Source organism: Aphis gossypii, chromosome 1 (genome assembly GCF_020184175.1).
Source record: "Aphis gossypii isolate Hap1 chromosome 1, ASM2018417v2, whole genome shotgun sequence".
Classification (NCBI taxonomy): Eukaryota; Metazoa; Arthropoda; class Insecta; order Hemiptera; family Aphididae; genus Aphis; species Aphis gossypii.
Window position 1 is genome coordinate 8,699,799 of NC_065530.1, and position 288,358 is coordinate 8,988,156.

Sequence of the window (288,358 nt, forward strand, 5' to 3'; positions counted from 1 at the left end):
CAGTTATCGTAAATAACAACTGTGAAATTGTCACCAAAGAATTGTATACGAAGCCTAGATGAAATACAAGCTTAATTTTTAGGATATTGCAGGTACCTACATAAAAGGTTTTTTCTGAAAGGTATTTTTCTTCATTTTTTTAGAAAGAAAAAAATTGTTAAACGATATCAATGTACCTATATAGTATGATGTGCTAAGTGCAACGATGATGGTATAGATATTGACATCATAGTACAGAAATCTAAATGTCAAAATTAAAATCCTACATTTTTACCTAACCTAACCTTATCTTTTAATATAATAAAATTGTGCAGGCCCCTGGGCTGCAGCCCACTCGGCACTCAGCCCTCCCTAACCTAACCTGGGGCAACAAAAAACGTAGAGGGACAGATAGGTCTAAGTTTTCACTCACCGCGGTGGGGCTATAACAAACCAGTACTGAAATATATATATACAAATAAATAACAACACAATATTAAATATATTACATTAATTTATAGTTTTTTTTTTTACATAACATATACATACAATATCTTAATTAGGAACTTTGTACTTCATACAATTTAAACACCCAAAAGTGATACACTTTCAAGTGTTTCATTTTTTATTTAAAACTAACATTTATAAACAATAAATAACTATAATAATTATTATAGAGAACACTTACTGTACCATTGAATAGTTGTCATTGACATAATAAATGCCAATAATCAGTTACCATATAGAAAATAATTTAACAAAATATAAACTGTTAAATAGTAGAAAAATATAAATTTTAACAAATATTATGTTTGACTCAATATTTACAGAAATCATTTAGGGCAATAATTATATAACCCTTCTACAAAATCTTATAACAAACAAAAATAATAAACTATTAACTCTTAAGTCTTTTTGCCATTAATTAACTTTCAGCCATTTGAGAAATTGTCTAATTCATTCTGAAAATTCTTGGTTCATGTTACAATACACATTTATATCTTCAGGAATCGATTCTGATTCTGAATCTCTATTATCAGAAAAATTAACTGTAGGTGTTCCAGATAAATCTAGGTATTCGCATGATAACTCTAGATATTCATTATTCGTTATATTAATAGGAATTTCATACCCTTCATTACTTATGGGTTGAGATGATAATTCTTGTTGCAAATCTGTACATGACGTTATCAGATCTAACGTGTATTTTTCTGATACACTATGCAATTGTGCTAAATAAAACATTATTTCACATATCATTACTATTTAAAATTGTTTAATAATTTATTATGATTTTACATACGATCATGAGAGATGTTAACATAATCCAACGGCATGGCAATATATGATTTTAAAACTTTTAAACAGTATGAAAATTTCGGTCGTTTTTCAGGTAAATTTGACCAACATTTTACCATCAAATTATATCTGCAATAAAACAAATAAAAACTGATATTATTTTTGTTTAAACGATTTAATATTGCATAATGAATTAAGCTAATGATTATTTATAATAAGTAATTGTATTTTAAAAGGATTGAGTCAATAATTTTTATTTTCACACATTCAAAACTTACTATATGTGTTTTATTTAACCTCCTTCATTTTAAGACAATAAGTGTTATTATAAATAATAAATAAAATAATTTTAACATTATAAATATAGAGCAACAATAATTTTTAGTATTAAGAGACAATTAATATCTTATAAGTTATAAGCAATAATAAAATATTTTATGTTTGAAATTCTGAATGTTAAAGATAAAAATCATTGACATATCACACTTTATTAATTTCATTAAACATTGTATAATATAATATATCATCAATATTGTTCTATTAATAATATACAACAAACGGTTGACATGTGGTTACTACTCTGTTGTATAGTAAAGGTGACTGTAGTGAATGCATTGCATTTTGATTTCAATGATATATCATTGTATACAATAAAACATTTTGAGTGAAGACAATCTATTAATTTGTATTGACAGTTAAAAAAAATAAATCAAAAATATCAATTACCTGTAAAATAGTTAAAATATTTTTAAAATTATTCAATGCATAGAAAATGATAATATAAATATTTGATGTATATTTCAAGTTTCATTGGTTATTTACTTTTAAACTATAACGAAATAATTAAATCAACTTTGTCAAAAACTGGTTTAGAACATCATTGTAAAATTAATACATTATTGCTCCACTAAGAATTTTTTTTTTTTACATGAAAACGTGAGGGAAGAAGCCATTCAGTGAAAGCACTACCTATTTGTTTATTAATATAATTATAATATAACTTAGAATTTAATATTTTTTACAATCTAATTTTTTTTTTATTGCAGTTTTGGAAATATATTTTACATGCATAACTTCAACCAGGTGCAAAATTAAGCTTATCAGTTTAAACAGGATACTTCAAATAGGTATTAAAAATCTTCATAAGTGCTACAATTATTATGGATATTAAATGTCAATATTGAGTAGCTAAAAAGATTATGATATCAATATGAATTTAAAATTTAAAAAGGTCAAATACATGGGAAACTATTAAAATCTTTGAAGAAGTTTGCTATGTAATTCATTAATAAACTTGATCAAAAATGGTGAATGAGGGTATTCAAACATTACTTTTAATTGTCGGTTGAATAATATTGTAGAAATAATATTAATGATATACTCTGAATAAAATTATTATTTATTATTCTATATACTTACAAGGGCCTTGGACAATTAATTGGTTTTTCAAGCCTTCCGCCATGTTGAACATGATACATAACATTTATGTTAGACAATCCTGGATAAGGCTGTTGACCCAGAGACATGATTTCCCATAGTAAAACTCCAAAAGCCCAAACATCAGATTGACTGGTAAAAACACCATCTACTAGTGATTCTGGTGACATCCATCTAAGATAAAAATTTGATATAGATTCACAAAATATATATAATATTTTAATTAATAGTACCGAACAGGTAGTAAAGCTTCTCCTTCTTTTCGATAATAATCATGAGTATAGATATTTCTCGCTAATCCAAAATCACCAATTTTTATAATTCGCTCTTTAGGGTCAGAAGATGATACTAAACAATTACGACAAGCTAAATCACGATGAATAAAATGCATCTGTTCCAAATATGAACATCCTTCTGCCACATCAATACACATTTGTATATAGTCAATAAGATTTAATACCTAAACAAGTATATTTTATAGATTTGATTTTAATGTTATTTTTTTAAGCATGTATATACAATAATATTAATCTTACATTAGTTTGTCTGTTTTTTCTTAAATAACTTAATAGATCACCTTCTTCCATAAGTTCCATAATGATAAAATTAGGATCATTATCTAAACATACTCCAATCAATTGTAAAATATGTTTATGCTTGAAGTTATTCATTAGTTTTGCTTCTTTTAAAAATTCTACTACTTCACATTGAGTAGCACCTTCTTTCAATGATTTAATGGCAACACGTATTTCACCTTCTCCTTTTATAATATTTTTAATTTTTCCTTCATACACTTCTCCAAAAGCACCTGATCCCAATTTTTTTGTTAGTGTTATTTGCTCTCTTTTTATACTTGGTAATTCATTTTTATCTTTTTTTTGGAACAACACAGCACCTTGGTAACCCACATTTACCATATTTAAAAATGTGGGTCTTTCTCGAAGTCTCCCTAATTCAACATCAGGCCTCATCGGTCCTTTGGTATTGAATGTAATCGAGCCTACTATAATAAAATGTTTAAAAGTTAGTTGATTAAAAATAATATTATGCACAATTATATAATATTACATACAATACTTAATTAACATTGTCAAGAAAAGGCAAATCAAAATAAATCCTGTTATTAATATTTTCCAAGGGACATCTTCATTTCTTAAAGTTTCTACTTGGTATTGGGGGTTGAATGGTTCATCAGATGTTCTATATTCACTCCACCAACCGTGATGATTCTCTGCCTTAACGCGGAATTTAAATACTAAGTCACGTTTCACATCAGACATGAACCAATGATTTTCTAAAAAAGTTATTTTAATAGTATACCCTAATAAATTTAATTTTAAAATTGTTAAAAGAGGTAATTACGAGGTCCACTGTAAACAGTTGTCCAGTTAGTTGTATTTAAATTTAAACTTCTTTTATTTCTCATTTCACTTATAATCATCCTTTCTAAAGAATAACTTTTAACACGCGATTCTGATGGATCCCAATATACTATATAAACAGATGGTAATGTTTGATTTACTTGAGGAAATCCAGGTGGGCACGGTCTTTTGACTAAAATATAATATAAAATTAATAAATATTAATCAAACTAAAACCTTAAGACAATTTATTCTTTCGTACTGTAAAAACCAGCTTATTTTTTACTCTTCTTTTAAGGTAAGAAAAGTACTCAAAAACGGAATAAGTACATAATCTATGCAATTTTCAAATGAAAAACTCAATAATATTACTTATAAAGAGAATTGTTTTTTGGAAATTATAATATGAGAAATTAATAGTAGATATATAAAAAAATAACTGCAATGAAAAATCACTAAAACGTAAGTTACTTAGGTACCTATCCTTAAAATTGTTCTATTTCAATCAAAAATACATTTTAATTTTTTGGTATTTTTAAACTTCATTTTTTTAATATTTGAATTATTTTATAACTAAAGAAAAATAACCATTTTATATGATATTTTTTTTATAATTACTATTATAAATCACTTAATTTTTACAATATACTCTAATAACCTTGATGGTCCTTTTAAAACAGTCATATACTTAATTTATATTAAAACCTTAAACCTTTTCTATTCATCTCTACTAATAGAATGGGATTTTAAATATTATTTAATAGAAGCCCACAATAATCAGTAATAATGAATATTGAATTATTACTACTTACTTGATTCAGTTAATCCATCAATCGTATAAACAGCTGTTATATGATTTAAACAATATAATGATGCATTATTTTCCATAATGGGTTTATCATTTAAATCTTTAATTCTTATTGAACACATCGATTGGTTCGTTGTCCAGTATATATTATTTTTATCAACTGCCAGCGATGTTAAATTTAATGTTGAATTTATAGGAAATATAACTGAACATTTACAACCATTAATATCCGAAACAATAATATTTCTATGTTTGCCTTCAACCCACAGAAGTTTCATTTTGCCACTATTTGATATGTAAGATGTTAATACATTATCAAACGGGTACAAATTAGAACAATTGCAATTACTATTGCTAGAATATACAAAAGATTCAATATCAGTACCACTCATGTTACTTTTTAATATATGCTTTTCATTGGAATCAGGAATTTGTTCAATCCAAATAAATAAACTATAAATTCAATATTTTTGTTATAAATCATTTGTTTAATTAAATATCTTGGACTAATTTTTAATAATTATTATTTACCCTTCAGAAAGAACAGCTGAGGATGGAAATATTTTATTTGATCTAGACATTACTATTTTAACGGTTTTTACTCTGACATCAAAAGCCATAATGTTTGATTGATGTTCAGCAACTTCACACCAAAAAAGTGTTTTTGATATCCAATCAAATGAAAGATTTTCAATTTTTATATCTATTTCAGAAATTGAATAAATCTAAAAAAAAAAAAAAAGAATAAATATATAATATATATAAAACAAGAACAAAATTGCTAATTCACTTTTTAAAAACAGTTTTAAATATTAATTTCATATTATACTTTTATAAAATAATTACTTTATTATTAATTGATTTATTAATTGGTGAACTGTATATAGTTTTACTATCAGTCCAAAATGCAATATCTTCTATATCATTCAAAGCAAAACTAGTTACCAAACTATTTGTAAGTAAAACTATTTGATGATTATTTTGTTTATTTGAATGGTAAATCATTATTTTGGAACCACTTACTAAAGCAGTTTTAAATTTAAAATTTGCAGAGTAATAAGTTTGATTAAATATTATATCTTGACTCCATCCACTACAGCCAGCCATAGAACAAGCTCGTATCTAATTTAAAATAAAATTTGCACAATTTATAATAATAATATAATATTTTTATGCAATTTATTAATGATAATAATAAAATATTACTTTAAACATTAAATCTGAATAAATAGAAAGTCCTGTCCATTTTGTTTGTGTGTTAGTTGATACGATAGATTGTTTAGAACACGCTTGCCAATAATTTTTTAATTGATAATAACATTTAACTTCGTAGTTTGAAACATTTTGAATTATAGAATGTTGAAGTATGATATTCATGGTATAGTTATCATAACTGAAGTTTGCAAAAATACGTATGTCTGATGGTACAGCAGGAATTGGCGAATAAACTGTTACTACTTGAGATGAACCCCAAACTGTAGAAGCTTTGATACTAATTTCTAAAGGTGTACTATCAACTAGTACCTTGGTATTTGGTGTTTCAAACTATTAGACAAAATTAAAATTATTAAGTTTACATAATTATTATGCATAATGTATCATCAAATATTGCATATAGTATAAATATTTCTTGACATTGACAAATATAAACCTGAATTTATATATATTAACAATAAATATACGTATGTATTTACAGTGATGCTGAACATAAATGGCTAGTAAGCTAAATACCCCAGAACATTTTTAGGAGGTGGATAGGTAGGTAGGTGGATCACTGCTTGACATATTATAGGTATTAAATAATATAGTGTAAATACTAAATACTAGGCAGTATACAGGATTACAGATAACAGACATTCAGTGTTTGCTATAATTGCACTTATAAACTGAATTCAATCAGCAAATCTCTACTCTGAATGAGTTGCGAGTTGGTGGTGGGAGGGGGTATCCAAAACAAGAGTTTGCCTCAGTGGTTTAATAAAGGTTCAGCGCCACTAATGTATTATGTTAATATATATAATTCATTTAAAATTTAAATATATACTAACTAAAGAATCAATTTTACTGTCTTCTTTTTCCAAAACTTTAACAGTATAAGAAACTAATCCATGATTAACAGTTTTCACAGGCTCCCAGATAATTTCATACACACTTTCATTAATTTTAGGATTAACTTTTATCATTCTTATGTCCACTTCTTCAGGAATAACATTTGTTTCTAAACCTAAATAAAATTATATATAATTAAATATAAATAATTGTTTATATATGTATTTTTTTAAATGCACATTTTGCCACCAGATTATGTAATATTATAGTCACTAACCAAACTATAAATTAATAATACTATTTATTTTATTAACCACAAGATTTCTGTGAGTAGTGTGAACATATAAGAAAATATAAGTTTAAAAATTAAAAATAATTATAAAAAGATTATTCCTACACAAGTTAAATTTTTTTTTGTTTTATTAACTATATTACATCATGTTAATAAAAACTAATATCACATTAATACATGTTTATAAATTTATTTTATCTATACTATATACCTTTTGGTTTTGGATGAGCATATTGGTCACGTACACTAAATGTTTGAATACCATTTAAATTCATAGCTCGTATAATTGCTGGATATTGGCCATCTGTATCACTCATCATTATGTCATTACCTTTTTGAAGCCACAGCAAATGATGGTCTACATAGAATAAAGGTCCTGGATATAAAACAAAATAATTTGATATCTACTTCTAATGCACAATATATTAATATTATATACCTTGAGTGCACGAGTTATCAAATTCTTTAATAGGGTTTTGATTATTTAAATCATTCAGTTTCTCAACAGTTGGAGCACGGAATAATTTTGATTTTTCATTTTCCCGAAGTATCCAATACACCCAACTACCAACTGAATCCACGGCCAAACTCATAACTAAATTTAAAATGTAGAAACATACATAACATTTCTTTTAAAAGTAATCAAAACTTTTAAATGTCACTTATTTTTAGATATTATACCCCTTTTTCCAGAAAAGTAATCTGTTGTATAATAACTGTGTTGTTCTTTTCCATTGAGTTTTGAAGATTTCACTGAAAATCCTGTTGACCAATATAAGTAACCACCAACAGATTCTACTTTCAATTCTTTAGCAATATTTGAAGCTAAAAGCAATTCTCTTTGACCTCCAAATAAATTTTCTCTTAATATCTAAAAATTGACTCAATAAAATATTCATTATCTAATTGAAATAAAACTATTTATTACTGATTGTTTTGATGGATCTGCCCAATATATTTTTCGACCCAACCAGTCAATTGCAATACTTTGAACACTATTAATATCTTCTAATGTATTTCCTTGACGGCTTGTTAGATTTAGCCAATTAATTTTACTTGAATTAACTACATAAAAAACACAATCTTCATACCAAGCAACATCATTTAATGAAGAATTCTTAATACTGTTCTAGAAAATAAAAATATATATTTATCAAATGATTGTCAAAATACAAGTTGAATAATAAACTAGCTTTATATATATAAAAAAAAAAAAAAAAAAATGCAGAAAATAATCTTATTTTTTTTTCTCGATAAATTGTCATCACGAAATAGTAATTTAATTGTTTTTAGAATATGATCATTAATTTTATAATGAAATTCAAATTAAGACCAAGTTAGACAAGTGTACAATATTTATCCACATAATTTTCTAATTGATATTATGTTATTACAGTGTAAAACATAAATATATATTTACTTCATCTTCATTAATTGAAATTGATTCTATAAAATCACCCATGATATCAGATATCAAAATTTGTTGTGCATTTCCCCAAAGTACAGAAACATTATGATTTAATGTTTTTACTATAAACTCTGATGACCACGGTCCTTGACCAGAAGACGAATAAGCAGCTACTTGTATTACGTAATTTGTATTTGGTGATAGTGAATTTAATAACACTTCTGTTTTATTAGTATATATAGTTTTCCAATCTGTTTCATTAATTGATATTTTGAACAAATAAGACCAACCTTGCCACGAACTACGCCCTACAAATGTAAATAATTTAAATTACAGTATATTCCATTTGTAAATAACTATTAAAATAGTAATCAATTTATATTTACCTTGTCCACCTAATAAATGTGGAACCTGCCAAGTAGCCTTCAGTTTACTAGATGTAGAAACTGCTTGTAATGACTGTGGTGGATTTCTTGGAACTGGTATTGGTTGTTGATCAGTAAAATTAGATAAAATTAAATTGTAAGAAAAATGCATAGCTGGATATATATTTTGATAATATTTTTGTTCATTCATAAAATAGTCTTCTCCCATCAATACTGAACCATTTGACCAATAAAAAGATCCATTAATATGTGATAGGGTTATTGCATCGTTAAACAAGGCAGTAATTGTGTTATTTCTAATATCTGTTATATCTTGACTGTAAAATACCAAAATATTTAATATAGTCAGTTTATAAAATTTAAAAAAATTAATTTAATAAATTTGGTTAAGAAATATAAATAAGCAGAGGTCAAAAAAAGTTACTTTATAAGTAGCAAAGAAAAAATATGATATTAGAAAAAACCAAATAAAAAATAAGCTTCTCGTGATGGCAAGATACTAATTGATTTGAGCACTAATCTTAATTTCTGAACTGAGATCATCTGCGTACTATCTAATATTTAGATTTAAGGAAACTAAAAATATGAGTAATGATTTGAAAAATATATAGAATATATTAAAACACATATGAATACAGTTTTATTAAAATATTAAATTTTAAATAACAAAATTATAATATAAAAATAAATCAACAAGAATGTATTATTAGACTACAGTTTTTAATATAAAAACTGTATGTAAGATATTAATATGGTAATGCATACTATATTGAATATAGTATATTCAATCAATACTGTATATTATGTTTAATATAATTTTTGTCAAGAATAAAAATAATTTCAACATTATTTAGAATAAATGCATAATTTTAAATTTTGGGAATAAAATAGAAAAAAAAGCAAAATATTGGTCATTACAGATGCAATACATTGTGTTGTGAAAACTCACCCATCTAACGAAACAGACATTATTGTGTTATCTTTTGGGAATAACACCAACAAACAAAATTTCAAATAGTCAATAACAAATGGTCCAATATTTTTATTTTGTAGAATTAACAAGCTTGACATTTTTAAGTTTTTTGCTTTTTTACTTAAGTCCAACCGATATAAACCAATTTTTGTTGTGAAAAATAAATACCTGTTTTTAATGAGATTAAATAAATACAATAATAATTAAATACTTTTTAAAATTAATCAAAATAACTACCCATTGCAAGGATCCACTTTCATTTGGAGTGGTTTATAATCAAAACCAGAAATTATTTCTTCTAATTTTTTTTGTTCTACATCAAATTTCTTTATACTATACACTATGGAGTTTCTATTTGTTTTTGATGACATTAAAATATATAGTTGATTATTTAGCCAATCAATAGTGGTGTCCATTAATATTTCTTTTTCTGTACTTAATAGGGTGTTTATCTTGTTATTGACTAGTGACAATAAAGTACCCGACGAATCCACAATGAAAGTAGTATTTGTATGTATATTAAATGATACACCTGAGATAAAATTTTATTTAAGTTAATTACATAAATAAAAGATAAATCTATTGTTAATATTTATACATACTATTTATTGTTTGATTTGTGAAATAAACACTAACAGGTGTATCCATCATTTCTATAGTTTTCACATAAATGTCATGATTAGATACAAGGAATAAGTGTACAGGTTCAGGAGTATATTTTACTAAAAAAAAAATAATGAATCACAGAATATTAATTTATGAATTATTTTAAAATTATAAACCTGTCTAATAAATAGCATATTATTTACTTATTGACATGGGGAGGGTTTTGACAAAGACATTGGTCATTGGTCCGACACCATATTCATTTCTAGCAGCAAGTGAAATTGAATAATTTTTTGCAGATTCCAAATTACGGAACATATAAAAAAACTCTGTTTCATTTTCTTTACCAGTCAATATTTCCTAAATAGTAACATTATAATATGTTTAATAAATATAAAACATTTTTAAGATAAAAAATAAAAGAGAGACAATATGAAGAGACGTGTTATATGTTATAGAATATTAGTTTAAGGAAAATAAATAAATAAAATAAGTATGGATAATTAGTTACAGATAAAATATTTGATACTTATTATTACATTAAAACGTTATAAATTATAATACATTAAGACATTCAATTATTTATTAATTAACACTGGCACAGAAAAACTAAAAGCATAAATTACTATAGAATTTGTAGTAAAACAAAATGTGAAAGGTTAAAGATATCAGGAATCCTAAATACCACATTATTATAACTGAGCTATTAGTAAAAGAAAAAAGTAGCATGGAAGTAACTATATTTTATAGTAAGTTTTTTAAGTAATTGATTATTAAGAATTATCATTGTAATGGATGTATTATATTTGAATTCTAAGATAATTATTCTGAGCAAAAACAGTGTTGTTTGACTCAATTGCTTAGGATATTTAATTTATTTATTAAACTAATAAAAATTAATTTTTATGAATAATAATGTAGGTTGTACTAATTTTCCCAAAAAATAAATAGAAGTACATTAGTAAAATAATTTTCTTAAAATTAGGCTAAATATATTTAAGATTGAATTGTCAACAAGTTTCAAGTTAATAGTTTAATACAATTAATATTTTTTAAATAACAAAAAAAAAATATTATTCATTCAAGGAAATAAACATACATTTTCATTTAAGTATTCAGTTTTAATAAAATGTCAACTTCAAATGTCTACAAAAAGAAGTATGTCTATGTATTTTAGATAAATGCTAAAATTACAAGTAAAAAGAAACATTTTATTTAATAAGTCTTAGCTATTGAAATTAAAAAGTTCAAGAAATATTAACTACAAAATAAATTGTAATTATTCATAATTTTGATGAATTTTGTCAACATTTGAATTTTAAATGCTCATAAAAAATGTTTGCCAATCCTAATTTAGAATTGACATAAATACATTTACAATACATTTTAGTATTAAGTCTTGGGATATTTTGATTTGAAAAGTTTATCAACACACATTTTAAAAATACTTAAAAGTATAACTATTTATTTTTATTTATTTATTTAAGTATAACTTGTCAATAAATAGATCAAGAACAATCAAAATATTTTATGAAAATTTTAAGTTGACATTTTGAAATACAATTAAATAAATAATCTAATTTTAATATTGCATAAATATTACTTTTTTCTATTATTTTTAATTTTTTTTAACTATTTACCTCCCAAATGCGAATGTTTTACGTGAAATTAGAGTTGAAGATTAAAATATTATTACAGCTCCAAAAGGTAATACATAAATAATAATAATAATAAAAAAACACTTCATCTACTCACAATTTAAAATATCAATAAATAATATGACATAATATGTTATATTATTATAGTCGAGATTATAGTATTCCCATTAATGATACTAAGCAATTTTAAACTTACTTTGAAATACAATTAATTCAATTAATATAAAAATATTTACATATAAATAATAGTATGCTACATTCAGTTTGATAGAACCAACTGTAAGAACTAAAAAAATGTATTTTTAAATACATTTAATACAAATAATACTGATTTGTGCTTTGAAAAACCATGCATTTGGTGAAGAACATATAGGTAAGCAAAACAGAAATCGTATGTACATATTATGTTCTGACCTTGAAGATGGTGTATTCTTTTGTAGGCTCTTGGATGGTCAAATGATAGGAAAGGATTGGGGCTAAAGGAAAAGGAATAGCAGCCCATGTAACTGATATACTAGAATCTGCAGGAATTGTTCTCACAATTTCTGGTATCATTGTAGGTGGTACTCTGCTGGGATGTGTGCTGATTACCACGCTTGGTTCAGAAACCACAAACTGCATTGTTCCAGACCATGCTAACAGTAATATCACACGAAACTAATAAAGATAAAAACAATTAGTTAAATTAATTAATTGATCAATAATAAAATATTTGTTTATAAAGAACAAATAAGAGAATAAAACTTATTCATTTTGAATTACCACTATTAAATATAAGTCATCAAACATTTTTAACATATATTTATATTATATATAATCACATAAAATTAATAAGTAGGTACTTGATAATTTGTAAAAGGCCGAAGATTATCCAATTGTATAATAGAGTCGTTATTCCATGTTTCTTTTTGGCAGTATTGCCAATTTCCTGGATTATTTTCTAATTTCCATTGAACTTTGTATTTAAAATTTTTCAATCTTACACCCTTCCATTGGAGTTTAAGAGATTTATCAAACAGAGAATCTGGTACTAATGTCGGAGATGGTAAAGGACCAATTTCAACTAAATATAATATAATATTATATTGACATTATTAATATTATAATCAAATAAATATTAAAAAGGAAAATATTATTAAACATACATTGGAGTTTTTGAAAATATAAAGTAATAGCATCATTACATCCTGCAGTACAATATAATTTACTTGGAGAATTATGATTTTCATTAAATTTGTCCTGTAATATATTTTAAGTTATTTTTAATAAATGTAGTTTTTAATATGAAATTATTTAATGAAATGTACATCAACTTACACAAACTTTTGAACAATTACTATTAAGAGCTTCATTCCATAAAGCACATCCTCTAACACACTGAAAAATAAACAAAAAATATTTTTTAAGTATTAAAAAAAAATACAACTATAAAATGTAGGAATTTATAATAATTTTTTTTTTACAAGCTCTATACAATCTGTATTATTTGATAAAATAAGAATATGAGTTAAAAGTAACAAATATGACAGGTAAACATTATTCTGGTGAAAGGAGCCAACCATTGATGACTCTTTCTATGATTCTTTAATTGTTATATGATATAATAATATATAACAAATTACAACATCACTTGAGGTTTAGGTGTCTAGGGGATTACTAAGTAAGCGCCTGGGAGTTGGACTATGTTTTATACACCTGATTTGTATAAAATATTTATGTAACTTTTACAGTTTTACTGTCCAGAAATTGGACCACAAATATATAATACAAAAATATATGAGTATATAATGTTTATTAACCAGTTTTTTTTCTAATACATAAAATTATTATTATTATTTAAAACAATAGATTTTATTTTATTTGATGGCGGTCCTTACTTATTCTATATCATTTAATATTGGATAATTTATTATCTCTTGTAAGACTGAGGTCCCTTTGAATAGTTTTGTGTACACTGAAGTGATAGGTATTGTAACAATTTATATGATACATATTATTTTGAATACTATTTTATTAAAATTTAATAGTGGCCTAATTATAAAATAAAGCAAAGAATGGAAGTACCATATAGAGAAATATAAGGACATGGAGCCTATCTGAGGGTTAACACAGTATAAAAAGATTTACTTTGATTAACTTTCGCCATTTGGTAAACTAATTTTTCATATGGGCTAGGTGATATTGCAGATTTATAAAGGCAGTGAGAGGATCATTGTTGATAGAAATGAATGCTTTGTCATCAAAATAGTCAGCTACTGACGTAAAGAGTGGTTGGTTGGTCAAAAATATAAATGTTATACAGAATAAGCTAAATGGAGAATAAAATGCCAGAATACTGGCATTTATAATTGCTAAGTTGGAGAGAGCAGAATCATAGCGAATTTTAAAATGATCAAGGTGTCTGGAAAGATTTTTCAATTTAAGAAGTGGAAGCATTAGACTTACATTTAGACATAATTTCAGATTATTTTCTAAAAAAAAAAAAAAAAAAGTGAAAATAAACACTTGGATAGATGATACAAACAGTCATGTATTGACTTAATGTCCAGATAAAATTTTATTTTTAACACATTTCTATTATGTTATATGTGATAAATTCATTTTCTAACTTAAAAAATAATGGTTACTTAGAAATAGGTAGAAAAATAGTTTAGTTTATTATTCAAAAGCAATATGAAAAAGTCAAATATTAACAAGAATACAACAAATTTATTGGACCTTTTTCCTGATGATATAGATAAATAAATCTTTGTTGATGAAGTGTTACAATTCTAAGAGTTGAAAATGTCATTTGTTAGCGATGATAAGAGTATAGATGATCTTCAATACCAATTTAAATACCTAAAATCGATGAATATAAAGCATACGTTTTCCAATATTGAAACTGTGTTACAAATTTATTCGACTATGTCTTGTACAAATTGTAGAAGCGAACATTAAAAGAGGTAAAAATTTGATTGAGATCATGTTTATCTCAAAATATACCTGATAATCTGACTATATAATCAACAGTAGAACACAAAATAACAAAACAATTATAATATGATGAGTTTTCGAGAGACCCTAGTAAAAAATTAGTGTAATTAATTAAGTGTACCTAACATGTAATTTAAACATACCTATATAAAATGAAATAGGTATACGTTTTTGTTTAAAATAATTAATAACTTTATATGAGGCCTCTTTTTAAGTCCTTGGTCCCAAAATTTATTAATCAGGCTCTGGTTTAGACATAATATAAATTTGTTTTTTTATTTACTCGAAAAAAAATAACTAATGATAATTGAAATTTTCTATTTATATGATATATTTAAGTATTTTTACATATTCCATTTATTTTTTTATTATTGTCGAAAAAAAAAATTATTTGCTAAGTAAAAATACTTAAATACAATGCTCTTACAAGTTGTTCGTTTATCAGTTACAAAATAACGAAATTTTACAGATACAATATTTTTTTAATCTTGGAATTTTGATAATACTTGTTTTTAAGTTATTTAAAGACTCCTATCAAGTATCTATACTAGTGGTTTTCAAACTTTTATTATACACGGCACACCGTAAACTTAAAATTTTCAAGGCACACTGACTTTTTTAGATGAACAAAATTGTTTTGAATTAATCATTAATTTATTTTCTTATATCACAATTCAATGCAATCGGTAATTTATGGGAAAACTATGGCACACTAAGTGGATACTTGCGGCACACTGGTGTGCCGCGGCACTCAGATTGAAAACCACTGAATTCTATATAATATAGAAGTTAAAAAAAAAACATTTTGCTAGGTCAAAAAAAGGAAAACAAGTTGTTCTTATAGATATGTAATAAAATTTAAAATACAGGAGACTAAACTTATTTTCATAAGCATTTAAAGTTTAACATTTTGATAAAATTTGTCGAAATCACAAAATTTTGCATGACCCTTGATGACACCGATAGGACACATACCCAACGAGGTAAATCCTATATACAAATAATTGTTAATTTCGTATGTATTTACATCACTTATCTATTTACTACATTATAATTAAAACTCTTACTTTCGATTTTTTTTTAGTAAATTCCCAATATTTTTAATACTGACATTTTTATATATCTCGCATTATAATCACTAGTTTTATAATATTTAAATTAAGATGTAGAGGCACAGTGACGTGTCATCTTTACATTTAGCATTTTATACTTCTTTCATTGAAATATTTCATGAATTTTTTTAAAATATACAATAATATGCGAAAAAAAGGTGGGTAAGTGGGCACTGCTCTGCTATACTGTAGATATCTGGAGCGGTCACTGTAATAAATGTGTTAAATTTGAATTCAATGATACAAAATAACTGTATACAAAACCGAGATTCTGAGAGAAAACGTTTTAACGACTGTCACTTATTAGTCTATATTACTAAATTTATTTATTATTATTATTATTGCTATTAAAGTAATTTATTTTACAATTTTATAGACATTACTATAGTATTACTTATAGATATAATACAGTAGATTGAGTTAATTTTTGCCTAAATATTGCATTTAAAAACGTGAAGTACTCGAGAGGCCAATAATAATATATTTAAATCACAAAAAAATTGTTAAAACCGATATTCTTCGCTTAAAAATCTAAATTCACCAAATTTCAACATACATTTTTTTTTTAAACTGTAAAATATGGTTATTTAGACCTGACCTTTTGATAATAATAATAAATCACTAATTTATGAAAAACTATGTTTTAAATTCTGTTCAACTACTATTATAACAACTTATAAGAAACTCGTATTACCTAATGTTTTTAATTTTTTGATCCAACATATTATCAAAATTGATATCTTACAACTAGGGACAAACGTATACAAAATGTCGAGAACAAACTTCATAACCCTAGTAATGTTGTATAATGTATATTAATGATAAGTACATTATTGGTATTATTAATATTTCGTGGGGGTGGTTAATATTTTGCAGCGAAGAACAGTCAAAATGTCCGAACTCCGGGTTCGTAATTCGTATTATTTATTTATAGTCATTATTTTACAATTGGAGAAATTCCAACAATTAATAACCAGTTGATAGAAGCGATAACCGACAATGATAAAACTATATTATGGATTTATTAATGGTTTAAAATTCATTGATACAATCATTGATACAATATTGTCAATTCTAATGTCAGATTGCAGTATTATAGACTACTATTGGATTTATTTTAATTTAATACTTAGTCATATACTCTGAAAGATATCGTATCTATAATGGTGATTCACAGATCCAAATGAAATTGTAAAAGGTTTAAATGGCGAATCCTGAGTCATATAATATATTATTATAGACGAATCTATAGCATATTTTTTTGAATAAATTTTGGTACTTATAGCCAATAGGTTATATAATATTGTGTATTAGCGATTAATTGACGGCCAACAGAAATCACGATTCCGTTTATTTGTTCTTTACAAACATACATAATATGACGAATATAATTGTTAATTATAGTAAATATTAAATAAATAGTTATTAGTATACAATAATTAAACTTTTTTATTTTGTAAGATAATAAATACATTTAAAACGTTAATATGATGTGTAAAAAATGTAAAAAATTTATAGGTATAGGTACCAATTAATTGATAAAGGAGACATGTATTTAATAACATTTATTATTTGAGAGAATAGTCAGATAATAATTTTGTTTATTTAAGTACCATAAATAAACATCTTAACATAGATCGATGAGTCTCTGAATATTTTTGTATTCCACCCATAGCTGTTTTTCATAAACGATTAAGTTTGAGTGTAACACTAATTGAACAACAAAGTTATTTGTGATTTACCTGCTATTTATGTCAAAATAAATACGAACAATTCAGAGTAAAAACAATTTAAAAATAAATATTGTGAATATCTAGACCAAAACCCCCTCCGAAAATATTTCCTACGTGGGTATTTACGTATTTATGTAGCATACATACTAGCATTCAGCAACAATTTAAGGATTAACTTATTAAATGTAGAATACAACACGTCATGTTCTAGCTGTAAAGTGTATGCATGAATAACAAAAATAACTCGACATTTAATAGCATTAACAGATTATAAGGTCAGAAAAAAACACAATATTTAACTTGATACACTACAATTTTGAAATTAATGATTAAATAAAAATAACTTTGTTCTTAATAGTAATAAATTAAAACATTACATTTTGAATAATAATAATGCTTACTCAGAACCAAAAAAATATGCTAACTTATGACAAAATAAAATAAAGTAATAAATAAAAATAATTTTTTGTTTTTTATTTAAATTAAACGATGTTGACCATATCGACGGCAATAAAATTCACACGGTACATCATCCGGGACCCTAACAATGTATTAATTCGATAAAATAATAGTCAGGGTTACTTATTAGTCAATCCACGAATGCGGGTCGAGAGCCCCTTCACATCAATTTGACTTTGTTTAGTAGCAATAATTATTATTAAACGTACTGATCCACTTCTTTATTACACCAAACACAAACATTTGTATTGGACTAATAGACTAGAATAAGCTTAAATAAAGCTATATTAGTTATTAAATATTACATTATACTTAGGTAACATAATATTATATCAAATAATAATACTATGATGTAAATGATAAGTTATACGTTATAACAATTTAATATATTAATATTGAAGGTTATAAAATATAACTAGGTAGTCAGGTATATTATAAAAGTTAACACTTCTATTTAGAAAAAAAATGTTTTCCGATCTGAGCAAATAAATACTTTCAAATGCAAAAATATAAAATATTCCATTGAACAGAGTTTTTAGTAATTGTACAAACATATATTTATATGGAAGCTAATTTGCCAATATTTAATAATTAAATTACGATTAAAAATGTAGGTAAGTAAAAAATTTAAATAATTAACTGCAGTGTTTCATAGAACAGGTACTCAAAAATCTCAAACTACTATACTTACATTCAATTAATTGTTTAGTGATGTTTGGTGAATTTTCAAATAGGTAAAATATTACATTACCTTTCTAAATTCTAATTTGAGTTTTAAAGGATTTAGGTATCATACTAATAAGGTAATATGATAATAATAGTGGCATACACACGGAATTTTTGACTTGGTTTAATTTTCACAACGTAAAAACCTAAATATTTTTTAATATAACCCCCTTGCCCCTTACTCCTAAGAAATGTTTATAACATTGCACGGATATGTATATAGACTTACTTTCTTAGTCCGAAAATATAAAAGCACGCTTATAATTTACATTTATTAATTAAATTTAATCTAGTTATCTTGAGCAATCGAGCTAATCAATTTAGAAAATGTTAATTAATAAGACAATTAAAACAACGTTAAATGTAACTTATTTTTATCCATGAAAGGCTGAGGGACACGATGTATAAAATATATAAAGATTCATTTTCTTCACGTATGAACCAAGGATTAAAGTTTTATATAAATTACAATTAAGTTCTATTGTCTGCAACAAGACAGGAAACGTTCAATAAATATTTGTTCACAGCAAAATATGTACAAGTATCCCGGCCACTTAATTCAATTATTCCGTACTGCAAAATAATTATACGCATAATAATAACCTGACGATAAAATTTTGCTGATTTGAACTACACATTTTTTGAAAAACGAATAACTAAGATACACTAGATACATTTAATATAATTATACAGCATAAGATAACATCTAATAATAATATTATTTATAGAATATATTTAAGTTACTAATTAAATTATTATTTAAATAATTTTTTAGAGTAGTTATTAAATACATTTTTTAGCAGTAAGCAGGTGCGATCATCTGCATCACATTTTTTTTTATTGGTAAAATCAACTTTAATAAGGAAAAAGAAATGCATAACATATCTAAATAACATCTTAGCCATAAATACATTACACATTATACAATATACAATTTATTAATATAAATTCTATAAACGATTTTGCACAATATACTGTTTATTATATAATTAATTACAATAATAATATCGCATCTATAATACTCGAAACACCAAATCAAATATTATTTAACGGGGTTTTTAAGATGAATATATTGAATAATAATATTAATATGAGGGAACCGGATGTATCTACTATTATACAGTAGGTATAGTCTGTGACGTATAATGTATAAAATGATTTTCATGGTTTAGTATTTTTCCTGTCATTAACTGTGACAAAATAATGGTTTTCACTCATCCTGTACAAAACTTATTTTATGCTAAATAATATTATAACTATACTGTATTAAATTAGATGTTAATAACACATTCTAAATTAAAGCTAAAAATATAAATCAAATAAACTACAAAATCAATAGTATTATACATTAGTTTACTTCAGTAATTTCTAAGAAGTATCGTTATAATATAGGACAATGTTTTACAGATTTAACAGAAATATTAACATGAAAAAGGATCTACGCATTAATACACAGTCTAGTTCATTCCATCCTATTGTACAGCAGGTTTTGTGTGAGCGGTCGAGTGAACTTCCGTAGCGCCCTTCATATCCTATCATCAAATAACCACCTGACATTTAGATTTTTACAAAATTCCTACAAATTAAACTGTATCCGGTTAAAAAGTAACATGTTATAATATTTTGTACTAACAAATGAATGCTTAATATGTACTATTCTGATAAATTATTACTAGTTTAAAAATTTCAATTATTGAAACAATTGAATAGTTAAACATTATGATGAAGCTCAACGGAAACAGAAATAGATATATATATGCTAACACTTATAAGAATGAATACTAGTGTTTTATTTTAAAACCCCTAAACATTATAATTTATTTTTAGGGTTTCTGCAAATAAATGCTATGGTTAAAAAATAATTGTACCCCTAACCACATTATGAATATTATTACAATATACATATCAGAAATTCAACGACACGAAAACCATTGTCGATATACATATAAAATCATGTATGTTAACACCGGATATAAAAAAAAAATTCTCAGGAAGATTTTTTTTCGCTTTTTGAAATTCTAGTACAGAAATAAATACATTATACAAAATGATATCAAATACATATAGTGATAGAAACCAAAATAATTCATAATTAATTGGACGTTATTAGTTACCTATTATAATATGAAAGTAGAAATATAATTTATACGTCATATATATTACCTGATTTACTACACATTCAGAATTGCATAAAAGTTCTCCATGATTTGTCGTTTCGTTCTGAAAAAAATAATTAAAGTTTAATTAATTAGTAGTTACAACCATTAAGAACATATCTATTGTTACAAATTATACTTTCGTGAATAAAATAAAATTGATAAAATACACAAAATTACATTTAAAAAAAATCAATAGAGGTAAAAAAAACTATAAATTCAAACAAATAATTGATTAAATTAAAATAAGTTTTTAATAATAAAATATATAGATTTTACATTTTGGGTTTTTGTTAAACATTTATTCCAGTTTTATTTGCTAGTTGATTAATACTAAACTATTTTTTTTTTTTATATTGTATTGTATTACACTATTAAGTATTTTAAAATGTAAGTGTAGAAAACAATTATCAAACATTAATAACATTTTAAGGTTTTTATTTTTGTTTCTAATGAATACCTACTGATCGTATCTTTAGATAGATAAATTAAAATAAATAAACAAATAAATTAAATATGTAGTGTGTATTACTGTAAATTTTACGTTAATAACTTTATTCGAATAATTATAGTATATATATAATACTATATTATATTATAATTATACACTTAAAATATGATAATGAAAATGTAGTTAGCGATTATATGTTTTTTGTATTGGTTAAACTTAGAATAAAAAAGTTTTAGAATTTTTTCAAAAATATAAAAATATTCAGTGCCAAATAATTAAAATATTTTGTAGTAAGTTTAATTACCTACTAATTTTCTAAACCATTTAAATAATTTAATAAAATTAGTGTATAATAATTAATAGCTAGGATGCAAAGTAGTGTGTAGGAATAAACACGGCGGACAGTCTGTATAATATTAAATTATAATAGCTTGAGTACAAACTACAACTATATATACTATTTTATCAACCAACCTATGTTAGTATATTATTACATGATTTTGTAATTTTACAAATAAACTTTTTATTCATTTCAAATAGATCACTATTCACTAATGTAAAATGGTAGAAGTTATAATTTATTTATTAAACTAATGCTAATATTATAAAGTATCTACGTAATGCATTCTAAAACAAAAATTACTATTAGAGTATACTTTTTAAAAATTTATAATGAAAATAGTTAAGTACTAAGAAATCATATTGATCTGAAATAAAATACTTAACATCTAAAAATAAAAATATCTAAGTATACCCAATTGAACTGTTTTAAAATATAACCTAAATGAAACATATACGCGTGAGAATTTATTTACGTTAAAACAAGTGCCCAAAGAAAAAAAAACACAAGAGAATCACATTTTTGAACAGGTGGTTGAATAAATGTTCATTATCTACCTGCGAGTGAAATAAGCGGACATCCTGTACGCCCTTGTAAACACGTTAACTACCTTAATAGTACCTGTCTGCAGGATGAACAATGTTATTTCTTTTTATTTACATGTAAGGGGTAGGATATGTAGAGAATAGATTACTACTTTCAAATATGAAGATCATTACTAGGTACTACTACGATTATTTCGAGGATTATTTAATAACACATACATAAAGCTACTCTTTATCGATACCTAATACTAAAATTCGTTAAAACTTAAGTCCACTATTATTTTTATAATCAAATACTATTGTGATTGATTATTAATGCTTATAAAAACAGTTCAGTAATTATTATGTAAATACTCAACTAAATAATTGTGTAATATAAGTAAACAACTTATAATATAAACAAAAATTAGCAAAACCATAATAATAAATACCTATATGTACCTATATATTACCTAATTATTAAATATTAAATTACATTATTATATTAATATACTTAATTCCCAGGATTTATAAATTAAAAACCATTCATTTGATACAAATTTGTGTAAGTATTTTTCATTATTGTTTTTAAAATAAATAACTAAAATACGTCATATCAGTAATGTATCTACTATCTACACTATATTAAGATTTAAGACCAATGCGTACTAATAGCCAACATGGTCATATTAAAATATTAAATAACAAAATAGTTGATCTATAACTGGTCTGCAGGAGGTAGGGATGCATTTCACAAATACAAAGAAAAGTATAAAAATAAAGTTCGGGCAATAAAATTAGATAATTTCAATCTCATTATAGAAATGAAACTACCAGCCAGGTCAATAATTAATTATTGTAGGTACTAGTCTACTAATTTATATTTACCAAGTCAAATCAATCTTTAAGAAAACTACCCATACATCTGTTTTCTCTATCTTTCTTATTCAAACATATATGGCATATTCCATACCGACAAATTTTCGTCAATCAGAATCGGTTGTTAGTTTTAAAATTAAAGTAAATTGATCTATTATCAAACTTAAAAATAAGAATATTATCTGTTAATGTGTACTTAAGCGTAATCTTTTTTTTAGGATATTTAAATTTTTAAATAAGATATGAATAAGTAAAATATTACAAATTAAAAATGCTCATAAAAGTTAAAAGTTAAAATATCGAAAAAAGCTGATACAGTAGAGTCTCGCTAATCCGGACTAGATGGGACCAGACTCCAAATGGATTATCGAAAATTCGGATTAAACGGAATGACGTTCTTTTTTTTTACTAATAAATATTTTTCAAAAAACACCTTATCTATTTATACAAATTAAAAGTGTATTGATTTACAATTTAACATTACACATTATTATTGTTATTATTCGAAACGATAATATCTTTATTAAGGGTATTCTTGAATATACAAATTATACTATATAAGTAAAAGTACGAAATATAAATTTTCCGGATTAGCGAGACTCTACTGTAATTAAATACAAATGGTGGTTTTTAACATTTTTGTTAAAATTCATTGATAATGATATTTTAATAAAATAAAATTTTTATATATAATCGGTATAATCTTTATTACCTATAACAATACAATATATACGGGCGGCGTTTCAGTACTACCAAAAGCGTAACACTAAATTTTGAGCTTATTTGGGTGGTTAACTTTATTATTAATGTATAATCAAATTTAAAGGTAAAAACATAATCCGCGTTTATATGTTAATTTTATGATATTTCCATTATTAAGCGAAGCTATGAGTGTAAAATATTAAAATTAATAAAATTTTCATAACTTTATTACAAATTGGATTTTCGTAAGAAAACCAATGTATTAACACAGAAAATGTTCTTACCGTTAGTTTGGTAATAGGGTTTATTCATTAATTTAGTATTGGTAATCAATTATTATTTATAAGAAAAAGTATTAATAATCCATGATAGAAATTAACAATAAACTAATTCTAATAATTTCACATATTATTTTAATATATTGTAAAACCAATATATCTATTCTCCATTCTACATTTAAAATGATTATAAGTGCACAAATGTTTTATTTTATTAATATAATATATATATTATACTTTATAATATTTATGTATATATAGGTACCTATATTATATGAGTAGAATTAATACAAAATATAATGTTTAAACTTGTATAAATAGACATGTAAATAATAGAAGAGGGACAATGTATAGAAATAGTTTAACTAAAATGTTTCATCATGTCAGCGCACTAAATTGCCTTAATTAATTTGTGAATTTTATGGTCAGGAAATGTACAACTGAAGAGAAAATATCAAATAATGTTTTAACCATACTTAAATACAATTGTAATAACTGCTCTTAATAGTATTACTTATTAAACAAAAAAAAACAATTAACAATCTCTTATTATATTCATTAATACTATGTTTATAATCTTATAATCTCCCAAAATAGCATTTAAAAGCTGTTCATTTTGATTGATAACCTCTTAGTTCAAACCATTAATTTTAATTACAAGAGCCATAGTGTTCCGTTTTATCTAAAAAAAATTCAGGTAACATATGAAAATACCTATATCTATACACAATATCTGTATTGTTGCTTTAGGCAATGAACACAAAAATCATTTATACGTTATTTACGAAGTAAAACTAATTACATCCAAACCAGCAGTAATATTAGACAAAACTGAAATACGTTTTTACTAATTGATAATTTTGATGTAAATACCAATAAAATTAAAATATATATACCTATAATATTACATAATATAATATCTATGATTAGTACGATTACAAATGCGTAAATAATATTATTTTATCGACACGAATAATATTTTAACCAACAAATTAATAATTTGAACAGAATATTATTGACAAAAGATAAAACTTAATATACCTTTCAAAGTGGAATTCTATATTATCAACTATAAAAGTAACGTACAATATTTTAAATTCTGATTATATTTGTGATCCCCTTATCGTAATAAATAGTGATCAATTATTTATTTAGAATAACAGTAAAACAACAATTATTTCATTTACACGCATTAAAGATTTATTAATTATTAATTTTACTCATTAGTTGTAAACAAATATTAGTATCTTATCTACATTTATGAATATTATAAAAAAAACATTCTTCCTTCATTACCTGACCTTAATACCTATCATTTTTAACTTTTCAATTTTACACCAATAGGCATAATATATACCAATATGGATCAATTATTTCTAGATATAAAATATTACCACATAATTCTAATACAATTAAAAAATAAAACAGTATAAAATTTGAAAAAATGGATATACATACCTACTGTTCTATCAATTATTAAATTTATTTGTAATCAATACTTTTATTTTTGAATGATTAAGAGTAAGACAAAGAGACATAGGCGTTAAACAGTCTTAAATTAAATTTTGTAGGTACCTACCTAATGAAAATCGTAATCAACCAAATTGAATTAAATTATTTTTACAATTGAGTACCTAAGTAGTAAGTACTTATGGAATACAGGCATTTACACTGACACTTAAAAATAAGGCTATTATGAAGGATGGTGATTATTTTACATTCAAAATTAAAATTACCTACATATTATTTAAGAGTTTAAAAAACTTAGAATGTTAAATAGCTAGGCATTTGGATGACAAAAAAACTAGCTAATTGGTAGAATGAATAATATTTAAAAATAAATGTAATAAAATATAATTTTGCACTTATTAATTTAAAGCAAAATATTTCAGTATATAATATTATACCTAACTAATATATTATATATTTATAATATTATGTAATAAATAGAAGTGTTTCAATAATAATAGTTCAAAAGTTTATTTATAGATTTGCCTAAACCGATGCACAAATATTTTATTTACATAGTTTCCAAGCAAGGTACTTATCGAAAAAAATTATCTTGAGCCATCTTCTATAATAGTTTAATACCTAATAAATAAATATTTATCTAAAACAGAAAAATATCGAAGGAAACATGGTTATAAGAACATATAATTATACCTGTAAATGGCACCTTTCATTGCATTCCAAACGTATAATATTATCCTTTTGCGAATCTGAATGAGCAGAGATTTCGATGGCCAACACCAGAGTTACAAGTAAGTAAAAATCGATCATGGTCATTCACCGCGTGTGTGCGTTACGATAAACTATTAAAGTTATAATATTGATGAACGGGACGTGGATAAGGCGAAGATACGCATAAGGGCAGCGCACACAGAACCAGTAAATAAGAACCAAATACACCACGCGAAGGTTGCGGGAAAACTGAAATCTGAATTCGGCGGACAGCGAGAGCGAGCAGCGATTGGTGACAACGAGGAGTCAAAATTTACACATTTAACAGAACCACGGTAGCGTCAGAAACCGTACTAGTGGACTACTGGACTCAAGTAAACTGGTTCGTCGAGCCGTGATATTCAAAGTTTGCGCCGTACCGCGGTAACGAAGAGAGAGAGGAGACTGCAACAGCTGCAGGCGTTCAGCTGATGCGTAACCAGCTAGCGCCACCAACCAATCACCGATGGTCGAAAAATGTACTATACCATCACAGTGTCCCGTGGCGGTGTAGGTCGATTCTTATCACCCGTTATCACGCCACATAAATAATATAATAGAAGTAATAATAATAACAAATAATAATTCGGACTGATACATAGATGATAATAATAATTAATAATAGTGAGATAACATCCGGATCCGTCACACGGGCTAATACACGAATTACACATTTACACGATACATATTATTATAGATGATCGTTATTTTAGTTATTTGTTTGGTGATAATTACTAATTTTTTTTTCTCGATCACTCGTTTCCTGACCCGTAGGTGCGTTTTAACTGTCGTACGGGTTAAAATTAATGTACATCAATTGTTTTTTTGGTCAACTACCGAGCACCACGTCCGTCGTTGTTCTCTTCAATCCCGTAGTGGGAATATCAACAACTGTTTCGGCACCCATTCACACCATATCATGTTATAACGTTACAGATACGTGTTCGCCGAGCCTATAATATGGAGCTCTCCTACACGATTCGACGGTTGGATTTTGTAGTGGCGAATACGTGATATGCTCTATTCCCAGGAACTAGGTATGTTGCTTACCCTCAGACATTATTGTCTACCATATAAAGGGTAAAAGATATAACTCCTTTTTTCATTTGAAATCAGATTTGTTTTATGTTAGCCCTATTAATATTACTCAATTATTGTTGTTTTTAAATAATATTACTGTTTAATAAAGTTATTTTGGGTTAATCCTTTCTTATAGTCATTAAATAGATTAACAATTCATCAATGTTTATTTAAATGTAAACATCAAACTTTGCTATCTATAAATTATTCATAGAGAATAATTATAATAGTTCTCTAAGCATCATTAATTATGTGTATATATAAATTAAATGCCAAATGGTTAATTACTAAGTGTATACTGCTAATATACTATGCTCTCCATAATACTTTTAAGTAAAAATGATTATCTTAATTTGTTATATCTAAAATTCTTAACTATTTATTTATAAATAATGTCAAATGCTTATCTACACCTTAATAATTAAAATGTTATTAAAAACATCTCATCTTCTTAAAGACTTAAAATGAAAATGTTTTAATTATACCTATTAAAAATTATAGCTAAGGATTCTTTATTACTTTAGTTCCTTTATTTTTGTCTATAATTAAATAACATCCATTAGATTATCTTTGTTCTATCCTATTTTACAGAATTTTGCATCTGTATACCATACAGTGACATAGTTATGGTTTTAAGTGTTTTAAGAAAGTCAAATTGATTACCCATGTTCTTGGTTACTGAAAAATGTGTGAAAGTACAATAATATATTTGTAATAAAATAATTTCTTGGAGCATTTGCTTCACTGTTAATTATTTCACTGCATATTAATGTTATTAGTTATTACACTTATTAAACTAAGTATAAAAAGTTTTAACACTCATATTCATAAAAATAATGTATTTAGGTATATTATATAACTGTAAATTACTTTAATTATGATTATATTTGTATTTACCATTCATTATTCATGATTAATATTTCAGTAATAGAATACTTTATTTTTACAGGTTTCTAGTATTATGTTGCAAGATCCTTATATCAATATATTTTTTATTGTGCAATTATGACAACAATCTTATAATCAATCCTCATATTTTGACTGATGTGAGTATACAATTTGTATTTTTATATTAATCATCTAATGCAATGTGAAGCTTAATTTGCAATAAATACCTACCACAATTAATTTATAATAGCATACATTTTTTAAGAATTATTTATTATACTTGTAAAATTAATACTAAATATAATACATAGGTATAAATAGTTAGTATATTTTTATACATTATGTTAATTTATTCTACTTAGTCATTTTTTCTATCAATAGAATTCAATGTCATTAAACTTATATTGATATTTAACAATAAAATCATTAAGTTTATTTTCATAGTTAAATTAAATCTATTTACATTTTCTTAATGCATTTAATAAATTAAAGATAGTTTCATTATATCCTTATTCTGCTGCCTACAAACAATATTTAATATACTTTCATTTCTAGTTTGGTGCCACCAGCATGCAAGTGCTCTTACTTTTATTAAAAATGTATTAAGTTCATATTTTAAACAATGGTTTTTATTCTTTTATTAGTTTTATTGCAAACTGGTATATTACTTACCTTGATAATTTACTTTTAAATTTTTAATTGATACATAGAAAACATTTATCTAATAAAAATATTTTTTTGCAGATTTCGAGTACCTATATTTTAACAAGAAAAAACTATATTTGTATTAAAATTCAAATAGCTGAGAAATCATCAATCAAACATGATTTTGAATATTATGGTGAAAATATTATTGATATTTAAATTAAAAACCATCATTTAGTTATTATATGCTACTATGAAAAAAAATCGGTTTTTAGCATTAGTTTTGTTCAGTATATTTATATGGCTTGGTATTAATCATTTTTTACTCAATGATAACTTCATTTCTAAACCCAATAATTATCTTGATGAAAATTTGGATGATTTTGAGTTGCGTTTAAAAATTGAAGTAGAAACACACAATATAATACGTGAAAATATTAAACAGTTAAATTATTCAAGCCACGAAGATAACTATCAATTTAATGAACACAATTTGTCAAATTCATCAAGTGTTGCTATTTTAGTAATTGCTTGTAATCGTCCATCTATATCAAGGTGTATAAACAAATTACTAAAATATCGTAAATCAAAAGATGAATTTCCTATTATTGTGTCTCAAGACTGTATTCATGAAAGAACATCACAAGTTATAAAAAGTTTTGGCAGAGAGTTAATTCATATACATCAACCTGATCAAAAAGAAATTAAAGTGCCATCTAAGGAAAAAAAATTTAGTGGTTATTTCAAAATATCAAGACACTATAAATGGGCACTTAATCAAGTTTTTAACACATATAATTATGAAACTGCAATAATTGTTGAAGATGACTTAGATGTAGCTCCAGATTTTTATGAATATTTTAAAGCTACATTACCAATTCTTCAAAAAGATGAAACTTTATGGTGCGTTTCTGCTTGGAATGATAATGGGAAATTTGCATTGATTGATAGAAATGATCCAAAGTTGTTATATCGGTCAGATTTTTTCCCCGGTCTTGGATGGATGTTAACTCGTAAAATATGGATAGAATTAATGCATAAATGGCCCCATAGTTATTGGGATGATTGGATGAGACATCCTGACCAAAGAAAGGGTAGGTCATGTATAAGACCTGAGTTATCCAGAACAAAAACATTTGGAAAAATAGGTGTTAGCAATGGACTTTTCTATGAAAAACATCTAAAATATATATACTTGAATGAATTACCAGTTGATTTTACCAAATTAAATTTAACTTATTTACTAAAAAATGAATATGATAACAATTTTGTGGAAATGGTGTATAGAGCACCACTTGTTAGTATTAATGAACTCAAAAATAAGCAAATTAGTCACAATGATCCTGTGAGAATCATCTATTATACCAAGAATAACTTGAAGTCGTTAACAAAACTATTTGGTCTTATGGATGATTTCAAAAGTGGTGTACCAAGAACTGCGTACAAAGGCATAATTAGTTTCACATATGATAATAGGAGAGTGTATTTAGCTCCTGTTAAAGAATGGCATAATTATGATCCGAGTTGGCAATGATGTACTATCTTATTGATTATAGTTTTATACATAATGTAAATAAAATGTAATATTTTTATTATTCTCATTTTATTTTAATTATCATTTAAACTCAATATATCTACATTACTAGCATACAAATGTAAAGGGTGTTTCATAAATAGCACAGTTTTTAATTTTGATATAAATCCATTTAATTTAAAAAAAAAAAAAGTATTAACTATTTTATATTTTGTTTTACTACTATAAGTTGAGAATCAAATGTGAAATACTATATCGAGCATATCACCCATTTACATATTTGGCCTGAGGTTACTGAAGTAACTATAAGTAGTTGTAGTTGTAATTTTAATCATGTTTTCTCGACTTCATCTATCAAGTTCACTAATGATTCATTAAATTTCTTGTTTAAGCCGTAAGATGTATTAAAGTTTGCAGCATGTTTTTTTAAACCTGCAATTTACTAAAGTCCCAAACCTGAAGGGTTAAATGGAATTTAATTTTATGTCCTTGGTAACTACTGCTGATGGTTGGAGTAGGATAAGAGCCTACCTTGCAATTTTTCAAGATTTAAGGCAATTGTCACATTGAATATGTGACTAGTAGCAATATCCTACTTAAACCAAATTTCTTCACATTTAAATCTCAACTTATACAGAAACAAAATATGTAATAACTATTGCATTAAAAAAATATATTAAATGTTTATCAAATTAAAAACAGCGTTCTTTATGAACTCTTCTCTATATTTTGTTTACCAAAGAATATGTAGAATAATAAATTCACAATGGGAAATTGATTTATTATTATTATTATTATTTTTTATTTTATATAAATTTTATAGTTCAAATTGGCTGTTATAACTAATAAGATTTTAACTATCTATTAAATTATTTTGTTATCTTGTTTATAAATTAATAATTAGAAAATTATTGTTTTGCGTTTTATTTGTTAAAAAGAAATGTGGGTAATAAATAATAATAAATATATTTGAATAGCTATTTATTCATGTATTAAATATTTTAACAAGATATTTATATTTATATTTTATTTTATTTTTTGTGTTTTGTTTACACTGAAAATTTAATCAATAATGTTGATGATAAATGTATTTATATAACTATCCAGATAAAATAATATATTATTTTAACTTAATGTAATAAACTATATGCAAGTATGCTGTATATAAATATCAGAGATAGGCTAAACATATTTAAGACACAATATAATATTTTAACTAGTTGGTAATTGAAATACATGCACAGAAAACAAACCAGTTTAGTTATAAAAAAAATAGTAGCGTATATGGACTAGGGTTTTAATTAAAACAAATCATAAATGTTTATAAATATTACCATTTATTATAAATTAAGCCATTATGTAGTAATTTTTTACAGTTCTGGGTCAATCACCTAGCCAGATCATCGATTGACAATTAAATTTGTTATTTAATATAGAATAATATAAAATTAGAAATAGAAACTGGAGCTCGACTAGTTTCTAGAGTATGATTATAGTCCTTGTTGGACCTCAACTTATGTTTTCCATCAATTAGGATTGTAAATGCACACTCTTTGCATTTATAAAGAACTTTTTTACACAATTCTAATAAAAGAGATCATCTCTATTTTTATCTTTTACCTATATTATATAAAATACGCAATGAGAGTATGAGACTGTGTATCATTGACGGCTCCATTTAAGTTTAAGTCAGTGTGACGTGTTTTTCAGTAGGTAAAGCGACAGTGAACATGTTAAACATTAGTGTGTTTAATTTTTGATAGAAGCGTTTGTACATTATTTGGGCTTATTCGGTGGTGGTAACTGGTATTTAATTTTAAGTCGTTGTGTAAAGAGTTATTAAATGTAGGAAGTTATGTACCATGAAACATTTCGCATGTGTTAGTAGCTTCAGTGCAATTAATTGAAAACCTTATTAGATTGATTTGATATTGATTTATATGTTATCTTATACATTATTGTCAATATTATTGTCTTTCAGTAGAACAGATCGAATGGGTTTAAATCTCAGAGTATAAATATTATTAAATAGACAATAGCTACAATTTAATTTAGATACCTATATAATAAATGATGAATATAAAATTAAAAAAGTTAAATACATTATATATATCTAGGTAGATAATTAATAATATACCTACCTGCATAAAATTGCAAGTCCTCATGAATGATATTTTTGAATTAGCCATAACAAAATGCCTAAAATCTGTGTTTTTTATTTAAATATTCAATTTTGTTCTCTCCACTTGCCAGTTGCCACTTGGACCTAATAGTCTCGAAAGTAAAAGTATTTACCTATTCTACCTACCTACAAAATCGTTTAAACCCACTAATCCTTGTCTTTAACTTACCATTACAGACAATCCTCAAAGAAAACTAAAAAGATATTGGAATAGAAAGTAGAAACTTATTAGTAAAAAAATTTTAAAATTGTGTTAAATTAAATTTGTTATAAATGTTATAATGCTTAAAATGGAGTTTTATATCGTAAATAAAGAATTACCTATTAATATTTCTTTAATTATATTATTATTTTTGTCTACTATACACATAGTATCTATATTAAATTATATAATTACTGTAAAATAATAGATTGTATATTTTAAATAAACTCTAAAAAAAGTATAATATTAAAAAAGTAAAAGATAAGTAATAATTAATATACCTATTATATTTGTGTGGCTTACATTCAAACAAATGTCCCTTCGATCTTCATTCTTAAAACGTTACTGCAGAGATAGTTTCTATGTAATATAAAATATTGGCATAATATGTACTGTTATTATAGTGTTTTCAGAGTCAATAGGCTAAATATATTTTTGCTACCTATTATTAACTCCTAGCTCCTACTATTAAACTATTACCTACCTATGTATATGTACCTACCTAAATATTGTGTAATTTATATATATATTGTATATACCTACATATAAAATGGTAGGCTGTAGGTATAACTTAAATAAATAATAATTACCTATTAACAACACATTAGTGTGTTGGTAAATCAAATTTAAGTATTTAAATTCAATTCAATATTATAATATGCTATGCGGTTCTATAGGTGAATAATATTTTCCATTTGTGTTAATTAAAAATCAATCATACATTTATACCTAAACATATAACTCTAAAAGTGAAAGCCGGTTGGGCTGTAGACTCAGTATTCATTAACTATAGTCTATAATGATCGTACCTCTTATTTTTTATCATGCATTTGCGCGGCTATTATAATAATTATCAACTTAATATAGGTACTAGGTATACCACTATGTACCAAGCAGGTACTTAATAAGTATTTATAAATATTTAAAATATTATACATGTATTTCAATTAGTAGATACGCAGTGAACTATAGGAATTAGTTTACATCATGAAAATATATGGAGTAATAATTATGCGGTGATAAGCATTAAGTAAATACCTAGTTAATAGGTGTACACTACCTATATATATACATTTTAAAGACCTTTATAAAATTAAATCATATAGAACACGTTATTTACTTATTCTATATTCAGTGTTGTTACTTACTCTGTACTCTCATGTATTAGTTATTTCTATTAGGTATGTAAAAATACAAAAATATTTAATTTAGTGTTATAGATTGAATATAATAATTATAATGACAGTATATTTGAATTTTAAACAGTTTAATATTATACAACTGCGTGAATTATAAAATAGTTTACGTTTTACATTCAATTATTGTGATTTGTTTATTTAAAATTTTTTTAAATATATATATATTGTACCTAGTGCGGTTATTCTTATAAGATACCTACTTGATACTTACTTTTCTCGGAAATTAAGATACAATATGTCACACTATGAGATGCCGATTGCTGAATATGTGTACACAGAACACTTTGAAGAAATGAATGTAACTCAAGATGTTTATTTAACATTTACTGACAAAAAGAATTCTAGTGACCAATTCCTGTACGTATATGACTTACTAAAAGAATATGATTGGTTACCTAAAAAATGTGATGGTTCTATTAGATTATCACAGGCGCATCGGCGATGGAGAAAACGATTGAAAAAATACCTTAAAAAAAATGGAATATTTATAAATATGAATTGTACCACAGCAAAAAAAAATAATAATACGTCTGATCAATATAGATCACGTGGAAATGAAGCATTTAAAATTAAAAATTATGAAGAATCGCTAAAAATGTATACTCGAAGTATAATGACTGCAGAAATTGATTCTCCTAACTTTGCTTTATCAGTAGCAAATAGATCAGCTGCTTTATATTATTTAGAAGAATATGAGCATAGTTTAAAAGATATTGATCAAACATTTAAATCCAAACAGTATCCATTGCAGAATTATTACAAATTGTTTGAAAGAAAAGGAAATTGTTACCGTCAGATGAAACATACATCTCTTGCTTTAAAATTGTATTCGGTATGTTATATTTTAATTATTGATTTCGTTTAAGACATTAATTAAGTAATACTTTTTTATTGAAAATAAAGGTGTAGCTCACGAAGTCATGAATTTACTTGAATCATGAATTCCTAAACAACCCGTAGGTGTCACATACCGTAGACCTCTGGATTCTAGGGACATTAGAAAATTTAATATCTATATTTAAGTAAAACTTCAGATACGAGTAAATTTTTTAGGCTTATTGTAAGAAAACAAAAAGACATGTGGACTTGAAACTGAGTTGAAAGAAAAGACATCCAGTAACACCACTTTATACTCATCAAATTAAGAGGATGTCAGCGCACTATTTGTTTTCTCTCTCTGGCCCACGCGCAACATAGACAAAACGCATTTACGCAGAATCATTTTTTCTATGTTTTTAAGTAATCTTAGAGTAAAATCACCCATTACAAAAAAAAATAAATATTAATGTTTTTGAAGGAATGACATATCGATTTTATATTTTATTGTTATTTGACTTGCAAAATAAACAAAATAATGTTGTAAATTTAAACGATGTTTAAATTGTTTTGAGACCACATTTTGACAAATCGATGTCATTCCCTCAAAAATATTATTCTATATCTTTTTTGTAATGGGTGTTTTTACTCTAAGATTACTTAAAATCATAGAAAAAATGATTTTACGTAAATGCATTTTGTCTATATTGCGTGTGGCCGTGTGGGTCAGATAGAAAAAATAAATGGTGCGTTGAAATCCTCTTAAGTTAATTGTTTAGTAGATTCTAGGCCAACGTCATTTTAATCGACGTAGTGGATTGATTGGGTTAGTCAAAGAACGGAGATTGGAGATAAGTGGATTTTGATGGTTAATCGTGGCTGTGTAAAACGATGTATTAAAATATTTTTTTCAAAAATTCAAAAACAGTTTTTTATGCAATTTGATTTTTCAATTTTTAAGATAGCCAATTATTTTAAGTTTTAGTTTTATTTAATTAATTTACAATGTTGACTATATTCTTGATAATATTGATTACAAATTCCTATTTTAAATATTAATATTTTGAATACCTATTTATTTTTAGGATTGTTTATCACATTTAAACAGTAATACATATTTAACACTTGACGTCAAAACAAAAATCAAAATCAGAATATTAGGATTTATGAAAAAATGTGAAGAAGTAGAAGAAAAAACAAAAATAATGAATGTTAAATATAAAAGTTTGACAAAACTTAAATTTGATAAAAATTCTGTTTTATCGAAATGTGTTGAAATACGAAATTCAAAAGAAATGGGAAGAGGATTATTCGCATCAAAACACCTAAAGCCTGGTACGAATTATATTTATAATATTTATACTGATTGTATATTAGGTACCTAGTGGTTACCGTTAAACATAGATAATTTCCGTACCCCCATGGCCCATAAAGAGCGCATAATAAACAAATATTTTGTATATAACTATACAAGCCGTCTGCACAGTGCACACAGCACTATCGTCCATCACGTATTCACGCAGCTTGGAGAGCTATATTTTCTGATATCAATGTTTTAATTTTTTTATTATTTTCATTAAAATAATGAAAAAAATAATATTCTAATGCAGGGTCGGGGGTTGTAATAATACATTTTATCCATGTTATGCGCACTATGTGATATTTTATCTTGAAAATAATAACATAATTAAGAATTAAGATAAAGAATAAATGTGGTCTTAACTTCTAAAAATTTGAAACTGCACTAGCATTATATATATTATAATACTGTTGCATGCATGAACGTTAACAGGAGGGGGCAAGAGTAGGGACAATTACCCCCCTTGGCTTTTTTCTGGGTCAATTATCATAATCATTATCTAATATAAAATATCACAAAATAAATATTTCTGATTTTTATTGAGTATCAAATTATTTATTATTATATTATTATATTATTATTATTATTTATTTTTATTTTTTATTTTTTTTCTAGTATTTTTATTTTTATTTTTAACTATCCATCTGAAGTGATTCTTATCACACTCAATTTTGAATTCCTAACGTTGATTATGGCATATAGTGGTGGGGCCAAGTGCAGTGTCAACCAATATTTTTACTTTTTATTAAAAATTATTAATGTTAATAAATTAAATAGATATAATAGTTTCCCATGCATAGTAGTTCTTATTTATTTTATAAAAACTAGAAACATTTAATTTTATAAACAACTTAAAAGTATCAAATCAATGATGACATTTTATTTATTAAAGAAAAATGCTTTTATTAATTTAAAATTGCACATTAATTATATAAAATTAATGCCGTAAGATTAAGTTCTAACTATTTACAGTATTAACATTTCACACATAATTAAATATTTAATTTTTACGTTCTCACCTATATGAGAGAAAACACGCCACAAACAATTCTTTAACACTAATTAGATAACGAAAAAAAAATTAAAATGTATTGACTGGTTTGGCAAAATCCTATGGAAGCCCTTGGCTGCAGGATTCTCGACTGAATTATTTAAATAAATTTAAATATATCTAAATAGTAGATACAAATTATAAGTATTCTAAATATATTATATATAATGAATTTACACTTCCTTGTTTATTCCTACAATAAACTTAAGATACCTATCTAATAAAGTATAATAAATAATAATAATTAAAATACTTAGTCCCATTCAGCAAATAAAGCAGAGGATGCCAAAACTACATATTATGCTACTATCTACTCTTCATTCATTATTACACAATCTGTAAATATTTAGATATTATAATCAATAGAAAAAAGTTATAGCCGTTATAGATAAAATGTGAATTGTTGTGGGGCGATAAAACAAGTAAATAATTAACTTAGGTATTGAAAATGCATTACTGGAACTTCAGACGTGCCTATTTATTGATAAATATAAAAACAATATATATTACAATGTTTTTGGTTAAAAATATTAAGGTAAATTGGTTATTTAAAAATATAACAATCAATTGTAATAATTTTACATGAGTAAAATTGAAGTCTACTGTTTTCAGGTGAAATAATTATTATAGAAGAGCCAGTTGCTGGTGTATTTAAAAATAGTAAGTGGATGTTTAACTGCAATTATTGTTTCAAACGATGTTTATCAGCCATACCGTGTCATAAATGTTCACAGGTAAATCGATTTTTAATACATTTTAAATTATTATATGAGTTTATAATGCTTATGAAACAAATATTTTTTATTATAACAGGTTATCTATTGTGATGAGACATGTTTACAAAAAGCCTACGCCAGTTACCATACTATAGAATGTTCATTAGTCTATCCTCTCAAAGAGGACCCAACTGTAGAGCCCACTCACGATCTGGCTTTACGTTGTTTCATACGGCTTATAAATGTAATGGGCATCGATCATTACTGTTCAATGGTACAAATGTATAATGAATCAAACTTTTGTTTTGACATAAAAAGCAATTTTTTAACGGATTCTTTCTACTCAATTTATGCACTGGATGGAAATGAAACCAAAAGAACAGTATCCAATTTATTTTTCATGCATTGTACTGCATCAATGATGGTATCTCTATTGTTGTTAAATGAATACGATATCCCATCAAATTTGTTAGGAACTGTTGGTGGATCGTTAGTTCATTTGTTGTGTATAACTAACTTGAACTCTTATGCGTCTATAGAGCTATCTAAATACACCGGAGAGAGCAATAATAATATTGTTTCAAATCGACCAACAACTTTTGATTCTGTCGCTCTAATTCTATGCTCTGCATACAGTTTAATAAATCATTCATGCGATCCAAATGTGATAGTTCAAACGTACAGTGGTATAGAAGTAACTCGGGCAATACAACCAATTTTAGAAGGATCTCAAGTAAATCATATTAAACTGTACATGCAATGTTTTCACACAATAATTATAATTTTATTATATATTATAGATATTTACTGATTATGGTGTCAAATTTATGTCACATAACAAAGAACAACGCTGTACACATTTATTTGATCAGTATCAATTTCAATGCCAGTGCCATGCTTGTATAAACGATTGGCCCAACTATGTGTCACTGGGATTCAATGAATTATTTATTGGGTATATATATTAATATATTATACTATTTAACCATTTAATTTATATTAAAATAATGATAACCAGGGTTGGTAGTTAGACAAATTAATGCAAAACTTATAATGTTCATTGGCCATAGCTCAAAATTGTAAAAATTTGGACACCAATGACCAATATAGTATATACTATTGCCTAATATAAAATATAAATAATAAATACACACTTGCCTATACAAAGTAAACATATACGAAATTACGCGAGTTTCGATGTCAGCTAATGTATATAAAAGTATCTATTCAAATGATAATATTGAATATATTTACAATTTGCAAAATTTGTTGTTTAGTTATTATTTATAAATAATAATATAATGATATGCTTTTATCCTAAGTTAATAATTTTTTAGTACACCTACCCAGGGAACAAGGTCATAAGCAAACGAATATTTATAATTAATAATTATTATAAACCAATAATTGTTTTCACTTTCATCGCACATTATAATTTCCATTTTACTTGTAAAAAATGGCTCATTTTACTCGTATATAATTATATCATCGCATTACACGCAATACTATAAGCGTATATATAGTTCGTATATCCAACTATCCAAGTGTTTAATAATCATTAATTATAATTAATAAGTTTGGAAGCTCTTGATTAGGTACTATAGTCTATAATATCCAAATTTTAATACCTACACGGAGCAATAATAGTATAATAACAGATAACTGTTGTACATTATATTACTTTTAAGTTTTAATTAAACAGAACAGTTTTCATATAGGTAATATTGTTTTATTTTGCAGCTATGACCAACTTCCCATTAACAACAAGGAAAATAACAAGCTCAATATTCCAAAATCAGCTATATCCAAATTGAATGAAATTGTATATTTATTATTAACACATCGCAAGATAAATATTGATTATTTAGATTTTTTATTTTCATTTTTAGATTTGTTATACTATAATTTAAAAAAACCATGTACCATTTACTATAAATGTATTCAGTTAATTCAAGCATGTTTGTATTATACTTCAGATCAAGTACAATATAATACATAATCGTTCATTAAATAAAAATGTAAAATAATACATTATATAATATGTTGACTGTAGTTGGGGTATAAAGAATAATACCTATATACTTAACGCACACCATTCTGCGCCGCAGCCTATTATATATATTATTATTATTATTACTGTCGTACTCAGAGCCCGATTGGTGATAAAATGTATAATGTAAATCAAAATTTATTTATAATGCATTACTTATTATATAATATCATATTTTTAATAATTGTTTAACTTTTATTCAATCCTACAAAGTAATTAATTTTAGATTTTGAAAGGAGTATTGTTATAAAGAATATGTATAAAGAAATATTATTTTAGAATAACTTCAAAACATGTTCTCATTGTATATAATACAAATTTGTATAAATATAAATTAAACCATTTTAATTGTTTATGTATAAACCATGAAGACTAGTCTTCATGGTTTAAACCACCGCGATTTCTCGCCAGTCATGGCACATCGGTCCGCGCAAGTGCGCATCGGTCTGCACCTCGCTGCCGCCCAGCGTAATCGCGACATCGCTGCGACACACTCGCCGACCGCCGTCTCAACGGCCGCGGCCACTCAGTGCTCTTGACTCTTGTGACCTGTAGTCTTGTACTCTTGTCGTCTTCCGGTGGTTGACCGTAATGGACGTCGTACCGTTCATGGTTAAATAAATTATTTAACCATGGTTCATCGCAGGGCGCATATAGATTTGATATAAATTTTTATTAGTTTATATACTTTTATAGGTCTACGGCAGGGCGTAGTCGACCCGGAAGTGCGTTACTCCGGTCGCTGGTCAAGTTCCGATTTTTAGCTCGCCCATGCATCTATTATACACCGTCAGGTCGTTTTGTGCGTGCGCGCCGCGTTGACTTCGTGGGGCCCACGGGCCTGATAAAGGTCTATGGCGGGGCGTCGACCTTTCTTTCGTCCGTTGTACGTGTACTCCGGCCACGTGGTCAACGATGAGCTGCACACGTCTGCCGCTGCGATATTATAGTTCGTATTATTCCCTTCCTTGTGCGTCTGCCGCCGCAAGCCGATCATCGTAATTTCTTCATACTGTCGTCATTTTAGCGTTTCGGACCCGACCCGAACGCGCCGTTGAGGTCCTCCGGTTTGTGCCCGGCCTGAAGTGGTGATCGAACGGTAAATATATTATTTATATTTTATATTATTGTATTATTGATGTACTTATGTTACAAGTGTAGGATGTATTATTATTATTTATTATTTTCCGGGCGCCCGCATTTATTAGTATTAGTGATTTGTTACTTATTATAAGGTATCTTGTGAATTATATTTTTTAGCGTCCGATAAACGCGGCACGCATAATCTACCTAATTCCGGCATTTTCTTTTGATTAATTATATTAATTTAGGGATATATTTATGGTCACTTTCTCCTCTATCCCACGAGTACGTGGTAAAAGCTGTATCAATGATATAACTTATTACGGATCAAATAGTTTTGTTGTTGAAAGTTTTGAGTTAATTATACATTAATATATATTAAAATATAGTAAAAAAAAAAATTGTAGAAAAATATAAATTTTAACAACAATAATTATGATTTAACTCAATATCCATTTACTGCAACAATTATATATGGCAAATGGCAATAATTATATACTTAACCCTTTTACAAAATTTTATAAAAAATAATAAACAATTAAAAATTAGAAATTAAAAAAAAATAGAAATTGTCATAGCATATAATATGTATAGATATACATACATGATTTCAAAACTTTTATACAGTATTCAAATTTTGGGACATTTTTCAGGTTGTATATTTCAACATTTTAAATTAATGATATTGAATATTAAAGATAAAAATCAATGACACGTCGTGCTTTTTACTCATTTCATTAAACACTGTATTATGTAATATATCATCAATATTGTTCTATTAATAATAGACAACAAAATGCTGACAAGTGGGTACTACTATGTTATACAGTTAGGGTCACTGTAATCAATGCATTCAATTTTGATTTCAATGATACATCATTGTATACAATAAAACAGTTTGAGTGAAGACGACCTATTAACTTAAAATATTTTTCATTATTGTAGTTTTTGAAATATTTACATATAATACATAACTTCAACGATCTGCAAAATTAAGCTTATCAGTTTAAATAGGATACCTACTTTATATAGGTATTAAAAATTTTAAGAAGTGCAATTCATAAACTTGATCAAAAATGGTACATGGGTATTCAAACATTACTTTAAAGTTTAAATTGTTGGTTGAATAACATTGCAGAAACAATATTAACAGTATACTCTGAATAAAATTATTTTATTTTATTATAGATATTATTTGAAGAGTGTGTACTGTGAATACTGAAAATGCACACGAATCAATATAATCAACTTAATGGATTTAAAACAATACAATACTAGATCCGAATTGTTATCGAAATGACAGTCATCATCTGTAGTGCTGTAGTCATCATCGGTAGTGCTGGAGTCATCATCTGAAGTTCTGGAGTCATCTTCTGTAGTGCTGTAGTCATCACTCATCATCTTTAGGGTTTGTCATAATTGGTAGTGTTTGTAAAAATTAGTGAAGTTTGTCATAATCGGTAAGGGTTTGTCATAATTGATAGTGTTTGTTAAAATTGGTGGGGTTTGTCATAATCGGTAAGGGTTTATCATAATCGTTAAAGGTTTGTCATAATTGGTAGGGTCAGTGGCGCCGATGTCCTAAAAATTTAGTCGGGCAAAAAATATTTGAAACGGCCCAATATTTAAATATCGGCCCCAGAGTACCGGGGGGTTTGCCGTGTTAGGTTTTACCCAGATTTTAATATTCATTTTTAAAAGAAAATTTAAATTTATACTTTTTTATACTCACCACCAACCAAGAAGGATTAGATACGATTTTGTGTTTATTTCTGAAAAACTCTATGGCCTATTTTATTTGACACATATATTCAATTCATCAATGTTACATACACACCACAAACTGTATAATATTAATAAAACAAATTTCGAACATACCTAACAAGAATATTTTATCTTATAATTAGGTAATAATTAATAAACACCAAAACACCCATGATAATATATTCTTATATATTATATATGCATATACTTTGAAATTATTCAAATAAAATTAAAATTACAAAATGTCATGATAAAAAATTTTTTTGCCAAGAATCGTGGTGGTACACAATCACAAATATTAACATTAAAATGTTAATAACCTAGTTAATACTGGTGTCTTTCTTGCAAATATATCTATTACCTAAAACAAACAAAACAATATAGATATTAGGTCATAGTTATTTTAATTTAATAATAATGTTATAAATTATTATACTTAATAATTGAGTAAGAACAAATACAAATTTTGTATCATATTTACCTTTGACACATCTATGTTTATATCCTGTTCGCATGAAATAATCATTAAATTCTCCAGTCTGTTTTGACCCATAGTGGAACGCAGTCTGGATTTTATGATTTTTAATTTGGAAAAACTACGTTCTACAGTACAACTAGATGTAGGTAATGTAAACTTATTTTAATTATTGTGTACAAATGCTCAAATTCCGATTTAATATTCATATTATTAATTATTTCAAAAATATTTCTTAAGCTTCCAACATTGTTTAATTCTTGCCGTTCTTCTTCATCTTCTATACTACTTTCATCTGAACCTCTTATATTATATTCTTCACAGTCATCATGTAATTTCTGGTAATTTAGTCAGTAAATTGAGATCTATATCTTTGATAACACTTTTCAATAGTATGTAATCATTTCTTACAGACTCCTGATTAATTCCATAGACATCACATATTTTACTGAATGCATCTTGGGGCACAGGGCCAACTTCTTTTAATCGCTTTAGGGATAATAAACTATATCTTTCATTACAGATATGGTATTTTTATCGAATCTATCGCTAAGTTGTTGAAGAATAATATCAATTACTAGAAAAAAAAACTGATATTTTATAGTATTGTTTAGAATCTTGAATGGATTGATCTATGCAGAGTTCACCTGATCGCCGAACTACATTTCTTTTTCGATTTCTAAATGACATTAAATTATTCATATTAAAATCACCAAAATGTTCTTTGGAATATTGTTTTGCTTCCTCAAAAATAGTATTAAATTTTTCATCAGTACGCATCATTGTTATTTTTTGTTCAACCTTTTTTAAATAATTCACTGCTGTCAATAAGTCTAAATCACGAGATTGAAGTATTTTACTTAAAGGTTCCATGACTTCAAAGATATGTTTAAATATAAACGCAGTTAGTATGAAACGTGATGACTGAAAATATGATTGTAACCCATTACATTCACTACCAGTTTTAAAATCAACTGGGCCTTCAACATTTTTTACTTGTTCAAGCATATCTAAAATTGCTTCTAATGTTTCAAGAACTGTAGATAGAGCAAACGAGTTGGACATCCACCTAGTAGTTCCGACTCTTTTGATTGCCTTTAATTGTTTCTTTGGATACAATTCACTTTGATTTTTTCTGTAAATATCTGATCTCTTTTTACTACCCACAATAAAAGAATATAGTTTTTCCATGTTACCAAATAAATCGACTGCTTCTTTACAGCAGCCAACGGCAGATAACACTATTAAATTGAATCTATGTGCATGGCACCAAACATAAAGAGCTTTTGGGTTTTCTTTGATAATATGTGCTTGAAGTCCACTATATGGTCCTCTCATGTTCGCTGCACCATCATATGACTGTCCAATTAAATGTTGATTCCAATCTAATCCATTTTTTTCCATAACTGATTTAAAAAGTTCAAAAAGTGATTGACCTGTAGTATTTGATGATTCAGATAATGCAATTAGCCTTTCACATATATTGGAATTGAATAAATACCTGACTACAAATGATAGTTGTTCCTTGTGTGAAATGTCAAATGTGGAATCAGTACTAATACTAAAATAACGAGCTGATAATATTTGTGATCTAATAGTCGATAATATGTATTCTGAAATAGACTCTATTAACAGGTTTTGTCGGTCCCATGATATAAAAGAATTTTCTTTTTTGCCTTTACTTTTGAGTTGGTCTATGTGTACTGACAATATAGGAGAATGTTTACTCAGTAAGACAACCATATCTTTAAAATTTCCTGTAGTGTTATTTTTCCAATTTTCATTGTGACCTCTGAAGGAATGATTGTGTTGTCCTAAAAATATGGTTATTTCAATTAGTTGTTTTACCAATTCTCTATTAAAGGATACTTGTTTATTGTGTTCTTCTACTAATGACGGTAAGAGTGGTAAACAACATGCTTTTAGTTTAACTTTTAATGATGACATTATATGAGCTGAGGTTGTTTCATGTTTAATTAAAGCCATATGACCATTTTTCCAATGATTAAAACCATATTTCACCCAGGCATCATTTGAATTATTTCCATAAATTATGCAATACAAACAGAACACTTTGTTTAATTTTGGAGAATATGTAAGCCAGTTACGTTGTTCAAATGTACTATCTAATAATTTCCTTGAATACCAAGATGAATGAAAACTTCTTTTGGAGCTGTCTTTTGGATATTCATTATTAGGCAATTCATGTTCCTTAGGTTGACAAGGTCCCCATTCTAAAATCATATTTCTCAACTCAGGAGTTAATTGTTTGATATGTTTAAAATTTGCAGGGTCATTTTTCCATCTAGAATTTTCAGTTAATAATTGGTATTCATTTTCTTTGGTTGAAGAACTATCACTCTGAAAAAATATATTGTATATAAAAATATATTAACATAAAAACAGGCATAAACATTCAACATGTGTGTAGATAAATAATCATCTAGAGTGAAATCTAACAAAAGTTTTGGACATTTTTAATATTTTCCATTAAGTATAGATTATAAAATATTTTTGAAAAATGTAATTAATTTAATTTAACTTTTTAATGTACCGATTCTAACGTTGACGATATTCCAATGGGTGTAACATCCATATTATCATTTTCTGATGGTAAAACTTCTTGTTCAACTGACAAAATGTCTGGATTGCATTCCTAAAAGTTATTGCTTATTATAATAGTTTAATTTTCAAATTATAATATTGCATGTGCAAACCGTATCTAAAGCTGAGTGTTGAGGACATTGGAGTTGTGGTTGATTGGTTAAATGTTGATTACTATTGGACTCTGTTTCTATAATGTTTGGAGAATCTAATTCTTTATTTATAGAAAAGGACAATACACTTTCATCTGTTAAAACATAAATGTTTATTAATTTGGTTGGGAAATAATTGTCAAGACACTTTCACAGAGAAAGGCTTTCAAAATTGGAGAAATGTATTATATTTTATGCATAATAGTTTTGTTATACTTAATTTAATTGTTCTTCAATAACTACCAACTGGTTATTACTTCTAATTAGAGATAGAAATATATGAAATATGAATATTTGTTGACTGTTGTAATAATTTTATTTTAATTAAGGTTCAAATTATTAGACAAATGAAAAATTGAAATTACATCTACCCGAAAATACCATATTATAGGTAAATCAAAATTTGAAAGCTATAAAAGTTCAAAATTACAAGGATCAGTTGTAAGTCAGTTATCAGATGGATATAAAAAACAAATTCAAGAAAATCGTTACTACTTCTCACAACTGATTGAAATTTTACTGTATTTTACTTTAATTTTGTATGTAATTCAAGAATGCAAGAAGTAGGTATCAAACAGTCTACATAGTACATTTTATATTTATTTATTTACAAATTAAAAGAAGAATAATGTATATCCACAAAGATTTTGTTTTAAAAATATTTTTAATTTAAAAAAAAAATGATTAAAGTGAATAGGTATTATATCAATATGCTCTATTGTTCTGAACATAAAAATACCAATTCTTATTAACATAATATTTAAAAACCACCAATACCACAATTCACAATAATTAATATAGAAACTTAATTACCTGTTTTTGAGGTTGAGTGGAGACCAAATGACAATTTTTTCTGTTTAGGATCATTTCCTGCAGCTTTAAATTCTGCGATCCGTTTTAGCCGTAATTTTTCTGCTCCACCTTTGCTTTTATTTTTATTCATGTTGATTTGAATTTAAAAATATAATAACTGTATGAATATAATATATTCTTTATGATAATACCAAATCCTATTAACTTTTAAGTTTTTTGTAACTCGTGTCTCGTACTCGTTAGTCGTTACGAACTTGCGCTTGCGTTGTTACACTGTAGTAACACTGAGTGTCGTTGACGCACAGTAATACGCCAATACAGCATTACAAAATGACAATAATCCAACATCAGTAAATAATAATAATTTATTAATAGCGACTATTTTAGATATTCGTTTACCCTCCTCCCTGCCGCCCATCATCGCGCTATCAATAAACCGACCATCAACCATACCACCAACAGGCAACGACATAATATCACGTGTACTGTTCACGTATTGGTTTGACGCTCATGCGTAGCCGTATAAGTATTTATTATTTAGGTATTATTTATAAAAATCTACAATAATAAGTAGGTAATAACTATTTTCTCAAATCTTAATTATTTGTATGCACGGTAGTGATGTCGTACGCGATCTACCAAACTTGTTAAGTAGTGCGCGATCTACCCAAATCCACTAAAAATAGTATTTAATTTCCGTATTTTTTTCATAGACCTTATACTATAGTATAAGGTCTATGATTTTTTTTATATCTTACTTGATAATGATGCTCATAAAAAAATAATTATTATTGTAAAAATATAATATCATAATAATATCTCCACCACAGCTGACGCCTTCTCTCACTTTATTGCACGTTAAACGATTTTCTTCATTTTGAGCCTTTGAGGTAACAACTGTTAAACTGTTTGCTTTTTAAATAATTCACACATGTTTGTTCGTCACAAATAATATTACGATAGAAATGTCCGATTCTTGAACTCATAATGAAATATTATTTACTATTGTCTAACGAGTAGAGACGGCGATTGTGGCGAGTTGGTGACGGCGATGTGTGTGGACGTCAGGCTATCGTATATTTTATCTTATCGTATTAATTGAACTATAAAAGGGAAGTCATAAAACGTACAAATAAATAGTAGTAAATTATCAAGATAATTTGGAAATTTGGAAATTCGGAATAACCGGTAGATCGCCTATTTGGGTAGATCGCGTACGACATCACTACCGTATGCACTAACCAATAACCATTCTGCATTCAAGTAAATATAGCTGGTTAAATGTCTACATAATATATTAAAATTTTAGTGCACAGTGCACACAATAAATGAACAAAATATTGTAGTTAAGAGACATTAGAATAGTAGGCAATGTAGGCTTTAATTTTGTAAAGGAGTTTTCAATTTTCATACGATTTGGCAGATAAACTTCGGCCCAATATGCAGCGGCCCCATGCTAAATTTTCAAAAGATGTCGGGCCAAGGCCCGACCTCAATATAGGGTTCGGCGCCACTGGGTAGGGTTTATCATAATCGGTAGGGTTAATCATAATCGGTATAATACAAATATCTGTATTCTCCCTCCGTTAAAAGATTTTACTATTATAGAAGGGACATCTTCCACTTCACTTTCATCATCTTTAGTCGCATGTACGAATTTGACATTTTAACAGCTTTTACATATTATGGAGTTTCTTATTCTTAAAAATTACACAATACATAAAATCAATCGATATATTAATACAGCTAATATAATAATGAATGGTTAGAATTTAATAATAAAATAATAAATAAGTATCAACTTAGAAAGTGATTAATATATTATATTTAAGTAAAAATACTTACTTTGTTGTCTTTGTGTATTTGATTTTCAATATTATTTTCCTCATCGGAGAATCTGAAATCTGAATCAATTAACATAGAATATTTATAATTTAAATATCTACTTAATTATTTATTTATACAATCGAAACCACCCCATAAACAAATGTTATTTTGTATACAATGATGCACCTTCTTCCCCAAAACGGGTTATATTAGAATATCCCGATTGCACCTGCACTGGTGGTATGTTAAAACAAAAGTATAACACTATTATCAATAGACTAAGCTAGTTATAAAATTTAGTTTAGTTTTTATGCCTATGATTCTCGGATCAACTTGCAGAGTTTCCATATCTATTCATTAGAGACTAAATAAAATCCAAACTATAATTGAGAATTTCTAATCATTCAAATCTGAACTATATACAATTGAGTTACTGAACAACAAAGACGTTGAGATATTACTTACCGACGGCATCACTAGTTTTTAACTGTTTATTATTTCAATAAAATTATCCTCATCATCATATGACGATGACGTCTTTTGCGTTTGAAATTATCCATTTTAATACTTAGAATATTAAAAAAAATTATGAAAATTTCAAAAATAAATTAAGTCAAAATTATGTATTTTTTTTTTTTTAAAAAATCTTTAAATACACATAAGTTTGAAGTAGACTGTTATAAGAAACATAATATTTATAATTTATATACCACTATGTGAAAACTGACCATCAGCAATATTTGGTTGCGCATTATTTATTTTCAATTAATACCAAAATAAATAGTTGTACTTGTATTTTTATTATTATATTATTTGTACTTAGACTCCTATGTATAATCTATATATATAAAAAGAAGTGTACATTTTGAATACATTTTATAACTCAAGATCCACCAAACCGATTTCGATAAAAGTTGCAGGGCATATTAATATTGATATGTAGATGGTTTCTGTGAAGTTTGTACGCTTTGCAATAAGTGGTTCAGGAGTTATAAACCTATTTATAAACTAACCTTTTAAATGCACAAAAAAAAATTTTTAATTATCGGTAACCATGGTAACAATTTTAACAAAAAAAAAAACAAATTAAAAGTACTGATTATTATTATTATTTTATTTTCGGTAACCATGTTAACAGTTTATTATTATTATTACCTATTTATTTTCTCCGTTCATTGTAACATTTTTCACTGATGATTCGCTCCTATTGGTCGCAGGAGAAGGTTCTTATGTAATACAATTTTAGTAAAATCCACCAAAAAAGTACGGAATCTGGATGTAATAAAACAACAACAATGACGTGTCACTGTCCAGCAAGAAAATAAACTATATTTTTGTTTATTGTAAGGTCGCTATTGGTTAAAATTGAATATAATAGTTGTAGACCTGTTGTTATAATTTGTCAAAACCATAACAACATAAAAAAGAATTAGCGAAATAAGTCAATTTCCACCGTCAATCTCAAAATCAAATCAATAGACTAACATAAAAGTTATACCAAGTTTTATTGTTTTACCAACAGGCAACAATATAAAAACCACGAAATGGCACATTATTGTATTTTATCCACCGTATTTTTTTAAAATTTATATCATTAAAAACAGTGTTTTATATATATTTTGTATCGTATCATCTTTTTACTATTGTTTTTAGCATAGACATATATACTAAAGTCATTATAACTATAGTTTATAGGTCTATGATGGGTTTTAACTTAATATATAATATAAAAGAAAGAAAAATTAAAGGAATCATTATATTTACTTGTAACAGTTGGGGTTTGTGGTTAATTATATTACCTATTATTTTTGTGAGTTATTGTATTTTCTTTTCATTCGTGCATTAAGGTATTATAAGTATAGTATAAAGTCGTTTGAAATAAAAAAAATTGATTCTTTTTAATTGTAGCTATGTATATTTAAAAAAATATTAAAAGTGCGAGAAGTATAACAACAACATATAATATAACAACGATTAATAATATATATATAGTGCGTGCGATTTACGCTGCAGCTGCACTTCGCATTAAGTGCATAATATAATATGAATTATTTTATATACAGGCGAATTGGGTCGATGGGTGTTTAATAAAATAATAATATGTATGCCAATACAATTCAAGCTACGGACATTAACTTGTGGGTATATATATTGTATATAATGCATATAATTAATATAATATATTATGTACTTAGCGTTAATCTGCACAATATTATAATATAATAACAATATTCGTACTTATATAACGTGACATAATATCATATTATATTATTATTTTGACGACGGGCGGTCAATGACAGTACGGGTAGTTGGGGCAGTTTTGCGGGCTGACGCCGGACGGATACCTCTTGTGCGAGTACCTGAGCGCCTCGGCCGGCACCTGATGCGAGCAGTACGGGTAGTTGGGACAGTTGGACGACGTGAGGCCGGCCGGGTAACCGGGCTCGGTGTACGGCGCCGGGACCAACGGCTGACTGTTGTGATAGTGGGACGCCTCGGACGGATGGTGTTGGTAACCGGAACCGTAATACTGGCCGGCGTTGTTGTTGTTGTTGTTGGTGTAGTGGTCGTTGTAATCGTTGCCGGCCGCCGGTTGGGCGTACGCGGCCAACAGCACGTTGTCGCAGTGCGGATAGTTGGGACACAGGGCCGGATTCAGTCCGGACGGATATCGGGCGCCGCCGGCCAGCGCAGCCGTGGCTTGGACGGCGAAAACGACAGCCTGAGCGTGCAACAAAAGACGATTTGTCACAATATTTCAACGTGTAATAATATTATTATTTATATAATACAGTCAAATCGCATTATTATTACGCTGTTTAAATGGATATTGCGTAAAAACAACTAACGCGTATACTCATTTATTATATTATATTATAATATTTATAGAAACATTGGTGTGCAAGTTTGTGAAATGATCCCGAACTTTAAGAGGGTACCTACTGAAACTTAGTGTCGTGATTTCATATAAAGAATACATTTGCAAACAAAAAACAAATTTGAGAAGAAACCTATAAGGCTATTTAATGTGGTACCTATATATATATGATCAAAAATCTGCAGAGAATTGTTTTCGCGTTTGGCAACATCATATCTTTCGACTGGGTGTCTACCTGAAATTCTTAAGTACCTACAATGTATCCTAATTGTATATAATATCGTCCGTTTCATTATTAATTGTGATTTATATGACGAATGCGTAAATAGCTAGTATTGATAAGATATAACGCTAAATAAAATTATTTTTCGAATGAATTCTAATGGTTTATGACTGATAAGTTAGAAACTCAATAGGCAGGTACCTAGTCAAAAATACCTTTTTCGATGAAGGATAGGTTTTCAAATTTGAAATAATATGCATTGGTTTTTTAAACCTCCACATGAACGTATAATTATGATTATTATAATTAATAACTAGTAGTACAATTTTAAAACGCCTATAAAACATAATTAATTATGACACTCTTATGTATATAGTAATAAATAAATAAATATATACCCTATATTATGGCTACTGGAATAATCAAAAAAATTAAAATAGAGATCTCATTCAAAAGTTAACGATGAGACGCCTAAGATTAAACCATTATCTATGCATATTATATCGACTATTTGTGTCACTCGGTGACTAACTTATAAATGTACTTTAAATAAAGATATTGTATTATAATATTATTATACTCACGAGTACTGCAATCATGATGAATCAGTGAATATATAAAATATATAAAATATTCGAGTTGTCTGAAGACTGCTTCGATCCAACAAATACACGCAGTTTTAAGTATTAAGACACTGTAACTGATATCGAATGGTAAGTTTTAATAATTATATGTAAGATATAAGTATAAACTTTATTGCGACGAATCGAAAAGTTTGCGGGACACGAATGACGACTAGAAAAATTCGAGTAAAAGATAAAACGACAAATCGAATGGTAACGTAAATGTGTTGTTTTGTAGATATCTGCACGTTGAACTCGAGCTGTTGTACTGTGGAGATACGATGGCGAAGTATACGTTTGTCGTGGACTCGGCGGTTATTTATACGAAAATCGAAAGATTTAAGATACCCCTATGTGCTCGCCGCCGTCGTTGCAATAACCGTTGGCGCCCACCAGTCACCTCCAACGAGTCGCCGAAAAAACCGCAACCAACGACACAATGCTATAAAAAAAAAAGATATATATATATATATATAATATTATAATAATCGATATTAATATACAATAATTGACGCAAAAATGTGTTGTCACTGTGGGCAATGTAGAGCGCATTTACCATAAACTATAAAAGGTTTAACAAATAATAACACGATCTGCAGCGACCGGAACACCGCAATAATAATAATGATACACTTTATGTACTTACACGAGTTACAATATATTACATACTTACTTATTATTACAGGCAATGGGCATCGACACAGGTTTGATAATATATTATAAAAATATTATTATGTTACTATACAGGGTGATTTATCTCTTTGTTTTTCAGTGGTGCAGTTATTCAAAATCTGAAATGCCTATTTAGGTACCCTAAGACCATATTTTAAAATTATTAAAATATCTTGTACTACCTACTAAAGGAATGTTTTGAGATACTTTTGCAGAATTTTGACACTTCATTTTCAAACTAAAACTCAATTTATTATTTTTTTTATAGTGTAAATAATTTAGCGAACATTTTTATGGACATATCGACGTATCAAAATCAAAATTGATACGATATACGGTATGAGTACCTCGTTTTTGAGTCATTTGAGTTTATGTTTAAAGGATAATAGGTTTGGAAGATATAGGTATTTGATTATGGTGATTTTAAATTTTTTGTATTTTACATACCTACATTAATCTATCAATACCTATTTATAATTTGTAAAAATAGTTCAAGTATACCAAATACTAAATCCAGTATTACATCTATTTAATATTTTGGTAAAACCATTTTTAAGCTCTATTTAATATTTTGGTAAAACCATTTTTAAGCTCTATTTATTAGTATTCCATTGATAAAAATAAAAATTTTCAATAATTAAGAAATACATAGGTATTAGGTACACATTAAAATTTCGGATTATGATATAATAAAAGTTCAAAAAATGATCTAATAATATATCATATATGTATGGGTTATTTGGTACCTAGTAAAAAGTGAGGTTTTGATTATTTGATTTAAAAAACTCAAGTTTTGATGTTAGTGAGCTGCGTATTGCCACAGGATACTCTCTCTTTAAGCAGTAAAAATACCTTAAGAATTTAAAATATAGGTATTTTAGTATTTATAATCAGAATTTTAATAAATTCTATATTTAATGAAAATGTGTAGGCGAGGAGTATACTTATAGTGAATCACCCTGTATAAAATACGATTTACGTGTCGGGTCAGGCACTCAGGTGCAGTCCGTTTTCGACACGATTTTCGATCGCGCAACGTTTAGGTTTGGGTATTCATAATTAATATCTATACATATTTGTGTAATACAATATAAGCAATTCGTAGATTGCAACGTATAATATAAACAGTTCAACACCATTTATACACATTTCAGTGTACTTATAATAATATGCGGCCGCGTCACGACCGAGGATTTAATTAATAGACCGAAAACGAGTCAAAACATCCAAACCGACACCACCCTACCGTAATTTATTATGAGTAATGTCGAGTGTGTGATTGTGTGAACCAGCACCTTTGCGCTCGTCGGTGCGTACAATATAATGTATGTATACACACGATATTATGATACACTTAAACGCCTAAATAGTTAAATTATCATAACAATACGCCCGTTACAGCTCATATTGTCCTGTTCGACCACAAATAATATTGTTTTGTCATTTTTACAAAACCGTATCGTTTGGCAGCCGCGGACTCGGTGTCTGTCCTCTGATTTCGAAATCATCGTTGCAAAAGAATGATAAAGAAGAATTTCCATGATTTGTTGTCATCTCAATTTTATGGAAAATGATTAGATAAGAGATGATGGAACTGACTCACGACCGTATCATAGTTTCATAGTCCCAACTCCCAAGACTGTAATATTATTAAAATTTAAAATATTAACTTCTTATTGACACTTACTCCATACACCACAGGATAAACAGTAATACTTTTTTATTTATTATCCATTGTTTATGTAATTCTGTTTTCAAATTTCGTGCTCGTTTAATTTTTCTCATAGAAGTTTTTAGTATATCGTATATATTATAAACGATTTTGTGTGTGGTTTTATAGAGAAGTGGCCGGAAAAATATTTGAAGAACATTATGTGGAAATCAGCTGCCGGAGTTAACGTCGAGATACCAGTTGAGAACACAGATGATGACTGGGAAACTGATCCAGATTTTGTGAATGACGTGAGTGAGGAAGAACAAAGATGGGGTTCTCGCACCGTCCCCGGTTCTGGGCGTGTATTAGACCATGTCGAGTTAGTCACTTTTGTTATTTTTATTGGAATTTGTATTATTTTTATATATTAATTTCACTTATTATTATTATTTGTTTAGTATGAGTCAATTACGAGAAGAAGTGACTAAGGCTCACGAAGTTCAAAAGAAAAAAGAAATGGAAGAAGGGCCTCAAGCAGCATTTGGTTATGGTGGTAAATTTGGTGTGCAATCTGACAGGTATTGTTACTATAACTTTAAATATATTAATATCGTCAACTGTAATTTATTGTGTTTTTGTTAGAATGGATAAATCGGCTGTTGGACATGACTATATTGCACCTCACTTTAAGCATGCTTCACAGACTGACTATAGTTCTGGTTTTGGTGGTAAATATGGTGTTCAATCAGATAGAATTGACAAAGTATGTTTATTAATATTTTATCTTTAATTTGTTTTTAAAATAACATGATTAAATAGATATAATGTATACTTACAAATGGTTTTATTCATAACTTTATTAAATATTTATTATTTAAGAGTGCTGTCAGTTGGAGTCATAAAGAAAAAGTGGAAAAACATGGATCTCAAAAAGATTATAGTTCTGGTTTTGGTGGAAAATTTGGTGTGCAAGCTGATCGTCAGGATAAAAGTGCTGTAGGTTGGGATTATGTAGAAAAATTACAAAAGCATGAGTCTCAAAAAGGTATGATTTTACATTATTTAAAAAAAAAAAAAAATCATTTTTATTACATTTTTATGATCACTAGATTATGCTGTTGGTTTTGGAGGAAAATTTGGTGTGCAATCAGATCGTCAAGATAAATCTGCTGTTGGTTGGGATAATGTAGAAACTGTTGAAAAACATCAAAGTCAAGTAGATCATAGTAAAGTAAGTTATTTTAGTGAGATATATTATTTTATTATATTTGACTATAATTATATAATAAAATAATTTAATGTATAGGGTTTTGGAGGAAAGTTTGGTGTTCAAAATGATAGAATAGATAAATCTGCTCATAATTATAATGAAAGTTCTGGTCAAGTTGGGACAAATTATGAAAAACAGAAACCAGAGATAAGTATGTATTACATTATTTATATATATAACATAAATTTAACTTGAAAATATTTACCATTCAATATACTGAACAGTTTAAACAATTTACTTGTTGAGCAGTATTTTATAGCATTAATTATTTAACAATTGTCATTATTTTTTTTAGCAAGTATTAAACCATCAAGTCTTAGAGCAAAATTTGAAAATATGGCTAAGCAAGAAGAAGAAGAAAATGAAAAACGGCGTTTAGCAGAACAAGAGAGAAGAAAACAAAGAGAATTACAAGAAAAAAAGGAAGCTCGTGAAAGAGAAGAAAAACGTTTGAAAGAATTACAAGAAAAAGAAGAACAGAAACAAAAGCTTCTTGATGGTTCAGAACAAATTAAAAATACTCCAATTACAGTAAGTATTGTAATTTAAATTTAACGCAATTTTTAGAGATAAATATAAAATTACTAATATCAAAGAAATGGATATAATTTTTTTAAATTGAATATCAGTACTTAAAACAGTGGTTAATTCGAGATTGGCTAGCTTTTGAAACAAAGTAGTATAGAAAGATATTACTTCTAACTGTCTAAACTGCATTGTAAATAAGAAGATGATTTATATTAAGGTCATGTAGTTTTATAGATTATCAAAATGTCAGTCAATATTATCAAATTAAGCGTTTGAAAGGTTTGAAGTATCGTAATTCGTAAAAATTAAATCTTAATCTTTATAATTTATATAATAACGACTTTATATTAACCTGTTACCCAATTAATATTATTTAAGATACTAATTAATAATAATAGTATATAAAATAAGTACTGTCCCGTAAAGTACAAATATATTTTACAAAAGTCTAAGACAGGGGTTGACAATTAAATCTTGAAGTGGTTCTGGATAATTTGAAAAAAAGATTTTCTAGGGCCAGAAAAAACTTAAATATAATATTAATAATTGATGTGTTATCATAACTTTTATTGTGTTTTGGCCTGGATATGGTCCGTAGACCGTCTATTGTCGACCCTTGGTCCAAAGACAAAGCTTCCCAATTTATTTTAGAAGTGGGCTATAATTTCAATTACATTTAGTTGGTGGACCATCTAATGAATAAGACTTACTTACACTTAAGATTAATATGGATACACAGGGCTGTATAAAATAAAATAAACAACAAAATTTAAAGAAGTAATAAGAATAATAATAAAAATAGAATAGAATGTTAGTGAGCCAATTTAAATGCGTTGATAGGGCTTGGGTTAAGCCAGATTTGATCTAAGATATCCATAATTGAATGGAATTACCATTCTAACACTTTAAAAATTAGATAATGGTGTTTTAATGTAAAATTTTGGATAAATAAAAAACAAAAATGATTAAATTAATAGAGAATAAATGATTTTTATCTTAGTAAATATATTTTTAAAACATTTTATTGATTTTACATTATGTAATATAAATAATAATAATTCTTAATGTATGTTTATTCAATAAATTGCTTAAGTACTTTTATACTATTTCATAATTTGTGTACAAGATATTTTATATTAATTTATTTTGATTAATTATGATACTTAACATTATTTTAGAAAATCGATTATGATGAAGAAGAGTCACCCATATCTAATGAATTTATTCGTCCTCCAGTTGTTGTTGGTGCAACTATTCAACCATCTGTGAAAAATGATGAAGAAGCATTAAAACGAATTGTAGCAGATGAAGAGGACCGAAAACGAAAAGAAGAACAAGCTAAACTTGAAAAAGAAAATACCATGCTAAAACAAAAACAGAAAGAAGAAGAAAAAATAAATGAAGAACTATTAAAAGAAAATGAGAAGAAAAAATTGGAAGATTTGGCCAGAGCTGAATTAAAAAAGAAAGCAGAAGAAGAAAAAATTATAGAAGATAAGAAAATATTAGAAGAAGCGACAAGAAAAAAATTAGAAGAAGAGGCAATTCAGAAAAAACTCGAGGAAGAATCAATAAAGAAAAAACTAGAAGAAGAGTCGATAAAGAAAAAACTAGAAGAAGAGTCGATAAAGAAAAAACTCGAAGAAGAGTTAATAAAGAAAAAACTAGATGAAGAAACGACTAAGCTTAAATTGGAAGAAGAGGCCAAGAAAAAAGAAGAGCAAAATAGACTTGAAGAAGAAAGACAACTGGAGGAACAAAAGCTGCACGAGCAACTTAAGAATGGTGCAACATCTGAAGAAGATCCAGAAGGTGGATATATGGCTGTAGCTTTATATGATTATCAAGCATGTAAGTATACATTTTATTATACAAATGTTATACTTAAGATGCATTTTTTTAAATTATTTTTTAACATGATTATCTGATTATTATAATAATACATAAATAATAAATCATAATTTTTAATTGTAATTTATATTATTTTTAGCTGCTGATGATGAAATAAGTTTTGATCCTGATGATATTGTGACAAACATTGAAATGGTAAATACTTAAAACTATTGTATATTATCACTTAATAAATGTATTTAATTATATAATCATATGCAATAAAATAAAATAAAATTTATTCGCACAATTATTTTAAAGTACATTTAGTAAGATATAAATTTAAATATTATATAAATAACTAATAATATTTAAATTAATATTTTTATGAATATTATAATTCTTTTTTCAGATTGATAAAGGTTGGTGGAGAGGATTATGCAAAGGTCAATATGGTTTGTTTCCAGCCAATTATGTTGAAATCATTGAATAGACTAATTGTTGCCATTAATTATATTTAAGCGTTTTAAGTGATTGAGCAAGTTAAAATGTTAAGTCTAACCAATAAAACAAAAGCATATATAATATACTAGGTGTACATAAATTGGTTTCCAATACTACATTTAATTTTGATCATTATTAATTAATACAAATAATTATTGTATGGCTTCCAAGATATTATTTGTATTTATTATAAATCTTTAGTTCTAATTAAATGGAAAACAGAAATCACTTGATTCCAAACATAAATAAATTACTGAAATTAAAAAAAAGATGTCTATTGATAAAATTGTTCATAAAACAATATGTATGTTTTTGTATTATTTAGTTATACATTATCTATCTGCTCAATGTACTAAAATTATTATTTTTTTAATTTCCAACAATTAATTTTCAATATTTATTTATCTAGTATATTTTATCAATATTATTGTATTATGTTTTATTTTATTTTAATATAATATTAATTTATTATATATTTTAATATATTTATTGTGATATTTTTGTTAAATAATCAAAATTATACAAATTTTTTTATAATTTAAATTATTACTCAATAATTATAGAATAATACTAACTTATATTCTATGTATTATTAACTAAAAATAACCAAGTGTAAGGTCATAAGAAAAGTAGTAAAACAGGTTAATGTTAATAAAACTTTATATTACTTTATATGTGACATTATAATTTATATAATTTTATATCCGATTACTTTTGCATTATACATTTTTTAAACATTTATAAACTGTTTAACTCTGTCACATACAAATTGTCCAACAATAATTGATGTTCTGCGAACACTGCCAAATATATATATATACATACAAACATATATATATAATATATGTATATTTGAGAATACATTAGTAAAACCAGTTTGACACCCCGAAACATAATTTATTGTTTAATCTTCAAGGCAATGGCACTATACGGCACATAAAAAAATAAAAATAAATTAGAAGTAGTGAGAAGGAATTTATTTTACATTGCAGTCTTCTTATGGTTGAATAGCTTACACAATCAGCTCCACATAATTCTATACCAATATCCATTACAATGAAATTCGTGAGTAGTTTATTTATATTTGTAGATTATTTTATATACTTTATAAAAATCTAATCCAGTTTTGCAATTATTGTTTTTCTTAGGTGTTAGTATTTGTAATTGGTTGTATAATGCTTAATTTAATTGAATGCAACCCAGTAGAGTTAGTATCTTTAACAAATAAAAGAGATGACTCTGGTCAATTCTTATCACGGTAATATATTGATATTTTATAAATATTATATTAAAATAAGGTTATTTTACTTTTAATTAAAAATCTTACAGTTATAAATTGGATGATGGTACTGGAGAAGAGAAGATGGGTAAACTACAATCAAATAAAAATGGAGAAGATGCTATTCTCGTTCAACGGGGTTCATATACTACAAATGTCGATGGAAGACTTATAACATACAATTGGATAGCTGACACAAGAGGTTTCAGGATATCAAAAGCATAAAATACAATAAATACAATTTTATAAATTTTTAATACAGTATTAATTATACTATAATTAACTTAAAATTAAAATTATTACTATTAAAATTACCTAATCATCTATTTTGAATAAAAAATATTAACTGTTTTTTCACATCGTTTACATAAATTATCTTCTTTTTCTGCTGACCATCTACGACATCGCTTGCATAAAATTTGCTTTGTGTCACTTGTTTTAATGTCAAGCGTATCATTAATAACTAAATCAATTGAACTCACTTGAAGTAATTCAATTAAGTCAGATTGTGTAGCATTGTTGTTAGGATGTAAAATCTAAAACAATTATACATAGGTCCATTTTATCATTTGTTTATTAAAATTTTTTTTTCATAATGTAATCAAACATAATTTTCTATTTTTGTTAATGAGTAATGCACAACACTAATACAAATTGTACAAAATGAAATGTTTTAATACTTTTAATTGATTAAACTTAAAACAATTCAACAAAGAAGTACAAAAAAAATTGTATAGTCCCAAAAAATCTAATTATAACTAACCTTCATTTTAAATGAAAATTTTTGTTAAATGCCATATTTTGAATACTCGACGACCATGACCTACCAGAAATACCATTATTAACTTAATCATTAGTCAACTACTGGTAGTATTAAATTCTGAGCGGAATGATGAATGTAATCATTTTACAATGATAAATAATGTTTTATAGATAGTGCAGTGTATTTAAAAGAACTTAGAAAAAACAGTATTTTTTTGTAAATAAAATTAAAATAGTTTATCTGTTGAAATTTAAAATTTAATATCTCTAGAAACTTAGAGAAACTAGAAATTTTTTTCAAATATTCATAATAGCATTTATTAGACATAATACAATTTTAAATATTTTGACCATTTTCCTACTATTTAAAGATTTATTAAATTTTTAAGTTTATATGTGGTAACATTTAAGTTAGTAAGTTATACAACTTGAAAATGTAATTCAAGGTTTCTCAAGAGATATTTTCATAACAATTAAGAATACATACTATTTGTCACATTTTTTTGACAAGTATATAGTTTGCTAATTATTTTGTTTTTAAAAATGCAGATAATTTTTAATGTAGGATTGAGTATTAAAAATTGAATAAGTTTTTCTCAATAACATTTAAAAAAAGTTTATAGTAGACTCAATGTTATGAGTATTAAAAGTCCAATTTGTTACAACATTGAATATTCAATTTTATAATGATAATATTATGTCCTCAAACAATTTTATTTATTTTATAATTAATCTAAAAATAATTATATGGACTGAATCTAACTTTTTCCCACAATATTAATTATTGTTATTTTTTAATTTTTTATTTTACAGAATGAAATTTAAAAACTATATAAATCAATTTTATTCTATTTATAATATGAACTTATTTAAATCGTCTATGGTTATGTTCTTTATTATGTCTTATTAAGTTATAAAAAAAACATTTAATTTATAAATTCATACATGATAATATAATAAAATAATAAATTATTACATAATATATTATGCAATATTTTGTAAAAAATAAATGTTAATTATTGTATTACTTAGAAATAAATAAATAAATTACTAGATAACAGCAATATAATAAAATATCTTTAAATATTGATTCTCGCTCAAAAATATTTTATGTATGTAATGATTTTCATTAAATTTGAATTTAATGAATCCATTTCAATGATCTAATCAATGGATCGTGGCCAAATACATTCAGTATGTATGATTTATTTAACAGTGAGATTTTCCAAATCTCTATTTCTAGTAATATTTGAAATCATTGTTTTTTTTTTAAACTGAGAACTTCTATAAATTTTTTTACATTCAAATATTTTTTTAACCAATAAAATTAGCTAAATATTCTATTTTTACCTTTAATAAATTGTACATCTTGTTAGGTGACGCAATAACTAGTGATTGTTCAAGTGAATTTTTTCCTTGTAATAAATTGGATAATTTATTTTTAACCATTAAAGCATTTTCCATGACTGATATTACTTCTTCTGAATTTTGAATGACTATTTGATTAAAGTTTGTGATGGACGATTGAAAAAATGTGGTGTTTTCTAAAATAGAGAATAATAAAAAATTAATATTTCTTTATAAACATTGAAGAAGATAAGTACTTCTTAAAGGATAGTACGAAAATGCTTCTTCAGCTAAATGAGGTAAAATTGGTGCTATATTCTTGAGAAGAGTTTCTAATATGGCTTGTAATGTAGCTGTACATGCAAGTCGATCATCTGATTCCATAGAATCACAATAGAGCCTAAGAATAGGTAGTGTAATAAGTAAAATTAAATTTATTTTAGACATGTATTTTTTTTAATTATACCTATCTTTTATGTGATGTACATATAATCCAGATACTTGATTTGTAATAAAGTACAATAGTTTAGCGCATACTTTATTATATTGAAATGATTTATACAGTTCATATGTTTCATTTTCAAATGATTTGAGTTCCAACATCATATATTTATCTAAATATTTTAGATGATTTATACCATGCTTAAAATCATTATCTTTGACATTATTAAGTGAACCAAGTAAAAATCTTATAATAAGGCGAAGCTTATCCACTGATTGTTTGCTATCATTAATAGTTTCTTTCGTAACTGGAATATTTGTTTGGTGTGATCCATGTTTAGCAACCCACCATCTAAAAAAGTTTTACAGGCAAGTATAAAAAGATAATATATACATAACTAAATTCATAGTTTTAACAAGTCTACCTGAGTATGTCAATTCCATTAATCGATTTATCATAATTTCCATTTATTATGTCTTGAGGATCAATTACATTCCCGATAGATTTAGACATTTTTCTACCATTCTTATCCACAACAAAACCATGTACAAATAAAGATCTACAGTATAAAAATGTATGAATTAATATTAAATACTTATCAAGTTTAAAAGATAAATGTATGAAAACAATTATTGTATTACTTGAATGGTGATACATTTCTAAGTGCAATTGATGACATGAGAGATGCCTGAAACCAACCAGTACATTGATCAACACCTTCCATGTACAAATCAGCAATTTTGTTATCGCCTAATACACAGCTCCACGAAATGCCACTATCAAACCAGATATCTAGAATATCCTGTAATAAAACAATAATAATAAATAATGTTAAATAAATTTAATAGACATAATTCATAAACATACAAGTCCTTTTTTTAATTTTTCTGGACTGTGAGATGTGTTTGAAACCAACTTCTGAACATCGTGAATCCACCAAAAATCAGGACCTGTTTTTTCTAACAACGTATCATATTGATCTAACAATTTTCTAGACAAAAGATAATAAAATATAAAGATTATGACTAAAAATATAGAATTTTAAGTATTTACTCATCTATTATTGTATTATCTGATTCGTCATATAATACAGGTATGGGTACACCCCATGAACGTTGTCTGGAAATACACCAATATGGACGTTTTTCAATCAATGTCAAAAGAGCATTACGACTTCCACCAATTTCAGGATAAATTTTAATGTCTTTCAAAGATTCCTTAAATTATGAAATATATTAAATGCATTTTTGAAATTTAGTGAAACATTACTATATTATAGAATAAATAGGTAATAACAACTTAATATAATATGTTCATTTAGAGTTTTTTATTTCAGAAATAATGATAATTGAATAATAAAATCAAACTTAAGTATATACCTAGCATTTATAGATTTAAAATATAAATTATTAATATTAAACATTACTTTTAGAAATTTAATATTTATTCTATCAGTTTTATATGCCATTTACTATCCACAATGTGTTTGCCTAAATTTATAAATTATTAAAATATATATTTTTAATTGTTTTTAAAATTAAACTATGTTTATTGCTCACATAAGTTTTATCTAGATAAATTTAAGTGGTCTTGGGAAAATTGTTTTATTATTTCTGAGAAAATTTCATTAAAATGAAAATAAAAATAACTAACATAAATGATAACCATTTTTGTCACTAAAATATTTAGTATCTAGCAAATAAGATGAATTCTCATATTGTAATAGATAAATATTTACAATTGATTGGTTTTTAATCGCAGCTGTATCCAAAAACCATTGTTTACTAGCACGAACAATCACAGGCAATTTGGTGCGCCAATCATAAGGATAACTATGTTCATACATTTCCGTATGCAATATTTTATCACTTAACAATGAGCATACAGTTTCATTTCCAATGTCTAAAACGGGCAAACCTACAAGTTCTGACCATGTTTGTGGCATAAAAATACCATGTTCATCTACAAGGCATTCCTGAAAAATGTATTACATATTAATATTTATTGTTTAGAAATAATAAAGTATATAAAGTTTAAGCTATGAAATATTTTTGGATTCTCACAATAGGTATTTTATGTTTTAAAGCAATTAAAAAATCTTCATGTCCATATGCCGGTGCTGTATGAACTAATCCTGTGCCTTTGTCTGTGGTCACATGATCACCCTCTAAAAATGATTTATCACCTTCGCCATTCCTTAAGCTTTTATATTTTAAACCACTGAGATGTTGTCCTATAAAACTATTCTATGAACTTACATAAAAATTAATTAAAAATTAATTTATAAGGCATACCTTTAACAGTTGTGATTATTTCAATAGGTTTTTCTATTTTGGTTCTTAAGTTGTCTACTAAATCAGCTGCTAGTAAATATATTCCAGAAGTATCATGAATTTTTACAAAAGAGTATAATAAATTAGGTGAATACACAACAGCAATATTTCCTGGTAATGTCCACGGAGTAGTAGTCCAAATAAGTGCATAAATTGGTTCATTGTTATTATTAATTATATTTATTGAAAGAGTAGATGGACATAGTTCAAGTTTGACAGTGACTGATTTACTCCGGTGTTTAGGATTATATTCCAGTTCTGCTTCAGCAAGAGCAGTTCTACAAAATTATAGAATAAGTTAAATATCGTAAAATACTAAAGTTAAAATGGTAGAATATTACTTGGATGAAGGTGACCAGTAAACTGGTTTAAGATCTCTATAAATTAATCCCTATAAATAATAAATTATTAGTATTTTTAATTTTTTATAGAAGACATGTATAATATTACTTTTTTATAAAGTTTAAAAAACTGTTGAATTTGCTTTTGGACATACTTTTTATCATATGTAAAATAACAATTGTTTTCCCAATCAGCAAGTATACCCCATGACTTAAAAACATTTTTTTGTTTTTCTATTTCTTTTAAAGCATATTTTCTAGCTAAAAAATATTACGTTTGTATTACATTTTTCAAAATGACAATTATTAAACTAAAACATTTTTTTTTTTTTTAATGAGGATAAATTAAATAAATAAGTCATAACTTCGCACCACTTTTCCGTACTTCTAATGGACCAAAGTTTTTCCATTTATTTCCATGAATTTTTTCAGCTTTTAACTCAATGGGTAAACCGTGGCAATCCCATCCTGGTATATAATTTATTTTATTTCCATTTACAAGTTTATAACGTATAGTAATATCTTTAAGTATCTACATAAAATAATAAATACATTATTTTAAAAAATCAAATATGATTTATAGGTAGATATTAAGTTACTTTATTTATGGCATGGCCCATATGTGCTGAGCCATTTGCATACGGTGGTCCATCATGTAAAATATATTCTTCATTGTTTACATGTTGTCTTTGCCAAGAATATAGTTCAGAAAATCCACATGTCTACAACAATGATTATTCTTATATGATATATATTTAAACATAAATTATTTAAGTAATACCTTAAAAATATGGCTATCTCTTTGAATAGTTTGATCCGCATTCAACCGATTTCTAAATTTTGTGACAGGCAAGAATATAGATTTCTTTAATCGTGTTGCGTCATCAGAATAAAAACGACTAACTAAATGGAAGCGAGACAAATATTTGGTTACAGTATACATAATAATAGTTATTAGCAACAGTTACTGTTGCTTGTTCTTTAAATTAAATTGTATAATTTTAATAGAGAGATCGTAAAATATTCTATATGTCTAGTACTCATTAAGAGCAAATTAAAGTTAAGTAAATATATAAAGAATATTTGTAACTACCAAAGTACTAAAGTAGTACATTTTTGGAAAATTGTCTGCTCTCTAAGGCTCTTGCCTCTTGCCTAATGCAGTAATGTCTCTTAGCGGCCAACCGGATTGAATGATAAGTGTTATCATAAGCACGTGCTCAATATTGTGTGATATACTGATAGAGTGATAGCCATTTAAATATGAATCTTTTACGTAGACATAATTATAATATTATAATATGATATATATTTTTTATTATAATATTTATTATTAATATTTGTTTACACTAATGCATGATACATTGATATACCATTGACGTAGAGTATACAATTTTATTTTATTTTCGTATATTTTTTGGCAGGAAAAAAAGATTTCATCATGTATTTTTTCAAGGGTGATTCTAAATACTCGTATATAGTATTTGGTAATATTTAGTATTTAGGTACCTAATTAATACATTTTTACCGTTATTAATATAATAATAGAATTTTATACTCATTAGACAAAAACGTGTTTTCGCGAAGATCATAGAAACTCTAATAGTTATTAGTTAGTTGATTCATGATTGTTTACTAATATGTCGACTTATATTATGAATTGGTTAAAAACGATCGGAAAAAAGATTTGTATTAAAAAATAAAAATGTATTATCAGGGGTATCACAGATAAATTGCTGTAAAAGTCAGTGATAGGAGCAAAATAAATAATTTAATAATTTAAATAAATAGTTTTGAGTGTTCTGCTTCTGACATAAAATTATCGCCTAAACGATTTGTAGTTACTAGTTAACTAGTTTACTCTTGATAACCACTAACCTAGCGAAAACGCCCTTTATTTATTTCATAAACGTTTAACAATTTACAGTTTAATAGTTAAATTGCTGGATATTAAACTTGAATCAAAATGGTTTTACAGATATTAAGTACTTGTCAGAAAGTAGTAAACGAATCTAAAGATGTGCAAATCATTTCATCAAACATTCCAAAATTGGCTCTAAAGGTATTTAACTGTACTTATTATATTTACCGCATTAATATTTTATCAATAATTAAGTTTATCATATTCCAATATTAGCTTATTTTCATTATGGATAAATTTGTTAACTTATTATTTTTTTAAGTTTTTATAATTAATATAAGACAAATAAAATACAGTTCAATAATAACAATAAAATTAATAAGCTACTTGTATTGTGCAATGTAACTTATTAACCTGGTAGTAGGTACCTTGTACCATACATTCAGAAAATAAACATTCATCACAGTTTTTATATTCAAGTTTTTTTTAATAATATAAAATAGTAGAAACTTGTTTAATAGTCACTGTAGGGATCAGACTAAGATGGTTTACGGCAAGGCCGTAGCCAGAAAAATATTTGGAGGGGAAGGAGGTTAATGTATAAATATGTTATATTATGTAATAAAATATGAAATTCTAATTATTTAGTCATATTTCAAAAAAAAATTCGGTGGGGGGGGGGTTGAACCCTGAACCCTCCCGGCTATGGCTTTGGTTAACGGACATTTTGAGATAAACGTACATTATAAGTACACATTTTTTTATTAGTTAAAATAATCTATAAATGTTTGATAATAATTTGCATTTATATATTTTTGACAGTTGTGGATAACAAAACGAAATTGTTAATTGAGTTTCTCCTGTAAAATTTAAGTTGAGAAATAATTTATCTAATTTTAACTAATTGAATATTAATATTTATAGGTGTAAACTTTGAGGGGGTCAAGAGGGGGCAACTACCCCTTGATATTTTGTAAAAATGCATTTATTAGGTATATTTAGTCTCTAAGTATCTTTAAGTATACGGTATATCATCATAAAACAATGTTTCTCCCCCTATAAAAATTGCCTAAGTTTCTTCCATGTTAATGTTGAAACTTTTGATTAGAATTGTTATTATTTAAAGATTAATTTCTTGATTTCTATTAAGTTGTTATTTAATATATTTATCTATTATTTAATAATTTAAATTTATAATTATTTATCTAGTACATTAAGGTGTAATATACAAATAATACCTAATAGAATAATCTTAGAAAAAAAACTTAAAATAATTATTTTTATATCTATCATGATACTTTTGTATTATGTGTAATAATCTTTTTAATAATATTTTAACACAAATACATTTTTTATAATATAATATATGATTTTAACTACCTATTTGAACTTTAAAACCGTATAATCACTGTAATCGGTTGATACCATGTAAACTTATAGTTGTAATATTTACTAACACTTTTTGACTTGTTTTAGATTTATACATTGATAGAAGAAGATAAGCTAACTCTTGATGAATTCAAAAAATGTCCATTACATCCAAAAAATGAAGACGAAGATGCAATTAATTGGATATTTATTGTTGATTCTTTGAACTATTGTTTTTTTGATCCCAATAATAAATCCCATTGGAGTGTTACTTGGAAAAATGAAAAACATACAGGATATTTTGGTTTATGTGCTGCTATTAACAGAGCCATAGAAGTCTGTAAATATTAAATATATATTATAAATTAATTATTTAAATCTTCTATTTTTATAGAAAGGGATAAATATGACTGATATGAAAACATGTTTGGAATTAACAAGAAATCAATTGGATGAAATACTATTAGGAGATGATGGAACAACTCTTCCTCTATTACAAGAAAGATATTTGTGTTTACAACAATCTGCTGACGTTTTATTAAAAAAATATAAAGGTATGTTGTTCAATTTAATTTATAATCTTTTATAATACTATGCAGACTTGATATTTGTAAAAGTTTTAATATTTATGGTAGGAAGCTTTGTGAATTGTATATTAGAATCAAATCGTTCAGCTCAGAAATTATTAGAAATCATTTCTGAAAACTTTTTTCATTTTCGAGATGAATCTATTTATAACAACCAAACAGGTAATATTATATTATATTTTTATTTATCAGTGGATTGAATATACAAATTAGTATACACTATATTTAAATAATGCTAAATTTATTTACTTATTAATTTTTTTAAGTTGCTATTTATAAAAGAGCTCAGATTTTGATTGCTGACATTTGGTCATCATTCAGGGGTTCTGGTTTTGGAGAATTTCATGACATAGATACCTTAACTATGTTTGCAGATTATAGGTAAAATATGTATAATAATTTTATAAGTTTTATGAATTTTGTAACAAATTTGATGTTGTTGTGTTGGATTATAAGTTTAATAAACTTCTATACTTTGTCCAACGAAAGAACGTGCTAATTCTCCCCATCCTTCAGCATCACTAAGCTATCAAAACCGGTTCCATTATGGCAGGGTGTTGTTTGGCGATGCACAGAAAAACCGATTTTGGTTGGCTTGGCCCATGGCGCGTTCTCTCGTTGAATAAAGTATAAGTATAGATGAGTATTAATAAAAGTTCCACCAATGTTAGTAAATTAAATACCACATCCTTAATACTTATATACATGGTGATTGGTGACACTGTTAACTAATATCTATAATTCATATTCATTACAGAGTCCCTCAAGTTTTACTATACTTCGGTGTTTTGAAATATTCAGATAATTTAAAAGATACTCTCAAACAAGGTAAATTAGAGTTTATTCAGTTAAATATTTATTGTACTATATTTTTTTTTATAATATAACTCAGGTATTCTACTTGAGCATGGAGCACCAGAAGAAGTGGAAATCAGAGCAGCTTCTATTGTAGCAGTTAATGATGTTGTAAATGAGGTGAAAAAATTAATGGCAAACAAAAATGTACATAAGATTTGCAATTCTATTATGGTTGATACTTATTTATGGGGTTATCGAAGAGAAAATGCTGCAATGTTGGAAGACACCCCATATCACAAGACATTAAATATTTATTATTAAAACTATGTTTTAAGATAATTTTTATTAGTACATTTTCATTTTTTAAAGAACAAAATAAATAAATATAATATTTTATAATTTTTATAATATTTCAATCAATTTCATCAAGAGGTTTACAAATTTGAAATATCTTCAATAGGCAGTTGTATTTTTAGTTGCATTACTATAGATCTAAGAATAGTAATTAAATTAGAATTGCTTCAGAATTATTTTATTATATCTAGATATTAGATATTTAACCTATTGCCAATAAATACCAATGTATTTATTTTTTAAAAGTTTTATTCACTGAACAATATAAATATAAATTAATGGTTTTTTATTTTTTGTAATAATTTCTTGATGCATGCTTACATAATACATCAAAAAAGTGCAATTGGATGAGTGTTAAAGCTTTGATGAATTCGTTAATAGTAATTTTTTGCCTTTTCTTGTATTGTTTTCATGTTTAGGTACCTATGTCTCAGGTCTCTATATTGATTCTGATAAGATATGTATGGTGGAGAATAATTGGTTATTTTTTCAGTATAATATTTTGGAACCTCTAAACTTTATTTAGATTGGAGATTTTTGCAAAGCCTCATAAGAGACTGACATTTTAAGTATTTGCTTGTTCATACTGAATGTATGAACTTTACAAGGATTTGAAATTTGAGTGATTTATACCCATCTGAGTACATAACCCAAATTTAATCTTGCATAAAATGGCATATTTTTTTGTAAGTGTATATTATGATGTATGCATTTTTTACAATCTCAGTAAGTAATCAAATTATTTCATATTTTTATTTTGGAAATTGGAATTTTTAAATACTACCATAGGTACTGGTAAAAGAAATTATTGTCGACACCATATATTGTAGAAACACGATGTTTATATATATATATTTAAGTATTTTGTTGATTAACTTAGATGTTGAAAGGTCCAAGAATCTAAATTTTGTCATATTTTATTTGTTCTATATAAAAAAAAATGATTTTTGTAGGTAGGTAGTCGTTTAATGTAATATAAATTTATGATGCGTTATTTTAAATTATTTGAGCATATCAACGCATATTTTAACCCTTTTGCTTTGTATATTTGCCACATTTTTAGTGCATGTAAATTGTAATACCGGGCACTACCAATAACCGTAAGCCATAAGTCTAAATTGGCTTTAGGAGAGATTTGTAAACGGGAGTTTAATTGTAGTCTTTTGGTTTTGATATGGTGAACCTAAGACGTAACCTCATATGCCAATCACCGATTCTTAATTTAATTATTTTTAAAGCTAAAATAATCTAAAACCATATTGAGAGTTTGGCGTGTATTAAACAATAAACATTGATATTTAATTCGGTTAAAAATTTGAAAGCTGAAATCATATAAACAACAAACAAAAATAACGCGTTTGAATTTGAAATTTTTAAATCACGTTATCACTAATCACGTCTTTCAAAGTTTCAACTAATCAGTGTAGTCAGGTCCAAAGTCCGAATTAGCCCGTTCCTTTTAGAACGGTGATTTTTTATCGTTTCGTTTCCAAGCGGTGTGATGTTTTAATATTTTAACGCCTTGATTAAACACCGTTGATCGATTTTTTGATCCATGAGCGGACATAGGTAACGTTGATGACTACGCCGGAGCGATTGGCGCATGGATAAAATGGTTACATTGGTCTAATATTGCTGGTAACACCGTGTGACGTCAATCTCGGTGATTTGTTCCGTAATACCTGTTGTCCACACATTCTAGTCCGGTTTAGGCCTTTGTACATCACCAATGTTTTTTCTTTCCTAATAATTTGATTTTTTTTTTTTTTGTATTTTCACGGTCGCTAATTTTCAGTAACGAAATATCGTGAGTATTCTGTATGCCTCTTGATCGGTGTTTGCGATAGGTTAGGTAGCAGACAACAATTAAAAACGCGACCGACCGCTGATCGAACGTATCCGTTCGTCGACTTCATCGAGATGTCATCGAGACGGGACGAAAGAAAACACAAACACGCGTCGAAAAGACACGAAGAGTGAGTGACAATAAAATCATAACGTAGATAGGCTTTTTGTAGATATCTCCGTGTAATTACGAACTGAGTAGGACGTACTCTAGCCTGTAGGTAGGTAGGTAGTACCTGTTGTGAAATCGTTGAAATTTCGGTACCGATCTAACTTGCAGCCGTTGATCGAGTTGTGTTTTTAATGTTTTTATTTTTCATTTACATATGCCGCCGTCAGATTCATTGAATACTTACTATCAATTGCATAAGTTTCCGGTATTTGACAATTTATTTCGTTTCAACACTACCTGTGTTAAATTCAACGATTTCACTTGTTATGTTAACTTTAAGTGCTCAAGCTTATTTCCTAGACCCTGTACAATGGTTTGTTTTAATTTTTTCGTGTAAATGAATGAGTTATGTTGTGTAAGTTTTCGTGATATTGTGTTTGTGAATTTAATTTAACTTGCACTATGTATAAGAGTACCTCCTAATAATGATTCTATAGTGTTTAAGATTGCCTATCTATCTAAAACTTTTTCATTATGTATACTGTATTATACTTGTATGACACTTATGGAAATAGAGTGTGTAGTTGAGTAGGTACCTAAGTAAATAATTTAATTGCATCAAATTAATTTAATTTCAGTTTTAGTTTGTTTTAAACTAATTAAATGCTTTTATATAATCTTGCCTTTTATCTAATTTTTTTTTTTGCTTACAAATATTTAATTTTACTACTTATTTTAACCAGGTTTTTAATAGTTCCAAGTTATAATTGATAAAGAATTACCATTTGTTGAGATTAGTGGAGTTTGTTTTTGATTATTCATTTTTAAAAATACCTAGGCAATTTAAATCGGTATTTATTAGTATAATAAATTGTATACTCCAACTTTGCTAAGGAATAAAATAAACAAATTAAAAATTAGCGCTATATCAGTGTATTTTGGTTTTAGTCGCATCAGTTTATGTGAAATCGACATTAGTGTTCTTCGTTTTGTGAATTAAATTTACTGAGATAGATAATTCATCTGTTAAGCATACTTGTTATATTTTTAAACATAGTTTAAATTATTATTTATTTTCCTGATATTTTCAAAAAATGTCTTGAAAAAAAGTGTTGAATTTGGTCAAGTATTTTTTTGAGTTTATAATCTTATAAGTTATAATATAATAAAACTGTATTTTATTATGTATTTGAATACAAAAACAATAAATTGAGTATTATTTTCTTAAAATCCCATTATTTTTTTAAAAATTGTAATTCTATAATCAATGACAACGCTATATGTTAATGAAACATTATTATTTTTTGTAAGCTACTCTGTTACTTACCAACTAGGTTGAATAAATAACCTTAAATCACCTTTCTAGTCTAGAAATTATTTATACTCCTAACTTGTATTAAAATAATAGTTTCTGCAATTATCACATTTAATGTAATTCTTTATCTTTATAATATTAGTATAGATTATAAAAGTAGATTATGCATAAGTTTATTTATTTTAAACTACCTAAATATATCTATAATTCTTATTGATAGTATTTAAAGTCTTGAAGATCATATTGGTTATCATATTTCTTGTAACCATTCTCATTGCCATAATATATCAGGTATTGAATCAATCTTAGTTTTGTAAACATTGTATACAGTTGTTGTCTATGTTATTATGTAAATTAAGTTAAATTTTATTTCATTAAAACAATTAATTTTTAAAATAAAAATAATAAAAATTATCTCCTGATATTAAAAATTATTTAAATTCCTTGTTTTTAAGAATAAATGAATAAAATTAATTGATTGATTCCTCTAAAAAATGAATTAAGAGTAACATATAGCAACAATAAATCTGATTTATTTAAAATAGTAACTAAAACTGACTTAACATCAAAATTGATTTAATTTATTTTTACAAGATCTTGTTTTTATTTTTCTGATTCACTCTCCCCCTTTATCTTTAATTAATAATCATCTCATATAACATAAATCAAAATATAATATGCTTGTAGCTCAAGTAGAAAAAGCTTGACTACTGGCACTAATATAAATGATTGACTCAGTGGGTTAGGTTTGGTGTTAACTAACCTCTGCCCAAAAAAACTGATTGTCTAAGACTGTGTTTTTCAATTTACATAGAATAGAATGTGGCAACTAGCTATTTATACCTATTTAAAAATAGAAATTTCCCTGTTTTAGATTCTATAAATTAATATAGATTTTACAATTAAATATTTTTTTCTTGTACCTCATTTTAGAACAAGCAATTTGCTTCATTCTTCAGTGTCTAGGGTAGTTCTGGATTTTGTCCAGTTAGTGTTATGGGGTGTATTCTAACTACTTTTCTTTGATAGTTCAGAAAAACTATCATAAAACAAAAAATAAAATATATTTACTCACCAGTTTGTAACATGACGTGTTATTTTTTTTATTTAGAAAAAAATATTTTTGAAGTTCTTGACATTTTTATCAAATATTTAATAGCAATAATTTAATTTTCAAAACACTTTTGCATTGAGCTATTTATAGACATTTGGAATTTTCTATTTACTAATTTTTTTTTCAATATTCAGGTATTTAACTTATTCAACGATTCTATGATACTTCGATATTGGTGTAAGTTAAATTAAATCTTTTTGTTAAAAATTAGTTCAACCTGCTAAATTAAAAAAGTACTTAAACTATTATTAATATAATGTAGTGTAGAGCAGTGTTTCTTAAACTATTGCAATGGCAACCCATAAATTTATCTTTAAGGGGTATGCAATCCCCTACTAAAAAAAAAAAAAAAAAAATCAAGTATGCAATAATCAATATTTTTATTGTAATCAATTTTATCATTGAATTTTTATAAAACACGATACTGAATAATAAATGGGCAGTACAATAAAAAAATTAGTAAAATATGAAAATTGTAATATCGTAACAGGAAGTTGCGACCCATGGTTTGGGAAATGCTGATGTAGAGTATCCTTTGAAATTGAAGTTAATCCACTTGTCTTCTTTACTCATAATTGTTTTTTGTACACACAAATAATTATTTATCATTTTAACACATCTTAAACAGTGATTCATTAACAAGGTTCACTTAATTTCTACTTACTATTTAGTAGAGTACTCTGCTAATAACTATTTATTCAGTATACATGGTTTTTGTTCTTTTTTGCATTACCTATTATAAAGTATAGAAAATGTTCTGGAAAATATCAAATGTCTAACTTACAATAATTAATTAATAAAACAAACATGTAATATATCTAGTAGATATTATCTACACATATTTATAAAATAATTTTAAAATGTGCTTAAATATTTGTATGCAAATAACTTAAGTAAAATAACTAAATTATTACACATCTATTTAAGTCCTTACAAAAATATAAAATGTGCTTTTTATTTCAAAATTATATTGAATATTTTAGTTTCAAAATAATTTTACATGTTCATATAATTTAAGTAATTGGTAAAGATGGGCAATACGGGTCAATTGAACGATTCGGTTCGTTTGGATCGGGTCATTCAAAAGACCCGTTCATATGATTCGTTCATTTCGTTCGTTGAACGACGAACGTATTATAAACATAACGACTATTGCATTAAACAAAGATCCAATCTTATCATACATAATTATAACTTACCTGTTAGTTGTTACAACCAGCTTCAAATTTCAATCAATTGTATTTTATTATTTATTACCACAGAATAGATTTAATATTTTAATGTATTCTGTGTTATTACAACGCTTTTAAAGGGTAATATTGAGATTCACCAAAGGTAAATAAATAATAATATGTAAAATGTTTTATCACAAGACAAGACTATAGATATTAGATAAACTAAATCGCGGTTTGAAAATATCATAGAGTGAAATGTGATTACCGGACACCGGTTACCTAATGAGTTCGGATCACTCATTATTAAGAATTTTGAGTTGGTAGCAGTGCAATCCGAACGAGAACGAAATTGAACGAATGAACGGATGAACGACTTTTTATTATTTCACGATCCGGATTCGTTTCGTTCACAATTTTGACCCGTTCAATTTGATCCGTTCGTTCGCGAACGACACATCTCTAGTAATTGGTTTATAATATTGGTATTAATGATTTAAATAAAATTAATATTCTATCAATTTTAGATATTTTATTACTGAAAATTATTTGGAACATTTTAAAACAAATCAATTTTTTTTATGATATATCGAAGATTTTACCTTAAGACTTTTATTATACCTTTATTGCCTTTATTTAATTATTTTCTCAGATTATTTCATTATTATTGTACAATACAATTTTAATTTTACAGATTAAAATTGTATCTTACAAAAAAAAACTGATTTCAGTATAATAATGTATTTAACTACAATGATAATTAATATACAGGTCTTATTTTATTTGAGCAAAAAAAAAAAAATATTTTTATGTATATTCATAAGTTACCTACAGTAGAAATTAATTTTGATAGTTATTTGACCTAAGAAATAAGAAGGAGAAGTTAATTTTGACTAGACAAGTATTTTTTTCGATAAACTATAGATAGAATTATCTCCCATTCTTCCAGACTATTTATTGATAGTCTTATAATCATTAAATAGGATTAATGATAAATTAATTTTAATATCGTGACTTATGTATGTAGGTATGCTTTTAAATTAACATTAATTGATGTGCTAGCAAATATTATCTTTTATTAGAAAGTGTGGTACTAAATTAATTATATTTTCTTTATTTTTATTATTTCTTTATTTTTTTTTTTTTTAACAAAAATGATTGAATCTAAATATATGTTTTCAATAAAGTATCATAATATAAAGTATAAATCTATTACATAACTAAGTATTCTGATTTTCATAGTTAGTTAATATTAATGACATCTGCCTGATAGAATTGTTCTACATTTAGTAAGCTAGTGAGAATCGTACTTAATTATATTTCAAATTATTTATATATATGTAGTTATAACATTTTAGGTAAATATTTTCTGTTTTTTTAGATTTTATATTATTAAGTATTAAGGTTCCTTTAAAAAATGGAGTGTTTTTGTTTATGCATCGGTACTATGTACCTAAAACTTCAATCTTGTTAACATTTTTATATTACCTAAATATAATTCTTTAACTGTCCTAGCTGTACCTAACTAAATGTATATTAAAATAAAAATATTGAAAATTTAATTATTATTATTATTATACTGTTGTTATTGTTAATTTACATTATTTGTTGTGTACGCAAGTGATTTCTCTTAAAAAAGTGTGAAACATCAATATCAAATTAGTTTTTAATATCTAACTTTAAATTAAAGAATAATATTTATATTTTTTTTATAAGTGTAATTTTCTAGAATTTGATGGCAATTTCAAATTGCTTATTACATTTTGAAAAAAATAACCGATGAATCATTTAGTTAACGCCGATGTATTAAGCATAAACGCTCCTGGTAAGTGTTAATTAAACTAAAACTAAACTTTTATATGAGGTTAATCTATATTAAATTAAATTACCTAAAACAAAAATTGTAGGGTAATTCATTTTTTTTTTTTTTTGTCATACTATGAATATATTATAATATAATATATTATTAAATTTTAATAGTCTTACATCAATTGGTTGATCAAAAGTAACTCATATATTCTTTTTATTTCAGAAAACCTGCTGTTCGTTGACAATTAATTGTAACAGATTATGGTAAAAGCCCATGAGTCATGGAGCAACATGTCTCCAACAGGCGCACCGGCTTTACCACCTCGTAAACTATCACAAACTAATCGCCCTCAATCTGTCGAACCAATTGCAACCAGACTGCAAAATCCATTGCAAGAACCCAGTTGCATAGAAGAAGCAGAATGGTATTGGGGCGATATAACCAGAGATGAAGTACAAGAAAAACTTACTGATATGCCTGATGGTACGTTTCTGGTTCGAAATGCATCCAATAAGGCTGGAGAGTATACATTGACATTAAGGAAAGGAGGAACCAATAAATTAATAAAAATATATCACAAAAATGAAAAATTTGGTTTTTCAGAACCTTACAATTTTTCTTCTGTTATTGATCTTGTGAACCATTATCGTAAAGTTTCTTTGTCACAATATAATGCAACACTAGATGTAAAACTATTGTATCCTGTGTCCAGATTTCAACAAGATGAGGAGTTTGGTACTTGGAAAAGTTTAAATGTAGATGTTGTATGGATGCGTTTGATTGATCTGCTTAAAGATATTTTGAAAAAATCTATTTCATATGAAGAATTATCTAAAGAATTTCAGGCTGCAATGGCCGATATATCTGCAATGCGCATGGGATTGCAGCAATACCAGGAGGTGAATAGAATGTTTGAAGATCAGCTAAGAGTGCATGATAAATTTCTTAAAAAAGCCGAACGCCATGAAGCTGATAACCTAGTTGAAAATATTGAAATAGTAAAAAAACGAATAAAGTTACTGCTAGATGGCAAAGCGGTACTTGAAGACAAATTATACACGTAAGTTTAGTTTTAAATATATATTATTATATTTGATATTAATTAGTGATTTTGTTTTTAGACAAGTGGCCTATAGTCAGACATTGGAGCGAGAAATGTATCAGTTAAAACAAGAAGGTGCAGTAGTTACACGTCAAAAAGATAAATCAGTTCGATGGTTATTGACTCATGGAGTAGCTTTAGATGCAATTAATCGACTATTAAATGGCACTGATTGGAATACATGTAAACCTGAAGACATTCAATTGCCTCTGAACCTCTCTCATTTAGATGAAGGTACTTGGCTGCTACAATCCTGTTCACGTGCAGATGCTGAACGTCTATTAAATGGCAAGCGAAATGGAACATTTTTGATACGACCCAGTCGTACAGGGCAATCAGCATTATCTATAGTTTGCAATGGAGTTGTTAATCATTGTATAGTTTATAGAACTCCTAAAGGATTTGGATTTGCTGAACCTTACAATATATATTCTTCTCTTAAAGATCTAGTCATGCATTATTCTCAAACTTCCTTAGAAGAGCATAATGATTCTCTGACTACTACGTTAGCTTACCCTGTGTTAGCTACAAATGACAAAAAATAAAATGAGTAGTTTAACCAGTATCAACAAGCACAGTATAGTGTTTATGCAATATGGTGATTCAATTGTTGTGATAATAATTACCTTTTAAATGTTAATTATTTATTAGTATTAACGAGTTATTTAATAAGGAGCAATATTTTTCATATAAGTGTGCATTTATTAAGACATATTATTGATGAAATTATATTTTAACTTGTTTATATTTATTATACCAATACCAACTTGTTTTCTTTTGTGTCCAAATTTTTATGTAAAAATGTATTTGTGTATAGTATACATTAAATTATGTTAAAAGAAAATTATTAATTTATAAATTTTAACAAATTATTTTTCGTTAAAAAAAATGTGTTTTTATTTTTGTATTCTAATATAATGGTATAACAATAGTGACACTATATTATTATATTCACCTAGTGAGATCATTTATCATAAATATAATATAATATATAGTATATACACATATATATAATTATTAACAATAATTTTTAATGTTTAAAAGCATAATTGTGATAAGTATATTATATTGTTTCTACCATTGAATACTCTTTTAAATATTTTCTTTTTTATTATTACTTATGAATAAGTAAAATGTAACATAGAAATGATACGATGAGTTATATCAACACAAGAAATAATTGTTTTAAGCTATAGATACTACTTTTCTAAATAGATTATACCATTTATACCGTTGATGATATTATTATACTCCAAACATTTAATAGTAATGACCTGAAATAGGCTAGAAATTGGAAATAATCCGATGAAAATTGACTCCAGTTGCAATAGTATTGATTAAATTCACTTTCTCAACATTAATATTACAAAACATTTTGCATTCTGCAGCTGTTGTCTGTACCCTTTTTTTATTAACTGAAATTCTCCTCAAATTTTTTAGATTCTGAACGAAGTGATGAATATATTTTCCATTAAATTTTAATTTTAGGCTAGGTATAGTTTTATTAAATAAGTTCATTAAAAATAAATCTTAAATAGCTGAAAATTGAAACAGGTTGTGCACAGCCACCTAGAACTATGAGAAAATTTCGAAATGGGGTTTAAAGTAAAACAATCTTTTAATTTGTCTTATTGAAAATTAAATCTTGCATGACCAGGTCAACAGATGAAAGTATTAAAATTATAGGGTTGGACATTTAAACTGTTTAAACTCGCATGGCTCTACCATCTGTACTCTTCATGACTTAACTTCTATTTTAGTTATTAGAGTATGTTCTGTACAGATCTAAATAATATATTTAGTATTTACCCTTTTTAAGGGGTTTCTAAATTCCAACCCTAAATACATATTTTTATCTTGTCAGTTTGCTCAGATAAAAATCATTATGTAAATAAAAAAAAATTGATAACTGATAAATCAAAGTTTGGGTTGATTACTATTATATTGGAAATCGGTTCAGTAAAAATTATTTTTCATTGTTTATTTTCTATTACATAGGTACCCAACTTGATCCAAGTAATAAATTTTTAATTGCAAATAGACGGGCACGTACCTATATCACGTTTAAAATAATATCTATTATCATTATTAGCAATTGGAGTCGCATAAAATAAACCGATTATCTGAAAATTGACTAATTATATGATACGGACATAATATAGTAACAGACAAATTATTCGTGATTGTGAATGTCGTATCTCGTCCATCAACATTTTTGAGTGTCAGACTTAGTATAATATAATATCATTATCTTGAATATTTGTTTGTATCATTTTTTAAGACTTCCGCATTTTTTTTTTCGGCGTATTCTCAAATAAGATTATTTATCTCTTTATGTGATTACTTATTTGTTATTATTCCTTACCTCACAAAAAATAATGCTTGGGTTACTTTATTTTTTTTTCGTGAATTTGCTCAGTTACTAACACTAACGAGCTAATGAATGATAATAGAAAAACGTCACTAAGAAGTATTTTATATTACCTACCGGTTTATATAGCAGTTATGAATAGTTATGATGGTTTACTCACGAAATTTTAGACTTGATATTTCATTTGTGATTTTAAACGAATACTTAATACCTGGGTTCTTGCTAGGCTGTTAATAATATTGTTTGCGAGACGTCGTACTTGCATGTTTTGTCTGCGTCTTATCTTACACATACACGCGCCATAGGTAGTGAATTGACTTTAAAATCTAAAGGTAAGATTATTATCTAGTGCCTCACGTAACTTTTTATTGCAATTATGTTGAAGTATGTTTTAAATTTATGACCTTTTGAAACTACCTATATACATTTTAAAATAATCATAACTTCCTTAAAAAATAACGCTGCTTACGAATTGCATCCCGTATAAAATAATATTACAATACTAATTGCATCCCGGGTAGAAAAGCACGGCTGAATTACGTCCCCACTAGGTGCCTGTTACATTATCTAAAATTATTGGTTATTATTAATTATTTTAATTTTTTCGATTTAATAAAAATGATTAAGTTAAAGCTTCTTAATATTATAAAACACATAAAAAAATCAATAGATTTTTACCAATAGGCAATAACGATTATAATTTTTACAGTTACAATTACAAATGCAATTATAATTTATAAGCAAAAACCATATTTTTAACCTACCTGTAATAGTAATTATTACCATAGACAGTTCTAGGTCTGTGTAAAAATGGGTAGGAAATATTGTTTAATTTTTAAAATAAACCAAACGCAATTGATACCTATGTACTCAAAAAATAACCGACAGTCAATTCGGAAGGAATTCGTATGAAGCCAAAAATAATATCAGTAAAAAGCTACGCGGAGCCCTGGATAATAATTTTACCTTAAAATTGTATAATGATCAATTTACTCATCAAAACTGACAGTACACTATTGAAACTGTGTAACGACAATGTGATGCTATTACCTTTAATATATAATCAATTTACCTATTAATAATTTTTAAGGTAATAATATTACCTAGGGCATCTTGTAGGCTTTTTTTATTATGTAGTATTTTAATTTTTAAGCGAGTTACGAGAATTTTAAAGTTTTATTATTTTACTTAACTTAAGTACCAACTTAGATACTTTACTACCTTTAAGTATGATTATAGGTAAATTTACTCTAATATTAAAGCTAACAGCATACAATCGATTCTACTAAACGAAAATTTGCTGTTAGAATATTGTGAGACGGAGACAACACACGCGGTTATGTAGCATCCTTTTAATCGCTTTTCTATCATGTTAATTCAACCATATACTTTAAAATGACAATTAAATTATATCTTTACTTATTTTATTTTAGAGAGGACAATTTTGATCGTCGAAAGCCACACAAGTATCGTGACAATAAATCGCCTGAACGTCAACACCGAAGACATAATTCAAATTCGGACGATGATCGTAGAAAAAGACCAAGGTACGATCGCAAGGACAACTCAAGACATCAAAACAATTCAGATTCTGGTCACCAATGGGGCACCAAAGAATCGTCCAGCGATAAGAAACCGGTAGTAAAAAAAGAAGAGCCTAATTTTGAAACTACTGGCAAATTAGCCGAGGATACAAATACTTTTAATGGCGTAGTTATTAAGTATAGCGAGCCAGCCGAGGCAAGAAAACCTAAACGACGTTGGCGATTATACCCGTTCAAAGGAGAAAAACAATTACCTGTATTACACATACACAGGCAAAGTGGGTATTTACTCGGACGTGATCGCAAGGTGGCAGACATACCAATAGATCATCCATCGTGCTCAAAACAGCATGCAGCTCTTCAATACAGGTTAATTTCAGCCAAAAAAGATGGGCGCCATGTCAGATGTATCCGGCCATATATTATTGATTTAGAATCAGCTAATGGCACATACGTTAATAACCAGCGTATTGATCCAAAAAAATATGTAGAATTGATGGAGAAAGACGTCATTAAGTTTGGATTCAGTTCTAGGGAGTATGTGCTTTTACACGAACATAGCACGGATTCTGGAGATGATGATAGTCTTGCTGAAGACGATCCAAATGAGGAATCCAATGCAGATTGAATGCAAAACTTTTCTTAAGGAATTGAGAAATGTTCTTATTTTTTTAAATTGTAAATAAAATTTTTTTGATACAAAAAAAAATCAAACAAAGATCAATAATTAATTTCTTGTTTTAAATAATTTCCTTTGTACAACGAAATATGACTTTTTTTTGTATATATAGTACAATAAATATTTTTGTAAACAATTTCATGACCTGATAATAAAATAAGTTTTTATTATATGCTAGAAATAATATTATATTTAATTTATTTAATAATCTTATGTCTGTTATGAATATTACTTTTTAACATAACATTTTTTTTATATCTTAAAATCTAAGAAATTAAATATGAGTAGAATAGTTCAACTAAGTTTTAGACTGGTCATAACAAGAGTTAAAATTTCCTTAATAATAAAATAATATTCAATCTCAATGTTTAAAAGAAATAAGACCTGTTTTCTTGGTTATTACATAGAAGTTAAAAAAAATTTTGAATAGTAAAAAATGCTCAACCATTAAATTTATAATAATTCAATCATCTTCAATAATAAACTTATTGGCTGTACTATAGAGAACTTCTTTAATAGTTTCTTGGCAATCGCAGTATTCTCCTATTGGCCTTTTTATATTATCGTGAAGAAGTTTTAAATGAGAGTACAAGAACTGAATGTATTCAAGACCATCACATTCATTTTTTTGAATTTTGTTAATTATTTCATACAACTTGGCTGATGATTTTTCTAATATATCTGAACTGATGTCAGTAAATATTTTATACCTGTAATGTAATAAAATAATTGAAAGTATAACCATATGGGTGCATAAAGATAATTATTATTTCCTACTCTGATTTTGGTTGGTTAGATAATACATCATACATTGGCCAATTGTCTTCACAGGGAAAACATTCGCAATGAAAACAATATTGGTTTTTCAGTAATTGATGTCTCGTGTTTTTTGGATGTGTAGCATACAATAATCCATAGTTATCAAACAGCTAAAAAATAAAAAGATCATATCAGTAAGGTTACCATTATACTCAGATAAATACCTACTAACTATCAACTAAAATAGTGTTACTGATTGAATGACAAATTAATAGAGTAAAAAAAAAATTTTATAATTAGATACGTGTACCTATAATTTTTACAAATTCAATTAAAATTTTCAGTATTTTGTTAACAATTAATACTTCAGTAAAAATTATAAAATTATTACCTGTGAGTCTTTAGAAATAGGTTGAATAGCTGTAAGGACTATTGTTCCATGGTAGTTATGTCTTACTACATTAGGATCACAATGATGGTTTAACAAGCTCAACACTGGCATTAATAAAGAAGCAACTGGCATAAATCTATTATCATTCACTAGGTCTAGACTCCATGTCTTACGATTTGGGGGTTGTGTTATACCATGAGCATTAGAAGAGACTGCACATATTATATGAACTAATGATTCACCAACAATACCTAGTTGATGATCAGGTATTTGTAGACCAGCTATTGTCATAATTGAAACCATAACAGCAGCATAACAATGTCTCAAAAATAGATCACTCACAGTTCTTTTAGTTTCATTTCCTTCCAAAGTGTAAACAGAACAAAATTGGTCAGATAAATATTTGCCATTATTAAAACCTCGCATCATTGGATCAGTAGTTTCAGCATTCAAAGCACATACAGTAGCAATATACTTTTCCAATCCTAAGTTACAAACTGATTTTAAGAATATGTAAAATGATAGATGTTCCATATGACCCATGCTTGGCCAATTGATAAATGTCGAAAACATAGAACATTCATATTTATGACCATTCTTATAAGATTTTTCTCTACAAATTTCATTACAGTAAATCACCTGTTGAACAGTATACATATTTAATAATTTAGTTAGCAATATTTATAATTATTTTATAATTAAGTTATTTCATATATATACAAATGCGTTTTGATTGAAACATAAACTTTTTTTGCTAATTTTTGAATGATTTACATGAACATACCATACATTAATTTGATTATATTTTTATAAATTGGTTAACCTACCGTGTTATAACCAAAAATAGGTAAAATGTTCGTGTTTTGTTGTTAGAATCAATTTGTTTGTAATTGAAATAATGTCATTAATAAATGGATAATAATATAATAATTGAAAAAAGGCGATAGTTAAAATTAGTATTCAGAAAAGTAAAAGATAATTTAAATTGTATTTTTCAAAAATAAATATAATAAATATCTTTAAATAATTTATTAAACTAAACAATAATTCAAGCATTAATAAATAGAAAAATGACCAATTAATGCTTATTCTTAGAAATAAACTAAAAAATTATTTTTAAAAGAAAATATAAAATTTATTTTATTTTATAAATTGTGATGAAAATGTTATAATTCTTACCAGAGTACATTTTAAACATGGTATGCCACTCAAACAACGTTTAAAACAGTTATGACAATTATGTTCATAGGATTCTTGCCTTAGTACCCCTGCATAAGGTTTTTCAATAGCAAGGACATCTCCTGAAATATAATTAAAGCTAATATTATAATTATACTTATGGTTTAATACCTACTTTAATAGTTTAATGAAAAAATAAATAAAAAAAGATGAATAAAACGGCTTGTAAAGTTATTTTACACCATTTATCTGGAATTAAAACGCTTAGGAATGAAAAACTATTTGTTAAGTTGTTATATATTATAATATTAAATATTGAATAATAATAAAAATTAGGAAGCTGTTTAAAAATCTTAAATTCAGATGAACAAAAAAAAAAATTTTCATTTTAAGATATTAGAATTAGGTGTATATAACAATTGCTAAATCTTTTTCAAATAATTAAAGCTTTTTATTCAAACAACTATGATGTGGAGATTGATTGGTCAACTGCTGGTTTACCATATTATACTCATTTACCAGGATTAATATCAGATGAAACAACCAAACATCTACCCATTGATTCTGAATACTTCATTTTGACAAATTTGGACAATGCCGGAATATTTTTGTTTGGACCTCCTAGTAATTTAATTAAATTAAATTTATATTAGTCTCCTTTTTATTGGTTTCATTTAAAAGCCTTTTAATTTGCATTTCAATATCTTTTTTCTTTTCTTTAGGTAGCAAGGCTCGAGATAAATGTAACAAAAATTCCTAAAAAAAAAAAAAAAATGTTTAGTATTATAACTTTTAATATTATCGGGTATACTTGCTTTAAATTTTAATTTGGCTTGAGATGTTTTCCCTATAAGTTTTAGACATTTTATTTCTCTTTCATATAATTTGTAGGCCAGTTCAGTAGGATATTTTTTGGCTAAAGCTTGGTGGATGTCATGGATACAATCTTCATATTCTTCTAAATAATAGAGGGCAGCCGAACGATTTGCCACAGCCAATACATAGTCTTCGCTATCAATTTTTGCTGTCATAACACTTTTATTGTACTCACAAAAAGCGGAGACATAGTCTCTGTTTTGAAATTTGAAATTTGCATTTTCTCTGATTTTTCTAGCTTTTTTGTTATTTTTGGGATTTGTCAATTTACACTCCATAGGTAATTTATTATATTTTTTAAGGAGATTATACGTATATAAGAATTTATCCCTAGCCGTAGGTAATTTTGCAAACGCAATATATACCTCACCCATATTTTCGTTTTTAAGAAAACAATCAGTATAAAATAAATCATTAGTACAAGATAAAATATCATTTTTAAACATTTCCATAATGTCAAAACCAGAATACATGATGAATAATAATGGAAAAGTTAACACTAAACAGTATACACTATACTACAAGTATCAATAATAGGTATTCAAAAACATTTAATAAAAAATAAAAAATGTGATAAATACAATAGGTTAAAAATTTGTATAGCACATCACTACAATTCGCGCAGTAGTTAAAATATTAATGTAATCGAATACGTGACACGAAACGCACTATCAACGAATAATAAAATAATTGAAATCTAAAAAATAATTCGAGACGTTCGAGACGTAAAGTAGACAGGACACGTCTTGTAGTCTTATGTAACGACTACACAACAATACAAGTTACATCGTAGATAACTTGAACAGAGACAAAATAAAAAAAAAATGTCATACCTACACTTTAACTCGAACGTAGAATCGAAACTGACTACCGTTTAAAGTTGTTTAGTATAATAAAATTAAGATGTTACAATCCAGACTACGGGAGTTTACTGAACGAGAAGTTGCCGCCAATTGGGCATAACGCCATAGCCGCATGCCTGCATTGAACATTCAGATTATAGACGCTGCTGCACCTCACCCCTCTCAAAGTACGTGAAATAAATATAGAATACTCAATAAGAAACCCCGAAAACCATATTATGACACCTAAATTGGAATAATATGCCTATTTAAAAGTACGTTTATATAAATAAAATTATCTATTTATGTTCAGATTCCAGTGTCGCCAATGTCTATGCCATAGAGTTTTACTCTATTGTCCGACTAGCACTTGCCCGGTTTTTATTTTCTCTAGATAATAGATATCAATATAAGTATTTCTTCCATGACGAAAAAGATTATCCCGGTCGTCGAACAACCATGATTTGGTAAACATAACATATTAACATCAGAGATTAACACTATAAAGAATATAATATTACTCACTATTATAAACTATCGTAAACGATAAAATATAAAAAAATATGAAACGATCATACTGACGTATTATTAATGTTTTAAACTTTTAACGTTCTATTACGTTCTGTGAATTATATCATAGTCGGTATATATTGTTTAGTGTTCGTTCATAAAAATGGGGTCATCTAAACACAAAAAAAAGGATAAGAAGAAACGACATCACTCCAGTGATTCGTCGGACGGTGACTTATCGTCCAAACACAGAAAAAGAAGACATCCATCTAGTGATTTGTCGGACGTAGATGTCTCCAACAAACACAAGAAACACAAGAAACATCATAAGAAAAAAGAAAAGCCAAAAGACAAACATGCCAAGTATCACAGTTCAGGTAAGTTATTTAATTAATGTATTGAACCAATAGGTGGTTATGAATCCACTTGACACTAGAGCAACTAAATAATGATATAATTTGAAAATTTAATTGTTTTTTAATTATTAATTTAATTTTTGTACCTATATCAACACGATACCAATTTGTATCATACAATATTGAATGTGTAAAATAATTGTGATTGTATTTTTATAATAATTATAGATATTGATAGTCTTGGTAGACGGCAGTCAAATCATATGTATTTTTTTTTTAATAAGGAAATATGCGTTAATGAATAATGTGTTTTAATGATAATAGGTTATTAAAAATAGTTAAAATTAAAATGTTTTTGTAATATTGTTCATTTTGTTATATGATTAATATAAAATTGTTTAAATTCTATTTATTTTTAGGCGTGTATGATAATTTTGTTTTATTTTATAATTTTAGATGATGATGTTATTTTTGTACCACCTCCTCCAAAAATATCTCGAAATGAGGTTCGCACTCCACCACCTCCAAGTCTTACACCACCACCTCCTCCTTCTATATCATCATCATCAGACAGTCTGTCTATTGATGAGACAAATAAAATCAGAGCTAAATTAGGTCTTAAGCCATTGCAGATGGATAATAAAGAAACTACGAAAAGTAGAGATGATGGATTAGAAGTTATTGCGGGCGATGAAGGGGAATTTGTTCATAAACCGGCAGGTAATAAGCAATTTAAATTTAAGAAATATTTATGGTTTTATTAACTATTTATTTTTCTAATTATTTAGTAAGCATAACAGAAAAAAATAAAAGTGATAAAATTAAAGCGAGGATAGCTGAAAAAAAAGAAAAACGTATGATTGAAAACAAAATATTAAATGTTAAAAAGTTAGCAGACAGTGATTCAGAAGAAGATGCTGTTAGTTGGGTGAAAAAAACAAAAAACATTCAGGAAGAAATGGAAAAAGCAAAGAAAAAGGTGACTGATAAGATTTTTTTTATTTATGCTTGAGTTATTTTATTATTATGTTGTTTGGACTGATTTTTCAGCAATGTTTTTGTTTTGTCAAAAGGCCCAAGAATTGGAAGAAATGGACAATGTATTTGGTGTTGGCGATCTCATTGAAGAAAGCACAAAAAGTGAAATGAAGAATTTTTATTCTAGTAAACACTTAAAAGGATTAGAAGTTCAACACTCAATGGTATGTAACATAAAACTTTTGTATTTTATATTTATTTAATCACCTTAATTTTATTTATTGTTTAGGATGAATTTGTTGAAGGGAAAGAAGTTATTTTAACATTGCAAGACAAAGATGTACTAGCAGAAGATGCAGATGTCTTGGTCAATGTTAATATGGTTGATAATGAATTATATAAACAAGTAATAATAAAATGTTTAACTAAATTGTATACATAACTATTATAAAAAAGTATTATGTATATTTTCTATATAGAATATTGATAGACGAAAGCAACGTCTAAATTATAGTGGTTATGACGAGTTAGAAGACATGGATATTGACAAACCAAGTATAGTCCTTGGAAAATATGATGAAGAAATCGAAGGATTAAAAAAAAAAAGTTTTAAACTTGGTATGTTATCAAATTTATTATAAAAATTATTAGTTTATCAAAAACAATAACTAAAAAGTGATGTTATTTTTTAGTGTTAAACCTGCCAAACCTTTTAAATTTAAATAATTAATTTTTTTATTTTATTTTAATAAAGCCTGATTTCAAAGTTGTTATTGAACCCTAACTAATTAAATATTAAAACAAATTTAAAATCTTGGAAAATGTGAATAATATTAATAAATTATTTTGTTGACCATAAGTTTTTAACAATAATTCTTTTTTATAATTTTATTGTTTTTTTATCAAATTAAGTACACATTTCAAATTTATTAGTTCAGTTTTCAACTATAATATAAAAGTTATTTAGGTTGGGTTAGAATATTAACAAATTTCAGTTCATTTTAAGCTATGTTTGATTAAGTTCAGTTAAAAATGAAACAGTTTTTAATATAACTAGGGATTGGTCGATTCTTAGAAAATTATTGGTTCTTGTTCTTGTCCTTGTCCGGTTTCTAAATATTACCGCCTTTGGTTCTCAATACTGGTTCTTCTAAAACAAAAAATCTTAAAATTAAGAATAGTAATAAGTATACTGTATATTACTATAATTTATAAAGAATTAAATAATTTTTTAGTTTTTACTTATCCAAATATGAAATTTGACAACTTTTTAATGTAAGGTTTTTAGAAATTGGAGGGAATCAAAAATGTGGTAAAGTCAATCTCAAGTAGACTTGATGATAAATTCAAATCTGTTTTAAGAATTCTTATCGCTTTACTATATTAATCAGGACGTTTATTAAAGAATTACGTCTAAAATCTTATAGATAGATATACCGAGTGGAATTCTCTTAATTAAACCAGAATAATAATTAATATTTAAATGTATAACATTATTTTACTACAGTATTCAGTTCATTAAACATTTAAAATTAATTAATTAATATTAAATAAGTACTCAGTTAGCTTATTGGTTATCAATTTATCACAGTATGAGTAAACAGTGTGAACCAAGTATAAAAAAATAACCGGTACTGGTAAAAATTTGTGTAAGAACCGATTATTACCTAACCAAATAACTGAAAACCAGAACCAGCCCATTCCTAAATATAACTATTAAACATAATTTTTTATTATTAATTATGTATGTGTATGATTTTTTTTTTTAGGTGTAGATGAATATAAAATAAAACGAGATACTATAAAAGAGAAATTAAAAAAAAATATGAATCAAGAAACTTTAAATACAACTCAATTGAAACTAGCATCTGATTATTATAATGATACTGAAATGAGTGTTAAATTTAAAAAAGTTAAGGTAATTTTATTTAATAATTTACTTTAATACCAAGTTGTTAACTTATTTTTTTTAATAGAAAAAAAAATTAAGAGTGAATCCATTGAAAGCAGATAAATTGGAAAGATCTTTACGGCTTGCAAATAATAATGCCAAAGAAAACGATGATCTTGATGATATTGATGATATATTACATGGTATGTGATTTTGATTGGTTCTATATACACTTCTAGTGTTATACTGCTTTTTAAGTCTCTTTTCCTCAGATAGGTCAAAAAAATATTGCTTAATTTTTAGTTACCTAAAAATGTAACTGATACAACATAGTATGTTCTTATAACCCATAAATTATAAATCATAATTATTAAGTCTTTGAAATAGTAACTAATGAAAAAATAAACAAATTCAAAAATCTCTTAAATTTTGATTTTAAATATTAAATAGATAATCCAACGGATATCTATAGTATGAAGATGGAAAATGAAGATGATGACATGGGATTGCAATTGGCACTAAAAAAAGCAAGAAAATTAAAACAGTTAGAAAAAATTGAAAGGAAATGTGACCTGGCTGATACATTGGTTGTAAGTATTTTTTTTATGCATTAATATTTAACTATTTGTTCACTTTTGTTAATGATTTTGTTAATTAGCTATGTAAGTTCCATAATTTATTAATTTATGAATAAAATTGAGTACAATTCAACAAATAATTTGATATTAGTGATATTGAATTATACATTTATTTTTTTTAGAAAACAGAATATAATGATAATGCATTAGGAGCAATTGTATTAAATTCTACTGCTGAATTTTGTAGAACTCTTGGAGATATTCCAACTTATGGTAAAGCTGGGAATAGAGAAGAAGAAGAAGATGAATCATTGATGGTAGTATATATTAGATTAAAATTATTAAAAACTAAAACAACATATAATTTATTTGTTTTAGGATTACGATAAAAATAATGTAAAACAAGAACATGCAGTTAACTCTGATGAATCTAATGATGGATGGAGAGAAGTAGAAATGGGTATGTTATATTTTTATTTAATTAGAAGTGTCTTTAAATTTAGTTTATTAATTTCAGAGAAAAAGCTAATAGATCTAAAAACGATTGATAGCAAGCCGATTCTAGAACCAGAACCTGATTTGGGTAAAGGTGTAGCTGGTGCTTTAAGATTGGCTATGAGTAAAGGGTATATTGAAAAAGAAGAAAATGCTCGGCCATCTGCTTCACGATTTGCTCATTTACAAGCTAAAAATTATTCTATTGAAGATAAAACATTTTTGTAAGTTTGTTCTAATATTATAATATTATTTTGTTGATTTCATCATCAAGTATGATAAAATCTAGTATTAAATAATTAGTTATTTGTTAATTTTAAATTAAATAAATTATGTTTATGAATTTAGAGCTGAAGATGATAAATTAAGTAGAAGAGATAGATACAGTGGTCCTACAGTAGAGTTTAGAGAAAAAGATAGTTATAAACCAAATATAAAACTAGATTACATTGATGATGATGGTCACTTATTAAGCGAAAAAGAAGCATTTAGGTTTGTATAAATTTTTATTATTTGAAATTAGAAAAAAATTAATAAAAATATAAATAACAAATTATAAATGTATTAGGTATTTGTCACATAAATTCCATGGCAAGGGTCCTGGCAAAAATAAAATAGAGAAACGTATAAAAAAAGCTGAACAAGAAGCCGTAATTAATTTATTATAATAAATTTAATTTAAATTCATATATTTAAATAATTTATAAATAATTAATTTTGTTTTTAGCTTATGAAACAAATGAGTTCAACTGACACACCTCTTGGTACATTAAATATGTTACAATCTAAACAAAAACAAACACAATCACCTTATATAGTCTTGAGTGGAACTAAGTCAACTCATCAGAATCATGGGTAAAAATTCAATTTTTTTTTATATTGAATTGAATTTAATATTTTTATAATTTTTACAGAGGTTCAATTTCAAAAACAAAAATCGGTTGAGATAAACAAACATTTTTAAATATTTAACATTTTATTGATAATGTAACACCGGACAATTAATTATTGCTTTTATAATATAATACTGTAAAATTATAAAACTTATTTGAAACTAATTAAATTATACACCTTTTAGATGTTATCTTATAACTTATATGTTTTAAGACATATCAATTGAAATTTATTTTATAGACAGTATTAAACTTTAAATGTTACAAAATTAAAATATATCAATGTTTGTATTTTTGGATTTGGAATACTTGATGACATATTGTTGTTGGTTAAACGATTTGCGTATTTATAACTCAGTCAAAGGTTTTTCATTTCGGTTAATCTGGTTTTTTATTTTGTATAATATGTTTCATTTCCTTGTGAAAATGGCGGTTCTTCGTTTGTCATAAAATAGTAAACTCCTTTTTCGCTATAAGACAAAATTAACATTTGTTAAAATATCATTGCAGATATTATTAATTAATAATTATTATGTTATTTGCATTGGTATTTGGTATTATAAAGTGAAAATTATGTGTAACGAGGTAGCTGATAAAGAGATGTGCTGTTACACAGGCGCTCACTCACGTTTTGTCCACATGTTCTCCAAAGACTATTAATGGTGAAGTGTCGGACGGTTTACACCATCCCAATTTGTAAAGTACGTAGCTTAAACACTTGACTGCCATAAACGGTTTTTTGGTGTTTATTGACTCAGCAAAATATTCAACAGCCCGTACGTGGCTGCACGACGTATCTGTGAACAGTTCACCGAAATAAATTAGTGATTAGTGCTCAAACAATAGCAATAAATATTTATAAATACACCTTTACAATGGGCACGAACTATTTTATGATATGAAAAACTCGTGCTGTGTATAGTACGTCAGTATACTATCCCAAGGGTCTTCAACCTTTTTAGACTCGCGACCCACGTAAGCTTTGTAATTATTTTTTTTACCCCATATAAATTTATAAATTTAATTTTTATTTTAAAAAGTAGACTTACCGAGACTCAATTTTAAAGCTTACGAGACCCAAAAATGGGTCGCGACCCGCCGGTTGAAGACCACTTCACTATCCTATGTCAAATAAAGTGTTATAATTACCTGTACAGCCAGGTTGTTTGCAACCGTTATTGGCGTAAAAGTCCAAATGACCAAGTGGCGAAATTTTGCCCTTGAGGCCTATATTGGTGTGCAATACGTCTACGAATTTTGCGTCTGATTTATCCAATACTTCGTTGTTGAACCAGAATTCACTAAACATTGGGGACGCTGGATCTAGACCTGTAATAGATGAAAAGGTGCCTAGTTTTATTTTATAAGGTCACTTTATCTTTTACTACCTATCATAAGGGGCATTAGCAAGTTAAGGTCGTATCTTGAGGGTTTATAATGATTAAATCCCCTCTCCTGAAATTTTTTGAAATATTCTCTAAATTGTATAGGTGTTTTTATTGTCTTAGTGATAATGCTTAATACACTAAATGAGTAATTTATTGATCGACAGTGTGCTAATTAGGCAGGTATTCACTGACTCGACCCGGAAAACTCCCATAGAATCTGGTGGTCGGATAATGGGGTGTTATATATTATTATTTATTAATTATTATGTTCACATTGATATTAGTGCATTGTGATGTTAACAGTGCGTTTAATATTAAAATGACAATCTTAAGAAAAACAATTTATTATTAAATAATAAGTCGGGTGATGCTGAAGAGTATTATAGAGGTAATATAGAATCATCACTACCTCAACTAATTAATTTAATCAATAAATCTAGAATATATTATCATTACTTTGGTGGATGATATAAGAATATAAATTGCCCATACCGGTTACCCGTTCGATTGAGCTATTCATCAGCCGCCCGACATGGCCGGCTACTTGAGCGCCTAAGCTAAACCCGATCACATGTAAGTGGAACAGTTTCAGGTCCTCTCGAACTCTGAACAGCTTTTGTAGAAACTTATTGGTGCATTTTCCCACCAGTGGCACGTTGTACACCGCTTGCACATAACACGGTGGTTGCACTAGCTCCTTATAGTCCACCGATATTACGTTCAGGTCTTGGTATTTGAGGTACTCTGTTGGACAACAATCGACAGACGGATATTAGTTTATGCGGTAATTGTTATTTTTCGTCACGCCTCTTTCTCTGAAGAACATTCATACGAGCTTCAGCCCCACTTAACTGTTTGAAACACTGAATTATTTTGGGGCATAACATGTTTTGCCCATACATAATATTGTTAACTTTATTGTTGCCACAATTTTAAACACCTATATAAACAGAGCCGTGCCGTTAAGACTTAGCGCCCAGGGAAAAATTAAAAATATTCGTCCCAAATATAAAAAAAAATTTTTGGCGTCCCTTTTAACAGTTCTAACCATGCCCTCTAGGCTCCTTTACAGCACGGCTTTGTAGATATATATTATTACAAATGTTTAATGTAAACTAATACATAAAATATTTAGTCTCGTGGTAACTCAGAATTAAATCCCAATTTAAACATTTGGAAACAATTAACGACTAATATTATAATATTTATAGAAAAAATATAACGAATTGTTTATGTTTGACATTAGACGCTCGAGTGCTAGATGACAGTCATTGACTATAATATGCCGATTTTTTGATGTATGAGTGTGTTTATGATTTATTTTTCTTGTATACTATTTTTTTTTTTTTTTTGATGTATTTTTCCATCATGAACAAGTTAAAGTTAAGTTACTTAAACACAAAAATTAATCAATTTATTAAATAAGTAAGTTTCTAAAATTTTCTATATTTTTATCTTAGTAAGGTAAATGTTTGTTGGTGAAAATAAGAACTAAGTTAGAATTAAAGTTAGATTTTAGTTATTTGTTAGGTATCGTAAGCGATTTACCGTAATTAATTACCTAGTATATGATTTATAATCCGTTGGGCAACAATAAGGGTCACATTTATAAACACAAATTGGAGCCTATAACCACCATATTGAATGTTTATAGTGTATTAGGAAAAATAAATGTGCTATGTCAACGAAACTTCCCTTTTGCTTGGCGGTTGCTAGAAGAATATTATTGAGGTTTATGGAATCAAATGTTGATGGTTTTCTATAACTTATATGAAACCAAATTTTTATATTATTATAGTAATATATTAGTAATGATATTTTATATTTGATAAAAATTTTTTATGAATTATTTGTTTGTTCTTATTAATAATAATATTTTATTGAATTTAGTTTGTACTTTAAAAAGGTCAAAGTTAAGTATTTTCAGTATTTTACAAACCGATTTGAAAACTCAAACAAAAATTAGAGGAAATCCTGAATTTTTAAGCACATTCCGTTTTTGACAAAATCGATAATAATTTTTTTGTGTATCAAAAAAAAAAAAAATAATAATCGTAGACATTTGAAATTTTTTCCAAGTATAAAAGTGAAAATATTTTTACTGTTTTTATCTATTTATATATATGAAACTTTTCTAGTTTTATTTCTATAAATATATATTGAAAAAAAATTTTGCTGGGTCAAAATTGTTGAAAATTTAACGTAAGATTCTATATACATATATATCTGTATAAAAGTTTAAAAATATATAGGCATAATTTTCTTAAAAGCATTCAAAGTTCAAATTTTAATAAAATTCGCCATAATCACGAAAATTTGTAAGTCCTTTTGCTACATTTGAAAATGTATAAAATGTGCTATTTTTTATAGTAATAATATTTGTAAATTTAATACAAATTACAAAGTTCCTCATATAACAGTTATATATTTTCGCAATTTTGAAATTTTTGCAGTAAAGAAAATTACAAAAATAACTATAATCTGTCCAGTCAGAGAATACACTGTAGTCTGACGGAAAATCGGTTTTCTGCTATTTAAACAAGATACTTTGCCATTGGGGAACCAGTGTAGTAACGGGGGAGAGGGGTTTGCATAATCAGCAGCGTGTTTTTTCGTTGGACGGACTGTCGTTATTTTTTGTTTTTATAATGCATTATGATAGAATATTTTATGCATCCAATTCAATTCATTTGATTGAGTAGAGTAGTTGAGTTAGAAAGTTTCTTTAGAAGTAAATCTGACCTTAACTTTAACTTTTTAACTATTTACTGCCAACCTTTAGCATCTAAGATTTAATTTTCATATATGGTTTGGTGAGGTGAGAGAAAGTGATTTTTATAATTTAAATGAATTTACTTTTTTTTTCTATTGAGAGGGGGAATGAATTTCCTACTAGAGGGCTGTAAACCCCGAAACCACTTATAATCCACTAATTTAGGTTCTTTCTTAATCATCCATGATAAAGTTTAGTTGAACACACCTAATTCTGAGCACACTATTTGACTCTTCCTGTAGATAGCTATGGAGAATAGTCTATTTTCATCATTTTTGTTTTCTCTCATATTGCATTCCTCCTAGGATACCAACACTTATCATTTCTTATAATATAGAAACGTTACTGTTCGTTGACAAATAATTTTAGGTAATTTTAGCACCTTGCTCTTGATATACCTACCTACTAGGGGCGATTTTGCATTTAAAGTATGACGAGTAGTTAACAAATTATTATCTATTTGTATCATAACTGAGTGGGATTATTACCATATATTATGTAGGACATAGATATCTAAGGTATCTTACATGTTCAATATTAAAATAATATGATAAATTAATAATAATGTTATATTTGAGACGATAAAAGGTATTTTTGTAAAGTAGTTTAATACATTTTTTGCTGATACAACAAACTGACCATCAGCTAACGTTCTGGGGTTCTAATTCGCTCATACAGGTACTCTTGATGGTATGATAAACATGTCACTGTGTCGCTGATCATTGTCGATATCTAGATCGATTAGTGATTGGTATACTGAGTATGGGTCATGTTTGTGGCAAATGTGGGACCAGGATGTGAAAACTAGGACATTTTTTGATCGGGTATAGATTCAGTATCTCGTGAGTTGTGGGACGATGTGTAGTCATGATATTTTACTATTTGTTTTTGTAATTGTTGGTTTAATCATACTAAATCGTTATTATTGCATGAAAAGATCGTAATAAAAATATTTAATTTCTGATAGATGATATAGTGTATGATTTAAGAGTTAAATTTAATGAAACTTGAGAGCTATACATACTACGTGTAATTATTTATAAAATATAATGGTTCATCCAGAATAGACATTTAACATTTCATTAGTGAGTGCGTGATATTATTATTATGGGAGCACGAGGGTATACCTAAATGTGTTTGTATGCGAACTAGAATTTTGGTTTAATTAAAAGCAAGTTATTTTGTGTTTTTAACTTTTCTGATATGATAAAATACAGAATTATAATAATAGTAATAATAAATAATAATTAATTTTAGTAAAACTAAATCTAAATTATGTCAAGTACGCATCTAGATAGATAAAAAACGGTCTTATTCCCAAAGGTGTTGTTTGTAAGTGTAATCAGGTGATATAACTTCAACCAACATAATATTTATAATGAAAGCCTTTAATACATCCTATTTGTTATATCTATGTGTCTTTTTAAATATTTATGAAAATTGCACAAATAAACTAATAGTATGTATACATACTTAATAATTCATGTTTATGTTTGAACGAAAAGAAAAAGATTATCAAAAGAAAACATCATAATACTGCGTAATATAACGTTAATATAAAAAAATTGAATTAATATTAATAATTATTTATTATATTTTTATAACTATTATATTCAATAATAACAGAATCACGTTAAAAATAAAAACCTGTGAGAAAATCATTAGTTTTTAATCAAGGTTACTGTCATTAAGTAGGTGTCATTATATGAAATGATATTATATGAATGTTGAGTATATGAAAATATCCACACATATATCACACACTATAAAGTGTATAGTTTTACGTGATTTGTAATATTATGCAAATTATCAGACTTTGAAGCAACTACATTGTAGAAAACATCAGGATTAAAAGGTTTGTGTACCTAGTCGTGTAAAATAATAATTAAAAAGTGGACAAGTCGGTAACCGACTGCTATACAGTTGTAGGTCTTGAGTGTACCTAATCATTGAGTGATTCATTGTACTGGCGTGTTTAATTTAATTTAACGATAAATCTTTGCGTATGAAAAACGATTTTAAGTGGAAACGGTTTGCTATACTATAATATGGTAATTAATAGTTACTAATTTTAATAGTATATTTAGTATTTTACAATAAGTAATATTGTATGTTGAATTTTATGCATTATGTGACAGCTAAAATTAATCAAAATATTTTGAAAATTTTCACGATATAATATATAGTAAAATAAAAAGTAATATAGACTAACGGTTTTAAGTCCCTATAAATATAATTTCTGAATAAATCAATAAAAAAAAAAAAAATGTTATTTTTTGTCAAATTTGAACCCGAAATGTTTATAGAAAGGTTGTGCAATTGTGTTTTTAGATTATTAGATTTTTGCAGGTAAATTTTATAAGGAAGAAATAAATATTAAAAATTTTATTAGTTTTTAACTAAAATAGAATTTGTAAATTTTAGTATTTTGACTAGGTATCTTTATTAAAGTTTAAACTTTAAACGCCTGTAAACAATTTATCTCTGTATTTTAGATATTTTTAAACTATTGTAAGAAAAAATAACTTGGAATGTTTTGTTGATTTTTTTAAGCTTTTTGGCCTAGTTTGTAATTGTTCATCAACATTTATAAAAAAAATGTCGGAAATTCAATTTAAATAATAGTGGAATCTTTTAAGTTTCTGTGATAAAAAAATTTTATATTAAAAAAAAATAATTTGACGATAAGTGGTTATTTAACGTGTTCAATATTGAATGAAAATCATTTAAGATAAACTATGTTATTTTATGAAAATAGTCATTGTTTTGTAAAAATGGTACAGATTATTTTTTTATGCTATCCAATACTTACTCTAGTCTGTTACTTAGTTGCACTAAAGAAGATGTATAGTGTATCTAAGTTACAACGATGATTAGTTTGGCGTAATAAACTTATAGTGTTATCGTCTTAATTTATCTACACTATTATAGAGTTGTGGTTCACAATATTATAACCTACATGGGTTTTAATAATTAGAGTGGTAAAAACTGAATTATGACATTTATGTTTTAAGCATTATAAAGTTTATACTAAAGTATATATACACACATTATACGCGTACTGGTTATAATAATTATGCGTTAGTTTACGTGCAATATATTTTTAATCAGGGACACATTTTGTCTAATGTGGTAAGGTTTTCACTGAAATCCCGTTACTCGTTTAATTTGCTTTTGTTGACAGCGTACTAAAACACTACCTATATGCGCTGTGATGAGGTACAATAATAATGTATCATAATTATGATGATAATGTGCGTATGACTTTAAAACGTCGTGTCAAGTGACTTAGTAAATTCTTGGTAAATACATGGTATACTAAAACTTAAACACTAGCTTAAAATACAAAGTTGAGCGAGTTGATAAAATTTGTTATTATGTAAAGTTAAATGAATTTGTGTAAATTGAACTAGAACAGCAATTAAAATGTTATTAATATGTAAACGGACATTTTAGTTGTCGGTACTATAAAACGTATTTACCTACAAAGTTACAAAAACTTAATTTTATAAACAGGTCGATATTTTTGGGAAAATATCGCTTTTAATCTAGTTCAGGTAGGTATATCGAGTAAGTATAAAGTAAGTAAATACCGGTAATCTGAAAGTACAGTTGAGTTACATCTATAAACCAATCAACAAAAGTTTTTACCTATAAAGGTTAGAAAAAAATGTTTGCATAACATACCTTTAGAAATTAAAATAATTATTTCTTTATAGTTTCATATAGTATTATAGTTTACAAATATGTATTAATATTTATTATTATGTATTATTTATTAGTTTTTAAACCAAGTTTTTTCAAATTTTATCGTAATTTGTTTTTTAATTTCTACATAACTGCCAATTGGGTTGTATATATATATTTTTTTTGTTTACTTCAAAAACATAATATTATATATTATTAACTGATATAAAATAATTATTTTTATTTACATTTAAATATTTCAGTTTTAAATTTATAAGTTTATTGTATGTTGATGTATTCAAAAATACGTTGAAGCACTATTCAAACATTGGGGTATTAGTTAGTTTAGTATTGATCTAAAATAAGAGTCCTCATCATATATCTATCCCTTGGAAAAAATCCTCAGTACTTATAAAAATCAATCCACTTTTAATTAATAATTTTAATAACTAAAGCAAATATGCATGGTAAAATATTCAGGTATAAATACATTATAACGTTACTGTATAATAGGAACTATGTGCGGGAATTAGGAATATCCTTGTCTATTATAATGAAATGCGTATACCATTTGAGATAGTAAAAGTTTTCCGATTTTGTTTGCGAACATAATTTATTACTATATAACAGTGTCACAATGAAAGAAAACTTATATATTTGAAATTTTTATAGTCCTTTTTGTTTAATTAGTACAGTGATCCAATCTGAAGGTGTTTAATTTGAGATTTTTACAATATTAACATATACGTGCTGTCATCCGCCCGTGTAAAAATAAATAGTTACGTTAAACCAGTTTAATTGTAACAGTTACCTGGTCTGAGTTCGGTGTTTGGCGAATAGTTCTTGTGACCCGTGTAACCGTGTATGAGCAGCTTGATGGATGCGTTCGTTATAAAAGGAGCTTGCTTCAAGCTTTCCGTACTCGAGTAGTTTAGCACATAGTCGTCCGTGATCCTATTTGTATATTATAAATACGTATATATTATAATATGTTATATGCATACAACGAAAGCAAGAGAAAAAAAAACACACGTCTAAATAAAAGACTGGTGTATTAATTATTTTTTCGTTTTGTTTTACTATTTTGCTACGGGACCCTTAAGGCAAAAAAACGCACATACACATACACACACACATAAACATATGCGTACGCGATTATTATGAATACAATAATTATTCTGTCTTTTTCGCCGCCGTCGTCGCCGCTTGTTGTCTAATTAAAATCGTCAACGGTCCACGGGGCGTATAAAAACGCACAATAAACGCACGACGCACACACAAACACACACATATTATAGTATAAAAATATGGTCCGTGGGTATTTTAATTATCCACGGGGCTTTTGCGGGCCCACACGGCTCCTGTCTTTTTACATAAAGTTTCTCCTCTGGTCATAACTAGGTATATATGTATGGTATGTGGTCGGACTATTGGAGTTTATAATGTTGTGTTTGCGTCGCGTGTATAGTGTCTAAAAAGTGTCACAGCTGTAAAATGATCGTACACGATTATATTTTATTATCTGTGTACATATATCAAGAGCGCCCATAGGAAAATTCTCAAGGGGAAACAAAATTTTAATTTATCAATCCGTTTATAAACAGGAGTGGCAATACATAATATTTTGAGAATTTATAATTGTCCATAGAATAAAAACGAAAAAGCGTGTTGTTATTTATAGCTGATAACCTGATTTTCCACAGCAGTAAATAAACCGATTTTTCATAAAAAAAATAATAGATTTTCATATAATATTTTTAAATTCTATCTAAACAAATAAATAGACTCTGATCACAGCAGTAAACGATTTTCCAACGTTTTAAACGTTTTTTAGGATTGGACATGTCTCTTCTTTGCGCCTTTCCCATATGGGCGCCCTCGATATCTACGAATATACAAAGTCGGCAAGTATAGTATTATAATATTATAACAATATAAATAGTAATTGCGTATATGTATTTTTTTCTGGACCTGTTAATCTATATAGAGTGATGACCAAACGAATAATACATATTCATACCAGACGTGTACTTAAATTCTGACTGATACATCATACTACGGCAGACATAATTATATGTCGTCGGATTTTTTTCCATTAGCTTCTTATTCACTTTAGCGTTACCCTGCAGCGCAACACGCATACAATGTTATGGTCGATGTGCTAGACTAAAATTATTCCTAACGTACTTACAACCTAACTATACCTAAGCACGGAAATACTCATCACCGTCTGAGTTTTTTTTAGTTCCATAATGTGTACAATGTACAATATGTATAAAATGTATATATAGCTTGTTTCACACAATATGCGTACAGGGCACTATGACAGTACTACAATACGTCTCGGTTGACAAGTCTCGCTCGTTAGTTACCACGTCCCCCCCCCATCGTTACCATCTGAAGTGTGAGTATAAAGCAATGTTCAACGGATCGTGATTTACCCTAGGAACGCTTCAAATTCTCAAGGTACCTACCTATATAATACGTTTGAGATGCGTATAGTGCATACGCCAACGAGTTTCACTATAATAACATTATACTATGTAATGTAATAACTATATACACCTATAAATAACGTTTCAGTACTTATTACCCTTAAAGTTATAAGCCCGCGGTGGTGTTATCGAATGTAAATCATCATTGAAACGTTGTTTCTTTGGATAGCGGTCTGTGGCATCGACATCACGACAAATTAGATACGTATTTCATACGAGTCTATCCTAGTCCGTGGTACACCTCCAACATGGAATCTTGGTGCGTCAGTGACTCGCGATTTTGTATACAACACCAATATACTATTTATGATGTACGCATGTTTCATAAGTTTGGAAAAAAGTTTCAGTTCGTTTCCCATATTTCACACATAGGTTTCAGATTTTATAACAGCATTGTAGATAGCTGGTAATCCATATTATCTCTATTCGAAATTTATAAGCAGTTTAATATTGCCACGTGCACTAACCGAGCAACCCGACGGAGGACCCATATCGATATCCTTAAGTACGAAAAACCCAAAACAGAGTTAGTTATATTATGGAAGGTACCTTTATACAATATATAATAATGTGCATGGTGCAATAATGAATTATTACGGTTACAAAACCGATTTGGTTAACCATACACGGGATAGTACCTACGTTTATTTCTCCACTGGTCGTATTTATTTAATCTATCCATTTTCAAAATTTGTACTCTCTATATTTTATTATAGATGCTACCTATATAAGAGACAATTTACCTTTCTTTCGATTCATACAAAAATAACTAGACAAAATTTATTATTTTTTTGTTAGGAATATGGGAAAACAATGAAAAACAGTATTTTAAGAGGCGACGTACACGTATCAGAGAATTGGTACGTCTTATGATCCGAATTTTTTTAAGCCCAAAATATAAATAATTAAAACTGTTGGAAAATACTTAAAAGATATTAAAATAATAGATATATTTAGAAAGTTTAAAAAGTGAAAAATAAAATGGTACCCGTTGCTATTAATTAATGGATTACCAGTTATAATAATTAGGCATTTATAATCTTATAAATATTATAATTTGTAAAAATTATAAAAGTGTATTTATTTAATTATAAACTGTACGCCTTACTTGATGCTTTTATTAAATATTGTATTAATATTAAATTTTTTTTTGAGACAAATTAAAAGAATGATTCAATGATACATAATTTTTTGAGAGTTTACATTTTTTAAATTTCAAAACGTTTTGAGTCATTTACAGGTATAAATATATTCTTTTATTAAAATTATTGTTAATAAATTTTAGTTCGAATTATAAATATTTGATACATTAACTATCAGACTACAGCATTTTAATATTATAAATTTGTAATGAAAAAGGAGAAACCTATATTTTTAGTATTGAATTTTGCATTAATTTCTCTTTTTTGTTTACTTAATATAGTATTAATCTAAGTATATTAGTTCAAATAAGCACGTCGTGTATTATTTAAAATATTTTTAGTAATATATAAGAATATAAATTATTTTTAGTAAAAAATAGTTTTATTTACTTATTGACAAAAGTTAATATTAACACTCCACACACGTAATACAAAATAAGTAAATTTAAGAACAGAGAAGAATACAAAGTACACGAAACGTGACAAGACGTGTGAGCACAGTAAGCGTCTAATTTCTTTAAATTAATATTTGGAGATTATGACATAATAATTTTACTATTTTCGTATCCTAATCATTCTATGATGTATTTCGGATGTGACTAAGTGTGGATGTCTGGGTATAAAAAGATTACAGTTGTTGAATAAATTTAAAGTGATAATTTATTAACAGTTCAGTGGTGATTTTAGGATATTTTTCAGTTGATTTTGTTACATTTTACCTAGAAATTAATCAAATTCTTGCCATATTTTTGTCAATTTTTAAATTATTTTCTGAAATTCAAAAAGTTTAAATATCTAAAACCTTATAATAATTACATATTATATATATATATTTAAGTTGATGCCATGTCAACTGTAATAGTTGTTTACTATTTTTAAGGAAACTATTGTCTATAAATTTAAATGTTATAATGAATTATAATAAATTTAGAGTGCTGGAAAAACACATAAAATGGTTAATGTCAGGTACACAATTACATCATTTAATTGCGATTTAAATTTCATTATAGAATAAACTTGTACAATTAATTTAATAACTAAAGCCATTGTAATCATTATTATAAATAATATCAAAACTTAAATTGATAGGTTACATAGGAGATTAAAAAGAGGGTTTGAGAGGGATAAAAGAAAATATTCTATTTATTCTATGATTTCCATGGACAAAACTATCATCTATAATTTCGCCATTTGTTGTTATATTTTTCATATTATTAACAACTATTTTTTTTCTTGTTTGATCAAACTTTATGAATTTTTCAAATAATAACATAATGTTTTTAAAAGATAATTAAAAAAAAAACTGTTTAATATGATTTAGAACTATTATTATTTCGTTTAAGCTGGTGAAATTTTAAACTACACTGATATACCAAACCACCAAGGATAAAAAATATAAAAGGTTGGTTTATCATAATATATATTTCAGATATAGGTATTTTATTATTGGATGCTTTATGATATGTTTTAATTGATTATAAATAATATATGAATTATAGCTATAACAATTGTAATTTTGAAACAAATAATATTTTATTTTATTGATATTGTAAAAGTAACGTCAATTGCGAATTTAGAAAAATGAGCACACCAAGTTTGGGTAAAATGCATAAACAAAAACAATGCAAAAATCGCATATGTACATTAATCGTTTCGTTTAAAATTGCTACGAAGTGTACTAATAAATAATTATTAATGTTGAGTAGCCTGTTGACTGGGCCAGTCGATTGGGCCCCCCTTTCAAAATTATAAAATAGTATAATCTTTGTGTTTTGTGTATTGTATAATGTCAGTAAGACGATAAGAGCCTACCACTAGTTTTTTTAGTTAGTTGTTAGTTGTTAATGCATGACATTCAACCATCATGGTTGATAAGAAAAATCTCATGATGAGGATAATAGGCATTTAAGATTGCTAATACTAGAGGATTTTGACAAGAAATCTATTCATATTTTGATAGAAAACTGTAATTATATATAATCGTGGTTTTAATTGATAAAATATAAATTAAAATGCAGGTAACCCAATTGTGATATTTTTAGGTATATTTTACCTAATATATTATTAATTAGGTTTTATTATTTAAGTAAATAGGTCATATATATGTAAATATAGATAGTTATCATGTATAAACATATTATTACCATAATACCATTAGTAAAATACAAATTAGTAATCTTCTCAAGATATTGACTAGGTAATTCACTTAATTCACTTGTGTAACTCGTATACCTATATATATAGTATATAGTATCTATAGGTACTATATACTCGTATATCTGTTATAAAAATAAATTATTTTATATGTTTAATATTATTATGTACTTATACATTATTAAATGTGATGTAGTATATCAAATTGTGATTGTATACTATGAAAAAAAGGTACAATTAATAAAATTTAACACTGCAGAGAACATATTTTATATTTATATTAGTGGACTGTTTTAATGTTCGTGTGGGTCATTTTGCGGTTTTACCATCCATAGGTATTATATGTTTGTATTATGTGAAATTGCCACAGGGCACTTACAAGTGAGATAGATTTTGAGTGGAGTACTTGTGTAACTGAACAACAAGGGAAAATTGTTAAAACGCAAAGAGTGTCTAACGAATGGTTGAATATGTTAACTGTAAAAATATTATACGAGTACATGCACGAGCAGTATAATATTTGCTTGTATGCTATATTTAACTTTGATATTAATTTTAGATTTTTACAAAAATATTTTAAGTGTTTAAAATTTAAATGTCAATATGATAAATTTGTATTCAATCAGTTAACTCAAGGAGTTGTTGGTTGCACAAGAAATGTATTTATTTTATGTTACGTAAAATTATGTGTTTCCTTTAATAGAATATTAATATTAACTGATGAATAGTTAAAAAGTTTTTGAAATTTCGTTTTATTTTTTGGTATGGGTCTATTTGTGTTGGTGGCCCAAATATTCTGACCCCTTTCCGATAATGATCCTTTTTATCTGTTGATAACTTATTTATTCAAATTTTAATATTTATTATTTCAGTATACTTAATACTTATAGACTATATTTTCAAATAGTTATAGATATATTAAGCTGCGGTAGCTTATTGTGATACAATCTCTTTTCCAAATGAAAAATATGTGCTATTTTTTACTAGTAGGCTACTAGTAGATCGTAAGTGAGTATTAACCTTTTTGTACTAAAAATAATTTTCTTGATTTAAGTTTTATATTATGAAGTATAAAATATGTGTAACATTTACTATTCACTCTAGTACTTATACATTTATACCTATACTCTGTTGTAATAAATTATCGTGTGATAGGCATTCATAAAAAAGCACAAAACTCCAGAAATTTCCACTGGAAATGCTCGAGATAACACTTGCTTATCAGTATTAGAGATAGAATCTCAGACTGTAGTAGCATACTCCAAGACAGAATGAACAATTATAACTATAATTAGACTAATATCCATTGTACTAGAAGTTTAATAACTCAGAATCTACTCGTTAGAATTGCAATGTATATCAATTAAGATGTCCAATAACAATTACTCCTTTTCAATTCTTAATACAAAATGTGGTTCTAATTTGAACACAAAAAGTTTTTATCACCACACAAGAATTTTAAATTGCATAAAAAAATGTTGGTAATTAAAAATACCAATTATACTTTTTAAGTATTGAAAACATAATTTGAATAAATTAGTTACTCAAAGAAAAGCGAAGGCAAGTATATTTAGTGAATTATTTTGTGTAATGATACAGGGTAGAGAATATATTTTTAATATTTTATTTTACAAATTTATGACCAAGAAGTCTTCATATGCATAATAATTTGATAAGTTTCTAGAATTATTCTTTTAAGATTTTAATAAAATAAAAATGTATTTTCTGCATTTTCCCATAGCTAGAAATGTTTATTTTTAAACAGCTATAAGTGATTTATCCGTTGAATTATGCTCGATCTTGCTCTAAAATCACTATACCTTTCAAAACAAAGCATAGCTATATGTTATTTCTTAGCAGCATCGATCTTAAGTTGTTAATCTTATGTCACTGTTTCTACCTCAGGTTTTTATTGTTTTGCACAATGGTATTTGAAAGGATAGGAAAGCATAGGTGCTCTTCTTCTTTCCTTCTATAATTGCATTAGGTAAACTATGTCATTCAATTAGTTTTAACCACACCTATGCATTAGCGATGTTTTTTTTTTATTAGTAAATACCTAAAATACCTACCTACCTATTACCTATCGTATTTTACGTCTAACTGTGTAATTGATAAACTAAAAATAATTATTGTAATAAAAATTAATTGTATTTTAACAAACAACATTTGATATACAAACCTAGAGAATCTTTTAAAATTATAATAACATTGTTTTACATTTTAATTTCAGTTAATTTTTATTTAATATAATAATATATTGGTAAATATCTTTATTTAAACCAAGAGTTATGATTTTATGGCCTTTTACTCAATGAGTTCTAACGACTTAAGTACATTAAATTTTAACAGCGTGGGTAAGCTTACATTTTTATTTAAGAATTTATAGTTTAAGTATGTATTTATATTTTTTCTTTATTATTAATAAAATTGTTGTAAAGTAAATGTTGTTGACACTGTAATATTTATTTAATGTTCATATATATTAATTTGAATAATAAAAAACAAATTAGATTTATTTCAATAATAGTGTATGCTTGAAATTTAAATTAGACAATCTTTCAAACTTTTATTACATACATATTAAATCAAAATAAACGTCATAAACAGTATACCTAGTAACATAATACAGATTTTAATGAAAAACTCGTACTTATCAATACAAATTTTAATAATTCAAAAATGTACAATTTCAAGTATTTATGGTTATTCGTTTCCTCCACTCAGAATCTAAAAGGAATCAGTATATTTATTTTTTAAGTTAGGTATCTTATAATATGAGCTCTTGTCTATTATATTTTATTCAAAATATAAAATAATTGCTACTACAATTGTTTTTTTGATATTAATACTTAATAGTCGCAGAAAGAGAAGTATGATTAATGTACATTTTTTATTTTAAAAATCAATAAAAACTATGGAGTAACTATTTGTATAATTTTGTAATATTATACATCGCCATCAGAAAATATCCTCAAAGTGGAAAATTGACCATTTTTTCAACTGTTTATCACGCACACACGCACACACACACACACACACATATCCATCATAAAATCAATACGTCCTCTAAAAATAAATTACACTTATATTTTGATATTATTATATAAGTGTTTTGGTAAATAAATGAGTAAAAAAATATTATTAGATATGATTCAGAATAGAATAGTTTTTTATTTAGATGATTATGCTCTTTACAACATTTTGGCAAAATTACGTTAAAGATTTTGAGTAAAAGTTGTGTCGTATACATTGAAATTATTGTTGAAGGAGACCCGTCATCGTTTGTAAGCTCCAGTGTCTGCTTCCTGTACTTGACCCGGAATAAAATCTACGTAAGTTTCTTTTTTTTTTTGAAAGGAAAGTTGTTTTATGGAGTAAAAAAACCCTCTTCGAGTATATATAAAAAAAAAAAAAAATGCGAAAAAAAGGGAGAGAATAAAACGAAGAAAAGGATCATTGAGAGCGTTTCATTTCCCTAACACGACGAGAAACCCGTGGTTACGTTTATCTTTGACAAATCATGGACGTGCGAGGAGAACAGGATCGAGAAGAAACAAAAAAAGGGGTAAGCGGTGTGCCCCTGGATTTATTTGCCACTTTGTGTTTATTCCTCTTTCAACTCTGTATTGCGTTCTCATTCTTTGGCACATTATTCAGAGTGCGTACAACAACACACCGATATGTGTGGCTTGTGTATACGTATTATAACAAGAACGTTCTAACCTGTGAGTATAGGCATAAACCGGGTTAGTTTAGACAGGAATAGACAAGCGGGTAGTAAAATTTATATGGAAATGACCTTATGTTGCTTTAGGTGATATAGGTAGAGACTGCTAGAGGGAGGTTCATACGTGTAGTACATTATTAATTCGATTCAAATTATGGTTTTTTGGGCGTCTTTTGTTTGGTGAATTTCACCAACACGTATCTGGTATCAACACAGGGAAGTAATAATAATGTATTTAGTTTTTTAAACAACTGTGGATTTTTTGAGTTGTTCGTTTTTAGTTCATGAAAACTTAAATTATATCTTTTTGTTTTATTTAGCCCGGTTAGATAAACTCATGCGTTATAAACGTTATAGTAATATATATATTCAATCGTCACAGTTATCTCTAATAAGCAGTTTAAAGTTTTATTTTTAATATGTGAGATCATTAATATTTTTGAATACATTTTTTTCACATAATGAAAAATGTATTTCTTATAAATTAAGTTGTGATAACCGATAACCTATTGTGGAATAATATAAAATTGTAATTTTTAAAATCAAAATATTTTAAGTAATATAATTAAAATTTTAAACTTTGGTAATATGATGTGACAAAATAAATAGTTTACCCACGAGAATATAAATTATAATACCTATGCAATTTTCTTGGTTATTTGGGATAAATTTATTATGTTACTATATTAACTACATTTATAATAAGATAATCGTGATTTAGAATTAAATTGTTGTTGAATGATATTCTGTGATTAACGAGCTGTGTAGGTAAAAGTTTACAAATTCATACTTAAAATTTAAATGATTTTGGACAATATATTTTTTAAAACTACATTTGTGGAATGAAAAAAGTCGATGTCGTTATATCGGAAGTCGGTAGGAAGTCTGCCTCATGTATAATCTCGACGAGGTATATGAGTTCAGTGAGTGTTGCTAGCAATCCATAAACTGATTTATTATTTTACTCGTCTAGAGTATTCTACATAATTGAGTGCTTTTATGGCAAAAAGTTGTATAGGTCAATAAAGATATTAAAGTCACGAAAAAGAAAACCAATTTTTGTGACATTTTTCTTTGTTAATAAAATACCTATCTCTTAAGTCATACATACTTATTGTGTATCATTATTCGCCGTGTTTCATTGCGTACTGTAATACTGTTCTTTAACTGTATATTATTGTGCGATGGTGGTATATAATTTATAAATACATGTATTGATAAATGAATACTGTATTATATATAGATAATATTAATAAGTATACAAAATAGTAAAATATGTTTTATCAATTGGACAAATGTAAATCATAATTTCCCAGTCGTATAAAGGTGTTACAGAAAAAATAATAATAAATGAATAATCAAAAGTTATTAGGTATATACTTTTTTTGTATATTATAATACAATAATAATAATGATAATACTTATGTTTAATACTTTAATCTATGCCTATAGGTATTAGCAGTATATATATATATTTGTATTTGTTACGAGCTTTAATAACATATATTATGTAAATAGGTTTATGTATATCCATATTGTACATAATATATATAGCACATGTAACAATAGTTATAGGCTTGAGTTTTGTTTTATAAAATCAATGAATTTATTTTCAACTATTTTATTCATTTGAAATATAGTGAAAAACAAGTTAGTAGGTATAAATGTATAATGCACATAAAATATTAAGTAATCAAGTACCTAATACTTTTTACTCACTGAAATAATATTTGTTTTTGGTAGTAATTACTTTATTACCTATTCACTAAATTTTTAATGCATTTTAATATAAATATTAAATATGTTGTAAAATATAATTATAAATGGCAGATTATTTTATACTTCAAAGGCAGTTTTAATTTTTAAAATTTTTTTCATCTTTACACTACAAAGTAAATAGAAGACACAGATTTTAGAAAATAATTTTTTATTTATAACTATAGTGAAAATTAATAGCTTTACCAAACAGCTATCATAACGAAAATTCCGTGGTATGAGTTCCGTGTACTTGATGCCGTAAATCAAAATGAATTATTTCCGTAAAAAAGTAAAAAGGATAGAGATTGGAAAGTAGGAGGTAGATTTTTTTTACAGACTACTTTAATTTTAGAGTTTTTTTTGTAGTTGTTTAAAATAAATAATAGAATACGACGATTAAAATCTTATTTTTAAAATGTTCTTATGGGTTATGGAAATATAACACGAGTTTATCGATTAGATTTAAAAATTAAATAAAGCACGATTGAAAAAATAGTATTATATTGTTATTTTTCTTTCTTATTTTTATCTGCCTAATAAGTATATTGAAAGTAATTAGATTCTTATAATACTATGCAGCTTATTTATAAAAATATTTTTATACTTAATTTTAGATTTTAAGACGAAAATATAAACTTAAGTAAAAATTATAGTTTATGCTAATGAAAATTGAAGTAGTATAAATTCAATAAATTCAATTTTAACAGAATATTTTAGAATTATTCATAACTTCATTCCATGTAAATTAAAGGCTTTATAGTGCTAGTTATCAGTATTTTAATCTATTGAAAACCAAAAGTATAAAATTCATTTTTTTTAATGAAAACATATAAATATATTATGTTTATACTGTTAATAGATAGTGTTTAAATAGTAAGCCAATGATGATAAATTTTACAAGATATTAAAGATATTATTTAAATTTTTACGAGGTAAATAATTTAAATATTGCATTTTATTCTACATGATAAATAATTTTAATTCAATCTATGTCTCACATATTAGAACATATCTTAAGTACATATCTCTGTGGTTACAAGACTTTATTTTACCTTGTATATAAATGAAATGTTATATTTGGGTTTGGACACTCTCTTGACGGATTTACACAGTTTTTAAACTTTTTGAATCCTGGTAAATTTGAAAAAAATCCACCTCTGCTTGGTACCAGACAACACAGAATCCATACTGTAATATATAAGCATACTCAAATTATTAAAATTATACGACTTATAATATGAATAATAATTAAAACATTTACAATAAAGTCGGCTAATTTTAGATTTGGGATTAAATTGTTGATAAGGAAAAGATAATCTTCTAATAAATTATATGCTGATATTCATTTCTAGTTTAATTCAATAAATTCTTTATGTTGCCATTACTAATAAACTATCACACAGTGATTCTTAATAATTTATAAATGTTTGACGCTTTTATAATGTATTTATTTATTTTTTGTGTAATATTGTATCAAGATTAATAAAAATCAATATGTGTGTATGTGTGTGTGTGTGTAATCGATGCTCAACCAAATCTATTGCATTTATAGTTTTGAAATTTGGTAAATAGGAAATCTCTGTATATAACCGACGAAGTGTGCCTCGAAACCAATTTCAATTACAATCAAGTCATCATTTTATATTATATTATCTACTTTGAATTATTATCAAAAGGATTATAGTGTAAAATAACATTGTTATTAATAATCTCATTTTATCTAATTTAAACTTGGAACACGAGAGCGTGACTAATTAGTGTAACGAAAAAAATATTGGAAGATTATAAAACAAATATTTTTTTATACTTTTTAAATGATTAAATATTTTAAATAATAATTTTTTTTTTCATTAACTAAGTATTTTTAAATGATTAAGCTGTTAAATAATTATAATAATAAAGATTATCAACATAATATTAGTATGCTGTATTATTAATAATTTGTCTTTGTTAGATGTCTACATAATATGTAGGACGTGAGTACTGTTATTTGCTTTACAGATTAAATAAGAAATTAAGATTTAATTATTTTTATAATAAAACAAAAACAAATAATATTATTGTGATCAATAGTATTTGAAAAAAAATATTTTAATGCATACCTAATCTAAACAACTTTGAATAAAACTATTTATAATATAATTTGAATTAAATATTCGACATTTTTGTAATTTTATATTTTATTTTTAAATTTAGAAATAAAACATTTTAACGTTATTTACATATTTTTGCATATAATATTTTTTATATATTTATATGAGATCGTTTTTTTTTTATGTACACATTTTAATTGTTTCAATAAATATGGTACCTTTACAAAATAACTAATTTACCAGTTTATAAAATAGGCATTTTTATACACAAGAAATCATCTTTTGGAATTATCTAGGTTTATAACACGCAACATACAATTTTATAATAAATATAGCTATGATAGATTTTTAGTTGTTTGATTAGCCCTCTTAGGCTTCTAAAAATATATCTTGAGGTAGGCGTGACTTTAGCCTAGGATTATAGTGGTTTTATTGCCGATTTTGTAATGCAGTGCACCTTCAGTTTTATTGAGTCTTATAGAAGTTTTTAAATTGGTTGATTATCTAAGTCGACAGATAAGTTAGTCCCGTGTTGTTGTGAAGTTGTCTTTTTCACATTAACCAGGGGGCTTCTAATGCTATTTTCAAGAATTTATTTTAGATGATTTGAAGTTTTCTAATTTTCTTTTGGGAAGCGGTTCCCCAAAATGTGATCATATTTAAAAAGTATATAATAAATATAAGAACTATGATGAGTCTGCATACCCTTAATTATTAATAAATTAATAAATTATATAATTTGAGTATTAAACATAAAGGTTTAGTACTTATGTTTATTGCATGAATACGCACTTTAAATTAATATTTTTAAGTCTTAAACCTTTCAATAGTTAAATATTCGAGAGTGTGTTAATTAATAATTTAAGTTTAGATGAAACTAAGAAGCTAAGCTTTTATTTCAAGAAAAAGTTTTAAGAAGGTATTATCTGTAAGGGTATAACATTATTACACTATAATTATTTTAAATTGATTAAATAATTACGTACATGTATTTGGTATATTATTACTGAAATTAATATGTGCTACACATATTTTGGTGTAACAAGTATTGTGGTTAAGATCATTAAAGAATTTAATTAAGTCGTAAGTACGAGTACCTAATAGTTTTTAATGTTGTTTTTGTTTAAATAAATGAAAACGTTGTAATAATAATAATAATAAAAAATTCAATAAACAATTTAATCAAAAATCAAAATGTGACTCAATATAACTATATTTAAAGTAGTTTTTTTGTAATTCATCTTGTATAATTCTACTAAAGATCTATAGGTACAACCTCCCCCATAAAGATATGCAATTTATGACCTAACCACATTTTTATAAAAATAAATATTTAGAACGTTAGGATAATTAATAATATCATTTTGAACAGTCAAATACTCATTATTATGAATGCGTTCATTAATAAATTATGAATTACAATGTATATTAGAGTATTATCTTCACTGTTTAGTGAAATATTTTGATTTCGGGTAAATAAATTTTTCCCCGATCTCCCGGTTTTATCTCGCGCGTGCTCGTTAAAAAGCTATGCACTAATATTATAAACGATTTATTGTTTGGCGTGCTACCTACAGACATTAGTATAACAACCCAATTCAGTGGACGCGAATATCATGTAGCTCGAAATAAAGGCAATGGTTACATAGCACTAAATTATAATAACATAATGTAATATCTATGTGTATGTGTGTGTGTTTGTTCGTCCGTCTCTATAAACGCGTCAAAAAAATGCATAATGTTTACGAGTATTTTCCTATGTACACGTTTCTGTGACAACGCAGTCGGCAGGTAGTAACCTATGCATGTATATTATATTACATTATTACATATACCTATCATGGCGAGAACACCCGACCGAATGTCCTTCGGGACACCTGCAGTCCAAACTTTAATACGTCCCCATAGCGTAGAGGTATACAACTATAGGTACTTACTATCTATTCTCCATTATGTAATGCTTCGTGATAAAAACTACTTAAATTAAGTAGTCGAATTGTTTAATAAACTGCTCGTCTTAATTATAAATCTATTTAAACAAATAACAAACATTGTCTGGCTTTGTTCACAAATCAAAAATGACTTCAACATTTTGATTAAGAAAGAAAAAAGAAAAAGAAAATGTTCATTGTAATATTGACTTCATTGATAATATTTAAATACTAAAAATTAACTTAAAAACCTAACTTTATTGTGGGATTTTTATCATATGTAGTAAGATGTTATTTATAAAAAATATGTTTGAAAATCGTATAATAACAGTATATTATTGTATCAATAGGTAGATATAAGAGATTTTAAACGAAAATTAAAAATAATAATTTAAATATAGTTTTTACTTTTAAGATAGTCATAGAAAATAATAGTTTGTATATTATTATTTTATACATTTAAGTGTTCTCTATTATTATTACACATACCTATGTTTATCTTATGATATACACATATCAGCGATTTCAAACAAATTGCGATAATGTACAAAAATAATTAATAATACGAAAAATAAGTTTTGTTTATGTTATTTTGTGTTTTAATGAAAACAATTAAATATTAACCAAGAGTATAGATAACCGTGTTTAAAAAAAGTTTGAAAACTATCGATATATATCACTGCATTTGTGTCCATAATTCGTACATTCCTAACATACAAATTTGTATTCCTTTTCCACATCTGTTATCAAAACTCCCGGAAAACATGTACTCGTATGTATCAACACTAGTGAGTGTAAAATAAATAATTATCTTTTTAGAATAACACTATTTGATCAATTTTGCAGAACTGATTATAATAATGTTTACATTTATTTAAAATACTTTCTAATTCACTTATGTAATACATTCAATAGGTACATTAACATCATGCAATGCAAATTCTATTAAAAAAAATATAGGTAGAAAAGTAATATTATTGTTTATCAAGCGCCCTCTATATTTATTTAAACAAATACAATACTTTAAACAGTAGTAGAATATAAAAAATATACAAATTTAACACAAATACGAGTAGTAATATTATATGGATTTTCATTCGAATATTAGTTTGTTGGGCATTGAGTTTAATCATATTAAATTGCCAATTATTAAAATTAAGATTTCAAAAGGATAATAGGAACTTATTTTTTATTCTAAAAATGATTTCTTGAATTTATAGCATAATATATAGTTATAGTATTATAAATAGTTATATAGTTGATTTTCAAATTATTTTAAAATAAGAACTCAAAATATAGATAATCATGTTAATGTAGTGTATGAGTTTTCTGGATTCATGATAAATTAGTAGTTTCTCACAAATACTAATTTAATTAATAAGGAAATTACCCTATATCCTAAACCTACATAATGGGTTAAATCTAGGCTTTAAAGTGTCAAAAGATTCTGTGGTGATTACTGGTTTATTTCAGGGTGATACATTATTTCGTGGTTTGAGTTTTGTCTAATTTACGTGGTATTAGAGAATAGATTGTTAAAGATTTTGTAAAAAGATTAAAACAAATACAAAGAAGACTTCTATCTTTGTTTATGTGAAATTAAAAGATTTATTGTGACGAAATAAAATTATTAGAATAATATGAATTGAATAACATTTTGCCGATGATATTATTTAAATAAATCGTCTCTTATGACTTATTAGAAATACTAAGGAAAATATTCGCGAACTTACCAAAAATTATCAATTAACATTTTTTTCGGTTGGTATCTAAACTCATAAAAAAATATATTCAATGCTTAATAGGTAAGATTTTGGTATTATTGTATTTTGTTAAATGCGTATGTATTCAATGACTTGATAATAAAAAAATAAAAATATATATGGTTAATAAAATAATAAAGATAAAGTAGGTTAGTGACTACCGATCAGCTGTACACTGGGTATCATGAGTGGGTCATTATTATGGGTGTGTTAAATTTAAATTCAATGATATAATACGAGTATATTGTACACGAAAAACGATTCTGAGCGGAAAGGATCTGAAAGTTTTCCCTTTAGATATATTATGTGATACATAAATTTTTTTTTTAATATAAATATTAAAGTCACTGATTTTACTTTAAATATTAAAGTAGATTGATGTAATTTTTTCTGGGTAAATGTAATATTTAATTATTATAATAAAATAAATTTATACAATATTAGAAAAATGTGTATAACTCAAAATTTAATTTTATCTTTTTGTAAATACCGTAAGACATCAAAAATAAATTTATAATCTAAATAGATATTATCTTAATATAATTCAAAAATGTCATTGTGTATAGTGAGATTCATAATATATTATATACTCATATGGGTAAATTCCCGTTTTCCGCCACCGTTTTTGTAGGGTTTTCCGACTTTTTTAAAAACTGCTGGAAACTTTTTACTTTTTCCTCTAAAATACACCAAAAATATTCAATTTGCCACCGGAAACCACCCCTGAAGTTTAGAATTGAAGAATTATTTCGACAAGATATGGTGTTTACGTACACAAAAATAATTTTCATTTATTTATGAAATCATTGTAAAATCAATAATTCATCTCTTCGCTCTGCATCTAAAATTTTGAATTTCAAGTATTAAAAATTATTTAGAAATTTTGCTAAAATATAAAATTAATTTAGTCAAATACTACTTTTTTAAAATAAAAATGCCTGTTCTTCATTATTTTTGTTTTCTTAGTTATTTTTAAAAATACTGAGAATTTGTTGACCCATCTAAGAAGTAAGTTGGTTCAACCAACTAGAACTAATTTGATACCAGAAAACATTTCAAAAGTTTTAAATCTAAGCATTTTTATTGTCTTACAAGATGATAAAAGTTGGTGTATTATAATTTAAAAATTAAATTATTATTCTTGTAAAATTCAGTCTATAAAATAACATGGTATTACTTTTTATGTTTGAATAAAATAAGTGTGAGCAAGTAGATACCGATCTGCTGTAAATTGGTGTATAGCAAGTGGTCACTGTAATGGATGTGTTAGTTAAATTTAAATTCAATGATAGGTTTATCATTGTGTACGCGAAAAATGATTCTAAGCAAAGATGATCTGTCAGCCTATACCACTAAGTATATTTCATAATATGTCTTTTAATATAGCTAGTAATTTATTTTACTTTTAGGGTTACTGTTGGTTGATTTAATTTTTTCCAAAATATTGCATAATTTATCATATTATAGTATTTAATTGTTATAATATTATATATTTTTACCATATTATAAAATAAACTAATAAAACTCAAAATTAAATAACATCTTTATTTTAAAATTGACGGTATGGAGTTTGTAGTCCATAATTCTTATAACAGTTAATATTATATTGTTATTGATTGATAATATGAATTTAAGATAGATAATATATTTATGTAAATTAAAATAAGTGTATACCTAAATGCTCAACTTAATAAAATATACTAATGGCGATTGTAAATATGTATTGAAACTTTTTTCATTTCATGAATATAATTCTGTATACTATTATTGAGGTTAAAATGTAAACAGAAAAACAAATGAACTTTTCTGTACTGCACTCGCAGTTGGAGTGCATGGCGCCATTCACACGATTCCGAGTCATTGAGAAAAATTAATTTTTTCCAGTTCCCCCATATTATATCCAATCTCACTGAATGTCTGATAGTAAACCCATAAATTACGTTAATTTGTCTAACCAGTAATGGGGGCCCGTCTAATAGTATTTGCATTTAATATTGTTAAGATTGTCACACATTCTTATCACCCTCGTGTTATCGCTTTTTTACGGGTTTCCAATAATACTAGCGAAGAAGCGAATAGATAATCAAATAACAATATTAACAAAAAAAAAAAAAAACAAGATCCGGCCAGGGTTTCAATTATAGTAATCACAAAGTTCGCACCTTAGTTAATGTTTAGAAGGCTGTACTTAGAAATTGAATATATCTTTAAATTTGAATTATATTGCTGTGAAAATAAAATTTTTTCTTATTCATATAATTTGTTCAATTATACATGTACGTTTTTGCTCAAAATATTTATTTTTATTATTATTATATATTTGTAAAAAACCAAATTTTTGTGATCAAGTTTATTAGAAACACTAGAGTTAAAGGAGTTGTCTTAATCATCATCACATATTATGATGATTTTATTGTATTAAATTCAAGAAAAAGTTGTCTACAAAATATAATTGGACATTATTCATGTTAAAAATGTATATCTTGTATATTGTTACATATTGCTAACGATAATAAGTTTTGTAACTTATCAAAACGATAATTTAACATTTATTTTAGGGTAATTATTCATAATGAATGTAATTATACATATTATTTAAAATAGTTTCTCTCATTTGTGCACCTATGCTAATTAAGACTACATAATTGTTTTGTTTTAACATAGTTAATTAGAAACGTTGAAATAATGTTAATCGTATCTAAATAATACGGAATAAATGCAATCATGTAAATTACAAGTGCATAATAATTATTTATTCGTTTTAGCTATAATTTTTTGTGAATATATAATATGCTTTGTAAGGAACAATTAAACACACACATATATATAAATATAAATTGATTCTCACTAAATAAATACAAATTGTATATTTATAATAAATAATAAAATTAATGCCTTTTTTAAAAATTTGCCTATGATTTCTTATCACCTACTTTATAATATGTTTGTATTTAAATATAGTATAAAATTAAATAACTATCAAACAGGAATTTAAAAACTAATGGTTTTGTATGAACTTGACCTATAATGTATTAATATGTGTGAAACAATATGTTCTCAAACAAAATATCCATATAAATATTAAAATGATTAATATTATTATGTAATATAGATACAGTTGTCATCTACTTACGTATATTTTTTTGTTTATTTGTTTATTTGTTGTAATTACATATTTATTTTAATATTATATATTTGCTTGTTTTCAAACATGATATCCATAAAAATATAAATTGATTGTTAGTATGTTTTATAGACACAGTTGCCATCTACCTAATTTGTTGTACAATTTAATAATTTTTAATCAATTATGATGATATACCTACACAACACATGGATATAAAAAATATAATTTTGATAAACTTTAGTTCTAATTTATTTTCATTTTTGTGTTCTGATAGAACGAAAATTTCAGTAGTTAAACTTACGTATGTAAAATATGTATAAAATATAATTTATAAGTCACATTTTGCACATAGCATATATAAAATATAATATCTGTTTTTAAGATTAAAGATTTAGTAATCTTATCATATTTTATTTCAAATAATATATTTTATAAATATTGATTAGTTTAATTTCTAATATTTTTTTATTCTACCTATGCAATTTCATAAATATAACGTTTATAGTTACATTTGTTGAAATATAATAGGATTATTAAAATTTATCATATTTAAGGGCTTGATATTGTGTCACTATTGTTGCTGATGTCGAGGTTTTAATAAAAATAAATATTTATTATTTTATTAAAAATGAATCAAGTAGGTGTTTTTATAGGAATAATTATATAATTATAATTTTAAGAGACTTCTTTTGTTATTGGGATTTGAGTTATTTATAATGTTTACATTCGATTAGGAAATTAAAAAAAAAAAAAAAAACTATTTTTATAAAATTTGTGAACGTATATTATTTAAAAATATTTTGTTTCTTTACTTAGTATAAAATGCGGGGTAGTCGGGGTAGGTTATTCAATAAAATAGAGGTAAATATTATATATACAATAAAATCTCATTTTAATATTGGAAGGCTTAAAATATTATATTTAAGTTCATATTTTAACTGGATTTAATTTGAAACTCTAACTATGGCTATGTCTTTCGTGTCATTTTTTGTTGTTGAGATTTTTAGTATGAAATCCCAGCTAAAATATTTGTAAATTCATATATTTGTTATATTTACAACTAGACATTTTGACAGAAGTAAAAAAAAACATATTTACAATAGGTAAACAATAATAATAACAAAAGGATAAGTTATTACTATAAATAAATTAATTTGGTGTGCGTTAATATTAAGCTTTTGTTTTGATACATTAAATTTGAAAATAAGAATAATAAATAGTCTACAATATGATAAATGTTATTATATTATGGTAATATATAGTATATATATTGATTGTAAGTATATAATATACGTACCTATTAATATTTGAATTATATTACATGATTTTAGATTTAAATGTATGCGAATCCCTTGGTATTATTAATAATAGGTGTTTTATCAAAACAAACTTAGGTAATCATGATTAATGAACAATATTTTAATAAATTGATTTATTGTAGATTTGAATACTCATTTAATATTTTCTTGATTTTCTTATTTTTTTTTAAAATATATTTATATTAATACTTTTGGTTTAAAAATAAAGTAATAGTGGTATGTTGTAATTTTTAATATTACAAAAATAAAATAAAAAAACTGACCATTTCTCACGTGTAAAAAATGGCAAGGAGAAAGTATCACATTTAAAATTATGTAATTATAATGGAAAAAATAAATAGCGTAAAAATGATAACAGTTATATTTTTTACAACTATTGAAAATGAATAATTTAGGTTATTGTATGTTGTATAATATTTTGCAAATAAATTTTTTGTTTTATAATTTTAAATTAAATATTTAATGAATTATTTGATTTCTTTGAAAAAATTAATAACTAATGATAATTTTTCAATAAATTACAGAATTTATTACTTATTTTTGTATTTACTAAGAATATCATTTGTTTATTATAGTTGTATCTACGATTACGATTTTTAAGGATAAAATAATAATATAATCATTAGTTTAATTTGTTTTCTTATAAATACCTAAATAATCACTAAATTGATTATAATTAATTAAATTTTTAAAAACTGTTATAATATATTAACTATAAGTTGTACCTATATTAATATATGTTTTAAAAGTTAATTTGAATTGAGGGTTAAAAGTAAATTTTGTAACTATTAGTGGGTATTTCAAGAGGTTTTTGAAAGTATTATACACTATGTTTTGTTAGAATATGATATTAAAATAAGCTTTAAAAAATAAAAATAAAATTTTTGATAGATAGTCATAAAGTATAACAGCATGCATATTTTTCAATGAAATATATCAGAATAATCTTTAGATTTCATAAATTTAATTCGATTTAAATGATTTTAAGGAATAAAAACATCATTAAACTATTTATTTTTTACTATTTATCTTGTGCGTTTAGTTTCAGTTATTTTAATTAGAAATAATAACGAAATAAAAATAAAACTTATAAATGATTTATGTATAATATTAGAACAGTTTAAAAACCCACTTTTACATTTAATGATAATTAGTTGGTTTTATTTAACTAAAATTATTTGAAAATGGTTGATTTGTATTAAAAACAAAGTTAAAAATATTATACAGTTATATTTAGTATATAATATATTATACGTATAGTATTGGTACTTACAGTATTTTATTTTGATCATTTTATCTACTTTCTCTGACGTTAAATGAAAAATTATTCGAGTTATAATTTTAAAACACGGCTTTATGTAGGTGTGAATAAACTTAAACTAATCCAGTATAAAAGTAATGCATGATACAATTGCACCTCACTCATTTATTATATAGCTGCTATCACATTGCAAGCATTGTTTGCGGTGATAATAAGACACTTTTTTTTTGTCACGGTTGTATTATAGTTTGTACCTTGTTTCTAGGTCATTAGAATATTTGGACCTCAAATCGGATAATTTACTGATTTTATTTTTTACTAATAAAAGTAGGACTTTAAAAGTATACACATAATTAACTTTTGATGTATATTTAAGTGTTTTTCCTTTACTTAAAAGGTTTCTCAATATTCTTGAATCATATTTTTTATTTAAATACATTATTAATTAGATACAGCTCATTAAGTAATTACAAATGATTTAATCATAGTATTATAATATAGTTTGTTGTTTTCATTCAAGATGTCGATTTCTAAGGTATAAAAATATTAAGACTTGGCGAAAATATGTTTTTAACATTATATATATATATTATAATATATATTAATAATTGTATACTATTATACTTGAGTTAATTGAATTTTTTTCTTAAAAGAGTTCTCAAATTATAAATTAAACTATAATTTTTATAAAATATAAATATAACTTGTATTTTTAACTACTAATTTTATGATAAAAGAAACGATGTAAGATATTAATTATCATCATTATTTAAAAATATAGGTATTTCTAACAAATAGAAATTAATTTTTAATATTAATGAAAAGATATGAAAATATTTCTTACTAGCTGTATACAGAGTTGGAGACATCATCAAATTCAAGAGTTATTTAAAAACCTAAAAAAAAAAAAAAAAAATACATTTAGTATAATGTATTTAATATAATTTATAATATATATATTGTATATAATTAGTGTTAGAAGTCGCAAAAATATAACGCAATATTATTTTTAAACGTCAATAATATTTACACGTTATTTATATTATCATATGTATTGAAAATATTTCTACAATTTTGTATGATGACAATAGTATAATATTAATACATTTTACCTATAAATAAAAAATTATAAAATATATCAATATAGTGATGTAGCTAAAAAATTCTTAAGTTTAAAATAAACTAGGTAATTCACATTTATCTATCTACATAACTTACCGAACTAATATTTTGAAGTATATTTTCATTTTGATAAGATTTGAATGGATATAAGAATTTTTGTATTAAATAACAAAATTATCATCTATATTCTATGACTATATATTAATTTTATTTTGCTCGTAATAATGTGGAGTTTGTAAAGTTGTCGCTAATTATATATGAATAAAAATTTTCAACATTATTTTTATTTATTTTGTATTCAATATTTATAATATATTGTTTATAGTTTTAAATTAGGTAGGTACTTCAAAAATACACACCAGAATCCAGTTTTATCAACAAGTTTAATGATGATTTAATATTAAAATAAAGAGAAATTCAACGTTAGATATGTATTATCTAATTCCATAATATAGACACGGGTTAGTAACATTGAGTATCAATAATATTATATATATTTTTAAAGTTTTATTAGACCATTATAATGGTATATAGGATGATGCAGTTGACCAACTGTATAAATAATTTTAATATAATAGCGTCATAAAATAAAAGCAACAAGTAAAACATTTGTAGATAATTTGCTATATTACAGCAATTATTTGAACAATATCATATTTACTACAACGAGTTATTAAACTTAATTTGTCCAAGTGTTTAATTAATGACAGATAGGTGTCTATTAAAAATAAAAATAAAAAATCGTTAAAATTAACATGAGTTCTAACAATTATTTTTATATTGGGTAATTTATCATGTATATATTTGGATATTACTGTTATGGATTATGGATGTCTTATCGTTAATTTAGATAAGTTTAGATTATTGTATCGTTGATATAGAATTTAAACAACTTAAAGAATCTATTGGTTCTAAAATTCTAAAATTCTAAAATTTTTGATAAGACTACTTATTTTTGTTTAATAGAAGCAATCCAAAAATTGGAGGAATCAAGTGTTTTTGATTTCTATTTGAATATATTTCATACATTTTTAGTACTTTATAAACATTGATTGCAGACAAGTGCATAATAGAAAGTATAATGTTCATAAAATAATTGTTTACGTATCTATTTATAATTTGAATGTTAAAAACATTTGACTATTTTTCGGATACAATCCTTTTTTATGGAGATTGATTTTATTTTTTTTTTTACTTACATAGTACTACGAATTTAATAATCATGTATGGATATTGTATACTTCACCGATTATTATAGACTATAAATTTAGAGCCGAGAAGCATGAATGATGAACATTTACTAACTTTTATAGGTGACATAATTCTGAGGATCTATCCTCTTTCATAAATGGTAATTATGAGTAAGGGATGAGGTATTAATTACTTAAAGTTAATCAACTGAGGTGACGTGGCTATTATATAGTGACTCGATTTGTTAACACAAATGACTTTCACGGAAGGCTTTAATGTCACCAATGAACTATAAGATAATTACAGATTGTGATGTTTAATTGAAATTAACAACAGAATGACTGTATCTTATAACCACCTGTCGTTGGCGCTATGTACTCAAAAATAGTAGCAGGAGATAAGATTCAGCACAAAACTATATGTACGTATAATAATGGAATTTAAGTATCCATTGCCGAGTCTAAAAAGTATTGATAAAAATCATAAAATGGTAATTTTTAGGATTATAATAGAAAAACACAAGTTTATTAGTCACATAAATAACAATACATACGCACATGATCCGAGTTAATCACAACATTATACTTGGCTAATCGACTAGGTACAACACAAGACCCGATGATTTTCAAATAAAACGAGTTATAATACTGAACAGCTGTCTTAATGGTATATATTTATTTATTCGAAAATGCACCTGAATACACAACACCTTTTGAACTTTCGTGTAACAACCAGATCATACTACAATGTCACCAATCTTACGAGTCAATATCATTATCACTCAATATCATACAAATAAATGTCTAATTTACTAGTTTGCTACCCTCGCCTATGTGACACCATCTGTTAACTGGATTAACCTAACGGTTATTAAAAATGAATCGACTCATTATCATAGTTCAATGTAAAAAATTACTTAGAGCATGTTATATGGTTTATTGATATTTTAATTTTAAAGAGTTTAATAGAATTTAAAAAATGTTAAGTATTAGATTATTAAACCTTGTTTAGAATATTTAGAAATAAAATAAAATTTAATTTAAAATTTTCAATTGAGATTTTAGATTTAATTTACAATACAAAGATTTAATGGACATCAGCACGATGAATATATTAAAAAAAAAAGTAATAGGTATGTATGTTTAATAATTATTTACGTTATGTCAACTAAAGGAGTAATGATAATTTAAGATACGCTTAGTACTGTAAACCAATGTAAGTATTTATCTAAATTTGAGATTGAAATCTGAAATAGTTATGGGTATATTTTTTCTATATAGACAGGAAAAATTTTTAATATGGAGAATCTTACTGTTTTTTGGTTTATGTATTGAATTTTGTTTTAGAAATTATTTTTATTTTATTACAAAAATGCACAAACGCACACTCTTATGATATAATATTGACAGATGCCAAATCACCTTAAATTTTTATCATAAAAAAGTTATTATTTTCTAGATATAGACACCCGAAATTAATTTTAGGAAGACTTCCAATTAGTTTTATAATAAACAAATGTATTATGTACAATGTACTTATTGTACTTATAGACTAGTTTTATTTAATAATTATTAAAATTATTAAATAAATCGATATGACTACAAAGATGCCATGACAGATTATAGAAACGTATTTGATTCTACATGAATTCGCATTATTAATACCATTATCTTAAAAATAATTTACCTATAAAAGTCTTTATAATCAAATATAAGTTATAACACCTTTTAAAACAAAGGGACTAATGATGTCTATATCCAATCTTTTTCTCTTGTTCAGATACAGGAATCTCTTTTTGTAACACGATTCAATATTGTTATGAACAGCCGAGTATAGCAGTGATTATAATAAAGAAATAGAAATAACTGATAACGAATGAAATAAGTAATGAGTTTTTTTTGTGCGCACCTATGAAATAAATTGAATTAAATTAATATACCTAACTGATTAAGGGATGACCACATTTCTAACACATATTCTGTTCAATTAGTTTGTCTATTTTGTGGTTTACCCAAATCAGCAGTACGTATCATTTTAATTAATTGTGTGGACCATCCTAAGGCCATTTCAATTAAACGAATTGGTAATGTGAAATTCATATTGAATAGTATAATCGAACTATGGAATGACATACACTTAGGGTATGATAACGGAAAATGTAAATTATAAATTGTATACAATAAAATATTAAATGTTTAATATTGTCAGATTTTTTCTATAAATAATTTTATATATAGAAGTTGTAGTGACTCGAAAATTGTTATTCATCAGTTGTGTTGTTTGTATAGTGTATACGAATCAACGGAACTTTCGTTTGCACTTTTGAAAGGTAATTTATTGTTTTTTTTTCAATAGTTTCTTTAAGCATATGGAAATACTATCATCAAATAAATGTAAAAAATCTTTACTAACATGGTTTTTTTTACTAAGCTCTTCAATGTTTAATAAATGCGATTTATCATTGCTTTCAATTTTATTATATCAATATACTACCAATATATATATACTCGTATAAGCATATCCTTAAGGTGAGTAGAGTGAATAAAGTTTCTAATGGTTTTTGTATTGTATCTGATTGGTTTTTTTATTTTTATATAATGAAATAGTATTGTCAAAGTATTAAATTTAACTAATAATAAAATATAATTAGCAAATTAGTAAATTATTTTGTGAATTTTTACTAAAATTTTAGAATGTACCTACGATTATAATATTATAGTAGTATATTATATAATTATTACCTTTTTTCAAAACTTTCATTAAATATGTAGATTTGAGTTTTTACCTTTTTTTACTACCTATCCCTAAATTTATTCGCAACAAAACTTTTTTTAACAAATTTGTTAGTACAGTATGTATAGACAAAATAATACATTAATGAAAAAAGAATATTTATTAAGCTAACATAATCGTTTATAATAAGGGGTTACTTGGTTTTAATTTTTAACAATGGTAAAGAACAATTGCTTGGTAAATTTACAGAGCTCACATAATTATCTAATATTCAAGAATTAGTTAAAATAATTCCTAAATATGATTTGTTCCAAAAATTATTTAGTTTTATTCTTATTTAGAAATAATAAATTTATTACAAATATTTTTAGGGCATATTTTTCTTTTAACTTTTTAAATGATTTCGAAATAATAAGTTTTTTTTTAAAAAAAAGTTATTCTATAAATTAATTTTATAACAAGATTGTTATATAGTTAATAAATTCAGTACGCTGACAAAGATGAATTGTTGAAATATTTGTATTTGAAAGTTTTGATACAATAAAGAAATAATTGAAATAAAAGGTAAAAAATTGTCATACAAACTATACGAGCATATAATTCACATGTATAATGTATATACATAAAGCTGGTATAGGTATAATAATATAATAATGAAATATGATGTTAAACAATAATATACATTTTATAATACTCATATTACCTAATTATTTATAAATTATTATTGTTTCATTTTACTTTTAATTTACTCATACAAAAATTATCTAAATATATATTTTTTAATTTTGTAAATAGTAGTCCCTTATATAATTTTCATAAACAACCCTTTTTTATACATCGTCTCTCAAGAAATATTTAATTTTTGTTTAAATCTTATATAAAGATATTGAAATATTAATTAAAATTAAGTTAATTTAATTTTTAAATATTATACTTGTCTTGTTAATAGCTGTAAAATTAATTGAATAATTAATAAGTATTAAATAGCACACAGTGTATAAATTACTAATAATGAGCTATATTTAATAGACACATAAAATTAAAAAAAATCTAATTGAAAAAAAAAAATTAAAAATTAACTTTTTATTCAGGACCTAATATCTTTGAATGTATCACGTATATGAGATCCATCATGATTGATTGATAATTTATATCAGCTAACAGTTTATAGATCCAAGATAATGATTGATTTATTAAAATAGATCAAATAATATGATAGCTATTGTTACAAAAGCGTTTAACTACTAATAAAAATATTTTATTTTATTATTTATTTATTTATTTGACGCTCGAAGACAGTAGAGTATACATATAATTATATATAAAATAGATTAGCTTAAGATTATATAATATACAAAATACTAATAAAAATTGATATAATGAAAAACGAAAAAAAAATGTATATGGTTAATTATTATATTTCACAAACATCAAACATAAATGCCGAAATTTAGATTCAAAGTCATAATTGAAATCAAAACTAATGAGGCAGTAATTGAAAATAGTTCATTTTATTTGTAAACAGTTAGTAGATGACAGAAACAGAAACAGATAATTTACATTAATGCCAGTCTATATAGGTTATGGTACTTCATCGCAGGATTTGTTATGGAAAATCTATATGTACGGTTATTAATAATATTAATAAAATACCTAGAAGTCCATTGGTTGTTTTTTTTTTTTTAAATTACCTTTCGACACGAATATACAATACGATTTGTTTATCACATTTTTCTTCAAAGTTATTTTCTTTCAACCCATTCTATATTACATAGCAATAATACCATACAACAAAGTGCGAAATCATATTTTTGTTACAATAGATTTGAGTAAAAAAAAAAAAATATATATTTATTTTATTTTAAATGAAATGACATTAAAATTTTCTTTTTGAATATAAAGCTAACGTGTATTGCTTAATATTTAAGTCGTTTTATTATATTTAGTTGTTATATATTTTCTGTCAATGATTATTGTATAATTAATTAAATTGAAAGAATCTAATACATAAGAAAAATACATATTATGCATACAATATATTTTTTGATTCGTGACTTGCAGTATTATAACAATGTGTTATTAAACGACAATAAATTGTAATTATGTTATGCTATGCAGATCAAAATTAGTTGTAACTTGTAAACACTTTATAACTACTATAATTATAATACATTTATCATAAATACATACAGTTCTATACTATAAACATTAATGTCGTAATAAATAGTATTTATGAATAGGTATTAATCCTCTTAAATAGTTAGCTAATGATTCAAGTCGATTAACGTTTAATGAAAGGCCAATGGGAATTATATACAACTGTTAGGAAAATTTATAGGTTAAGATTAGATTATAAATATTAAATTGTGACATTTTATTTAAAATTGTATTTTGTCAAAATTTATTTGAATCGATGTAGTATTTTGTTATCATAAGACACTATTAGATTAGTTATATCGATTTTTAACTATAAAATGTTAAATGGTTAACTAAAACTATTTTAATTTAAAGTTTATTATTACTGTTTGTATAGTTTCTTTATTTTTATTTATTTAAATAAATAATGTAACAAATGTGTGATCCAGTTATACAAGAAGATAAGAAAAATATGGATTTAGAATTTTGGATTGATAGAAACCGTTATGAAAGATATTCCGAAAAACACATTGAGCGAAAATAAAAGCTTGATAGATTGTATTTGCTTAACAGAGGAAAAGGCCGCTGAAACGTCAAATGAGGTACACCCAAAAGATTGCCTAGAGGAGCGGACATAGACGTCTGCGTCTTCCACGTAGCTGATGACAATGGAGTATAGGCTACGTGGAGACCAACAACAGATCACGAGGCCGGCCGGAGTGACTCTGGGGGTACAGCCGCAGAAGCGAAGGCACCCGAGTTCACGATTGAGTACGAGAAGGTTGAGATGTCCGTTATTTTCGTGAACACCAACGCGACAGTGCCTTTTGCACAACCACAATAGAATAGACGTCGGTCCCTGTCGGTCCTCCGTAGTGGTCTCCGGAGGAATTTCAGGATCATAATATATTATGTTGTGGTGGTGCAACGCCGTGCCACCGAGATCGGGGACAGAAGAGAATCCGAAGAGAAGTCAAGCTTGGCGGAATTTCGGGTAAGCGTTCGTAAAAAGGAGTGGAGAAGATCGAGAGGACACAATCGTGTAAGGCGGTATTTTATGTACGTAATGTTTTCCACGGACGTGTTGTGACGTACATCGGTTGTGGTGTAGGTTGAAATTTATATCAAGATCGTTCGAACGGCTGGTTGACTTCGGTCGACGATGTGACAGACGCGAGAATCGGACAGCGCCGTTGGATACCAGAAGTTTGATATCGACACGGTTTACCGATAGGTACCTGCAGATGGCAGCGACGGCGGTGGAGGCGAAACGCATGTCGCGACATTGTTATAGCGCATTTGACGACGTCTCGATAGAATATTCGTACTCTTCCGGTATGAAATTTAAGGAAGTAAGATATTATATTTAGAATCGAGGTAATAATATTTCTATATTTGTACCCCCGGTATATAATTTTTGGGGGTATATATATCCTAGGAAATTTATATCAGGGGAACTATTAACTTAGGAAAATCATATTCCCGGGGCGTATTATTATTTGGAGGTATAGATTTCCTATCACATCTGTCGTAGTCAAGCCGTCAACACCATTCGGTCACGACTCACGATCATCGCGCGCCCGCAACCCTATGTTCTATACTGCACTCTCGACCGCCAGGGACCGTGTGAATATATAGATAACCAGTGGTCAGTGGTATATCGTTATTCACTATTTAAATAAATAATTTCGTCTACATTGGAACATAAAATGTCTGTAAAAAGTAATTTTCTTGACACATTTTTGTATTCTATGGTTTCAGTATGAACTAGGTACTTATGCAGAATCATGTATTTTTAATATTTATAAATGGCTATAAAAATAATTTTATGAGATTTTGCATTCAATTTTAAAAAATGTTGACCCAGCAAAATAAAAAACTAAAAATATAAATATTTGGTGAAAACTTTAAGTATCTATGATTATTATTTTTTAAGTTATATTAAAAAAAAACAAAACGGATTTTTTTGAAAATTGAATTTGCTTATAAATTCCTAAGTTTGACCTCTTTAAACTAAAAACTAAATATAATTTTATATACAAAACTACCCCAATTTTTGAATAATGATGCATTTTATCGTTTATTAATAAAAAAAAAAAATGATTTTGATAAAATAAATATATTTATTGCCCCGTTCTTAATATAACATCTTGGGTATAAAATCTGTTATAATATATATTATGTACAATTTTATTTATATTCATGTCTTAAAAATCCAAACTTTACCTAAAAACAGTAGATTTTTAACATAACTAGAAACTTCCATAAAATCTCCTAAAATCATTAAACTATGTTAATAGAAACAATCTCCAACAACTCTCATTGGGTTCATCATCACTAAAAAATAAAGTGAACATTTAATACAATTATTATATAAAACTAATTCATTCAGTCGTAAATTGGTAAATGGAAATTTGGAGATAAGGTTATGTCAATTAAAAATATTTTTAACGTGTTATTTTATTTACTCATTGTATTTTTTTATGTACTTAAAATTCACGAAATATTTTCAATTGAATAAGAATTATTTACTAAAATAATTTGTTTACTGATTAAAGACAATATTAATAGACTAAATTCAACTGAGTATATTTTGTACTAAATACTACAAGTTATTCATTATTTAGTAATTTAGTTTTTCGTTTTACTGAGTTGTTGTACTCTTGTAGGTTAGGTTATATTATATATATATATATATATATTTTAAGTCTTTTGTAAATTTAGTAATTATTTTGGTGTATAATATTCTTCGTGAATTGAGACTACCTATACGTGTTTCATGAGAAGTATTTATTTGATTTTTTAGTTGTGTATACGTAATAATGTGCCTATACATTGTACGTGTATCGCGTGGTTGAGTTTTTTCTTTAGCCGTAAGGTGTTTGTGGGTTAACCATAATTTGTACATTTCATTGTGTTGCCTTTGATTTTGTTAAGTTCGTTATGTTCAAGGTTTTTCACTTAAGTTTACGTGTTTCTTCTTTTGTGTGTTATCTATCTTTTGATCTCTTATTCTAGCCGTTTTTCCAAGCTACGTATTTAAGTCAAATCCAAAGCCGTCGTAGTGTTTTATTAATATCAAATGCAAATTTTAAGGTGTGTTGTCCGGTTAATCTTAATTTGTCTTTGTTGTATGAGAATGCTATTTATACAATGTATGTTTATTTTAAATATAGTAAAGTATCAACGAATCGTATCATGCAATCGTTTGTATGTTTGTTGCCTACAATAGTATTATATATTTTAGATTCTTAACAGATCGATATAATATACACGTATTAATTTTACAATGGTGTGGTGTGTTTTTTTTCTATCTGTTATCACTTTTTGAGGAAGTTAAAATGATTAGATTTTAAACTTTGAGGAGTGGGTTCTGGTACCATATTGAGCTTAGCTAGTATTCTGGGAAAGTGGTTAAAAAATTCCCAGTACTTTTTTTTTTTATCTATATTAGAAATTTAAATTTGGAACTTAAATTTTCAAGGCTGGGAATTACCGATTAAAAAGTTAAAGTTAAGTTAATTTTTTTTCAAATTAACTTTTAACTTTTAACGTGTAAAATAAATAAAAAAATAAATTTTAGCTTACATTTTTCTATATTAAACTTAATTTACCCAGCCTTTTAAATTTTTATAATTAAATGACAAACACTCAAAGTTTATTATTTTTTATAATTCAAAGACATAATTCGGTGAGACTTGAGACTTTTAGTTATATCATACATTTACTACGCACAATAATATTTAAAAAATATGTCGATTAATATTGTTAGACATACCTATTTATACCATTAACCTATTGATATTATTTTACAGTAAGGTGATGTGTACTCAAAAGTTAATAACAATAATGTAATATAATATAAATAGTATAATGTACTATAATAATGAAATATTAATAATAGAATAAAAAACGCAATTTTTTCGGGAAAAATTAAATTAACTCGCTGTAATCTTGATAGTAAAATAAATTATTCATTATACGTTAGGTATCAAAAACATATTGTTATGAATTTAGTGGTATAGGCCTGTCTTTATTCAGAATAGTTTTTCTTAAAGTATAGTTTCATTTATCATTAAATGCAATACATCAATAACAGTGACTTACTCTACAATAGAGTAGACTATTTGCGAAACTTATTATCAAAATTCTAAGAGCATTATTCTGTGTTGTGATTATACTGTTAACGTCAATATGATAGATATATCATGGAATATAAAAATTAAGGTTTTAAAAAAATTACAATTTCAACATTGATTTGTGCTAGTTGTGATATTTTCCTTTATTTATACTCTGAAGTCACGAATATTTTTCATTTTATAATTTTTATTTTTTTTCAAGATTTTTAGTTTTACTTTAAAATCAAATCAATTGTTAGATTTACTTTAAAATTTAAATTTATTATCTCTAAATCGACGTAGGTACGATTTTAATTGGGGTTTACTTTGCCTTTTATTTTACATTTTATATGTTCACCATAGAAAATTTGATCCTATTTTTAAGCTTGTGGTTTTCTGCTTAATCAATGACATAAAAACTATATAGAACTTGAAAAGGTCTAAATTTAAATAATCTTTTCAAAAACCACAAGCTGTATCCCGAGCGTATCGTTGTGATGTATTTTTAAATTATTTTATATGTATTACCCTGTCATAAAAATAAATGATAAAATACATTTTAAAATCTGTTTTTACAGTTCTATAGAAATTGTTGACTATAAGTTCTGGATAATTATAAATTCCCGGTTTTCGCTAAAAATAATACTTAGTTTTAATTTTTGATTTATTATGTAGTTTTTTATTATTATTACTATTCATTATATTTTATTAAATTAAATGTTGCTGTTATTATTTTAATCAAAATGTTGAAATATTTTAGTGTTATATGTTTATAATTTTTATACATATATATAATGTATTTAATATTAAGTGTGTAAAGGAAACCCTATTCATCACGAAATAAAGTAGAAGAATGAAAGCGATAGTGATATAATTAATACAAGCAATTTAATTCGTATCTTTATTTTGTGGAAAGCTAATTTATTATGAACAAAATAAATGTAGAACTTTGTTGAACATTTAACTGTTAAAAATTTTCTTTAATATAATCTCACTATAAGTAGTTTTATTTTATGTTTGTATTAATTTATTATATTGTAGGTATGAGTATTAGTATTCTTAAGCCGTTCAAAAATCAAATCAAATTTTGAATTATTCTTTTTATTATCTTTTAAATATTATTTTTAAAGCATTTCAGTTATTTAAGCTTAATGTATTATACTATGAGATATTTAGATAATCTTCATGTATAATATTGCTATAGCCTAAAAGTATAATAATTGCTTGCATTAAATTGTATTTTGTTTCATGTATTTACTAGATCTAATAAGATTTATTCAGAAATATGTTTTTTATTTTTGTATTTCATTGTTATTTCTTAAAACCAAACAAGAAATAAATTAGACAATGAATTAACTGTCTGCAGCGGATTTGACATCTCACGTCGAAAAATTGTGAAGTACTCGAAAGCCCACGTCATCTTTTGTTATTAGGATATAAAGAAATACGAAATTACGCACGAAACATGATGATATCGCGTTCGTGCTTAAAATGTCCAAACGCTTTCTGCCTTGTTGAATTTTTATCCTAAATTTTAACAGTCTTACGTATATAATTTTGGTATTCATACTTATTTTATATGCGTATGATACGCATTATTATAATCATATTATTCATATTTTATTCAAATCAAAAATTACATCTAAATAAAATTTAAAATTTAAAATTTATAAAAATCTTTAATGTAAAATTTAAACAGGAAAGCTCAATATTTTTAGTATTATTTAGACTAGATCATTGATACAAAGGTAGATATGTATGTAGGCTAACTTAACGTGTGAGCATTTGATTTATCACGTTGTTAAAGAATATTTAGGCCTATTTTATTTTAAGTTTTTAATCGATTTTTTATTAATTTTATATTTTTAAAAATTTGAAAATATAGTCTTTAAGACTTTAAATAATACACTGAATGAAAATTTTAGATATCAATTTTTGAATAAATGTATTGAAAAACAAATAATGAGGTGGCTATGTTTAGTGAATATACATGTATCGAAAATAATCTTAAAAAATTATGTATGATTAAAATTATTTGTACATTTTATGTCAGTCAGCGTTATATTATCTGATTTTGTAAACGACTATAACAAGTACTCGAATATTATCATACAACAGAAAGTGAATACATTACTATACTTATTACATATTTATAAAAAAATGTATATTAAATTGGAATGACGAGATTATAAATTGTTAGTAGAGACGCTAATAGAATTCAATTATGGAGTATAACTACTCTATTTGTTTATCAAGACTTAAACATTGTACAAAATGAAAATGAAATAAATTAACTTACTAATAATATAGTTATGAAATGGTTTATATGTGTTTCGCGTTTAGTTAAACGTTTACTTGTTTATATACTCGTAATATTCATAAAGTTTTAAATATATTTAAAATGATGATGTTGAATATATAGGGCAAAATGAACAATTTGTGTGAGGATTAAAATCCTATATATAAAAACAAATAAACGATCATAACGCCTTTAAACGAATATTGTGATTATCAAGCTGAAATTGCTGAAATTAAATTCTCACCCACACAATATAACGACTATTATATTTTTATACAAAATGTATTTGTTGACCATCGCAATATTTCTAAATCATTTTATTTTAAAAATTATACAATCCTCGCTCACTACTTCGGTTTTATACTTATAAATACATGTTGAGATTGATTTTTACGTAGGTATATAAGTACCAATATACCTATACAATACTTCAGTTTGATGCGTTTTGTTATTTTATAAAACGCTTAGGAATTATAATACGTAGACGTAATACCGAATTATTCACATCGCTTACATAAAATGTTATATTATATACATATTCATTAAAATGAATAGCTTAATTTTAATCTTTTCATTGTCTTGTATAAGTAAAAATAGAATCTTGTTACTAAATTATAACAATAAAGATATATTTCCTTTAGAATATGTACCTATTTGTACATTTACATCGTTATTAACTAGTTTCTTATTGTGGACATAGTATTCCATAAACAACAAATTTGGGGATTTCTGTGGTGAAAGAAAAATTTTAATTAAGTTTTAATATTATTCAAAAATAAATTGTTGTTTTTGGATTTTAAATTTTCAAACAATAGCATTAAAATATCTGGATATTATACCATCTGTTATATATACATTTTATTATATTAATTATATAACTAAAGTGAAACCTCTAAATATTAGATACTATCGGTCATCGAAGTTCTGTTCGCTGTTTAGAGGTATCTGCTATTTACAATGTGTGTAGGAATTATAAATTATTAGATTAAAAACTGATAAAACTATCAGTATGTTATTATTATTATTATATAACTATAAAAGTGTCCAGTATTTAGAGATTTTCCTATAGATAATTAGTAAAAATATTTCAGTTCCCAAATAATCATCAGTTATTTAGAGACGTCTGCCATTTAGAGGTGTCCGGGAAGGTTTAATTACAATAACTAATATTATATAATTATAAAATATATTGATGATATATTATTGGTGTTATATTGTTTTAAAAAAATAATTAAAAACGCTCATAAATTTATGTTTTTTTACCTTAAAAAATTGAATAAAACTACAACAGTTGGTATATAAAATTAGTTACAATTTTATTACTACAATAATATGATATTAAAATAAATAAGTATTCGATGCATTCGATGCAAATTTAAATTAATTTAATATTTAAAAACTGGGTGTACCTACTGTAAAATTCAATGTTTTTGTCGGTATAGAAAAATTTCCGAAAAATAACAGAACAATTTCAAAAATTTAACTTCACTTGATTGTTATCTATGTTTGGTCTTAGAGTTTTTAATCAAATGATTAGAGCATCTACATTAAATATTTAGATCAGTCGTTTTACCCAAAAAAACCCCAAAAAAGTAACAATAGCATACTAAACTGAACAGAAAAATACATTATTTGTAAAAAACCACTTTATTTCTTGTTACGCCTAGATTCTAAAATATGAAAAATTATGATGGAACAAAACACACCTGACCCACAATGTATTATTGTACTGGTTTATAAAAATGATTTGTTACTTGTGTTTGAGTCTGTCGTATTTATCAAACATTTTTTGAGTAGAAGAAGAGGTAAATAGTGTTTTTGTGTAAGACTAGGCCACAAGGGTGGTATTGTGTGCTAAAAGAAAATGTTTATACCACAGCTGACGAATCGTACAATTAGGTAGTTAGAAAATGTCTTCGTTTGAAAAAGTTGTCGCAACATTTCAACAGTGTAGAATCTAAAATGTCATTGTAGTTTTTCTGACGTTTTGTATTTAATGATATTATAAAATTGTTAGTATCGCATTGATAAGATTTAACGAAACATTAATCATGATGATTCAGCATGCTGATTACTAAAAAGTATAGCTACACAGTGCTGTTATATAGATTATTAATATTTTTAAATTTTACAAGAAAAATAATTAATATAAGTAACTTTAAGATTATAATATAGTTCATTATAATTTTAGATTCTGCATATATCAAGGTAGGTACTAGGAGAATGTATTTATTTTATAATAATTTCTTTTTTCCTATACTTTTTAGACAATAAAAATATAGATTTTAAACTATGATGGTGGTTTCTGGTAGAAAATTGCATCTAGATGATATCATAAGTGAGGTGGAGGAGTGAGTTAACAAATTATCAATACTTTTCAAGAAAAATGGGATAAAAAAATGAAAAATGGTAAATTTTATACGAAACTAGTTTTTAACCAAGTTTGTTTTAACTATACCTAGTTTAAATACAAATAATCGTAAATATTTGAAATTTATACCAAATATTTATGTTCAAATTTATTATATTAAGTAAAGTTTTAAAAATGTTTTGTCTGTTTTTGAGCTATTTATTGACATTTGAAATTTACATGTTTTTTTCACAATAATTGACGATAAAAAATTATTTGCTAGGTGAAAATATTTACAAAGTTAAAAAAATATTATTATTATCGTATATTAAACATGTGTCTGCGAAATTTTTTAATGTTTTCGTAGTTCAAATTTTTCGTCAAAATCACAAAAATATATAAATTATAAGTATATACAACTAAGGTCTGAAAATGTAATAAAATTATTGACATAGATATTTCATACTAGGACTAAAAAATCTGAAAATATACAATCAGAATCATTTTTTATAGTTCAGAAACATCATTCGTGATGATGAAGCTTTTATGTATGTTATTAATTTTTATACTTATTATGATATTGTTAAATATAATGTTTTTGGAAAAAATTAATTCAACCTATTATAATATTAATATCAAAATAAATTGCTTTAATAGTAATATCAAAAATATACTCAAAGATATATATAGGCTAAAGACGGGTTTTGCTTAGAATCGCATTTTGTATTAAATGATATACTATTATTGAATTGAAATGTAACATATCCCATTACAGTGACCAGTAACCACTCAACACCTAATGTACAGTTGATCGGTACCCACTTTACCACATTTATTTATTCAAACGTGTAAACTAATACCTTATCAGTCTAAATCTAATGCATTGTTTTATTTTTGGAAAACTTGAATTTTTACGAGTATATATTTAAAAATACAATTTATTTAAAGATATTTTTATTAAGCTAGACACTTAACACAATATTGATAAAATTAATACAATTCTAAATTGGTTTTGTTATTAAAATATTTTAAAATATATCTATGGTAAAATGTATTTGATTTATGGTGTGTGTCAGTGAATACATTTAGTACCTACTATGAAGAGTAGAGCTAACTTGGTTCTTTTTTTACCATACAAAATTAAATTATACAAAATGTTGGAAGAAAAACTGTTTATCATAGAGTATTATCGATTTTGAGATACTGTGATTTTATTTATATGGGACGAATTCTATTGAATACAACATTTTCGAAGAATTGAATTCGTTTCAACTTCCCAGATTGTCAAGCTTCGTTAAATTCATTTTAAAATTCCAAGATGATATAATAAGAAAAAAAAACAAAGTAAGATAACTCATAATTTGGTTTTCAGATTTTATGAAGATAACATTTCTGTAAAATACAATTTTTTACAGCGTGTCTCGTACAAATTAATATACCTATGCTATAATGCACCTATCAGATTTCAGTTTTAATACAAATTTTTTATTTACTTAAAAATTTAATTCTTTCTTTTCAATCACGAATTTATAAATAAATATTATAATAAAAAAGATTTACATTAATTTTATAAAAAAAAATTATCCATAATTTTACAATTTTATACCAGGATTATAAAATGCTTTAAAAGTTGAATAAGTTGAATGTTATTATTATTATACATTTACAGAACACTATATATTCATGAATGCATTTTAATTTTAAACAGTTAATTGTAATTCAATAATAAACACTTAGTAGTTGTTATTAGTAACTTTATGAATATGATTGTAAAAAAAAAAAAATTTATCTATATAAAACATTAGAAATATTAGAAATTCGTCAGTAAACTGTTAATTTCAATTAAAGTAATTATTACATTCATATACAACCTTTTAGTTTCTGTTATAATATTTGTACATTAAATATAAATGTATTATACATATAATAAATATTAGTAATTTTTACATATTATGTAACATAACAACTTTAAATTATACAAAATATATATCCAGCAAAAATATATTTATTATATTTACATTCATATTTAGTCCATAAAATAATGAGTAAATCATACGTATAGGTATACTGTTTAACAGACTCACAGGTATGAGATCAGATATATACGCCTATCTAGCGAGTAATCAACAATTGTGCACCCGGTGGTGGGTGGTTCAGGTTTCTATTCCGAATATATATAGCTACCGATTTTCATTTTTCTTTTGGACGGATTTCGTATCCAGATACCCAGATGGGTAACGATTAATTAAAAACGATCCATCTATTCGCGCCCTTATTGTTGTCATTGGGATGAACGTGAAATAATCGTTTTTATTTTTATTATTTTCTACCCTTAACGATGCCGGTGAATTGTGGTAGCCAAAAAGCGTCGTTAATGTCCACAGTCAATGGGATTTTCTACACCCTTATAAGTTACTTTTACTGTACGCACCAATACGGTCACAGTGCAGTGTAGGCGTTTTGTATATATATATATATATGTGGTATGGTGATAAAATCACCTCACTAGATATTATTATTGTTATTTCAGTTCCAGTGTCGGTAGCTTATGAATTGGTAGCTATTTAAAATGATGTTGGATATTTAGACACTGTACAAAAGTATACCTACTATATTATGCTTTCCCCGAATAAGATTTCTCACTTGATTTTCTCACTCAAAATCAAATGGAGTTCAAATAAATATATGAAGAATAATGTAAAATATATGTCACGTATGACTTATAATAATTTGCAAAACATAATCAATACAATAATAGCTAATATTGTTAATTATTACACCAAAGATAACAAATCATTAAAAAAAAAAACTTAAAAAGAAAGTTGTACATTTTTCTTGTTTTGTCAGAATTAAACCATGATTGGTATAAAGCATATTTTTTGCTATTTTATTAAAGTAATGAATTAATATAACTATATATAAAATACATAGTTTATTATAAAATCTTCTTTGTATTTTTATGTTGTATGCTCTGTTGATATTCATCCATAGCGAACTGAAAATATTCCATAATCCGCGATTTTTAAATCCGATCACTAGTTGTAGCACAATAATTGTTATGGTGTCTGATACGAGTCAATAACTTTTAAACATAGCTGACTAGGCCTGCAGTTACCAACAGTTGCAGTTGTGCACTTGTCAATACCTACCCAACAGGTAACATTGTAACAATAACTATTATCGATCGACCTTGCTATACCTTGCACCAGTGAGGAGTTCTAAAACATCACGTGCTATACATTGACCTAAATCGAATTCTTGAATAATAACTGTTTGCTATTACAGTGTTCAAATTATATAATAATTCTTACTAAATATTATAATATATTAATAATAATCTAACAAGCTAATTACAAAGAACAAACAGTAATAAATGTTTTTTATGATTTTAAATTATGTTATTATTTCTCAAAATATTATTTTACCCTATTTAAATCAAAATACGTTAAGAGATATCTTACCTTCGTATAGGAAAAGCTAAAATTTAATCTAAAAATATTATTATTATGTAAATAAATATTATTAAGCACGACATCATTTGTTTGTGGTTTTGCTAAAAATAATTTTTAATTTTTATCAAGATTAAAACCAATGTAATTATAATAATTGAACGTGTGTTTTAATTTAAAAAAAGTGAATGTTTTGGTTAAGGTACGGTTAAGACGTATGGTTGAGGTATATAATATTAGTTACTATGTAACATGAGTGAGTACAAATAATTTATTTGTATCGATAATTATTCTTGAAGTATACACGTTTCACGTTTCAACGATCATTAACCATTTTCCTCCCACCCATCCTTTATTTATTTTAGCTGGTTATTTCGTGTGTTAGAAAAAAATACTCTCTGTCAATATAATTTCCATATTAATTTCAAAATCATTACGAAAATTAGTATTTGACTCTTTGATATTGTCAATCCTTTGACTATTACACCAGTTACAATGACCAGAAACAAATGGATTTTATGCACACATTTACCTAAAATTTTCCGTACTAACTAACACGACTGATTGGCGAGCTTTGACATTAAGTGAACACAATTCCCATAGAGAATTGACGAGATTTCTCGGTAACATAACAACCTATAGTTACAACACTACAGAACGATGACATTTTTAATGTAGTACTTTAGCTCAATTGATATTTAATTAGTTTCACTCTAGCATTTTTTTATTATTTATTTTTACACAATTTATGAGTATGATATTTTTTAACTAAAAAGGCTTGTGTAAATAATGTCGATTAATCGTAATAATAATATTGTTTTTTTTTAAGTAAATATTTGCACTTTGTTGGATCACCGCCAAATATACTATAGTTGTGATGGTGCCAAGGTGGTGAATGACGATGATAGAAAACTTGAGTATTTGAAGCGCTTTATATTATATTATTATGTTTATTTTCATGAAATATAGGTTTGTTGGTTTCCACGCCCTTCTTTTTTCCATTATGCACTTCAAGCTATACTAGAAATAAACCGTTGTACCGGTTAATGAGTATTTCCAACGATAATTCTTTCTTATTTTTCAAGTGGTTATTAATTGTTTGTATACATATTGTTTTTCCTCTAAGAGGAATTATAATTTAAAATTGCTTTAACTCAATCTTCTATATTATTTATTGGTGGTAGAAAAAATGATTATTTGAGTTGTATCTATAGCAAATGATAAAGTATTATATTAAGTAAAAAAAAAAACCCACTTAAGTTCAAAAAAGAAGTTTTATATATTTTAAATTTAAAAATACTCGTAAAATAACTGAATTTGATTTTAAAATTAAAAAAAGTTTTTTCTAGTTTATATTCATAAATAAATTATTTGTTGTTATCCCACATATTGGATTCGACCCGTATCATTTGATAAATATATAAAATTGCAGCGGTGGTGCCACGTTTTGGAAAGGTTAATCAAATGTTTTTCTTTGCACGGTATTTTGAAAGTTCATTGTAAGTTTAAACAATAGGTATATAGAATAAAGATGAGAAGTGCCAGGTAACCGCATTGACTAAACTCCGGTAAAAATACGTTTCAATTATTCTAGTTTTATTGCATTTTTGTATTAAAATTAAAAAATATTTTAGCGTGAAATCGAAGGCTAAGATAAGATTTTAATGGTTTTGATTTTAAATAAAATCATAATAATTTAATGTCTATATTTTAATTTTTAGGTATAAAATTAAAATTTTGTTTTAAGTTATGTAGTATAAAAATAACTGTTTTAAACAAGCTTTAAAGTATTCAAATAAGATAAATCATTATTTTTTTGTTTAAATTATATAAAATATAGATATTTAATATTCATCTTATCATTAATATGTGAGCAGTGAGATTTTCAACAGATAATCATTATCAAGATAATCTTTTATAGTTACATATATACGAATGTAATTACGCTAAATGGTTACTCCAACTTCAAAGTCATATTTATTTTACCTTTGACAATAGTCGTAAATTACATTTTGTAACGTAATTAATAACCTACAGATTGTTAATGTTGTCAACGTACAAGATTATAATAACATTATTGTATCATATAATATACGTTATGCACTTATGTGTTTAGTCTAAGTACAAGTAATGTCATTGATGTCATATTGACCTACATGTATTATAGATACATTATGATATCAAGAAAATATTCCGTCTCGATTCGTTAGGTTTATTGTTGAACAACTCTCAATAAATTGGACACCCCTTGAAGTCGTTCATATAATTTCGCACGTGTTTGAGCGGTTTGATCATAATGACAATATATATATATATATATATATATATATATATATATAAATTATAGTTTTGTTTAGTCTTCGCTCAATCATCAGTAGAGTAATTGCTTACGCCGTGGCCGTACTTGACACACCGTAGAAAACGACTAAACTATTAGTTATACTGTGTGCGGTTATTGGGGCGTAGGGGGACTAACCTAATTTTAATGATATTCCAGAAACTCAAAGATAATTGTGGTTTGATATTAAATTTATGATGTTCAAAGTACGAATATTATTGTGTTATAAGTCAACACTGCTGTAAGACTACTGATGTGCTTAACTTATAAACTTATAATTTAAAACCAACATTAATATTTATCTGCTAGAATAAAACTAATTAAGTATTACTGATAAAAAAAATACTTGTCCGGTAAGTTTCATTAAATCAAAATTTTTATCACCATAAAGTTACATTTTATTTTTATAAATATAAATAAAAAGCTTTACACACATTTATGTTAGTAATATTGTCAATTTGTATAGGAAATATTATTAATGACTATTTTAAATTTCAGAAAATTATTCATAATTTTTTTTTTTTTTATTATTTATTATTATAAAAGTGTGAAATGTTATACTTTCAAAAATATATTTATTATATTTAATTTATTTTATTTTTATATGTATGTGTAAGTAGAAATTATTATTATTAATTTTTTTTAAAAAAAAGAGAAAACAGGCACACATTTGGTGTAAGTTTATAAATATTAATATAATTCAAACTAAACATTAAGCATACGTATGATACAGCTTGAATATTTAAAAAGTTATATGACTATGAACCATTAAACCATATGTTGCAAGCTGTGCAAATTGACTATAAAAAGCTATAAATAAAAATTATTTTTCTGTTGAAAAAAAAAGTTTATTTACATTTTTCAAGGTTTTTTATAAAATAAACAATAATTGTTGTGGAACTGATCAAATCTCCATCAAACAACTACCATCGGAATGTCATCAATTTAAGGAAGAAAGATCATTATACAACATTCCAAATAATGTTACTAAATGTCTCAATAATGAACTTTAAAAATCTACAACATGCTAAAATTGATCAAAGACACAAATTTATAAAAAGTCATCTAATCAAAACTAAGATTCTTTCTTTTTTCTGTTTCTTTCAAGTTACGCATACGGCTACGTTTTAGATTAATTTATTTGCCTTTGATTAATTGAAAATATTTGACTAAGAATCTTATATTATCCTATTTTATTTTATAGTATTGAAGAAAGGTAAAAAATATTATCATGGTTCAAAGGCGATTACTTTGAAATTTATAAATGAAATTATGAAACTCCAGACTATAGCTTATAAAAAAATCTAGGTTAAAAAAACCATTTTTCTCTTTTGCTTTGTGTATAAAATAATACATTTATTTTACATTACAACATAGCTAATGCAAGGGCTACATAAATAAATTTTATATTAAATATAGTATTATGTAGTTCATAAATTTGATAAAAAACAAATTGAGGTAAATATTATGATTTATTATTGATGTTTTAAAATTTTAAAATATCAATATATATATTTTTTACGTAAATCATGCTAAAAGTACATATTATATTATTCCAGAGATGATTAATATTTTGTATAAAATGTTGTACTATTTAATTAAAAAACTACAACTATAACTTATTTTCAGATTTTTTAGTGTAGCGTCCATTAATTTTAGATATTTTAGTGTATGTCGATATTATACTGCAATATTTCATTATTTTCAGCGCAGTCAATTTTATCGAGTACCTACGTCGTTTGAACATTAGGGTTTATGGTTTTTTCCAAATTTAATGTTATAAAAGGTCGTAGTCTGTAATTTACAATATCATTATTAAAGCTTTTATGCTTGTATTAAATAGCTGTGCATATCTCCGTCATTTGAATGATGTACAGATATTCAGTATTTTATAAATATATAAAAAAAAATGATAACCACGATATAACCATTAAAACAAAGTATTCTCACTTGAGACTATTTCATTTTATATTTGAAATTTGAACGATACATACTCAAATTATATAAATCTATACTTTTTGTAAATGTTACTACCAAAGTTGTAATTCAGACAATGTTGTTAGTCATATATATATAGCATAATATCACGCGTATTCGTGTTAATGTGAATTTTCCTATAGACATTATCGTAAATTCCTTATAACGCATCAACATATATCTAGTAAAATGTTAAAAATATATTAACAGTTCAATGATTTACATTCTCTACTACATAATGATAATAGAATTTACGATAGTAAGTAGTAGATATTTTAACGATCAAATTAATTTTAATTTAATGTTTTTGTTATTTATTTTAATTTATTTAATGATATAGGTACTTACAAAGAAACTAAGTTAGTTTTTGAATCAATATTAATTTTGAAAATCAATTTTTGTTTTACTCACTTTTTTCGCCATCTTTGTTTTCTTTGTATGAAGTTACGATTGTGAACATCGAATAGGGAAACCACAAAAATATGACTATTATGGCTAAATACACTGATTTAATATGCTCTTAACTTGGTTCTGCGAAGGTGTACTACGCAATGTTGTTTGGTTGTCAGTGTTATACACCTCGAAATTAAGTCATAGTAATAATAAAAACACGTCTGCACCGACTATACGATTTTTCGTCAAATTTGATACATACCCGTGTATTTAGTCATGGTATGTGTTATGTAAACTTTCTTTTAAAATGACAGTTACTTATATTCTCAAAGTATTATTGATTTTACGATTAGAAATGGAGTCATCTATCGACGATGGCAAATTAGTTTTATATTTTTAAACGTTGACACGAGTAAATACTTACTCATGCTAAATCATTAATAAGTAATAAGCTAATAAATAATGATGAATAGATTACGACTTAAAGGCATATAACATAATTCGTTATTCAAGTTCGAAATGTATGTTATTTTCTTGGAAATATTAAAACAATTTATAAATAAATGTATTAGTATATGAGTACTTTTATTGATTTAAAACTATGGTTTAACTTACATTTAAGTCTTCAATGCATTGCCAATATGATATTATGCCGAATTTTCTTTGAAACATTGCTGTGTATGTTAATATCTGCATCGGTATATTTTACGATTAGGTTAGGTATAAACAGTAATTTATTTTATTGATGTCAAAGCTATTACATCCAATTATTTCACAAAAATCAACTATAATAAATTATGCGAAAATGTTTACTAATAAATGTGTTATTATTTATACACGTTTTTTAATTTATTAAATTACTTAAAACTAAATTATTACTACATACTAAATGTTAAATAAATGTGTTCATTGAAGTTTTGTTGATTTGAAAAATTAATAGTTCCAAAATTTAGTTATTAATTTTAACTAAGATTACTTGTGAATTAATTAGTTATTATTAATAATTACATAAAAATATTCATAATATTGATATTTTATAAATATGACAATAATTATGAGTTAATAAATAATGTCTTCTAATTAGTTGTGTGAACTTTCAAATAACACTTTTAAATACGATACATTATTAGTGAATAAATTAAGAAATAATAATTAATTGTAAAACTTTCAATATGCATTAATACATATGATATGTATAATGCGTAATATTTATATTATGTACTCGTACATAATTATTTTCCTATAGACGAGTTAGTTTACGGTGAAATATTATGTACTATACTTTATGTCAGGAGAAGAATTTATACCCAGTTTTCCAAAGCGTTGCGTAAGATGAAAAATCTAACTATTATGATCCAAATGGCTGGTAACCTTTTCCCCTCGGCCTATATGTTGGTAATAATTCCTTCTTCTTATTTTTTTTTTTTTTATCCCAGGTAATATTTTATTCAACATACATGGCTGAATGGGGTTATATCTGGTATAAGTTCCATCATGTATTCTTTGGCTTTTATAAATTTCTAATTTCATTAGATTTTCTACGGTTCTCTCTGCGCTCAATATTATTTTATTAATCTCTATACTACTCTTAACTGGTTATGTGATGCTTAAAACGTGTTAATAATTATGTTTAATTATAAATTTAATTACACCATTCCATAAAATGAATATTATAATAAATAATATAAACAAGACTTAATACTTCATTATTTACGGCCCTAACTAGCTTTAACTGTAACAAACACATAAATAACCAATAGGTTCCTCGGCCAGCTTAAAATAGATCCACAAAAAAAAAACATATTTTCAAGGTCTTATTATAAAACAAAATCATAATTACTATCCTCATAACAATACATTAAAAAAATATTGGTAAATATTATTTTGTATTAAATTTTCGTAGTCCATTATACCAATAGATGTATATAGTTGATCGAATGTTAAAACATTAAAACTTAAAAGTCTAAAATAATAAATTTATAAATTAAAATACCAAAATTGATAAAATATTAAGGTTCGTTGTATCAAGAGATAAGATGGGTATATTTAAAATAAATAAAAAGAATCTATATACTAGAATATTGATATTTATTCTTCAAAATTTTCAGATGTTGTAGTTTTCCTTATACTTACAGATACTATTGAAAAAGTAATCGAAAATGTCCTCTTCGAAATACCATAAAGAGTTGATTTTTAATCTAGAAAGACGCTACTTGAAATGGTAATTCAATTGTACAGTACATATTTTGAATCTCTTCACAGTGAGCTATTTGTGTATCATGAGTCATATTTTTCATTCAATGATGAAGTAAATACTTATTCATTATACAAAGAATGTTGTGTAGGTTATCTTGTAATTAAAGCTCATTAATTTGTTTTTTTTTTTATTTTTTTGTTTTTAAGCATAATATATTGGCATATCGCCCATAAAACAGTATCAATTTTATAATAGAAATTTTATTTATTTTAAAATTTAGTTATTAATTAAATTTTGTTCAATTTCCTGTAAATATTTTTGCTTATCATTTTAAATTGATTATTTTGTATTTATATTTTACTATTTTATCTTTTTATTGTATTATCCTAATTTGGTTATTTGATTTTTTAATTTTTCGACAAATAATTACTAAAAATATAAGAAAATAAAAGTATTTTTTGATTATTTACCATCAATATTTTTACAATACCACTCTTTCAAAGTCATGATTTATATTGTTATTATTATTTTATAACTATTGAAAAAAAATGGAATCAACTGGTTATTTATTTTTAGTTGCAGGAAAGTGTTATAATATTTTGATACAAAAATTGTTTTTCCATTACCCACACCCCTACTACTACTAAAGAAAAATTTTTATTGATATAGTTTTTCCAGTGCCGTAATTGGGAAACAAAGAGAGGACGCAAAAAGTGTATATTATATCCTATTCATTATATTTTTTCTCTACCTTGTTTTTTAAAATCTCTAAGAAAAAACCAAAGTTAATAAGTATAAGGGAATTTACTTTTTTCATAGTTTTTATTTGACTACTGTTTATCATTCTAATTTTAAAAATATTTATATATATTATAAAAAAGTAGTTTTTAGAATAGATGGACATTAGGAATTATACAAAATATCAAAAAAAGTCGATTTTTCTTTATAAAATATTAAAATTCGTTTAAAATATTATTTTTACTAATAAAATAATATATATATAATATTATATAATAAAATCTAATTTATAATATCTAAAATAAAAATAAAATCAAAAAATCAAAACAGTAAACAACTTTTAAATAAAAATATAGTATTCAAAAGATTATTATAATGTCATAATAATAAACCAGCTGTTGACTGGCGCGGTGTTTAGGCAATTTTGGTGTATTTCAGTGCAGTTGATATTCAAACGGTATCCTGCGCGCCGTCGTCCGTGAACATGGTAATATTTTTTTTTTCGACGATAATAACGTGCCAATTATCAGCCCGTGTAATTAACATTTAATGGCAAACTAGTAGTATTTTCTAATAGTTTTAAATTATAATGGATTTTTTTTTTAGATTCTGTATAAAATGTTTTTTTTTTTATTATTATTTATTGTTAGAATAACTAATTTGGTATTAATTAAAATTACTATTCTTAATTGACTATTTTTTTATTTGTAATAATTCTTTTTTTGCAAAATAAAATATAAGCTCTATATGAAAAATTTAAAAAACGTTCTCGTAACAAGGTTAAAAACCACAAGCTATACACAATTTTAATATCATAATATGACAATATCGGACACTACAAAATTATGTGGAGTGACTAATAATATCGCAAATCACATCGATTTCAAATGTGCCACGGCCACGATGACAGCTTCCCAAACAAGTGCAATCGATTTTTTATATATTTTATCGGGTCATATATTATTTCGTAAAATATGCATTTTTTGTGTTCAGTGGTCTATATTGCGAAAAGTGGGGGATGGAAACGAACGAAAAACCTTCATGGGTCCCTACATCGCTCCGCCGCATACGAATATGTGTAGATTACTCGCCGCCGGTGGCTCGTAAAAAAATGAAATAAAAAAAGGTGGTCCAACATATTAAACGGGTGAGGAGTTGTGGACGTGTATTGTTGTTTTAGATTTATTTCACCGACAGTTTTCCGCGGCAATCGTGGACTGAGCCGTCGATATAGTCACTGCCTCTATCGCCATATCCTATTCGACGTTTCGCATTTTTAAGTCTTAGAAGTTTTCTCACGTCTTTTGCTTTTGTCCAATTGGAACGACCGCATTGATAATATTATGCGAAATACGGTTTCACACGTTTTGTTTTTTCCCTTTTCCTCACATGATTCCATAAATTAATGGAGTGTGCTGTATCAATCATATAGTTAAAGTTAGCTAATCATATGTCGTGTAAAACGGCGTGTGTTCAACTTGTAGGTTTTTATTATAAACAATTTTTTGTACTATCTTTTACACATTGCACATTACATTTTGTTTGTGTGATTCATCATGGTTTTAATAGTACCGACAACCGTAATAGCTTAAACACCGAGTGAATAGAAGACAAAAATGATAAAACTGATGATTGTCGGATAATGTCGGGTGAAAACTTTTAGAAACTAAACACTAGTGGTTTTAATGCGATGAAGACGCTTGTTACTTGTTTTAATAATTATTCGATATTAGTGCGTCGAGTATATATTTTAGTCGAATTTATGATTACTGGCATGCGTTTGCAGGTTCTTATAAAATATTACATTAAGTCCAGATTATTGCACGTAACAAAATAATATATCTACAAACATGTGAATATTATATTATATTATGTTAAATAAATTATAGTTTGGAAAAACATTGTTAATATTTTTGATCAACTATAAATAAATTTATAAATTTAATAATATTGTTTAAACTTATTATAAAATATGCCGTTAATTATATTATATGAACACGGGGATTGTGTAGGTGGTGGAGAGTTCTTAGACAATATCCAGATACAGTTAGGTTGTTATGATTTGTGGTTTATTTAATAAAAAATACCAAACACTATCGACGCTGTGACAGAAAATTACACAGGTTTTGTTGTATAATAATAATAATATTATAATATACTCAAAAATTACTTGAGATGTTTCTGTTATCACCGATAAGGAAATTATAGTGTTCCTCGTTAACAAAGTATAGAGTTTATGAAAACATGGAAAGGGGAGACGAGATAACTCAGTACAAAGTACAAACCCAACCTAACTTATGTAGTATGTAAGCTTGAGACAAAACCGGCCAATCGGTTTGCCAACCGTATGGTTTGTGCTTATCGCATAGGTCGTCGTACCACACTTCAACAGACTATGTGGTTGGTTAAAGTCATATGAGGGTGTAACGTGTGGTCACGATAAAGCTTTCGTAAATGTATTATTAAATGTCGAGAGATTTAAATTTTCTAGTCTCTCTCGTTTGCGCACATTCAAAATTGTTTACCAACGACTCGTTTGCTCAAAACGACACATGTATATATCATTAAAAACGAAAATAAAAATGATCAAATATTCGATATCAATAATAAAATTTTATAACTTTTTATGTAGATTATATTTTAATTTTGGATTTTCAGTATCTACTTATAATAAAGTTTCAATAGTTATGGTTCAGTACAGTTGTAATTTGTAACTATAATGCTTTATATCATTATTGACGTATGTCAGTAAACTCTTTAATATGGACTTGGAAATTTCTAATATTTTTGAAATGCGGCGAGAAAAACGGCATATTGTTATTGTTAATAAATTAAACACAATTATAAAATTAACTAACATTCTTAATCATGAGGAGTATAATAGTCAAATAACAACAAGAGAAATCATCAGAAGTACCGTTAAACGTACTGCAGAAAATTATTTGTAAATAAAACTAAATAAATTCATACGACGTGAGTTACGAAATACCGGCGATTTTATAACAAACTTGTCTATATAATTTTACTTATGACGTCATTAGATTATTTATGACACTTTGAAAAAGTAAAAAGGGATTTATTGAACGGATTAATCGGTAGTTTGAGTTTCGAGGAAAGTTGTGTCGTGTAGATCGCTCGAGATTACCTGTTTTGGAATTGTATTTTAATAATTAAGTTATTATTAGTTATTGTTGTGTTCAATAACATGAAATCATTACAATTACAAGATAAACTAAATTTTAGCTAGGTTATAATATTATAGTTGGATAAATAATTATTTCACGATATTATTCAATAGTCCAGAGTTCCGTGTTCCTGCAAGAATTCTATATTACCTCGGTAGAAGAGATTTAGTCACTAAATTTATCACAAGGAATTCACGTAAGAATTAGATTTAATATTGAAGATACATTTGGCAAGTGTTTGTGAATACTGTTCTTTACCTATGACGCATTACTGTATACATTAGGTGATGCATAATGAGTATAGACATAATTATTATTATAATTAGTGTTGTTGATACGACTGATACAGTGATACGAGTAAATGTCAGACACGGTCTTAGAAGATCTTCTAAGCCCGTGATGTCAGACGACAGTGTATGTATTTTGAATTATTAATTCTGTGCATTGTATGTTATTTATAAACTTAGTACAAGAATATTAACGGGACTTCCGATGCAATCAAATATCCAGTTAATCTAATCGATTGATAATAAAAAAGTGTTTTATCCAAAATAAAATTAATCTTACCCAAGTTAATAGGTAACTCAATTTTTTTCAAAGCTCTAAATTATATAAAATATTTATACAAGGAAATCGGAAAATGCATCATCACTGTGAAATTATGAGTATTATTTAAGAGTTTTAATTAATCATAAAAAATAATTTTTTCGAATTTAAATATTATTGCAGTAGCTAAACATGTAATATTTTTATTGAAATAATTGTCTTAATAATAATAGAAAAATAAAATTATAAATTAATTACAAATTTTCATAATTAAACAATTATGATTCATGTTCAATCACTCTATTGTTAATTATTTAAAAATACATAGAGCATAATATATTAATATATAATGCAGATTTACTATATTCTCTTCCAAAATATATACATTTTAAACACGATAAATACGACGTGACTTATACAATAAAGTTTATTCACCGTAATATTAAATTATTAGTTTTTTTTTCGAATTCATCGCATCCAACTTTGCTATTCGAAGGTAAAACCTAGTCTTAAGGGAGAGCTATTTCCGGAGGAGTGGTAAGGGACCTTCAGGTTATGGATCGATACTGTGACCCAACAGGTGCCATATAGCAGACGCCGACTCCCCTTCCACCAGTTTGTTTGTTTGTGCTTGCAATCTAACGAGCGATATTGTAGAAAATTCATTTATAAACACTAAGTTTAATCATTACAAAGTATTGAAACACTTTTTTTCTTCTGAAACTATTAAATGATATTTTTTAAATTTGTAGGATGCAAAACTTCAAAACACGTTCATGCTGATGCGACCGTCTGTTTTTTCGACTGACTTGTTACTGGCTTAAGAAAAAAATCAATAATTTTTTGAGATTACGAATTCAGTGTTTAATAACAGTTGAAGTATATATTAGGAATATCTCTTATAGATATAATTATTGTCTGTTTATCTCGTATTATTGACTATTGTATAATATGTACTTTTGTCAATCACGTCAGAATATTATCATTTACGATCGTTTGGTACCGACATCTACCATTAATAAAACTACCTATTTTAAAAAACCATGTGAATATTTCATTAAAAATAATTTTATTTGTCAATGATTTTTATGTAAGCGAAACAATAGATGTAGTAATTTTACAATGATGTATTTTGTGTATATGTGTATAATACATACACGACGGATAGCAGAAAAATACTTAGATATTAAAATGACAAAACATTTTTATCTTAAGAAATTATTAAAATTAAAAGTTTTTGACATATTTTAAAGTAACTAAAAAAAAAAAAAAGCGGGCAAGTGAGTACCGCTCTGCTGTACATTAGGTGCCGTATGGATCATTATTATATATTAAGGAGTGTTAAATTTGAATCCAATGATAGTTATCATTGTATACGAAAAACGATTCTGAACGAAGATGATTTGTCAGCCTAGGATATAATTTCTAGTGGTTGGTGAAAAAGGTGGTTTATGTTTTAATGGCCTGAATACAACAAAATTTAAGTTCTTTTATAATAATTGTAAGTTAAACTTATGAAAAACCTTGTATTAAATTTTCAACTCTTAGCTACTTATACAAAAATTTTTATGAAATATACCTACAAAATAATTTGCAAATATTCATGGTTTTGACGAATTTTTGTCAATATTTGAACTTCAAATGCTAATAAAAAAAAATTGTGCCTATGTATTCTTATAATTTTTTAATCACTATAAGAATAACATATGAGGAACTTTGTATAAAATTTTCAAGTATTTAGATAGGGCCAAAAAAATTTTATCGACACTTCAAAAAAAAATTTTTCAGAAAAATTGAAAATTTCAGTTGTCTATAAATAGCTCAAAAAAACTCAAAATATTTCGAAAATTAAATCACGTAAAGAAAACGCGAATCTTAATAACTGGTAAAATTTTCAAGTATCTACGACTTATACTTTTTGAATAATAACAAATATTTAAAATTGTTTGAGGATAAATCGTTATCGTTACGCTATTTCGTAAAAATTTAAAATTCAAACACTCATAAAAATTTTTTGTCTGAATCCGGTAGAGTTTTTTTTACAGATATTTGTAGAAAAATTTATGGAGAACCTTGTACCAAATTTTCAAAACTTAGTTATAAAAGAAAAAAATTTTATGATTTTTCAACTTCAAAATTACTTGCAAATTTTCTCGTTTTCGACAGATTTCGTAAAATTTGAACTATAAACGCTTATAAAAAAAATTGTAACTAACGATTTTTAATTTTTTTTAGCTACATTAAAAACAACTCATAAGGAACCTTGTATTAAATTTTCAAAACTTTTTGGTCATCCAAAAATTTTTTATCGACACTTTAAAAAAAATTTCTCAAAAAAATCGAAAATTTCAGTGGTCTATAAATAACTCAAAAAAAGTCAAAATTTTTTGAAAATTTAACTATATACGGATACCACTGACATTAACATTTGGTGAAAATTTCAAGTATTTTCAGTGATTAGTTTTTGAATTACAACCATAAAAAAAAATCGATTTGGTCGAAAACTGGTTTTGCGTTATAATTCCCGTTTTTCCGTCATTTTTTTTTGGTTTTTCCCGGCGCTTTTGAAAACTATTGGAAATTTTTTACTTTTGACCCCCCAAAATACAAACTACATTCACTTTCCTATCCGAAACAGGGTCCACTTTTTAAAATCGGAGCACTTTTACTGCTCCAAAACGTGGTGACAGACACAAAAATAAAAAAAAAAAAAACACACATCATTGTAAAATCAATACATTCATCACTTCGTTCAGAATCTAAAATAAAACAAAAATAATAAATAAGGAAAAATGTAGTACTTTTTTTTTTTTTTTACACAAAACCAGTTTATGATGAATCGAGTTTTGTTTTATATAATTAAAAACTAATCACTGTATGTACATTAAGTTTTTTTTCTAATATAATATATATTATCATTTGTTATACGTAGGTATCATAATAGTTTAAAAATATTTTGATTCTTTATATAGATTATAGACATTTCACATATTTGATTTTTCTTTAAATTTTAATTCTATAAATTTTGATAAACAATTTTTTGCTCAATTTAAAAATATCAACGATAGACATGCACGATTTTTTTTTTTATGATATTTGAAGTTTAAACTTGAACATAATTCTATATTTAAAATATAAAATTTGAATATAATATATATGATTATTTGTTTTTGTCATTGAATATTCATTATTTCTAAAAGTATAGACTTCTTTTCAAATTTTTAGGTACACATTTTTCTACAGCTGTATAGATTTTTTATTTTTTTACCCTTATTTTAATAGTAAAAAAATTAAAAATTTTTGATTTTCAAATGGCAACCTATATTAATAACCGTGTAAATTAATAAAGATATTTTTTTATGTTAACATTTTTAACTTGTTATTTTGTTGGCGAGTTATTACTGATCAACGTTGGATGGTTTTAATTGCTTTTAGGTGTTATACACACATACATATATACTAATCAGAACCATTGGAACTAGGATTTTTATTTAAAAAGACCTGTGTATATAATAGTAATGAATTTGATATCGTTGAATTCATGATTGATTGTACTTTGTACCTATTATAATTTAAGGTCAGCATAGCGCATGCACATTGTGTTACGGGTATAAAGCGTAGCTTAAAACAATTAATTACCACCAATAAAAACTCTATTTTCGACGGTGCTAATTAGTATGTATGTAACACCTAAGAACCTTCTAAAGCCACTAAACTTTGAGCATCTATAACTAGTCAAGGGATCAACGAAAGTTAAAAATTTTAACGTGAAAACTCATGAAAAAAATAGCTTTATTTGTTTATGTAATTGATAATATAGGTTATCATTTGAGAATGAACTGTTGATAGTTTTTTTACTATTAAATATAGTTTATTTATTTATTTATTTATTTATTATATTAAATATAATGGTGAAAAAAAATTGTATACAGTTTTAGAAAAACGTGTATCTAAAAATTTTGAAAAAAAAATTCAATTAAGTCTATACTTTTTGAAATAATGAGTGTTCAATGATAAAAAAATCACCCTGTATCTAAAAAAATAATTAGTTAGAGGCATGAACAAACGAATAATAATAATCAATCACTAGAGTACTAGGCTGTATAACCAATATGAAGAAATTAAAATTAATTATCAAGTTATTTCTGTCAATGTTGCATTTAACAAAGTAAAGGTTGACATGGATTTTAAAAAATATTATTCTCGTTGCTCTAGTTTATTTTCTTGGTTTTCCTTAGTATGAATACATCAGTACCAATTATACCTAAATTATAATTAAATTTAACAGAGCCATTATTAGAATATGACGTGTTTTATATTATTTATGATTTTTACGCATCTTTACTTTAGTACATCAATACAAAATATAGTATAAAGTATTAAATATTTCAATAATATATAGTATATTTGATATAAATATTTAAAGTTTAGTGAACAAAGTATATATATATATATACATATGATATACATATATATATATATATATGTATATAATATCTACAGACACAGATAACAAACTGTAATAAAGTTTATGTAATTTAAATTTTGATACGGTGTCTATTATTACAGTGAAACTTTATAGCCGATAAAATTACCATTCCTTGAACTTGAGTCAAACTTATCATAGAGAAACAGTGAATATTTAAGTTAAGAATTTTTTATCGAGAAGCTTGTATGTGTAACAAAATATAGAAAGAAAGAAATAATAGAATATACCTAGTAGCTAGGAAATTAAAACTTTAAATTTTCAATAAATTTATTATTACCACTTTGAGAGTAATTTAAATTTTAAATTTTCGGCTTCCGTAAGATATTATATTTATTTAAATTTTTGTATTGTAATGAAATGTAATACAAAATGTTAGCAGTTTTAAATATACTTACTATATATCAATTTTTCATAATAATAATTACTAGTACAATATTTTTATCATACAATTATCAAAGCGCACTTAATTGTATAAACATATTTTTTTAACATTTTATCTATATGAGATAATAAAACTAAAAATATAAAAATCAGTTTGTAAATTCGCAGTAGACAATAAATTATAATAAAATTAAAAATAATTCACTTTTTGTTAAATTTGGACATTATTATAAAACTATTCAAAACGAAATTAAAACAATTAATATGTAAATTGAATCAGCAAATACTTATTATAAAATTAAAAAAAAAATTGTATTTAAATATGCTATTCCATTAATAGGTAGCTCTTGTTTTTCATTTACTTCTGAGTACAAATAGGTAACTATTATTATTGACCAAATATATAAATTTATTAAATCAGAAATAATTAAAGTATGGTTTATATTTGTTTAACTTGAATCAATGTATGAAATAAAAAAACGTTTTTTGTGCTTGAGAAAATTTAAGATTATTTTTTTTTCTTGTTACAACATCAACAGCTTAAGTTATTATGTTATACTAGGATTATTTTACTTGTTTAATTCATTTAAACTTGACATTGTTTTTAAATCTTCTTATTTGATTTTTCGTACATTGCAATATGCAATCATTTGAGAATAAACTCGTATAAACTGATATTAAATAAATATTATATTATATTTCTAGTTTAATATATATATATATATTAATTTAATTTAAAATATATATTTAAATACAGTTTAGGTTTTAAAATAATTACATTCAAAACTATTCAACATCACATAATAATAAACTAGTCTTAAATGTCACATTTATATAGTTTATAACTTAAAATGTTTACTTTTAAATTACTCACACAATTTATTTATTACTAATAGAGTGATGTAGTGAAAATATAAAAATGTAGAATAGTTCAGAAACTTAAATAAAACTTTTCATCTTTAATTATAATTTTTAATTTAAAACGAAAATGAAAGTAAATTTAATTATGATTTAATAATTAAAATGATAGATAGCAACTTTATTTTTAAATGTTAGCATGGTTTGGGTAAACCAAATATTGATGTAAAACTTATGTGGGTGTGTATATTTTATAGTTAAAATACGAGCAAAAAACCGTTCAACAAAAAATATTTAAATTAGATTATAAAAATTTACAAAAGAAGTAACATTCTTTATAATAAAACATAAACCATATTATTCAATATTTATAAAAATTTTAACTTTTAATTTTATTCAAAAAGTTTCAATTTTTAACTATGTTTTTTTCAAGAACAGGTAGAAAATGAAGATATTATTAAATATATTTAGTTCTTTTATGTTCTGAGATGATAAATTTATTTAAAATAAATAGTTTTTAAATTGTATTATAAGCAAGTTAATGTTTAATTTAATAATGATAATAATAATAATAATAATAAATGCATTCGTTGATTGTTTTGATAATAATATAGATAGTAGACGAAAACCTTATTATTACTGAGTATTTATAAATTATTTTGATTTTTTTTGTAAAATAAATTTGAATTCTTAGACTGTATACCAATGAGAACTTTTCTGCATACGTTTGTACGATTATAATAATTGTTCAGTGTTATTCAAGTAGGTATTCGTTTAACATTTTTTATATGTTTATGTACAATGTACATAATATGGAAACAAATTGTATCCTACAGAATATGTATTGCCATATATACTTGGCTGATGTATATTATCATCATCACATATTCACTTCGAGGTCTTGACAAGTATTCGAGTGTATATAACTTTGTGTATACTGTGTATGTATAAGTATGTAATGCTGTTTGGTACGATGATACTCGAGAGTTGTGCATGGAAACTTTTGTCACATCATTGCTTTCGGCTGAGGATTTGGTGAGACTTTTCAGTGAGGTTTTATTCAAAAAATCTCAGCTAAATCCAAATGGCTTACAAACAAATTATTTTAGTATTATCTTAATTAGTTGGTATAAGTGAAGATTTAAATATATAAATGCTAACTGAATATTTTTAATTAAAGTACCTATATTATAACCGTTTTTATTATATTATTAAAATGAGAGTTTACTTATACCCAAACATTTTTTTTTGCTTGTTTATCGTTTTGTTATATGTTTCATAATATGTGTATGCTGCATTAACTAAAATGCATATATCTTAAATTTATAAATATCACGGTAGTAAAATAAATAACAATTAAAATGGTTTTACCAGAATAGTATGCCAGAGATGGTATATTGGATTTATTTGAAAAAAAAATATGATTTTATACGACTTTACTTTTTCAAATAAAAAAAACAAGATTGTATTGAAATATTTTATACTTATCCAATCGGAAAAATAATAACTTTGACAGTTTTTGCATTAGTATTAGTAATTTTTTTAAGGCATTGTAATAAATGTTATAATTGAAATTTTTTGGTATAATTTATTAGTATTATTATTTATAAAAATGGTTTAAAATATTTATTCATATAGGTAACAATAAACCATTATAGGTTAAAATTAATATGCAATATTGTATTCAACAAAAGCTATATTTTAATAATCATAATATGATTATTATAAATGAATATATTAATAAAATGATTATGTTTTATGTAAAATATGTACAATAGAAAGTTAAATGTAATAGTAAAACAATATATTTTTTAAATTATTACTCTTTTTAAATTTTCAGGTAACAAATATTTTTAAATTATATTTAATAATTTGTTTAAAATTATTAATAAATACACGCGAATAACACAAATAGTATCATGAATATCCAGTCCGCGTAGCTTATACAGCTTTACAGTTTGTGTCGTATGTTTTATAGTTTATACAGAAAGATACATAGCCAGAAAGAAAATGTCAGCTATTTGTCCAGGAAAATTATATAGAGATCCAGATCACTACAGAATTCGATGTAATTAGTGTAGTACCAGTTGGTGCACCAGAGCTACAGTACATAGCCAGGTAAGTACCATATAGATTTTAGTTCTTTAGGATTTAAAAATCTCTGTGTTTCATCAAATCTACAGCAATGGAGACTACTTCAAAATTATTTTAATATTTTTAAAAGTGCATCGCGTATCACATTTGTTGAACGTTTAGACAATTATGTTGGTTTTCGGTGTTGATTATCAACGCCAGTTCGAGGGCATTCAGACAAAAGTTTTACGTAGTCGCATTGGCATTGATACAATAATTTGTTCCAGTAGGTTTTTTATACAAACATATTATTATAAATGTGTAAAAACGTGATTACGTTTTTCTTCCGGTTACAATAAATAATCATAATATTTTAATGAAATATTTTCGAGCCTTGATATCGTATTTTGTTGATTCCAGTGATTCCAGTGATTTTCGTGCCATTCCAACTGTCTGCCCGTGAGCCGGACAAACCAACAATAACGTCATCGACCGAGCCTTAGTGGCCGTACTGCGCGTGTAATCACGGTTTCCAGTTAACAGTTGCAGATCGATCAACTAGTGCATAGGCGTACGTGCTCACACTATCCTTCGTCAGGATAGGTGGGCATTGGATATGATATCATGTTCATATTATTATTTTTGATGTGATTTCACTAAGAGGAAAAAATAATAATAATAGTCATCGCATTTTACCGTCACTCTCGTAGCGTGCAGGCAAATCATCCGGGATCGCTATTATTCATTTTACCTATACGCCTAACGCTTTTATAATGATTACATCTCCCGTGACAGTTTCCAGAGAGGTGGATGCACTGACACCGCATAGCAACAATAATTATCCCAAAGGGATCCAGGAATATAGTATTATAGACAATATAACGCCGAGTAATCTCCACGTTTTATTTTTTGTCATTTAGTTATGTTTAAAATAAACAGATTCTACACACAATGTATATGATATTATAGTATCAATAATATTTTGTATAAATACTCATTTAATATTATCCATTTGTTGTTCAAATGTTGTTTAAATTATTGCTCGTATATGATATTGATCCTTATTATTTAAATAAAATATATTCATTATGTATTCATTACATATTCAATAAATTAATATATTCATTGTTATTATTATTATTATTATTATTTTGTGTTTTCAAATATTTTTCGCAACATTACTTTACACAAAAGGATGAACAACTTTCCTTTGTGCACATTGCTTTAAAATATCTACTTTGATAATTGCGTTTGTGTTTGATAGGTATAAAAGTTGTTTGTAAAAATATATGATACAGTTTTCCTAAGGTATACACCATACATAATACATTAAGGTATTCTATATAATTTGGAAAGTAGCTATATATACTATAACTACTTCAGAGAATTCACACGTAGTTTAAAGTTTTTATTATTAAATATCAATACCTATAAATAATTTTTTATATCAAAAAAAAAAAAAAAAACTTGTAATTTATCATAAATTTATATTAAATCCATTGATTTATTAAGAAATATAATAATTTATTGATATGATATAAAATGCTTTGTAAAAATCTTGAAATTTTTAAGATGTCATGTATAATACATATATAATTTAAATAAAAATTAAAGAAAAACTTTAACCTTAACAACTAAATTCATATCAAAAGTTAGTAAATAATAATAAATCGATTTTAAAGTTTGTAAGTAGTTTTGAAGTTGGAACTAGTTATGTTAGTTATGTTCTCTCGTATTATCAATATTTAAAATTTTCTAAAGACCAAAACTTAGTAAGCATCAAGTTAAAAATAATGACAATTATATTTCAATTTTGTTTTTATTTGAAATTTATACTCAGAGATACAATCGTATATTGGATATAAGAATAAAACTATATTGTATACTATATCATATTTTTGATCAGTGCAATGACCCAATTATGAGATTCTGATTTTAGAGTTAAATTAATTTAATATTTTAAATTGTATAAATTTAAGCTTACTAAGAAATATAAAAATGCTTTCCATTTTAATGAAAAATAAATTATATTATATTAGTTTAATTTTATTAATTTAAAGTTTTTACTTTTATAATATTTATGGACATTGTGAATTTTAAGTTAAAATAAAATAAATAAACACATTAAAATAAACAATAATTTAAATTTATGGGAGATATAACATTTTTTATTTCAATTTTCAATGAATATTATTAATTATTACGAATTAAATTATTTTTGACTTAATAATATTACAATTGATTCGTTCAGATATTAGAAAAAATTCCGTTCTTATTTAAACATTGTATTCTAATATAATATGTTACTATTTATGCATCGCGAAAAAACTTGACTTAAAATTGTTAATTTCATTTATGAACCACCTTGTTTTATAAGTTTTAACACAGTTACCACTTATCAAAGACATTTTCATGGGTTGATTAAAAAAAAAAAGTGTTTAATCTTTACAATAAAACTTGGTAAAATGTACTATTTAACATTATTATTTATGCACATAATGTCTTTACATCCCTTAATAACAATTGCATTAACCGGCTTAAAAGATACCCTTATTATCTTTAAAGCTGTGAAATACAATTTATTAACATTGAGTTTGGTTTGGAATAGGACAATAATAAATTATTACTAAATATATTTAATTATGCTTGCTTACTCAAAAAGCAATAACATTTAAAGTTTGTAGTAAATATTAAACAAATATTAATGGCTCAATATTTTCAGTAATTACTAATAGTCCCTGAAGAGCGATATCAAAATGTTTCGTTTTAGACAATTTTATTATAACAAAACAGTTTTATTCTATGTCGTAATCCAATCACTTAATTGCCATATATCTATATTATTATTATGAATTTGTTTTTCATTATTAAATCTTTTAATAAAATGTTATTAGATAGTTATTTATATAAAATGCAAGTAAAAAACTTAAATTGGACGAGATCAATAAATTATAATTGTATAAACGTTTGGATTTAAAAGAAAAGTTTAACTGTATAAGCAATCGTATTAGGCTTATATCATGTAGGTTTTGGTAGAGATTAGAATTGTTCCAGAATGTACTACCTACCCACATGCACATATTTTTTCTTGCCATCCTCACATCTCGCTAAAACGAGGTTTGAATTTATATTCGGTCGTTTATTTTAACTGTACGTGTTCGCGGCAGTCGTTTACCTCTTTAAATTGGTAAACCGTGTTTAGGTACTTTCCAGAGAAATTATAAAATATTTAGCCACGGGATGTTTGTCTAAATTGTTCGAATGAAATTACTTACTAACTAATATTATTTACGATTATCAAATATTGTAATGATTTAATTAAAAAAAATAATATTTGTCTTGTTACAATTGTTACAAAACTGTATTAAATCAAATAATTTATATTATATTATATTCAAAATATTTACTTATATACTTGTGCGTTTATATGCATATGAAATTTGAAGAATTTTTTATTAAAACTTTTAAAAAATATATTAATCAACTATTAAGTTTTATTACATTTTAATATGTCTATAAAAAAAAGTTTCTATTTTAAATTCGAACTAGGTAGTTAGTCTAAAACTATATTTGTACTGATTTAAATGATTAATCTTTGTTTTTTAGCTAATGTCTAAGTTACCATTGCTTATTTTAAGCAACCTGTGTACTTACTGTTTTATTGGTAGAAAGTACTATATTATGCATAATTTATTTATTTTTACAATCAATTGGTAAAATTGGTAAAATAATTTTAGTTTTTTTTTAATAGTTGTTATACTATTGATTCTATGTTATACCCTATTAAATGTTTTTATGTATTAATATTATTATTTTTATCATCTAATTTTATTTGTTATGTTAGTTACTTTTAATATTTCTGTATAATATTATAATATATCACTATAATTAAGTATATTATGATATAATTTACAGCCACACGATAACTGGTAATGCAATGTTGATCAATTGTTAAAAAAAAATAATTATATTTTTTTAACTCGACATGACGAAAAACTGTTTAGACGTTTATTAATATTTTATCCATACTTCAGCTGAAATTTTCATAAAATAAATAATTACCAGCTTAGTTGGTAACACGAATCCAGCTTAACTTCACTGTTTACCAACTTAACACATTAATGAAGTGGTTAGTACAAAATGTTCAAAGATACGTGTCAACTAAAAACGAAATACATAATGGCTACAGAGATACCTAAAGTGGTACTTACTTTTATACAAATCAAGTATATTATTTTCTCTTAAAAGTCATAGGTGTAAAAAGATCTGACAAACGATATAATGGGTTTAGATTTAAGTATAATTTACAAATATCTTAAAATTCTAAGAGGGTACCTATCTATTAAATTGATTTTAATTGTAGATTACTTACAATTATATATTATTACGTACTATGATTCATTATGAGGAAAAATAAAACACAAATTTGTTGTTACTAGACGTGAGTAAATCTTATACGTATCTTAACATAAAATCAAAGTGAGCGATATAAAATTTAAATGTATTGGTATTTTACCAATAGAAAATAGAAATAGGTAGGTACCTACCTAAGGCTCATTTTAAGTTATTGGATACTACCTGTAGGATAATGAAAAATTATTTATAAAATATTTTGTACTAGATACTGTAACGGAGTACGACACAAAACGGTCCTTTTCAGGACCACTAACAACCAAAAAGCACACTCAACAGTGTTAAATGCAATTCCAAACGGTAGGTTCTACACAATAAGAGTTCAACATTACGACGAGGAAAAACCGCATCGAGCTTATGACAACTATCAGGCAACGATGCGATGATGACTCGTCATACCAATAACTTACAACCAATCAGCAACAACCTTGACAATCAAATGTGTATATATACCAGCACATTTCCAAAACTAAAACACACTTCAACCTCATCTCTAACCGTCAACAAGTCATCAAAAACTTAAACATTGACGACCAGAGACCAGAAGCCGCAACGCCGATTTTACCGCACAAATACAAATCGCCAAGCAGACCACCGTCGAGACGAAACGAGTACGATCGTGACCAAAATCCGGCCGACCAGTACTAGCTGTGGAACGACGATCACCGAGCCGGCATTAACGGATTTCACGACGCTGATCACTCAAGGCGACTATCGGGATCAGCGGACCGAACGATACGTAACATCCCATACGACTGCTGCCATCGATCCCGCTCTTCCCCCCCCCCCCCAAATCGGCCACTTGCTCAAGTACCGCCGACCCGAGTTCTTTTCCGCCAAGTAGTAGCCGCTTATACAAGTTACGCGCTACTGACGGGAGACTCCTTCCCATTATATGACCTCACATTATATTTCTTAGTCCCGATATATGTGATAGGACTGATCGTATATCGTCGGTCGAACACGAGCTATCACCGCGTCAGTCCGCTTGCGTAAGCCTGGCTGGCGCACCCGTGAATCTCGCTCCTCCATATATTACTTTGTATAAAATATAAATATTGAATAATTTTAAATAAAAGCCCGAATATAAAATATAAGACTAAGGTATATTTATTTCTACCGAACGGTTGGTAACGAAACTTACCCCACCGTATCAATACTATTTATACACAGTAAATTAAATTGATCTAATATGTAATATTAATAATGTATATTCCATCACTTCAAAAAAATTAATGGTAAAACAGCACCAGTTCGTGTGTAACAGTGTTTTATTAAATTTAAATAACTTGATACATCTATACAAATTCAAACAATAAAACAATACTTAATAATGAAACAGTTATAAACTAAAAATGTATAAACTATAAAGCAATACCTAATTATTTAATAATTTTAATAATAATTATATTTGACTCCTATAATATTTTTATTTCCGGTTTAAATAATATTTAGCGTTATTTTTATGATAACTTTACGTCAATTTTAATGTATTTTTAATTTTAGGTTAAATTAAAATATATTAATAACGATATATTATCAAAAACTTTCGGTAAAAATATAACCATAAAAATATAAACATATATTTTATTTAATCACCCGAATAGAATAACGAAAAGTTTGGCAACATAACACGAAAATAAAAAGGCTGAGCACCCTCAATCATATTGTTCAAAAAGTATCAACGCCATAACGACTGTGTTCGATCGTACTTCATCACGAAACATAGAAACTATTGTACCGGAAAACTATCAAGTGACAGGAATAAAATACATACAAACAATGTTATTATAATATGGAAATAAAAGAAAATAATTGAGAATCGAAAAATCGGTCTCAAGAAAAATCTAGAACCAACAATGGTTGCAATAACATTTTAAGAAAAAACTATGACTTGATGTTATGCATATTATACGTAAGCTGGTGGAATTAAAATAAACCAAAATAAATAAATTAATATAAATTATTGTAACATTATTAGGTACTATATTATGATTTAATTTTGTAACACAAATCGTGTTTGTATTGATATCTGGATAATATTTATATTGATATTATTTTATTGTAATTTGTTGAATGAGCATTTTAACGTGGATCGATAAAATATAAAATAAACAACACAATTAGTTACAGGAATCATAAGTAATAAGTGAACTATAATTAAAACACAGTTTGAAAGATAAATTATCTTTTGCCAATGTAGGTACCAACTAAGTACTATGCTTATGAGATATACGACGTACATATTGGAGAAACTAATACGCAATGACCACAGTGAGACTTTAGGTGCCTTTATATTATACAAGTGGTCTTATGAATTATGATCCTGCAACAAAAATATACGACCACGTGATTTATATTTTATAATAACGCGCTGATGCAAAGAATATGCAATATGTTTTGATCTTACGAAATAAATATATTATATGATATTCAATAACGATAATTAATAGTCTTAGGTAAATATGGGGACAAAACAACGTTATAATATGTAAAAACACTATAAACAATTAAGTCATGACATTACTTTAAGTTTATATTTAATATTTTACCATATACTGTTTTTAATTCATTTATTTTTTGAACTTTAAGAAATGTATAATAGGTGTTCAGTACGTCGCATATGGTATAATCGTATAAAATGTTAATATTTCAAAAGTTGAAAAATTGAATTCGTTTTTAAGACATTGCAATGATTAATGAAAGTGTATAGGTAATAAAAAAGTCGGTTGTTATTAAATCTCATAAGTATTTTATATTTTATTACCATAATTTTTACCAAAGAAAAAATATACTTTTTCAATTTGCTCACACAGTGAGTAGAAGTTATATATTAAACAGATGTATTTTTTTTACATATGAGCGGTAAAGATGAAAACCTTACCACAATGGTTCATTCCATGCGATGTTCATTCAAATCACAATGATGTTATTATGGCGGCTTGGAATTATTTGAGGACATCGTCTACCATCATTGTCGTTTTAAAAATCTATTCAGGACATTAGGATTATTATTCAAGAATATGAGCAACCATCGAGTTGATCGAAATAATCGTGTAGACGGTAAGAGCTATTTTATGGCGAACAATGTGAATAAACGATAAAAAATATTGTAGTTTACCATACGTCATACATTGTAATTGAAGGTTTTTATATTTGTGTAGAATTTAGTACCGTAAACTGCGAATTAAAATTGATTATTAAAAAAACTTTAAGTCGTTAAATCAACGAAATCACGGAATACTGAGAAAAAAATTGTAAAGTATATTATATCGTATACAGAAACTTGCGAGTTGTAAACTATGTAGGTACGGTAAAACGAATAAAAAATTATGATATTGGTTTTTTGTTCATTTCACCCGAATGTAATGTAGTATCGAAAAAGGGCCATAATTCATCGGTTTGAAGGGGAAACGTATGCGGTCCGAGAAACGAAGAAAATAAAACAAAAAAAAAAAAAAAAAAAAACGATGACGAGGACAAGCGTAAGCATTCTGCATATATATATTATATAGGTACGATCTTGCGATTCGTTATTGAACTTATCGAATCTTCTCGGAATTCCGCGTCTAACGGGAAAACGAATAAAAAGTAATATTATTATTATTCACGAGACGGTTCGTTCGTGCGCACTGGGAACGCGCGCGCGTGTGTGTGTGGGTGGATAGGTATCGAGTTATTATCACGGTGTCATCGTAAAGCCGATTACCGGTGTTTACGACGTGACGTTTACTTATATACGTATATAATGTGTATAGGCGACGGCTAGTGCACTGGTGTTGACCCGCGCCGGACCGACGACGGAGGAAACCACATTGTCGCGTGGGGCCCCGTCGGAAAGAAAAACAAACGAAAAAAAAATATGCAAAGAAAAAAAAATACAAAAATACACCCGGCTAACTGACGACGAGACAAAATGGATATTCTTACACCAGTATATATAGGTGGTGGTGCGTGTGTCGGTGCGGCGGTGGTTGACAAGAGGTGGGCGAAACTAGGGGGAGGGGGCGAGAGGCAAACAAAAACTAAAAAAAAAAAAATTCACACACACACACACACACGTATAAAGTTATATAAATATATGCGTGCGTGTGCGTGTGTGTGCTTAGCGCAAGCGTCACGCCCACGCCGCGCCGTCGTGTCGGCGGCGGCCTCTCCGGCGCGGCGCTGCTCGGAGGGATCGTGTGGCCGACGGCGCCGAAAAACCGACTAGTTGCTCGACGCGCGTATTGCCAAACCGTCACCGCCGACTACGACGACGACGACGACGCCGCCGAATTCAGTGAACGCCGCGCGCGCGTGTGGTTATCGAGTGCGACCACCGCGGTCCACGTTGGGACCACGCGAACGCGTCCGTACGATTCGTCCGAACGAATCGTAATATTTTAATATATATTTTTCATTTGTTTTGGAAGCCGCTCGGCCGAGTCACAATAATATTATTATTATTATTGTCGTTAAAATATTTATCGGTATAGACGGTGCACGAAAAACGACGTATACGGCGCATAGGTAATATCATTTATTTGTTTATTTGTTTATTTAAATCACATTACGGAACAAGCCCGAGAGGTAGGTACACGGTTTTGAAAATATGAAAAGCAAAAACAGACAAACATCAGATATTACACCGTATAGATACCTATATGCGGAATAAGACTTAGACACTAGAGAGGTTCTAATTTCCTAATCGCATCGTTCGGTGACGTAATGAGGAACCGATGATCCGCACGGAACTCTTGAGTTCACCTCTGCAAGAGGTGCTCGGGTGCACTTGTGGAACCGTTGACCAGTTAATTAAGAAAGTCAATGTATATAATATAATAATATTAAATATTACACAATATACGCCGTGCGTATATAGATGTATAGGATGTTGTTATATAATTATTATATCGTCATTTTTATTTATTTGTTTGTCTGATTTTTCCATTTTGGGTTTCATAACGCATCGATGGTTCGGACAGCACGGATGACGGGGTTCGCCGTGGATCGTCCGAAACGATGTCGATCGGATCGAAATGGGATTTTAACGCGTTGCGCAATAATTGCTTATTACCATCGATTGAGTTCTTGACTGTGAATTGTATTGTTTTATGTTCAAATATAGACGCAAAATGCGCGTTTAGACGGATCATTATTACACTTGTGATGATGTCCCCGCAGTGTCGTCCGGTGTGCATGTCGCTCGTAAGATTTGTAACGAGTATTTCGTAATAGTAATAGCAATAGTAATTTTTATATTTCATATTATTAATCTGTACGATTAAATTCCAAGTAGGTGATTGCTGATTATAATTTATTTATTTTATATTCGTGACGAGGCATTTATCAATTATTTTTACGATGTATCGTATTCCGTTTTCTAGTGACGACCTAACGATGGTGTTTTTTTTTTTTTTTTAGTTTTGTCATTAACCTTTAAAAGACAATTATGCACTACGCGTTAATTGTCAAATTTTCATCATTTAGGTGCTAAAAAAGCAATGATAATAACTTGTTTTATAGGATGTTTTTTTAAATAGAAAACGTATACAATAATATTAGGAAAATGTTCAATGTTGCCGTACGGCCCGATATAACGTATGCATACTAATAATATGAAATCAGACTACATATATATTGTCTTAACCGAAGTGTATTTATTATAATTTTATGAAAAACATAGTATTAGAATAACATTTACAAATACATCTTGATTTTAACAATTATATTATATTATATTGTAGAATTCCAATCAAGCGAACATGATATCTGGATGTGATACACACCCACACGTTATTATTAATTACTTATTGATTATTACCATTATTATAATAAACGTTTCATTAAAATATCAGTTTTATTTCAAGAGAAATACACGAATTTCTCTATTAAGATATATCTATAGTAATATAATAATAATAAAAACATTATAACTATAAGTTGTTAAAAACCTCATTGTCAATTTTAAATATCCAGTTATGGCCATTGTTGCCGAGGGTTAGTAAAAGTAAATAAATAAATAGTTCAGTGTCTCCTGGACTGGTAAATCATTCATAAAATCATAAAATTACTTATTATTATTCTAAAATGTATTTAATACAATATAATGCACATGGTGTGGATATTAATTGAAAAACACGATTAATTTATTAATGCATGTATTTTGAGAAAAACACTTTTAAATTTATATTATTTAAATACCGATAGTTTCATTGTTTCAAACACCACCAGGTACTGAACTGTTCACATATACATATGTAAGTGCCACAGGCAACGGAAATCATGGTAGAGGTAAATAATCATTTCTGAGAGCTCAAGTAATTATATATATTTTGCGGAAATTGAATCGTATTTGCTATTTTCATTTGGTTAAGATTGCGTAAGGAAGTAAAAACATTAATAATTAAACTGCTAGGGGCTCAAATTAAATTTCAACTATTGGCTTTTTATCTGTAATAGTAAGTAAATAGTATTAATAATATTAGTATTAAAATTAAAATATGTACCGATTACTTAATATATTGTTTTTGTAAATATCAGAAATTGTCGATTTTTTTTATTGAAATTAAATTTACTAATAGGTACTTCTGTAATATTATAAATAATAATAATAATAATAATATTATAAATGGTAATAAAACAAAACCCAAGCATTTTGTTTTATCACTTTGAATTTTCAATGTAGTGTCAACTTCGAGTACCTATACCTTTTTTATTTGTACTACTCTGTTTATTCATTTTACACAGATTGTAAATATTCGTTCTTATAAAATAAAAAAAAAAACTCAAACTTTTTACTAAATATTGAATTGAAACAATGTTAGGTATATAAATAAGTGCACAAGGTTAAATTTAAAAACAAAAAGTGGATATTTATATTACGCAAAATATAAATTATAAGTAATGTATATGTAAATATTTTTGCACAAAACCTATACAAGTTAGAAAAGTTATATCTAGCTGTATATCTAAAATAATTGGTAAACAAAACTCTTATATAAATGCAAACAAGTATATATTTAGCACCTATTTATTTATTTTTTTTATTTTTTTTGTTTTGTTTTTTTATTTTGTAGGTTTATTTGTTAAGCTTTTATTTATTTAAATTTTGTAAAGTAAGTGAATTAGTAAGTTAAAAATTATATGAATGCAATTTAATTAAGTTATTTATAATGAATTAAAATTTTTATTTGTAAATATTATACTTTGATTTAAAAAAATAAAGTTAGTACTACTTATAATTGATTGTTAAAATACAGGTATTAACTTAAAAAGACATTTAATAGAATATCATTTAAAAACAATTCACCATAGATAATAATGAATAACAAAATTAATAATTTTTGTTTAGTGTAGGTAAACGATAAAATGCGTGTAAAATTGTTGATAAATTACTGAAGTTAATTTCAACGTTCAGTGAAAAGTAAATGTACATGCATGTATATAGATAATCTATATTGAGCTACTATATAAGTAATTACCAAACAAACATAGTTTTACAAATCATGAAAACTTATAAATTAAATTCATAGTTTTGTTTTGACACAAATAAATATTAGTACCATTTATATACAATATACATTATACAGTCATACATTAAACATAAATGTTTTGGTTCAAATAAATTAAAATATATTTGGTTATGAAATAAAGTTATCTAAGTTAGGTGTATACTTTTAATTAGGTAGATACATCTAATTTTTCTTTAATATTTTAATTAATTGTTTATTAATATTTCGTATAACATTTGCATAAAATCTCATATATCTATATATTTATAATAATATTATATACTACTTATTTATTTTTAGACCAGAAATATATTTTTTTTATGTTTAACATAGTTAGGCTAGTTAGTACATACAATAGTTATTAAAAAATTAAATATATAAATAAAATAATTGGAATTTGAGACTTAATAACTATAAAATTATAATACGACTGAGAATAAGTTCAATGGCTGTCAATAACATTATGATAATGGATACTAAGGAACAATTTACAAAAAAATACGTTCTTAAAATTATCCGATAAAAGTGTATTGCGCAATCGAAATGAAATTTACATTACCTATGGGTAAATAAGTTTATAAGCCCAAAGCGTGAGTTTTCATTAATGGGAACTGTCATAACTTCCTAGTGAATGTCCAATGAATAGACAACTAGGGCGGTCATTTCAAAAATTTAACTTAATTTAATAAATTTAACGAAAATATTTTAAAATAGCTATTTCACCTGAATATGGTGTCAGAGATGTCGATCTTTAAAGTCTAATTATTATTTATTTATTAGTTTTTTTTTTTTTTAAATCAATAAAATTTCAGACTTAGATTAATTTTTAAAAATTATTAATTATGAAATATCAGTGAATTTTATACTGTATATCGAATGTTAACGCACTTGGTATTCAACAATATGCTCAATGAGACTAATACGTACACATCTTTATAATATTTTTTAAAATAACAAAAGTATTTGCTGTATTAAAAAGCTACAAGTATATCTGTATAAATGAAACCACGTATTTTTTATTTTTATTATTTTTTTTTTTTTTAGATGTTCGATGTACCTATATATTATTATATTGTACTTTAAGCTTATAAACAAATTACTATCGTGAAATTTCGTTGATCATTTTCGTATGTATTTCGTAATATTAAAGGACCTGCAGTAAAATATATGATTTGTATACACGAGTTTGTACAGTAAGCTAGACCGTAAAGAGATCGTTCGAATACAATATAAGCTACGGTTTTGCTATGTGTACCGACTTTATAATAATATCGGAGTTTGAAATAAATAAAAATGGCGAAAGCAATCGACCACGTCGATACACCAGTGTATAAAAACGGACGACGATCACGAGGGAACAACCATGGTCATAATATTATAATAATATATTATATATAGGAAAGGTCCGTTCGTTGAATGCCGACACATAGATATAATTTGAAAGTGCGAAATTGTTGACGGACGGAATTGCATGCAGAACAATATACCTACATACACTAAATTTATGGATGAAACGTATATCTACTTCGGTTTAGTAGAATACCGTACTTGGTGAATTTTTTTTCCTAAATGTTTATTTTTCAAACCCGCGGAGCACGTGACAGTCATTTATGTAATCGATAGTACAAAACTTAAGAAGTACGTTGTAAATTATATCTCCTTAAAAGTCAAGGCAAATGACAGTAATTCATGTACCTACCCACATTGTATAACTTATTGTATGAATTATTCTTACACCATTTATATAGTAACTATTTGTTTAGTATTATGGTCTGTGAATTATGTACTCATAAGTTGTACATTTGAGACGATTAAAGAAATAAGATTATTTTATTTAACTGCGTGATAAATTTTTATTTTCCATACGAACACAAATATATATATATATATATATATATACGTCGTACATTATATAAATCAAATACTATTTTTACAATTTATTGAGACCTATAAATATTTACAGACTGACAATAAATACATATTGAAAAATGTAATAACTAATATGGTATTGGAAAAGTGTAGCATTTATGTATAATGTAGGTATACTGATTCTGTTTAACTATGTAAATTTAATCAGCCTATCAATGTTAATTAATTTTATACATTTTGAAACTGTAACAGTAGATAAATGTATGTTGCTATGTATGTTGTAGATATATGACCATTTTGACGACAGTGATATAATATGTTAAATATTTTAATTTTATTCTACAGAATTTTATTTCTACGATGTGTATTTATTTCAATAGATAATATTTTTAGAAAATATTTTCTGATAATAATAATATTTGAATGAGATGATGGAAGGTTTTAATATGTAAAATATTTTGATAATAGTATTTTAATACAATTTTAAAATATATGTGGTTTTTTTTTTAATTTACAGTTGTAGGTATGGTGATATGTAAAGGCTATATTTTATTACTTTAATAAAATATTATTTTATGAAAAACTCTTAACAGTATATTATTATGGTATAGGATTTATATAAAAATTGATAGACTTATAAAGTTTTCAATTATTACAAAAGTAATTAATTTTTAATTTTTTATTCAGAAATTTGATGAATAAAGTCTATTAAATTCAGTATACATAACATTACAATACAACATATTTACGTTAAATATTTGAAAACTCTATATTGTAATAAAAAATAAGAAATTTAAATGAAATTATTACAATGGATTATCATAGCAGTGATTTAAAATATCGAAATTGAAACTTTTTTTAATTAATAATAATGATCACATAACTAAAACTTTTTGATTCAGTACCATAATATTTACGGGACATAATGTAACGTAACAATAAGGTATAATGTCTAATATTCATTTAGTTCACAGAAATATTCATTAAACTTTTTCTAATTTTTATAGATGATTTATATGCGATTTCAATGTTGCTTTTTTGAAACACCGCAGTTAACATTTTACGAAATCCATATCTTTAGGAAAATAAATAATGCTTATTTTATTAAATAAAAATATGTCTCTTGACGAATCAAGAGAAAAACTTTATAGTTTCACTATATATAAAATGATATGTATTGTTAAATAAAAATTGTTTGAAGTACAATGATGAAAGAAGAAAGATTTTTCGAAATAATTGTCACTTTTTGTTTTTTTTCTTTTGAGAACCAAGTAATTAGATAATGTATTTATGTACATTTCTTAAGCAGTATCGCAATTTCTAAAGTTTAACAAGCCCTATAGCCTATACAATATGCACGACAAAAGTAATGTTCCATAAATATTATATTTTTGAGAAATGTATTATGAAACTGAGCTTACCTATTTGTTTCAGCATTAGTAAAAAAAAGATAGAATCAAAACGACCGATATAAATATTTTTCAGTTGAAATAAGAGAACTAAGAATTAGAGTCCCTATGTACTCGTAGAATATATTAAAATATTACGTAACTTTTCATTTTTAATTATGTATATTCGAAAACATTTTTTTTTTAAATTTTTTTTCGTGGAAAATGGTCATATTGAGAGCATTAATTGATATGAAACTTAGACTTATAAATTAAATATAAAACTCTTTATTTGGAGTATTAGTTTATTTCAAAAGATTTAAACAAATATTAAGTCTATTGCAGTTTTGTATAGTATAATAGTATAACAAATATTTGACATAAAATATAAGTTAAGTACAAGACGTATCATTATAATACGTAATACTGCGCACTCTTTTGTAAAACTAGAAGAGCATAATTATTCAATTAATTTTTATAAGCATTTCCTACCAAAATAATAAACGAATGTGTTAGAAGTATGCCTTAGGTATTATACTATATTATACCATTGATTATACATATAGTTCAATACCATCTATAATCGAATCCAATAAAATTATGTTTATGTTTTTCAGTTTATTTTTAAAAATAATTACAACTATCACTAAAAATACTTTAAATAAATTATAAAGTATATAAGATAATATATTGTAGTTAAATTACTGTTCTTAATAAAAGCACGTATATTACTATAGTTAAAAACTCTTTTTTATACATTTATATAACGACAATCAATGAAAAGAGAAAAATACTCAATAAATGGAAACATAGGTACGTATGTTATTGTATCAGTAGCTCAGCTCAGAAGTTAAAATAATCAATATTATATATTTTATAAATTCATATGCATTATATATGTATATGAATATTGAGTAGATGGTATATAAATTGTCATATTTCATTACTTGAATACTAAATAATGTATAAACCATATAAACCAGGAAATAAACACTTATATTATATTGCATCGTAATGATTTTAAACATTACCCTTGAAACAAAAATTTTTGAGGGAGTGATACATTCAGCAGGAGACTATTATTTTAACTTACTAAGGGGTTTTTTAGAATTTTTGATTGGAATAGTTGTATTAATAAGTATATATTTCTCTATAAAGAAGATTAAATGTATTACTTACTTATCTTTTAAGTAAATTCAACTTAAAGCACTATCCTTCTTAAGCTTGGATAAAAAAACTAAAATGCTGTACTTGATAAATTTAATATATATGTATATAATGAACTTTCCTATACTTATAAAAGGGTATTATTTAAATTCAACATTACTCAGTTAGTGATAAAATAATCGATTTTTATACAACATGAAATAAATACCTACTAAATAATTATGCTAAAAGGCTATAATCTGAATAATTTCAAGAAAATCAAACATATTTATATACTTGTAAATAAAAAAACTTTTAATATACCTCTAATATAATAATAAACATTATACCTATATCTTGTTCTTTGTTTGCTTTAATATTTGTTTTAATTAAGTATGTTGTACCTATAACATTTTAATTAAATAATTTATAAAAATGATTAACGTATCACACTATTTTTTTTTTAAATATGGATACAATTTATATCTATCGGTTGTTAAATAATTTATCTACTGGATTTAGCATATTTTGAGAAAATATGTTATTAAATTAGCGAGAAAAAAATTACTATGTCGTTGGAACACAATTATTCTATACATTTGATAATAAACAGTTTACATTCCATAACATTTGTTTTTTCACCATTTAATACAAAAAAAGTTAATTATTGAATATAATATATACCTACTCGTTATACCCTAGTGTTAAAGCACTGTATCGAAAATAATTTGTGTTACAACTTAAAAAAAAACATTTTGACCATACTAATTGATAAAAATAAATAATAATAGGGAAAATAATATTTAATGACATCGAATTGCTTTCATCATCAGAATTTACATTAAGCGATACCTATTATATCCGAAAACACTGATTCAACTTCGTTGATCTAACTAGCTAAACCTAAGTGATCAAATTATAAAAACTTACGAGCTTTACTACTATATTAGCGTTTTACATGATTTTATTGGTATTTTAGAATTTATAGCTTTTTATTTAAATAAAAAATGAGATAGAAGAAATAGACAAAATACATTTTTCTGTTATAAGAACTTTATTTGTGTTTTTCAAGTAATTTTCATGGTATTATTTGTAAACACGAGTTAATTAACAATTATTATTAGTAAATGTAACTGTACTGTATAATTATTAAATTGTTAATTATATATTATGTAAATATGTAATACCTATTACACTAAATCTATATTGATATATATTTATAAAGAAAGAAAGTCGATAGGTTAGGTAATTTTACTTGCTTTTAAATTTGTCCAGGGCTTAAGAGACATTTTATGTAAAGGAATCGATTCAAATAGCTTACTTATGCACTACGCCCACGGGAATGCTTGTACCTACTACCTTGTCGATTTGATTTTGCATATTATTAAGTGTGTGTCTACATCAACATTTAAGATTTGATAACAATTTTGTACATTGTATAATTCGTTATAATTGTATTAAATAGCAATCAAAGATATTTATTATTCAAATAGTTTTCAATTTAAAAAAAATGTAGATAATATATATTTATTTATTTAAAAATACATAAATAATAACATAATAATATAATGAACAATAACTTAAATTTTCTTTTTCCACGGGTCTAAATAAATGGTGTGTGCTATGAATATGCGTTAACATCTGTAAACATGTTCTATAGGTACTACTGAAATCGGTAAGTAACTTATAATAGGAATGGTAAATTTATTTTAGCCCAGATTTCTAATTTATAGTAAATTACATGTCATTATATTTCTATTGGACTATAATATACCTACTTATATCAATATGAATTTTCAAAATGAAAGGCAATAGCACCAATCTTTATTGAACCTATACTTATTCGATACTAATTTCACAATTTTATATTACGTTATATAAATACTTGATGATGATAGTATGATCGTTTTTAGATTAATTTTAATACAATCTGTGGTATAAAATAGGGAAAACATAAAATTATCAAAAATAGTTTGTTATTTTTATTAATCACATTATATTGTACCAAATAACATTTAAGTATAAATATTAGCTAAAAATGAAATAATATCCTTTATTAAATAAAAAATAATGAAGAGTAGTAGTTTAAAAATAGAACTCTGAACTATTATTTACGTGGCACGTTCATATATTTTCATTAGACTTTTTCGGGTAGTGGAATTAAAGAATAAAAATTATAAATTTATAGCATGTTTGTTTTCATACATTCCTAATGATGTTTTATAGATATATAAATTGTATCATCATTGAAAAATAGAATATTATAATATCATTGATTGTATTGGTTACACAATAAAATACAACATAAAATCAGTACCTTTATTAAATATTAATCTTTGTTAATATTGAAATTTTAATTGTATGAACAGTGAATATTCACATCATATTGTTAAATTTTGCGTAAACTATTGTTTCTATAGATAAATATGCAGGTGACTACTTATAAGACATTCACATTTTAATTTTATAATAATTTTTTTTTTTTTGTTTTCTTGTGGTTAAGTACAAGAAACGTTGTTTATAATATAATACTTTAATTTGAAAAAAAACGGGGAGGTTTTGGATATTCGATCTAGTTTATACTTTCGAGAAGTCAAACTTTAAAATTAATAGTATTTATTTTTATTATCTGGAAAAACAAACAAAAACTTAAGGAAAAACGGTAATTCTTAATCAAATACAATTTCTGACAAAATTTAATTTGTTTTTTTTATGTGACTTGAAGACGAATAACCTTAGATACTTTAAATTTACACCAAATTTTATAATATTTTTGAATTATTTATAAGTATAAAATTTTTTTTATATAAATATATGTTAAACATTTTTTTTTTTTTTTTGGGTAGAAGTGCTTGAAATTTGAATACAGAGTATCTCGTAGTAGTTTGTTAATTTATCCATTAAAAAATATAATACATATACGTATAAATATATATTCTCAATATTTTATTTATAAGAGTTAAGTTAGAATTTTGACCTTATTTTTTCTAAATTAGTAAAATTTTTTGAAGTTAGAAATTTATAACAATTTTCATTTTTATACTTAAGATTTAAATATTTTATACAAGGTTTTGTATTCGTTTTTTTAACATAATATGTATGAAAAAAAAATTCTGCCAAAAAAACTAAATTAATTATGAGCATTTCAAATGCAAATGTTTACAAAATTTGAAACTCATCAGTAATAACTATATTTATAGTTGATTGTATTTAAAATTAAAATAATTATAAATAAGTAGATACTTGTAATTTTCACCAGATATATATTATAACATTTTGACTATATTATGATAAAATTTTCAATTTTTTTTTTCATAAATGTCGATCAAAAATTACTCAATGAGTTAAAATTCTTGAAAATTTAATACGAAATCCCATAAAATTTATTCGTACATCTGTATTCTGTATAATAATATTAAAATACGTATGCGTAATTTTTTTATATGCTTTTGAAGCTAATTAACCTTGACGAAATTCGTTGAAATAGTAAAAACTTAAGTACCTAGTTAAAAATGCATACAAACTTTTCTTTTTTCTTTTATAATTAAGTTTTGAACAATTAATACAAAATTCTTTATAAATAGATCATTCTGAAACCATAAAATATAAAACTAATATATAAAAACAATTATTGTTTTTATTGACATTTTAAATTCCAATTTGGTTGAAATTACTTATTTAAATTATAAATAACAATATGTTAATTATATTGTTATGATTTATACGCGGGAACTTGAACTGTTTTGTATTTTTATATTATTATAAATTTTACAATACGCAATAAAATTTTTGGTTTATTTTAAAATATTATCTACTTATGAATCTATTTTTACTGTTTTCGTTATTTATTAAAATATGATTTTAAGTTATGTAAGTTGATATAATATTGTGGTATAAATATAAAATATTATTATTATAATGATTGAATACTAATACTATAATTAATGCAATATTTTCGGAGAAAATTATATCCTTCTATTATAATACCAAAATTAAAATAAATGACTTTAATAGGTATATCAAATAAACATATTACTTGGTAATATAGGCTGATAGATCGTTTCCGCTCAGAATCATTTTTCATATACAATAATATATTATTATTGAATTCAAATTGAACACACTTATAATAGTGACCCACTTGACACCTAATGTACAGCTGAGCGGTACCCATTTACCTACCTTTTTATAAGTGTATGGCGAATAAAATGGCACGTGACGAACATAATATGCGTTTCATTTATGTTAACATTGTTTTAAGTATGTTTTGTTTTTTCCTACTTTGAAATTTTTGAGTGATTCAAATATACATTATATTTTTAGAATTGAAAAAATTGTATCATTGTTTTCGTCAAAATTTTGACTTGTGTGTGTGTGTATAACATTATAGTCATATGTAATAATACTGACTGAATAAATAATAATATTATACCCTTATCTTCTGTGTTACATTAAAAAAAAACAAAAAAAATGTCATTATCTTATATCTTAGTGTTTTTGACGTCGTCGTAATGTAATATTTTTTTTGTTTTTGTTTCCTTTACGCAGTATAATATTTTATGAACAATGAACGTGAATGTAATAAGTGTATAAGAAACTATTTATACTTATTTCATAATATCCTTAAATTTTTTCACTGAACTTCGTATTTCTTTTGCATTATATGGTATTTTTTTTTGATTCTCTTTCTTCTTCATTGGCGTTTTGCAACGGTAATGAAATTTGACAGTGTAAACTAATTTAAAAAACACCGTGTAAAAATATCTATTTTAAATGCTCTTTAAAAGCCTGTCGGCAAATGCATTTTACGCCAACGCTGGTATAGTTTGTAAAATTGTTTTTTAAATAGGGTTTGTGATGGATTCACTATCTTTAAAAGCTATTCAATTTTTTTACCGCTTTTTAAAACAATATGCTTTCCTCTTGTAATTAATAAAACTAAAATGTTTAATTAAATATGATATATTTATATTGAGTTTTTTCGTTCGTCATTCAATAATCAACAAATTAAAATTGTTCAATACAAAATTATATATTATGACTAATTAGACCAGTAATTTAGAGCTCCTATGATGAGTCCTAAATTAGTAATATTATTATAACATTAATTTCTCATTAATTAAAAGTTTGGGACTTGTATGAAGATATGAATTTTTCTTCAAATGTATTCCATAATAAAAAACTATAGCTATGTATCATATTAGACTGTAAAAAATTAGTAAACCTAATAGTTATTAAAAATATTGTAGGTTCAGAATTTTTTTTTTCATATTCATAGAAAAATAAAAGAAACTATTCATTATTTTAATTGTGTTTTATTTTCATGATTGTTTCAAACTATATTATGCTAGTTTTTTTTTACAGTAAACAAACTGTTCTTTATTTTTTTATTTACATGCTAGGTACCCAAAGTAATAATTTAGTATTTAAATGTTTTTAACCGACTAAATAATTATTGTGCAAAAACAACAACTAAAAATGTTAATTAAAAGAATAATAATACAAAGTAAATAAGTATAATTTTATGACGTATGCACGCAATCAAAGTTAGAAAATTGTCTGAAAAAGTGTCCGAAATGTTGATGTATGGATAAAATATTAAATATGTGAAATGTTATATTATTTGTTGGTTACATCTAAAAGGAAATTCCTCTCTTCCCTTCGAGTATCATTACACCTGTAAGGCTGTGTATAAATATGCAAAGTCGTTAACGTCCAAAGCTATGGTTATGAATAATACAAGCTCATACATATTTGATTTCGAGATAACATACGATTGTTTTGCCGCAACTATATTGCATGCATGCGTCATTCCGATTGCCTATCGCCTTTTTGGATCTATAACTGAGTACTAACTGCATTCTTAGATTAAAATTGCATTGTTATTATTGGTATTTATATTATTATTTAGTCTATCAAGCGTAAAATCAATATATTCTTAGATACAACATGATGACGTGAGCCAAATTTTACTGTCGATAGTCAGACAAAATATACAATATGTTTAAATGATTAAATGTTATTATAATAACACAACAATTTACAGTAAAAGTTGTATATTATACTATGAACAGATGTCACTGTAAATAAATTAATAATAAATAATGTTGTAAATAATTAATCAAAAGCATAAACCTACCATAATTTACAAGAAATAAATTATTAAGCTTTGACCATATTTTTTTACAACAGGATTATTTTCCCTAATTGAGAATTAAATCGATATACGTTTATTTAAATATTTTTTTTTGTATACGTTATTAGATATGTTTTATTTTAGATTAATTGGTAAAGATATACAAATTATTATAAACAGAATGATTTAAAGATTACAAATGAACAAAAATAGTAATTGATAAATAATAAATTACTAAATACTATATTTAATAAAATAAAATAATTGAACTATACATTATCTTTTTTAGATTTTGAACGAAGTGATGAATGTATTAATTTTACAATGATGTGTGTGTTTTTTTTTTGTTTTGTTTTTGTGCCTGTGTACAGTATAACTAGTCGAAATAATACTTCAATTTCAAACTTTGGGGGTGGTTTCCGATAGCAAAGAAATATTCTTGGTGTATTATACGGGTAAAAAGTAAACATTTTCTAACAGTTTTCAAAAAAATCGAGAAAAACAAAAAAAAGTGACGGAAAAACAGGAATTTTTACACAAAACCAGTTTACCAAATCGATTTTTTTATTTGATTGTAACTCAAAAACTAATCACTGTAAATACTTGAAATTTTCGCCACATGTTTATATTATTGTTATTAATATATGGCTAAATTTTCAAAATATTTTGACTTTTTTTTGAGCTATTTATAAACCACTGAAATTTTGGATTTTTTTGAGAATTTTTTTTTTTAAGTGTTGATAAAACATTTTGGATGGCCAAAAAAACTTTAAAATTTAATACAAGTTTTCTTATGAGTTATTCTTATTGTGGTTAAAATAAATCAAAAATCGTTACTCACATTTTTTTTTTATTAGCGTTTATAGTTCAAACTTTTACGATATATGTCGAAATCGCGAAAATTTGCAATTTTTTTCAATTTTTCTGAAAATTTTTTTTTGAAGTGTTGATAAAATATTTTTTCCCAATAACAATACTTGAAAATTTAATACAAAGTTTCTTATAATTTGTTCTTATAGTGATTTAAAAATTATAAGAATACATAGACATAATTTTTTTTTTATTAGCATTTGAAGTTCAAATATTGACAGAAATTCGTCAAAATCACGAATATTAGAAAATTATTTTGTAGGTATAATTCATAAAAATTTTGCGTAAGTAGCTAAGAGTTGAAAATTTAACACAAGGTTTTTCATAAGTTTAGCTCACAATTGTTATAAAAGAACTTAAATTTTGTTGTATTCAGGAAATTAAAACATAAACCACCTTTTTCACCAACCACTGGAAATTATATCCTAGGCTGACAAATCATCTTCGTTCAGACTCGTTTTCCGTATACAATGATACCTATTATTGGATTCAAATTTAACACTCATATAATATATTATAGTGATCCACAAGGCACCTAATGTACAGCAGAGCGGTACCCACTTACCCGCTTTTTTGAATATGTTTTTTTTAACTGGTCAAAATATGGTTAGGCCCATTATAATTCTTTACGTACTTATATAGAGACAAAGTTAAAAATTGTTTTGCACATTATAGTAATATTTGTTATACTGATTTTAAGCGGCTGAATTGAATTGTACTTAGAAACCCACGTAAGTGCACCTCTGAGAAATATTTAATTTGCTGTTAAATCATTATGGCAAACTATTGATGAGCGAACAATATGGCTGAACTTAAGTACCTCCATTTTGGTCATCTTGCACATTGTGATGCACATCAAATTGCAGTATGGCTTATTTTGTCTGAATCCAATAAACTTCCGTGATGATGGTAGATTATAAAACACAATTTTACGGTTATAAAAAATGCTTGAAACCGTTATCTGTTATAAAACTATTTATCGTTATGTTTTTTGAAAATTATGAAGTGTAATGAAATATGATAATGTTATTTTAAGGATCTTAAGTATTTATCTTTCCACTATAAGTTTGATAAATATACAAGTTTTTCTGTATTATTTAGATTTTGATAAAGATTGTTTGGGAATGAACATATCAACAATACTATACAAACGATACAAAAGCATTTGTCTATAATACGCCTAAAGTATGTTCATCGAAATGTATACTTAGGTTATAACTAACAAAACGATAATATTTATTTGATACACACATGCACGCCATGGTTATTGATATTTAATTTATTTTTGTTAAGTTTAACTTGATTTTTAGTACTTAAGTTAAAATTTTTATCATGCAACATAAAAAAAAAAGTTTCATTATAGGTAATATTTATAACTTGGTGATAAATTTATAAAATAAGTTCATTCCTGCACAGCACTTATTAACTTGCACTTATTATTTAAGAAAAAAGCAAAGCAATTTTTTATTAAAAAAATAATTTGGGACGAAAGGGTTAAACTATTTATGCAAATGGTCTTTATTTGAATTAAATAATTTCTAAATTTATCCTCTTATTATTTAAATATAATATAAGATCTTAATATTAAAATTGTATTTGATAAAAAAAAAAAAAATCAATAACTGTTTAAAACGTATTTAAATTGTGTGAAATTAGTATAAAATTTTACAAATGATAAGGTTATCAAAGTTATCAAAAAATATCAATAATAAGTTCAAATTATTTAAATTGTTTTGGTATTTTGATTTACATGGCATAAGTTTATAATTATTTAATAAAAACCATTCGTTATATATTAAAAATAAATAAAAATTTAGTAGTTTTACTGTTGGATTGTTTTAAAATTTAAATTTCATGACGATATATACATGTATTTAAGTTTGAGTTACTCGAAAATACGAGTAGTTTTTTAAAATTATTTTTCTGTAGTGCTTTAATATTTATACAAATATTTTTTGGAAACATTGTAATGCTTTATTTTTAATAAAGATTGTAATCAATTTTTGATTTAAAGACTATAATAACTCCATTTGAAATGTTTTGATTTTTCATTTATTAAAGGGAAACAATTTTTAAAAAAAAAAAATCACTAAAAACGAGTTATTTTCAGTACTGAATAAATAATAAATAATAAATTGTACAGTGAATATATCAATGTACCTGTTAGTATTGTATTATTTAATTCATATAATTTATAAATTTTACTTATTTTCTTAACTATTCTATGTTTACCTAAAGTCAGCATAATTTTATCTTTTGGTCATATACCCAAAAAATAGAAGGTTTATGATTTCTAACTTATAAATAATAGTCAAATTCGCGTAAATTTTGAGCTCATTTTACGATTTTAAAAATTTCATACTTGGTTGGAGTATAACTTACTCTTATATCGTGTATTGTATATAATATATATATAAAATGCATTCCAAAAAAATTGTGTTGATACATTATTGTGTTGATCGATTTTTTATTAATCATAAATATGTATTAAAATACTAAGTAATATAAAAATAAAAAATAAAACACAAATCTATTTTATAAAAACGTATAGTTTTAAAGATTGCAACAAATAGAAATATTTTTAGTTGAAAACCATCCAATTCTCTATTAACATTAACCTTTATAAAATTGTTCTCTATTCTTTACTGAAAAAAAAATATTTTTCTTTGTTGAAACATAGTTGTGCCTATACAAATTCTCTGAAAATCATTACCACTTTAATATTATGAATTTATTGACATTATATTAAAGAGCACAATGAGAAGTCAATTTCTAGCAAAAACAATTAATGTAAATGCTAATAATGCTGAATTATGACGTTTTGTAGTATTGTTATTATGGCACCTAATTAACGATAACTGAGGGTTTCTTTGAATTATCATGTTGAGACATAGTATTAACTGTAGTAGTTGTAAAACACAATGGTTTAAGTTATATTATGTTTAGAAAAAAATGAAAAAAAAAAAACTGAAAAAAATATTTCATGCACTGTCGGGGATTCTAACAAGATAACTAGAAAACATTTCATAAATACGATTTTGAAGACTGATGAAGTACACCGGGTCAATTGATTCAGATGGATTTTGGCAAGCAACCAATGTTTTGCGGGCTAGAACTGGGAGTGAAATCTAATTTGCTTCCACTCTTTGCTAGATATTTTTTCCTTTTATGTGTTAATAAAGACTTTGTTATTTTGGCTATAGAACAAACATTTTTGGTGGTGACACTCTAATTTATTTTATTATTCTCTTTTCAATAGTTCATAATAAACAATATTTAAATATTACTATACGTTAAATATAATCATCACTACGCCATTTCAATTGTAAATCGCATTCAATCATTTGTTTATACTTTTTTTTCATTAAAAATATACTTTATAAATTAATATATGTAGTTATAATAATATTATGTGCACTATATTGTGTACATTAATATACATCTACTTTTAAAATTTAAAATTTTTTTCTATAATTCATAAGAAATAGTTTATTTGTATCTAAAAAATTTAAGTATTCACTTTAATATTATTCATTAAACTTTTAAAGGATACATATATTATATATTCAAATAAAATAAATCACATCATTTTATTCCATGAAATTTAAGTTCAGTAGGTAAATTAAAATTTAATTCAGTATTTTTCGCAAATTATTTGTGTTTTAAGATAAAAAACGTTGTTATAGTAATTATTATAAAATAATATTCTTAAATTCATTAATTACGAGGTAGGAACTTCACAAAGAAGTAAATCCATAACAATATAACATTAATTATATTTTATAAGCTATTTATACATTTTTTATATCAACAATTTTATTTTAAGATCGTTGTTTATTTCATTTTCACTTTTATTCAGAACTTGAATTATAATTTAACTCTTCTCTAACACAATAAATTATTCATTCAAACGGCCATGATAAAAAAAAAATATATAATTTACCAAGTAATTTTGTCAATCAAGTATTATCAATTTTAAGACAAATAATCGTAACTTTTTTTTTCACGATGCATATTTTTGAAGTCATCGATAATTTGACATTATTTATTATCCATTAATTGTTTTTTATAAGAGTGTAATTAATTATTTGTATTACTACCTACCAAGTTTTTTCTAAAATCAATAAAATCCCCGAGTCATTGGCCTTTCACCTGGTTTTGATCGATAATTTGAATATTTTACTATCCGATTAAAAATACCAAACATTGTAATAATTACAATTTGCATATATATATATTTATAATTTATTATAATTATATAGTTAATATATGTATTTTGTACCTACTGTAAACCTAAGATATTATTATTTATTCGCATGACTTACATAAATAGTGTTTTATTATAGTATTCATTATTTGATAGGTAATTATTATGTTACTAATAATAAACTAGTAAAAAAATCAGTTTATTTTCTAAAACTATCAATTTATATGATTAATTTTGTATTTTTCTTAAGTATTAAAACTAGATTAAGTAATTAAATACAAATAATATAAATAGGTTTATTTGGAGAAAAAAATTATTTTATTTTAATATCTATCATCTCTATCTCGTGTAGTATATAATATTATACAAGTTGTTTATTCTAACACAGAGACTTTTCGAGTTATATAATTCCAATTTAATATATTGAGAATAAATTATAAGTGGGTACTATCACTTATTTATTAATGCATTAACGTCCCGAAAGCGATCGTTTAAAGATGACGTATCATTGGTCGTGGAACATGGAATGTATTTATTTTGCAACAGTTAAGTTTTCGATCCTAGGCAATGTGTTCACCCGTTCACTTGTATGAATGTAACACTTCAAGTTAATAATAACCACTAAATTAAAGAACTACGAGACAACGCACTTATTATCGTCGGTTAGGTATCCACAGCGAACAACGAGTTACATTAGCAATGACGTCCGGGGTGTTTGCAACATTCACGCGCTCGCTGGCGCGTGTGTGCGTGTGTTGGCATGAAAATGAAAAATATATCCAAGTACTGTAATAATTTTCACCAACGCTATTAATCTTCACGCTATTATTGATTCGGATGAAAATGGAACAGTTTACGGTGGTACCCACGCAGAATGGTCGTTGAGAAAAATGGTGGTTTCAGAAAACGTAATGATACTGCCGGAGGCCGAAGCGTGACAAAGCGTCAATCTATGGGCCGCATTGATTTCTCGTTTATTTCTATTATATACGATAATAATATGACTGTTTGTCGTATGCGTGTACACTATATACACAACAATATTGATGATACTCGAATTTCGGAATGATATGTACGTGGCTCATGAGGAAAAGAAAAAAAAAATTATGATTTTGACGTATCAATAGCATAGGTATATAGAGGTATAATACGGATATAATAATATTATTACTATTATGGGGTTATGTCAACTTTGGCGTGAATGGTCCGAGCCCGAAATTTGTCATCGGATCTTTGAGACTATAGTATTGCCGTATTTCGTTCGAAATAATTGCCTTACGTCATTATACGCAGGTACACTACGGGGGGAAAAAAAGCTATCGGTATTTCGCATTTTCCATTTAAGCAGCGTGTCGCGTATACCTACTCGAGGTCGTATATTATTATATTATGTGTTACATGTGCTTATTTCGTTTTATTTTCTTTCTCTATTTTTTTTTCCGCGAAAATCGTGTTTGGTGATATTTCCGATTTAAGGGTTAACGTCTGTTAATGGCGTTTTCCACGTCGATGCATCGTATGGTCGTTATCACACAACACTGAAACTATGTCGTATGCAGGATCACCGCCAGAAATATGTGGCGAGTATATTATGGTCTTACCTTGAGGTCACTCTATAAAATGGTCATATCAACATTTCCGCTCCAAACGTTACTGTTATAACTTGATTTCGTCGTATAATCAAGCGGAAAACTTAATCTGATAATAAGAACAATATTTTGTTAAATGAACAGAAAATTAATCCAATCATAATATTAAAAACAATAACATAATAGTACACTGTAACAAGAAAATATTTCAAATGCATGCGACGTCATAAAATCAAACAACATAATGCTTTATAAAAAACGTAATATTTTAATGTACTTATTAACATTTATTTATGATATAATTACTGTAGTTTTAGAATAGTTATAGATCGTAAACGAGTTGTATAAATCTGATATTTTTTGTTCGTAGGCATAATATAAAAAAAAAAATCTAGTTTGAGAATAATTTTTTTGTTAATGTCGAGAATTGGGAGTTTTTATAAAAAGTATAAAAATGTGTTAATTGCACAATGCATTGTATTACATTTAATACCCGTAATTTAATATAATAAAGATATATTAGTTTGGTTTATACCAGAAACAATATACGTTTTCACATTTAGTATATTCAGGTACCAACAATGTTTCCAGTGAATATAATATTTGAGCATTCATTAAAAGTCTTATGATTCATCATTTCTGTTATACAAGCACACCCTAAAGACACATTAATTCCATACCATTATTCTTGTAATACTGTTTTAATGAACTAAGATTTTAAAATAATTTTTTTTTCTTATAATATATTATATGGTTTTCTTTGAGATGTATTTTGGCAACGGCAGTGCTTATATATATATAATTTGATTTTACATGGGAAATTAAAATGGTTTGGTTAATACATTATTCCCAGTCCTTATTCAATTATTTTATTTATATGTTGGAGGTGATAAAAAAAAATGTTTAAAGTTATTTCATCTTCTTTTGTTTATTCACCCAATGAAATTACTCGTTTTGCCAGGTTTTTCTTCAATTTGTGTATCATAAGTCAATAAAATAACACTTTTAACGAAATTAAAAGTATCAAAAAAATAATGCAGTTAATCATGACGTTTTAAAGCATATAATTGCTAAAAATATTATTTAATAGTTTATCATACATTATACATTGTTAAATACGTATAAAGGTACTTTTGATAAAATAAAAATTAACATATTATTTTTATTATGTTAGTTTGTAAAACACGTGGGAGCATAATAATATTAAATTTATTTTCATAACTGTGTATGTAATGAGTAATAAAGTAAATAAAGGAGAAATATAATTAACCTGTAAGCGTTTCGGTTTACATTAAAGATAAGTGTTTACATTTTTAACTAAAATATAAATTATAATAAAAAGTAATTACTAATTAAATAACCGACGTTATATTTTATTTATTTGGGTGATGAGTTTTTTGGTTTATATCTATTAAATCAGATTATTGGTGTTTAGGTTCGAATATTTTTTCATAACCATTAAAATATGTTTAAATATCCGATAATTAAAGTTGATACGATAAACTTAGTTGTCATAAAAATAATAATGTACATATTTATTATTTAATGTTAAAAATTTTATTTAGAAAACGTACAGTTTTAGGTGCATATTAAATAACATAAAATTAAGCATATTTTATGAGCAAATAAAGTTGTTGTAATAGTAATTAAAAGCTTAATAAATTTATTTACACATGGTATTTTGAATTAAAACTAAATCAGAACTTTCGATTTTTTTTAATTTAGTGTATAAGTATTTGGTTGTTTTATTTTAAACGCATTATTTTTTTTTAAGAATTACTTTTATTCCATATATAAGTTCTGGCTATTATTTTTGTTTGTTTTTTTTTTATATATAGGTATCCGATTTCAGAAATTTAGAGGCTGAGAATTTTACAAAGTAAACAATATTTTCAACATTTGATAACTGTATCTTACATAAAATAAGTTTATTTGAATTTAAACTAATATGTTTTAAAAGTTATATTTTAACATAATTTAAACATATATATGTATTTTGTGTGTATTGTGTGTGTGTATATATATTATATTTTATATAATACAAGAACATAATTTTTTTTATGAAAAATAATATAGTGTGTTTTATCAGTATTGAATTCCCATAAGCATTTATAGTTTATAGTGGTCTAAAATAATATATTAAACGAACCCTAATGAGCTTATTGTGACAGCCAATATATAAACCATAATATTTTATACACTTATTATTTAAATTAAGTAATAATTATGTCGTAATATCGTGGATATGTATTTACATCACGTTTAATTTACAAATATATATTCATTAATATCTAAAGAATATTTAAATTTGCGAGAACATATTTCGTAAAATTTTGTATCATGTAATAATTATTAATTTATATGTATTTATTTATGCATACTTAAAAAAGGTCTTTATTATTATAAGCTGGCATGACTACAACGTATTTTCCTGACGAAATATTCAAAGAGTTCAATGAATGTAAGCAGTTGTTTATTTTTGGTTTTAAAAAATATATGAATGGTAGAATCTATAGAGAACACAATCAATAAATTAAAAAATAACATAACATTTTCTTTAACAGTGTCAAACAGTAATGTTAGTCAATTAATTTATTCAATGTAGCTTTTTATACGTTTAATTGAATACGATTTAAGATTTATAGAGTGATGGTCGCGAATTTGAGTTTCCAAAAAGTTATTAAAAATACATTTTTATTATAGAAGTGCCGTGTATGTAAACTGCCAAGACATTATTTCGCAGAGTGAGTGGAATGTGACGACAAATTGGTTCTGTCTTTTTATAAGGCTTGAAATACACCATAAACACAGAGTCCGGGATAAAAAAAAAAGAAATGTTTGTACTATTTTTTTTTTTTGTTTTGTTACATCTCCCTCGTACTGCTATTTTTCCTAGAATGCATCTCACAGTACTTACAATACAATGAGTTCCTTTTCCAGTCTCTATTGAAAATCAATTGATCGTGTTTAAATGGTTGTACCTCTGATTCTACAATTCACGAGAACTACGAATTGCAATTATTACTTTTAACAAAATGATAAGATTCCCGACTGGTTATAAGAGACACGGTATTTTTTATTTCAATCCGTTTTTGTGTTTAGGTACATTTATTACTATAATATTAAACAAATTTAAATACAATTAAACTTTTAGTACACTAATTTTGTGGAATAAATTAATTATTGATTATAGAAAATAATTCAAATAATTTCTTAAAATACTACTGTTAAATGTGTACAACCATATCCAATAACTCAAAATTTGACTACTCGAATGTAAAATATATTGAATTAACTTTTATTAAATGGCTATAATGGCTATAAAATTCTATCACTGTAGTACAGAATACGTTTATATAGCTGGTTCAAAAAATACTCACGTTTCAAACAAATTCCATTTGACAGCCAATCAGTGAAACGGAAATAAGTATACGAAATGTATATATATTATATATGTATATAAAAAAAGAGGTAGGAATTAATTCTAAATAGTGAATGCTTCATACATTATTAGATTACAAACCATTCGGCTGGTTATAGAATTTTTTTTCAATGCATAAGAAGTGATCAGATTTAATAATGATTGGGTAATTCTTTTATAAAAATAAAATAAAAATCGAATTAATGTGTTAAATGTTGTTTATTATAATCATTATTATTCGTTTGGGATTGTGAAAACTTGAAGTATTCTTCACATTTTCATTTATGATTCTGCAAGAATATCATAGTTTTATTTATTTATTTAATTACCACTTGGTTTAAATTAAACCTAAAGCTTATAAGATATTTTATGTAATAAATTTCCTTTTTGACTTCGTCGGATAAATAAAGTATCTCCTAAAGTATGTATAAAAATGGTTTAATATTTTAAATATGATTTTTAAATAATTAAAAGCTATTTACTTAAAATTTTAAGATCTAAATTGAATCAAGATTACAGAATTTAAATTGATTATATGTCATAGAAAAACAGCTTAAGTTTTAATTAAGTATCAACTAATGATTAATTATTATTACACTTTTAAAATATTCGAATAATTTATGGTCCTGAAAAGACTTTAGAAGGTTTATTTTTAAATACTATTGGTTATACGAAACTGAATTTCATACAATCAAAAGACATAAAAAAAAAAAAAAAAATACAAACCACTGAAATCAAACAGTTAAAATTCTAATAAAATAATAAATTTACAATAAATTCACTAACATGATTAATATAAACTATAATAAACATGAAAAAATAATAAAGTAATCATTTCTGTTATTATGTAGGTTATTAATTTGATTTTATTTGACATTAATGTTATATAATAATATATTTTTATACTTTCTAATTTGTATTACTTATAAATTAAGTAAAACGTATTTAATATTATGTATAAATATGCATTTAATATTTACAAAAACAATAAAACAATTAAGAGTTGAATAATGTATAGTCAAGAGTTTTAGAAAAACTGAATTTTTCAATTAAATGTTGTTAGATAATATAATGTATTCTTCTTGCATCGCAGATTAAATAAGATAAGAAAAATTCACAAACAATGTATGTTTGGTTTGGAATACCTTAATAGAAATTAACTTGTCTTAACAACTTAGTTTTAACAATTGTTGACTTAGTTAAAATACTATTTAACAGTATTTTATTAGATAATTTGTTGTACTTTTATTGATCTCGATAAAGTTTACTAACATTAAAAGACCACCAAAAAGTTTATTATTACCTATCGAATCCTTTAATCATATTAATCAGACTTAGTAAGTAGTTATCATTGATTGTTAAAATTACGATATTATCTTAAGATAACGTGATAAATATTTAATGAACGTCAAACACATATTTAATAACAATATATAGGTTGTATAAACATAAATTAATAAGTGCATAAAAAAAAAAAAAAATACTTAAATTGTTCGAAACTATCATAACAATTTTTAGATCTGATATATATATTCCTAGCTGATCCCGTGCATTTCATTATCAGTTAAAAATACCAATTCTATAATATAATTTTAATTTTGTTTAATTTGTTATTCGGTTTAACGGTGTTCTAAACTTAAACATTTTAATTGACCATTTTTAATCTCAAAATACTAGTGCAAACACCACTTTAAAATGCGAATTTTGTTAAATGCTTTCTTATTTCACACTAAATTTGTGATACAAATGTATCGTGTAAATTGGAAGCTTTGATCTACAATTATTCAGGCTCTACGTTTATCAGTCAGTAAGTTAGACAGGTTATATTATATAGCCATTCTGATTGGCTTTGTCAGTGAGACTCTCATATGATTATGTAAGTAGTATACTATCAGGTAGTCAATCCACTTGTGGTGAATTCTGGACGCCGCGAGATGTGTAAGCACGTTTATAATTTCTAACCCTTAAGTTTCAATGTTAAATTATTTTTTTTTTTACTACAGTGGATTAAATACAATAATGCACCATCTCATGGTTTTATAAATAGTTGGCATAAGTTGGCCTAAATTATGTGTCGACATATTCACGACTTTATTATTACAACTAATTATTATTAAACACCAATAGCAATCATTCATAAATAAAAATGTTCATCGTACATTTCAAAACTGCTGTTTTAGCACCCACAAAAATTTAGCTTTTCTAAATTTTTATTTTTTCAAAACCTTCTCCTGGCAATTATGAACAACTGAAAAAAATTTGAGTCAAATCGGTCTAGCCGTTTTCAATTAGAATTGCTATACATTTTTCACATCATTTTTTTATGTATAGATATGTATAATGTATATATAATAATAAATATATTATATCGTTTATCATATTTGTAGAATATCGTTAAATAGATAAATGCTATCAGAATTTTGGAAATTTTAAAATAATTTTTATGGCTAAAACATATTCAAATGTATTTTGATATTGATGATAAAAACTATTTATTGATTATTTCTTATATACATAATACATATATATATATATATATATATTTAATTTTGGGCTTACAGAACTATAAAAAACCATATTGGACCTTGAAAAAATATAATCAATGATCAGGTTGACATTTAATAGGCATAAGAATTATATAGAAAAGTATATCATTTTATGTTAAATGCTAACTTAAGATTAATTTGTAAAATTATATTTTTACTATTTTAGTAGTGACAAGTTGTATTTATGTCATAAGTTCGAAATAAGATCAGGCCTATCAAGGATATATTTCCAAACGTATATTTAATGTTCCATTAAAAATATTTGGAAAACAAACATGTTGTTTATTGATGTTGACACTTATTGGGCGGCTACAACATGGCGACTGTGGTGACTAACACTATTTTTCAGAATAATAAATTAGCAAAATCCAAATCAAATTCAGAATACAACTATATAATATATGAGTGACTATTACATACGTCTGGGTAAAATCAAACAACCCTTTATTGGACCGTTGGGAAATATAATTTTAGTTAAAAGTGGAAAAAGCACAAAAATCCATTTCCTAATGAAGGTAGTGAATTTGATAATAATGAGAAAAAACAAATAATAATTTATAAAATGTTTTTTTTTATTTGTGATGTCAGTCAAGTGAAAATTAAATAATATTTTTAATAAGACTAACATGCAATGTTTACAGTTAGAAATAGAATATACAAATCACACTTACATTTTAGTATCCGTCTTACCAACGTACCTACATCATAGAAAGTGACTTATTCTACGATATTTTAATTTTTAAACTAGTTATAATTTATGAATACACATATAAATAATTAAAATATTAAAATATTTATAAATTCTTTTAAATATTAAATACAAACTTGCGACAAAATTGGTTCTGATGAACGCCATAAATTATGCGCTTGGAAAATAGAATCAATCTCAACATAAAAATTAATTACGGCATCCTCTTAATCAAATGTTCTTGATCACGATATTCAAATTTTATTTTAGCTACATAATATAAAAGATTCATTTTTTTAAACTATAAGCATTGGTCATCTCAAAAAGTATGAATGTTTTAGAAATTATTATTTTTATTGAATTTTATGTCCTAACAAAATAACATTTTTGAAAAGTTTATATAAACTTCAAAAATGTATAGCTAATAAAAACTTTTTCAAATTAGATTTTAACATAACATAATTATTATTCTCAGAAAATATTCTGTTTCAGAACATCAAATTAATATACTAGAATATGATAATATATAATATATATATATATATATTTATATTAATATAAAAGTATTTTAAATAAAAACGAGTAGTATTTAAAATAATTAATTAATTAATAGTCATACATTTTTAGTACATAACATGTATTTATTCAAATATACAGGCATATTTTAAAGCAATTATTTTAAAAACTATTATTACACAATATGAATTATTAACCACTAAATCAAACATATCCGTAAGAGAAATATGCGGAAAATTATTGTAAATAAATTTATAATAATAATTTTGAATTCCTGAATAATAAGTATCATACATAATGTGTATGTTAGTGAAAATAAAAAAAAGGTATAATTATGTGTTCTTTGTTATTTCTATACATTACTTTTTACTTTATACAATGAATTTAATTATTATAATAATTTATGTTGTTATGAGAGTAAAAATGAATATAAGGTTTGATCATATTTATATTGCATTTATAAGACTTTTTTCACTCTTTTATTTTATTAGTTATTTTAGTGATTAACAAATCATAAAATTAGTGAGTGTATTTCCACATCCAGACCTTCAAAAGTACTCTTCATCGTCTTTACTTTGTTTTTGCACCTAAATCTACAAACGGACAAGTATGATAACGGGGTTGTGCGTGCGGCTTGTATGATTGTCCTTAGTTTTAATTGAACCCCGCTTCTTTAGGAAAATATTGCGTACACAACAGTAACTTATTAACTTAAATAATTTATTATACTTATAACTTAATATAACTTTATATTTTTACTTTATTTAACTAAAAATAAACTAAATATTTGGAAGTTTATAATAAACTTGACATTTTTGAAATGTACTAATTAATTATTATTTATTCAACAAATTAAAAAAAAAAAATAATAGCAAAGACTAGAATATTTTACGACTCAAATGTTAAAATTTCATTTCAATTTAAAATGTTCAAATTATCATGGTACACTTTATATACAGTGATTAACGAAATGTGTTTGATGCTTGCCCATATTTTTTCCTTCAATATTTAATAAAATTTAATGTAATATATATATATTATCTAAAGACAATATTTCAAAATATTCTTTGTTGCATCTAAACGGAATACTTTTTATGTGATACAAATTTTTAATAATCATAGTGTATATTGTTTAACTACTTTTTTGATATAGAAAAAATGAATTAATATACTGTGATAACGATATAAAAGTAAATATTTTTTTCAAAACTTATTTGTAATAATGTATTAGACAAAGATCTCATAAAAAACTTTTTTCTTTTTTAGATTGCATCGGATTTTTATCGTATTTTACGTCACACTTAAATAAATACTTCACGTAGACTGTAAATCTGCTATTATTTTTTTTATTTATTTTTTTTTTTTTTAATGTGAATAGAAAAGATAAATTAGCGCTGATGATATACTTGAATTTTCGCATAATTTTATTAATTAATATTCAAATCTTGTCTTTAGTTTATGATCTAATAACTTAATCACAATGTTGTAATATTTTGTAGAAAAAATTTTTTAAAAAATCAGAATTTTAATCAGACTACGAATAATTTAAGTTAACAAATTATATAAATATTATGATTTATTCTTATTGGTAATAATATAAATATCATAAACAGTTGCAAACACAAGTACACATTTTTATTTTCTCCATCAAAATTACGTACTTGATAATACCTATTTAGGTAATATCCAATTTGTAAGAAAAAATTAAAAATTTTAAAATTATGCTATACTAAAAAATTTAGTTACCTATTATAATAATACATATTGGTATATGATGTTGTTGAGTTATAAAACACGAATAGGAGTTATAGATAATTATTATTGTTTTCAATATTTAAATTGTTTTATTATATTTGTATATAAAACCCTATGGAATTCAATGTTATCAGTTTATCGTCAATATTTTTGGTAAAAATTGTTCTGTACTCATGTGCTTAAAATAATTGTTAGGCATTTACATCTCTGTGATAAAAATAAATAATACAAACATTTGTAACCTCACCTGTAGCCTTTATTTGTGTATCGATTTTAGTGTTTATGTGTAATAATAAAAGCTGTTGAATAGGACGTGTATCTACTATGTATAAAATGCGTGAAGCGGGACGATATAATGGAACACGTGACGTGTTGTATATTAAAATAATTCCTGATGATTACCCGGAATTAATGATAATTGGGTATTCGCCATCCGGAAGGATTTAATGTTTAATTATATGTTTTAGTTAAATGTCATTTATATACATAAAAATTATATTTATCCAATCACTTGAGATATGCATTTAAATGAAGTTTGATTTACATGAATAATATTATATGTGTAAATATGACTTACTATAGCAATAGTAAGTTGTCAATCAATAAAATAATTCGAATAATTTTTATATATAATTACTTTCTTGAGTATATTATAATAGTTGCATGTTTGTGTGTTATTTTAATGTTATGAGGTAAATTAATATAAATTTTCAAAACTTTTATATGATTATTTATAATTTAAGAAAATATAAACTTATTTTAAATTTATTTTATTAGAAATAAAAATATATGTCAATAATAAATTATTTATATGGTTTAAACATAACAAATAGCTAATATATTCTATTAATGTTTATTGGTTTTACATTATCATTTTATGTTTTTAAAATGTTTAATAAAAATAAACTACACACTGTTTTGTTATCTATTATAAGTAATAGATACGGTAAAATCGTCTTTTAAACTATTTCTTATTTTATAATGTTAATAAATTAGAAGTAACTATTTAAAAAAAATGCAAGGCAAAAATATAATGAAATTTTAGTTTATTTTGATTGTGATATTTCATTCAAAGTCTATGAGTATAAAGAAAATATATAGTACCATAAATACGTATTTTGGAAACAAATTTAAATTTTAACATTCGTAAAATGTAAATAATATAAATAATTTCAAAGTATAAAAATGTAGTTTTGTTGCTTATTTTTAATACTAGATTACTGGATTGTGCGTAGTGAGTTTCGAACTTTTTTTAAGATAGAATGTGCCTACACTTTTATTCCCAAAAGATTCAATGTTATTTATGCACGCTTCGATGTGATGTTTTTGTGTTGATCAAAGTCAGTTTTGTTCGTGTATTTCACGAATCATCATAAAATTGACTTAATTCTATACGAATGAAAATCTGTTATTTTTACATTCATTAATTAGTATTTATTGTACTTATGACGGACAATGCATTTTACATTTACAGCTACTATGTATAAAAAAATCCACATTTTTATTTTAAATTCTCTATTTTGCATTTTTATGTGTTTAAATTAAGATATTGGGTGTCATAAATATATTTAAAAATTTAAGATAATAGCTTGAATTGATTTTATGAATATCCTATATCAACTTGAAAAATCACTGTTGTAACATTTTTCGTAATCTCTGCTTATATAATACTCTAAAAAATACACTTAATTATTTATTTTCTTTAAAACGAGTAATTTTACAATAAATAAATTTTGCAAGTTCATTTTTTGATAAAATATTTTTTTTAGATTTATAGACAACACATATAATAAAAAATTAGATATCCGTATCAAAATAAATAACATACATTTCTTAGATTGAGCTAAACAGATCAATAAATTTGAGAAATAAAATAATTGTATTGCTGTTAGCTTCAATTGGACGCAGTACTTCAAAAAAATTGTCTGTAATTCCAAGTCTTCTTCTGGCTTCTACGTAGTTTCGATGGGTAGTGAACAAGGTGTTTGGCTGTAAGCAGTTCTTCGCAGGTTAGGCACAGTGTAGTTTCTTCTTTTCGCTTAAGATGTCCACGTGATATCTTTTAGTGACATATACGTAGTCTGTTTATAATAACTACATATTTCCAATTAAATAAATGCTGTTTAGGCCAGTATGTGGTAGTATGATAATATAACATTGTTATTTATATTGCAGAAAATTAAAATAAATTATACTTTTTTCAACGAATTTAAATTTGAAATTTGTAAAATGATTGTCTAAATGGTTTGATTAAAGATATATTATACATTTATATTTCAGCTTTAAACTTATAGTTATATTATATATAATCTCATAGAAACCGCAGAGAACAAGATTCATGATGAATCTATATAAAAGAAAAATCTTATAAAAAAGTATACTTCTCTCGTTAAAAAAAAAAAATCTATTAACATAACATACTATTGATTTTATATCAAAAATGTATTAAAGGTATTTATAAAAATTTAGGAAAAAAATTAACTCTACAGAAAAAATATATTTTAACATAGACGATAAATTAATGAAATATTTAAATTAATAATGGCTTAATATTTTATATTAAAATATTAATATATAACATAATATAATATATTATATAATATTAAATTAGTATGGTAAATTAACTTGTTATTAAGCTTAGTACAATTTTTAAAGAAAATAAGCGTGTAATGTATAAATACTTAAGTTTTAATTATAATTATTTTAAAAATTGTATTTTATTATAATGAATATTTACTGAAAATCTCGATTAGAATAACAAACAAATAATATTATTATGTAGGCGAATTTACTTTATCTATGCACTGTATAGATGCTATAATACTTAATGAAACGCATGAGTACATAAGTTCACATACATGGGCCAAAGTATTAAACATCGCCAATTATACGTGTGGGTGTTTAAGATAAGCCTATACGACCCCATAGAAAGGTCAAAAAAGGGATTCTAAACTACTACTTACGTTTAATTCATAATCCAAGATACAATTAATTAATTTGATTTCAATTTATGCATTCATTTCAGAAGCAGAATAGGAGAGAAGGAGAATATAGCTAGACCATGATGGATTCATTGTTACCAAAGTGGTGTTTCGTGCTGTGTTTTGCTCTGATTGCAGGTAAATTTTATTATGCGTGTATCTAATAGAAATATACAAAATATTATATTGTTCGTGGGGTATGGCTGACGGAATTATTTGTGTTAAAAATGATTTAAAACGTTGGAACAATGTTTCATGAGTAGCTATATTGTTAAAAAAATCTTTCACCGACGTTTTATAAAAAATTTAATGAAGAAAATGTTAACAAAATGTTAAGAAATATGAAAATTAAAATTTCATTGATGTTATTAATTATGCCGTGATTACGAAATTATTTAATAGATAATCTGACTTTTCAAAGATAATCAAATTTTAATATGGTTAGTACAATCAAAACTAAAATAGTAATTATGAAATTTAAATAGTACAACATAAAATATAAATAAAATATAATTTCCATTTTTTAATGTGATGTTCAAATAACATTTTATTTAAAATAGATAGTAGGTAGATATATTACAAATAAACGGCTATTATTTATTTAGTACTAAAATATGTACAAAAAAAAAAAATATGTACACATTTTATAGTTTTGAAATTTTATTTCTATAAAATTAGGTATTTTAATTTTTAAAGACAACGTTAACAAACCAATTCATATAAGATTTACCATGACAGTATACTTAGTTTTTTTTTTATTTTGTAATGATAAAAAGCGTTTAAATACTTAAAAATTATGATTTCCACTATAAGTAGTACTACTATGGTTTTAACTTTGCTATGTACGCTTGAAATGAGAGGACACTGAACGTTTTAATTAGTGTATTTGGCCACGACAATATTACAACAGAAGGTTTCTTCTATGCGTATTTAGAAATAAGCGTAGGTAGGTATATATAAAGAGATACGTTTCTACCTTGACTTCGTGCCGGGTGACGACGCTATGTGCCGGGGGAGGCGTTGACGTCGGTGACCCGCGTTTCCTCCGACATATCTTCTACCCCTAGCATGCCCCACTATAAGTTTACTATATACAGCTACCAGGTATCCTTTATTAACAAATTATGGTGATTAAGGCGCGTTTCCGCCGCACCAGGCGTCCATAGGATCTATCGTCGTAATAACATTATTCCACATAGTGTTTTCATAGTCGGCCTTTTCACAACCACGGAATACATTATATATTAAAATGCATCACAGTTAATATCATATATACGTATAGAATATTATTAGATCCTTATTGTTTTCGTAACAAAAACAATAAACGCCTTTATGCGCTTACAATCTGTCATTCGGCATATTGTATAACTTCAAAAAATATATACATTTTAAAAATGTCATATTTAGTATATATTATTTATAACGGTATGACTTTAAGGAGACGTCGTTGAAACATAAAACAGAATAAAACTATACACACGAACACTTCGATTTCTTTTCAAAGATTGCAGTTGACGCAAACATTATTTTTATACCCAGTATAGCAGACAGACTGACACTGCATAGATGCCATTATATCTATTTGATACGTACGTTATTATCAATATGATTATATGTCTAATATAACGTATATATGTATATATATTGTATGTCCATAACTTTATAACATTATATGCATCGAACTCAATATCAGACCGTAATATTATGTTTGACTGTGTTGACATAAAATAAATGAACACATCAAACGTGGCGGTTGTATATGACATGGTAGTGTTACGATATTATAGTACCTATACGTATTCTTAATGCAATTTTTAAAAATAAGTTTCAAAATATATTTTGTCCACGCTAGTGAATTATTTATTCTATATTCAAAATAACCATGACAACATAATTTACGAATAAATATTAAACATTTATACCTACGTACATAGAATTACACTAGTATATTATTTAATCTATGATACGTAAATCTTAGAAAAATAAATTAGAAAGTAGTCGTGAACCCGCTCTGCATTTTTTTTTTTTTTTTTATTGTTTGCCTGTTATATTATAATAAATTTTAAATTTCTGATGCACAAAACAAAAATATACTAATTATAGGAGCTGATTATTTTTAAAATAATGTATTCTATGCTCATGGTCGCCAAATTATTTCATTGGTTCTTTTATTAAATGAATTAAATTAAACATTTAACAACACGAAGAGCTTAAACTATGAGCCGCAACAAAATATGCACCTGGAAAGTATTTTTAAACTCTTACGTAGTGATCGGCGTTTCGGTTTTTCCTTTCCAACGATTAAACGATCACTATCAATTTCCAGTTCTTCCGGCACACATGCTTCTTTGGTTGTTACCCTTACAGCGGCTAAACTATTACTTTTAACTCCGGGTTCTTCTTGCATACATACTTCTTCGGTCACTATTACTGAAGAATGCAGTGACTTTGTTGCGAATTCATAATACCTGAACGTCATGTTTGACAAGGATTTTGTTATTTTTTTGATAGAATTCGGTTTTTCGATAGTGAATTCATGAGATATTCGGACACGAAATGTACATTTTGTCCAGGTGTGACAACTATGACTTGAGACATATTTACGAATGCCATGTTTGACAAGGATACTCAATCCTTAGCTGTCCTTGCCGTAACTGTTAATTATAAATGTTAAAAAAACAAAACCCTTGCCAAACATGGCATTCGGAAATTATGAATTCGCAACAAAGTCATCACATTCTTCAGTAATAGCGATCGAAGAAGCATGTATGCAAGAAAAATTCAGAGTTAAGGTGATAGATTAGCCGCTGTAAAGGTAACAACCGCAGAAGCGTGTTGTGGGTCTTCCTGATGAAGCTTTGTGTTTCGATAGTGAATTCATGCAGCAATAATGTGATATTCGGACAAGAGCTGTGCATTTTGTCCAGGTGTGTTAAACTATTAACAGCCACGGATTGAGATATATTCTATTTACTATAATATTGATGAGAAGTATACGATAGGACGTCCAGAATAGCAATGACAAAATATTTGCCTGGCAAAGATGAATAAATATATTTTAACACCAGAAATCATTTCCTTGACGAAAACATTGGCGAGAATAAAATATGTATATGTAAATAAGAAAAAAAATATGATTATAAAAACCGTGTGTGTCAGAGTTTGTATCTGACGCTCAATATTGATGTTTTAATATCTTTTACGCCTTATTTTGGTTGCTTCAGATTTTTGAGATTAATAATTTTTTTCAACTAAATTTAAATTTATAATTATAATTTTTGAAAAGAGGGGTGTGTAAAGAAATTAACACATCAAAAAAAAAAAAAAAAAATGATAATATGGTAATATAATATTATGTTCATTTCTGTGTTATTAAATTCTTAATTTTCAAAAGGATAAACATATAACTATTGTGCATGCTATCATATTAACTTATTCAACTATTTAAAATTCTAAAATATATATTATCATATTGAATGACAATGGGCAGTAATATTAAAGAAAATTTGACAGTAAGTCTAAATAAAAGTATACTTACTGCTTTTCGTCCTCAAAGTTAGTACATAAAAGTCACTAAAAAGTTATATATTATATATAAAAAAAACTATTTTTGTGTGTTAATAGTTTCTTTGTGAATAATAAAATAACATACTATCTTTTTAATGTTTAAAACATTATCTTTACACTACGGGCTAATTTAGTGTTAAATACTGTACTTTCGTTACTTGAAAAACTTTTCGGAGTTAAGGTTTAGTGACTTATGATGGTTGAGTAGCTGGTGTCAAGTGAACCTAATAATTGAGAAGCAAGTCACTGTTATATATGTGTTAAAATTGAATTCAATTATAAACTATTGTACATGAAAAACGATTGTGAGCTAAGAGGATCTGTTAGCCTACTATTATTAAGTATTATATTTTATTGTAAGTAATATATTTACGAGTATAGTGAGTATACTTACTATTTTTATTTTAGTTTATGTTCTACGTATATTTAAAATATCATAATAATATAACATTATTTACACACACTATATAATATATATAAAATGTACAATGTACACATTATATGATTGACTAATACAAAATTACACATTCAACACTTTTTACCCGTCCGAATTATTACTTAATATATTAAAATGTCACATGGCAGTTGGACACTAACCACCAACACGAGTGAACCCACCAACACTTATTAACAGCCATCTCCAAAACAGTAAAGTGTAATACTTTATTTCAAATATAATAACTATTATAAATATATAAACTAAACTTGTATTATTATCGTACACAGTGCTCTAACCATAATAAATATAATAATCATTATCCATAAGGAATAGAAAACCTTCTCTGGATAACTAATATCGTAACAAGGTTCCCCCGACCATGTTGCATATTTTTTGTCCCTTGATTAAAAAGCTTGACAACACAATATTGATTTTCAAAATTTTCACGAATTTTACAATAGAGTTTTGGAATTTATAAATAATTATACATTAAATAAAAATAAATTAAATTAAAAAAAAAAAATGTATTTGTAATAATCAATACAATTTACATTAGTCATTAGACATTATTCACACACGTATAATAATAAGATATAATTTAAATCATATATTATTTTAAACATTAATTTGAAATTAGTATATTTTCATATTATATTATTATCGGTGATTTGCGTTGTTATACTTCGTGTAGGTTATGTGCACAATGACCCTTGGGCTATATGTAATAAAGCACACGCCTGACAAAATATGTCTTCGTTCTATATTATAATAATCGGTGTTTAAAATTATCAGTTACAGACGTCGTTTTAGATATCTTTACTGTACATTTTGCATCAAAGGGTAATCTCTCATAATGCGGAGAGCCGTTAACATATTATGACTCCGTTTGAATCATCAAGGTGGATAGTGTCTGGATTTCGATTTTACACGTCTTTATTGTATTATAAGGAATTGTAACGGTTTTTGAAGTGTAGCTAGTGATATTATTGGACATTGATTGTCACTTTGTGTTTGCTCGGACTTAAAACCAAACAGAGTGTTGGGCCTTTAATCTCGACTACAGACATCTTCTTCGTGACATTTGGCATTGGAATATGATGTTTTCCAGGTAGGTCAGCTAAATCACGGCTTTTCACGTCAACTTCTGATAGTCGTTTTGACTTGGTTGGAACCATTAAGCAGGACGGTGTATTCATAAAAAAATTATAGGAAAAATTAGAAAATAGGGAAAGTAAGGATCGAGTGAACCTCGTCATTGAAAAGTACTATAAAAAAAGTCACTATAATATATGTGTTAAATTTGAATTTAATGATAATTAATTATTGTACACGAAAAATGATCGAATAAAGTCATATTTTATTACTAAGTATTTTTAATGATATATTTATACTACTATTAAAGTAATTTATATAACTATTATTAATAATTAAGTAGATTGAATTAATTTTCACCAAAAATATTGCACTTTAAAGTGTTATTGTGTGTATAAAATATAATAATATACGATAAAAGTTTTAAGTACTCATGAATAATATTTTTAAATTACAACATAACACTCGTAACTAAATTTGTTATTCTTCATTTAAATATATAATTTCGTCCAAATATGAACCTAAAATTACTATAAAAAGACCTCTGGTTATTTTTTTTTTATTGCTACAATATAAGCTATTTATGAGAAATATTGTAATAAATGTTCAAGATTTTTTCCAAAATAAATTTTTGTAAAGAAAAACATTTATACAAATTAAAAAGTCCAACGTTTATAAATTCTAAATAGCTCAAAATGTATGTTTATAATTTAAAAAATTATTCCATATAAAGGAGGTGTTCACTAAAAATGTTTTCTTAAATTATATCAAAATATCAAAAATCGGTTAAAAAGAAATAGTTATTTTACGTATCAATATTTAATATCGCTTCATGTTGTAAAAATTTGAAATTCAAACGTTCATAAAAATATATATGTCTTTCGAGTAAACTTTTGTTATGGATATAAAAACTTATGATGAATCTTATATTAAATTTTAAAATCCAAGATATAAAAAATAAGTACTTTAATAAATTTTGTAACTTCAAAATAATTTGCAAGTTTTCGTGATTTTAACTAAGATTAATCAAAATTATTATATTTATCACTTATAAAAATTATTGTGACTATTTATTTTGAACTATATAATTAGTATTTGAAATACGAAGGAACTTGTAATACATTTTCAAAATTTTTGACTGAGTTAATTGTTTTTATCGATAATTATACTTAATTATTTTTTTTAAAAGGGTTGACATTTTTTTATGCCAATAAATATCTAAAAATATTTGTTTAAGCTGTATCATCTATTTAAAATTTTTATGTAAATATTTACTCTACATTTTAAGTATCTTGGATTATTATTTAATACTTAATAACCATTAATCTGGTATGACAACTATCCAATTGTGTGTTTTTAATTATAATTAAAATCATAATTTTATTATTCATATTACATTTTATGATAATTCGTTTTCCTATAAAATAATCCTATAAAATAAATTTTTGATAATACAAATGTATATAAATAACTATGTATAAAAAAAAAGAAAAAAGTATTTGAAGATAATTAATGTATAATAGTTTATACCGTTTATTTTATAATATCGTTTAATAAACTATGTGACACTGAGAACTATAAATAATAGATCATAAAATATAAATACGCATTCGTAAGATTTCTTAAATTTTTAATTTACATATTTTTATCGTTTTATTTTGTAGTTTATATATATAATAATATTGTACTACGTGTTGTACTTTTCATGTACAGAAATATTTCAGTACTATGATACCACAATGATTTAATTTTAATGTCGTATAAGTACAACAATATAAGTCATAACATCATGATAGTAATCACTTTCCACGAAACATTCATGATAAACGTTTTACGGTGCATTAATTAACATAAAGTACCTATTCATTATACTGCATTTATTATTGTCAAATGTCATGAAAACAAATTGATACGGTTATAGCTTATAACTTCTAGTGACAGAAACTGGTAGTTTCATATCGTTTGAAGTTCATAAAATTTTCTTAGAACTAGAATGTTAGATACCTAGTTAAGAACAACATTATTTCTCAGTGGTATATAAATATAAAATCATTACATAATCGAATATAAAAATACGATATTAATTATACTATAATAACTTTATGATAACAATTAAAACAAGTGAAAAAATTAAATTGATGTTAAAATAATATAAATTGTTTAAAAAATCAAATCAAGAATGTTAATACTATTTTCGATTTCTATCCTCAAAATATTTTATAACTGTAGAAATAATGAATCACACATAAAATAATACTATTAGTTTAAGGATTTTTTTATTTACAATATTTATTATCATTAAAAATATAATAACAATTATTTATGACAGTTGTATACTATGTTATCACTTCAATATGAAAAATATAGTTCACTGAGCAGCTAACCAACAAATTGTATAGGTATACACAAGTTTTCCAACAATCACACATATATGTATACGTACTTTATACTTCTACTTGCAGCCATAAAAGCACCTGATGTGGTTTAGAATACAATAGCTTTTTATCTCCGATAAGAAGTATAAGAAAAAATAGTTCTGCAAAATATTTTCTTTTAAAACTTTAAAAAAGTGTATATTTTGTTTTTGTATGAGTTTTTTTTTTTTTAATATAGTACCTAAAATTGTATTTTTCTACAATAACCATTTTAACATTGTTGTATTAAAAAAGCAATTATAAGTTTTTTAAATGTATTAAACAAACAAATAATAGTTTTAATATCTAAAAACAACTATCAAGAGTATTTTTATTTAATTTGTATTATTGACTTTAGATTTTTTTTATATTCTTTATTTTTATATTTCAATTAACTATTGTAATTTATACCAATTGATATTGTAGTTAAAAATAGTAAAATCATTTTTATGATGCATAATAATAACAAGCGGAAATTTGTTTTTAATCAAATGAACAACTTGGAGATAAAATAATATATATAATATTTTAAACAGTTAACCAACTGAAACTTAAGTTTAGGTGGAAATGTATTTTCAATATTTGATATAACTGGTATCTACCAAAAGTTTCAAATTGAATTTAGTCGTATAAATAATTTATTATTCTAGCTGTTTTTTTTTATACTTGTACGTGTTCTACTAGCTTAATAAGACATATTATTTTGATTTTGCCAAAAAATCCAAAACGATATATCGGGTAAATTTTATGTGTTTAAAATTAAAATATGTAATCAACTCCAATGACAACTTACCTGCTTGAAAACTAGTAAAAAAGCTAATTAACTTCAAATTCCTATCATAATTATAAATCTTTCACAAACACTAATCGTGCTAAATATAATTGCACTCAAATGACAAAAGCTCAACAATGTTTCCCTTATATTTTCTGACAGTGTTTACATAACTTCTGTAAGTACTTTTAGAATCTGTAAGTGCCCGAGGAAATTTGTGTAAGTATAGACGTATATGTAATTGTATGTTGAAGAAGAAAGTTTCAAGTAGTAGTATTTTTTTTTTTTTAAAACAAACATTTTGATATTTAAACGACTAGAAAATTATAAACTGTTGTAAGAGTCGAAAATGGAATACAATTTTTCAACGTATATTTCAAAACATAATCGATTGAATTGTCCATTGTATTTATAATTTTTAAGTATATTATAAAATAAAATATATACATAACATTATATATATTTACATGTTATAATTTAAAAATACAGTGTTGATTGTTGCAATAATATTTTAATTAAAGATTGTGTAACGTAAAACAGTTTTTAAATTCTTCGTATCTTTTTTTTTACATTTATGAACCAACAACGCCGTGATAACTATTTTCACATTACTTCCAGGGAGCAAATTTTTCATACCTATCAGTCAGTTATGTTATAATTATTATAATAATATAATAGAGTATTATTATTATATTATTTAAGCAGCGATTAGTTTTCAGAAGACTTAAGGTATTATTTATTTAAGCATTTTTTTTCATAGTTTAAAGAACATAATATTAAATTAAATTTAAGTATTTTTCATTTTTTTAATCTTTATTATTTGGTGTTCCAATATTTAAAGAGAATTAAGTAAGTGTTTGTTTGATACAAATTTATTCTTCAAGTTTGTACATTTAAAAATTAAAATCACATAAAATGGCAAACAATTCAAAGCCAAATACTCTTATTGTATTTGAGATATTATGTATGTCTTTACTGTATACACAATAATACTGTTTTGTATTTTAAATTCTGTAAATTAACTATGAATGAGTAAGTTATAAAATAAAATGTACAACATAGTAACTTTCGCTTTTTTCAATTTATATTTTATGATTATTATTCAAAAGAAATCTAACACCATTCTATATCACACAAAACATATGTGAACTTTAATTTTTATTTGAATTCAATTTATTTTGTTTTATTTAAATATGTTTTTCATAGAATATTAATAATCATAAAGGTGCGTTTATTGGTTATCCACTGAAATAGCATCACAATATAGCATTATACTTACATTTTTCCATTTTTGTGGAAATCTATAAAATCTTGATTGAATTTGGTTAAGAATATGTAGTATACAAAACTGAGTTAAAATATACACGATGCAAGTATAACAATTTCAACTCGTAATAAATATAATATAAGGACTTGGAATAATAAAAAAATATAAACATTGTAGTTTTTAATGAAAAAATACATGTATATATGTGTATAAATGAATACAATATCATAAAACATTACGAATGAAAGAAGTACTCACATAAATTTATGTCCCACGTGTTGTAATGCTAAATTTTTTTCTACTTTTATTTGTTTCTAAATAAAACAAAAACTAATAAAGTTTTGTTTATCAATTTTTTATCTACATATGTATGTAATGTTTGGACCACAAATGTGAAATATAGATAAATCAACTTCAAATGTTTTCATGTGCGAAAGTGTACTAACATAGGTGCCATATCCAACATAATATTCTAAATATTGAAACTTTCAGTAATATTTTATTAAAAAAAATTTTTTTATTGATATTCCCTATTTATTATTTTTTAAAAAGGAGATAAAAATACTGATACTTTAGCTTCATATGTACAACTCTCTCACCAAGCTTAGAGTTTAATATTTGAAAAATATTGAATTGAATTTGGTGATTTAGTTAAAGTTTTAAGCGTTAGTATTATTATTGTTCGAATATTTTGTTTCAATAATAATGTATTTTATTATAAGTAATATTTTGAAAGATTATATGAAAACAAAATAATAAAATATTTAGAAACTCATATTTTTATTTAATACAAATTTTACTTTAAAGAGATAATAATTTTAGCATAGTAGTTTTCATTACGTGCCTAATACGTCATATAATAATATCTTATAAAAATTAAATCAGTCTTCATAAAAATAATTTATGTTAGAATTAGTTGTATAGTTTTTATTTTAAATTTTACTCAGAGAATTCCATCAGCCATAATGTATACATATATAACTATGACATATATTGTTTGAACGTTAACGCACATCAACCAAAAAAAAGTTTTTATAAATAAAGCATTTAGTTTCGGAAAAAGTGGTTATTGTCTACATTTGAACAGTTAAAAACAATATATATATATATATATCATATAATAAAAAATATATTTACATATATATATATATATATATAATATAATATATATTATATATACATTATACATAAATAAATGGAAGAAAAGAAATCCGAGGAACGATATTTAAAATACGGAGTGGTATCATAAAAATATAGCATGTTGTATTGTTGTATAGTATAGCATACAGTTAGTAGGTAATCGTTATCAACAATTTTTTTAGTAATTCCTATATATTACTGATTCAATTCATATAGGTAGTATGGTAAAAAATTATATTTTAGCAAAATAATTATTAATTAATATAGCCCAGACCAATGAAGGAAATATATTAAAGCCACAAAATTGTTATTGCGTTAAAATTTTGCGATTACTTCGTAAGAACGATGTCTTTTTTGAGTTGTGTTTTTGATTGGGAGTATGTGTAAAAGTGTATGAAAAAACAACGATTTTGACACGGTTATAAGTAAATTTAATTTTATGTTTTTTTTTTAATATAAGTGTGTCCATCATAATTTTATGCAAAAATATAGCACTCGTTACTGTTCACTGCTTCAATGCTCATGTTTTTTGTATGATTGTTGATTTAAAACTATTGATTTAGAAATAATGGAGGTGAAACGATTAAAGGATTAGTACGTCTTATCACTATCATCTCTGATAAAATCAAAGTGTGGTGGTTAATTTATAAAATGTTATAATTTGAAAGAAGGTGCTAGTGATACGACACAAACGTTGATCGATACAACTCGTTTTTGAGGCCAACCGCAGTGAGTTATAGTCGTAAAGATGAAAAAAAAAAAAAAACAATGTTTCAACGATATGGATCTACGCCAATTAAAATATAATTATTCGAACAACGGCGCGGCGGCTGCAGCGTTGGTGGCGCTGGCGGTAAAAGGAATGTGCGAGTACATTTTTTTTTTATTTTTTAAGCTAACGGTAGTGGTTAGGGTCGGCAAAAAGGTATATGACGCGCTGCTATACAGCCGCGTGTAATTATCGTTACACCGCCGCCCACTTTTCCGCCATCGATGGTCGTGTGGTGTTTGTGTACAGCTCGTAGAATGCAGTTGGTGTGATTATACAGCGGGCAACTTGCAGAAGGTGCTGTGTGCGTGTGTGTGTGTGTGTGTGTGTATGTGAGAAAGAAGGGTGACTACTACGAGTGTAATGGAAGAGAGTGAGAGAGAGAGAAAGAAAAAAAAAAGACGATATAAACAAAATAATTATTATTTTAAGTACATTGTGGCATGACGACGCAGCTGTAAATTATTCGCACGAGGGCGGACAGTTTTGGGCTCGGTGTCCTGTGGTGGAGGGACGGAAGCTTTGACGCAGGCACTATAGCGATGAAAGAAAAAAAAACATTCCTATATTAATAATAAGAGGTTTATTCATAATTTATTTTATTTTTTTATAATTTCTTATTTCTTACGCGGTTTCATTCTGTTTCGTTGAACACACTCAACCGGAATTGTAACCGTTTAACTTGCGTGGACGTGACGTTCACACATAACAGACGTGAGCACTGCTTATAATAATATTATTATAGAAAAAAAAACATCGTAAAATATAAGCACAGCCCATAAAGATATTGAACGCAGTAATATTATGACTCGAATAATCGATTTATTGTTGAGGCTTATGGTTTTTAGTACAACTCGTTTTTATGCCACAAATTATTACATAAATATGTTTACTCATTAACGCTTTATAGATTCGTATTTAATACAAAACCAACCTATTTCTATTCCCATAACTTGTAGGTACGCCCCGAAGGAAGCGTGGTAATGGCTTAAACGAAAATGCTAAAGTTTAGCAATTAGACGCAGTAAATTATTTATGGTATGGAGTTATCTTGTGGTAAAAAATATAAGTAATAACTAATGACTAATGATATTCACAATATTGATCTTTGTTCAATACTACAACATATAATTTAGTATGTTGAAACAAACTAAAAAGATAAAGTTAAAAAAATTGTGTGTAATGTTTTTATTTCTATCAGGTAAACTGTACAAGTAATTAACATTTTTTGTGTTTATATATTTTCTTTCACAATGCGTTTTGGAGTATAAATTATAATTTTATGAAAACATTCAAAATAGAATTATAAAAAATTTAATTATATACCTTTGGGTATAATGTAACAAAAAAGTTGACTATAGAACTCTTTATACCTATAATATCTAAAAAATATAATTTTAATTAATAATTTAAGCAGTTAATTTACCATTTAAAGCTGATTTAATATTTCGAACAAATTTTCTTTAAAAAAATATTCTTTGAGCTCCAGCTATATAAGAGTACCTATAGTATATTTTCTTTCATTTTGAAAATATAATAAATGTAAACTAATTAATGTAAACTTGTAACTAAAAATAATTGATTTGGTTTATATGAATATGTAAATAGTTATGAATCTATTGAACACAAACATTCAAAAAAAAAAATAGTTACTTATGGACATGTGGACGCGGTTAGGAGTAGAGCTAACGTAGCCATCTCTTCGGGACATATTATTCAATTCTTTTGGCACCAGTTACCTCTCTGAATAATATTATAAATTAGAAAGTGTTTTTAAAACTATATGGCTTAATAATATGAGGATTTATGTCCTTAGTGGTTCCTTTTTTCATCATTACTTTAAATACGTTTCAAACACTAAATAAAAATGTTTAATAAAAATTAATTGGTTTCAGGAATGGCCAGGTTATACATAAAATAATATCAGAGTAAAACTAATAAAATATTTATACCTTTATATTATAGTATAGCCTACACGATGTACAATTATAAAAGGACAAAAAAAAGTGTGATACATAGAATATTATAGTGTTAACATTTTATCTTATTTGTTCATGTACGTATATTGCCTAATCATATCGCCGTGTTACAAATTATGTTAAATTAAAGCCTCAAGAGTACTAAAACATGAAAATATATTTTATTTTATTTCCATAAAAAAGTAATACGTAAAGAGTATAAAATAAAGCAATATGTATATTTTGGACTTTTTTATTTCATTATGGTTGTATTAAAAAACAATGTAAGTAAGTATACATACAATACTGTTCAACATATGGGATAGATGAGCACATTGCAGCTATACGTTTATATAATATACAATTTATAATGTAATATTCTATTAAAAAAATTGTTTTGCATTTTGAATTATTATGTTTAGGTAGTATTAGAATATTTTTTGATAAAAATTCATAAAAGTTTTACTGACATGAAACGTGATCACGAAGTAATTTTTTTTTATTTTGTAAAACCACAAAAAGTTTTCAAAAGTTCTAAGAAAGTGGCTTAAAATATTCTATGCATTTTTCTGATTAATTGAATAAATATCTCATATTATATATTATAATCTGTGATAAAAGTGTACATACACTAAACATGTATTAAAAATATATTTTACATAAGTATAAATTATTATACATTATATATATTTCTATTATTCGTATTTATTTGTAAAATTCAAACTTTTTGTAAAAATGAACAATAATTAATATTCCATATTGTTATAATAATATAATATCTTATATATCTTGAATACCTATTTTGCTTATCATTGGGTTCCGACATCAACGTCACTCAAGTCATAGTACGTTAGTCATCGAGGTAAAGTTAACTGCTGCTAGTTTTGTTGTTGCTAGAAAATGGAATTAGATAGTCACTAGTCAGTCATCATGAGAATGTCATGGAAGGTAGACGTTAATGTTTTTAATTCCTGTTATTGTAAGTTCGAACACTGTCATAAGTTTAAAAAAATCTTCGTTGATTTTTAACAAGTGCTTGCTGTATACTCTTGATCTTGATACCGAATTTTCATTAGGTTATTAAATCGTAGGTTTCTAGAACAATTTTAACTACTGTGTGCTTGATATTTTGATGTTCCGATAGTTCCAAATAAAAAAATCATTACTCAGTGTTCCATTAACAAACATTGCATATTATTTTCCGTGAGTCGTTTTGATTATATGTTCAATATACTATATACATGTTAAATAGGCGTTAGACAGAACAAATCAGACGTCCTTGTAAAATGATTGTTAGGTAGCATTAACATCAGTTTTCAGAGATATCGTTTTACTATGTTGTTCGGTTGTAATACGAGGTCTAACAAGACTGAAAACTAGGGATTTTATGTTTTTAATGAAAAAAAATGTACATATATTCATTATTCATATATTTTCACTACAAACTATTGAATTTATAATTTTTCAATCCACGTTCATATTATAATACTTTTAAAGTAATAATATCGTGGATATTTTAAATTACATCGTATAAAATTTGTACAATTAGTTGAATACTTAGTATGATTTAATTTAAATTTAGTTGATACTATTAATAAATACATAACCACTGCTTATTTATAAATGAGTTATATTTCCTTCAAAAATTTAAAAATTTTAATGATATTAAAATACATTCAATTTTAAATGATACTCAAAAAAAAGGTTGTAAAAATATCTAAAAATAACGTAGAAATGTTATGATAGCCGTGGTAATTTAAATATATAAAATTATAATATAGCAATGGTTTAAATAAAAACCAGTTTTTTATAAAAAAAAATAAATTACAAAAATCTTGTTAAGACAAATGATAGAAAACTAAATTTACTAAAATTTATTTCGTATATATTAGTTTGCAAATATTTTTACATTATATTTGGTTCTTCATTTTACCTTTGGTTATTTTGTTGTTTTAATCCTCTATAAGCTTAATTCCTCATTCTGCAACAACATTATTATGTATATATATATCCTTAAGGTAATGTATTTTGTACGATTGACGATTTTATCTTTTTTTAATCGATTATTAAAGGTTATAAAGGACTTAAAATCTATTTAAAAGCACCATACAAAAAAAGGTTCTTAATGAATATCCACATTATAAGTTTAGGATGTTTAGTTGAGTGAAAAGGAATCACACTTTAGAATCTCACATAATTTCTAGCCTAAAACTGTGTTTATCATAAATTTAAATAGGTACGTATTATTAAAATTAACTACTTTTTCAAAATTTTATTTCCATTCACCAAATTCTCAGGAAACTATTCTATTTTAGAATATTAAAAATATATGTTATTATTTAAAAAAGTAAAAACATATTATAAAATAATAATTACAGTAACAATATAAATATTAAGTTTTTCAAAAATGTTTTTTTTGTATGAACTTCAAATTAAAGAAAAAAAATATTTTCGTATACTTAAAAACTTTTTATGATAATACTTGTTGATTGTTAAAATATTCATCTTGTATATATTAATTATAAACTCATTTATGTATTATTTTACGTTTTCAATATTTTTTTTTTAAATCTCTTAGAAAATATTCAAATACAAGTCGTTCATTAATTTAAACACCACTATTGTTCTGCAGAATATAAAAGTAGCAAATGTTACTAACGCTATGTATTTCATACAATAAATAATTTAATTTTCTCCATAAACTCTTTACGTTATGCATACTGTTACTATTATACGGATCGATAAAAAATTAGTAGTGGTTTACAGTCGAATGATTATTTCTATTCTAATTTCAATTAATCTTACATTTTAACATTATACTAAAGAACTAGGTTATATTGCTTAAATTTACAGGGTTATTTACAATAAAATACATATAACAATGTTTGTGTATTTAAAAGTACGTTACAACACAGTGTTTTTTTTAAAAAGATCATATATTTTCATTAAGTACAAAATAGAAAAGAGATGAAGAAATTTTAATTTCTACGTTTATATATATATAATATTTTTTTGCATATGATATTGATATACGTCAGAAATATTCTTTAGTCTCACCTAAAATGTAAATATTACATTTATATTTATTCAATTATTTTGATTAGTGACAAACGAGACTAATTATTCGTATTATAGTGTTCACTAATCAAATTAATAACTATAATTTTATAATGTTAAAAGCACTTATATACTTTAAAGTCCATTATATAAATATATTTTGTTTCCTTACCCATTCAGTCCTAACTACCATTATAATAGAATACACCACGCTGGGTCTTTGAGATAGCGACGATAATTCTGATACTAGAAAAGTGTGACTAAAATTAAAAATGGGAATTGGTGTTTCTAAAATATGATGATAAAACATTGTTTCTAAATATAATGTTTCCCCTGATAATTATCAAAAACTAAAAAACTTTTTAATAGCAAAATCGTCTTAATTTTGGATTTTTTATAGAAAAAACTTTTTACTAAAAATTAATAGATGTATATATATATATATATATATATATATATATTTAATCATAATTCAGAGCTGATAGGCTTAATATATTAACGTTTTATCTAATAACTTAGTTATATAATATATTGAATAGAATTTTTATAAAAAAAAAAAAAGATCTTTATGAAATAATAATACATTTAATGCATATCACTTAAACATAAAACCACTTAGTCAGTAAATTTTATAATGAACAATAATCTCGCCTCTACAAATGATTGTAGAGTATTGTTATTTTAATTTAAAGTACTATATTGTTTGCTGCATTTCAAAAACGTTTTTAATTTAGTTATTTATATGATAGAGCATGGTGTTTACTAGTTATATGGGTGGTTTCAATAATTGTAATATCTTTTACTCCAAAGTATTTAGGAAATTATAAAAATTACAAATTCAAAATATAAACTGGATTGAATGACTGATCTATTGAATTTTTTAATAAAACATTTTAAATTTTATTATAGCTTCAAATATTGCAAACTGGAAAAATTAAAAAATAATAAACGCTACAATAATAGCACTAGTTTTCTAGGCGTATAGAATATTAAAAAATTATTTTACCAATATTATATTTTAGGCAGTTTCAAATACTTCAGTATCTAGAGTTCTTTTTTAAGAAGGTAATAATATTGTACTTCAATAATAACTTAATTATTATAAAATTTATTGTGTGATTTGAATAATGGAATTATTACTGAGTTATTTTGAAAATACTAAGTTCGTTTTTTTCTCATGGCTTCGAAACTGTTGTTTTAAATTAAATGGTCCGTTTCCATTGTTATAAAGTTGGTTGTATTTTATTTGGTTGTTTAAGAAAATATCGTTAGCAGTACAGGTTTTAATGGGCGATATGCCTACCTAAATGCTTTAGTATATAGTACTACTATAATACGTGGTTTGCACGACATAATAATAAATCGCAAAAACTTTGAAGTAGAGACATTAATAAAACTACAACTAGAGACACATTTGTTAATGCATTATATATTTAATCTAGAATAGCTTGTAATCCTTGATTTTTTTATGGCGGGGTTTAAGTATATAAGTTCCCAATATTTTTAAATAATTGATAACTAAATTGAAATAATGGCGTCATAAGTATTATGGTTTTAGTTTCACAAAGCCGTTGGATATATTATAATATTATGTATAATCTATAAAACTTTGAGTAGTTAATAGTCACTGTCATAACCATTTTAAAGTATGGATATATTTTTTTCTATCATAAATAGAAAAAAAAAACAGTATCCAGACGTCTTACAGAGTTATTGAATTATATATATATATATATATAACTGTATCGCCAATAATTAAATAATTAATAATTGATTTATAAGTATTGTATATGTTTATCATTAAATTATTTTTATTGAAAAATGTAATACATTTTTTTATAGTTTTATACTAAAACAGTCAATATACTTACCAAGTAAATAATAGAGTATGATGTTAGTATTGTTTTACTCGGATCGCAGTAATATATACATATATTGTATACAATATTAAAACGTAGAGCATAATATTTAAAACGAATTTTGGGGAACATTATTCATTCTGCATTAACGTCATAATAATAATTTTATATACCTACTATATTAATACGCTGGTATATATTAATCCGAGTAATCTGACTATTTTTAATATACGATGAATTGTGTGTGTGTGTATATGAGTGTTTTAAGGGTTAAGGGAGGGGGTATAATATTTCAGTATTTCAGTTCGTCGAGCACATATTCATTATTTTACGCTAGTGTGTAATGTGTATGGGCCACGCATCGTTGTTATTCGATTAAAATTTCAGTTAGATCGATTTATAATAAGGTCTATTTACAATATTAGTTTATATTGTTAGGGCCAAGCTCAATAGAAGTATAGTCGGAGATTACGACAACACGTGTGTCTACGTATAATCTTAAATCAATTGAAATACGCGTTGGCGTTTTAAGATTGAATCATAACCACTAACACAGAATTATACAAAACGATGAAAACAAATTGTTTTATAATATTATATACTCGTATATATATACAAGGTGGTTATTTTATCATGAATCACCCATTACTTCAAAAACTTATAATAATTTTGACAATATTTCTTTTCTATGATTTTAAGTCGAAATAAAACAATTTTTTTTAAAAAACAATTATTATTTTTTTTATCGTTTTTTATCTATTTTTTAAGTTTTTATTTTTTTTTAAATGAAAACAAACATTTTTAATTTCATATTTTGAAGTAGCACACTTTTATTATAATTCATATAATTCTAATTTTTTTAGAATATTAAAATATTCAGATTCAGAATATGAAATATTAAAAATGTTTGTTGTTTTAAGAAAATAAATAAAAATAATTTTAAAAAATATTACTAAAAAAATACTAAAAAATATAATGTTTAAAAAACAATGTTTTTTTTATTTTGACTGTAAATTATATAAAATCAACATTGTAAAAAATGTCAGTTTTTGAAATAATGAGTGGTTCAAGATAAAAAAAAAACACCCTGTATATCATAATATTATATAAATACACAACTGCGACTAAATAATTATGATACAACCGTCAAACGGGCGGTATGTATACGCGCACTACAGCTTCTGTAGCAACAGTGAGTAGATCGTTAATCATTCATGGTCTTTGCGTTGAGTTCGTGTAGTATTTATACGTGGAAAGCGGATTAGCCATGATTTATTCGAGCAATTAACACGTTCACATCGAATTTTCGGTTAACCATAAATTTTATTTTGCTAAGATCGGGCTCTCGCGGTCATCTCTTTGCGTGTAGTCGGCAACGTAACGCCTTCTTTCTCACTCTCTCCTACTCGCCTATCGTTCTGTCTTTCACCCTCTTCTCCGTCCTTTGCCGGTCCTTCCACACCATGCCACGACATAAAATTCATTCTAGGACGCCAAAATATTGTATTTTGCATTATTAAATCGTTAAATATATTTTACGTGTATACCTGGGTCCGTAAATAAAGAAAGACATTTTAAACTGCGAATAAACTATTATTATAAATAAATGTTTATGTTTGTCTGTTTGTGATGGCTACACAATAGGTTTAATACATAACTCACCATATGTATACTTCAGCCAGTAAACGCTAAACGAATTGATGCATTATTGAAAATTTACTAAGTTGGTTCTGAAGTTGGCGTAGCTTACGTATTTTAGTTAGAGTTGTTTAAAATTAAAATAAAAAAAACATATTATATGTATATATAGTAATAAAAATACATTTTTAAATCGACTTATAGTCCGCGTATTAAAATATACTGTATAAATTGATTGGTATCGTTAGGTTGAGATTGTTAGTTCTGTTCAGAGATTATTTTTCCACTAGAATAACACATACGTCGAACGAGCACTAGTGAGAAAATAGGTAATATTATAACGACGTGACGGAATGGTCAGTGCGAATAGTTTTCTCGGAAAATCCGTTATGGGTACATCATTGTCGCGTTTTACAATATAGTTGTACGTATAATATTATAGAAAGTAGCGGTGCAATTACTCGGATCTTATTTTTGAATTGTTTTGCGGTCGTTATTAAAAAAAATTAACACGTCGCCCGGTAAGAGCCCTGCAAAATTTATTACACCGACCGGAGAGAATTGTTTTGTTCTATCCGAGTTAAACGCACACCGCACCCACCCGGAATGCACAACAAAACTTTTACACCATCCAACTCTCTTCACACCCACATACCCTAAGATCATATAAACGTTTAGGCGGCTGCTGTGCGCCCAGGGCGTACGACGCACGCGGTGATCGAAACACTTCAAAAATAGTTGAACCTCGCGAGACCGGTGGCGTGGGGTGTATTTTCTGGTTGCCGCGCGAACGTCGGGATTCCGTTCGACCGATTTATGGTCGGTAGAAAATTCGTTACGCTCCACAGTTTGTTTTAATCGCATTGATCAAAACCAATTTACCGAGGTCGTATACTGTTATTATTGTTCTAACGTGTATTACGACCTATATAAGAGCTAACCCGAAGCTCCGCTGTACGAGTACCAGTGAGTAGGGAACGGATTCCCCGGGCTACCTATCGATTGCCAAACCTATAAGTAATTACATTTTGGATGTTCATGTTTCATTGAAAATTCATATCGTGATCGATACTTTTTTTTTATTTATTATTATTATTATTATTTTACTCGCCAATATAAATACGAAAATATAAGGTGTATTTTTATTTTATTTTTATTCATTTGATATTAAATGGGTTCAAGAATTCTGTAAAAAGTAAATTGAACCCTCTTTAAAGTCGTCCAACTAGGTAGATATAATTTCGACAAAAAATCGAACAGAATATTATGATACCTAGATGGGAATAGAATTACACTTTATGTGGTATGAAAAACTTTAATCCAGAATTTATATGGTGCAGTATAAATATTTTTGTGTAAACCAAATTGTTAACAAACACTGCTAAATCAATATTAAACGCATTAAACTCGTGCTTGTTAAATATATGTATATATTTACTCAACAACTATTTTTGACTGTCATTTCTATTTTATCATATTCATTCTAAAATTCAGTATGGTAATAATTCTAGTATAATTTAAGTTTCAACCGTGTACAATTCTATTAGAATTGTCTAAATTGAAAATTATAATAAAAAAACATGAAACAAAAATATTAAAGTTATTTCATAATACATATTATAAGCTAAGAGTATTAAATTACCTTGTTTTATAAGTAGCTAATAACAAAGCAGCTTATTTTGCTGTCATCCTTTCGTCGAAATCCGACATACTGAGGAATTACCAATATGTACTAAAATATTGTTACTCACATTCCTTATGAATAATATACCGTATATGTAAACATTCTGAAATCATATTTTTATATATTTTTTACATGTTGTATACAATACGTTCAACGTTTATTATTGCATTATGTTTGTTAAATGTCTCATACTCTGATGTAGTTGTTTACTTATAGGTTATAAGGTGAAATAATATAAAACAACAATTGGAAGTAAAATAATAAATTGTTGTCGAGTTGTAACAATAATTATAATAATACTTTAATAATAATAATGATAATAAATAATAAGAAATATATAAATATATTTACATTATTATTGTTATTAATTATTAAATTGAATAGTTATATTATGCATAACAAATATTGAGCTAATCAACATAACAATTGTAGTTTTATTACATTCAAACCCATGTAAAATGAAAACGTTTTTGAGGTTATTTTTCTAAATCGATAACACTGTTATCGAAAGAAATTAACTCTTAAAGTGCTAATAAACACAAGGACGGTAACGGCGGCTCGCCATGACCTTTTGTTGAAGAGCGTGCAATAAAAAAAAAATATATCATGGAATAGTGTTAGGTATACAATAAGAACCAAACTATCACAAAACATCTTACTATTCTAACCATGTAACTTGAATATATTTGTTATAATAATGTACACTTGCATTGGCATATTTAAAAGTTTTTGAAGTAAAAATAAAATAAATAATTTTATTAAATTCTTTTTGACTCTAAGTATATTATGTCAGTCAAATAATTACTGTATTGGTTATATTTTATAGTTATATATATATTAATATGTGCCATGTATAGTCACGGCTGACATTGGTATTTTGTGGCAAAGTTATTTAACTATACGTACATTTTTAGGAATCGAATTCAAGTATTTGGGTGTAAAATTAAAATATATTTTGTGAAATAAATTACGATATTTTTATAGTAATTAAATCTAACTTGAAATAATAAATTAATTAAAAAAAAAAATTAAATTTCATTAATTACTTTTCACCTCATAAAATATTTAGTTTTAACATTGGGATCTATTAGACACTGTTATTAATTACTAAGAAATATGGCGAAGTGAACTAAAAACTAATAAATATTCATTATATAAGTATAGATTTATTGAATATAATTAGTTTTAGTTGCTCATTATTTACAATTATTGAAATTTATAAATGTCACTCAGTAAAATTAAAATTAATTAAGATCAATACCTATCATACATATAATTATAATAATATACATAGTTTTAAACAAAATATTAACCAATAAGGTAAATCAATACTTTTGGGATATTTTTTTTGTATGGAAAAACTGATCAACACATCTAAACTAAACTTGGAAGTTAATTCAGAACTATTTCATGAAAGTTTCATGAAAACGAAAGAAACAGAACGTGGTTAATGTTAACCACTGGGTGAGTCTTTTAACGAGCCAGTTCGACAAACCTTTTTAATGAATTTCGACGGTAGAATGTATAATTTTTCTTTGAGACTAATAATAAATAGCATATTTCACAAAAAAGTAATACTTGGGTGTTTTAGTGTTTTAAGTAAAATTATTTCCAATAATAAAACTTGAAAATAAAATTACCATTATGAGTATACATCAACATATTATAAAACATTAAAAAACATAACAAAAATAAAGCTTGAAGACAAAATGTGTACGATATTTTTTGTAACTTATCATACTAAATAAAGATTATGGTATAAAAGGTAAAACTGAGAACTAAAAATAGTCTAACGTTAATTGTTTAAATGTTTTATTTTAACTCTAATATATTACAGGTTTTGGGTACAATATGAGGTGAAATTTGAGGTGGAATAAAGTTAAAAGTTGTTCTATTCATAATGAATTAATTGCGTTTCAAATACCAATAGAAATTATTTCTTATAGTTACTTATACGTATAAGTATTATTAGAACAATATAACCATCCGATAAGTTTCAATTCGTTCTACGTAAAATATTATTAAATTTTGTCTTAAATAGATGTACATTCTGTGTAAATTAATTTTGAAACGTATGAATAGCTACAATCATTATAGCTAAAATTACTCGAATATAGGTATCAATTTATGGGAAAATACAAGTTTTTTATTTTGAAATTAATTAATAATTTAGAAACAATGGTTAGAATGTATTTTAGACATTTCGTGTGGTATGATATATAATATTTCATACAGAGATGTTATGATGCACTGTGATTAAATTCAACCGAAATGTCGGCTTGTCGATGAATTCTTGTGGGTAATTACAACGTTTGTTCGTAACAAGCCGTTTGCACTAGTGCGGTTCAAAAGCATGTAACCACGTCCCGTTGTTATAAGTCACTTTTGGTCACTGGAAGCCATTTTAATCATCACCGCGTCTAGTATTGTCTTTTAATAAAATCGACTAAAACGGTTGGTGGAAACGAAATCGAGATAGAACAATATCAAAAACACTATTAACTGTACCGGAATCGCGTGCCTTAAATTATTATGTTGGTACGTATAACTCCGCAGCGATGTCAATGGCTATCGGTATGTTTTGTTTTGTACACGTATTTTCCGACACGGAAACACGTCAGTCATACTCTTCTTACTCTACTTCCGCCAGTCCAATGTTGTCACATAGGTAATATTCTATAATATGTATAATATATGTGTGTAGACTATAGATACCGCAGTAGTGCCGGGGACGTTGATTATTTTTATCCACTATCAACATAAATTGAAGGACTATGAAATGATGTCGTTTAATATGATATTTGATTACTATATAGTAGAAATGTTTACACGATACTTCTCGAATCTAAATGGGAGATAAAAACAAAAACATATATTAATCAAGTTTATGGCTCGTCAGTGGCTACCAAAAACAAGTATTGCTAACCGCTGTTCAATGACTAAAATAATAACAAGAATGTAGGTACATTTTACAAGCGTATACTTACATTAGTCTTAAACATATCTAGGCACTTACAAGTAGTTTAAAATGTGTACAATTTATTATACTTACTTTTTCATATAATCCGTATTAGTCTATAATAATATCATAATCACATTTTACTTAAATATCTGTGTGTGAAAATAAGTGTTGAATACTATGTTTTCTTATTGAAATTACTATTTGTACTATTTCGTTTACTATTTTACTCATTTAGAGTCTATACGAGTTATGTCACGAGAAGCCAGTTTTACATTATAAAATAGTTTATTATTTTTCAATAAATTTCATAAAAATAATGTCTAAAACTATTTATAATGTTGGAAAATGTTTACTTTTTATACATACCACACTACGTGAAAGTTCAAAATGTTATCACTAAGTCTTTCGGAATTCTATTTAAAAACAATATCACTACATTATAGAGACTAGGTAAGTTTTTAATTTTACTAGTGATATAAAGTGTATATTTTTGGTATCGTACTGATAATATACTGGTTGTGTGTGAGACACGTCGTTCACTTTAGATCGTAAGCTACCGCGTTTCTTTTATAAGTACCTCTAGCACGCAACCAAAAGTTAACTTGTATTTTTGGTAGGTAATAAAAGTAAAAGATAAGATAAAATCTGTTGATGCAAATAATACGTATGTTTATGGGTTGCAAATACACGGTGAATTGGGTAGTTGTTGTTGTACCTATTCATTGAATAACCTATCTGCAGCTATGGAACTATTTGTAATTTATTATAGTAACTATAGTACCTAACTTAAGTTACATTTTATATTATATATTATATTTTCAAAAAAGTTAATTATATAATTAATTGTATTATATAATATATTGTATGGTCGGTTATTTCTGTGTAGCGTTTTCGTGATAATGTAACTCATGTTTTTGTTTCAAATGTTGCATCAGTATAGTTTTATAGTGCATTAAATTGTTTATTATAGATGGTAACTATAAATTGTTTTTCTTATGATAAAAAAAATTATTAACTTATATATATAATCAACTTAAAAAATACTCGAGAACGAAATTCATAATTTTAATGAAACTTTTAAACGTGTATATTTTTTTTTTATTAGTGGCTTACCTACCTATACCCACTTAAATGGTTTATTCAAAATTAAAATCATTTAAATAGAGAATTTTTTTCCGGTCTGGCATTTGATGAGTTCACTTCGTTTATTGTATGCTGGTCTGTCATATTTAATTTGATATTTTATAAATTCAGAGCAAATGTTCAAAAAAAAAAAAAAAAAAAATGGGAAAAATAGAAGAATTGACGTGCAAATTGACGTACCATTACTCGTATTTTAAAGAAAAAACAAATATTAATGGGGTTGGACTTGAATGTAGTGATCGCACGCACAGATTTTAAAAACAAACAATAAATATTGTAAAAAAAAAAAAAAAATACGAAAATGTATATTGTATTATTTACCATTTTAAACTACCCTTGGTATATGAAGTAGGTATACAATTATAAACCTAACTAACTTTCTAAAACAACGATTTTTCATAGCTTAAAAACATTTTAAAAAGAATATTTTTTTTTTCAGTTCGTGCCTATGATCCGATTTCACAATTTACTTAAATACCTACATATTTATCGATTTAATTCAAAAATTTAAAGTGTATTTTTCAAAAATAAGTTATCTTATTGAAAATTAAAAATTTTTACAAAACTGCAATAGTTAAAATAATCATGAATGTACGTTTGTTTAATAATATGGTATTTTCTATAGAGATAAGAATACTGAATATTATATTGGAAACCCATACATATATAAATTATATTTATTTATTTATAACTCAAATGTGCAGTGAAAATTATTATAATAGTCAATCATTTTAAAAACATCGTAAACCACTAGAACGAACACCAGTTACTTTTATTATACCCTCGTGTTATGTTTAATTATTTTATATTTTTATTTTGTTTATTTTTTTATTGATAAACATTTTTGTTTTTTTTTTCAAGCAAAAGCTTTAATGGAAAAATCGTATAATTGAATTGAGGGAGTTGATTATTTTATACCTGTACAAAATATCGCTAAAAGTAACACGGCGTCTTTATGACGGGCTGGGTTTCAGCGCACACCAACTAGGTTAACTTTATGGCTCATTATAATGTGTTCCAAACCCCTGTTTCTTGTACACCAAAACATTAAGCCATACGCGTCTAAACTCTAAAGTTTATGCGACTCGGCACGTTACAAATTGTTGATAATGCATAAGTGCACAACGTTGGATATTAGTTTTTAACTCGTAAAAATATAAAAAAAAAAAAAAAAATAAAGAAATTTGGATTTAATAACACACAATGTTGGACGTGAATAACATTTAATATATTATGTTGTATTTTGTTGATAGAAATAAAATAATATAGCTTAAATTTACTGCTTAGTATTTAAATATTTATTATAGGTATATTCACGAAAAGAATATCGTATAAATCCTATTAATTTTAAATTATTTCACGATCGTGTGAACCAATTGAACCAAATAAATATTAAAACATAAATACTCTTGACCTAAACGATTTTGGAGATAATAAGATCCCCAAAATAGGAATATTGGCTTATAACAGGGAAGTACTATAAGAGGACATATATACAAGCATATATAATATATATATATATATATATATATTACAGATAGTGTGTAATTCTTACATTGTAATGTATTAGCCTGTGTTCTGGTCATTCTATACAATTTCCAGGCAAAATGTATAATTTTCCGCATTATCCATCAAAATTAGGCTTTGTCCGGATGTTGTACTATAACGCCCGAATATACATTTTTACGTTAACATACATAATTTTAATTATAAATCCAATAAAAATGGTATAAGCAATGACACCAACAATAAAAAAAAATATAGAACAATCTACATATTTTATTTTATTTTACAGCATGGTCGTCTAGCCGTCTAAGTATCAAACAAAATTGAAAATCTTTGGTTTAAAAACTAAATTTTAAAACATTTATTATTTTTTCTACTTATTATTTATATTGAAAAGTCCTATAATATACAAATATTTTATTAAATTTAGTGATTTAATTCTTAATTATGGTAAATATTTTAATTTGATTTAATAAATTTTATTTGTCGTCATTATTACTAAAACATTAAACACAAACCGTATTTATTGATTTTTTTTTCGTATAACATTGTCTTAAATTGATTTCAGAAACGGTGTATCATCAAGAGTACTTATATAGTTGTACTAAACCTCTATTTTAAAAACAATAGTAATATTAGGGATTCTAACGAATTACATAACCAACTAAGCTAATTATGGTTTCGTATTATATTTTAACACAGACGATTTAAAAAATAAAATAAAAATAACAATACCACCGATAAGAAGTTTCTAAAACTATCTAAAAGTATATTAGGAAGTATGAAATACAGAAAACAAAATTGATATATTTACTTTAATATTTATAAATATGAGCAAAATATAATTGAAAATGTAAACTTAAAATAAACTAATTAAACTAATATCAAAAATCATAAATTAATATATTATAATATTGAAATTTAAAATTTATACTAGTATTAAAGTATAAAACACGATTAGATTAGAACAACCATTTTAAGTCATTACATTTTTATATTTACATATTTATATTGACTAAATAAGAAAAAAAATCGATGGAGTTACTCTAATAAATATTGTGTTAAATTTGAACTTTAAAATAAATCACAGTAATATTAGTATACATAGATTCTGAACGGAGATCTGTTAGCCTATATTTTCAAAAACATTCTTTTATATATCTATACATCTATCATAAAATAATAAATATTTGGAAATGTATTTAGTTTTTCAAGTTTTTCAAGTTATTATTTTTTAATATATAACAAAAAAATCGATTTTTATTAACTGATTTTGCAAATAAATTCCAACTTTTTCCTTAATTATTTTGTAAAGTATTGTGTAGTTTTGAGACTAAAAACTACCAATTAGATCCAATTCGTTAAGAAAAATTACCAAGTTTATAATTAAACTATTTTTATTGATTTAAAGTTAACAAAAAACACACGCAAAAACTAAACACATTATAAATATAATACATCCATTACTCTATTCAAAATATAAAATGTTTTATTTCATATTAATAGTTATTTAATTATTATATTTGGTTAGATTAATAATTATAGTATATATAACATTTTCCATGGATATGTAATTATAATTTAGAAACTTCACTTTAATGTGATGTATTAGTAAACACAAGGAACATAAAATATTCTATGAATCCACTTAAATAAAATTATTTCCTAGTTCTTAAAAAGTACTTTGAAAGTTAAAGTCACTTTAGATTTAGTAGTTTGATTCCCTAATAGTTAATTAAATTAATTGTTTATCAATTAGATATAAAAGAAAAGTTGGCATAGTGATAATTAAAAAATGTATTTCACAAAACAATTACTGTTAATTAAGAAAATAAAAAATGTACATAAATGTGATAACTTAATACTTAGTTATAGTTCAAGTACTAATATAAATAATAATAAATATATTATGAGGTTCTTTAATTTTAAATTCTTTGGAAATATATTGAATATAAATTTTATTTCCATCGTTTAAAAAAAACATAATATTACGTTATAATAATGTATTTACTTACTGAAAAGTATTTTACGAGCTACCATATTGATTTAAAAATATATTTATGTGTGTAAAAAAAATAATAGAAAATAAAACATTCAAATGTCATTATTTTGTGATATTCTTTATCCGTTTAAGTGTCAAAAAGTGTGAAAATACTTGTTTTTTTTTTAATAGTAAGTTTTTTTTTAAGTTATTCTAGAGAATTATTACACATGGTTAGTATTATTTTATAAGATCTTAATTTTACTGAAAAAAGCAAAAAAAAATAAAAAAATAAATAAAATTATCATAGTAAAAACTTGTTAAGTAGATAGGTAATAAATTATTTTAATTTATTTATTAATAAATTAAATATTTCATTATATTTTATTTTAGATAAAACAAAAAAAAAATTACAAAAGTTGAATTATTTTATTATTTTTCGCAAAAATCTTACATTATTTTAAAAATGTTAAAAACCAAGAAATATAAAGTACGTTATATTTTTTATTTAATATATCTCATATACTATGAATTAATAATAATATACAAAATGTAATAAGTGTTTTTATAGATTAATACTACTTATTATTATGAGTTATTTATATATTAGTTTAATATTTATAAAATCACCAATACCTATTTAATAATTTTCACGATTGATATTTTTTTTTTTATTTCATCATTATTATTTTTATTCTGAAAATGGTGGATCTATTAATAATTCCATTTATATTTCCTAACTGTGTCCATGGATACCATTATTCCATTTCATTATAACTCTGGTTAGTTAGTTTTGGAGATTTAATATATAATATAATATATTACTGATTTACTCATCTTGCTCCCAACTAATGATGCCCATTGATACTATTACAAAACCTTTATTGTGGTTTTATGTATAGTATGTAATGCAGATACCTTGAAAATAATCCAAAAACAAATGAAGTTTTTTTATTTAAAAAATAATTATTATTTTATCGAATTGATAAAAGTAATGAACAACACTTTTTTTAGGTCTTTATATATTAGCTAAAATTATTAGCAATTAATAATGTCTAAAAAACATATTTAAATAATTTAAATTTAAACAGTTTATCTTTATATTCAACTAAAACGGTAATATTTATATATACCTTTATAGTTTATACATATTTTTTAAGAATATAATGCACCTATGTCCTACATGTTTCGCCTAATTTTTTTTTATTTTTATGTTGCGTCTTGAAGCAGTAATAGCTATGAAATTATGTCATTAAAAATAAATTATATTTAATCATACTAAATCATTTATGAAATAATTTTTTATAGAAAAATACGTTTATAAAAATACATTTTAATGGTTTGTAATTCATTTTTGAAAATGCTTTAAAATATTATCATATATATTTAAATATTTATATTTTATAGAAAATGATAAAAATATCAAAATTTTCGTATAAATTCAGCTAAAAGTAGTCATAAGATTTATTCATAACCGTAAAATGTAATAAAGGAAATCTTGTAAATTTGCATATAATTTACGTTCATTCTTGGCTATCCAAAGTTCCAATGTGAAAATAAAATAATATATTTATATTGTGTGTATGTGTTGTGTATATGATAAAGTTTCAAATAGGCGTGTACGTCATAAAATAATAAATCAGAATGAGAAATTAAATAATTGATTTTTATTAATTTTATCATACATATAAAGCATATATATATATGCCTTTATCTATTTCCATTACAATTTTTTATTCTAAAACTCTCAAAACTCAAATCCTAACCATTATTAAAAATAAATTTGAGTTTTTGAGACTTTTATAAACCAATATTAAATTTTGTAGTAAGTACGAATATGATATGTATTATGTACCTACTACCTATACATATTACATACACAGTAAAATTCCATTGTATATACACATTAAAACATATTTATTGTGAGTTTATATTCATTTATTGTTTTTGATCAATTTATCATTATGTAAAAATTCCTTCTTTTTGTTAAGTTCAATAGTCACAATATATATATATATATATTATATTGTATATATATAGAATATTTATATTACATTAATTCTAATATGAACTAAGAGTTGTGATATATTAATAAGCGATACAAGCAAATAGTATGATGGAAGTACTACAGAATCACTACCACTCATTTCATCTAGTAATATCATAATAACAGTATATAACAGAAAATATTTCATTGAGATATAGTTTCAGGTTTCATTTAAATATAAGTACTTGTTTGTATTCATCTATCAAAGGTATAAATATGTTTGTGTGTGTGTTTGAGTATATATTTTTTTAAATTTACTTTCTGAAATACTAAATTGGTGAGTACTTAAGGTAAATGCAAAGGAATTCACACTCGATAAGCATATTAAGCATGCGCGGTGTCGAATAAAAGAATTAATTTTGATTTTTTATTCAAAAATATGAATGTTTAATAAAAGAGATATAACTAAGTTATGTACCTAGTTGTGTACAATAAATTATAGATGCACATTTATAGTTTATACCTTAAAAAATGCAATCCAAACAACTTCATTTAATACTTTATATATTAGAGAGTGACGAATGTTGACGTATCCTGTTGATTTGCATGTTCTTTATTAAAAAGTCCATATTATTATTAAACATTTAAACTATTTATCGCATTTGTGTATATATTCTTCAATGAAACGTAATAATATTTTTTCTTTTTTTTTCCGTAATAGCCTTACTACTAATAGCTTTACTTTTATAAGATAATTCGAAATATTCATATTATACTTATAATCCGGTGTGTATTCAGTTGTGTTATGATACATAGTTGTATACACTGTTTCATTAAATTTGATTTGCATACATGTACACCAGCCTTACTTAATTTACATGATATTGAGATTCACATATTTCAATTCCACGAAGTCTTAACGCATTGTTTGAACAAATTTAAATATTCACGAAACATCCCATAGTACCAATTTGATTTTTTAATTTATATTTTAAAAATAAAGAATTACAAAGGTTAGCTTTCCTATCTAGACATTTATTCTGATGAGTGTTCGATGTAAAAATTATAAAACTCACAAATACAGAAATACCTAGTATGGTGGTCACCCACGCAACTTTATATATTTATATGTCCATTGTACAATGTGTCCCGGAGGTATAAACTTCGGCTAGCTCCATATGAAAATATACACCGCCACACACATACATTTTTTTGAGACATCCCTGGTCATACATACTGCTCATTTTGTTATTTATTTCGGTGTAATACAATTATTTAACTTATTAAGTAATTTTTTTTCATTTAAATGTTTTATCGAAAATCACCCAAATATAAAATAAAATATTTATACAATTATAAACAATTTAATGAAATAGGATCATTTTTAGGGATTATCTAAGTTAATTTTAATTATATTTTTATAGAACAGTGAATGTTTACTTTCTTCGGGGAGACATTGTATATTTATGTTTTTTATATAATACGTCATATTATATTGACATACTTGGTAGTAACAACTGGTCTTTATTTGACGATTAAAAACTTGTAACGAATTCTATTGCTTAGATTAGCATTGGTACAATCCTTCTAATAACTGTTATTTTTTTAACGAACATAATATTTTATATATTATGGGTTGAGTACTTCCGTTTGTCATTCAAATGGTACAATTATAACAATTATAAACGATATATACTGTCAGTTACATCTTACTAAATATGATATACTAATAACTTATTGATATTATATCACTTGCATAATTAATGAAAATGTGATTTAGATTACTTAAACTTAACTAAAGATCACTTGATGACGAGCGATTTAATATAATATATTCAAGCAAATTATTAATGGAGATGTAGTGAATAAAAAAATCGTGGCAGACATTTTGTTTTTATACGATTTATTGAGTTGCCATTTTTAGTCAAATTATTGTTTTATATTATTTTATTTACATTTATGTAATACCTATTATTATTTTTTGAAATATTAGACACTAGCTGTAGTTTGAAATTCGAGATGGTAATAAAAAACTACCTATTGTAGAGAGCAGTCAAAAACAGCACCTGCGTTGGCACTGAATCGATATATGGCATTTTGCCCTTTGAGTCACCCTGAAGAAAATTAGCGTTGTTTTACGTAGGTATAAAAATAAATGACTTGGACCCTAAATGATCATTTATGTCAAAATTATATAATATTTTTTGTTATAATTACTTATAATAGAATGATAATGAAATTAAAGCTATGGTTAGGTCAAGGAATAAAAATACAATAATTTATATTTTATAACACTAAAATACAATATTACCTATATAATATATACATCGATGTATTATTATAAATGTAAAATGTATAACTATTAACTAATAATTAAACTAAGTGGGATCATAAATAGTATATGTAATTGGTATGCAAGTACCTATAATGTATAATTTATTCTCATTTAAAAATTATAGTAAAATATATTGTTTATAGTTTTCATATAATTCATAATATTGTTAAATATGTTTTAAATTAAGTAATTATGTTTATTATATATATATATATATGTCATATCTGTGCTTAAATCTAATTGTTTGCATGTGATCACTTATGGCTGCTGTTCAACAATGTTTTGATTACTGTTTACAATAATTTCAATAGATATATATTACAAATTACCATATCATCGATCATTATTCATTATGAATCATTCATCACTATCACAACTGTATTATTATGTCCACTTGATATTTTATCTTGATTTCAGTTTATATGTTTATTCCCATACAATATACAGTTTTTTATTAACTCTTATAGTGTACAAACATTGAAACACGTGATATAATTTATATAATTGGAGGAAAAACATAATAATAAATATTATTATTGAAATACACACACATAATCATACATCGATACTTAGCTTATCAGATTTTTTTTTTTCAATTTGTGCTCTTTTTCTTATTTAATTTTTATTAAATTTACCTAAATATAATTATAAATTTGTATTGTGTATGAATTATATAAATAAAATATAATAATTTATTATATAAAAATAAATCAAATATGGGTACCTACTCTTTTATGCATATGAATATAATAGTATACGTATGTTTTATGATGTATGTGAAATAAGCTTTTTGTATTGATCACGAATAAAATTTAGCTCCATTAGCACCATTTATTATGGTATTTATGACATTTAAAAATGAAAATATTTATAGAACAGTAACCTATAGCGTTTAAGTAAAAGGTACGATGAAATAAACTTTATAATACAACGGTCGCACAATAGAATAATCTGTTATAATATTATATTGTTTGTACAATATATTTTATTTTTCTAATTACAGTTAATATATTCACTTGTTGCTGATTAAATATGCTCCGGATCCGCGCCACATTTTACATGTTGAATGTACAATTATTTTACGATAGCGAGACCCGTCACTGGAACGTAATCAGCGCACTTCGCGTGTTGGTTTATTCATCCGACGTCGCCGCTCGATGTATTCGAAATTAGGGGCTGCACATCCGCGATGTGTGTGCGCCAGTACCGTATAAATGAGCTTGTTGTTTGTGTGTTATGCATTAAGTCGTTCAATATGCACGATAAGGTTGCCTCATCTCCGAACACCTTGCCGTGTTACCTTTCATTCATATTGTAAAATCTCGTTTGCTCATATTGTTTCGCTTGTCTCTATCACTGTACGGTTATTATAACTGTTATTCTTACTGTTATTATTATTATTATTATTATGTAATACGCTCGAGAGTTTGCAATAGTGTTGGCGGAGGCTGGTACGGCAGCGCGATGTGCTGGAGGGTTTCGGTTTGAACGCGATGGTGGTCGGTTTGATATGATCATATGGATGGCGGGGGGGATGGTGGTCTCGACCTGGTGGCAACGAGCGCAGACGGTTTTAAATTAAGGATACACTCCGTAGCAAACGAGCCCTTTAATAAGTACACGATGAAACTCATGTACACCTGATAAAACAATACGAGACTTTCTCGCGCAAAGTTCTTGGCTCGGGAGCGTCGCATCCCTCCACGCCACCATGCCGCGGCCACCAGGAAAATTTAAAAATAATACTCCGTAAATGGTTTTCGCACTAACGCAAAGTCTTGAGCAGGCGCTCGGTCACCCGATAACAATGGAAACTCCTTGATTATTATTATTATTATTATTGTTATTGTATATGAGCACCTATACTATATGTATATATAGTTATAATCATTTACAGTTTATTGCTGTTTTTCAGGGACCTATATATCGTCCTTGTTGGGAATCGAAAATTACCATTGTTTATGAAACTTCGATACCTACCATTATTCCAGATATTCGCACACGATAATATTCCAATGCGCAATTTCGTGTCAGAAATTCTACATATAACAATGTGACTAACGATTTATGATTTCATAGCACCGTTATAATTAAATCATTGATTTTAAACTAAAATTAGTAATTTTTTGAATTTTTAATTGGATCTTCTGTGATTTGTGTTTTAAAACATTTATAAAATCGTAAACAGATAAACCACAACTTCTATATGTTTAAATTAATTTAGTGTTGAAATATCATTTATAATTAATATTCATTTAACATTTAAACTTGTATATTATGTGTTTTTATTAATACTTAGAATTAGGTATTATTCATACGAATAAATAGAAGAAGCAAAATTATTTTATTTTCCATTGAAATAGGTCATAACATTTTAATTCTCTCAATTAATGTTTTCGGTTAAACTGTCATTGCATATGTGTCTCTTTGGATTTTTATGAAACCCCCGAGGATACCTACCAATAATTTAGATGTTCTATACTCATTAAATTATAATAGGTTTACCTACAAAGAAGCAGAATTACAACGTTTCCCTTAGCAACAAACCATTAATTTTATATCGCATAATAATATGAACATTAAGTAAATAATATTTAGAACTAATATATTTTTAACAGTTTTGATAAAAACAATGTAAATATTTTTTTTTTAATATTAATGATCAGAGAATATTTAAAAATAAAATTATCACGCTTGCTACCCAAAATATAATAAATTTGTAAATTATTTTTAACTAGATATGACAGAAATAAAACTTTTTAATATGATAAATCGGGCTTATTTGTAATTATTTCAACAAAAGTGTGCACATTTTTCCTCAAAGTTGGCATTATACGAAACTTAATATGAAAAACGCATAACTTACAACAACAACAATAACAAATCAATTTTTGTTGATTTTATAGTCGGAGGGGTAAGCGGGTAAGCGAATAACTTCAATATTGACTGATAAATTGTTGATTTTATAGTGATAAAATGTGGGTAAAGAATATGGATGGGCAATTTTTGGACGATAAAATCTCGTAAATTACATTGATGCCTTTCGGGGTAAAAATGAAAATAGAAGTTTTAAAGTAAATGAAGTCACAAGCGTTGTAAATTAATTGTATAGTATAAAGTAGATGAGAAAATAATGATTTCGTTCTTACTTGGCATTTCCTTTGACTAGATTATTTGATTACAGTAAACTTCGGTGAAAAACTTATTTTTCCCTATCTCCTTAACTATTTCTCGACACGTGCGTAAGCGTTATGACGTCACAGTCTCGTTGTAGTCGATTCTGTTATTGATAATTTGTTAAATTTGTTCGACAAAACTTTTATTTCCCAAGGGAATTTGCAAGGAATTTGTGAAGTAAGAACAGTAAGTATGGCTTGATTCAAGGCCATATACGAAATGAATATAAGTGAGATAAAATAGTTGTGTATGAATTTAATTTTGATATTACAACAAATTATTCATTGTAATCAACTGTTTAATATTAATGATTTCTTATATATTTCCTACAATACATTTATGATTGTTTAAGCAATAATGTGCGAGTAAACATAATTGAAATAATAATATTAAATGGTTTAGCAAATATGCAAATATCTAAGGTGCTAAAATATTGAAATAAAAACAAATAACACATTAAAATTAGCAAAAAACTAAATAAGTGTATATCTTTAGATAAAAATCATTTCATGGATAATTTTGAGCATGTTAATTAATAACAACACGAACAATAATATACAAATATACATCTATACAAACAGTTTAAAATAATAGAAGTAATGTAGGTCATATTCTGTTGTAGTATATTAATAGCCAATTCACATAACTTCAGATCTTTTTTATGTGTATCAGCATTTTACCATTACCTATCAATATATAAATGTATTGAATTCGATAAATCCCACGACGTGATCAGAATATTTTATGTTTTTAGACCAAAACATTTTTTGGAAACGGTTAAGAAGGTTCATGGTAAAGGAGAACAATCTTGTTGATTTAGCGAATAGGTAGAAAGCCCGTTCTCCCACATTTCCTGAGTATAAACGACGTCGCCAGAAACTTGACCCTATTTATGGATGGTATGGGAAAAGAGGCGAAAAAGTTCGTGCTCATATAAACACACGGTTGTCGATCTTTGAATAATATATAGCTTCAAGTTTGGCCCTAGAGTTGTGGTAAAACGAGCTTTACGAGTTAAGAAAACTTCTGTGTGTATTGATTTCTAAAATGAAAGGAAAATGTTAGAAATGATTTCAAATTCATAAGTGACTAGAATGGATTCATGAAAAATAATTCTTATGTGAAAGTTTTAATAGTTATGCGCTTACCAAAATAAAGTGGTTTTGGTAAAAATGTTTTATTTGAATAAATAATTCACGGTAATTAACAAGTATATTTATTTATATATTAAATTAAATTACACACATAATAAATGTACTGAAAAAAATGTAATCACTTATAGTGACCGTTTAATCTTATTAGTCATATAAATTTTAAAACATCTGAATGAAAAATAACGGTTTCAACGATACAGTTACTAAACAATTTAATTTACTGTAAAAAATATATTATTTATTTTAAAGATACAATAACTAGAATTCTGGACCACAATAATACAAGTAAAAATCAAGTATTTTTTGTGATTTAAAGTGCGATTCTAAAAAAAAAAAATAATCATAATAATTTTAAAAATTTTATTGGTAACCAGGACAATATAAATACTGACAAACGAAAACATAATATTATAATACTGGTATTTCACATATTTAGCATATAAAATAAATTCAAAATCAATATAATACCTATAAAATATACTCTAATCATAAATAATAAATGAATGACTTGCTTCTAAAACCATTAATAACAAAAGTATATAATATTGTACTCAAATTACATATTATAAAGAAAAAAATATTAAAATAAGTATAGTGTTAGACGTTGAATATTATGCGTCTTGTCATTAAATAATATTTTCAACACTCGCATTACAAGCCATGAGTGATTGATAGGTATAACATGCACAGGAATTATACTATTAATATCATATAATATATTGATGTTTTTAAGTAATATCTTTGCTGTAATATAGTAACATAGTATTATGATACTAAACTAAGTGGAAGTTGTAATTAACTACTATAATGATAGTTGAAAAATGTTATGATCAAATGACATGTGTTGAAATAAAAATTGTAGTAAGCACGAGCACTATTAATCTATACATAATATAATAAAATTATGCAATAATAAAAATACACAGTGAATAATAATAATATCACGAATACATTTTTGTATTTTGCTCAACACTACTTAATTATTTAACAATAATAACGGTAATCAAAATTATCAAAATGTCATATATGCACAAAATATAAAAAAAAGTATTTAGTTAAACAAAAAAATTCCAGTAATTATTGTCATTTTTCACTAAAAGAAACTGATTTTTATTTTAACACTAATAGTTAAGCTGTCGAAGTATTTATTATTAATACAAATTAATAAAAAAAACCCATACCTATTTAATATTCGTTGTAATAATAATAATATATATTTTAATTATTTAATCAATATTATTTAATAAACAGATGGTATAAAAATTAAGACATTTGTATTGATCTATAAACAAGAACAACAATAATTAACATTGATTTTTAAGTTTGTAACATATGATACATACCTAAAACCATTAAAATATTTTGTATAGGTACATTTGTATGAATCTGTTCAAAATAATGTCATAACCATTACGAAAAAAAAAAAACAAAAATATGCAATTTTAATTCATATTAATAAATTATTTATGTTTTACTATTGATAAATATCTGTGCCTAATTGTATTTTATTTTAATGTATTAGTACACAGATAAAATATACTGGAAAGTATTTTATAATAATTTGATAAAAATTATATTCATCAATTATAAAATAATTATTATTTTATGAACACTGTTTGCTATTTTTTACAGTATAATATTATATTAAATAAATTCTACGCATTTCAATCATTTAAAAATACAACAATATCCTATTAAATTTGTTTAAATTTCATATTATAGGTTCCTAAAATTATTATTCAACTTCAATAATAAGTAATAACGTGTGGTAAAGTAAAGTAGTAAAGTAATTTAGAGCTACGTGGTTCTATATACAGTTAAGAGCATTTCACTAAAGTACTATTTATTTATTATGTTTATGTATCTACGTAGACATTAACGTTACACTTAAGCAAAAACCATACTTGTACATAATGCATTTACAAACATTCAGAATTTTAGATGATAATCCTAATATGTTGAAATGCTTGTTTTTTTCTATTAGAACACATATAAGTAAAAATAAACGACTTATGAATAACCGTTGATGATATAATATCAATTAATAACAGATCCTGTAAAACAGGACAACTTTAGGTAAATAATAATATTAATATCAAATAGGTAGGTACTTTCTCATTTCAGATAAGATCAATCAAAATAAAATATATAGGTAAGATAAAAATGTCAAGATAGTCAGCGTATACATAATATTATAATATGTAAACATAACATAAACGATTAATCTAAGCGTGAGATATAGGAAAAAAATGATTGTGAAAAATATATTAAAATGTCAAAACATTGCATTATAGGTACTATGAATAAAAAGCTATATTTAGATAGATTACTAAACATTTGCAATTATATATAAAAGCATATTTTATTAAATACAAAATTTAAAAGACAGGTTTATGTATAAAATATTTAATTAAATAATAATACAATAAGCATAAATAAATATTATCATAGTAAAAAATAAAAGTTTTCTATTTACATTACTTTTTATTTACTTTTATTCATAAAGCATGTAGAACTATGTATATTGATTATTAGTCATAAAATAGTATGATTAACCATCGTTTTGTTTTCCAAAATTTAGTGAATCGTAGGTGTAGTATAAATGGTATTTACATTACGTGGTCTTAAAATGTACCTACCTATTTAAATAGCTCCGTATTATTATTGGTGGGTACACACAAACACGACGGCGCCTAGTCGATTACGCGAAGCAACAACTTGTGGTAACAATCATTATCAGAGTAATAATCATGTAAATGCTCTATGGCGAGTGCTTGTAGGTCGGTAATCTCAAATTTCTTGTGTAATGCGGATGGGTCAAATGTACAGTTTTGTTTTCCACGTTGTTCAGACGATTTTGACGTCACATGTAAAACCGATAATACCCGTAACGTATAACGTAGGTATACCTACCTGTATAAATATATGTGCACATACGCGTATCTATATATAATAATATTATATACACATATTACGTATGCGATTATTAAGCACAGCGGAGACTTTTGAAGTCGGGGCGAAGGGGAGCAAATGCAAAATACATTATTTATTTAGGCCACCGTAAGTCGGAGGGAAATGGGGAAATGCGTGCGCTGGTGTTATCACATCGTATTATAGTTGGCGGGCCATATATAGTGATCGATATAGCGCTTTCCGAACAGCATATCGAATGACAACAGGTAGAGATGGTACCACTTTTGCCACGCAAGCCACGAAATAATAACTTGTCTACCTACCTATTATATTCCTACCTGTTATCAAATGTAATTCCCCTTCCCTTCCCCCCGTAGAATTACCTCCGGTGAATTATCGATTGTTGCGGACAATATTACGCGAAGCTAGTGTCTACGTATAACGACTTGCGTTGTATAAATATTGTGTATAATAATATTATTATCTCCAGTCGGTTATATTTTTTTTTTTTATTATTATTAAATTATAATATAAATTAGATGACGTGTATAATTCATAGACAGAATATCATTGAATTAAATTAAGTCATAGATATGTGCTTAAAAAACATAATACATCAATCTCGATTGTATCACTCGATACCACTATACTATTATAGATAGAATCAAAAATTAAAATAATAATATTTATGGACTACTATAATTTATAATTAAATATATTGTTTGAATGATAACATAGTTACTCGCATTACTGATTTTAATTTTATTTCATTATACCATTCAAACCGAGTGAAATGTTATTAAATGGTATACATTAGTACTTTATGAAATTATTTCGTAAATTAACATTAAAGTGCCATGAATATTCTTTAACTATAATCATTATTGTATAATACCAAATATATATTATACATGTATATAAAATACACTTATTGTGCATTGTTCTTATATTATTATGCTATAGATAGTTCTATATTGTTTTAATTTAAAACAACATAATAATAATTCCTACATCACTACATCAGTTATAGTGCTATTCCAGAACTGTTTTCAATAAACGTACCTTAAACACAAAATGTATTCATGTTACGAGTACTTCATACGTTTTGTTTCTATTTCTATATATAATCAAGTAAAATAAAGAATTTTATTTTTTATATCTTTTGTAACACTTTAGTTTATTAAATACCAATGTGCACTTACTAAACTAAATATAATATTACAAAATAGATATGTTAAGAAGATAGTCACATTATACACGAACGATTCAAATTTGTATTCTTGGATTGTAACAGCAATAATAATCAAACAGTCAAATACTGATCCTTTTCCTTAAATAATTGATACAAATACATAAAATGACTAACTTAATAAGTTGAAATTCAATAAGTGTTTAATGTGTGTTTATTTATAAAACTAATACCTAATTAGTTTTCATGTCACACAAACCAAAGTATTGTTCATTCATAATTTTATTTATTGTTATCATATTAATCACAACATATAGAATTAATGAACCAAGAATGAAACGTTATTTATTTTATAGTTTTATTTAATTTATTATAGAAATTCTTGAGTATTAAAATTTTAATTGCATAAATACTATGAATACAGTTATTATAATTTTTGAGCTAAATAAGAAATTACGAATGTCTTATATAAAAAATTTGTTAATAATATAAAATAATAATTATAAAGAAATTTATCAAAGATTAAAAGATAATTGAACCTAAATTTATACTTAATCACAATGGTTCTGAAATAAAATCTAATTTTTAAAGACAACTTTACGTATAAGATGATAAAATAGTTATTTCATACGTTTCTCTTATTTTTAAAACCCAAAAAAGTATTGTAAATCTTCTTCATTGACATCACACAACAGATTTAAGTTGTTTTTACCGGGCCCAGTGGAGATATTTAAAGTTTTACTTAAAGTTTTCATCACGTGAATGGTTTAAAACTTTCACATTAGAGATACTTGAAAAATATGTTATTATTATTGTGTTGTATTAAAAAGCATTAAGCTATAACTACCTACAGTTCAAACTAAAAATTCTTTACTAAAGTTTCATTATCATAAACAACACTTTTAGAATGTTTTTGTAACTCTAGACTTAAATTAAATTTATAAAATAAAATTCGATTAAATAACAAAATATAACATTTTAAATATAAAAATAATACCTTTCAATTTTTTCACTATAAACATAAAAAATAACGAAAAATAATGTTTACCTTTCGGGGCCTATTTAATTATTTTGAAATCATTTGAAGAAAATTTAATATTTAAAATTTCATTAGACGTCAAAAGTTATGCCTATTTAAAATATTATATTTATTTATCATTGTATAATTAAAATTTTGTTTTAATAGTTTTTAAACTATGCTAATAGCGCAATTAAGCAAAAGTTTATACCCATCAATTTCTAAAAATATTAAACTATTATTGTTGTTATTTGATAATATTGTAACATATTGCAACATTTAAATAATTACTATAGCTATGAAATTTATTTATTTAATTTAAACTAAGATGTATTTTTTTGTATCTGTACAACATAATGTTAAATAAGGATAAACATTAAATTTGTTTTTATATTATGCTAGACAATTATAAAAAAAAATATATATATATATATATAATATATTTAAAAAATTGTATAATGTATAGGTAATCTATATTACTGAATACTATCGACTAAAGAATTCAAAATAAACTCTGATCACGTTCTACTATATTATTTTGAAAAACTTTAATAACAAAAGAAAAAATACGTCTGGATAAGGTTATAAGTTATAATAACAGCCAGCTATAAACTAATGTCACAATATAGAATCCAATACATTTCTTAATTTTATTTTTATTTTTTTATTATTCACCAGAATAAAGAACTTGAACTATAACAAGTTATATTTTATTTTAAATCCATAAAAAATAATATTATAATTATTGAGAAATGAATAATGTATTTTGACGTTATACTTTAATTCAAATTTTCCAATAGTTTTTTAGATACCTATGTATAATATGTGCTGAGATAAAAAAATATTGTTTCAACATAAATTAAAAATTAAACATATAATTTTATTTGACAACATTTTCTAGTAGTAGTTTCGGATATTGAATTAACTAAACTTGAAAGGTATTGAGATAGTAATATAACCTTAATAAGATGAATTTTAAACGTCATATTATTAAACATTTAAACAAATATAGAGCTATTCGTGCGTAAATGTGAAAGGTGTAGTAACACATCAAATTATTTTTATAAATACTTGTATCTTATAATCGTATAGAATAATTTAACTGTTTTTTTTTTGATAATATATATACTTAGGTAAACCTTTAAAGGTAAACTACTAATAGTTATCGTCCAATACAGAAAGACTATTTTTTCTAAATGTTCAACAACCAATTGTAATGTATAGTACATTTGTCACTTTATAAGAAATTACATCGACATAATATAAATATAACATTTTATAGCCATTAATTAAATATTTAATTTGAGAGAAAATATATTATTTTAAACTCTAAAGTATTAATTTTCAAATGAATTATTTTATTCTATTGTAAATGTATTTTTGTGTAATAAGAATAGTTAATTACGAATACATGCATCTATTAGTATCTAGTCATAATTTATAACAATTCATAAGAGTTTTAATGTAAAACAAAAATTACATACAATATATTTAACTATAAATTATAAAAAATATATCATACTTTTAATATAATATGTACATATAGTTTAAAATAACAATAATATAAATAATAGTTTATATATATTATATATATATATACAGGTTATTGATTAATAGCTATATAATTATCGTCAATTTTTTAAATAATAATAATTTATCAATTTTTACTCACATTAAACATTTAAAATAATACAAACTAATTGGATATTAAAAAAAATGATTGATTGTTATCCTAAAATAAGTGATTTATTAAATTAAATTAATTTTAAAACAGAAAAATGCATTTAAAAATGTATATATATAGCTAAATATAGATTTGTATTTTATTAAAAAAATCAGTTTGTTTTTGTATAAGATTAAATTATATAATATATTTCAATATTGGCTAACTTCATGTTCGTGTTGTTTACTGTTTTAATATGATATGCCCACACGTTTATTTTGGAACGACTACAGGAAACGTGCTGAAAATGTATCCATGAAAGTGGTTGAAACGCATGTTCAAATTTCATCTACTTTAAACAATAACAAAAAAAAAAAAAAAAACATACAGTTTTACCTCAAAACATGATTTTTTTTTTTTTAGTTTCTTAGAAATCACTTTAAAGAAAACACTATAGATATTATAATTTTGGGTACGAGCCTTGTATTCTTTCATTCTTGTCATTTGCATTTTCCATACGAATACATTAATGAAGGTGAAGAGTGAACACAAAGGTCTACGCAATGCCGATCAGGTGAATGGTAAAAAAATGCAAACACATATATATGTTAGGGACTAAGTGAAATAGAAACAGCATGTAGATTTTAAAATTCCTGGTGGGATTATTTCTACTTTGCGTTTCAGTTTGTCCTTTTACAATAAAAACCTCTATATATTACCAACACGGGAACCCCGATATCCCCTAAGGTATCATATTTTCTCGAAGTCCAAAACTAATAGTTATTATTTAATTATTTAATTATTTTATCGGGTCGAAATACTAATATTTGATGATAATAGATTTTAGTAATGCATTACTAGTAAGTGAAAAAAAGCAATTTAGAAGTATTGCCATATATTATTTTAAACTACAGGATTAATTAAGTTTTCTTCTAAAATCTCTATAAAATGTATTTTACTTATTGAATTATTTGATGCTATGTTAGTATATTGTTATTTGTTAATACATAATTTTTATAGAAGAGTTAAAAAAAAAGTACTAAATCAAAAAAGCTCTAAGAACTTTTGAAATTTATGAAATGAAATATTACATATTTTATTGTCAGCTTATTTAAAATAAATTATATTTCTATAGCAATCTTAAAATTGTGTTATTAATAATATGCACTTTTAAAATTATAGACTAATACGTTAACATTAATAAAATATTTTCAAATAAACAAATCCCATCATCACCGTTCAGTAATAAGTCGGTAACAATATTTTTACAAAAATACAAAGTATAATTAAACAGTGTTATATTAATAGATACATATGTACCTATTTTTAATATATTGTAAGGATAGAGTAACCGATCGAGTGTTAAAAATTCAATAATAATGATACGCTTAGTTCATTGATCATATTTGATCGATCACTATGTCCGAGCATTGTTTGTTTAACTGTTTATAAAATATAACGTCCGTGTTATTTTTACTTCCGTGTAAAGCACATTACCCCTTAGAATCAGTGGTTGTACGAAACGAATTTTATGCAGTTACAGTAAGTTAACAAAAATATTTTTGCATAAAATACTCATAAGAAGTATTTTATATATTTTAAAAAATACAACGTGCCTTAAGTATATGCAATAGTGATTTATGAATAAATGGTCGAGGAAAAAAACCATTACAACAATTGGCAGGCACGAGCTCTTAAGGTGTCGAGAAAAGTACATATAAAATATCTACAGCATCAAAATTAAATTTGTATATACAGAAAAGTAGTGTTTCGTCCCCAGAGAATAACGTAATTTCACATACCTATGTGTATGTATACAAAATAATCTAAATATTTTCTCAGTGAGTATTCATGTTCTTTTTTTGTTTTTAATGGAAAAAATTGGTGTACACATACAAAACACTTTTAACGGCTATTTTGGTAACAAAAACTGGCTACACGTCATTAAGTTTACAATAGACCGATCAAGTAAAAAAAAATGGGAAAATCTAAGTTTTTAATGATTCTATTTTCTAATAAATTAGTTCCGTTACCTTTTGTTTATTATATTATCAGTGTTATCAAATTTTTACTATTTTTACTCAATATCAAAACATTTTAAATAATTTATTTATAGAAAAATGAGTGCATAATTAACAATCCGTTGCTATTGGGCATTAGCTGTTTATATGTACATAGATAAATGTTTGTATTATTTTATTGAAATATAAATTATCAATAAAATTGGTATTACGCACATAAATGTTAAATTGTCTATATTATATAGTAATAGTATTATATTGTCTTTATAGATGCTTATTGGGTATAAACAATATCCATAGCCATAAAAAGCTCATATAAAAAAAAAAATACGATTCATTTAATAGCTTTATTTATAGATTACAGAACAATACATATTATTATAAATATGCCTATGCCATATTACTATGTATTTATTATTACAAGTTCATTCAAGTTTAATTAATATTAATATGCGTATTGTATAATATATGAGTTGTCATACCTTCAACACAATACATACTAATTCAGCGCCTTAAGTAAAAAAAAAGTTTATCCTAATACTCTAAAAGTATATGATGTTAGTATATTAAATAACTACCTATGCTATACTTCACAAATCTAAATTAGTTGTAATAAGTTTAAATTTCATTATGTTGCTTTAGTTACTCTAAAAAAATTCAAAATTTCTTATAATTTAATATTATTTCGAAATATTTGTTTAAAAAATAAAATGTCTTATTACTGACTATATTCGTATACAAGAAATATATAAGACTTAAATATAATATTTTTGTTATTATTTTTATCATTTTATTCATATTATTGGTTTTAAATTAAAAAATATTGTGAAAAAACGAATCTACAAAACTATCAAAATTCTAACTATTCAACTATTAAAATATTTTTAAATTAAAGCATTGAAATATAATATATTATAACAATTTAACTAATTGTTTACCAACTTAATAGAATGCATAAGTCTTTATATTAATATTATTACGGTATTTCATAAGAAATGTATTTTTTTATTTTATACATATTTAAATAGTAGTATTATGAATTAATTATATACACTATTATAATATAGTTGTTAAATAACATAATCTATTAATAATTGTAACAGTTGATCAAGAAAACGACATTTTAAATTATTTATAATATGTAATATTATTAATATAACTAATTTTTATATAAGTAAAATAATAACTTAAACTATTTATTAGAGAATTATTATCCGTTGTCATAACAACAACAAATCAAACAAAAAGTTCTATGATCATTTATAAAAAATTAATATACCTATATATTAGAACCCTTGTTGTATACATTTTCATAACTATATTATAATATCAAATTTCAATTTTTATTGAAAAATAAGATTAGATATTTAAAAATATAATATATCATATATATATGTATACTATTTCATGATAAATTGAATATACTTAAGTTTACATTTTCATATTAATAATACGCTTAATAGTAAAATATTTTTGTTTATTAAAATTATTTTTTAATTTTATATAAAATAATTAATAAAACAACAATAAAAGTATAAATATCTTTCATCTACATACAAACTTTATTGGTTAATACATTATTTAAGTTTACCAATAACCTGATTAAAAGGATATATAATAATACTATCAAGTATTAGTATTAGGTTAGCTTAAATATAATTGTTGATATTGATTTTCAAATAATTTAATAAATAGGTATGAAAACTAATTTTCTTATTACTTTTAAAGTATACTACCTATAATATGTAATAAATATTGATAAGAATTTATTCTTCAACTTAAACAATGATTTTTGATAGAAAAATGGATCTAGTTTGTATTTTAGAGAGATAAAAACCACAGTATTTTACTAAATAATCTGGAAAAGAATAGAAAAAACTAAGGGAAAATGGGATTTTTTTATAAAAGAGTAAATTAAAAAAGAAACACCTTAGATACTTTAACTTATCACACAATATTTATTGTAGTGAGTCCTGTATCTTATAATGTAATTATAGATCTCTTAAAATATTTTTACATTTTCTCAAATTTCTATTTTCTATTTTTTTTCATGTTGTTAATTTTTTTTTACTCGTCAAATAACTTGAAAATGTAATAAAATATCCCACATAACTTAAGTACAGATTTGAATCTGTATAAAAATATAAAAAATACATAGTTAGATATAATTTTTTTTTAATTGTATTTGAAATTCAATTTTTTACAAAATTCGTCAAATCATCAAATATTTGCAAATACTACAAATATTTTGTGGTAAAACATTAATAAAATCATAAATATTCATGCCTAAGATATAAATTTGTTTACAACATTCTTCATGCCGCAACCAAAGTATCTAAACAAACACAATTTGGTCAAAAAAAATTATAATTATAAAAATTATATAGATGTATAGTGATGTTAATTATTTTTTCATAATTCAAAAAAATTTATTCTCAGGAACTTAAAACTTTTACGTATTTAAAAAAATAATTAGATATTGTATATGTATTTATGAACCTATTTACAATATTTTACAGCAATGACTTAATATAAATTATTTATATCATTTTTATTTTTATGCTAATTAATATTAATAATATAATAAAAAACTATGTGTCCAGGAAAAATTGAATCTACCTACCTACTAATAAAAAATAAATCATTTTAATAGCCATATCAAATATAACTAATGAAATAAGTTGACAGACGGTATCCGAACAGAATTGTTTTTTGTATACAATTATAATATATCATTTAATTAAAATTTTACACTTATTATACATACATTAAAGTGACCCTCTCGAAACCTAATAATCGTATGCCTAATAAAGCGATACAAACTTTTTATAATCAAGCTTGAACACATTATACTAAGTTTTCACGATTTCATAATTCATTTTAATTTATTCGTAAAACTAGCTCAAGAAATACATCTTAATAAATCATAAACGCTTTATTATTTTACAGTTCGGTTCATATGCTGCTCATACCAAATATCTGTACCCTTTGTAGTCGAGTCTATTATTATCTTAATGTTTACTAAGACCCCGAACTACAATTATAATTAACTATAATTTCTCGTATGCTTACTTTTGTTTAAATATTAATTTATACGACAATACCAAAATAATTCGAGCAACCCGATAAAACTATATAGTTAATTTGTTAATTTAAACCATCAAAACACAACCCATCACTAACATAAACATTTTTAATGAATCTGGCATATAATCATATGGATACAAGTCAAACGTATGATTATAACTATCACTCATTTTATTATTCTATTTTTATAGAAAAAACTTCCATTTCCATGATGTTATGTACTTGTTTTTTTTTTTTAGATTTATTCTAGATTTAAAATATATTATTCTGCTGTGGGCCTTATGATAAAGTTACAATATATGAATAATTATTCATAAAAACCATACAATTATAATCATATAAATTAACAAAATTCAAATATATTTCCTTGGGACTATATTTTTTTAAATATAATATTTTTACTTAAATCATATATTTGAAGAGTTTCCTGTTTTTATTAAATAACTTGTAGTTTATCTAAACAACCTGTGTTCACTTTATGTGGACCTTAAGAAATATAATAAAATTAATTTTCTTGGCTTTCAATTCAAATCAGGTATAAAACCTATAATTTTTCCTAGTGTTAACACTATAAAATTAAATTTTAAATCATAAAACGTCCAAAAAATATTTATTTCCTCAAATAAATTTGTCGATAATGAATTTGAACAGTAGGGTACAATTATATTAAATCATGTATTATTGATATACAAATATTAAAATATTATAAATATAATGAATTAAAAAATTGTATTTTCTATCAATCATGAAAGTCAATAAAATAATTGATAATATAATAATAAGCTATAAAACAGTAAATGTTTTTTTTTAAATAGTGTATATAAAATTAAAATGTAATCAATCATAACAATGTTGGATAAAGATTCTACTAAAATTAATTTTACATTAAAAAAAAAAATTCAATTTAATAATTTATACGACCTGATGTACGAGTTTGGTTGTTATTATGATTCCAAAAGTATAATACTGTTCAATGAATATTAATAACAATTACGGCACAGTTTCTTCTTTACTGCCGAAACTGTACAAACCCAGGGGAAGAAGAAGATGAACTTAATAACGAATCCAATAGTGGAATAATTAATTAAATTTTACGATGTAGACAAACTGTAATAATTAGGTAATGAATCTTTTACCGTTTATGAACGTGTGACCGTCTATATTGTATTATATTCTATATATTATAATTTATTGTGTGGTATTGCATCAAAATTAAATTGAATTCAAAGTAATAATAAATATGGTACGTAATCCAATATTGATATTAATATGCTAATTTCCGACATTTAATTTGTACTTTATTATACTTGTAAGACTGTTGGCTGTTATTCTGTGTTAATGTTTTATTGTGTAAAATAATTCTCGACATAATTTGAAATAGATATATGTACATAAATTATAGAATAATTTTAATTTTTTTTATTGTTTCTACAAGTACATATTTTTATTTTGTTCATCTTCAATTATTAACATATAATCTTGATTATTTCTGGTCCAAATTTGAAATTATAAAAACCGTTTAAATAAAATACATAGGTGTTTTCTATAAATTATATACTTAGAAAATATTTTATTAGTTTGTGTATTACAAGACTGAAAAAAAATATGTGCATGTATATCATTATAAAATCTAAGTGCGATCATATTTGATGAGTTGCAGAGTGTATAGAGAACGATCAAAATAATATATTCGTCATAATATGACTACAGTGATATTATTTTTTTACTCAGGAAATATTTGTTTTTTCTTTTTATTATTATTTTAAATGAAATTGAATGGTGACCTGAAAAACGTTTCTTTGGATCTCTTGGGGAATTTAAATTATTCTATAGTAGCACTTTTAACGTTTGTGCGTGTTCAATCGACGCGATTGCAAACCACTATGTTATGTTATGTACGAGCATTTGTGGACCATAAGGTTCTTGTAGAACCTTTTTTTATGGTTATCTCCTTCGTCTATATTTAAATACTTATATTATTATATGATGATATGGACAGAATATATTATAGATATTTTGATAATTTGCTTTGTATTCTTTTTATAACTAATGTCCATTTAAATAGTTAGAGTAATATATATATACATACATGTAAAAAGACAACTTCAAATTTTTAAAGTATTAAAATTCAAAATCATAAATGTGCAATAAGCACAAAAAATATAGCTAACAAAGATCCAGTAAATTAAAACTATTTGTTACATATACCTAGGTATATTTTTATAAAACCATTACTTTCAAGTTATATATTACTATATCTTGTTTTACTACCAAATTAAATATCTATAGGTTTAACTAAATATTTTTGATATAGATGTTAGTATCTCCATAAAAGATTAAACGGTATAATAAAATATTTTTCTACCTTAAAATTCTATTTTACAGAATTTAAAATATCAATACATCATGTATAGTTCATATTATACTTTATTAATAAACTTACAATGGTATTTAATATAAAACATGTAGGTATGGCATTCATTTATTTATGTTTATAGTTTTTTTCATTCAGTTAAAATTAATATTTATAAAATACATAAATTTTGTATCATTCTACAAAGATTCATATTTTTTTTTATAAAAACATTACTTCAATTTTAATTTTAAAGCACTTGAAAAATTACAAAACTGTATAAATATTTTTATTTTAGTTATTGCAATTATCAGTAGTCTCAATATACTATAAAATAAAATAAAATATAATAATATAAATGTTATTTTAGAATCATATTAATCCACTACATCAATACGGTTTTAATAATGTCTAAACTTTTAACTAAGTATTATAAAACACATTTTAATATTTATGTTTTTATTTAATTTAAACTTGTATTTTAAGTGTATTTAATATTTAATTAACTAGGTATGCTATATAAGAATTAATCATAATTTATATTTTATACATTAAGACTCCTTTCTTTCCATATTATTATACCATAAATACAACTTATATTATAGGTACTTAGGTATAGCTTTTCGATAATATCGCAATTATTATATAAACTCGCGATATTTTGAGATACTGCAAGTTTAATGCATATTGAATATCAAATTTTTATCTTCATACTGAATATTATAATTTTTTTTTATTATATCGTCTTTATCTCGACCAAATAATGTCTTTTGCCATTTATCCTATCGCTTACATGTTCGGTACTGTAAATAAACTATTAACACCTCGTCATTGTTAGACTATAATATTGTTTAACTCAAATATCTATATTTTTTTATATTATCATTCAACAGCATATAAAGTTTATATTATGATTTATGCAGCTATTTTAAACGTTAAATAGTCATGTGTACTTATCGTTCCATTCTTGTATTTTACCTTTATGTATAAGTAAATATTCTTAAGTTATTATAATAGTGTAAATCAAATAACGTTTATAAATCATTTAAAAGCTAACAAAGCATATTAAATAACAAAATAGTTATTATTAGAGTTTAAAAAATATATCTAGGTACTTATAACTTATTAATCTTAGGTCATATTTCCTTAATACAAAGAATAGTACATAAGCACCTACTAATATCTTAACAGTTAACATATAATTGATTAACTGTTAAAAATTAATTGTATAATTAATCAATAATATTCTTTTCACTGAATACTTAATGAAAAAAATATATATATATTTTCTCATCTGAATTCTAAACTATAAGTTAAGGTACTGAAAATTAAATAGTATTACTTTGATAGTTTTTAAGACAGAATATTTAATACACTTTAAATTCAAAGTCAAAGAAAAGTATTAATATTAAAAAGTGTTTTAAATAATCTAATAAGATTATGTATATTGTATATATTGTAGTTATTTTATAAACAAATTATATTGAAATATTTAAATATACAATCTTAAATTATTTTAATTTACAAAACTTCATTGTATTTATACAAGTTCAGTGGGCCATTATCTTCCTGAAGATTAAATAAAAATAAAAAAATATATTTCTATAGATAAAAACTAAATAAACATAATCAGCAGATTACTTTTTATTATTATATGTAGAGCTGATTGTGAAGTTCGTAAAATATATATCAAAAGTTTTATGGATACCACAACCGCACATAATGCCATATCGCTATTATATAATATATACCTACCTATACAAATATATTTTTTTTTCATAAGAACTCGTAAGTTTTCTTTACTTTTTCGTATGACGTATATAGCTGTTCTTTACTTTGAAGAGAGAAAACAACAGTTTTGGTATAATTGAGCAGCTGTAATGTTTGTATGAGTATTCATTTAAAATGTATTAGGTGCACTTCTTTTTTAATAAATAAAAAAAGATTTAAAAAATAGTTTAGGTATAAATAATTTATAGTGTGTCGTGCATAGTCTTGTAGCTTTGCCGTCTTTGTGCTGAAAGACTAAATTCTGTAATGCAAATATATATACACAACGTCATGTTTATAAATTCATAGCGTGAACTGTGGGATGAGTTAAAATTTCACAACTTCCGTCAAAGAGGCACTGTGAACAGAAACAGAGGACTCAGCGCACGTTCACTCACACACATACACACTCACTCATAACCCATATATATATATATACATATACCGTAGTCTATAATAATAATAATAATATAATAATGCTAAACGTGGTCACTGACACAAGAAATTTTTGACATTTTATCTTTAGATTGCAATGACTTGTTCGAACTATCAGCCATCGTACCCAGATACGCTAAACTAGGCGAAACTGTGGTGCTCAAATGTAACCACACAGTAGTCGAAAATCAACTTTACAAAGTCCAGTGGACCAAAAGTGGTGACAAATTGTTTCAGTATATCAGAGGACGTGTACCACCGTACATCAATCACACCATCCCTGGAGCGAAACTTGACGTAAGTGAATCATATATTTGTTTTTCCTTATTGATATTACTATTTTATAGGTTTATTTGCTTTGTGTTATTGTAAATATTACGGGAACTGTGTTATTATCACCTCAAACGCAAGGTTTGTGTAGTAGAAATCATATCATAATATAACATCGAATATTAACTGTACATTTTAAAGGGTCAGTTATAAATACTCTAGGTAACCCTGTTTCTAAAACACTTTAATGGTGTAAATTATATGCGAAGAGTAAGATATTATTTGAAAAATTAAGTACCTCAAAAAAAAAAAAAAAAAAATGAAAATCTTATAGATACATCTATAAATACAAATTAATATTAAGAAAAATTTAATCGTTTTAATTTTTTCCCATACTAACTTAACAATTATTTTGATATATAGGTACCTAATCTGTATTTATTTATTAATTTTTTTTTTTTTTTTAACAGTAAATATTATATTATATTTTTAAATAGTTTATTTTAGATATGTTTACTCCACCCACACATATTATAATCTAGATACTACAAAATTGATGGTCTTTGGTTGGAGTACCGCATGTCAATATGCTCTTGTATTTTCCCTTCCTATTCAAGCCCTTCCCTCTTTCGAGCACACATCCTATGATAAGTGGAGGAGAATAATAATAATAATCATAACACTAGAACGGGATTAATATATATGACATCGTACATCAACGCGCGTGTTGTCATTGCGCTTTGGTTTAGTATCACCATGGTTGTTTGTGAACGCTCGCTGGCGTATTTAACCGTGTGTATTTTCTATTGTCATTGACACCACTCCTTCCCATCAGAATATACACCAGAATGAGTCAACATTGAAATATAGTACGTTTGGGTCCGAAAATGCTATAGATTTGCCTCAAATAATTGCGAAGGATACCGTGGTCTGTCTCTCTCTCTTGATATATTATATATATATATATGCGTGTTTTTAATACCTTGCCACAATACTGAACAATATAAATATATTATATATATATGTGTGTGTGTTGGCATTTACTTAAATACACAAGTGACACGTATAGCGTATCGTTTACTACGTAGAAATACACGACTGTTGCATGCTAACCATGTTCATAAATGTGTTTATTTTTGTATGTATTTACAACAATTTAGTATAAATATTATCACACTAAGTGACATATTTTATTCGTGTCTACTATCAACGCTGATAAATATTCCATTATCTAGGATTATAATAATTTTTCGATTTATCAAATTCACAACTATTTTAGAGCGAAACTCTACTTAGTACTATATGATTAGGAGGTATGTGTAAGTCATACTGATAATAAACTAATCTCACTGCTATATATTTATTTATTTACATAAAATAATTCACTTTTGGCTAATTAAACTGCAATTAGATTTGGCAATAAGAGATTTTAAAACGTTTTTAATTTCTAATTTAATAACAATATGGTTTATTTACTCTTTAAATAAAACTCTTTGTTCATTGCTTGGTTTTATCTTAAATCTTTGACAAATATACATTATTTGGCTAATCGTCTTAAAAGTATATTATATTTTTTACTCTGCGTAAATGCTGTAGCAAACAATTACATGGTGTGATTTTAAAATAAGTACTCTCCCTTTGGATATAATTAAAAATGACAATACAATATTCAATCATCTTGGCTTTAATAATTACTTAGTTTAGTATATAAGTAAGTATGTATGTATGTATGCATATATAAGTATATATATATGTATATGTATGTATATAATAAAAACATGACACTATGACAGTAAATTTAGTGTTTTCATGATAATATCGTTAAATATCGATAAAACTAAACTTAAATTAAATTGTATTAGAAATTATTAAATTTGATCGTTGACTATTATATCCTGCAGCAATTATACGGATACAAAATTAAATTTATAGATAACCATGAACAACACACCTAGCACCCAAGGCGTGCCGTCAATCAAACGTCAACTCCGTTTTCTACTCGTGTGTAAATCCACCTTACTATAATATAATTATTATATTTTGGCGTGACAGAACAACGCGTGTATATTAAAAAAATCGATACATGTATACGCAATATCTAAAAAACAGTTTGAACGGGTATAATTTTTAGTTGATATCTACGATCAGGGTCTTATGGCGAGTCTCCACTAACATACATTCTGTTGTTGTCTTTCAACAGTTAAAAATTTATCTTTTTTTACAGTATTTTCAATGATAAGAATTCACCATAATACTTTTAAGTCAAAACGTTGAAACGTTAAAATCAATTCAATATAATATGTTATCACAGTATTATCGGTATTAAGAACAGGGTACGGCCTATTGAATTAAATTAAGAAAACGGAAAAATACGATGAACTTACACTATACAAAAGAAGATCAATTTATTTAGCAAGATTTGAATTAAAAATATGTGTTGTTGTTCAAAAATATAAAAGCCATAAGAAAATATTAATAATATAAATTGTGAAAAATGTAGTTTAAAAAAAAAAAAAATTATTTAATCAAAATGATTTCAAAAGAGTTAAAACTTTTTGATATAATGAGTGTACACATTTAAATTGATCAGCTTGGTACTGGATGATTCACTGATTATTTTTATTCATCATTTTAAACTTTATATTAAATATTTGTACAGATTTATAAAAAATGATCAGCTTTATAATGAAAATTCAAGTTAAGAAATTTTTTTCATTAAAAAAAAAAAAAAAAAAATTGTATTATACAAAATATTTATTAAATGTTATAAAATATCTAAGCTCATTAAAAATATGGGCATTTCAAATTTCAAAAAACAAGGATTTGAATAATTGAATTATATTTTACTTAGTATTGCAATACCCCTCAGATCGTAGGAACAACTGATAAAACAATTATAGTACATTTTATGATTACTTTTAATTACGAATTCTTATAACATTGATTTGATTTTTATAATTGGTAATTTCTTGTCAGACCGTTTGTGATCATTTCGTGAAATGAAAAACAGAAATCAATAGAAACAAATTATTGCTGTAATATTAATATAAAATCGTAAGTCGATTCCGGTGAGTTGGAATTATATAATAACATAAGCTATAATCAAACGAGAAAAGTCTCTGTAATATAATTGCTTTGCGGCACTCTAGAAAGTATGGTGGTTATAGTGATAATTTGATTGTGAAATACGATACAATATTACTCTAAATTTTGGTACACCTTATGTATGTGATCAACAGTATTATTACAATTTAAAATGAACATAATCATCATACTCATTGTAAATAACTGTTTATTGAATTTATTGTAAATATTCATACAATCTACAATTACCATTGGCTTTGTTAATTTGATGGCAAATTCAATGTGATTACAACAGATGACAATAAAATATTGGTAATGTACTCAAGAGTAATAATATTTATTAACGAGTATAACAACACGTTACAACAGTGGGTCTCAACTTTTTTGCAGGGTGAACTCCTTTCGTCTAAAAACGACCTTCTTCTTTTTGTCCATTTATTTTTTTCAGCCAAAATAAGATAAATTAGTTTTCTCTTTTCATCTAAACATAATTGCATTTTCGACCACGGCTTCGCGTTCAACATCTTCGGAATCAAAATTAGTTTAATAAAGCCATTTAGGCATTTAGTATAACCTAAAGAGCACTACGAGGAGGTGAATATTCCTCTCCAAAAGTGTATTGTGTTTGTATACATTCAATAATTATTAAATATATAATTAAAAAAATTGTGCTTGTATAAGCAGTAAGTACGTTAAAATAATGATTGTAGGTAAGTTCTTATAATATCTTTAAAAAATGTATCTATGTAATATATTATATGTATTAATTAGTAATTAATCGAATTATTCTATATGAATACCAAGGTTTAATGAACTAATATCGACTTAACTATCTTGTATTAGGTATATTGTTAAATTTTATCTTTGTTTTATGGATACTTTTTAATTTAATATACCTATACATAAATTTAGACTTATATTATTATATAATAATTATTTTAATTTACACAAACACAATATATTTTTGGAGAGAAATATACTTAACTGATTTTGAGACAGTGCTTTTTAATATGTTGAACGTGAAAATGAGTGCAAAAAGAATTTAATTGTTTATGCAAAAAGAGGAAGATCAATTTTGGACAAAAATAATACCACACATTCTATATAACCAGAATATTTATTCAAAAAACTATGAATTAAATTGTAGGTAGGTAATTTCAAGATAAGAAATAATATGATTGTGGACTGTTTTATCAAATATAGTATAAAAACAAGGACGATCATCTAATGATTAACTTAAAACAATACAGCTAGTACAAACGTTGCAAACGTAATAACATAGAGGGCAAAGGCATAATCTTTGCCAGTTGGTGATACAGACCATAATTTTAATTGATGATTATGCGTAATATTATTATTATCGAGAGGTATCATTATCGACAGTAGTATCAAACAATATTATTCAAAATGATACAAAATATGGTTTAATAATGATAGGACATTACTTAAACTATTTAGTTGGATACCATTATTTGTTATAATAATTAGCAATAAATTGTACAATTCTATTGTTGTAAAAATGCAGTCACTATTTAACTTCAGTATTGTAACTTACAATGCTAAAAAGTACAATACATTAATTGGTATATCGGCATGTCATATATAATGTAAATTAAAAATATTATGAATTATAAGACATTTACACTTATACAAATAATATGAAATGATATTCTTTTACATACATTTTATTTAAATCATTTAACAAGAAATTAAAAAAAAAAAAAAAAAAAAAACAATGAAACTTAATCAACCAGTAGGCACTAAAGAATTCCAATCTTCACGCATACTGTTAAACCTTTTGTGAAGTTAGTGATAAATTAATTTTATAGTAATACTTTCAGACGAGGTGGATACTAAAGAAATTTAATTTATTAATTTGAATCAATCGGATTCAGATAATACAAAATAAAAACACACTTATATAATTATAAGTTTCGACTTTTGATTGACAATTTTCATTACACGAAATACAACTACAATACTTCAATTTTAATTAATACAAACCAAAAGTATTGTTCTGTTAGAATATATAAAAGACTATTAATCATTTATTAATTCTAATATAGCATCAAAGTATTATTCTGGTTTGTGACATTGAAACACACGTTTAGCTGTGGTCAACAGATTATTTTTATTTTTCAGAACCATTTAAAATGTTTTTAATTTTTAAATTCAATAATATATTTTTAATCCCAAATTTTTGATAGGCTATTGACAACTTAATGACATTGTTTAGCTAAAATTAATTTGTCCTCCAGTTGAGTTATTATTATGAATAATAATTAATAACCAATACGGCATGTATTATAAAAGTGTATAAATTAAATAATTTTAGATTTTGAACTGAACAATGAATGTACTGATTTTATAATGATTTTTTTTTTTTTTGAAGAGGAGGAGGAGGAGAAGTAAGCAATAAGTTATCAAAATATTTTGATTTCCAAAAAATGGGGATAGTTTTGGATAAAAAATTCGATCTAGTTTGAACATTAAAGAGGTAAAATTTAAAATTGCTCAGTACTTATTTTATATTCGGAAAAAACAAATAAAAAAATCAAGAAAACCAGGAATCTTTACTACTCAAATCTAATTTTAAATAAATTTTTTTTTTTTTTATGTAACTTGAAAAGGAACAACCGTACATGTTTAAAATGTATAACGAATATTTATATTATTTTTGAACTATTTACAATCATAATACTTTTTCAATTATTTTTATTTATTTATTTTTTATTTTTTATTACTTCTACTTACTACTAGTTTAATTATAAAGCTTCCCATATTATGTTAATTTTTCAGTAGAAAAAAAAATCAAGAATCTATACTCATAATAATTTTTATAATCATTTAAACTTAAAATATTGACAAAATTCATGTAAAATCAATTAATTTTATTTAGTAATTATTTTATAGTGAAGCAACAGAATCTAAAAAATATATAAAGATAATTATATTTTATAGACATTTTAAGTTAGTTCAGATTTGGACAAAACTTTTTATTTAAACGATGTTCGGATACATTATTTACAAACATTCTTGGAAACTTAAACCTTTTACTTGTACTACAATATTATTATGAATTTAAGCGCAATGACATTTTGGTTTATTTTAAGATAATATTATCTATTTTACACTATATATTTTTTTATTGCTATTTAATTTTTTTATGGTACTCAGTATTTAAATAAATATTTTATTTATTTTTGAGTTATAAAATAATAAGTTTTCATAAATTGGTTAATATTTAATGGTATACATAAAACAAAATTGTTGAGAAAAATTATATTATTAATCTAAATTAATATTAAAACTAAAATAAATTACTTTAATATAGCTATATGTATATTAAAACAAAATATTATGAATTGTAATATATTCTTACAGACATTTAACACATCCTTAATAGTGATCCTTTCGAGACCTAATTTACCACAGAGCCTTATCCACTTGCCTACTTTTTTTAAAAAAAAATGACTGCGATGCGATTAGAAAAAAAATCTTGATAATATACAGTTTTATAAATAATATTATAGTATTATGTTCTATAATAGTCATATTATAAATATATTAAGTTTCATGATTTTAATTTATATTCGTATAATCATAAAAAACAATACTGTAAATTAAATACTTTTAAATTTTAATATAATATTTATATAGCTAAAAGAAGATTGGCTATTTAAATAAAAAATAGTTTGCATCATTCGTTTAAAATTTTCCCAATTAATTTTTAAAAATTATCTACGCTTTAACGTAAAACAATTTTTAAACATGAATATTATGGATTTTTTTAAATATTATTTCACAGTTATTAGTAAATTTTATTATCTTAATATGTTATTCAATGAGTATACAAGAGCGATGGAACACTTTTGAGATCCTTTGAAAAACGCGTGAATTATATCCACCGCACTCCCGCACGTACGTGTTGACCCTGATTATCACACCACTTGGCCGTCCATTAGCTATTATATGATGTCAATCGCTATAGTCAAACGCGATTTATAATAAAAAAAAAAAGAAATAAAAAAATAATAAAAAAGATAAGATAATATAATTTGCACACGTCAGCTCTTTATATGTCGTTAGTAATTTTATTCATGTACCAGCTATATATAGAATCTATTGTAAACAACAATTTACACAGCTGTAGTTTACAGCATGGAATTGTGTTTTGTGTAGTCCTATACATATTATATTATTCAGATAAATGTATCACATCCTCGTGAAAAGTTTACGAAGTTGAACATTTCGACCGTTTATAATTTCATACAGCAAAACGTATTACTTTGTTGAAATAAGAGAAAGAACTTTTAAATAAACACAATGCACTAAATAATAACAAGTGACAAACGAGTCACTGTAACGTATTGTTAAATTGTATTTATTTTAACATAAATACATTATAATTAGCTATAGAATTTTATCATAATAATACCAAAAATCAAAATTATTATCTTATTTTACTTCAAACGGGTCTTATGATAAACCATGTACAATGTGATAAAAATAATATCGCCAAAACGTTAGTACGCGCTGACGCGTTTACGTGTTAACATTACCTAACCTAACTGTATGAGTACTCATAAATATGATTTATGATAATAACTTATATTACGAAATCTGTAGGTATTTTTTTTTTTTTTTAGGGTAAAAACAAATTGGATTTAGTGTCACTGGTAGAGCATAATATTTTAAATAATTTTGATATTGTTACATTTAGAATTTTTTTAAAACTAAATACTGTATTTTTTCAAACGTTTTATAAAAGTTTCAAAAGGTTTATCATGTTTCAACTTTTTTTTTTAAATATATTTAAGTTAATCCATGAATAAAAGAGTTGAAATACAAAAAGTATTAAATCTTAAATAATATTATAACTCATGAACAATAATTTCCTTATAAAATATATGTAGGTACATTAGCTTGAAAATATTCTAAAAGTGCGTACATTATTCCAAATGTATAATAAACAATAAATAATAAGATAATTCGATATGCATGGTATAATAATATAAAACGAGAATTTTTTTTAATTGTTTAGACATTTTTAAAAGTAAAAGAAAAGTTTAAAAATGTAATTTATATTTATAGATAAGATAAGGTATGGAATCTGAATCAAAATAAAAATTCGTACTGTATAATATATTTATACACTTAAAAGAATAAATAAAATAGGGTACAAGAAAAATAGCACAGCATTTAATTTAAAACACTGAACTAATTCTTACAATTATTAATTTATTCAATGAATAACTAGGTATTTGTAAAGTTACAAATATTTAATTGATAATATCCATTAAATATCAATATTTATCAATATTTTATTGTTATTATGTATATTAAATATTATTATTTAATGTAGTCAACTATTTTTCGAAACGTATTCGAAGTACATAGTTATTACATTAGTAAAGTGATTTATTTACCGATTAATAATACACAATTATATACCTACGATTTTTACACGTATAAATATATATAAATTATTTTTCAAATATTTGTCATAAAATATATAATATATTGTATCAAAGTCTCATTTCAATTTAATATTTGATCTATTGATATTTGTTTTTATCTTTTTAGTGGGGCCAAACAAAACCCTCAGAGTTGGCACTCATGGACGTACAACATGATGCTTCTGGCCAATACGCATGTACAGTAACTACAGAATCTCCAATATATAGTAAAACATCAGAATCCCATGACCTAACAGTTATAAGTAAGCACATTTTTTTTTAAATAAATTAATGAAGTACAAAATTCTAAGAAACGTGTTATTTTTATTTTCAGAAATTCAAAATACCGATCCTACGATTGAAATCTTCAAAGATGTGTTCAACGTAGGAGATATATTAGACGCCACTTGTACATCAGGGCCATCAAAGCCTGTACCTGAAATCACATGGTTGGTCAACGGAAGAAGGGTAATTTGTAACAAAATATTTATAGTTATTATTAACAAAATGGTAAATTCTAGATGAATATCGGTGTATTCAATAATTTGTATATAAAATATGATAATATTTAAATACATTATACATAAATTACACAAATTATCCGATAATATTTCTTTACTCATTGATTATTAGATATCTAAATTCTAAATAAACAATAAAAATTATCTTTTTTCTAAAAAAAAAAATAATTAAATTTGAAGATAAATTGGTTACACGGCACTCTATATAGGCAAATCTGATGCATCAGTGTCCTGTCAGTTACCATGCCAACACTATTTTCATATTATTATAATAGTTTAGATTTTTAGTATTCTAAAAAAAAAATATATTTTATTACACTGCGTATTTATATTCAAAACTATTTTATCAATCACTTTCAGTAATAATAGTTGTACTTTTCATGTCTACAATGTATACTATTTATTTCTTTTCTTAGTAATTGTTATAAATTAAAGAAATTTGGACTTCTTATGTAAAAATAAAATAATAAAATAATTTGTATAATTGACTATTATACAAACGTAATAAGGTAATAATAATCAAATATTAAAAAAAAAAAATGAAACACAATAATGATATACTGTCTATACTACTATAATTGTAGTTAGATTATATCAAGATGGGTTTTAAAATAAAATAGTTTACGATACAAATTATGCTTGAAAAAAAAATATTTTAGTTTTAAATAATTACAGTAGTATTTACGAATATTATTTACTAGTTCATAAATATTTAAAAATTATTCAATGTGTTTTTATTTTCATATCAGATTCTGAGTGAAGTATATAAATTTATATAATATTGAATCGATTTTACAATAATGCGTGTTCTTTTTTTTCCGTAAATGCTCATAAAAAATGTATGCAAGAATAGAAACACTAAAAAATTTAATACAAATATCCTAATAAGTAGATCATTAATTCTTAATTAAAAAATATCGAGAATTATTAATTACAATATTTTTTATGATTATTTTAGTAAGAATTTTGACAAAATTTGTCAACATCTTATAAATTACAAATTGTTTTGTATTCATATACTCATACAAAATTTACTGTTCATACTTGACATTTAAAATTGAATACAAGGTTTTTTTTATATGTTTTGCAACCAATATTTAAAAAATGTGTATCGGACAGTCAAATTAATTTTTATGACCATTTTAAGTTGAAATTTTAACGACATTGGACATTCCCCCGTATAATAGCTATTTTTTCTCAAACGATTTTAATTAATTTTCATTATTATGAATTTTATCATACACAATGATATTTATGATTTATTTATACTTTGACCATATTTTTACTGTTTTGAAGTATAAATATGTATTATTAAATATCAAGTTATATAAGTTGATATGCATTGGTATAAATAGATATTTTTAAAATAATTTTTACACTAATTATAATATCATAAATATAATATTTTCGGAAAAAATGATAATATTATTAACTTATTATAATACTAATAGTAAAATAAATTACTTAAATAGTCTTATCAAAAAATCATTATCACTTGGTAATATAGAACAGTGGTCTCCACCTTTCAAAATCGTTTTTCGTATACAATGATATTCATTGAATTAAAATTGAATACACTCATATCAGTGGCCTACTCAACACCTAATAGACAGCAGAGAGGTATCTAATTACCAAATAATAATTTTGTAGTATTTAAAATTTGTTCTTAATTAAAAATGTAAGTTTTTATTATGTAAGTTTGCAAGCAAAAAAAGATATATAACTTGTTTGACCTTTTAAAACAAAAATTAGTTTTTACTTTTAAGAACATAGATTTCTAAAGGTCATTTAATCAATACAATGAAATACAAATAAAAAGTCAAGCCAACTATTGAGGTTGGGATACAAAAAAAAAAAAAGAAGAAGAAGAATACCATACATAATTATATTTATGTTATGATGAATACCTAACCGTATATTATTATCAATATATAAATTATATAATAAGTGAAATTCATAATAAATTCAAATAGAAGTTATTTTTTCTTTTTAGACACTTTTTTTATCGAACAAGGAAAATGTTAATATACATTTGAAATACAAATTGCTTTACTAAAAATGTTATATAAAATGATGGTAGGTACCTATTCCAATAATTCCTAATACCGTATACGTATTTGAGCTTTTAAAACGTGACATGGAAACAAAAAACTATATTTTTGAAGATAGAAACATTATCATACAATTCACAATTTATATTGAAAATACTTGAATCGCAATAAATAATAACTAACTGTAATCATTATATTAATGACCTTGTAAAATATATTTTTAAATTTTTTATTTAGTGAATAACAAGTATATGGATAATTTTTTAGTGCCTTTAGAAGCAGTAAAACACGTGAAATAGCAATAACGGTAAATTATGTAGCAAGTAAGCGTGCACAGAATTTGGCATGATTCATTGAAATGATACGTTCTCGCGGGCTTTTAGCTCCACATCTTCATATATTTAATGCCCGCAGGGTCACAAGACCATCAAAATAAACTACCTCAGGTACCCAGATTTTCCCCAAATTCAGAATAAATAAGTTTTCATTCATAACCCAGCTGTAATTTTAACTCTAACATATTGGAATATTATACTATGCTTTCACTGTACCAGTTAAATACATAAATACTTGAAAAAATAATTTGAGTTTTATACCTAGATGTACGAATATATGAATACTATGAGCCGCTAAAAAAAAACGCAGTACTATCTTTATAACATAATAAAAATAACACATAATATTATAGTCTTTTCAGTTTTTAATTTAAGTTTTTATAGCATAACAATAGAATAATATGTATTGACAATTTTATATAAGACAGTAGTTTTTTCTATGGAGAAAACATAATACAAATTCACAAAATAATAATAATTTTAACATAATATGTATCAAATGCAATGTGAAAAAAACATGTTATTTTTTCAGTTGTTAGTAGATTGTTTAGAAAACTATAGGAAAAAAATAATAAACTAATAATATTAACAAAAAAAAAGCTGTTATTTTTTTGTTGGGACAACAATATAGTTTTTACAAATCAAAAGTTTTTTTTGTCACGATGTTCACTTATTATGGTTGTGTATATATAAAATAATAATAATATTAAACTGTAACAGCACTTATAAAAGCCACAGAAATAGTTTACTCTACAGAAAAATAATAATGTATAAATAAGCTCGAAAACATAGTCAATGCTACAAAAAATAACTTCATATGCACACAAATATGGAATAATATACTATTAAACAAAAAATTAATACCAGATTTTTCTGGATTTTAGGAAAATAATATTAGTATTAATTGTTTCGTGTATTTATTTATTGAAATGAAATAGAAAAAGCAACCTAAAAACCTGCGTTGTTAAAGAATTTCACAACTTACCCAGACACAAAACACTAAATAAACCTAAACTTATCTCAATTATAGCGAAAGAAATGGAGTTTCCCTACATGATAATAATTAATTTAGAAAAATAAAATCAACCACCATTTCTTATAAATTCAATGAATTATTCTCACGTAAACTGTAAATAATAAAAAAAAAAAGTACAGACTTAAAATTGAGCACATCAACATAATACACAAGCACCTGATGGCTGGACAAGATCAACCTCATCTCTGTGACTTATGCGCCACGCCAGATACAACCAAATACATTTTTTTTTACCGAATATCACAATTACCAAAGATTTTAAAATGAGCTCAATACCCCATACAATATTTGTGAATTTCTTACACCTATTTCAGAAACCATCACTCTGCTCACAAAATATTTACATCTATCGAAATTATATTATTTAATTTAAACTATCGTTATTTACTGTGTCTGTAACCTGCACCACTTATTTTATACAGCTATTACACCTACAACATTAATCTACAAACTTAAATCCTATCTTAGGTATTAGATTTAGAAAACCTGTCGATATGTATTTCTAAATAATAATAATAATAAAATAAACTATAACAATATAATCATGGCACATGTGTCCAAAGTCCAAATCATATTGAAACGAGTTTAATATTTACTCAAGGATGGAAATCAATTGATTCAACCGTCTGCAACAGCTGTCGTAAATAAAATATTAATATGCATTATTGTTATGTTAAAATTGTTATTGATTTATGGAACTCGAGAAGTCTGAGTTTTGACCTAACCTAACAATGTAGTACTAAATCTATTAGTCTAAATCCATTATATATAAGACAGCTGGCTTATGGCCAGTAATTTTCTTTGCTAATTTGACACTTGTTGTTTAAATATACATTCCCATTGTTGATAAAATATATTTTACATAAGTTATAGCTAATGATTTAGATATATAATTTTAACTTTATTTTATGATTATTCAATCATACTTTGTTATGATTAAGTAACTATGTTATATATAATTCCTAATTATTACATACTAAAAAAAAAAAAAATTACATTTATAATTATATAATTATTTTATGACAAGTTTCGTTTCTCACAATAAGATAAAAATAATAAATAATATACTAATTATTAGTGGGCTTAAAAATTAATTTCTATATAATATAATATCATACTGTAGAGAATTTTTAATACTACTTTTTCATTAATAATAATTCACTAATAATACATTTTTTTCAGCCACCGGATACCTACATGAAACCAATCGTTAAGGCATTGTCGGACTCCGCCTCCGCAATGAGGCTCACATTTCCGGTGTCGGATAAACTTGGCGCCGAGGTTCAACTGACGTGTCTATCCACCATACCTGGGTTCCTAAATCATAAAGCTGACTTCCACGATTATGCCGATTATAGGTCGTCTTCAATCATAGGTAATTAGTGCGTGAAAATTCAGTATGTTTTTGTTATTAATTATTGTAGTTAGATAGAGAGAGACACTAATAAACTATTCCTGTCTGGTTTGTTGGTTTTGATCTTATACGTTTATATTATGTGACTTTTTATATTATGTCAGTGTATGTACATAATATGTTACTAGTATATTATACTACATGTATTCGGATAATTGAGTGTGAAACTAAAACACGGAATCTACGAAATCCTATGGACATAATAAACTTTATACTGTTTCTTGCTAAGTTAGGCTTGATGATAGCGATCCGTACAATAAACCTGCAATGATGTTTAAGGGGACGTGTGATCCCTATAGAACTTACTTGGGAGTTGGTGTTCAAACTAACCTTAACCCTACAAATCTCAACCTCCATCGCCCACACATATACACTCATAGATGATGACACCAAAGTTCCACTAACCTTGTTAAAGGTTTCGTAATGATTAACAACCGACTGATTACCAACATCACCGTTGAACGAGATTAATTACGAAACATAGTATTTCGGTAATTCCTTCGATACCTACTAGTATTGCATCGCAACTGTTAAATATTACACTTCCGCTTATACCTTCTCGTGACATTCCTACCGCAATTAGCATATTTTGTATGCATACTTAGTGAATTTTAGTGTATATATCACATAGTTGTTGGTTGCCACAACCAAATTTATCAAAAATATAATTCCTGCATAAAACTTTTAAATTTAATTACTTACGAGATTTGAATATCGAACTTGTAATGATAGCTTTATCAAAGTTTCAAGTCAGTATTTGTAATAAAGCATAAAATATCGACAGTCGTTTTGAAACAGGAAATAAAATCAACAATCACAGCAGTATTATATAATCCCAATATAAATAAAATCAGTAAAAAAAAAATCCATACCTAATGGCTAATACAAAATATTTTATAAATCATAATATAATACAATTTTGTATTGCATATTATATTTATTTAGAGTATATAAAGTAAATAAAAAAGATTTATTTTCTTTCAACTTATTGAGAATTTTGACTGTCGAATTTCTAGTATATAATATATATACACATATATATTTTATTCCAAAAACAATTTTCTGCGAAAAAAGTCCATTAACTGTATTAAATAAATACCGAAATTAATCATTGAGTGTTTCTGAAATGAACTTTTCCATGTATTTTTTCTTATAAAAAAGTTCCAACCATATTTTCAACTGTTGTTTTTTCAGAGTACAAACCTAGTCTATTAAAATTTACACAATTGAAAATTTGAAAAAAAAAGAACATAAAACTTAATTAACAACATAAATTATAAATTTATAAAAATACATATTATTAATCCAATGACCGATTCTGGTAATATCTAATTTTAATGATTATAATGCGAAAAACATGAAAAAAAAAAAACAAATTTATACCATATTTTCGTTATTCAAATTTTATATTTTAAAACGGATACACTAATTTTTTTTAAGTTGTGTATTGTGTGTTATATTTTATTTTAAAGTAAAGTTTGAAATGATAAAATGCAATTTATAATTACGTATTTTTAATATTAATTTACAATATATTTCTATTTACCTACATAATATTACCAATATGATAAGAAATTTTAGGTGTGTTGAACATTCACTATTTTACGTTTTAATATATTTTTGCCAAGTCGTTTTTTTGTAGAATACTATTTTAGTTAGATTAGGTTTTTGATTTATTTCCAAATATTTTATAAAAATATAAAACTTAATCCTATTTTATCCAACATATAAGAATTTATTTGTTTATTGGTAGTTGTTATAATATATTTTAAAATTAAAATTTGAATTTCTTTATATTTTGTTAATTCATTTCTTTATTTTATTATATTAAATATAATACATATTACATATATATATATATATATATATATATTATATTCAAAATAAAAACAAAACTATATTTGTCACACTATATTATTGATAGTTGAGTATTAAATTCAGTTACACTCTAAATTATTATACTTGGTAGCTATGTTAAAAACTATAATTAAATCGTTTTGATTTAAAAATATTAATTAAGAACACATTATACCATTTAAATTGCTATTAAGAGTGTATAAACCGTATTTTTTGCTATTTAAAACATAAAACACTGAGAGAATAATAATAAAAATAAAAATTATTACTATTATTATTATATATAAAACACCTCTGTTTCGACTCTTTTGTTATTTATATTAACTAGAATATTATCTTTGTCTCCTTCATTTTTTATTAAACACATTGTATAGATCCCGACCCTAACTTGTGGACTCGGGCTGTTATTATAAATAAATTATAATCAGAAAACCGTGGTCGAATAAGAGGAGAAGAGGCTAGGTACCTCGGTATTGTTTTGATTTTGGGTCGTTTAGTTGCGCAAGTTCATGCTCAGGAGAATGAAATGAATCATTTATTAATGTACCCAGCAGGTCATCAGAGTATAAGTGAAATACTGAATAACTCGTATAAACGTAAAAACTAACTGGGCTGCAAACAAAAATGAAATGTTAAAAAATATGGATTTGTCTTTACATATGTGTAGGTACCTATAATATTAATATACATTATAATTTATAATATATATATAACACATATAATACATACAATACATACCAATAATAACCCACATAATTTTTATTATTTTCATTCTCGTCCTATTTAATGAAGTACAAACACACTCGTATTTACTATAGAAGTTGAAAATAATTAATTAGTTAGGTGCTTGATTTTATCAAATAATAAAGTATGGTAAAACCTTATGATATCCGCTTAAATTAAGCAAAATCAAAATAGCATAAACCGTAGTTATACACATTCATTTGGCTGACAAAAATATATTTTATTGAAAGAAATACACGGTTACACCGGGTAATATAGAAATGTAGCAATAATTTGGAACAGACTAGAATTTAGTCTAGACTAACTACGTCTTGATTTCGTAAACTGTGGGTGTACTATTAAAAATCTGGTAACTTATATTTTGTTTTATAAAAAGAAAATATAGTGTGATAATAGTAGTTTCTTGACGAATATTGTTCTGCGGATTGTCCTTCATATATAAAAACAAAGTATGTGCTTGTGTTTTATGTAGGTATATATGAAAAATGGATAAATGTCGTGGACCACATACCTGGATGATAAATGTTATGAGTAGTGAATGATCAAAAACCGTGTACCTCATGTCATAATAGTTAATAGTTCAATATTTACATAGGTGATACGTAGGTATTTTATGTATTTTATTTACCAAATATATATTTTAAAGAATAAGTTAGGGTAGGTTTATACAGATGATTAGATACTTAACATGTTCAACTCAGTTATTTTTTTAATAATGAGTAGATTAAAATTTTGATTTTTAGAATTTTTAAATTTTCTTAAAAATCACATTTTCAATTATACTTTTACACTATTTTAAAAAGTATCCTATAGCGATATACACTTTTTATATGTGAAAAATGAGATCTAAATGTTTTGATATAAATTATCAAATAAAGATTTTTTTTTTTTTTAAATGTTATATATAAATATAAATCAAATTTCACTTGAGTAGTTTTTATTTTTCATGTTATAACTTTGTATATACATAAGAATTATAACAGTCTTGAAAAACAGTTTTATAAAAATATAAAATAGATGTGGTAATAATTTGTCTATTATATTCTGACAATTTTTCACTAATTATAAAAAGTTAATGTATTATAATATTGATAATTGTAATTTTTATATTATTATATTCCCTATATCTTCAAAGCCTATAAGCCTATTATACATTTATGAATCCTTAGTACTCAAAGATACTGAAAAACCACTCTTTCGAATTACGATTTAGATACATATAATTTTTAAAAAAAGTTATCTGATAAACAATTTATAGTAAATATGATAATTTACTTTTTAAATAAATAAATTATTCTCGCTTCTTAAATGGTATCCATATAATATTTAAGTATTTCAAAATAAAGCCCTAAAGTATATTTAAAAGTTTTAAAAAACAAAATCTAAATAAATCCATTAAAGGGAAGTATTATAGGTTAATTCTTAGTGAATAATACTAGATATTTAAATTATCACGTAATCTTAGCAGTGTTCATTGTTAACACATTTTATCAAGCCTGTACATGGCAACGTATTAATAATTAATATACATTCGATTGCAATAAGTCATCCCAATGATTATTCGGATTCGAGATAAAAGAAAAAACCATACAAATTCGTTGATTACTGTTTTTTATATTTTTATTGTTACATATTATTAATTGATAAATATTATTTTTCCGGGTTGTCTCTTGGCCAAGAAATTGTTCCCAAAAACTGTTAATGAAGTTGAATCAACGCGATTTATGATTTCAGTACTGCTAAAATTTCCGAAAGATTACGAGTGCTATAGACTGGTAACTGTAATTTAATTTTGTCGAGAATTTCTAATTTTTGAGCAAACTATAAATGTTTACGAATACGATAAGTCGTTACTGTGCGCACTAAATACGATTAACAATAATTGATGCACCAAATAACATTTAACACACCACAATTATTGAACATACGTACAATAAAGATAATATTTATGTAATATACAGTTAATCTAATAATTTAATTCAATTTCACGAATATTGTCAGATTATTGGTGATAATTGATATAATACACTCGATAAAAATGTACCAATTATCTGGATTCATGGTTCAGATACGCGGTGAACGTTTAAACTACCACACATATTTATTTTCCTAATTGAATAATAGTTCCGATTAAGCGGTTGCCTTTATTGACCTATAATTATTAAGCATAACCAGTTGAAAATAAAACCATGACTAATATTTTTAATAAAAAAATTGTGGAAATATGCAAATAATATTAATGTTGAATTGTTTTAAGATAATGCGGATTTATAATTTATATAATATTATATATAACAGAAAAAGAGTTTTTAAATAAAATCGTTATTACTTTATATTACATTTAATAACAACACATTTAAATATATAAAACCATCCAATTATACTTGTCGATTGAACAATGGATATTTCTTATGTCATTTACGAAAATGTTTGCGTACCATTACTGAATAAAAAAGTACTGAATACTGATGGTAATAAATTTGGATGGGCCATAATAGCGAGTGTCTTTATATTTAAAAGCAATGATAAATCATTGCATCCGAGAAGCGATTTTGAGTAGAGCTTGGTATAACCAAAAATGGCGAACATTTGTCTAAAACAGGTGCTTGCTTATATTTTATCAATGTTTTTTTTTACGAAAACTACTAGAAAATTCGAAAAATTACCTTTTAAAGTACCATCTGTGTTCAATATTCAATCTCGATAGAAACTGTATCAAACTGTTTGAGCTTATTTTAGTGTCCCAAAAATAAATAAACATTTTTTTTTTAAACACTTTATTGAAAAACCAATACATTTTACATTCTTTTCAGACTGTAATAAATAAATGTCGAATGGTTAGATACAAGGTTTATTTAAAACATGATATCAAATATAACATTATATAGTGATTGTTATACCGGATGAAATAACAGGCAGTTGGTAACATAATTGGATTTATTTTAAAAGTATACAATGAAAACGTTTTAAAACTTTTTTTTTGCTATAAACAAAACTTCAAAAGTTGAAACTAATTTTTTGATAATTAATTTAATATAATATAAAGGATTTTTATTTCCGTAAATGATAATTTTATTTTAATTTAATTTAATTTGTTTTTGAACTGTTATTAAAACTAGTATACATTTATATTATATAATATTATATTCAACTTAAATTGTCTAAAATAATCAAATCTTGCAACTCTAAGAAAAAAATAAACATAATTGATTGATCTTGTATTAAGTTTCATTTTTAAAAAAAGATTGATACCTATTTTCTCATTTTTTTTAACGTATAAAAATTTTTTTTTGTTCTTCTGTTTGATTTGTTGTTAATTCAAGACCGTTAGACACACAATAATGGTAATTTCTGAATCTATTTTAATCTTTTGTACTTATATTGATTTTACTAGATCAAGGTAATTTTTAGATAATTCTGTGTCTTATTATGTTTGAAAATTAGCATCACTATTTGTTGAAAAATTGTTAGTTTAGTTTGTAATTAATGATAGTTAATCAATATAATATGTATTTATTTTTAATATCTAATAAGATGTACAGTTATAATTTTTATTAAAATATTTACGTTTTATAGGATTAATATTCAACACAAATTATGCTTGCATAGAATGTATCTCGAATTTTTCATACCGATTTGACTAAATAAGATAATCAAGAGTTTTGGAGTACTATAATTTTCGGTCTTATTAAATTAATCTAATAAGTTGACCACTATTTAATAGAATAATATAACTATTTGATTAATACCGAATGATTGAAATATAATTATGAACATATTATCATGAAATATTAACTAAATTTGAAATATTGGTATATTAAGCATAAAGCTTGCATATAAATAATATTAAAATTATGTTTTTGTTGTTAATACAAAGACTAATCTATCACTATTTGATAAAAATTAAAGATTGTGTATTTTTTTTTTTTTTTTTGATTAGATACTTAAATATGGATTACAAAACGAATTTTCAACAACAGAACCCTGTTTTGTCAATTTGTTATCATTTTAATAATAATACATAAAAAAATTAATAAATTATTGAAATATAATAATATCATACTTACATTATTTAGTTTCATCAATAAAGCATTGTATGAACAACTGCACATTTGCAACAACAAAAAAATGCTTGAACAGAGTAAACATACAGAATGGATAATATGAAGTGGTAAAATAAAACTGAAATAAAATAAATACTAAATTACAGTAAGATAATTCACACATGAATTGCGAAGGTTAGGTTACGATACGGTACCTATAATGTAAATACGCATTGGCTAACCGTAATAACGTACTCGCGTGATGTCTGACTGACATATATTATTATATAATAAACATATAATTTTAACATATCAAAATGCAGTCTGTGGTGCGTGTAATCGTAAATAATATGTTTATTATAAATATTATTATTCATATTAAAAATATGTATATCATTGTTATTTAATCGGGAAATATATAGTCTTTTACATTTAAAAAACGTTAATTATTTTTCCATAATCCGCAAAATCAGTATACAAATATCGAGCAGTTACCTGAAAAAACGGGGACATGAATATTATATCGTATATAACACTTTATTGACATAGACGCGTTACCATTTTTCCACACAACACACATTGCCTTTTTTTTCCTCTCTATCACAGTATCAATAATATCGCCAACTTGTGTAAAAGCATACCTACCCAGTACGATGTAACAGTATGAAACGGGTTTATTATAACGTATAATGAATATTACAATAATTTGAATAATAATATAAAATATGATAAATAGGTGGAAAATTCAAAATTATACTAAAATAACGTAGAACAACTACTCGTGGACGATATTATCATTCTCGAGTTCGTATAAAATTAAACCAAAGTCAAATAAATCCTAAGTGAATTTAACCATCAGTGAATTAAGCGTTACGAAATTACGATTCGTAACCCCGTACGAAATATTATAATTATATCTGTGTACTACGTTCGCGTACCGTGCACGTTATAACCGTAGGACGTTATACCGAACGGAACACGGACGAAAAATTCGCAAGGAAATATTACACAATATGACAACATATTATTATAATATCTAACGGTACGAATTTCAAGTCATACTCGATGAATTTTTATTCGATTAATTGTCACACCGTCGCGTCTATTTTTGATTTAATCGTTCGTCTTTTTAAAACCGACGTCCGCAGTAGAGGGAATAATGTTACGTAGTTTTGAAAAATGCGTACCTCGGTGGAATCCCATCGACGCGGACTCGTAGTAAACCACGGCTACGCCTAGGTACATATTATTATTATAATATCGCCAGCGGAAAACAGTGCACGAGAGGTGACAAAAACATACATTCCGTATACCAGCACACCTACGCGCGGAAAATATAATAACAGCTTATCCCGCCGTCGTCTTCGATTGCGAATAGTGTTCGGTAGTGTGTGCTTCATAGGATACGATTTGTCGTCATAGTAACCGCAATGCCGCCGCGTATAAATCTATATATAAATCTATACGCTGCGAACGCGTATATATCGTACATGTATAATAATATATACCTACCTATGTGTGCTCTGTTTGTGTGCGTATACACTCGCGCTTTTGGACCGACACGTTACATTAATTGTTTTGTTTTCAGTGAGCGTGGCAGCCAAATCTGAGCCCGTGACTGCGGGATGTGGAAAAGAATTTATTAGCATCGTTGTCTTTGCAACGACTGCCGCCGCCGCCGCCGTCGCCGCCGCTACGTTCCAGACGTAATTTACGAGACGGGTCTGTACACTTTCCGTACTACTCAGCCACAATGCTTGTTGTCGTTTTGTGTACATATATTTTTTTTTCTCTCTTCTCGTCGTCGACCTTGTCCGGCATTTCACAAACAGCCACACGGAACGAGCGTCGTCGACGGGAAGAAGAAGAAAAAAATATAATATCCATAACCTCTGACTTAAAATTAAGGCAGCCGCCATCTCGTTCGGTTCTACAGCCCTGCAGTGCAGTATACGTCGCTATACCGACGCTAAAGTCATACAATTGTATTACACCCCGTTATACATACTGTCGTCGCTTCCATAATTGTCCATTGTCTTCCGCGAACGTTATTTTTTTTTATTTTCACTATTATTAATTCTATAAACTCCTCAGTTCTCTAAACATCAGCACAAAATGTTAGGTTATGTTCACTTTTAAGTAGGTACTGTAAAATAATAATAATATACAATTTTATCCATTATTTACTGTGGCTGTGACAAACAATAACGCTGCAAAGTCTCGCCAAACTTTTTTAGAAGTATTACAAAAGTATTTACATACAAATTTATTTCACGAATTCAACAACGCTCGAATGATTTATTCAACGAATTATTTTGAACAATAGTAATTTTTAAACACAGACATTGGTAAAATAATCATTAGGACGGTAATGAATTCAAAACTTGTGATTCGTAACTCTGATGAACTTCAGCAGTGATAAATTATCCGCAAGAACGCTGTGAACTAGTGTTGTATTAAAAAAAAAAAACCCCTACAACGTATTATTATCGCTCGGAAACCATGACAATGACGACCGTGGTAGACAGTCGTATGAATATTATTTTCACTACAGTTTCCGCCGGACCACGGCGATATGATATCCGCACTTTTGTTCACCAAATATAACGCGTGTACTTGGACGTACGTACAACTACCACCGGATCTATATATATATATATATATATAGTATACCTACCTACATGTCACGATACAACATGTTAATAAGTATATATTCATTGATGTAGCGATAGGAAAAGATTTGTGAAGGAAAGTTGGCCATGCGCTTCCATCGCTTATTCAAATTTCAAATTTCATGCAAAACTTTTAAATTTTAATTTTTTTCAGTATTTATATCACAATATCTGATGACTGATGAGTATAGACTATAATGCATTATAGGTATAAAATAAAAATACTAATAATTGTTTTAAGCTGTGTCCCCCTTTTCTCCCCCCCCAATCCATAACCCAATAATATGTATATTAATATACCCTGTGTTACGATCGATCGAACCTGTCGACGATCAACTTTAAAATTACATCGGGAATATTAAAGGCTATAGCGGTCCGTGGAAGTTTTTCCATTTATCTATACATTATATTTCTAACGCGTGCATATAAATGTTCCCAAAAAAGCCTCGAGTTTATGATCGAATCTAAATGAGGACACAGCGGACTTGGGCACAAAGGTATATATACTTAATTAAATGGAACACATGCAACCGCATTCCACTCCAATCTCACTTTTTTCAAGGGAGGGTATTAAAGGGAAGAAAGGTATTTTGATTTATAATTAAATACAAACATTTTTGAGTACGACGACCGGCAGTGTATTATTGATACTTGCCAACATCCGAGGTGGTGTGCTGTGCATACGTTCAAAAAGGGTTTATTTTTGTTTACCTGTAAGATAAACCGATGACGATAACTTTGTAGGTACACGAAACCCATGATCGCTTTCTACAACGTTATTATTATTATTATTATTAATACATTATTACTGTTTTTGTTGTCGTTAAGAGAGGTCGGCTGCCTTTAATTAAAATACAAAAAGAGAGAAAGAGGAACTAGGTACTCGTTAACCATTACCAAAATGCGGCTATTGCTCTTTTAATTACCGTGTTTGAGAATTGGAGTTTGAAAACGATTTACAACTAGCAACGTGAAATATTTATTATGTTAATATTATCATAAAGTTTATTAAAACACGAATACACTTGCTCAAAATTCTAGAGCTTATAATAATTGTATGTGTTTCAGATTCTCAAATAACATTTCGACGGCATGTGTATGCGTGCAATTGTGTATAATGTATACAATTCAATGTATAAATAGTTAGTATACATTATAATATTAGTCATACATTTTACGAATATATAAATATTAAATGGTTTAAAATTATTCATGGAAATGGGCACGCGGTTACCTTTGAAATCGTACTCTTTAAGATTATTTAACTTTAATTATAAAACGTTGTGGTGACCCGCTGTGGACGTGAACAGTGTATTGTTCTAATATTGTATAAGAAATTAAATTATTTGATTTTCTGTGTTTAAAGTGTATACGAATGATTTTTGGATGATTTCCTGGTTGATATCGTGGCCGATTACTTTTTAATTATTTTTCAAAATATATTTATGCCAATATTCAAATGATAAATATTATATTTTATCATTAAAGCGTTTTTGAAACAATCGTTCATTTGTGTGTCACCATTACGTGAATAGATAATAGCTATAATGTTGACGGACGTGGTCCTTTTTTTTGTTAACTATAATATTTTGTAATTAATATTCTGTAACTAACTAGGCAAAGTTTTCAATTCCTAAATAATGAGATTATGAACTTAACGAAATCTGTGCTTCAAAAATGTATTATCTCCGTGTCAATTAAAATCGTATTTGGTCTTTCAAGTGCAATAACGTTGTAACTACACATATGAGTGTATTATAAAGAAAAATACTCTATATATTTAAGATAGACGTGACCATTAAATTACAGTTGACATATATGATATAATTTGACCGGAGGTTGTTTTTGTTACTTATACTGCATCGTTCCAAATCAAAAATGCATTTATTTTGAGTTAGATAATATTTTATCAGATAAATCATACTAAGCAACAAACAATAATTTACGAGGATTTATTTTTGAAAATCACAATTGAATGTTTCATTTCTGTTATTTATTACTATTTGATATACGTTCACAATCAAAATGACAATACTGTAATTGAATTAAACCTTATTGAGTAATTAGAAAAAAAAAGTGTTTAAAATCAACCGGTATTTCAAACTATTCGTATAACACTAAATAATACTATTGTTTTTATCTCTTAAATTTTCTAGAAAATTGTTTTTATTGTTATTATTTATTATTAAAATAAGATAATGCTGTCAATTATATATACGCATAAAAATCGACTTTTTGAACGGTTACTGCGAAATTTACCCTTTTTATGTTATACCTTGACCTATCATAATATTATAATATATAATATATGCTATAAATTATTGTGCTATATGTTTAGATAATTATTATTTTTTCTACGTTTATTGTAAAAAGTTTGATTATTACTTACTGTCTCTAAAATGTATATTGCTATAAACTATAGATGATAATATAATGTTATTGTTAGAAAAAAAAAATTTAAAAATGTTTAAAATATTGTTACTCCAAATAATACTATTTTATTTCCATAAACTGTAGTTGTTTTTAACCAAAAATAGCACGCTAAGGTTTTATGAAATTATATTAAATATAAAACGATATACGATGTATTAACCATTAATTCTTACACTTTATAACTAATCAAATAAATTATTTCAAATGATGGATAATAAATCGAAATTGTTTTCCCATTTATTATTATTTTAAGTCATTGAAAGATTGAAATTATTTATTATTATTACTATTATTATTATTATTATTTTTTTTTTTTGTAAAGTTTGAAAAACATTCGTGTATCACATACGAATTTGATCGTTTTTATTTAATTTTGACATTTTATTATTATAATTGTATTAAATAATGATGAACAAGTTGCATTCTGTCACATAAAAACGTTTTTGATTATTATTATATGATATTTTTATTTGAACTCCTTGCTTTAAAACAATAAAAATGACTGTAGTTTATAAGAATAATTTAATCAAGTTATATTATGTTATATTAATATAAATATACGGTCGTATATAACGACGAAATTTATATAAAAAATAATAAAATATTGTATTTATAATTATTAACAATCAAAATTCAATCGTCATGCAATATTAGTTGAAAAACAATGATCATGAGCGTTACACAAGCAACAAACGCTAAAAAATTGTTTTCTGCGTTTCATAATGTCATCATACATTGGTTGCATTACTCTAATGTTATGTTACTTACATATTATATTGTGTACACATCAGTTGTATTAACGTATTGTATGTTTATTAAAAATACATTTTAAGCTAAAATGTTTTTATTTTTTTATAACCTACCTACCCACCTCTTACAACAATTAGCTGAATGGTCAATGTCTTGGATACAATTGTTGGAAACATTAATTCAATACTTGTTAGTAATATTATTACTGAATTTAGGTTTCTAATAATAATCATAATTATTATTATACCATTTTATTTTTGACAACATTGAACAATATTTTTCCAAAATTGATAACTTATACGATTTATTTATTTCATGATGATCAATAGTCATATAAATTATATGTAATGTTATTTATTTTATTATTTTTTTTTTTTCTGAAGAAAATTTAAATAAAATATTTTAGAATTTTGATAATAGTTTAATAACAAAATATGTATGTTTCGTAATAAATTATATAACATATTAAGTTGAAAATTTGAAAATATAATCATATAAAATATATTAAATATATAATTTAATTTATTTCAAAAAACCATCTAAATATTTAATTGAGGTTATTTCTAAATATTCTCCTATTTAAATCATTAAAATATTTGTATATTATTATGGATAGGTTTTTCTCAATTATATATTATTTAATTGATCGTATAATATTATCATAACATTTGTTGAATTTTAGATTATGATAAACCAAAATGTGAATAAGTTCTTTTATACGATTGCTTGTTATCATTATTGTTGAAATAAATACGTAAATTATTCTCAACGAACCGTATTGATGCCACGGTATTCTATTCGTACTTCACAATAACGAAGGCAGTCAATCAATTTTGCACTGATCTGACTTTCTACCGTAACTCTATTGTTTGTACCCCCATAATTGTCTATAGTATTACGACGGATATCGTGGATACATCTAGTCTTTAGTGATTGATCACTGAAGTGGTCTAATACTAGATGTTAGTCGCAACCGTTCTATCATCAGCTATGATGATCGATGATATATAAATGGTGACATTATCATAAATAGAAAAAGTAAACATACAAGGCAAATACGTCGAAGTAGCTGTCATCGCAATTAATGTACATTACCATATTAAAACTACTATTAATACTACCAGATTATTGAATAGGTATATGTAGTTAGTGTCCTGGAAAATATTTTTACGATCTTGTCAAACAGTATCTGACACGAGTGTTTTTTTTTATGTGGCTACCGTATACAAAGAGTTAAAACAAAGTTTAACAAAAATCATTCAGCGTATTGTAATTCGGTGTGAAAGTGGTTATGCGAAAATTCACTTTAACACTGGCATTAAAATATGAACGAAGACCGTCCAATTTGGCAGTTGAATATTCTAAGACGATATCACTGCTCTCAATGTTTATGATTATCATATTGCACGTGATATCCACGGATTACTAACATAATATATTAGCCTTGTGGTTCAATTTTAATTTAGTATACTAAAAAGATCACAAATTATTACCAACCAATCCACAACAGAAAACCAAGTCATATAAACATTATCGCATTAAATTCATAATTTTAATTATAGTTATGAAATATTTTAATACACTCGAGTGCTTAATGAAATTATTTTTGATCAAGTGAAACGAATTTAAAACTTACACATTTTTCTATGAAAAACTTTAATTAATATAATATGAAATTTATTTGCGACAAATGCGTTTTAGGTAGTACTTTTATGTACTTCTATGTTAATCCATTGAGTTATAGTTTACAAATTACTAAGTACTTGGATGAATAATCTACAGTTTGATAAACTTTTAATTGAATGAGTGAATACATACAAAATGTTATCTTCAATTGTTTCATAAGTTGCAAAACTCAAAATGTATAATAATTTTAGATATATTTTATATTTTTACATTTAATTTGTTACCTAAAATTTTGTTTTGAAAAAATATAGTAGTTAACGCTGTATGCTAACTTTAATATACAATTTAATGTTGGCTAAATTAGTCATTTTAAAATTTTAATAAAAATCTGAAAAAACTAAAAAGTTTAAAAGTTTCCCTAACATTCTGATTGGAATTGGATTTATTCATATTTATAATGCTATTTAAATCATTTTAATACAAACAGTAATACTAAAATTTAAATTTTAAATTAAAAAAACTTGACAAGATTTTTTTATGAAAATATATTAATAATCCGTTTGATACAGAGGCGGATCTAGAAATACGAAATGGGAGGAGAAGCTAATTTGTATTACAGAAAGACAAAATATATAATTTTACTATATACATATTACATTCGTATGTATATTAATTATATATAATGTATAACACGTCCAAAGAGCAGATAAAGCCCTTAGCCCCCCCCCTGCCATCTGCTCCTGTTGTCATATATATAAGTAACAATAGATGTTAGCTAATTTATAAATAATTTTATTTTTATAAGTAAAATAGTGATGGTCTCTAAAAATATTATACTTAATAGTACTAACAGTCTAAGAGTGATTATCAAAAACAAATTTTATTTTTATAATATTATAATGCTAATCTTATATACGTATAGTTAAAAATCTAAAAATATAAATTTTAAAAATTTGATCTTAATTAAATTGAATCAAAATTATAATATCAAAATCATTTTACAATTTTTCTTATATTATGCATTATAAATAATTAATACTTTATAAAAAGTTTGATTACAGAAACTAATTGTAAGCATTAGGGATTTAAATCAAGTTATTATAATAATAGCGTTTCTTGTATTCATTAATTATATATCTTATAAATTAATATATAAAATATAAAAAATATTGAATATCTTTGATGATATTTAACAGAAAAAAGTACATTTTATAGGATAATAATATTATCCTATAAAATAATAAGTTATTTATCATTACAATTTTATATTATGTGTTAAAATATTATAAGATGTAGGACGTAGGTATACATTAAAACAATATGATATTTTGTATTGAATAAATATTTTATTAAAAAAAATGAATTTTATAATTTTATAAGCTTCGTACTGGCACTGGAAAATAATATTTACGTCACATCAAGTACGGAATCACTATAGTAAAACATACAAGCAACAACAGCTTGTACAATGTACATATTGGAAGAAGCGATTAAGAATGCAAACGAATAATATTGTGGTTGATACTAAAATTATGATACGTGTAAAAAAACACTACTCCGTTTCTAGACACCTTACACTTTGGCGAATTGTTAATACCTTGAAAATCATGTAGACATAATATAAAAAATAAAACTATACGCAAACAAAATCATTTGACGTGTAAACTTATTGAAAAAAAAATCTTACATTTTACCACGTAAAAATGTAAACATATTTTTTGTATCAAAAATATACAACGAGTATTTTCATATATTATGAAATCTCTTTAAACGAACACC

At 25.3% G+C, this 288,358-nt stretch overlaps 15 protein-coding genes and 1 long non-coding RNA gene across 26 annotated transcripts; 9 read left to right on the top strand and 7 right to left on the bottom strand.

Annotated features, from left to right (window-relative positions):
• Window positions 1–473: 473 nt before the first annotated feature.
• Window positions 474–27,230, bottom strand: LOC114129580 (proto-oncogene tyrosine-protein kinase ROS). 5 transcript variants are annotated; one of them, XM_050200467.1, is made up of 28 exons: window positions 26,756–27,230; window positions 21,426–21,482; window positions 13,574–13,633; window positions 13,402–13,495; window positions 13,099–13,319; window positions 12,671–12,913; window positions 10,802–10,958; window positions 10,595–10,714; window positions 10,230–10,524; window positions 9,969–10,160; window positions 9,020–9,336; window positions 8,646–8,941; window positions 8,154–8,354; window positions 7,907–8,096; window positions 7,665–7,820; window positions 7,437–7,601; window positions 6,933–7,108; window positions 6,091–6,429; window positions 5,731–6,006; window positions 5,416–5,609; window positions 4,889–5,337; window positions 4,078–4,269; window positions 3,788–4,009; window positions 3,252–3,715; window positions 2,949–3,175; window positions 2,698–2,889; window positions 1,283–1,407; window positions 474–1,211 (listed from the first exon to the last, which is right to left on the bottom strand). In XM_050200467.1, the coding sequence occupies exons 1-28, from the start codon at window positions 26,876–26,878 to the stop codon at window positions 937–939; spliced, it is 6,018 nt and encodes a 2,005-aa protein (XP_050056424.1). In that variant the 5' UTR covers window positions 26,879–27,230; the 3' UTR covers window positions 474–936. The 5 variants fall into 5 exon arrangements, with proteins under 5 accessions (XP_050056424.1, XP_027850186.2, XP_027850179.2 ...); XM_027994385.2 differs by having other exon boundaries at window positions 3,252–3,718; window positions 12,797–12,913; window positions 26,756–27,229; XM_027994378.2 differs by having other exon boundaries at window positions 3,252–3,718; window positions 7,437–7,583; window positions 26,756–27,229.
• Window positions 27,231–27,407: 177 nt separating this feature from the next.
• Window positions 27,408–31,383, top strand: LOC114129770 (alpha-1,3-mannosyl-glycoprotein 2-beta-N-acetylglucosaminyltransferase-like). The gene is made up of 3 exons (XM_027994603.2): window positions 27,408–27,849; window positions 28,842–28,938; window positions 29,525–31,383. Exon 3 carries the CDS (start codon window positions 29,679–29,681, stop codon window positions 30,957–30,959), a length of 1,281 nt encoding a protein of 426 aa, XP_027850404.1. The 5' UTR covers window positions 27,408–27,849; window positions 28,842–28,938; window positions 29,525–29,678; the 3' UTR covers window positions 30,960–31,383.
• A 2,583-nt stretch (window positions 31,384–33,966) lies between these two features.
• Window positions 33,967–54,198, top strand: LOC114129674 (SET and MYND domain-containing protein 4-like). 2 transcript variants are annotated; one of them, XM_050197099.1, is made up of 7 exons: window positions 33,967–35,374; window positions 36,444–36,693; window positions 38,382–38,503; window positions 38,583–39,218; window positions 39,286–39,440; window positions 40,226–41,634; window positions 53,216–54,198. In XM_050197099.1, exons 1-6 carry the CDS (start codon window positions 34,778–34,780, stop codon window positions 40,482–40,484), a joined length of 2,019 nt encoding a protein of 672 aa, XP_050053056.1. In that variant the 5' UTR covers window positions 33,967–34,777; the 3' UTR covers window positions 40,485–41,634; window positions 53,216–54,198. The 2 variants fall into 2 exon arrangements, with proteins under 2 accessions (XP_050053056.1, XP_050053055.1); XM_050197098.1 differs by lacking the exon at window positions 53,216–54,198 and adding an exon at window positions 42,807–43,050.
• Window positions 44,406–51,045, bottom strand: LOC126548957 (zinc finger MYM-type protein 1-like). The gene is made up of 2 exons (XM_050197100.1): window positions 50,409–51,045; window positions 44,406–49,330 (listed from the first exon to the last, which is right to left on the bottom strand). Exon 2 carries the CDS (start codon window positions 46,099–46,101, stop codon window positions 44,428–44,430), a length of 1,674 nt encoding a protein of 557 aa, XP_050053057.1. The 5' UTR covers window positions 46,102–49,330; window positions 50,409–51,045; the 3' UTR covers window positions 44,406–44,427.
• On the bottom strand, window positions 51,134–53,227 carry LOC114129928 (cuticle protein 1). The gene is made up of 2 exons (XM_027994801.2): window positions 52,939–53,227; window positions 51,134–51,975 (listed from the first exon to the last, which is right to left on the bottom strand). Exons 1-2 carry the CDS (start codon window positions 52,951–52,953, stop codon window positions 51,544–51,546), a joined length of 447 nt encoding a protein of 148 aa, XP_027850602.1. The 5' UTR covers window positions 52,954–53,227; the 3' UTR covers window positions 51,134–51,543.
• Window positions 54,199–54,753: 555 nt separating the features above from the next.
• On the top strand, window positions 54,754–60,013 carry LOC114129822 (src substrate protein p85). The gene is made up of 12 exons (XM_027994670.2): window positions 54,754–54,974; window positions 55,051–55,358; window positions 55,490–55,682; window positions 55,762–55,881; window positions 55,946–56,066; window positions 56,183–56,348; window positions 56,413–56,534; window positions 56,610–56,724; window positions 56,869–57,104; window positions 58,280–58,952; window positions 59,092–59,147; window positions 59,344–60,013. The coding sequence occupies exons 3-12, from the start codon at window positions 55,522–55,524 to the stop codon at window positions 59,422–59,424; spliced, it is 1,851 nt and encodes a 616-aa protein (XP_027850471.2). The 5' UTR covers window positions 54,754–54,974; window positions 55,051–55,358; window positions 55,490–55,521; the 3' UTR covers window positions 59,425–60,013.
• A 64-nt stretch (window positions 60,014–60,077) lies between these two features.
• LOC114129739 (isoleucine--tRNA ligase, mitochondrial) lies at window positions 60,078–67,141 on the bottom strand. 3 transcript variants are annotated; one of them, XM_050197095.1, is made up of 17 exons: window positions 66,721–67,118; window positions 66,539–66,661; window positions 66,312–66,471; window positions 66,049–66,200; window positions 65,940–65,989; window positions 65,560–65,876; window positions 65,329–65,498; window positions 65,004–65,240; window positions 64,319–64,482; window positions 64,133–64,256; window positions 63,907–64,067; window positions 63,690–63,824; window positions 63,290–63,616; window positions 63,081–63,223; window positions 62,827–63,020; window positions 61,030–61,250; window positions 60,078–60,360 (listed from the first exon to the last, which is right to left on the bottom strand). In XM_050197095.1, exons 1-16 carry the CDS (start codon window positions 66,880–66,882, stop codon window positions 61,038–61,040), a joined length of 2,832 nt encoding a protein of 943 aa, XP_050053052.1. In that variant the 5' UTR covers window positions 66,883–67,118; the 3' UTR covers window positions 60,078–60,360; window positions 61,030–61,037. The 3 variants fall into 3 exon arrangements, with proteins under 3 accessions (XP_050053052.1, XP_050053053.1, XP_027850370.1); XM_050197096.1 differs by lacking the exon at window positions 60,078–60,360 and having other exon boundaries at window positions 60,951–61,250; window positions 66,721–66,842; window positions 67,033–67,141; XM_027994569.2 differs by lacking the exon at window positions 60,078–60,360 and adding an exon at window positions 61,478–61,537 and having other exon boundaries at window positions 61,101–61,250; window positions 66,721–67,119.
• LOC114129751 (uncharacterized) lies at window positions 60,344–61,071 on the top strand. The gene is made up of 3 exons (XM_027994582.2): window positions 60,344–60,500; window positions 60,584–60,693; window positions 60,765–61,071. The coding sequence occupies exons 1-3, from the start codon at window positions 60,492–60,494 to the stop codon at window positions 60,937–60,939; spliced, it is 294 nt and encodes a 97-aa protein (XP_027850383.1). The 5' UTR covers window positions 60,344–60,491; the 3' UTR covers window positions 60,940–61,071.
• A 548-nt stretch (window positions 67,142–67,689) lies between the features above and the next one.
• Window positions 67,690–70,952, top strand: LOC114129887 (queuosine salvage protein). The gene is made up of 7 exons (XM_027994746.2): window positions 67,690–68,001; window positions 69,277–69,504; window positions 69,563–69,722; window positions 69,804–69,917; window positions 70,022–70,136; window positions 70,513–70,583; window positions 70,648–70,952. The coding sequence occupies exons 1-7, from the start codon at window positions 67,906–67,908 to the stop codon at window positions 70,872–70,874; spliced, it is 1,011 nt and encodes a 336-aa protein (XP_027850547.1). The 5' UTR covers window positions 67,690–67,905; the 3' UTR covers window positions 70,875–70,952.
• Window positions 70,953–72,596: 1,644 nt separating this feature from the next.
• On the top strand, window positions 72,597–84,155 carry LOC114129657 (smad nuclear-interacting protein 1). The gene is made up of 2 exons (XM_050197102.1): window positions 72,597–72,883; window positions 83,182–84,155. The coding sequence occupies exons 1-2, from the start codon at window positions 72,828–72,830 to the stop codon at window positions 83,918–83,920; spliced, it is 795 nt and encodes a 264-aa protein (XP_050053059.1). The 5' UTR covers window positions 72,597–72,827; the 3' UTR covers window positions 83,921–84,155.
• Window positions 78,151–83,249, top strand: LOC114129704 (phosphatidylinositol 3-kinase regulatory subunit gamma-like). The gene is made up of 3 exons (XM_027994521.2): window positions 78,151–78,290; window positions 78,498–79,335; window positions 79,397–83,249. Exons 2-3 carry the CDS (start codon window positions 78,536–78,538, stop codon window positions 79,920–79,922), a joined length of 1,326 nt encoding a protein of 441 aa, XP_027850322.1. The 5' UTR covers window positions 78,151–78,290; window positions 78,498–78,535; the 3' UTR covers window positions 79,923–83,249.
• A 183-nt stretch (window positions 84,156–84,338) lies between the features above and the next one.
• Window positions 84,339–87,740, bottom strand: LOC114129696 (SET and MYND domain-containing protein 4-like). The gene is given in 7 exon segments (XM_027994499.2): window positions 84,339–84,681; window positions 84,749–84,900; window positions 85,122–85,760; window positions 86,301–86,422; window positions 86,820–86,948; window positions 86,951–87,056; window positions 87,116–87,740. Coding segments are annotated over 7 exon segments (1,929 nt in total). The 5' UTR covers window positions 87,650–87,740; the 3' UTR covers window positions 84,339–84,434.
• A 788-nt stretch (window positions 87,741–88,528) lies between these two features.
• Window positions 88,529–94,018, top strand: LOC114129685 (U4/U6.U5 tri-snRNP-associated protein 1). The gene is made up of 16 exons (XM_027994488.2): window positions 88,529–88,905; window positions 89,341–89,604; window positions 89,673–89,863; window positions 89,958–90,086; window positions 90,152–90,268; window positions 90,342–90,480; window positions 91,632–91,780; window positions 91,839–91,956; window positions 92,204–92,343; window positions 92,514–92,648; window positions 92,710–92,791; window positions 92,849–93,050; window positions 93,175–93,318; window positions 93,395–93,476; window positions 93,554–93,681; window positions 93,741–94,018. Exons 1-16 carry the CDS (start codon window positions 88,692–88,694, stop codon window positions 93,769–93,771), a joined length of 2,265 nt encoding a protein of 754 aa, XP_027850289.1. The 5' UTR covers window positions 88,529–88,691; the 3' UTR covers window positions 93,772–94,018.
• Window positions 93,827–125,933, bottom strand: LOC114129714 (pancreatic lipase-related protein 2-like). The gene is made up of 8 exons (XM_050197101.1): window positions 125,822–125,933; window positions 125,185–125,236; window positions 113,899–114,034; window positions 102,379–102,521; window positions 95,600–95,851; window positions 94,869–95,048; window positions 94,348–94,516; window positions 93,827–94,189 (listed from the first exon to the last, which is right to left on the bottom strand). Exons 2-8 carry the CDS (start codon window positions 125,210–125,212, stop codon window positions 94,111–94,113), a joined length of 987 nt encoding a protein of 328 aa, XP_050053058.1. The 5' UTR covers window positions 125,213–125,236; window positions 125,822–125,933; the 3' UTR covers window positions 93,827–94,110.
• Window positions 125,934–171,527: 45,594 nt separating this feature from the next.
• On the top strand, window positions 171,528–288,195 carry LOC114123547 (uncharacterized). Of its 3 annotated transcripts, XR_007606976.1 has the most exons (9): window positions 171,528–171,838; window positions 203,979–204,072; window positions 258,376–258,581; window positions 267,225–267,360; window positions 267,432–267,565; window positions 272,223–272,415; window positions 280,687–280,820; window positions 282,839–282,912; window positions 287,960–288,195. XR_007606976.1 is itself a non-coding variant. In XM_050210748.1 (8 exons), exons 2-7 carry the CDS (start codon window positions 204,015–204,017, stop codon window positions 280,806–280,808), a joined length of 849 nt encoding a protein of 282 aa, XP_050066705.1. In that variant the 5' UTR covers window positions 171,528–171,838; window positions 203,979–204,014; the 3' UTR covers window positions 280,809–280,820; window positions 282,839–285,042. The 3 variants fall into 3 exon arrangements, 2 of the variants coding, with proteins under 2 accessions (XP_050066705.1, XP_050066706.1); XM_050210748.1 differs by lacking the exon at window positions 287,960–288,195 and having other exon boundaries at window positions 282,839–285,042; XM_050210749.1 differs by lacking the exons at window positions 171,528–171,838; window positions 287,960–288,195 and adding an exon at window positions 171,880–171,898 and having other exon boundaries at window positions 282,839–285,042.
• Window positions 277,224–280,455, bottom strand: LOC126555845 (uncharacterized). Of its 2 annotated transcripts, none has more exons than XR_007606978.1 (4): window positions 280,161–280,455; window positions 279,123–279,237; window positions 277,722–277,869; window positions 277,224–277,648 (listed from the first exon to the last, which is right to left on the bottom strand). It is a non-coding gene; the product is annotated as an uncharacterized LOC126555845 (long non-coding RNA). The 2 variants fall into 2 exon arrangements; XR_007606977.1 differs by having other exon boundaries at window positions 277,226–277,648; window positions 280,286–280,455.
• Window positions 288,196–288,358: the final 163 nt, after the last annotated feature.

Coding starts and splice junctions, on each gene's coding strand:
- LOC114129580 (XM_027994369.2), bottom strand. CDS start 26,878: ATGACCATGATCGATTTTTACTTACTTGTAACTCTGGTGTTGGCCATC. Junction 13,320..13,401: donor ATATTTTCAAAAACTCCAAT/GTATGTTTAATA, acceptor TATTATATTTAG/TTGAAATTGGTCCTTTACCA. Junction 3,719..3,787: donor GACAATGTTAATTAAGTATT/GTATGTAATATT, acceptor ATTTTATTATAG/TAGGCTCGATTACATTCAAT.
- LOC114129770 (XM_027994603.2), top strand. CDS start 29,679: ATGAAAAAAAATCGGTTTTTAGCATTAGTTTTGTTCAGTATATTTATA.
- LOC114129674 (XM_050197099.1), top strand. CDS start 34,778: ATGTCACACTATGAGATGCCGATTGCTGAATATGTGTACACAGAACAC. Junction 36,694..38,381: donor ATCAAAACACCTAAAGCCTG/GTACGAATTATA, acceptor TACTGTTTTCAG/GTGAAATAATTATTATAGAA. Junction 39,219..39,285: donor CAATTTTAGAAGGATCTCAA/GTAAATCATATT, acceptor TATATATTATAG/ATATTTACTGATTATGGTGT.
- LOC126548957 (XM_050197100.1), bottom strand. CDS start 46,101: ATGATTTTAGAATGGGGACCTTGTCAACCTAAGGAACATGAATTGCCT.
- LOC114129822 (XM_027994670.2), top strand. CDS start 55,522: ATGTGGAAATCAGCTGCCGGAGTTAACGTCGAGATACCAGTTGAGAAC. Junction 55,683..55,761: donor CGTGTATTAGACCATGTCGA/GTTAGTCACTTT, acceptor TTATTTGTTTAG/TATGAGTCAATTACGAGAAG. Junction 56,349..56,412: donor AAAGCATGAGTCTCAAAAAG/GTATGATTTTAC, acceptor TATGATCACTAG/ATTATGCTGTTGGTTTTGGA.
- LOC114129751 (XM_027994582.2), top strand. Junction 60,694..60,764: donor TCTGGTCAATTCTTATCACG/GTAATATATTGA, acceptor AAAATCTTACAG/TTATAAATTGGATGATGGTA.
- LOC114129739 (XM_050197095.1), bottom strand. CDS start 66,882: ATGTATACTGTAACCAAATATTTGTCTCGCTTCCATTTAGTTAGTCGT. Junction 66,472..66,538: donor TGGGCCATGCCATAAATAAA/GTAACTTAATAT, acceptor TATTTTATGTAG/ATACTTAAAGATATTACTAT. Junction 65,990..66,048: donor TTTTTAAACTTTATAAAAAA/GTAATATTATAC, acceptor TATTATTTATAG/GGATTAATTTATAGAGATCT.
- LOC114129887 (XM_027994746.2), top strand. CDS start 67,906: ATGGTTTTACAGATATTAAGTACTTGTCAGAAAGTAGTAAACGAATCT. Junction 69,918..70,021: donor TATTTATAACAACCAAACAG/GTAATATTATAT, acceptor AATTTTTTTAAG/TTGCTATTTATAAAAGAGCT. Junction 70,584..70,647: donor AAAAGATACTCTCAAACAAG/GTAAATTAGAGT, acceptor AATATAACTCAG/GTATTCTACTTGAGCATGGA.
- LOC114129657 (XM_050197102.1), top strand. CDS start 72,828: ATGTCATCGAGACGGGACGAAAGAAAACACAAACACGCGTCGAAAAGA. Junction 72,884..83,181: donor GCGTCGAAAAGACACGAAGA/GTGAGTGACAAT, acceptor ATTTTATTTTAG/AGAGGACAATTTTGATCGTC.
- LOC114129704 (XM_027994521.2), top strand. CDS start 78,536: ATGGTAAAAGCCCATGAGTCATGGAGCAACATGTCTCCAACAGGCGCA. Junction 79,336..79,396: donor CTTGAAGACAAATTATACAC/GTAAGTTTAGTT, acceptor TTTTGTTTTTAG/ACAAGTGGCCTATAGTCAGA.
- LOC114129685 (XM_027994488.2), top strand. CDS start 88,692: ATGGGGTCATCTAAACACAAAAAAAAGGATAAGAAGAAACGACATCAC. Junction 88,906..89,340: donor TGCCAAGTATCACAGTTCAG/GTAAGTTATTTA, acceptor TTATAATTTTAG/ATGATGATGTTATTTTTGTA. Junction 89,605..89,672: donor ATTTGTTCATAAACCGGCAG/GTAATAAGCAAT, acceptor CTAATTATTTAG/TAAGCATAACAGAAAAAAAT.
- LOC114129714 (XM_050197101.1), bottom strand. CDS start 125,212: ATGATGTCTCCAACTCTGTATACAGCTA. Junction 94,517..94,868: donor CAAACAACCTGGCTGTACAG/GTAATTATAACA, acceptor AACTGTTCACAG/ATACGTCGTGCAGCCACGTA. Junction 94,190..94,347: donor GGAGAACATGTGGACAAAAC/GTGAGTGAGCGC, acceptor TTTGTCTTATAG/CGAAAAAGGAGTTTACTATT.
- LOC114123547 (XM_050210748.1), top strand. CDS start 204,015: ATGATGGATTCATTGTTACCAAAGTGGTGTTTCGTGCTGTGTTTTGCT. Junction 267,361..267,431: donor CCATGACCTAACAGTTATAA/GTAAGCACATTT, acceptor TTTTATTTTCAG/AAATTCAAAATACCGATCCT. Junction 272,416..280,686: donor TAGGTCGTCTTCAATCATAG/GTAATTAGTGCG, acceptor TTTTGTTTTCAG/TGAGCGTGGCAGCCAAATCT.